The 285,916-nt window shown below is 47.0% G+C and overlaps 6 protein-coding genes and 3 long non-coding RNA genes across 16 annotated transcripts in view; 4 read left to right on the forward strand and 5 right to left on the reverse strand.

The window, feature by feature from the left end:
- Positions 1 to 912: 912 nt before the first annotated feature.
- LOC141371376 (uncharacterized) lies at positions 913 to 11,003 on the reverse strand. The gene is made up of 3 exons (XR_012376312.1): positions 6,014 to 11,003; positions 5,612 to 5,756; positions 913 to 3,836 (listed from the first exon to the last, which is right to left on the reverse strand). It is a non-coding gene; the product is annotated as an uncharacterized lncRNA (long non-coding RNA).
- Positions 11,004 to 11,164: 161 nt separating this feature from the next.
- Positions 11,165 to 36,725, forward strand: TECPR1 (tectonin beta-propeller repeat containing 1). Of its 4 annotated transcripts, none has more exons than XM_025863616.2 (25): positions 11,165 to 11,241; positions 14,618 to 14,864; positions 15,294 to 15,476; positions 15,767 to 15,889; positions 16,782 to 16,907; positions 18,959 to 19,133; positions 19,239 to 19,339; positions 21,114 to 21,215; positions 22,522 to 22,667; positions 24,941 to 25,452; positions 25,587 to 25,732; positions 26,557 to 26,712; positions 27,229 to 27,378; positions 27,495 to 27,652; positions 28,227 to 28,354; positions 29,377 to 29,479; positions 30,605 to 30,701; positions 30,770 to 30,849; positions 31,894 to 31,950; positions 32,444 to 32,624; positions 32,897 to 33,032; positions 33,887 to 33,979; positions 34,590 to 34,696; positions 34,855 to 34,974; positions 35,147 to 36,725. In XM_025863616.2, exons 2-25 carry the CDS (start codon positions 14,640 to 14,642, stop codon positions 35,306 to 35,308), a joined length of 3,567 nt encoding a protein of 1,188 aa, XP_025719401.2. In that variant the 5' UTR covers positions 11,165 to 11,241; positions 14,618 to 14,639; the 3' UTR covers positions 35,309 to 36,725. The 4 variants fall into 4 exon arrangements, with proteins under 4 accessions (XP_025719401.2, XP_025719400.2, XP_073742473.1 ...); XM_025863615.2 differs by having other exon boundaries at positions 11,173 to 11,291; XM_073886372.1 differs by having other exon boundaries at positions 11,173 to 11,291; positions 24,971 to 25,452.
- Positions 36,726 to 37,518: 793 nt separating this feature from the next.
- BHLHA15 (basic helix-loop-helix family member a15) lies at positions 37,519 to 40,428 on the reverse strand. The gene is made up of 2 exons (XM_025863618.2): positions 40,349 to 40,428; positions 37,519 to 39,667 (listed from the first exon to the last, which is right to left on the reverse strand). The coding sequence occupies exon 2, from the start codon at positions 39,612 to 39,614 to the stop codon at positions 39,066 to 39,068; it is 549 nt and encodes a 182-aa protein (XP_025719403.1). The 5' UTR covers positions 39,615 to 39,667; positions 40,349 to 40,428; the 3' UTR covers positions 37,519 to 39,065.
- A 1,272-nt stretch (positions 40,429 to 41,700) lies between these two features.
- On the reverse strand, positions 41,701 to 131,538 carry LMTK2 (lemur tyrosine kinase 2). 2 transcript variants are annotated; one of them, XM_025863589.2, is made up of 14 exons: positions 131,199 to 131,538; positions 109,432 to 109,553; positions 105,825 to 105,969; positions 90,626 to 90,699; positions 86,120 to 86,238; positions 85,853 to 85,940; positions 73,113 to 73,246; positions 61,975 to 62,059; positions 60,416 to 60,537; positions 55,689 to 55,838; positions 51,275 to 54,257; positions 46,909 to 47,041; positions 46,406 to 46,648; positions 41,701 to 45,459 (listed from the first exon to the last, which is right to left on the reverse strand). In XM_025863589.2, exons 1-14 carry the CDS (start codon positions 131,278 to 131,280, stop codon positions 45,431 to 45,433), a joined length of 4,509 nt encoding a protein of 1,502 aa, XP_025719374.2. In that variant the 5' UTR covers positions 131,281 to 131,538; the 3' UTR covers positions 41,701 to 45,430. The 2 variants fall into 2 exon arrangements, with proteins under 2 accessions (XP_025719374.2, XP_025719373.2); XM_025863588.2 differs by having other exon boundaries at positions 131,193 to 131,537.
- A 33,132-nt stretch (positions 131,539 to 164,670) lies between these two features.
- Positions 164,671 to 166,745, forward strand: LOC141371373 (uncharacterized). The gene is made up of 3 exons (XR_012376286.1): positions 164,671 to 164,796; positions 165,384 to 165,501; positions 165,728 to 166,745. It is a non-coding gene; the product is annotated as an uncharacterized lncRNA (long non-coding RNA).
- A 60,023-nt stretch (positions 166,746 to 226,768) lies between these two features.
- On the forward strand, positions 226,769 to 230,235 carry OCM2 (oncomodulin 2). The gene is made up of 4 exons (XM_025863835.2): positions 226,769 to 226,829; positions 227,808 to 227,940; positions 228,617 to 228,726; positions 230,130 to 230,235. The coding sequence occupies exons 1-4, from the start codon at positions 226,769 to 226,771 to the stop codon at positions 230,153 to 230,155; spliced, it is 330 nt and encodes a 109-aa protein (XP_025719620.1). The 3' UTR covers positions 230,156 to 230,235.
- A 2,484-nt stretch (positions 230,236 to 232,719) lies between these two features.
- On the reverse strand, positions 232,720 to 238,696 carry LOC141371392 (uncharacterized). Its single transcript, XR_012376329.1, has 3 exons — positions 237,936 to 238,696; positions 237,331 to 237,574; positions 232,720 to 233,852 (listed from the first exon to the last, which is right to left on the reverse strand). It is a non-coding gene; the product is annotated as an uncharacterized lncRNA (long non-coding RNA).
- A 111-nt stretch (positions 238,697 to 238,807) lies between these two features.
- Positions 238,808 to 268,947, forward strand: CCZ1 (CCZ1 homolog, vacuolar protein trafficking and biogenesis associated). Its single transcript, XM_025863667.2, has 15 exons — positions 238,808 to 239,017; positions 239,968 to 240,065; positions 240,165 to 240,258; positions 240,541 to 240,618; positions 240,979 to 241,026; positions 241,955 to 242,038; positions 243,140 to 243,315; positions 251,156 to 251,237; positions 253,038 to 253,099; positions 253,394 to 253,505; positions 259,521 to 259,554; positions 260,198 to 260,315; positions 266,948 to 267,106; positions 267,378 to 267,505; positions 268,599 to 268,947. Exons 1-15 carry the CDS (start codon positions 238,904 to 238,906, stop codon positions 268,652 to 268,654), a joined length of 1,443 nt encoding a protein of 480 aa, XP_025719452.1. The 5' UTR covers positions 238,808 to 238,903; the 3' UTR covers positions 268,655 to 268,947.
- Positions 268,948 to 270,731: 1,784 nt separating this feature from the next.
- Positions 270,732 to 285,916, reverse strand: part of RSPH10B (radial spoke head 10 homolog B) — a 52,393-nt gene continuing 37,208 nt past the window's right edge. For all 4 annotated transcript variants that reach the window (XM_073886365.1, XM_073886366.1, XM_025863677.2 and 1 more), the window contains 3 exons: positions 285,281 to 285,374; positions 271,880 to 272,078; positions 270,732 to 271,030 (listed from right to left, as the gene is read on the reverse strand). In XM_073886365.1, coding sequence (XP_073742466.1) covers positions 270,856 to 271,030; positions 271,880 to 272,078; positions 285,281 to 285,374 — 468 coding nt within the window. In that variant the 3' untranslated portion in view covers positions 270,732 to 270,855. The remainder of the gene's footprint in view (positions 271,031 to 271,879; positions 272,079 to 285,280; positions 285,375 to 285,916) is intronic.

The following is a 285,916-nucleotide window of genomic DNA, read 5'->3' on the forward strand; positions in this document are numbered from 1 at the left end:
CCTAAAATGATGCATTTTTTCTTGAAGATTTTAAGTAATCTCTACACCCAGTGTGGGGCTCAAACTTATAACCCTGAGATCTAGAGTCACATGCTCGGGGTGCCTGGGTGGCACAGTTGGTTAAGCATCTGACTCTTGATTTCAGCTCAGGTCACGATCTCAGGGTTGTGGGATCAAGCCCCGCATCGGGCTCTGTGCTCAGTGGAGAGTCTGCTTGGGATTCTCTCCCTCTCCCTCTGCCACTTCCCACCCACGACGTCCCTACCCTCCTACTTGTCTCCCACCCTGCACGCACACGCACTTTCTCTCTAAAAGAGTTGAATGCTCTACCGATTAAGCCAGCCACGCACCCCTAAAATGATGCATTTGTTAAAGTCTTGCTGGGTGGTATTCTAGTCCTGTCATTACAAAACAGTGACTTCATCTGTTAGCATTATTAAAAACTTATGTTTGGGGGCACCTGGGTGGCTCAGTTGTTAAGCGTCTGCCTTCGGCTCAGGTCATGATCCCAGGGTCCTGGGACTGGGCCCGGCATTGGGCTCCCTGCTTGGCGGGAAGCCTGCTTCTCCCTCTCCCACGCCCCCTGCTGGTGTTCCCTCTCTTGCTGTGTCTGTCAAATAAATAAAATCTTTAAAAAAAAAAATTATGTTTGCCTTATTAGCAGTGGTTTTGTTCAAGTTCTTTTTTAAGATTTATTTTTTATTTTTTTTAATTTTTTTTAAAGATTTTATTTATTTATTTGAGAGAGAGAATGGTAGAGAGAGAGCATGAGAGGGAAGAGGGTCAGAGGGAGAAGCAGACTCCCCGCTGAGCAGGAAGCCCGATGTGGGACTCGATCCCGGGACTCCAGGATCATGACCTGAGCCGAAGGCAGTCGCTTAACCAACTGAGCCACCCAGGCGCCCCCTTTTTTAAGATTTTATTTATTTGAGAGAGTGAGTGAGAGCGAGAGAGCACAAGCAGGGGGAGGGGCAGCAGGGAGCCCGCTGCAGGGCTTGATCCCAGCACCCTGGGATCATGACCTGAGCTGAAGGCAGACGCTTAACTGACTGAGCCACTCAGGTGCCCTGCCTTGTTAGCACTGTATTAAAATTAGCAAGGCCTCTAAAAATTTTATCACCCAGAAATGAAGGATTGAATCTTCATGGTGATGTCTTCTCTTGAGGACACTTGGGTGATGTACTGCCTACCTGGGAACATGCTGTGAAGCCTGCTCATTACCTGGCTTCTGTGTGTGAGCACTGGGGCAGGCACTTGCCTGTTCTCATGAATAATCACCAGCACTGACTGCTCCTGCTTCTTCTGGGGCCACTGGCTTTGTTCCTCGGTCCCACGCATTTAGCTGTTTCTACTTACACTGATAGAAACGAGTACAAAGCATTGCTTTATCATCAGGGGGAAATCAACACACACACACACACACACACACACACACATACACACAAATCTGTATGTGTATATTTGTATGTTAGAAATCTACTGTATTCATTTTCTACACTACACATATTTAGCAGCTTAAAACAATGCACATTTCTTATCTCACAGTGTCTGTTGGTCAGGAGTCTGGGCACGGCCTCGCTGGGTCTTCTGCTCAGGGTCTTACAAGCCTGCAACCAACGTGTCGCCAGGCTGTGTCCCCACCTGAAGTGTGAGTGGGGAAGAATTCATTGCTGGGCTCATTTGACTGTTGGCTGGAAACATTTCCTTGCAGCTGACGACAGAGGGCCCCAGCTTCTGACTGGCTGTTGGCCGCCCTCAGATCCTAAAGGCTGCCTGAGGTCCCCTGCCATGTGGCCCTCCCCAGAGGCCGTTCACAACATGGCTGTTCACTTCTGCAAGGCCAGCAGGAGCGAGTGTCTAGCCTCAGAAAAGCCCAAGTCCCTCTTAAAAGGGCTCTTATCTAATTAAGCTGAGCTCACCTAGGATCATCTCCCTTCTAATTATCTCAAAATCTACTGATTTGGGACCTTAATTACATCTGCCAAATCCCTGCATCTCTGCAGTATTCTACTAGCTAGAGGAAAGTCACAGGCCAGCCCACATCAAAGGAGGGGACGACAGAGGGGGCAGAGATCATGGGGGGCCACTCTGGGGTCTGTGTCCATACCTACTTAGTGAAAGCAGTGGACATTAAACAATCTCTTACCTTTTGCACTTACGACTGCGCTTGGGCACACTTAGTAACGCATCCCTTGGGCTTCATTATGAATGCATGGCTCGGCCCTAACCCCATCGGCCCTCTCCCTCCAGGCTCTCTGAGCTCACTGTTACTCAGTCTCATGTCTCCCGGACTCCAGCCACCCTGCCTCCCTGCCGGTCCTGGGCTGTTGCACTTGACATTCCCGCTGTGCGCGCCACTCATGTTCTCACTCCTTTATTCAGGCCCCTGGTAATGGTAAACCATTACCTATAAACTGTTTCTCAATTTCATTACCTTTGGAGCAGGAGACATATTGGCCGCCTATAGAGGCCTCTCCATATCTAAATCAAATACATTCTCTCTCCCATTTCTCCAAATCACTTCTACTACCTGCCCCCACCTCCAACCCCTCTCCAGCATTTCCTGAGTACTTACAATGCCTAAAGAACTCTACCCAGCAGGGTAGTAGCTTGTCAAACAACCCCGAAGTTGACGTTCCTAAAAGCTTCCTTTAATTGATGATCTTCACCATTTAGGGATAAAGAGTGATAATAACTGCAAAATATAAATTGGGAAAAGATCATAGAGCACTTCACCCTTAAAACATATACCTGGAACTACAAAGGGAGACTAGAAAGAGGAATTCAGGAATTCTATAAGAAGACCTTACGTTAAAGGCAGCATAACATACAGCTGATTTTTTTTACATTAATTAATTAATTGATTTTAGAGACAGCATGAGCAGGGGGAGAAGCAGAGGGAGAGGTCCAAGCAGACTCTGTGCTGAGTGCAGAGCCCGATGTGGGGCTCGAGCCCACGTTCCCAAGATCATGATGCGAGTGGAAACCAAGAGCCAGACGCTCAAACAGCTGAACCACGAAGGTGCCCCCAGCTGAGGTTTTGAGATTAGACTACAAGCTCTCTAGAGCAGGAGCCTGGAGTATTTCTCTTTGTACCTGCACCCACTCCTTGGCCTGCTGTTGACTGGCTTAAAAATAACTCAAAGAGCTGCTGTTGGAACTGATTCTTGTGTGGGTGACCTCAGCAGGTTCCCATCTGCAGCCCCCCATTGGGATCTGACCCCACTGACTACTCGAGGGGGTGAGGATACCAACATTGGTGACTGGGGTTTGCCACCCATCTCACCCCCAGGTCCAAAGAAACACAGAAGGGACAGTGGAAATGCGTGTTGTCCTGGGCACCGGTCCCGGCCCTGTCACTACCTGCCTCTAAAGGGAAAATGAAAATGGCCATTTCTGACCATTCACTGCGTGAACTACCTTCTGTTGCCCAGAAGATCTGGGAAATCTTGGTAGGGACCCTAAAAGGTGAGATCCTTGCTCTCCCTCAAACCCCAAGTCCCTAAGACATAGGCAGAAGAGTTGATGTTGGCCAAATGGACACTTGAGCCTGGGACTTTGGGTCTGCAGTGAGTGACAGGGAGAATGGACAGACTGGAATGTGTGCCACCTGTGGCGGGTCCAGAACGGAGTGGAGGCCGTGGCACCGGGGCAACACCCAACAGCATCAAGGCCCGCACCCTGGTCAGGCTGTTGCTGTGGCAGGAAAGGCACGGTGATGGTGGCTCTCGGGGGCCCTCGTTCCTGTTTGTTTGCTGAACCTGGTTTTCCAAGCTGCCGTCGATGCTGTCAGTTACACATTTCCCATTGCCATGGATTCCCTTCCACCTTTCGGTCTGCAACCCAAGAAATTTGAAAATCAGCTGTGTGGACATCAGCAAATGACTTTTCCTTTGTGCTCTGTCAGATAGGGCTGGTACCAGCTACTGGGACTGTCCCAACGCAGACTGCGCTCTTCTTTCCCCTGGGAAGCTCCCAGAAAAGATGTGGCTGACTTGGGCTCAACTTTTTGAGAATAAAAATGAAATGGATGTCAATTTGTACTATTTACTAACTTGGTTTTATGTACACATTTCAAATCAGACATACACGTACGAATATTCTGAAAATGTTCTTCACTTACTTTTCTGGAAATGCCTCAAACGTCTTTTCATGTCACTATCACCATGGTGTCACCATCATGCCCGCGTGCTCTCCGTGCCCTCAAACAGATTTCTAGGGCACGTCATCTTGTCTTTTTTTCTGGATTATTTGAGCTACAACATTTTTAAAAATCCTGTGTGACGCCGTCACTGCTAAGTTATCTCATTCAGGTAAAACTAGGACCGTTGCTTTAACCCTATGTCCTTTGGGGGTAAAAAACATTTTATTTTATTTTATTTTATTTATTTTAAATGCTCAGGGTTTTCTGGATTGTTTTTAGGTTTTTTTTTTAATTTACTTGAGAGAGAGAGAGAGAGAGAGAGAGAGAACACGAGTAGGGGAGAGGGGTAAAGGGAGAGGGAGAAGCAGATGCCCTGCTGAGCAGGGAGCCTGACGCAGGGCTCCATCCCAGGATCCCGGGACCACAACCCAAGCTGAAGGCAGATGCTTAACCGAATGAGCCATGTAGGCACCCCCAAAATAAACCTTTTTAAATTATAAAATATAATAGAGAAGACTGTCTGAGACAAAACTGTTGTGAATTATCATAAAGCAAAACTCATGTAACCACTGCCCAGGTGAAGAACTAAAACACTGGCAACAATCCCAAAGCCTCAGTATGTCCCTTTAGTGCTCCGAAGGCATCCACATCCTGGTTTTTATGGTAATGTTTACGGTAACCGTTTACTTATTTTTATATTTTTACTATAAACACACATCCTCAAATAGTATAATTAAATTCTTGCCTATTTTTGAACTTTACATACAAAAGGGATCATATGTACTCCTTTAGGCTAGCTTTTTTTAGTCACCATACATTCTACGTTCACGTACGTTGTTGCACCTAGTTGTACTTCATTTTTGGTTACCAAGAATACTCGCTATATGACTCCATCACACTTACTCATCCATTCCACTGCTGAGGGACACTTTGAGCCAAAAGAAACAATGTTGCTGAGAACGTTCTCACATGTGCTCCTGGTGTGTGTATTAGCAAAGGCACTGTTGACCACAGGGCAGGCCTATCTTCAGCTTCACTAGATAATGTCAGACTGACTTCCCCAGTGATAGCACCAACTTGTACTTCCACTTGGCCTATGTGGTAGGCAACTCCTTGTGGGTTTAATTTGTATTCCCCTGATTACTGCTAAGGTTGGGCACTTTCTCATGTTTATTAGCCATTTGTATTTCCTCTTTCTTCTTACGTGCCCGTTCAGGTCCTTCACCTTTCTCACAATTTAAATGTTTGTCTTTTTCTAACTGTTTGGCGCTTCTTTCTATGTTCTGGATCCTAGCCCTTTGTTGGTTATGCGTATTGCAAATTTCTTCTGCTTTGTGGTTTGCCTTTTTACCCTTTTAATGGTGTCTTGATAAAGAGAAGCTTTTGATTTTAAAGTAGTTGAATGTATCCATCTCTTCCGTTATAGCTGGTGCTTTCTACATCTTTTTTATAGAAATCATTCCTTACCTCAAAATCTTTAAGATATTTTTATATGGGGGCACTGGGGGGCTCAGTCGGTTAAGTGTCTGACTTTTGATCTTGGCCCAGGTCTTCATCTCATGGTCGTGGGTTCGAGCCCCGTGTTGGGCTCCATGCTGGGTGTGGAGCCTACCTTAAAAAAAAAAATTTTTTTTTCTTATATTATCTTCCAGAAGTTTTGTTTTTCACATTTAAATCTATAATTAGAGTAGCCATATATCTAGGTTTTACCACCTGTCCTGGCATCTTTTCTAGTTAGCATCCCCTTTCACTCCTAAAAGCGTCTGAAAATTTCTTTAAGCTTTTCTCCTTGGAACAAGTTAGCAGCAGTGAATTCTAATTCTAGCCATGATAGATTACTGGTTCTTGGACAGGTACAGAGAAGCATACCAGAATGCCTCAGAAGAGCCAGCTTGGGTCTGTGGTTGGTGGCACCCATCCTTGATGCACTGCCTTCCTGGGAGAGCTGTGGTAAGCCCAGGAGAGCTGAGGCCAGGAACTTCTTTATCAGCCACCACCCAGGGCAGACCCTACCTGTGGCAACCGTCAGCGGAGCTCCATTTCTGTGCTGGAAAGAGAGCTGACGGGGTTTGAGACAGGAAACCTCACTCCAGAGTAGGTTAATAATAAACTTCATTTGTGTAAATGATTGTAAAACGCAATGAAAGACAGTTTAGGTACAAGTGGCTTGTTTGACAAATTATATTTCTGGAATCAAATATATAGTATATTTCTTTTACATACAAGTATAACACAGATTACGGTTTGGTTTTGCACATTCTGTGTGAGTCTACTGCCATTAGAAGTTCCTGGGAAGCCTGGCTGGCTCCGTCAGTGCAGCGGGTGGATCTTGATCTTGGGGTTGTGAGTTCAAGCCCCACACTGGGTGTAGAGTTACTTAAAAATTAAAATCTTTAAAAAAAAAAAAATTCTTCCAACTACTATCAACCAGTAGCAGTCATGGGGTCTAGTGCAGAGTGATAGGTACAAGAAGTACAAAGTAAGTTCTTCATGAGAAGCTTCTGGCCCACGAGATAAACAGACCTGTATACCTACTAGTACATAAATACTAAGGACTTTAAGGTATGAGTGCAAGCTTCATGTTGCTTCCTGGAGTAGAATTTATGTTAAGTAAATTAACCTGGGTTTTCTTTGTCTACTCCTGACCCTTGTACTTCACCACTGACCTTATCAGTTTATCCTCCTCAACCTCGAATTAACCACCTTTATACAATCAAGTATACCCCTACAGGTTATAGTCTTTCCTGGCTTCTAATAGAGTTCTCTCTCCCCCACTGGACCTTTTCAGCTCTAGGGGAAAAGGTCTTTTGGCTGATTTGAATCCCCACCCGCACTAGCAGTAATCTAACATCGTAAGCACTCCAAAGGTGGCTGTTGAATGAATGCTAGACTTGGCTGTGTGTGCGTGAGTTTGTATAACCAGGCGGAGATCAGACCACTGGGACAGTGACTAACACTGGCTTCCAGGTTTAGTTCATTGTTTGTTTAAGTTTTAGATTATAGGTGTTGTCGGTTTCCTCTTAGAAACAGAAACATCACCTCTTCACTTTATAAGGCACGGTTGCCTTTGCGAATCAGGACATGCACATACATGAACTTTCAGTTGTCCTTTTTAACAGATGGTTTCTGCAAGTTTTCCTCTGCCAGAGATGGGGGGAACACCACATTTTTAACTGCTTCATCTAGCACCTACATAACTCTGAACAGTGTGGGTTATCAGGAGCAGGGCACTACTGGCTGAGTAGTGAGAAGGGCTAACTGAAGTCCAGGAGCAAGGCTGTCCAGGGTCCTACCTTACCAGGTTCACGGCCAGACATCTGACTCATCAGCTTTACAAAGGGTGGAATGACTGTAAACAGAATTAAAGTGAAAGTACCATGAACCACTCGTGATTAAGAGCTTAACTCCTAGCAAATGAGTTTCCATAGAGAAAGGAAAAATCGAACAGTTGTTAGCAAAAAGACAGGCCATCAGAAAGATCTTAGGAACAACCTTACCACCTCTATTTAACGCATGTGGAGCCTACTGGAAGCCATGTTAAGAAAGGGCCAAGGTGCGGGGCGCCTGGGTGGCTCAGTTGTTAAGCATCTGCCTTCGGCTCAGGTCATGATCCCAGGGTCCTGGGATCGAGCGCCGCGTCAAGCCCCGCATCGGGCTCCCCGCTCCACAGGAAGCCCGCTTCTCCCTCTCCCACTCCCCCTGCTTGTGTTCCCTCTCTTGCTGTGTCTCTCTCTGTCAAATAAATTAAATCTTTAAAAAAAAAAAAAAAAAGAAAGGGCCAAGGTGGCCATGTTCGTTGTTGGTGGAGGTGGGGGATGAAATGGACAGAGGAGCGATGTGTGTGGGCCAGTTCTGCTCATCTCTGCCCTTTTTGCTCAGGCTCTTCCAACATTTTTCAGTGCAAGACTTACCCATTATCTGGGGACCTGGGGGAGGGATATTAATTCCTTTAATAAAAAGCGAATACCTATTACGTGTTAGGCAATTACTAAGCCCTGGAAATTCCAATACGAATAAGAAAGTCACTCCCTTGGGGTACCTGGGTGGCTCAGTCGGTTAAGCAGTTGTCTGCCTTCAGCTCAAGTCATGAGCCTGGGGTCCTGAAACTGAGCCCCGCATCAGGCTCCCTGCTCGGCAGGGAGTCTGCTTCTCCCTCTGCCCCTCTCCCCCGGCTTATGCTCTTTCTCTTTCTTTCAAATAAACACATAAAATCTTAAAAAAAAAAATCATGAAGTCACTCCCTCAAACATATTGCGATGTGGTCAGGGATACAGACAGAAAAACAATTATAAGACAGATGTGGGGGGCTAGAATCAAGCACATACAAAATACGAAGGCAAAATAACCCACGTCTGCTTTTCTTTGGGTTTAGTAAGAGCTGACCTTTGATCTGAGACTTAAGGCTGAATGAGAATGGACAGTGGAAGGAGGGTGGGTATGGCATGTGGGACAGTGGGGGCTGTGTAGAAGTTTAGAAGTCTGATGGGGCCAGGAGCACGGCAGCAAGTTCTGCCAAGGCTGGAGCTTAAAGGTTCACAGAAGCCGCCACAGAACTGAGGCTACAGTGGAAGGGAGAAATGGTGGGGAAGAGCCAGCCATTTGGAAAGCCCGAGCTCTCTCCTGTGACTGACGGGCAAGTGTTGGGGGAAATCCAGACCGCCCAGCCTGTCATTTATCCAGCCATCCCTCCCTGACCCAAATATGAGAGACGGCTACAGTAATGTCCATCAACCTGAAAGCAGCCCTCCATCAATCATCTGGAATGCTGCTGAACCCAGTGCTGCCTCTGAAACTCTAAGACTTAATGCAAATGACCAAGTGCCTTGAACCCAAATATGCAGAGACTATAATAACAATACTAGTAATATGTGAGTGCTCGTAAGCACTTTACGTACACCTTCTCACTTCGTCCTCCCTCCAACCCAAAGACGCAAGTGGTGTTATTCCTATTTTACAGACGAGGACACAGGCTCAGAGGTGTAGTGACTCGTCTAGTAAGTGACGGAGCTGGGATATGAACCTACTGCGTCTGGCCCAGGAGAGACGTGGCAAGGAGGACAGACGAGAAACAAGAAACGAAGGTTACAACAGAAGTGCAGATACGGGAATGAGGACTATCAGCTGTGGTGAGGGCAAAAAAATGCAGGCCTCCCGGCAACTGAAGAGAGTCAGCTCTGCAAAGGCTGAAAGGACTGGGGGTGGAGGGGGGGGTGGTGCCACGGGGAGGACTGTGGGTCCCCAGAAGTTCCACTGTGTCAGACTCTGAGTTCCGGGAAGCTGGTATTGAATTCTGTCACAGCGCAGGAGCTCTGCCAAGGACCATGGAGCGCTCCTAACTCAATGCTTCTTTTAACGTGGAAACTGGGGCCAGAGAGGAGAAATGGCTACAGACGGTCACCGACAGAACAGGGAACGGGTTCTGTTCTCCTCCCATCTCTAGACTACTGCTTCTGCTGTCCGACAGCCACTCGTCCTCCTGCTAATAGTACCCCGGTCTCACTGAGCCCTCCCAGCATGGGTCTTAGTCCCCTGGGGCTGCTGTAACAAAAATACCAGAGTGGGGGGCTGAAACCACAAACACCGATCCCTCAAAGTTCTGGAAGCTGGAAGTGCAAGGTCCAGGTGCCAGCAGGTCTGGTGTCTGGTGACAGCCTCCTTCCTGGCTGGTAGACAGCCACCTGTCACTGTATCCTCACAAGGGGAGGGGGTGTGGGCTCTTGTGTGTCTCTTCTCAATCAGGGCATCACCTTCTTCGGAGGGCTCCACCCCCATGACCCAGTGACCACCACCCCGCCTCCCCAAGGCCCCATCACCAAATACCATCCAACTGAGGATGAAGGTTTCAATGTACGAATTTTAGGGGGACACAAACACACAGCGCCTGATAACCCACACCTCCAGACTGCGCCAGTCCGCAAAAGCCACACTGATGGTTACATACAAGACCACAAAACCAGCCAGCATGAATCAGAGGCTTTTCTGCCTCTCGTCCCAGTGGAGTTGGCCCGTGCGGGGCTTCCGCGGCCACCGCACGGTGGGGGAAAAAGCTGGTCTGCATCCTCGGAAAGGGGCGAGGGCGAGAACCCGAGCGGGAGGAAGGGGAACCAGGTCCAAGCCACAGTGCTGCAGCCTCTACGTCGGGCTGTGGCTGGCGTGCCAGCAGTCACGGCTCCTGCTTTGGTTCTCATCTCCGCCCCAACTGCGGGGGTTGCTCCCGGGCTGCCCCCGAGGAGATGGAAAGAGGGGCGGGCGCATCACTTCCATCCCGGCCGGCAGACGGCACAGCACTCGCTTCTGAGCTAGTACTAGGTACTAGGCTGGCCCACCTCCCGTCAGGGTTTCTGTCACTGGCAACACCGGAGTCTGAACACAACAGCGGCCTGTTGCCGCCACCACGCCACGCTGTCCTCACAGCATCACAAGTCTGGAGGAATTCTCCGGAGGAGGTTAAAGCTCTGGGTTTGTGTGCACAACGCCACCACCTCGACACCTGCCTCCACCTGCGCCCGCCGGCTCTCCTCCTCCCACCTCCGGTCGCCACGGGGCCGCCCCCCCCCCACCCCCGCCTCGGGCCCTCCCGGCCGCCCCCTCCTCGCCTTCCGTCCAGAGAACACAAGGCTGGCGGGCAGGTGCTGGGAGGCGGCGGGCGGGTCCTGAAGAAACGACGGGCTGGGGCCCGAGGTACGACGGGTCGGTCCTGAAGGGACGACGGGCCGGGTTCTGGGGGGCGGCAGGGGGCCTCGGGGGGGTGGTGGTGGTGGTGGCGGGGGAAGGTTCTGGGGGCGTCGGTGGTCTGCAGGCCCGCCTGGCTCCCGGGAGCGCGCGAAAGCCTCGCCGCACCAGCCGGCCGCAGCACCTACTCCACCCCGACCCCGGAAGTGGGTGGGCGCGCGACCCCCCGGCGGGCCCGCGATGCGGTGCGCCGCAGCCAATCGCGCGCGCCCGGCCTTGCGTCACGGCGAGGCCGGCCAATGGGCGCGGGCCTGACGGCCGCTTCCTGCCCGCCCGCTAGCCCCGGCAGCTGGGGCAGGGCCGACCCGCTAGCCCGGCCGCCGACGAGCGATCGCCGCGACCCCGCCCGCCGGGCGCCCGCCCAGGTGAGTGCGGCGGCGGCGGCGGCGGCGGCGGCACCGCCCGGCCTCTCCGGGTAGGTTGGGGCGGCGGAGGCCTGGGGATCCTCCTCTCCCCGCGGCTGCTTTGGGTGGGAGAGGCTGTGCTCGTGCGCTCTCCTGCACACCGTGCGGGGCGCCGTCGCCATCCCCCAGAACGCCCGGTGACGCCCCCGCTCCTGCCTTTGCGCTGGAGTGACTTGGGGAGCGGGTGGCTGGAGCCTGCGGATTTAGAGGATCGAGCTGCGAGGAGCGCGTTTGTCCCTCCCCGAGGCAGCGGTAGGAGCAAATCTGCGTGTCGTGGGATTAGCGCGGGCAGATGGTGAGGGCCGGGCGCTCCGACTACGCCCCTGGTGGCCGGGCAGGGGGCCCACCTGTCGCCCAAGTGCACGGAACCGGAATGAAAGCAGGCTGGCCCGGCCGCGATGATGCGGGGTGGGATGGGGTGGAGTTCATCCCCAGATTGCCGGCTCAGGGCATCTCCTGCCCAGTGCGGCCAGCCGACCCTGCCTCAGGAAGGACCCAACTACCGGGCATGTCCTGCCATTTTCTCCCGCGTCTTTGCACCGTGATGTCGCTTTCCAGCAGCCCCCGCAAGTGGCAGGCAGTAAGCGCCCGTCAGAAGGCAGGGCTCTGTGTTTGCTTAAGGGGTGGGAGTGACAGGGTGTAAGAGAAAAACCCAACAGGAAACCTTTCTGGAAGGAGCCCTAAGGCAGACGCAGGGAAACAGATGCTTCGGGAGCTCCCTTGGCCCCCTTGTGTCCCTCCCTCTCCCATACCCCGGCCCTGCTTTCCCCACCCTCACCTTCCCTGGAGGACCTTTTGGTCTCCGAAGGGACCTATTAGTAAACCTGCGCAGTAAGGCAGTTGGCTCAGAGGATGGTGAGCAGGTGACCTCCTAGTGGATTGACCGAAGGTCCAGCTGGAATTCATTGTACAAAAGTTCTTGGTGAACCCCCAAGGTTGCTTTCTTGGAAAGCATTCTCTCTGGCCCTACAAAACACAGAAATCCCAGGATCCCAGAATCATGGGACTTAATGCCCAATCCTCCCTTTCCAGAGTCTTCTGACCCAGTGACCCAGTGTCCCTGGACTGGTTACCTGGTCACCTCGGAGCCAGGAAGTGGTATATAGGGAGCTGGGGTGGCATCCTGGCAGGAGCAGAAAGGGGGTGAGGCTGGCCAAGGGTGTTCACCCCTATCCTCTTTAGCCAGGAAGCGATGGTGCCTGTGTGTCCACTCTGAAGGGAGTCTGCAAACATAAACCTGCCTCCTCTCCTTTCTCTGCAGTAGGGTCTTTTGTTAGCTGCCCAGAAGGTTCAGTTTATGTCTATATGGAAATTAGTGCTTAGTCATTTCTCTGAAGGGAAGTGTATCGAGTAAGCGAAAGTCACTACTCATTGAGCTCAACCTAGAGATGGCCTGACTTCACTGGTTTCTTCTGCGGTGAACTGTGACCTGAGAGATGGATTTATATTCACATGACATCACAGGAGCCAGCATTCCCTTTACCCCCAGAATTCTTACTTTCCCCCCCAACAGTTTATGATGAGGATATTCAACCACATGGCCAAGTGTTTAAAGAATTATACAGTAAACGCCCTTATGCCCCCCCTACCTGAATTCGGCTGTTGATCTTTTACTGTACTTGTTTTATCCCATACCTATCCACCTATCATGACCTTACCTTAAACCTTAAGTCATGGATGATATTTGGCTTCCCTGGAGCAGTATTTCCATCTTAGCTCAGGGAGTTGGCCGTGCCATGGATGGAGGTGGTGATGATTATCCCTAAACTTTGGGTGAGCACCCACTATGTGCAGGGTACTGTTAGGTACCCTGGAAATGAAGAGGCTGAAGACTCAGGCTGAGGAGGAAGGGATTTGATTTTTTTCTGTTTTCTAAGAGATAGGACATCAGCGGTAGTGTGTAAAAGCAGGTGCCAAGTAATAAAACGGCACCAGTAACGCTCACGGAGTTCTTGCTGCGTACCGGGCACTATCGCAGGTTCCGTACCTATATTATCTCACTTCATTCCTACAACGACTTCGTAAGGAGGTCGGTATTGCCTTCCGCCTTTAACAAATTAAGAAATCGAGGCATAGAGAGGCTAGTCGGCTCCAGGTGGTGCCAGAAAGGGATGGAGCCCGGACCCAGATTCCAGCAGTTCACAGTGTAGATGCCAGAGGGGGAGAGTGGACCCCCAGGCTTGGCCAGGTAGGAGCAAACAGGTGTCTTGGGGTTACCAGAGCTCTTCCATCTGGATGCAGATACCGGTTTTCAAGTGGCTCCAGAAGGCTGGTGTTGTGACTTCCCGTGTGTTTGACCGGGATGACGTACCAGGGCAGAGAGGTCACGGTTCTGGGGTGTCTCCCAACGTGTGGCTCCTATTGCTTCCCTTCTTCCTCATCCCTTGGTTACTTCCTCCCCCGCCTGCTCTCTTCTTGGTGTTTGTAAGACACGCTTTGTTCCAGAAAAGCCTATGTGCCTGTAGCAGATGCTCCTGGTCTCAGCCACTTTGCATCTGTCACGCTGTCCCAAGCACCCACAGCCTGGCCCAGCAGCCTCGAGGCACCCGGCCTGCCCCTGCCGGTCTCCCCAGGAGCTCTTCCCTCCTTCCTGGCCCTGGGGCAGCGTCAGGCAGAACTTCTCACTGCCCCCCACCCCCAGGCCGCTGCCATCCAGCTTTTCTGTTTGGCTGCTGAGGTTCTGACCTGTGGCCCTGCCTTGGTAGGAGGCTTGACCCTACCAGAAGCCAGGCTCCAGGAATCAGGCCCCAGGGAGCACCAGCACAGTCGGCCCTGGAGGTGTGGGCGTGGCCAGTGATAGAACTTACCAGTCGCTCCCCCCCTTCCCTAGGGCAGAAAGGAAGAAGACAGGAAAAGGAGCAGGAGTGGAGGATGGCGGATGGGGAAGGGCTGAGGCGGGGAGGGTGGTGGTCACCCACAGGGGGTCGAAGACGGGACCCTCACATCCCCGCCATGCAGCTGCAGGGCTCTCGCAGGACCGGGCTGGGGTGCCAGACCCGTGGGAACGCTTTCACCAAACCCGTATAGGATCGTCAGCCGTGAGACCAGCATAAATGAGGGGACCTGCCCACCGTGGGGCAGAGGCCTCCTGGGCAGGCAGCGATGGGCATAGGATCGAACTAAATCCGCGACTTTGCCTTTGTTCTTTTGACAAGAAAGATAGGGAGGAAATGTGACCAAATAACGCACGACATGCTATAGATTTGAGGAGGTAAATGCAATTTTTTTAAATAATGCCCACCGTTAGAGGGAAGGCAAGAACAAGGAAGGAAAGCGTGCCCTAGGCTCCGGACGCCGGGAGCTGGCGGCGGACACTGACCCGGCCTCCCGCTTCCAGCTCTCCCCGGGCTGCCGCGGCCATGCCCAACTCGGTGCTGTGGGCCGTGGATCTCTTTGGGAAGGTGTACACGCTGTCCACGGCGGGCCAGTACTGGGAGCTCTGCAGGGACAGCCCGCTGGAGTTCAAGCGCGTCAGCGCCACCACGCAGTGCTGCTGGGGCATCGCCTGCGACAACCAGGTCTACGTGTTCGTGTGCGCCAGCGACGTTCCTATCCGCCGCCGGGAGGAGGCCTATGAGAACCAGGTGGGCTCACGCGTGTTTGGGTGGCTGCCTTGGGTCGGTTTTCTGGGAAGGAAATCGCCCCGCCCCAGACGTTCGTGTCCTTCATTCTGCTTCAGGTCTCGGTTCTATAGCGTTCGGGGGCTTTGGGGCCGGAGCGCCTGTCGTGTCTTTATAAAGGCAGGCTGGCCAGGTCCGCACAAGGGTGGGCTCCAGGTGGTCTCCAGGAGCCCAGGAGCTGGACCTGACCTCTCCTGCCTGCCGCTCGGGGCCACGCTCAAGTGCTGGCTCTTGGTGACGAGCCGTGGGGAGGCCCTGATCCCTGAGCTCCGGGCAGACCGTCTGCCCGCTCTCCATCCTGGAGATCAGCAGGAAGGCCCCCTAGGGGCGGGGTCCCACTCAGCCCCGGCCCGGCTGCAGGCCTCAGGCCTGTCTCTGCTTCCCGGCCCTCAGCGCTGGAACCCCGTGGGTGGCTTCTGTGAGAAGTTCCTGCCCAGTGACCGCTGGCAGTGGAGTGACGTGAGTGGGCTCCAGCACCGGCCGCTGGACGGGGTGGCCCTGCCCTCGCGGCACTGGGAGTGGGAGTCGGACTGGTACGTGGATGAGAACTTTGGAGGGGAGCCCACCGAGAAAGGGGTAGGTGAATTCGGTTCCCGCTGGGGCTCCCCTGTGGGGAAGGAGTGCTTGGGGCTGGACCCATACCCCCCCACCCCACCCCCACCCCCCGCCCCGTGCCGTCCCCAGCACCCCAGCTGGCGCCCTGCATGCTCCAGCTTGCTGCTCGGGAGAGGTGGCTGTTGGCGCTTTGGGCCATACCACTGTCTCCCTCCCTCTCTTCCACCCTGCTCCCCACCTGCACCGGCTCTGTCCTTCCCCGGGAGCCTTACAGAGCGCCCCCCCGCCCCCCCCCCCGCGTGGTCTTTCAGGGGTGGACATACGCCATCGACTTCCCCGCTACGTACACGAGAGACAAGAAGTGGAATTCTTGTGTGCGGCGGCGGAGGTGGATCCGGTATAGGAGATACAAGTCCCGGGACACCTGGGCCAAGGTCTACGCCCGAGTGGGGCCCGGGGGTGGGGCAGCGCCCCGACAGCCATACCGCTGTCGGGAGGGTCGCATGGGACCCTGTCCCAAGAACACCGTGGTACTGTGTGTTCCTTCATTTGAGAGCTCGCCATACAGGAAGCCAGACTAGACCGTGGCCCAGGACAGCACAGAACATGACCTGACTGGCCTCCAGGTGGTTCGGTCCCGGCCTGAGGCTCAGTCTGTATACCTCTTCCTCCCCCCAGCTCCCACAGGAGCCACTCTGACCCTCGTATTGTTCCCGTGACCCCCAGAAACTTTCCAGCTTAGGTATCGGAGGCCTGGACTAGGGTCCTGTGTGGCCTTGCATAAGAGGAGGGCCTTGGACCCTCACCAGACCCCTCTGGAGGTCCACGAGGTGGGGCCGCTAGCCCAGCCTGCCAGCCCCTGGCCCTGCGAGCAGCCCAGAGAGCAGGGTACCCCCCATGACCAGCATCATGGAGGGCTTACACCACAGGACCGGGTTCTGTGATCGGCCCCCTTCTCGAAGGGTGAGGGGACAGAGTCACAGCGGTTGGGCCACCACAAGGCACAGACCTGAGACCCTGCTTGTACGTCTGTCTTCCAGGCTGGAGTAGCAGTGGCCCCTCGGGGATAGCGGCCCAGGCCTGGTGCCCGATAGAGGGAGAACAGGGCAGAAGGGACCCAGGGCTAGGAGCTCTCTGTCCCAATGCTGCCTTCTCCATGTCAGGCAGTTGTGGGGCGAGCTGGAGAATGGAAGGCAGTGTGCTGGGAGGTGGGAGGGAGCGTTGGAGGGGTACGCCGCCCGGGTGTCCAGCGGGAGGGGAACAGTGCCATCTACCTGGCCAGGTGCCCACAGGTACTGACCACTTCTGCCACACACCTTGTTTCAGATCCCTTCGAAGGAGGACCCCAAGCAACTGCCCGACCCCTTCAATGACCTCTCTGTGGGGGGGTGGGAAATCACAGACGAGCCCGTGGGCCGCCTGTCCGTGTGGGCTGTGTCTCTGCAGGGAAAGGTAAGGCCTGTGTCGCCCTGTGCCTAGGATGGGAGGTGGCTGAGGGAGGCTGGCCACAGCAGGAGCGGGGCGGGAGAGACTGGCCTTCAGGTGTCCTCCCAGGGGTGGAAGAGGGGTGAGGGGGCTGCCCTCCTCACCTCCTGTCCTCACAGCGGGGACTACCCTGAGCAGGCAAGGCGGCGTGTTGCTGGGGTCCCCACAGGAGCCCCTCCTGTGAATCCTGCTGTGCTGTGCTCCTGCTCCTCCCAGAAGCCTCTTGACATCCCACCTCATGCCTGGCCCTGGCCTGTCCCTTCTCTGAGCTCCCAGAGCATTGATCAGTGCCCACCCTGAGCTCAGATGCCATCAATAGTGTCTCCTCAGACTGATTCTGAGCTCCCTGCCGGTTCCCTTCTGGTGGCTCCCACACAGCAGTCTCCAGTAGGATTGTGGGTGGGATTGCGGACTTCGGGGGAGGGAGTCACATATGGATCGGTGAATGGACAGGTGGACAGATGGGTGGGTGTTGGATGAGTAAGTGGGTTGGTGGGCGGGTGGATGGCTGGGTGTGTGGGCAGGCGGTTGGACGATGGGTAGCTGGGGAGGCCAGTGGGTGGGTGGGCGGGTGGATGGCTGGGTGTGTGTGTAGGTGGATGGATATTTAGAGAGGAGAGGAGATTCTTCTCTCAGGGAGTTTACGAACTAAGGAGTAAAGCCAGCCCCTGATGGCAGGAGCAACATAGGTGGTCCTGCCTGCAGGTGACTGAACACTTCAGCTGTGGTTTTAGAGCAGACTTCATCTATCCAGTACTCTTTATCACAAATTCACCCAAATTCTCTGGCTGGCTTCAGCATAGACACAGTAGGTTTTGATCAGGCTTACCTCTGGGTCCTGTTTGGCCTGGGTTTAGGTCAGCCATAGTTGTGGGTTTTCTCTGAGCCGTGCTGAAGGATGGTGGGGAGCTCACCTGGGACGGAGCCCCCGTTGAGGGGCCATGACCACCTGGATGCGGAGAGGGGAGAACAGGGGCAGGAGAGCAGTGTGCAGTCACTGCGTGCCGGCCCTGAGCTGGTGCCTCCCTGCACCGCTCCTGGGGGCCATGAAAGGTACGATAGGACCCTGGGCTCCAGGAGGAGCTAGAGAAGAGACAGAGGGGTCCCCAGACCACCAGAGGGAGGCTGCCCAGGTGTGGTTCTGCAGTGTGAGCTGTGAGGGTGAGGCAAAGGGTTGGGAAGCCGTGGTCCCCAGTGTGAAGACAGGCTGGGGGGTGGTCCCCAGGCTTCCTGCACCTTGCAGCAAGATGTAGCCCTCTGCAGAGGACGCGAGCCAGTTTGGACAACATGATCAGGTGGCTCAGTCTTAAATATTTTATTATGTTCATCGCTTTCAGGTTAAGGGGGAAAAGAAGTGGACATTTTAAACATTTGTATGAAAGGGATTTGGGGGTTTTCCCATTTAACCAAGGACCTCACTTTCCCTAGAGACGGTGTACTGAGAGTACATGGCCACTAGGGGGCACGGGACACCAGGCTGGGGCCAGAGGTCTAACCAGGGCCCTAGGTGAAGGGGGAAGGGGTTTTCTTTCTTTTTTTTCCTTTTTTTTTTTTAAGATTTTATTTATTTATTTGACAGAGAGAGACACACAGCGAGAGAGGGAACACAAGCAGGGGGAGTGGAGAGGGAGAAGCAGTCTTCCCGCGGAGCAGGGAGCCCAATGTGGGGCTTGATCCCAGAACCCCGGGATCATGCCCTGAGCCGAAGGCAGACACTCAACGACTGAGCCACCCAGGCGCCCATGGGGAAGGGGTTCTTGCAAGCAGATGATCCAAAGGGGTTTGTCTCCCAGGATGACTGAAATCCAGGATTACGTTTTTCAGCGGGGGTGGGGGGCATCTAATCTGGCATGAGGATCCAGATGGCAGTGGGGGCAGGGAGAGCAAGTCTGGACAGTCAGGGCTCCCTGGCCCCAGAGACTCTACACCTGGCTCAGGTGTACACTCAGGCATATAGCCAGCCGTGGAGCCCTGGCCGGACCCTGTCTGACCCTGCCGTGGGTGTCTTCGCCTCGCAGGTGTGGTACAGAGAGGACGTCAGCCACCCCAACCCCGAAGGCTCATCGTGGTCCCTCGTGGACACCCCAGGGGAGGCAGTGCAGATCAGCTGTGGGCCCCACGACCTCCTGTGGGTCACGCTCTGGGAGGGGCAGGCCTTGGTCCGGGAAGGAATCAACAGGAACAGTCCCAAAGGTGGGCAGCCCTACGCCCCATACAGGGAGAGGCCGGGGACGCCCAGCTTCTCCCCAGTGCTCTCGCTGATGGGGGCCGCCTGCTCTTTCTTCTGGGGCCGGGTAGGAAGTTCCTGGTCCCTAGTGGAGCCTCCCGCCTCTGAAAACGGGATCGTGCATGTCTCCGTGGGAGTTGGCGTGGTCTGGGCCATCACCAAGGACCGGAAAGTAAGATGGCGTCACTGGGGGCTGGGGCCAAGGGCTTTGTTTAATTCCTTTTTTTCCTTCGTTTCTTTTTCCTGAAAGGAATCACTGGCCCATAGGGAACTCAGGCCTCGGTGTTGAGGGCTGTGTGGTTTTTTTGTTCTTGCAAGTGTGGTCTCAACCCCTTAGAGCAGATCCAGCCAAGCACCGTGCACTTTCTGGGGTTGAAGGCCTTGATGATCTCCACAATATGCCCACACCCCCGTACCAAGGTGCAGAACAACTCAGTAGGCCATGACATTTCAAATAGTCAGATGCCAATTTTCTGAAACCCTCCACTAACTGAATATGCCCCTTTGCTCTCAGTGCTTGTCATATTTACATTAACAGAGAAAGTCCAATAAAATAAGCAGATTTCAGGTTGCTTCCATTGTCTAACCCCACCTCATGGGCATCCCATAGCATCCCAGGGGATGGATCCCCCACACATCTGAGTCTGTGTCCATGCAGAAGGTCCCTGAGCCCAAAGCTTCCATCGCCTGAAGCATCCACCTCCCACGACCCCTGAGCCCCTCTCAGAACACAATGCATCCAATGAGCAGAACCCTGTATTTATATGAGACATTTGCTCAGTCTTCAGACAGATGTTTGTGCAAACTTTCTTTGGGTCAAGGAGACATTTTAGGCAGTCTAGAAATTGTTTAAAAAAAAGGGGTTTGAGGGTTTCTCATTTAACCGGCCACCTCCCCGCATCCTGCCTCAGGAACTGTGGTTAAACACGTGAGTGCTAATAATGCGTGATCCTCTTGGTGGGTCTCAGAACTGCTGGGGTCTTGCTCACGTGGCCATCCAGAGTGAGGAAGGAGAGTCGCGGGGAGCACGGCCGGGGTGGGAGGGGTCAGCCACGGGGCCACATGTGGGCTTGAGGGAAATTTGGTTGGATCATGTGTATTTTTATAAGTTAACCTGAAAAAAAATCAGGTTTTTTCTTTTATCTCTCTCTCTCTTTTTTTTTTTTTTTTTTTTTTTAGTAATCTCTACATTCAACATGGGGCTCAAACTCATGACCCCAAGATCAAGAGTCGCATGCTCTTCCAACTAAGCCCAGGCAGGTGCCCCGAGAAAAGTTAGGCTTAAAGAGACTATTTCATGAAGCAGTAAGAATAGATTCAGAATATGTTATGTATCTCATGATAGGTTTAGAAAAAAAATGGCTTTTCTAAATAACATCAATAAGGCCGTTATCTTACATAGAAGCAAGCTTGATTGGACAAAATGACATTTTCCAGGTGTCAGGCTAAGATGGGGACTGCACAGAGGTCCATGGGGGTGAGATGTCGCTCGCCAAGCTCACACAGGTCAGTGTCTGCTTTCGAGATGCAGACATTGCCCAGGAGAAGGCCCACCTCCTGGCTCTGTGCGCAGTGAGATAGCTGCTGCTCCTGCCTGGTGCCAAGAGGTGCTGAACTGGTAGAACATTCTAGAAAGATTCATGCAGCCTTGTCTCCTGGAGGGGCAGTGCTCTCTGCCCGAGACGAGACAAGAATCCACCAGGATAGGTATGGCTGAGGGCAGGTTGACCATCAACTGTGTGGGACAGTGCCAAGCCCAGAGGGAGATGCGGCAGGGGTGTGGGGAAGAGGGACCTGGATCACGTCTCCTTTCTCAGTGATGTGCTGTGCTCATCTGTGGCATGAACCAAAGGACCAAATATTCATTTGTTCTTCCAGAGCCTTTGAAAACCATCTTCTGTTTCAGTGACCCTCCAAGGGGGCCTGTCGATTTCTGACTTTCCCAGGTGTGGTTCCGAAGAGGCGTCAACTCGCACAATCCCTGTGGCACCAGCTGGATTGAGATGGTCGGAGATATGATGATGGTGAACGTGGGGCTGAACGACCAGGTGTGCACGGGACTCTGAGCCGTGGATCCCGACCTCCGGGGTCAGCGGCTCATCCACAGCCGAGGTCTCAGAGTGGGGGCTCCTGCTGCTTCCATGATGCCATCCCGGGGGCCGTGGGGGGGAAGGTGCCCAGCTGCTCCTCAGGCTCCCGGCCTGCAAGGGCACCCAGGGCGCTGGCTCCGCCTGGGTCCCACAGCCCCTGCTCGTCCCAGGCCCCTTCCCTCAGGATGCTCAGTGCGGTGGTGGTGAGCACGGACCAGGGGCGCGTGCCCCGGAGACCCGAAGGGTTTTGTTGAGAATGATTTGGGCAAAATCACTCGGTAAGTGAAGAATGAAACTGATCTTCCCAGCTTTATAGACACAGCATCTCTTGAACGTCATAGTTTGTACAGCGTGGCAGCCTCGTAGATAATGAGGTTTGGCTGCTTTGAAGACTGACTGTGGGAGGGTGACTCCTTTCGCAGCGCGCTGGCCTAGAAGCTCTTCTCAGGGGCGCGGGCCTTCTCTGTGCGCCCATGCCATCCTTCCACGCACCCTGGTCAGCAGGGTACACAATAGTCAGGGGCATGACAGGCGCTGGCTGGTGCACACGGGGACCAAGGACGGAGGCCAGCCTGCCATGGCCAAGTGATGGAGACACCGCAGCCCTCCCAGCAAGGCCACCGGGGACCACCCTGGGCAGGCTGCGGCCCTTTAGGCACCCCCATAAGCCAGGGCCCAAAATGGGCTGCTCCCTGGGCCTGTCAGCTGCTCGGCACACCTTCCTTCCTCAGCACCCAAAGGCAGAGGGGAGGATGCCTGCCCAGCCACCAGATCAAGGAAGCTATCTCGCATCTTTAAAAAGACCCAGCCAATTCTCTGGGTTCACTTGGGGAGCAGCTTTCTTCCCACCAGAGGCTACATGGAAGATGGGGATGTGGGTGGACTCTGTGTCCCAGTGCAGTGCCCAACGGCACCACCACTTCCTCTGGGCTTTGTCAGCCCAAAGCCCAGGGTCTGCCTGAGGTCAGGGAGCCAGGACAGGGTCCCCACTTCTCCTGAACTAGGTGCTATGCCCTCCCCCGGTCCTCTCTGGCCTCTGTTCCCTGCATCTGACTTTTGCACCCACGTCCCCCCACCATCAACCCTCCCAGCCATAACACTCGTGTGTGCGCACAACCCCCACTGCACATATGTGGGGGGACTCCTGCCTGCATTTGTAGACATGTCCTCTAGCCTTGGGGTGCTCACCCCCATACCCCTAAAGGGAAGGGATCCTTCCGGTCTGTGCTGGCCTCCCACCCAGCCATGCCTCTCTCCGTGCCAGGTTTGGGGCATTGGCTGTGAGGACCGGGCTGTGTACTTCCGCCAGGGTGTCACCCAGAGCGAGCTCAGTGGGAAAACATGGAAGGCGATCGTTGCCAGCCGAGAGAGTGACCGATCGCACTCTGGTAGCTCATCAAGTCTCCTCAGGTGATCCCAGGGGCAACAGGGCACTGAGGACTCGGGTCGGGAAGGGTTGTCGGTGGCCTCGGTGGGCAGTGTCTGGGGGAGGCTGCAGCTGGGCCTTGTCTGAGGCAGGGAAAAACCAGGTTCGGCCTGCAAGAGCCAGGGCCTGTGAGGTCTCTCCCTTCCTGTGCCTGGTGCCAGGGCTCGGCCCGAGGGTGGCCCATGGGGGCAGGCTGGCGGCAGGGTGGGAGGTGGCAGGTGGGTGAGGTTGGAATGTCCGTCCATGTTGGAGCTGGGGGTCCATCCCAGCCCCTGAACAGGGCTGGCCCACTGGTTCTGAAGTCTCAAGGTCTGGGAGAGAAAAGGCTTCTCTGTGGGGTGGCTGCTAAGGCCCCTCTGTCAAAGGAAAGCAGAGAAGAAGACAGAGGGTCTCTCTAGTCTAGAACGGGGGCCTCAAACTTGGCCGTGCACCAGAAACGCCCAGAGGGCTTGTCCCCGCACAGACGTCCAGGCCCCGGCCTCAGAGCTTCTGTTTCCATAGAATTTTGCATTCGGTAGATTTTGCGTTATTTGCATGGTCCCAGGTGTGCCTGCTGCTAACAGCTCTGAGGACCACGCCTTGAGAGTCATGGGTGTAGAGAGTGTGGATGAGTCCCGGCTGTGCCCATTGGCGGCCACTGCAGGCAGGGGACTGAGGGTCTCAGCCGGCGGGGGGCGCGGGGAGGAGGGGGAGGGTATCACCTCAGCTCTGTACCGCGAATGCCCACGGTGCTTACCTGCCCAGTCCTGTGGCACAGGGGCCCTTGGGACAGCGCTCCACAGCAGCAGGGGCCCTCGCCAGACCCTGGTCCATATCCCTTTGCCTCCGCAAACATGGCGGTCTTCACTCTGCTGCACCGGACGCCCAGAGGCCCAGGAGGTTGGCCCGGCTGGACTTTCCTCATTTACCTGAGGGTTGAGGCTCTCAGCTGGTAGTACTCAAATATTGGAATCAGCTGAGAAGCTTCCAAAACTGCTGATGCCAAACCTTAATCTTGGCAATGGCTTCTTAAATAGGACATCAGGAGCACCGGAAATGAAAGGAAAAATAGAGACAGTTTGATCAAAATTAAAAACTTTTGTGCATCAAAGGACGCCATCAGGAAAAGGAAAAGACAATCCACAGAATGGGAGGAAATATTGGCGAATCACATGTTTGACAAGGGTCCAGTATCTAGAATACATAAAGAGCTCTTACGACTAACAACAAGACAACTCAGTTTAAAAAGGGCAAAGGACTGGAATAGACGTTTCTCCCAAGTAGATGCGCAAATGGCCGACAAACAAATGGAAAGACGCTCGGTGTCATTAGTCATGAGGGAAATACAAACCAAAACCACAAACGAGATACCACTTCACACCCACTGGGAGAACTGAAGTCAGAAAGAAAGGCGATACCAAGTGTTGACAAGATGGGGAGAGATTGGGACCCCTGTGCAGTGCTGCTGGGAAGGCAAACAGGGTGGCCGCTGTGGGAAACTGTCTTGGAGTTGCTCAAGAAGTTAAAGATAGAGCGACCCCGTCGCTCTCGCACCCAGCACTCGCACCCCTAGATCTACACCCAAAAGAACGGAAAACAGATGTCGAAACAAAAATTCGTATGTGAATGTTTATAGAAGCGTTATTCACCGTAGCCAAAAGGTAACATACAACTCAGGTGTCCATCCGCAGATGAATAAATGAAACGTGGAGTATCCATACAGCAGAATATTCTTCAGCAACAAAAGGAAGTACTGAGTCACGCTACAACGCGGGTGAACCTTGACCTCATCATACGAAGCGAGAGAAGCCAGTCACAAGACTGAATGTCACGCGATGCCGTTTATATGCCACGTCCAGAAGAGGCAAATCCATAGGGATAGAAAGCCGATTAGTGGAGGCCGGGGGGTGGGGAAGTGGAGGTGGGTATGGAGAGTGGCTCCTTAATGAGGTCAGGGTTTCCGCGTGGGGGTGACGACAAAGTTCTGGAACGAGGTAGTGGTGGTCGTTGCACAACCTCGTGGGTGTATTTAAATGCCACATCATTTGAGATGGTAAATATTCTATCATATGTATTTTGCCACAACATGAAAATAATAATACCACCAGATTTCCACCCCCAGATAAGTGATAATGATCAGCCTGGGGTGAGACTGGGCTGTCCAGCTCCCCGGGAGGTAGCTATCCGTGTGTGTGTGACACGGCGTGGCTGTGGCTTGTCCGGGGTCACAACGGACGAGCCAGGCCTGCCCACAGCAGCACGTGTCCTTCTCTTGAAGGGGTCACGGGTCTGCCCCTCTTGTCCCCAGTGCTGGCTGCTTCTTTGGCGACGAGGTAAGGGGCAGTGGTGAGTCCTGTGCACCGAGCGACACGGACGCCTCTTTGGAAGCCGACAGACCGGGGCCTGACCAGCCTGTCCCTGCAGAGTCTGTGGACGGTCCCAGGAACCCCAGGGACAGCTTGGCCTCAGGCACCGGCAGGACCCCAGAGCTTGCCGTGGAGGTTGCTGGCCCGGCCACGCAGACTCCTGGGCCCGAGCCTCGCCCTGGCGCGGCCTCCACCCCGGCCGAACTGCCCTGGACCAATATTGACCTGAAGGAGCCCAAGAGAGCACCCAGCCACTCAGCTGTTAGCTTTCCAGAGACCACCGGCCTCTCCTCGCTGGGGCTCCTCCCACTGGGCTTGGAGGAACCCTATGGGGCCGATGACCACCCGCTGTGGGCCTGGGTGTCAGGAGGAGGCTGTGCCGTCGAGGCTCACGCTGTCCTCAAGTGGTTCACCGTCCAGTCGGGTAAGCGCAGGTGTCCGAGGGCCCGGCACCCCAGAGGGTGCTCCTTGCGGGGGGTAGCAGAGGAAAGAGCCCTGGCCTGCTGCCCAGCTGTGGGCGGGCTGGGCGCCTGGCCCTGAGGCTCCACTGGCCTGCAGGCCTGTCCCCCCCGGTGCAGACGCTCTCCTTGTCCATCATGCCGGCGCAGACTGCTGCCTGGCGGAAGCAGATCTTCCAGCAGCTCACAGAAAGGACCAAGCGGGAGCTGGAGCACTTCCGGCACTACGAGCAGGCCGTGGAGCAGGTGGGCAGTTCCCGGAGGCACCATCCTTCAGCTGGCACGCACTGAGCGCCCACGGTATACTGTCCCGAAGGGGAGGTGGAGGAGACCGACAGGCATCCATTCCTCTGTCCGCCCAGCTCAGAGGTGAAGGCGTCCCTTCCAGGCCCCATAGATTCAGGGATAAAGACGGGAGTCCAGTCCCGGACTCATCCATCCAGAAGAACTCAGGCCCCATTGTGCTCTAGGCACAGCCTCGGCCCTGGGGACCCAGATACCAGCCTCAATGGGAGGCGTGGACAAGGGAGGGCTGTCGTCCCCTTCTCCCCCCCGGAAGGAACCCCAAGAGCCAAGGGGGTGTGGCGTTTGAGACGAGTGAGGACGGGGTTGAGGGCTGGCCTGGAGCCCCTCAGGCAGAGCCCAGGCCCTGGAGGCCCGCAGTCAGGGTGGGAGGCCGAAGTTACGCCAAGCACATGGCTCCCTAGGCCTCGGCTGCTGGTCTGGGAGCATCTCGTCGGGGGCTACGCGTCGGGCCTCCAGACACAGGCAGACCAGCTGTGGGCCCCAGCTTTGCCACTGGCTCCCTCAGTGACATTGGGTCAGGCACAGAACCTCCTCGAGCCTCAGTTTCCCCATCTCGAGCATGGGGTAAGAGTGCCGACCCCACAGGCTATTTGAGAATTAGGAGGGTGTGCAGAGACAACACTCACTGGGGGTGTATGATAGTGCTACCTTGGTCATTAGGGGGAAGTTAGGGAGCTGGGAGCTGGGTACGCACGGGGCCAGAGTCCGGGGCCCCAGGGGCCTGCCTGTGACTCTGCCCTGTGCCCTTGGGGCCTGTGCCGCAGTCGGTGTGGGTGAAGACAGGGGCCCTGCAGTGGTGGTGTGACTGGAAACCCCACAAGTGGGTGGACGTCCGCGTGGCCCTGGAGCAGTTCACGGGGCTCGACGGGGCTCGGGACAGCATCCTCTTCATCTACTATGTGGTCCACGAGGAGAAGAAGGTGTGTGGGGGGCTCCCGGGGGAGGGGGGCCCCAGGGCCAGGCCTGGGGGACACCGGCCCCCAGGTGCTCAGTCGGGGACCGTGTCTGGTGCTGGGTCAGCGGCCGGCAGGTGCATGGAGTCCCCTGCTGCAGCGTCAGCGAGCCCTCTCCTCACGGAGCCGCTGACAGTCACTGGGGTTTCAGCTCAGGGACTTAAAGCCCCTCCGCCCTCCCAGCGCTGGGGTTCGAACCCAGTCAGTTGGGTTCTCGAGTGCTCTTGTTGACATCAAGAATGTCACGAAGGCACGTGCTCATGAACTAGGCTTCCCTGCTGAGCACGCGTGGCCCCAGAGCCCACCACTCGAACCCACAGGCCCCGGGGACCCCTGGTACTGGCTCTCTGGAACCAGGGCGTCCCAGGCCATCCCTGTACCACCACCACGGCAGGGGCTCCACCCAGAGGCCCGCTCTGCCCCCAGGCCCCCAGGTCCCCCTCTGCCCCGGTGACAGCCCTGCCCTCCGCCCTCCATAAACAGTACGTCCACGTGTTCCTCAACGAGGTGACGGTGTTGGTCCCCGTGCTCAATGAGACCAAGCACTCCTTTGCCCTCTACACGTCCGAGAGGACGCGGCAGAGGTGGCCTGTGCATCTGGCTGCTGCCACCGAGCAGGACATGAATGACTGGGTGAGCGTGCATGACCGATGGGCCGGGCTCCGAGGGCAGTGGTCCTGGGCCTGCCCCCCGGCCTCGGCCTGCCGCCTGCCCCTTCCCAGCGCTGACCGGCCCTTTCCCCACACCAGCTCGCCCTGCTCAACCTGTCCTGCTGTGAGAGCCGGAGGGTCCACGGCCGCCCCTCCCCACAGGCCATCTGGTCCATCACGTGCAAGGGGGACATCTTTGTAAGCGAGCCCAGCCCGGACCTGGAGGCCTCCGAGCACATGCTGCCCTGCGACCAGATGTGAGTCAGCTCTGCCCCGGACTAGCCCAGGGCAGCCAGAGGCGGCGGTTCTAGAAGGAAGGGCCTCGCTGCCCACTGGCCAGCCACAGGAATGGCCAGCTGGTTCCCAGGGCTTGAGTCTTCCTGGGCCTGTTGGAGGACCCCAAGGGGGACCAGAAGCCTGGCAGGGCTCAGGCACATAGGTGCCATTGCGTAGGTGCCGTGTGTTGGGGGGCAAGGTGGGGGTGGCTCTGTAGGTGGCAGGGGATAGAATGAGGATGGCCCTGCCTTCTGCCCCCACATGCCCGGCCCAGACCCCCGGGGGCCATGAGGAACGGGGGCTGCTGGCTCGACCCCTCACCCGCAGACCCTGAGTCTCCTGCACCCATCCTGGGGTCGTGTTAGCTCCGATCACTGCCCGATGGGAAGCCAGGCAGGTGCCACAGTCCTTAATACAGCCCACCAATCTGAGACCGAAGAGGAGTCAAAATTGGATGTTCAAGGGAGGCCAGTGAGCCAAAAGCGCTGCAGGGGTAGAAGACTGGCAAGGTGTGCCGGGGCGCGCATCTCTGTGACCCCTCTCCGCTCGCTCCAGGTTCTGGCGGCAGATGGGAGGCCACCTGCGGGTGGTGGAGGCCAATGGCCGGGGTGTGGTGTGGGGCATCGGCTATGACCACACGGCCTGGGTCTACACCGGCGGCTACGGCGGAGGCTGCTTCCAAGGTGAGAGCGGCCTGGACACGGAGGCTGGCAGGACCAGCTCCCCGAGCCCTGCCCACCGCCTTCCCCGGGCCAGTCCCTCCTCTAATCCCACCTGGCTTCCCTGCCCCACTCCGGAGCCACTGTCCCAGGGTTGACTCTGAGCTGACAGCGGCTGACAGGTGACCGTCACCACAGCCAGCCTCCACAGAGGATGGTCCCGGGGTCAACCCTCCAGGTGTGAGAGCCCAGAGACCAGGCCTGGCCTCCAGTGCGCCTTCCTGGGCACCCGCAGCTGAGCCAGGGGCCTTGCAGGTTCTAGAAAGGCAGCTGCCAGAGCCTCCCACTATGTCCCACCCCTCACTTCACAGATGGTGCCTCAGGGCACATTGGGGTGGCCCCAAGACCTGGGTCTCCTGATTCCCAGGCCTGAATTCTAGCCCTTGAGTAGGTGGGTCATGCCTTAGGGGATGAGACCTTGCCAAACCCCTGTTGACTCCCCAAGTTCTGGGAAGCAAGGTCCTGTGTCTCCTCCTGGGAAATGCAGGCCGAAACAGACTCTGGAGTGGAAAGTTCCAAGCCATAGCCCACATGCCCTACAGTGAGGGACGGCCAATCCTGGAGAACCAGGTGTGGTCCCCTAAGACCATGGGAACTGCACATCTTCCTCATTTGTGAGGCAGGAATTACATTTGTCCCCATTTTACAAATGTGAGGAGATTGGGGCTGGTGGACGTTATGTGAGTGTTAATAAGGATGGAGCTGGTGGCCCCCCCCCCCACCTGCCTGGTGCCTGGTCAGTAGGAAGACGGAGGGAAGAGGGGCAGCCAAGAACAGGGTGTGAGACACAGGAGCTCGAGGTGGCGTGGACAGGAGATGTAATGCGCTGTAGGTCTGCTCATGGAGGAGCAGAATAATCACGCACCGAGAACCCCAAGCCAGGCCCGTGAACCCCTCTCTGCTGGCCCTCCCCGCCTACCCTCTGTAGCCTTCAGGGCTTCGAACGGAAGCCTGAGCCCCCAGCCGGCAGCCTCCTCTCCCCCCAGGCCTGGCCAGCAGCACCAGTAACATCTACACGCAGTCGGACGTGAAGTGCGTCTACATCTACGAGAACCAGCGCTGGAACCCCGTCACGGGCTACTCCAGCAGGTGAGCTGCTCGGGCGCCAGTCAGGGGCCTGCCCGGCCCAGGCCACGGTCTCGACGGGAACACGAAGGTGGTCTGTGATGGCCTCACCGTGGGGTCCCCGAGGGCCATCCGGCTCATCTAAGCTCCGCTCTGTCTCAGACGGGGAGATCGTTCATGACCGTTCAGTGTCGCACCCGCGGCTTGAGGGATTTCCTTGTGTGTAAATATTTGTGGGTTTCTCCGTTCACGCCAGTAAATTAGGGTTTGAGTTTTGCTGAGGCAGTTGAAACACGGTGCCAGAGGATGTCCCAGAGACCTCTGCGTGGCTGTGTGTAGCGTCCCTGCAGAATGCTGACCTGCTTGCGTCCCTGCTTCCTCCTCAGTCCTTCGGAAGAGGGACAGGGCAGCCGCATGCTCTCTGGTCCCCTCAGAGCGTGCACACCGAGGGCCATGGCTCCTGCCACCTGAGCCTCATGGCCACCTGCCCGACACCATCATGTGGGGCCTGTCGCTCTGTGTCTGGGTTGGCTCGGCTCCTGTCACCAAGCACCATGCACTGGGCAATCTTAAACGATGGACGTTCATTCTCTCCCCATCTTGAGGTTGGGGCGTCTAGAACCAAGTTGTGGGCAGGGCCACTTCGCTCTGAGGGCTGTGAGGGACAGTCCGCTCCCAGCCTCTCTCCTGGAGGCCTCAGCTGTCCCTTGGTTTGTGGCAACATCCCTCCCGTCTTCACATCACTTTCCTTATTTGGGAAATTTGAACTCAGCAAGGACACTGTCGTATTGGTTTAGGGCACACCCTAAGGACCCCATTCTGACTTGATCACCTGCAAAGAGCTTCTTTCCAAGTAAGGTCACACGGGTACTGGGGATAAGGCTTCAACATCTTTGCGGGGCATAGCGACCCCGTAAGAGGGGAAGAGGTGGGCTCTCAGCCTCAGGCGGGTGGCCTGGCCGCAGGGGTCACCCGGGCTCCCATGTGACGGCGGTCAGCGGGTTGCTGTCCCCACCCCGGGGCAGTTCTGGTTTTGCCCCTCACCCCTTTGGAGATGCCGGTGTCCCAGGTGCTCATGTCTGTCACCAGCTGGTGCTGGCCCGTCTCTCTTCCAAGTCACCCCACCACCACCCCCGTTGTCCACCGCAGGGGTCTGCCCACCGACCGGTACATGTGGAGTGACGCCTCGGGGCTGCACGAGTGCACCAAGGCCGGCACGAAGCCCCCATCCCTGCAGTGGACCTGGGTGAGCTCCGGGCTGCGGGGCGGGGTCTGGCGCTGGGGCCCGCCCATGCTGATCCGCCTCTCCTCCAGGTTTCTGACTGGTCTGTGGATTTCAGCGTTCCCGGGGGCACGGACCAGGAGGGGTGGCAGTACGCCAGTGACTTCCCTGCGTAAGCATCTCTGCGTGGGGAGGGGCCCTTGCCCCGTGCCAGGCGGCACCCTGGCCCCATGCCCTGCCGTCCCCGGTTGCTCCAGCCCCCGCAGGCCCCGAGGAGCAGACCCCAGTATGGCCACCTCGGCTGCCGGCAGGGTTTGGAGCCAGTCTGAGCTGAGCTCAGGCCCACCCACCTGCCATACCTAGCTCAGCGTCAGGCTCAAGGAGGACTGCCATGGCTCCCTCAGCACCCCGCTGCTGTCCCTGCTGCACTGGGGGAGGGTTCTGGGGGGGGGGGGGCCAGCCAGGGACCTGGTGCCCTGGGCTGCTTGATCAGGGGTGGCTTTGGGGAGCTTCGGGCCAGGGCCTGGGTGATGGGCACGGGTGCTGGAGGGAGGTGTCAGGTGAAGAGGCAGCTTGAACAAAGTGGAGTGAGGCCAGCGCCGTCCTGTGAAGCAAAGGGAAAAGTGGGTAACAGGTCCACAAAGCCGGGAGGCCCTGGTGGCCAGTGGGCACATGGCATTGGTGGGCAGCAGGCCCTTCACGGGGCACAAGTCACATCCATGTGGAAGACAGAGCTGTGGGAGCCCGACCCAGGGCCTCTGAGCAGGCCCTAGGCCGGGGAATGAGGCAGGTGTCTCGGATGGGTGAACCCACAGGCATCCCCTCCAGCCATAGCCAAGCCTCCTGGACTTGACTCTCCCCTTGTCTCTGGGCCTCAGCTCAGCTGTTCCCCGGAAGGGCTCTGATGGGCCTGGTGGCGGGGGAGGGGGGGTGGCTCAGAGCCCCCCTAGCTAGAACCCCTGGTCTGGCAGCCTCCACATCCTGGCCCCCTGGAGACCCTGACCCCAGGGAGACCTGAGCCCCAGAGACGCCGGCCAGGCAAGCCTTGTGCCCTATGACCCCTGCTCCCTGAGGAGCCTACTCTGTGGCTCACACGGAGGCTCTGCCCTTAACAAGTGGAGAAAGAATGTGTGTGTGTGCACGCGCGCGTGCACACAGGGTCCCTTTCCGGAAACTTCCACAAAGTGGTCTTGATTTTGGTTTCTTTCTTTTGCAGCTCATACCATGGGTACAAAACCATGAAGGATTTTGTCAGGAGAAGGTGCTGGGCCAGGTAAAGATGGGAGTGACATGGTAACTGGGGGCTGTGAGCCTGCCCCTCCCACAGGGCCCTCCTGGGCCAGTCTGCATGGAAGCAAAGCAGAAAGAGAGGTGGGAGGGAAACAGAATCAAAGTAAATGTCAGCCCAGGAAGTGCCCTTGGGCTCCCAACGCTCTCTGGTTTCTGAAGTTTGTTTTCAAGAACAAATAAGAGAAATGTCACTGGCAGGCTCTGCTCTGAGCAGGACAGGCAGGTCTTGATGGGAGGCCTGGCTTGGGGCAGGGCAGGGTGGGGCCGCCGCTCCAGGCCCCTCATTCCTGACCATCAGAAAGGGGTGCCCACTTAGGTGCTGGGGGTGGTCCTGGCCCTCCCCACCAGGCTCGCGGAGGCCGTGTGGGCTGAAGGGTGGCCCACTGCAACCACCTGCAGCCTCCTGCCTACACGTCTAGAGCAGGTGGCCTGCCATAGCATCAGACCCCTGGGTTCTGCTCTCTTGCACTATGCAGAAAATGTAAGCTGGTGACCAGTGGGCCCTGGCTGGAGGTGGCCCCTATCGCCCTTGGGGACGTGTCCATCATCCCAGAGAGCCCAAGTACCGACAGAAGTGGGCACAGCATCGCCCTCTGGGCCGTCAGCGACAAGGGGGACGTGCTGTGCCGCCTGGGTGTGTCAGAGCTCAACCCCGCGGTGAGCACCCTGCCTCCGAAGGGCCACTGGGCCTGCCCACCTGTCAGCCCTTGGGCCCTCCTGGGGTTCTGGCAGATTCTTCCCAAAGGTAAACTCTGGACTGAAGTCCAGCTGGGCTCAGGCCTCCCGGGGCCTGCCCAGGACAGTCCCTGGGGCAGGTGGACACTATAGGTGGCCCGAGGGGGTCACTAGCTCCTGGGACCTTGGGCGGGGGGGAGGGGCAGAGGCTGGACCCTGGCAGCCTCAGTGTCCACCCTGGCTTCCATCCCCAGGGCTCCTCCTGGCTGCACGTGGGCACCGACCAGCCCTTCACTTCCGTCTCCATTGGGGCCTGCCACCAGGTGTGGGCCGTGGCCAGGGACGGCTCTGCCTTCTACCGAGGCTCCGTGTCCCCCGCGCAACCGGCTGGTGAGTGCTACCTCTCGAGGAGGGTCCCCGCCAGTTGTGAGTGGGGACAGGGGGCGGCCGGGGCTGGTCAGAGCGAAGCTGCACGTGCTTCTGCTTCTGGAGGAAGGAAGATGGTTCTCTTCATGTTCAGTTCAGCTGGACAAGCGTGGGGCCAGTGCTGCCTGTGGACCAGGCACGGGGGCCAAGCCAGGACGCCCCAGAGGCCTCGCCCCCTCCTGCTGGGACCTCTGGGACCAAGTGGGGGGCGGTCATCCCGGTGACGGGGCGGTCCCTCGCAGCCGCCCTTCACTAGCCTTGGCCTCCAGCGCAGGGCATCGCTGGTTATGGGCACTTCGCACGTCCTGCCATTTGGGGCGCCCTCCTGGGGTGGCCCTGCATGGCCTCCTGACGGCTCTACAACCCTCTGGGCATGCAGGCCATGCTGGCTTGTTCTTGGCTGGATGGCGGAGGTCCAGACAGACGGGTGGTGGCTTACACGTTGCTGCCCTCCACACGGGGACGGGCCATGTGGCAGTGATGGTGCGTGGTGGCCCCAAGACGGGCTGTCCACCATGTGCCAGGCTGAGCACCTTGGTGTCTCTGTTCCGAGATCGTCCCATTGGACCCCACCGTCTGGAACCCGCCACAGCCTCTGAGGGCCCTGGGCGAGGTGGGGTGTTGGGGGTTTTGCTCTGCTTGGCCCTCAGCTCACACCGGGCCCTGTCACGTGTGTGGCCCGGCTGTCCTGGGGACAGAGGCTGGCCATACCTGCCTCAAGCCTGCGAGCCGCAGGGGAGGCCACGTGGTCCACGAGCACATGGGGTGGCAGGTTTGGGGTCGCCAGGCCGCACCCTGAGTCTGACCTTGTGCCGCAGGCGACTGCTGGTACCACATCCCGTCCCCTCCCAAGCAGAGACTGAAGCAGGTGTCCGTGGGGCAGACGTCGGTTTACGCCTTGGACGAAAACGGCAAGTTGTCTCTGATCCTCAGTGGTCACCAGGGGAGACTAGAACGTCCCTGAGCACCCTAGTGGGACGAGACCCTCACCAGGCCCGGTCCCTGACACAAGAGCTTTGTAAACCACCATGAGAGGCCGTCAGCCTGAGGTCAGCCTCCAAACCGGTCCCTGTCCCCAGCTGTGCGGGGCGGGGGGCGGCAGCTCTGCCCCCTGGGCAGCCTGGGGCTGGCGGAGGTCACCCGCCTGTGCCGCGCGGGCAGGGCTCTCGCCAGTTCCCTTGTGTGCTTTCCGGCTGTCGTTGCGACGAGCAAGGCCGGGAAAAGGGCAGAGTTGGGACTGGAACCAGGGCTCTGAGTCCAGACCCTGTTCTCTGTATTTGTTTAAAGAATTCCTTGTCCTCCGTTTCTCATGCGTAGAGAGCACGACGGTACCAGCCCAGCCCAGCAGGGCGATTCTGAGGCTCGGGTGGAGTCCGGCGTGGAGAGCGGAGAGCTGGCTCCGGCCCCGGCTTTTCTCTTCCTGGGTCGGCAGGAGCCCCAGCAAGTGTGGGGACAGCCGCCTCTGTCTCCATGGCCAGACCCCGAAGTGGGTCCCAACACTCTGGGCCCTTCTCTCTCCAGGGAACCTGTGGTATCGCCAGGGGGTGACGCCCAGCTACCCGCAGGGCTCCAGCTGGGAGCACGTGTCCAACAACGTGTGCCGAGTGTCCGTGGGGCCCCTGGACCAGGTCTGGGTGCCCGGGGGGCGGGTACGGGGCAGGGGCCGAAAGCGGATGCTTGCTCTGGGGGCTTGGGGTGCTCTAGGTTCCCGCTCTGGTCTCCCCGCTGCCATCCCCACGGTCCTACCGGAGCTGGGGGCTGGGCCCTCACCGGGTCTGTGTTCCAGGTCTGGATTATCGCCAACAAGGTCCCGGGGAGCCACAGCCTGAGCCGGGGAACCGTGTGCCATCGCACCGGCGTGCAGCCCCGACAGCCCAAGGGCCAGGGCTGGGACTACGGCATCGGGGTGAGCAAGGCCTATGTGGGGCGGCTTACCTGGCCCCAGGGCGGCGTGGTCACCATGGGTGGGTGGGAGGCCCTAGACAGCCCCTCGGGGGTCCTTGATCTCCTGCAGTCTGGAAGCATGGTCTCTCCCCTTGACCCTGGCAGCCACGGGTGACGAGGCTCTCTCCTTCCAGGGGGGCTGGGATCACATCACCGTCCGGGCCAATGCCACCAGAGCCCTCAGGAGCAGGTCCCAGGAGACAGCCACTGGGTGGAGTGGGGAGCCGGGCCTCCCCAGCACGCCCTCGAGGGCGGCCGGAGCCCCGCACGAGGCCCGCGGCCCCGTCTGCTGCTGAGGCCACCTCCCCCCCTCACCTGAAGCAGGTTTCATGCAGGTGTGAAGGATCAAGGTTGATACGTCTGAGCCATTCTTAAATGTGGATCCTGGAGGGAACCTGGCCTCAGGTCACGGCCACTTGAGAGGCACTGGCTGAACCAGCCCAGAAATGTGAAGCTTTGTGGATGCTCTCACACGTGTCCCTGTCTGCAAGGAGGGCCACGGAGCGGGCTGGGGGCCCCTTCACCCCAGCCTTTCCCACCTGTCCCTCCCCACTCTGCCTCCCTCCCTTCCAGAACGGGAACCTGGAGCCGTCCAGGAATGCTACCCCAGGGAAGCCAATTCCACAAAACCCCCAGTGTCCCCAAACAGATGGGGTACGCCGTCCTTCTGCCCCCCCCCCCAAAGAAAATGGCTGTGGGGCTCAGGGCCACTTTGCGCTGTTCTGGGATGCTTTCTCAGAGCCAGACGCGAGAATACGATTTAATTTCAGAAGTTAAGCGAGAGTTGGCAGCTTGGAAGGAAAGGCTGGGGAGGGGTGTCTTTCTCCTGGGTGGGCACAAGCCCCCGGCAGGGCTGGGAGAAGTTGTCTGCCTGCAGAACTTGCTGGCATTCACCCCAGCCAGCCTCCCCTACCCCGCCCCGCCCCCCTGTCTGATCAGGCGGTAGGGGCCGTGGGGACCTGGGGTGTGCCGGCCGCAGCCCCAAGCCCTACACGCCAGGGCAGGAGCCCTCTCTCCAGGCCGGTAGGAAGGCACCTCCCATCCTGCAGCTTCTCTGCCTTTTTTTTTTTTTTTTTTTTTTAAGATTTTACTTTTAAGTACCTCTACGTCCATCATGGGGCTCAAACCCACAACCCTGAGATCAAGAGTCGCAGGCTGTACCAACTGAGCCAGCCAGGCGCCCCTTCTCTGCTGCTGCTTAAGTGATTACGGCCCCCTTTGGTGAAGCCTCAAATGTGCTTCCTGCAAACAGACACTTTGCCTGGAGGGTGTGGGAGCCCAAGGTGGCCTCGCTCATTTGGGGACAAAACGAACGGACTCCAGCCTTCCCTGGAATTCCCATCAGGAAGGGTCAGGGTGGGGCTTGTCCGCAGAGGGTGACTCAAAGGAGGTCTCCTCCGACGCCCCCTCCTGCGGGGCACTGGAGGGGGCTGAGGGTCTCTACGTTTGCCGGGAATTGTGGAGGTGCGGCCCGGAGGTGCGAGTGTGGGCTGGAGACACTGTCGTGGGTGTTCACACCTGTCAGGTTGTCTCCAGATGGGCACTGCGGGTTTCTTCTACAGCAGTGACCTGCCATTCCGCGGTGACTTGCTGTCCGTGGCTGGGCCACTGTGTCCTCGCTGCTGAGCGCCCACCGTCTTCCAGCTCAGCACCACTGAACCATCTCGATTCCTTGGATGCTTTAGTCAATAAAAACTCACGCCGGAGTGCAAAGGACGTGCCAGTTTTTTTATTGCTACCTTGTGATGAAAACGCACAGTTCCCCATGAGTGTCCAGCCCGGGGCCACAGTAGCAGTCGTGGTAGAATCTTTTAATTTTGTTTTATGACACAGCATTGGTTTCATTAGTACTCTGAAGGGACCATTAGGAGAAATCAAAGCAGATTTGGGTCACTTAAGAAACATTTTTACCACAATTACAGCAGGGGCACTGGCCATTCAGTTCCGGGTAGGTTTTCCCACACAGAGAAGTCGCAGTTCTGGTTTCTCGGCTCCAGTCCGCGGGGATCTCAGCCGCCAGAGCTCATGCAGCAGGTCTGGTCGGCAGGTCGGTGTGAGGCCCAGGGCTAGGGGGTCGCTGGCTTTGGGCGCCCTTGCAGGGCAGGAGGGCCCAAGACAAAGGCCGAGGGAGCAGACCCAGCAGCAGGCCTCACTGGCCCGTCACCAGACCTTTCCCCTCCCCTGCCCCCCATATTTAACACCCCAGAGCTCGACTGGGACCTTTAAGGGTCTTTTGTGATGAGGCCACAGGGGAAGAAGGACCAGACATCTGGGCCCAGGTCACCCTCTGGGAAGCAGAGTGGATGCAGGTGCCAGTTTGGGACAGAAGGAGCTCTGAAAGCTGTCATCCGCAAGGTGGTGACCCACAGACCCTCACACCACCCCTGGTCATCGGGCACGGTCTCCCGGACAGAGCCTCTGCTGGGCGCCCCCCCCACTCCCAGTGCCCTCAGCTCAGTCTGTCGGTTCCTTCAGCCAGTTCGGGGGTGCACTGAGCTCTGCAGGGCACCCACGGGGAGCATGGGCCCCATCAGTCCCGAGCTCCCAGCGGCCCCCGACCCCGGCTCCCATGGGCAGGATGTCCTGACCACGGACTTTCCCGAGTGGCCGCCTCCGAGGGGCAGGCCAGGAGCACCTGGGTCCCCACCTGACCATGCTGAAGGATGGCTGCGGCCAGACCAGGCCTCCCAGGGCCACCCTCCAGAGGGCCTGGCATGGGGCCCGCGGAGGGTCCAGCCAGTGCCTGACCTGGAAAGTGAGGACCGACGCGGCTAATGGCTGTTCGGCTCTCTGCCGTCCTTGATGCTGACGCCAAGCCTGGCAGTGGATTAAGCGGCTGGGGCTGGGACCACCGGGGTTGGGAGGGCGGGAGGCGGCCCTCCGCTGGGGCAGCCCTGCTCCCGCGCTGCTCGGGCTCCCACCCAGGAGGGGCTTGGCCCCCCGGCGCCTCGGGGACAGCTCTGGCCTCAGATGCCAGGCCACCCCTACCCTCACCACGGCCCCTGTCACTGGGGTTCCTGCCTGAGGCACAGGGATGAGGGAGGAGAGGTGCCAGGGGGCGTTGAGAGCGAAGTCGCCAAGCCTGTCGCCACAGAAGGAAGCTTGGCCCGAGGCAGCCAGGGGACCTGGCGAACTGCCCGGGCCTGCCCTGAAGGAGCAGCACCAGGTGGGGGAGGGCAGCTCCTGCCATCCCAGGCTCCTTCCCACGGAGGAGCCCTGCCGGGCCCCCGGCTCCAAGCAGGGCCCAAGAACACCCGGAAGGTCTGTCAGACCGTCCTCTGCCACTGACATGACCCCGGCAGTGACCAGTATGATGGGTGGGACGCAGAGGGAGGCAGCGACTCCCAGCCTCCCTCCCGGACCTGTCTCCGGCCCCGCAGCGCCAGGCCGCGCTCCCCTCCACAGTCAGGAGCCCCCACCCAGGCGGAGGTAGGAAAAGGTCCGAGCCGCTCTTCCCGCCAAGGTCTCTTTAGAATTAATTTGAGGTAATCGGATTAGTATTTCTAGGGGTTTGGGGGTTTCTATCTGACACATGCTGAATTACACGCATCAATCATGTCTGCTTAGCCACACTCCGTGGCCGTGGGCTCTGCTCGCTCTGTGCCTCAGTTTACCCCGAACGAGGAGGCTACACCGCAGGCTGGAGGAGGACCCTTCCGGGGCCTGGGCCTCCGCAGTTACTGGGGGAGACTTACCCAGGCTGACCTTTTCCTGGAATCTCGCCTTGCCTCAGGAGGGAGTTGGGAGTGAAGAGAATTTAGTTACAAAGGCCTGTCCAGTGGGGCCCTAGTCCATTAAAAAGCAGGTCCTGGGACCTCTGTGGAGCTTTGGGCCTCACGTGGCCCAGAGCCATGGCCTGGACCAGGCCACTCACTGGTCTTGGCCCCTAGAGGCCAGGACGTGCTCCGCAGAGGGCAGCTGAGCGTTCAGGGAAAACGGAGCCGCCGCCGGGGCCCACGTCCACGCGGGGTGTCACCACCAAGCTGGGGCTCTCGGCGCGGAGGCAGCAGGACCGGGAGGAGCGGGCCCGGCCGCCGGCCCCCAGGCCAGGCGCTAGGAGCCCTCTCGGAAGCTGTGGATCTGCGTGGAGTACCTCTGCAGGTGGCCCTCGGGCTGGGGCTCGGTGGCCCCCAGCGCGCCCCCGGCCACCTGCTGCTGCTGGTAGTGCTGGTAGAGCTTGGGGCCCGGCCCGTCCAGGCCTGGCAGGCGACCGCTGGACATAGTCAGGATGGTGGAGGTCAGCGACTTGATGTAGTTCTTGGCCAGCGTGAGCGTCTCGATCTTGGAGAGCTTCTTGTCAGCCCGCACGTGCGGGATGACCTCCCGCAGCGCCTGGAACGCGTTGTTCAGCTTGTGCATGCGCTGCCGCTCCCGCTCATTGCTCTCCAGCCGCCGCTGGACGCTGCTCTCCCGCCGGCCGCCGGGCCCCGAGGGCCCCGGCCGCCGGCGCCCGCCCTCCGCCCGCGCCGCCCTGCTCCGCAGGCCCTTGGCCAGCTCCAGCCCCGAGCCCTGCTGGGGCCTGTCCGGGGTCCGTTCCCCTGCGGTGGCCTCCGTGTCCTGCAGGGGCAGCCGGCGCCTGGGGGGCCGGTTCTTGGTCTTCATGGCTCCAGGCTAGTTGTCTCCGCGGGGGGTGGCTCTCAGGGAGGCCCTCGGAACTGAAATCCAGAACACAGGCCACCCTGTGGTCACACGGCAGGCTGGTGGATGCTTAGGACCCCCCGTGGACACTCAGGGCAGCTGTGCCCGGCAGCCCCCTCACTGCCCAGTGGCAGCTGACCACTTGGTGCACAGTGACCCCAGGCCCTTTCCCCCTCACACACGGAAGCCCTGAGCCGAACCCCCACCCCATTCCCGTTTGACCTCAAGGTGATCCCCTCCGACTTTTCTCTGGTGCCCCCTCTCAACTGGACATGGGCTGATCCGGGGACCTTTCCCTGGCCCCCCGCTCCTCCCTGCCCCCTGAGCCTCGGTGGCCTTCAACACTTTTCTCAGACCACCCAGGGACGTGGCGGGACGCTAGCTCAGCGCAGGGTCTGCCTGAGGTTGCCGTGCCTCCCATCTGCCCGGATGGACAGGCGCCCGCTCCAGCCACCTCCCGGACCCGCGGCCCGCTGGATGTCACACATGCAGGGAAGACACTGGGGCCAGAACCGCTGCGGACATGGGGCAGCTGTCCGCGGTCAGAGGTCGACAGTGGCCCGCGCCTGCCACAGCCCCCAGTCCCACCACGTGGGCGGCGCCCCCCCACGTTTCCGCCCCCTCACCCCGACCCCACCAGGACCCGCCGCTCGCTCCTCTCCCCTCGGCCCCACCGGGACCCCCCCACCACCACTTACCTGGAGATCCGCAGCTGCACGCGCCGGGGCTGCCCACGGGGGACAAGGACACGTCGCTTTAGCCGCCCCGGGCGGGGCCGCGGCCGCATGTAAATGAGCCCGCGGGGCGGGGCCGGGGCGGGGCCGGTGTGCGCGTGTCCCTGCCCGGCGGCGGGGGGCGGGGGCGCACCTGCGGGCAGGGAGGCGGGGCGGGGCCCCCCCCCCCCCCGCCCCCCCCCCCCACCCCGACTCCCGGCGGCCGGAGCCTGCCCGCCGCGCGGAGCCCGGATCTGGAACCCATTCGGCGGAGTGGGAGACTGAGGCGTCAGCGAGCCCGCGGGCGCGGAGGGAAGCCCTGGGACCGCGCCTGGCCGCCGCACCTGGCCTTGAGGTGAAGGGTCGGAACGCGAGCCGAAGCCCGAAGAAGAGTTGGCGGAAAAGCCATTTTGCAGTAACACTAGTTATTCAAAGGGGCAGCAGCCCCCGGGGGCTTCGCGAGGTCCCCCACCCCCCAGCACTCCGCCCGGCGCAGGTCCAGGGGCGAGTGGGCGGAGCCCTGCCCCGCCGCTGCGTGCGGGTCACGGGGACCTACGTGGTCCGAGGTCTCCCGAGGTCTCCAGCGGGGCGAGAGGTGCTCAGCTTGGGCTCAAACCCGGCTTCCATCCACCTGCTTTGCTTAATCGCCGGCCTGCCTGCCTCCGTTTCCTTACCCTTCACAGCAGCCTGAAAAGGTGTTAAAAGCAGCCTCCGGCTTAGGGGTTCTTCCAGGCTGATGGGGCGCACCTGCAGTGCCGTGAGGTCCCGCGTGGGCCTGGCCTCCCGCGCCTTGTGACCAGCAGGATCAGGGTCAGCGCTGATCTCGCACTTCTCCGAGGGCCTCACAGGGGTGCTCCTAGTCTCCATCTAGCCCCTGAGGGTCTCGGGGGAGTTGGTGGGACCGAAGTCGGGGCCAGTCCTGCTTGGTAGGAGGCTGTTACTGCGCTCCTGGCGGCTGGGACAGGGGAGCGAGGGCCACTGAGGGAGGCTTGGTGCTGAGCGGATTAGCCTCTTGGCGTATAGCTCAGTAGAGGCTGTATCTCAGGAATTAAAATGCTTCCGAAACTCATCAATAAAGGCTTCCGATTACAGATACACTTTGAGGCAGCACAAGCATGACATTTGCAAGTTCAGTTTTTCAGTGATTATACAGACTTTCGTGTTCTCAGGAGCATGGGGGATGTAGGTCATGGAAAAGGGCACGCTTTCTCTAGACTGGGGCAGTGAGTGACCCAGGGCCACTGGCTGCTAGTGCCCACTGCAGGGCATTGCCAGGTCACCAGCCCTGGGCCTCGCATAGCAGGGGGAAAAAACAGGAAAGAAACGCAGCAACAGAGTTTATAAATATATAACTATATTTATTTTGAATATTAAATAGTTTTTAAATTACAAGCAATTTATTGAATCACACTATGCATCAATATACAGTAAAAATCTTACAATTTAAAAATGTACACAATTTAAACTGAAAGTTCATTAGCTGTGATATTGCCGTGAACCTCTCACAACTGTGTTAAAGCACAACAGGGAAGCTGCGTGGGTGTGACTGCCCCCATGGGTCCTCACTTGCAGACCAGATTCAACAGTGGATGCACACACCGGCCCATTGGTAAGGTCTGCCTGCGCTTGTGTGAGCCTGAACAACCTAGTTCAAGCCCTTTGGGTAACAGGTTGTTGGTAGTTCAGTACTGTCTACGCATCTTTCAGAATTTACCTGTGTACTAAAGAGGAGTTTGTTAATAGCCAAAACTGGAGCCAGCCCCGCTACTATCAGGAATATTGTTTATGGGATTGAAATCTGAAGTAATTGAGTTACCCATTCTTATTTTAAGGCTACTTCTCGTAAGGCTATTATTCTGAAGCCCCTATCACCGAAGCCCAACATTCGGAGCCTAACACTGGGCTCACTTCCCGAACTGTCAGATGGTGGGCTGAGTAGGGTAAAACCAGGCGCTGCCTCCCTCACGCCCCGGGCCCCCAGGACAGACATGCAGTAAGTCGCTAACCCTACAAGTACCCTATGGAAAATATGAATACGAGGGAGTGGTTCCGAAAGGCGTTTTACGGCAGCAAAACATACAAAGACTTTTCTAAGATAAAACCCATTTCTATAGAAACAATCACCTGTACATTTAAAAATAGAACGAATGCTCTGTTTTCAATTCAGCTTCACAGAGCTTCTTCACCCTTAAGATGAATGGCTTCTTACCCAGACGCACAGTCCAAGTTCCAGAAGGATTTGGGGAGCACTTTTTTATTTTTTTACATTTCTTTTTCTGACTTATGGACAGGATCGTTTGATAACACAAATTAACATCTAGCTAGGAAGGAAATGAAGGTTCTTTTTATTATAGGATTTAAAATACGTAAACTCCACCAGAGTAGCACAAATTAAAACCTGATAGATTCCAAAGAAGGCCAGGAAAATACCACTGTGAACCAGGTATTATTAACCTCACCCATATTATCTGGAGAATTCCACTGATTTATTTCATTGCATAACTTATTAGAACAAGTTCGGTCTGAAAACCCACTATTGGTAACCAACGTAGTTAAAAAAAAAAAAAAAAAACACCAAAAAACAAAAAGAAAACCTGACTTGAACAACAAAGCACATGCTGACACTTCAAAGATGGGCCAAAAATTCTAATCTACATAATTGGTTTCCCGTGTATTGCTTGAGATTTCAAAAGAACATGTTGACTCACATGTTTATTATAAATATAAAATCTTCCCCACCATGCAACACCACAGTAAGATTTACTACTCCAACCCACCCCCCCAACTCAATGTATAAAATGCTTTCTTTTGGCAATTAATCATGACAGCAAGATAGACCTAAAATAAATTAAAATGGGAATTAGGTTGTTAAAATCTCCTTAATCATAGTGAAAAAGGTACAGCCCCCACATATCAATAAATTTATCCCGGGCTGATTATACAAGAAGACTATATATTCTATGGATCTGCTTGACTTTAGTCATTAAATCTGAACTCGTTATAGTTTGAAAAAACTTGTATTAATTATCACCTCTCATATATCTCTCAACAAAGACTGATAGTTAGATGTAAAAATTCAGGAAACTCAGGAAGTCCTCATAGCAAGAAATTCAGAGTTATGACAGTTTTGGCAAAATCACCTTCTAATGCCCTATTAACTTTTCCTTGTTCAGCTCCCTGCTCACACCAAGTGGAGAGTAAAGGGGGCTCTTTCTCCATTCTGAGTTCTTGCTCGGGAAAGTTATTGCTAGTATAAAACGTTAGTGGAGCGAACTAGAATTGATAATAAAGGTCATAATTTACTTTGTAAACTCTAGCCAGTATACACAACTGCATCTTGCGCTAGGACCAGGGTTGCTGGGATTTCTATCACGCAGCCCCAGTGGACCTGTGTTACGCTGGAGTCGGGGAAGCAAATCAGCACCGGAAAACATTTGGGGTGAAGGGCCAGGGTGGTGACCACAGACCCGACACCCGACCCCGGTATACACGGCTTCACAGCGGACATGCCAAGCCTCCTTCAACACATGCTGCTCTAGTCCCTGGAAACTTCCTGATGTCAAAGCAGAACTCACAGAGTGCAGAATGAGGTCAGCTTTTTATCATGAACACCCAATTCCTGGCAACATTAGGAGGTGGCGCTGGACACACTCGGTCCTTTTCAAGGCAAGGGGAAAACGTGGTGCTTAATGCAGAAGGGAAGGGTCAGTGCAGATGAGTCCCAGGGCCGCATCCGGGTGGGAGGTCCCAACCAGGAGGACATGCTGGCTGCGCAGGCTCGCCATGGTCTCTCGTCCCTGCTCCCAGCTGCGGGATGTAGTGTATCTCCTCGGTTACAGAGCCCGGCCGCCGCTGGCCGTGACACGGGGTGGTTCTTCCAGGAAAACTCCAGGAAAAACTCTGGACGTTATTTGAAAGCTCAACACCCAGTATGTACAAACAGAATGAACTCAGACTGTCCTCAGCAACCAGAGCCCTGCGCGGGCAGCTTCCTCCTTAAGAGTTTGGCAGCGGCTGAAGGAAGGAGCTACAGGGACACCGAAGCCCCAGCAGCCTGTGCTTCCAAACACTAAGCAGAGGAGCCGGCGTGAGGGGAGGTGGTTCAGGGGCCACAGCAGAGCACGGCTCCCAGGGAGAGGGGCAGGACAGACACCTGGACGTTCTGACCCGAAGCGGACTTCTGGGGTGAACCACCTGTCAAGTTTAACCGAAGGGTCTAAAAAAATGGGGGAGTGGGGTGAGAGAATCACACAGAGGGGCTGCAAGACCCTTCAGCTCCTCAGAGAAGCGTCACTTGCTACAAGGAACCTGCGTTATAGAAAGAGACAAACGTATGTTTCATTCGGTCAACAGAACAAAGCAGTCTTTTTGGACTCATCAAAAGTATTTCCTATAAGAACAAAAAACACTAACATTAGGAATCATGTATCATTTACGAAAAAGTACCATATGTACAATTCCAACAATTCTAGACAGCAGAACACTCAAAAATTTAAACTTTACAAGTACCATGCAGAGCAAACAAACTATAAAACAGAGAAAGAAATCAAACTAGTGGATAGCACCAGCTTGACCTGCCTTATTTTCCTTGAATAATTTACGATTCTGTACAATATCAGGTACTCCTAGAACATTTATCCACAGTGCAATTACAGAAAGCAATTAGTGATTTCTTTAAAAATAATAAATATGGCTCACTGGTGCCCATTCCCATCGTGCTCCCCTGGGCCCTCACGCACAGAAGGGATGCACAGGTGTGGAGGCGGAGAACACCCCGCATGGAAAACAACCCCAAGCCTACAGTTCCCCACACACCAGAGCAGGGTCGACGCTCCCCAAGGATGACCAGGGCGCGAGCACCTCCGGCGGGTGAGAGCGGCCCAGGGCCTCCCCCGCCGGGCTGCCCGCCGTGGGCACGGAGCCAGCGCAGCTCCGTCCCGGCCGCCTGAGTCTCTCTCCTGGGCCGGGCCCGCTGCAGCCGACGTGGAGGGATGTCACCGCTGGGCTCGGTGCAGGAATGCCGCCCTGGGGGAGCAGCCCGGGACCCGGGAGCACATCTGTGTCCACCTAATCCTTTTCTCCGTCTTCACTGCTTCCTATTTCAGGGAGAACAAGCAAAGCCGGGTTTGTGAAGTGATCGGCACAGATAAAAATAGTGTGGACAGCATGTGACCTGCGCTACGGAAAGAGGAACTGAAGCTGGGAGTGGGGCTGCCCGCCACCTGCTCGAGCCATGGAGCTTCCTGTCACAGCGGCACCTGCCAGACTCCGGCGCACTCTCGCGCACACATCTGCTCAGCTCGCACGCTACTCAGTGTCCGTGCTCAGGGCCCAGGAGAAAGTCAGCCCTGATCTCTGACAGATCCCTAGGTAATGGGCATTATCTAATCGGCACAATTAAACAGAGCACGAGCACAAATGAAAGCTCTTTATGTTTCAGAGTTAGTATCTGAACTGCAACCTTCAAATCAAAATATGTACCTATTAGCATTTATCTTCCAATCGGGTTATGGGGAAAAAAGGATCCATATGTTCAGATAATACCACTTCAAATGCGCCCTGCCCGTGACTTCCCACCCAGGCCTCTGCTATCACACAAGACCAAGACTTAATGGCAAAATCAATATTCCCTGGGAAGAGCCAGAGCCCATTTGGGCTCCATCCCAAAATCTCGGGCCAAGTGTTTTTGAGAACGGCTTCTCTCTGGGGGAAAGAAGCAGAAAGGGGCGGGGGGGTGGAGGGGGTTGTGGCAAAAAGGGAGAAAGGAGAAAAGAAGGTGGCAGACGCACTGGAGCCAGGCCGCCACCGGGCTGCCTCGCCCAACAGGGGCTGCAAGGGGGCAGCTCGAGTAGCACTCGGTGTGTGGAGTGACAGAGGCCTACACGTGGGGGACTTGGCTCCGAGAGCGTGCGCTCAGGACTGTGAGGGCCTCATAAAAGATTTTCTTACAATCGATGCTGCAAACACTAGGAAGGCACCAAATTAATAAGCACACAAGTCCAGCAGGGATGGTCTCCCAGGCTGGCCCCCACCTCCTCTCACCTCCTTGTTCGATGTCCGAGTCAGTAAGGTGTGTGAGAGAAAAGCTGGCGATGTTGGCAGGAGAGATGGAGAATCTGGAATACGGCGGTGTGTGAGGCCAGCTCGGTTCCGCACTCCGGGGCGGCGGAGGTGGCGAGAAGTACTTGGACGTCTGAAGAGAAGGCTTAGAACTAAGAAGGTTACTTGTTGTCTTCGACATAAAAGGATCGGGGGAGAAGTCGTCATCCCATTCAAAGCCTCCACCTAAAAAGAAAAAATAAAAACAGTTCTCCTTTTACAACAGAACAGAGAATCGCGGGGGGGGGGGGGGGGGGGGGAGGCAAACAGGTGGGCCCTGCAGATCAACCAGAACCAACTCGGGCCTGACAGATGGCAGAGCTGCTCCCGGGTGTCTTAAGAGTGTCATTTAAAACAATCTGTGATGTTATCCTCCAAAAAGTTCACCTTATTCACAAAGCACTATTTTTTAGTTTCTTTTTAAACCCATCAGTGAAGTGAGGTACCTTCTTCATCAGTTGAGCTTTCCGAATTTATGCACCTGCTCAGGTAGGGAGAGCCTGAAGAAGGTGCCGGGCTGTTCAACTCAGGGCCACGTGCATCTCCTCCACAGTGCCCCAGCTCTTTGGTTGGGGTCTCCTGAAAAGCCAAAGAGAAATTCCCATCAGCGAAGGCCTGCTCTCCAGAGCGCCCCACCCCCTCCCCCGCTCCAGCGTACACGTGGCGGGCCAGCACTGTGTCTGACCGGGAGGGTGGGCTCCGGGCTTGGGGAAGCTGCAATAGGAACACACAGCCCCGTCTCTCCCACCGAAGCAGTTCTGACGCCGCACAGAATGCATGCAGCAGCTGCCGGAGACCTCCGAAAGGTAAACATAGCAGGCCGGTTGGGAAAGAACGCCAGAACTCAAAGTACACCAACGAGCCGTGCATCTGCTGTCCTCCCGCTGCCCCTGCCTCAACGGCTCCGGGCCTGGACCCAGCACAGCTCGAGATCCAAAGTGGCCACGGGGGTGGACAGAGAGAGCTCCGGAAGCCCTTTGGTTCTGGTTCTGAAGCAGGCAGGAGGTCTTCTGACCCTCGGAGGCTGGGTGGGGGGATTCTACATTTTCCCCCTCCATTCTCTTGCTCCCTAGCCCCGAGCAATCCTGGGGTGACAGGCACCTATATCCTGAGGGAGGTGACCTCCCTCTCCGCCTGGAGGAAATGCCACCCCAGAGAGTGAGAAGCCCAATGCTTGTCTTCCTCTGTCGAGCGGCATGAAGTGAGCAACACAGGGTGCTAACGAAAGCCCCAGCTCTTGGGGGGGGGGGGGGGCAAGACAACCGGAAGTACCAGAGACAGCATGGAGAGGGAGAAGCTCAGGAAAGCGCCCCCATCAAGTTTATGAGCTCCCGCCTTACCTCCGAGCTGCGCGTGCTGGAGCTGACTCTCAAAAGCACACCAAAGCTCTAAGAACTGAACTGCAGGGCGGACCATGGCCAAGATCCATCCTGGCCAGTGGGGGGCACATGCAGAGGGCAGATTCAAATGGTACAGCAAAAGCTTTGAAAGGGGAACCCCAATCCACAGAAGGACGGTTAGAACTTGTGACCTGAATCCCAATGGGTCAATGCCTGCTAGAACAAAAATGTCAGCAGTCTCCTTAGAATCTAAACAAGACACAGAGTCACGTAACACACTAAGGATACAATCTAAAATCAGTCCGGATACAAAGAATCAGGAAACTCTCAATGCACAGGGAAGAAGACAATCTACAGATACCATGCCAAGGTGACACAGATGCTGAGATTCTCTGAAAGGCTATCATGAAAACGTTCCTACAAGCAAGAGCAAACGTTCTTGAAATGAACGTAAATAGACAAAAGTTTCGGCAAAAGAACAGATAAAAATAATAATAAAATGCCAATTTCAAAATAGAAAAACACAGCAGCTGAAACCTAAAAACCCCGTGGATGGACTTAGTATCAGAATGGAGATGACCAAGAGTGAGTGAGTTTGAAGGAGATCAACAGAAATGACCCAATCTGAACAACAATGAAAACTGAAGAAAGAGCCAATGGGCCACACACCATAGTCTGACACTGGCATGTCAGCCGGAGGGGACCTGGAGCGTGATGAAAGAAAGCATTCAGGCAAATAATGGCTGAAAGGTTCTTGAATTTGGTGAAAGACATAAGACTACAGATTCAAGATGCTCAGCAAATTTGAAACGGTAAATTCAAAGAAATCCATGCCAATAATCAAACTGCTAAGAAGAAAAAGAAATTTTGCAAAGAAAGAAATCCTGGGGCGCCTGGGTGGCTCAGTTGGTTAAGCGACTGCCTTCGGCTCAGGTCATGATCCTGGAGTCCTGGGATCGGGTCCCGCATCGGGCTCCCTGCTCGGCAGGGAGTCTGCTTCTCCCTCTGACCCTCTCCCCTCTCATGCTGTCTCTCTATCTCATTCTCTCTCTCAAATAAATAAAATCTTTAAAAAAAAAAAAAAAAAAAAAAAAGAAAGAAATCCTGGCAGCAATCAGACATAATACTGAGAGAACGGTCAACTCAGAATTCTATATTCAGAGAAAATATCCTTAAGGAATGAGGGAAACGAAGATTATCTGTCAGTAGGTTTGATTTAAAAAAAAAAAAAAAAAGGAAAAAAAGGCCAAACAAACTTCTTCAAACAGAAGGGAAAGAATCCTAGAACATCAAAAATGTAAAGAGAGAAATGGTAGGGACTGTCTTGGTATACAGAACCCGATTAGTCTCCCCTTGAGTTTTTCTTTTCTTTTCTTATGTTATGTTAATCACCATACATTACATCATTAGTTTTTGATCCCCTTGAGCTTCTTAAAACATGTTTGATCGCTGGGAGTAAAATGCGGAGCACTGTCTGATGGGGCTTCAGTGTCCGTGCCTGGAATATACCAGACAACGGTAATAAAGTTTCTGCATTCCACATGAAATGGTAAAGTGCTGACTCTAAATAGATTGTAAAGAGTCAAGTACGTGTATTGTAATCCCCAAAACCACTACAGAAAAACTATACTGAGAGAAGATACACAGCAAAAAATGCGATAGATAAATTCAAAGGTAATACTAAAAAATGCTTAAATTACCACAAAGACGACAGGAAGGAAGGAGGAAGCAAGAACCAGAGGAGCAAACAGAAACAGTGAATAAAATAGTACACCAAAATGCAAACAAGACCAATTTTATTAAATGTAAGTGGCCTAAAACCATCAATTAAAAGAGAATTTTTCAGAATAAAGAAACTCTTTGCTATTCACAAGAAACTAATGTCAACCATAATGGTACGGTAACACTGAAAGTACAAGGACGAAGAAAGACACATCATGCAAATACCAATCAAGAGAAAACCACGAGTGGCTACATGAGTATCCGACAAAGTAATACAGAAGGACGTTATATAACAATAAAACAGGTCAGTTCGACCTTTTCAAGATCTAGTGATCTTAAATGTCCATGCAGCTAACAACAGAGCCACAAAACAGAAGCAGCACAAATGAACGGAAATGAAGAGAGAGTCAAATCCACAATCGCAGCTGGAGACTTCAAAACCCCTCCCTCCTCCCCCGCCCTCTCTCTCTTCCCCCCTCCCCCCACCACAGATGGACTCCTGGCACACAGGAAAATCAGCAGCAGTGTAGAAGAACTGAACACTATCAACCATCTAGACCTGACAGGCTCTTTCTTTCTTTTTAAAGATTTTTCAAAATTTACTTAAATGGGGGGGGCAGGGGGAAGAGAGTGCACACACACGTGCATGAGCAGGGGGAGGGGCAGAGGGAGAAGCAGGCTCCCCGTGGAGCTCCATCCTGGGACCCTGGGATCATGACCTGAGCCGAAGGCAGATGCTTAACCGACTGAGCCACCCAGGCGCCCCTAGGCACATTCTTTCAAGTACACACGGAACATTCACCAAGACAGACCACGGCCAGGCTCTAAAACAAACCTCTGTAAGTTCAGAGGAACTGAAACAATACCAAACCTGCTCTCTGACCTTAACGGAATTAGCCTAGAAATCAATTAACAGGGGTGCCTGGGTGGCTCAGTCGTTAAGCGTCTGCCTTCGGCTCAGGTCATGATCCCAGGGTCCTGGGATCGAGCCCCCGCATCGGGCTTCCTGCTCTGTGGGAAGCCTGCTTCTCCCTTTCCCACTCCCCCTGCTTGTGTCCCTGCTCTAAAAAAGAAATCAATTAACAGATGCAAGAAAATCTTCAGCCCTTCATTTGTAGAGAGGCTGAAGTCTGAGCTCACAGAGCAGTGCTCAGCAGGCACAGGAGGGCGGGAGGGTCTCAGACTCCACCGCTGCCTGGTCCCAATCCGCAGGGACCACCTGTGGCCGGCACCTCTGGGGCTACCTGTGAACCATGGACTGTTCCAGCCTGCACCTGCGTGCTGGCTATTGCTGCCAACTGCTGATTATGGAAATTTGGTCTGTAAAGAGTAGCTGATTTCAGTAGGACTCTGTCAGCAAATCCAGAAGGGGCATCCAGGTCTCCTTCCCTTCATTTAATAGTTCCCTGTTGAAACTACATTTCTGCATATTCTTGAAACTGTAACCAACCCAAATTCCTATTTATTTGAGAGAGAGCGAGAGAGAGCATGCACACACACGAGCAGAGAGGAGAGGGAGAAGCAGGTTCCCTGTGCGCAGGGAGCTCAATGTGGGGCTTGATCTCGGGACCCTGAGATCACAACCTGAGCCAAAGGCAGACGCTTAACCCAGGCCCCCCAAATTCCTATTTTTGAGGAATCATAAAACAGATTGGCAGCCTCAAAACAGCAATCAGGAAAACAAAGCACACTCGATTTCCTAACACACCTTGGAATTCTCTAATATGACAGTTTGGAGGTTAACAGGTACCTGGTCAAACAGATAGACTGTGACATCGTCAAAAAATGTCACTGCCTTCTTTTCTTTTTTCCAGTCATCGGGGAGCTGATCAATGGCAACGGCGGCTGAGGGTTTCAACAGGCTCCGTAAGTGCTTTCCATCCTCGTTACTGAGGATCACAGGCACGGGATGCTCGGTCTCATCCTCCGACTCAGAGCTGAGGCTGTGCAGGTTGAACGCCCGCAGGTCCTCGTCGGAGTCGTCACTGTTTTCGTCTTCCTCGTCTGCCTCAATGCCGTCCTCAGAGAGGTCAAGCATGCCCGACACACCAAGTTTCCCCAGGTATTTCCCTTCGATATCTGGCTCTTTCAACTTGTGGCCCTCGGCGTGGCCGCACAGGGTCTTCTCCACCGTCAGGTCTGACGCGCTGCTGGAACAGAGGGTGGCATTTGCAAAGGCGAGGAGCTCGTTGGTGTTGGTGCCAGTGGAGGCGAGCGTGCAGGGGCGCTCCTCTTGTGCCTCAAAGTCATCACAGCTGCTTAGCTCGGAATTCAACAAACTCAAGGGACTGCCAGCCTCGTCTTGAGGAGGAGGTGTCTGCTTGGAAACATCAGCTGGTGCCGGTTCCAACGTTTCTCTCAACTCCAGGTGACTGGAATCTTGCGACACAGGTAGACAACTTTGGTCTGGCTGGCCATGTTTGGTTTCCCGGCAACCGTCCCTGGTGCCAGGACTTTGCTCTGGAATGACTGGCTCCGGCAGGGGCTGATCCGTTACCAATTCCAAGGCTGAAGCTGAGGGTCCTGGGACCCCCTCGGACTTCTTATCCGGCTCAGAGTCATTATCTGAGAAGTAAGCAGAGTCTCGGTATGAGCTCTGAGGGCCAGGTGCAAATGTCTGCGAGGTCACTTCTGTACCTCTGTGGCCATCGGCTGCGTCTGAGATGACAATGACCGGGTTGGGAGGCAAACTGCTATGACCGCTGTCACCTGCTGTGGACGTCTCTGCGGCTGCGGCGCCGTCAGAAGCAGGGTGCAGAGTCCATTCAGGGGACTCCAAGTTTTCAGTCTCGTAGCCACTGTCTGCAGGCTTATCAGGGTGCAGGAGTTTCTGAGGCGTGTGAGAGCCTAACGAACCCAATAAAACTTCATGGACATCCACTGAATCCAGAGAGTCTGGGGTCTCCACAGACTGTTCTGAAGTCGGAATGGGTGTTGACAAGCTGTCTTCTAAAAGGCTGTCTTGACTGGTTGAGTCCGAGGAGAGGACGGACACCAAGCCCCCCTCTTTTGTAGCATCTTTACAATGCAGCTGACTCAAAGTCTCCACAGCTTCCACGTTTTTCTCCAGCAGACTATTGCTGTGATGGTCTTCTGAAAGGGGCTGGTTTTGTAAGTTCTGTCTCAATTCTGGAAGATTATTTCCTATACTCACCTTATTGGCAAAAAGGTCATCAACAAGAACCGAGTCACTTTTGGTCAGTCTCAAGGTCTCTGGACTTTGGTGGGTCAAGTCATGGGACCTGTCGCCAATGCTGTGTGCTTTGGCATCAGTTGAGGGGATTACAACTGTGACGGCCACAGAGTCTGGACTGATTTCTTGGCAGAGACAGTCTTCATGGACACTGACATCTGAACATGTGGGTTCTCCCTGCTTCAGGAACGTATCTGGAGGTACATGATGAGGTGTTCTTTCTGTTTCGAGAGAGGTAGGAGGTACCTGCACTTCCGGGGAAGACTGTGATGAGGTATTCAAAGTGTTGTCCTTGAACACGACACCTGTGTCTTTACCTTTTGCGCTTACGTTTTCCTGCAACAAAGAAAAGCCTGGTTTATTTTCAGCAAAGTTAACCTCAGGATCTAAAGAATTTCTACGTGGAGTTTCTAACATTGTTTCAGTGAAACCAGCGTTTTTAAGTTCTGTTTGAAGATCATTTACATGTTCTTTGCTAGACAATGAGTCTTTTAGTAAGTTTTTCTCTTGAAGAAATAAAAAGTTTTCTGACAATTCTTGAACAGTCAGTGGATCAAAATTATCCTGGTGCAAAAGGTTTTCTGATAAGCAAAGAGGCTCACAGTCAAAAAGCTTACGGGGCTTTTCTTTCTCAAAGTGGCATGTTGTTACGGACTCTCTGGAGGCATCCAGACTTGAACTTAAAGTGGTCGGCTTCAAGTCCGTTTGAACTCCGTTTAGTTCCATTAAGTCAAATATTTTTTGGTGACCGGGCAGACCATCTGATTTGTCCAGATCATTAAATATACTGTTGAAGGGGCTCTCAGGGCCCCTGGGAACATGGACGTCCTCGGGGATGCTGGAATCTTTGGGGTCTGTACTGCTTTGGAAGAAATCCTCATCTGTACTGGACTCCTCAAATTCAAGATTCTTGAGTGTCAGAAACTGGGACGTCTCATCACTTATCTTCTCTGGGTTATCCATCTCGGTTGTGAGCAGTGCGGGCGGGTAATCGAGCTCCAAGTTGCTACCGCTTTTTTCTTCCAACTGGATGTAATAGTCGCTTCCAACAGAAAGGTTGTGGGCATCAAAAACAGGAACCACTCCAGGGGCCCCACGGGGGACATCCTGGCCACTGTCGTCTTGTTTCCCTGGCCCGGGATCTGAAAGTGAACTCTCAAAAACTTCAACTGGAAAAAAGATGCTTGTGTAGGACAAGGCTTCGTCTGGGGCGCCCCGACTGTGCTCATCAAAGTGGTCATGCTTAGCCGCCTCCCAGACATACTCAAAGCTCAGGCCCTGGCTGGTCTCAGTCACGGTGAGGACCTCCTCCATCTCGCGACCAAGCCGATCCCTGGCAAAATGGTCGAGAATTGGGAAGGCAGCATTACTTGAAGTGTCTCTGCTATTTGTATTTGGTTTAAGAGCATTCCACTGTTGTTCAAAGTCAACTTCTGAGTCCCTTTGGCTTTGCATCCGCAGGTAGGTGAGCAATCTATGCACATCCTCGGCTGCTGGTCTCTTGTCTGGTGACAGCCAGCAAAATTGCAAAACTTCATACCTGAATGACAATTGAGAGGTAATTAATAGATTGGTGGTAAATTGCTTTATTCATTTTTTTTAAAGATTTTTCATTTATTTATTTGACAGAGAGAGTGACAGAGTAGCAGAGGGAGAGAGAGAAGCAGACTCCCAACTGAGCAAGGAGCCTGATGTGGGGCTCAAACCCAGGACCCCGGGATCATGACCCGAGCCGAAGGCAGACACTCAACGACTGAGCCACCCAGGCGCCCCAATGGTAAACTGCTTTAAAATAAGAAAGGACTTCACAAGGACTCCTAAGCCAACCCAACACCTCAAAAGTTTCTATGCTATGATCACTGCTGACCACATGAAGCAGCTCAGTTCATGGTGAAAGAGGAAATAAAGAAATATAAAAATATAAAATCCTAGTTTTTTGTGTTCCCAGGACACTTCACGGTATTGGTGTCTGTCATTTGTTTTTCTAGTGTGTATCCAGTGACTTAGCCCCAGAATTTAGAAAGAGTTTCAACATCATCTCCTCTTTAAAACATTATCACAGGTATCCTGTGTAGTAAAGACTGCACTTGTCTTGCATTTTTAGATTTACTCACTTTATTTTGCAAGAATTCTCAGAGACAAATTCTGTTGTAACTAATATCTAACTATTCCCCCCAATAAAAAGTAACACTACGATCTTATGTAGCACATGGTTTCCTTAGATCAGAAACGTAGCGGAAAGTGGAGGGAAACAGTAGAAAATGAAATCCAAAGAAGGCAGCAACCAGGAGCTGGGTCTTCCAAGGGTTGACTGAATACAGCCATCATCTTAAGCTGGTGCCAAGAGCAGAAGGAAAGACAAAGATGACTTCAAATTATTAAATGTATAGAGTCCAGATCCAGTTATTCTGAGTGAAACGGTTCCCGCAGCGTGGGGAGCTGAGCGATGCCTAAGTACAGGGGCTCACCTTGCTTCAGAGGCAGTGTGCGCTGGGCACATAGTGGTGTAGACAGAGGCTTAGAAAGAGGTAAACCTTATCCTAATTGGCACTGGAGTAAGAACTGGTCCAAAGACTCATATGAAGTAAATCTGTTTTGCAAATGTCAACATACATTATGCAAATTAGCTCCCACTGCCTATTTAAATATTATCGTTTCTATGCTCTTTTCGCACATATTAGGTATCACTTACAAAAATAGCCTCATTTTAAAACAATTCCACAACAGGAAACTCCCTTAATATTGACTTTTCTAAATTAGTTCAGACTTCACATTTTTTCTTATTGCATGTAATTCATAAACCCCTACTTGTTCTACACACTTAAAAAAAAACATTAAATTTTAAAAATAGATCGAAAATCAGTTGTGAATAATACAGTTTGCTTTTCATAACATTTATTGTTTAAAAAGAGGGAATATACAACTAACACCCAAAGAAAGAGACAACAAAACGCAAAATGGAGTTACCCACCATCTATCAGAATAAGGCTGCTCCAGCTGAGGCTTAGGGAGCTTTGTGTCTCTCTCTCGAATCACCTGATTGAGAACATCTAAGTTGGAAAGGCTGGAATAAGGCTGAGCAGCATTATCAAAAAGCTCCCAAAGTGTCACACCCAGGGACCTGTGGAAAAAAGAAAACAGTTATTTCCTCTTCCCTTTACAGATGTCAAATTTTTCAGCACCAATATCTTCATTTGTACACTCATTAGTGACTTTACGAACAAGGTGTGTACTGAAAAGGTTATTAAAGATAACTCTTCAAAGACTTTTAAAAAGAGGCATTTTCGATAAGATGAGGACAAGTATGCCTCCTCATATTTACATATTTACCACAGAATACTCTAGAAGTTTTGGCCAATGCAAAAAAAAAAAAAAATCAAACAGATAACAGGCACAATTACAGAGAGCAGCTAATGTGACTGTCAACTTTAAAATTCAAGAAATTATTTGAAAGATCGTGGGGCGCCTGGGTGGCTCAGTCGTCAGGCGTCTGCCTTTGGCTCAGGTCATGATCCCAGGGTCCTGGGATCAAGCCCCACATCGGGCTCCCTGCTCCGCAGGAAGCCTGCTTCTCCCTCTCCCACTCCCCCTGCTTGTGTTCCCTCTCTCGCTGTGTCTCTCTCTGTCAAATAAATAAATAAAATCTTTAAAAAAGAAAAAAAGAACATTAGAATTATTTCAGAGTTTAGCAAAATGGTGAGATACAAGATAAAATCCTGAGGTGGACAAAAAAAAAAAAAAATCCCATTCACAATAGCAGTAAACACCAGAAAATATATCAGAGAAACCTTTATATAAACAAATAATTTCTTCTTTGGTGGATCCACACATTTCCTTAACAGTGTGGGTTTGGTTGCTATTAGGAAGGGACTTCTTGCCATCATTCTTCCACCTGTTTGTGTGTCTGCCACCTGCCCGAGCCTCTCGATGCCTCCAGGTTCTCGGCTGTTACCACAGGCAGGAGGGACTGCCCCTTCTTGGTACCCATCCCGTTCTCTCACGCCAAGTGCTCTGTCGCCATGGAAACGGCCTCTGCAGCTCAGATGTACACTTAACTCTCCATCTCCTTTGTGCAGTCTCTGGGTTTCTATCCCAGCACGAGCCTTTGGTCGTGTGGCAGCATCTCCTATCACTGCAATGGCCCCTAAATCCGGCTGACCACCTGTGTCATCTAGAATAGAGAGGTATTTAGGACCCACCCCCAAAAACTCTCAGTTGGTAGATGCAGGTATGGCCTAGGAAACTGTAGTTAAAAAGTTCACTAGTGATTCTGACATCCAGCCAGGTTTGGGTATTGATGGTTTACGTGACTTGGATCAATACCTCCAGAATGCTTGTTTGAATAATAAACTGCACTGAATGAGTAAGTCTATTATTTGACACTGTACAGTACAATCTAACTTATGAGTTAATTTCTCTATGCTAACTTCACAAGTCAGTGAAAAAAATCAGCATATTCAGTATCTAAGTTGAGAAATCACTTCTATCAGAGAAAATAAATGGACCCAAATTTCACAACTCAATTCACGAAATAAAACATTTCTTCTCCCTGGCACAGACTTGCCAGAGGCAGAGGGTCGTTCTGGATACAAAAAAGTTTAAGACACTATTGATGACATTAGGGAGTTTATAATCTAACTGAGGAAAATAAGAAATTCACATGAAACACTAAAGACCAAAGAGATAGTATATAATTAATGGCAAAATGAGTGTTACCGCCACCATGCTTGGTGTGATCTTGGGCATATAACTACCTGTGTCAATTTCTCCAAATCCCTGATTTAACTCACTTTCCCTCCCCCATTCCCAAATCAAAGCCCTCTCCAGCCCCCAGCCCACCCTGTTCTTCAGAGGACACGAAGCATGGGCTTTCTCAACTCCCCACTCCACCAATCCTAGTATCTCTATGCATCCCCTACTCATCTCCTCAGGCCACAGAGAAAGATGAGACACGTCTCCTCCTCCAGGTCTGTCCCTCCCCCAGAGCTCTCTGCTCTACCCCGTGCGGCGCCCTCCAGGGTAACCACCACCAATCACTCGCTGATCCCTAGCTCTTCCATTCTTCACTTTGTACTGGCTCTTACGTCCTTCAGTACCACTGGCCTCTCCCCTCCGGGGAAAAAAGAGCGTCCTGTAGTTCTTACCCTCTTTTCCACTAAGCTCTCTAAGAGAGGCCCCTGTTGATCCCCCCGGTACAGGGCAGCGTGGGCCCTGCCTTGGGCCGCAGTTGGCACTACTGTTGGCCCTACCGCCAGAGACTTCTCAAAGCGTTAGCAACAAGGGTGGGCTGTCTCTGGGAACACAGGCTAAGTTTTCAGGTCCAACACCCTGCTAGGAACAGTAAAAATATGGATGAAGCACACAGAGCATCTTTTTAAAGGTATCAAAGATGGGCTAAGGGAATTGCCAGGAAAAACTCTAGAACTTGAAGAACTAAGGAGAATACTAAAACCACCTTTGAGCTGGTGCCTTTGCTGAAGCACAGAACTCAGGCTTTTGTGGTCTTGGTTTACAAGGCAATGCGGGTGGTGGTAAATAGGCCAAAGCCCTGGGCCTGCCGAAGCTAAGGGGAATCACAGAGACACCTCCTCACAGTGAGATTAAACCTGCCCCCTGCCTCCCTCCAGGAGCCTGAAAGGCAAGCTGACTCAGCACTAAGGTGCTGTTAGTGTATGTGTGTACAAGTGTGTGAGTGTGTGTGTGTGTGCGCATGTGTGTGTAAGGGGGGGCGTGTGGTCCCTAACAAGCTGTAACCACAGAGCTGATCCTTGATTGGATTTGCAGCCCAAATTCACAACACCTGAGTGTTCAAAAAAAAACCTTCATCTGAATATGTGAAGCTCTCATACATGGCAGGACCCCGTGGTATCCAACACAAGCAAGTAAGTGTGGATCCTCTCTGGAGGAATACTCCCCAATTCTAGGTTTCCAAGATCCTCACCCCAAGGAAACAAGGCACCATCAGGAACCAGCAAGATCAAATCCACTAAGACTTCCGCTACCAGAAACATCTGATGCAGATCATAATCCAACTGTTTTAAAAACACTGGGACATGTTTTTAAAAACCAAATAGATTTCCTAAAACTGAAAAGTCAATAGCTGAACTACACAAAACTTAATAGAGAGATTTAACAGAAGAACAGACACAGCTGAAGAGAGAATTTTTAAAAAGAGAAAGAATTAGTGGCTGGAACACAGGTCTCAAAATTATCTAGACCGTGGCCCAGAGTCAAAGAGATAGGATATATAAAGGAGAGATGAAGAGACAGAAGGCAGAGCAGGAAGGCATGACACACATCTAAACAGACTTCCCGAAAGAGAGAAATGGAGCAGAGGCAGTATTTGAAGGGTAGGCCTGAGAACACCACCAACCTATAGATCTGAAAAGCCAAATAAATCCCAAGCAGAAAAACATAAGAAATCCACACCCATACACATCATAGTGAAACTACAAAAAAACCCACAAAAAACAAAGAGAAGAATTTAAAAGCAGCCAGAGAGAAAAGGTCACATTACCTTCAAAGAGCTTAGGTAGACTTACGGCTGACTTCTCAATAGCAACAATGGAAGCCAGAAGACAGTAGAACGATCTCTTCAATATGCTGAGAGAAAGTAACTGTCACCAAGTAAAAATATATTTCAAAAATGAGGACAAAATAAAGGTATGTTCAGACCTACAAAAAACTGAGAGTCTGTTACCAGCAGGCCCTCACTATAGGAAATTCTGAAGGACATACTTCAGACAAAGGGAGAATGATCCCAGATGGAATTTCTGAGATTAAAAAAAAAAAAAAAAGAAAGAAAGAAAGAAAAAAGAAAAAAAAAGAATGAGGAGCAAAGTGATTTAATTACGTGGATAAACCTAAACAAAAAAGCTTAAAAAAACCAGTAATAACGTCTTGTGAGGATAAAAGAAAAAAAATACCCAATAAGATATAATTGTGTGTGTGCATGCATGCATCCACGCGTGCGTGTGTGCGCACACAGGTGCGTGTGTGTCCATGCATGTGTGTGGTGTATAGTTAAACCAAATTAAAGTATGTTAAAGGTCCTTGTATTGTTCCGAGAGAGGCTCAAAATATGAGCCAATATTAGACTAAAATAAGTGGAATATACATGTTATAACTTCTAGGGTAACCTTTAATAAAAGTATAGGACTAGCATAGATAGCTCTCAAACTAACGGGAAAAAGCAGTTAAAAAAATCAATCCAAAAGAAGGCAAGAAGAGAAAAAGAAAATAGAAAAAGCAGAATAGCACAAAAAATATATATATAAATTAAGACAGCTGTAACAGAAACTGTTAGTCAAAGACATAAACACATTTTTTTCAACTTTCATTAAACTGATCTCCTATAAATCACAGTATTACATATTGGTCCAAACGTCTTTCTGTTTTTTCATTCACTTTAATAAATATTTAAAATGTCTATTATACTGCAGGTCTTACAGGAGGCAAGAAAATAGACCAGTTTCCTGCTTTTGTGGACCTTATTACTGTTGAATGGGTAAGAGAAAAGTTAATTATATCATCACAATTGTGATAATTGCTATGATGTAAAAGAATTGTCTTTACCTCACCATCAGGCACACCTGTGTTCCTAAATCTTATTCAGTTATTTTTCTTTAAGTACTCAAAGGGAAAAAAGTTAGGACTTTGCTACACAAAAGTCTAACAGAATGGTAAATCAATACCTACCAGATATTACTATACTTCGTTTGATCTGCAGTTAGTAGTCTGTCTTGAAAGCTGGTTACTAATTCTGGAGCAGTCCATCGCAGAGGGAAAATTTTTTTATCATCTGTTTCAATATAATCCTCCTGTTGTGTTAGAAATCATACAGAATTTTATTTTTAAAAATATTTTATTTATTTATTTGACAGAGAGAGAGAGCACAAGCAGAGGAAGTGGCAGGCAGAGGGAGAAGCAGGCTTCCCGCCAAGCAGGGAGCCCGATGTGGGGCTCGATCCCAGGACCCTGGGATCATGACCCGAGCTGAAGGCAGCCGCTTAACTGGCTGAGCCACCCAGGCGCCCCAAGCATACAGAATTTTAAATTCTATTAGCTTTTCAGTGAACTCAATGATTTAACACCAGGTCATTCTCAGAAAACACATGCTGAACCCAAAAGACGTATCAGAAAAAGAAGTGGGCATGAAGACAGATTTTCTGGGCAGAAGGTGGGTGAGGTTTTCTCTGAAGCCTTTTGGGCTTCGTGAGCTGCTCTCCGAGCCATGAACGCTTGCTCAGTCAGCCTTCCTGGAAAAGGAAGGTACTCCACATCTGATGTACAGAACAGACCCTGAGCAAAACATCTTTTAAAATATGCTGGGCCTTACGCCCCGAGTAGGGCAGCAGTGCCTAAGATTAGGGACTGGGTTCTAAGTCCATGCTCAACCATTTACAGCTCGCTACCAGACTCTGGGAAAGCAACAAATATGCTAAGCCTTTTTCTTTATCTGTAAAATGAAGATGATACAATACCCACCTCCCTTTATGGTGAGGATTAAAATAGGTAACTGCCGGCAACGACTTCATGGTGCCTGGTACACAGCAAGGGCTCAAGACGCTAGAGCGACTATGTAGACAAATAACCAACTTATATTTGCGTAATATATTTTAGTTACAAAGTACTATGAAAACATGACCCCTGTGGTCCTCACGAGAACCCCGGAAGACAGAACAGGTATGATCCTCGTGCCGCTCTGGAGATGGTGTGGAGCCAGGAAAGACAGTCACGTTCTATGCCCCATACCATGCTACCTCATTCAGCTGGGCTACAAAAGAACACATGAAAACCTCACCTACTTCTTAGTTTGTTTGGGGATATATTTATGGCAGAATTTAAAAAATCTAAATTGCAAGCTTCCTTTAGAGCCAGAGTTTTACTGGGGACATGTTGATATGACATGTATTTGATTATACAGGTGGTAATGATTATTGCCCATGTGTCCATACTAAAATGTGTTATGCACCACCAACCTATATTAATTACACTGTGTAAAAATCTTATTTTTAAACAAAGCCTTTGGAAAGCCGTCCCAAAACCTCAGCACAGAGCCACTGATGTAGACAAACCACACGTCAGAAGCCAAGACTGCTGTTAGGATGACTAGAACAAACCATTCTCCAAAAGGGCAACGTAACCAAGACTCTTAACCCCCTCTTCCAAAACCAGGGTGGCATTTTGTGATACGGCCACCTCATGGCTATGAAATTGAGTCAACTTCAGGAGAGAACCTTTAAACCTTGGCTTACCTTGTACCTGCTGAATCCTATTCCATAATCTCCGACTTTCACATTCAGGTCCGAGGTAAGAAAACAGTTCCGCAAGGCTAAGTCACTAAAAGCAGAAAGAGTGAAGTGAACACGAGGACAAGGAGAACCCAAGCAGGGCACTGTCGCTCCCAACTGCCGTGCACAAGGCCTTCTCTATGAAGCAGAGTGGTGTGCGGAGCTCCCTGCTCAGTAATGTTTTAAAATTCTTCTTTCGGGGCGCCTGGGTGGCTCAGTCGTTAGGCGTCTGCCTTCAGCTCGGGTCATGATCCCGGGGCCCTGGGATCGTGTTCGGCATCAGGCTCGCCAGTCTGCTTCTCCCTCCGACCCTCCTCCCTCTCATGCTCTCCCTATCATATCCTCTGTCTCGATTTATTAAGATTTTATTTATTTGTTTGAGAGAGAGAGAGAGATAGCAAGGGAAAGCACAGGTGGGGAGGAGAGGGAGAAGCAGGCTTCCCGCTGAGCAGGGAGCCTGACGCAAGACTGGCTCCCAGGGCCCTGAGATCGTGACCTGAGCCGAAGGCAGACGCTTAACCGACTGAGCCACCCAGGTGCCCCTAAAATTATTTTTTAACGGAAAAAGTATTATATATCATATTCGTCATTACTAAAATCCATGGAGATGATCAAATTTTTTCTTACAAGTAGTAACTGCTAAAGCGGGGAACCTGGATGGCTCAGTTGGTTAAACGTCTGACTTGTGATTTCAGCTCATGGGTTGTGAGATTGGGCCCAGCATGGGGCTCCATGCTCAGCAGGGAGTCTGCTTGAGATTCTCTCCCTCTGCCCCTCCCCCATGCTCACGCATACTCTCAAATAAATAAATCTTTAAAAAAAACAAGTAACTGCTAAGGTTAAATTCCGACCATATCTGTACCTTCTGCTGCATCAATAGCAGATTTATGTCTCATTTCCTGGTGTTTTGAGAGTGATCAAGAGGGGCGGCTGGCTGGCTTAGTCGGTTAAGCGTCTGCCTTCAGCTCAGGTCATCATCTCGGGGTCCTGGGATCGAGCCCCGAATCAGGCTCCCTGCTCAGTGGGGAGCCTGCTTTTCCCTCTCCCTCCGCCCCCTGCCCTGCTTGTGCTCTGTCTCTTATTCAGTTTCAAATAAATAAAATCTTTAAAAAAAAAGGATGACCAGGAATTTTAAAATACTATGAGCCAAAGTGTCTGAATAATTTTTTACAGTAACTTGTATTACTTGAGTAATAGTCTAGTGGTTGTCTATTTATTATAAGTAAAGATGAATAAAATTACAATTTCAAGCACCCCAAACTAATCTACATTAAAAATATTAATTTTTAAATATATTATAAGGAGGCCACTTCCAGTTACTTCGCTTTCTTGCAAACCCCACCTCTCCACAGGAAGGTAAAGAGCACATTTTCAGGACTTACTGAAAACAAATTACATAGGTTATTTAAAAACAGGTTAATTCTCAAAAACACGTATGTTGAAAAGTAAAATCTACTTTTTCTGAAAGAGCCTTCCATATAGACAACAGAGTAAACACTTTGGATTTCGGTATAAGCCCCCCTTTTATCTTTCAATCTTTTTATCTGTTTGATCATCCACTGGCATAGGAATTAAGAGAGTCCACTAAATTAAAGTAGAAAAGCACAGCTCATTTATAGTTTCAAATCATGAAGTTATCAAAAACTTTCTGTAGTCCAAAACTCAAAATGTTTGTCTTGATATGATTTTAGAAGACAAAAGCTTAAACTAATGATTAAATTCTTAATTTTCAAAGATTTTAATTTCTGAAGTTTACATGCCTGAACCAGGACCATGCTGATGACGGCAGCAGCTATGGCTGATGTAACTCAGTGACAGCCCGCCTGATACATAAGGACCAGGTACGTAAGGACAGCCCGCCTGGTATACAAGGATCCAATCATATGTTAATGGCTAAGATTTATAAAGCACTTACTCTACACTGGGCATTTCTCTAAGCTCTATACACACGTATTAACTCATTTCATCTTCACCAAGGAACCTTGGAAGTGGATAATCTTATCCTCCTCATTTACAGATGAGGAAACAGGCAGAGAATCAAAGTAACTTTTTTGCCAGGGCTGCAAAGCCAACAAGACGCCGTCCCCCCCCCCCCCCCGCAGTAACCATCAGCAACAATGCACCAGCAACTGGAGCGTTGTCCTGGACGTATGGCTGGTCCCCGACGAACACGTGCTGATCTAGACAGCCAGCTGGTTCTATTCAATCGTCTCCACACTCTGTTTACTAGCGGTAATTTTCACGGGGCTCCCCTCAGAAGCCTTCAAGCCTGTGGTGTCTGGGAGCAAGAGAGAAACTTCCAATCTTAAGAAGAAAATTGGTCTCTCCTTTTTGGAATGAAGGGAGGCAGGAGGGAGGCAGAAGCAATACACCCTTCGAGGGCAGAGAAACGGAAATGCTTTCCAGCAGGCGACACTATCCACTGGACCGACAGCTACAACAGGACAGTGCCGCGGGTTCTGCCAACAGAGGCTCTGTCACTGAGCACCACTGATGGGCATTTCCAGAGTCTCTAGAAACAGATCCTTCTTAACCTTCCCCACATCTCTCTCCTAAGAGCAGAATTAAAAGCTGGGTGCGCCAGCATTCCAACAGGGCCCTGTGTGTGTCTCCTGCAGGCGGGCAGCGGCCTTGGCACTTGGCGCCTTCCCCGCGGGCCATCTGAGCAACCAAGCCCTAGGCAACACCTGGGCTGCCCTGCCCCCTCCGTCCTCTCCTGTCTCCTTCCACATGTACAGTGCAGGTCTTTAGACACATCAAATGTATAGGTTACGGAAAAGATGAAAAGTCACCTAAGCAAAAGGCCGTTGGCTTTCATTGTAAGAGGCACCCTAAAACTCTAACACAATCCAAATGATGCTCTCAGGGGAAGGAGGAATGCTTCTCCTCACCTGAAATCTGAAGCAATGAGGACCCAAACCAGGGCGGGACTGGAGGAGCTTCTTCTAAACCTGCCCCCTACCTCCACCCCACGCATGCAAGCACCACACACAGCACTGGGGCGGAGCGGGGGGGGGGGAGGCGGCGCAACAAGGGCAATGTGGGGACTCGTCCTGGCTCCCCTGCTTAGGAGCCGTGTGACTTGGGGCAAGTCATTTAACATATCTGAGCCTCAGTTTACTCACAAACGGGTGCGCTGTAAGAAGCTAACTCACAAGGTTCTATAAGGATAAAGCAATATATGAAATGTTCTCAGAATGTTAAAGTGCTATCTACTTCTAAGATAATGAGGTAATTCGATTCCAAATTGGTAAAAGCAAATATTCTCTGAAGCCCAACACACAAAGCTAAAGAAGAGAAAAACACAAAGGTGTAACTTAACAACACAGGCAATTCTTGACGTCAATGGCTGCTTTTGGTCAGGAAACACAAACATACCCAGTATATTTTTCCTTCAAGTTGAAAAACAGGTCTGGTGGTGAGGCTGCCAAACGATCCAGCTCTGACGGCCTCTGGCTCCGTCCCCTGGCCGGCAGCAAGGCTGTCCATCGCCCCGCTGTCAGTGATGGCCTCGGCCGTGTGAGCGGGGCATACAGACGCGGGGCATGAGGATCCACAGACCGAGAGCTCCCCATCCTGACCCACGAGGAAGCATCACTACTTGTTCTCAGCTCGGCCAGAGCTGGCGTTGACCTGGCCCCAGAAGGACTGCTCGACTGGAAACAGCTTAGGGAGGCTGCAGCCATTTTCAAAATCACTCACACCTCTCTTCGCCTCACTTTTGCTTTCGCAAGCAAGCTTAATTCCTCATAAACAGAGGCACCACGTGGGAAGCAAAATAGCTGAAACTTACTGCTCAGTATTCTTCTAGGGCGTGGCATACATGATCTCAAGTCCTGTTGACAACAGCACTTCAGGATAAAGATTATCCCCATTTCATAGAAGAAAAAGGTTCAGAAGGATTAAGTAATGTGGCTTATCTTGGTACAGTTAACGAGAGGTGAATTAACAACTTGAACCCCTAATTCGTGCTTTGCTCACCAGACCGCTCTGCCCTTGGCGGTCATGAAAGTTTAAAAAAAAAAAATCACTCAAGAGTTTTGAAGAAAGTGCTACTTAGCACTTGAAGATGGGACGCAGCTCAAAGCCGTACAAGCTCAAGATGAAAGCCAGAGGACTCTGATAACGGCACAAAGGACGCAGTTTTAACTGCTTTTGCCTCGACTTATTCGGTCGGTCCTTGCTAGCTGAACGAGATTACATTTCCTGAGTGCCTCCTGCATGTCAGGCACCTGCTAGGCTCCAGGTCTATAGAGGACACTTGTGCTGTGAAATTCTGGGCGGACGCCAAAGAGAAGGAAGGTCTGTGGCTGGAATGTGGCCCACCACTGCTGGCCTGGGTTTTGAGAAATGGGGACAAAGCCTTCAGTTCTGTTTTCTCCAGGGCTGGGCCAGAGCTGACACTGAGCTGGACAGTCAGGCTTCTATGGGTCTCAACCTCTGGTTATGGCTTACCTCCTCCCTGTACACGATTACAAGACTGGACGAAACACGTAAGGATGGCAGAAACAGAGGCTGCCAAACGGGATGAACTATACGGCAGGGCAGAAGGAGAGGAGGGAGTAAGCTCAGAGAGCGAGCAAGCATCCCAGAAATCTGCATACAGGTCCCTCTGAGTCTTGTCTGAGGCCAACTCCTGAGCTGCATACGTGTGTGCTCTGGAAGATGATGAGGCTGACAGGACACTCACAGAGCTGGGAAGACTGGTCAGAGTGGAGAGACTTCCCTCAACAGCCTGGTGATACCCCTCAAGGTCCTTAAGAAGAAGGTTACTCTGACATAAGGCAAGGGATCCCCTAGGCCTGTCCCAAAGGCGTCTACACCAGGATGGAACTGAGCTGCCAATTAACTGCACGCTCTTCAGAGTAGTAGTTCTTACACTGGGCGTGTACTGGAATCACTTGGGAGGCAAGTGAAACGCAGCAGGCCTGCAGTGGGGCCGGTGGTACCCCTCAAACAACCCCCAGAATCCAAGCCCGGCCTAGAAGGCTACACTGGATCAGGGCTAGCACTATGCCATGGATCCCAGAACATTAATTTTCCCATAAGACCTAGGGTCATCTAGAAAACTGGAACATTTAGTACTTTACTTAGCCCTGATGATTTTAAGTTGAGGGCGAGGGTCCCGAGGCAAAGCGGCCCTCCACCGGAAGACCCCCGCCCTTCATTCCCCCCCCCCCCCCCCCCCCCCCCCCCCCCCCGCTTCATACACATGCTCAGCCTGCAGCAGAGTTCCTTCCCCGAGGGCACGGCACAGCCAGCCCAAGCTTCCAGCTCTGTCCTCTCTACTAGTCCAGCCATGCGCACGCACAGGCTTTTTGCATTAACTGGGTTACAGGAATACTAGGCTTCAGGGCGCCTGGGTGGCTCAGTTGGTTAAGCGACTGCCTTTGGCTCAGGTCATGATCCTGGAGTCCCGGGATCGAGTCCCACGTCAGGCTCCCTGCTCAGCAGGGAGTCTGCTTCTCTCTCTGACCTTCTTCCCTCTTGTGCTCTCTCTCATTCCCTCTCTCAAATAAATAAAATCTTTAAAAAAAAAAAAAGCAATACTAAGCTTCTAAGACTTCCTCAAGAGCTGCCGTTCTTTTTTTTTTAATGAAAAAAATGTTTTGTTTTGTTTTTTTAAACTTTCTTCCTCCCCCAGCTCCACCCATTCCAGGTAACATGTATTAACAAACTGGTAGGTATGATCTTTCTGTATTTTTCCACAGGCAGAGTGTACACACAAGAAAACAGAGATAAGGGGAGTAAGGGGCATTTGCTTTATGCGACATTATGCCTACCTCTCCACATCTTTATTTCTCACCCAACAACATCACAACGTGGAAATCCCTCCAGGTCAACTAGTCCAGCAGCCCTCCATCTTTCCCTACGATAGCTGCGTGGTATTCCACAGTGTGGATGGCCTGAGACTGGTTCTCATTCCCGCCCATGAACGTCTACTTTGTCATGTTTATTTTTTTCGCCGTCGCCTCAAATGCTGCTATGACAGATCATTCCACTCCATGTCCTTAAGTTCCGGTGCCTCTCTGTCCTATGGAAGTGAGTCTAGCAATGGGAATGTGTTATTTTTTAATTATACAGTTATTGCCCTAATAGCTCTTCAAAAACTGGTAATGATTTATAAGCGATTTAGGACAGAAACTTCCCCACATCCCTACTAGCAATAGATGCAGCAGTTCCTTCAGCTCTAAGGTTCCATGCCTTTAACCTGCACGTCCCTAACTTCTGAAGGGGATCACCTTCCCATCTGTCTCTGCCCGTCTGTCTAGGGGCTCATCGTCCTCTCGCCGATCCACCAGCATCTGTTTGGTGTCGTGAGCGGTCGCCCTTCGGCGGCTCCTTGTGTTGGCAGCTACACCTTCCCAAGTCTGTTGTCCACTGACTTTGTTGTGGTGTCTGCTGCCATGCAAAACATTTAATTTTTATAGAGCAGTCAACCTTCCATGTAATAGCCACCCATTATTTTACAACTCCTGGGTTTCCCACATCAGGAAAGGAGGGCCTTTCTGGTTAGGAGGCCTCGCTCATCACTGGGAAACACATACCGTCTTCCAGAATTTTGCCAATATCACATTTATTTCTTATACCTTGATTTTCACATACAGGACGGTGCAGAGGTCCAATAATTTCCCAGATGGGTAATTAACTGTGCCCACATTTAACAGGGAAGCCATCTCTTCCCCACTGACAGGAGTTCCACTTTTGCCATACGTTCACTTGCTCTATGCACTGTCTACTCTCCACGAATCTGTTTCTCCATCAAAACCATACTGATCTCTATCCCAGGAGTCGGCTGTGAGTTCTGATACCTCGTAAAGCAAGCCTCCCTTTCTGCCCCAACAATTCACTTCTTTTTCATACTCTGCTGGCTCTTCTAGACACTTATTTTTCTATGTGAAGCTAAACATAATTTTTACCCCTTCCCCCTCACAAATCCTGTGAGGATTCTTACTGGAATTGTTTAAAGTTTATGTATTAATTTTGAGTTAATATGAGCGCCTGGGTGGCCCAGCCAGTTAAGCATCTGCCTTCAGCTCGGGTCATGGTCCCAGGGTCCTGGGATCGAGCCCTGCATCGGGCTCCCTGCTCAGTGGGGAGTCTGCTTCTCTCCCTCTGCCCCTCCCCCAGTTGTGAACTCTCTCTCGTTCACTCTCTCTCTCAAATAAATCTTAAAAAAAATAATTTTGAGACAACTGACATTTCTGTATTGTCTTCCCACCATAAAATGGGACACATCTTTCCATTTGTTCACATGTTTTATGTCCTTTGGTAAGACTGCACAGCTTCCTTCACACAGTCCTGTGTCTTTCTCACATTATTTATTCCCAAGTAATTTATAATAAATCATAATAGAAAATTTTTGTGGCACTGGTGAAAACGGAATGAGGGTTTTTTTTGCCCTCATTTCCAGGGAAACTGTAGTACAGCTATAAGCAAGCTACAATAAATTCTCTAATTTAGTTTTGTTTTTTAAAGAAACTAGTACCTTGCTTTTTCTCAACATACAGTATCGTGTCACCAGTTAAAAAGGGTGACCAGTGATTGTTTAGGGTAGCTTGCTGGCTAAGAGTGTGGGCCCTGGAGACCACAGCTCTGGTTTTGAATCCCAGCTCTGCTCTATGACCAGGATCTTCCAAGTGAAGAACGCGAGACTAGAGCAGGTGAGGCCCCACGTCTGGGACCCTCACTCTTTCATTCCGCATACACGGGTCAAATGCCTGCAGACTTTCAGCTCAAGCCAGACTCTGAAGCCTGTGTATGGAAAATCCTTGGATTTTCCTCATGAGAGCAAGATGATGGTACAGTGTCTTCTTTTCATTTAACACCACTATGTGCCACATGCTACCCGTGGCTTTGACATAAACTGATCAGTCAGGGAGAACTCCCCTGAACTGGGGAGATGGGGTGCTGCCCAATTCATGAATCATTTAATAAAGCCAATTAGATCTTCAAAAATAAAATAATCAAAAGAATTAAAGCAATCATATTTATTGCCATATAAAATTTTTTTCCTTGAAGATGAATCTTTAAAATAGAAAACATTAGGACTTTAAAAGATATAATCTGAAGATTTTACATGCACACAAATTAATGAAATCCCCTAATAATGCACCAGCAGAAAGAAACACGCTAGAGGTGCAGCACAACAAGCCTATTAGTAACCAGACTTCCTCATCTCTACCACTGTGGACACAACACACAGCACAGATTAAGAAAAAATCATGTAAAATGGCACCTAACCCTAGTGTTTATGTATCATGCTCCTGCAACACTGGATAGCCACACTCTCAGAGCTGGAGAATCTCAGGGTTTCTCAGGAGAAAGTTACCTTAACTTTAAAACCAGGAAAATCCTAAAAAGGCTCTCTCGTGAACAGTGGTCACCCGGGTACTCTTCAAGGCCATGGCCACACAGGTCTTCAGCTACCTGAGCCACCATGAGGCCCACGCTGCCCACTGGAACCTCTGTGCACTTAGCTCATCGCAGTGACCTGTGGTATCTCACTGGAGCCGCTAAGGAAGGCTGACAGGGGAAGGACAGGAAGTCCCAGGCTCTCAGCCAGAAAGGCAGAATGGTGTGGAACGTAGCATACTGGCAGCTTCTGCTGTTTACACAGCCTTCACGGATGTCACATGTAAACTTCAGGGATGCAGGCTACCTAAGACCCAGGCATATGTCTCCTCTTAAACAATAAACAAAAATAAAATTTAATTGGGGGTGCTTTACGAGATCAGTTTCCAAAATAGCAAACAGCTTTTAGTTGGACGTGTGAGCTATTCTATTTTCAACCAACACAGAAAGCCCGACTTTGAGTCAGCCAGTAAATATTCTGAATTCCGATTTAAAAAATATGCTATATTGCTACCATTAAAAAACAAAAAAAAAAACAAAACTTAAAGCACAAATTTTGCCCCAAGTGGGAATTTTACATAAAATATAGCTACTTAAAGGGCACCTGGGTGGCTCAGTCATTAAGCATCTGCCTTCTGCTCAGGTTATGGTCCCAGGGTCCTGGGATCGAGCCCCACATCGGGCTCCTTCCTCAGCAGGGAGCCTGCTTCTCCCTCTCCCACTCCCCCTGCTTGTGTTCCCTCTCTCGCTGTCTCTCCCCCTCTGTCAAATAAATAAATAAAATCTTTAAAATATATATATATATATATATATATCGCTACTTGAGAGAGAGAGAGAGGGATGCCTGGGTGACTCAGTCGGTTAAGAGTCTGCCTTCAGCTCAGGTCATGATCCCGGGGTCCTGGGATCAAGTCCCGCACTGGGCTCCCTGCTCCATGGGGAGGCTGCTTCTCTCTCTCCTTCTGCTCCTCCCCCTCTTGTGCTCTCTCTCTCTCTGACAAATAAATAAAAGAGACAGCGGGAGGGAGGGAGGGGGACAGATGCCAACAGTTTAAAAAATATTCTTTACCTTGAGTTTTTGTACCTGGATAACATCCAAACCACGTGATTTACTTTATCATCTTCATTTGTTTTAAAGCTCACACAATTCTAAATTAAGTAGAACTTTAACCTATAGAAACTCAGAGGAAAAGAACATTTACTCTGATGTCTTTGCCAATTTTTAAAATACAGTAGCAGGAACATACCTGAGCTTTAAATGCAATTTCTATCTGCCTCTGAGGCCTTCACACTGTTGAGTCTGACATGACACTCTCTCTAAATGCCCCAGCCTCCAAGATCTAAAACCTCCTAAACCACCTTTTAGAGAATAATCTGCTGTGTCTTACAAAAAAGTAACAATACAAATATGCTGGGTATTAACCTATTAGAAGAGACTAAAAAATGAAATCCAAGATTTCTCTATTATAAAGCAAATAGATATTTACATTTTGAAGTTTCTTGTAAGGGATTCTGCCTCGTGCTTGAAGAAACCCATAATCTTTGGGGTATTTCATAAAGCCCTTTATGAGAATGACTTGCTCACTATGCATGTCAAATAAGATATAGATGTATGGGAAAAATGTTAATAATCTTCCTTCTTTCCTACCCTGAAACAATGTTGAGAATTTGATAGGGTACTTTTCCACGTCTGTTCTCACATACACGCGTGTACGCGCGCGTGCACATGCACACACACACACAGGTGCACGTGCACACGCCCTCACACCTCTACAAATACAAGCAGGTGTTTTCTTATTTAAAAAAAAAATGGAGTCACACTATAAATATACTCCTGTGCGACCTACCTTTTAAAAAACAGAATACTAAAAAAAAAAAAAAAATTAATAGCCCTTAAAGTCAACACACAGGTGCTCCTTTCCAGCTCTTCGGATCGTTAAGAGTTAAATTATTTAATTAAAGTCAAGTAAAGAGAAGCTGGTTTCCCTGGAGACCTGAGAAATAATTTCAAACATATTTTAAACATAAATCAAAGCTCAGAAGGCTGGAGGAGAGTAAGCAGAAACCTCCTTTTGGGTTCAAAGAACCATTACCTCAGACAGGACTCCAAGTCCTTTGTTGTTTTAATGACGAAATTACATCAATGGTCTGAGGAGCAAAATACAATGTGCTCGAAGAGCTGCGGCTATTCAAACGGGACCAGAAAGGTTTCTGCACAAATGTGTTACACTGACCGCCCTGCTGCCCACACACAACCCCTGACCACCTGCAACAGGCCCCAGGGGAGGGCGGGGCAGGGGAAGCCGGCCTCTCGGAGCCACCGCAGGCGGGAAGCGGGCACCGCTGCTCAGCCCTCCATGGAAATATGCCGCCAGCCTCTAAGAGCCTCTCTTCCTCACCCAGGAACCTCGCAGTTAGAACCACAGCCTGAAGCTGTCACGAATGGGACGCACAGAGAGATGTCAGCAGGGAGACTGGCACCATCTGCTCTCAGCGTTGAGCCAATTTTTCACGTTCTCTGAAATTCTGGAGATGGCTTCTAGACCTCAGGCCATATGAAGACATTCTGTTCCCTGGTATCGGTTTAACTGCAGCCCAACTCCACCCTCATCCCGACCGTGGGACGTACAGGACAGCTTCAACTTCTACGCCCTCTGAAGTCCTCTGCAGAACCTCGACACCAACGGCGCCGCCGCCTTCTCGGGCGCAGCCTGGGCGGGGAGCGCGGCGCGGCCGGACGGACCCACCTGTGCAGGAAGTGCAGCTTGTGCATGGCAGCCAGGCCCGCTGCAATCTCGCAGGCCATCCGCTGCAGCAGCATGGTCTGCGAGTCCCCCCTCATGTGCTCTTGCTCGTTGCGCAGGTAAGCTTTTAGGTCACCCTGCAAAAAGGAGTTCACGTCAGCTCCCAAAGGGGACGAGGTGAAGACACTGGCAACCCAACAGTCGCCTTAGCTAATGTTAACTATCAAGGTTGTTTATTAGAAATCACTTAGATCTGACCTTGATAAAGAATCTAATTCGAACAAGTTCCAACTTACAAAGAGTAATTCCACCCAAAAACTTTAAAGTACAGAAAACACTATTATCTTTTAGGATCATTCTAACTGTTAATATTAGTTTACCTTTAAACAAACTAAATATTAGTTTATATGAACACATGTAAAACAAACAGTAAAAATAAGATAATTTTTCAATGATGCACAATATAAACTAAGTACAGAGGTATAGAAGTTTCCCGGTAACTGACATGATATGGTGCCGTGTGCACTGCCTTTAAGGATTCTAGGAGACACACGGTCAGAGAACATTACATCACGAAGGCTACCACCAAAGCACCTGTGAGCAACAGAGAGGGAGAGAACCAAAGAAAACTGGGTGGAAGAGGCGGGGAAAAAGCACGCTGAATGCTGGCCAAGTCTCTGCCAGCCGCCCTAGGGCCCTGTGCTGCCCAGCCACTCTGAAGAACATTCCAGCCCTCCAGAAAAACTCATAAAGTTACGAAGCCTGATCAAAGGAGGGCAGCGTGGACAGGAAAATGAACAAATCCACACCTGGACACCCGAAACGCAAATGCTGAAACACAGAGCCCTGCAGGCACTTCTGGTGGACTTCCCTGTGCTCCCCCTACTTTCTGCCGGGGCTTTAATTCAGGACCTTATGTTTTGGGGGAATATACGTTTAAGGAAATAAAATCTTCCACATTGTTCTTATCACATGAGTAAATATTTATTGATCTGACTCAATTCCAAACTAAAGCTTTATATAAACGGTTAATCCAATTTAGAAAGCCAATAGCTTTCAATGTGCGTTATACCTGAGTCAAGGAAAGACTCCAACAAAGGAAGAGAATGCATTTCTTACCACTGTTAGGAAAGACAACCAATTTATCAAAATTCTTCCCAGAGTAAAAACCTTAAAGCACAAATATTGTGTTACAAACATCTGCTTACTTTCAATGCTAAGCACATTACAATGTAAATTCTAGGTCCACTCCAGGAATCTTTCATTCCCAGTTTCAAGGACTTGTATATGAATGATAATGTTGAGATTCATAATCACTGCCACTGGAACTTCTGAGCAGGGTGCTAAGCTCTGTGCTAGGAGCTTCTACACTCGTTGCCTCAAATAATTTTTGCAACCTGAAACACTTCCTGGATGTAGAAATGAGGCCCAGGGAAGAGGTGAAGAACCGTGCACAAGGCCACAACCAATAAACAGTGGGGCTGCACTCCTACTTCTCAGTTTTACCAACCTGTCAAGAAGATCCTACTTAGGGAGGCAGATCGAATCAATTTATTTTATAAGAATGAATGTAAAATAACTTAATGTCAACCCCATGGATTTGTCAAGATTCTCCCAAACATAACAGAACTTTGGCAGGACAGGGGGGTTACGGTGGGGGTTTTGTGCCCTCAGGACCCATGTCTCCGACCTCTTATTTCCTCCCAGACACGATGCTGGAATTGCAAGCTGCTCCAGAGAAGAAACAGACCCTTTCTTGCCTTTTAAAAACACATGCCCCTCCCTGCTCCGCAGGAAGCCTGCTTCTCCCTCTCCCACTCCCCCTGCTTGTGTTCCTTCTCTCGCTGTGTCTCTCTCTCTGTGTCAAATAAATAAAATCTTAAAAACAACAACAAAAAACAATACATGCCCCTTCCCGCCCCTGCCCCGCCCTCCCCCAGGCTAGCCTCTACCCAGCGGTGGGAGTGGTGGGAATAAAGATGATTCTCACAATAATTACATTAACCTAGACAAACACCAGCAAAAAGCTCCAGGCCTACAGGCTAATGGGATTTTCAAAAGGTAGCCCATGCGGAAACTAAATATGAAAATAAATAGTTTAAGTTTATTTACATTACCAATGAAATGGCAACTTAAAGCCATTTGTCTAACCCCTCTCCTGCAATATCCATCTAAGGAAAAAATTACGTTCACACAAAAGCAGCATTATGCTGCGCTGTATCTGGCCAATTCGCAAAACAAACAAGCTGCTGGCAAACACTGAACACTTCATAAGTGACTTTGGCCATGAAGGCAGAACGGCAGAGTGGGTGTAGTTATTTTTCAAGGTCATCTAAAGCACAGTTTACGCTTGGACAATGTGGGGGTTAGGGGCACCGACCCCTGAGCAGCCGAAAATCGACATGTAACTTTAGACTCTCCAAAAACGTAACAACTAACAGTCTGTTGGTGCCCAGAAGCCTTACTGAGTAACATAAAGAGTCACTTAACACATATTTTGTATGTTACATATATTATATACTATATTCTTAAAATAAGGTAAGACAGAAAAAAGAAAATGTTAAAAAAAAAATCATAAGGAAGAGAAAATACACTTACAGCACTACCCTGCACTTATTGGAAAAAAAACAGCGTCTAGGTGGACCTGCGCAGTTCAAACCCATGTTGTTCAAGGGGCAACTGTATACTCATTACCACTCACTATGTTAAGAGGTCTTGTCTCCACAATAATTCACTTTCCAAATTTCACCAGAAGGTAAAATATAACAAGCAGAAGGGGATTTTGCTTAAGAATGTTCATGCTAATGTTTCTAGCTTGGCAAAACTAAAAGGCTCTCCCCAGCCCCCATGACGGAGACAGAGTTAGCAGCACAACCCAGGCAAACACACCTCTAACCTGGGTGAGGAGCTAACATCAATGAATGAGGAGGAGCCTGATCACTGTTTCTCCTGGACAGGACTTAACAGTTTGTGCAGGACCCAGGGTTAGTTCTATGTTCTAGAAAGATCCTCAGAGCTCTCCTGGTACCATTGTTAAATCTTTTTTAAGGTTTTATTTATTTGAGTAAGGGAACGAGTGGGAGGGGCAGAAGGAGATGGAGAGAGAGAGAGAGAGAGAGAGAGAGAATCTCAAGTGGACTCCACACTGAGCGCAGAGCCTGACGGGCTCGATCTCACGACCCTGAGATCATGACCTGAACTGAAATCAAGAGTCCGACGCTTAACCAGCTGAGCCACCCAGGTGCCACTGGTACCACCGTTAAAAGAAAAAAAAATCAGCATATAAGCTTTAATTACAGTAAAAAATGTTTATATTAAATAAATACTAAAAATTGATTCATTCTATCCAAAACAGACAAAACTGTATTGAGATATCTGGTTTATGTTTCAGTGGTACTTAATGAGTAGACAGGGATTACTACTTTGGTCCCTTATTTAAAGAAAAAAATCATGAAGAACAGCAATGTATTCTGAATTAAAATATACTTTCCTTTATCCAAGTCTTAAAAATTTCTCAGATCCCCAAAACCTCCCAAAAAGACTCTAAAAGAAACATGTATGACGCTAGATGGCAGCAAAGCGCTGCACCAAGAACTCTGAGGGAGGAGGGACTGGGAATGGCCTCCTGCACTGAGTCACCCAAAGACCTTCAGAGGGACCCCACACGTGTCCTCTTGACTTCCAATCCAAACCACCACAAGGGTTCTAGCCAGCTTTCTGCAGGGCGCTGAGAACAATGAATTAATTTCATCATTATGTAAAAACTCAACCAGAGTTCAATAACTGGAAAATTACAGTCATTTATAGGTTTAATAGGATGACTTGGGGGGGGGGATTTATGATTTGTAAACAAAAATCTGAACAAAAGGATGCAAGGCAGGCATAAACAGCCACATACTCAGCCCCCGCCGATGAACGAAAATGTCCACATCAAGCTGAATGCCCTGAGCACCTGTCTGGTCACCCCCGCCCACCCCGGGCCTCTTCCTCAGCACGCAAGCCCCCACCTGCCAATGTCCACACCCTGACACACCATCTTCTGCTGTTATGGATTATTCACCCCTGTGCCCAAACAGCCCCCAGGTCAGTCCAACCAAGAACCAAACAAGCCTCCCTCTGCCTCCACATGTCTCTTGCACTCGCATCCCACTCCCCTCTTCCCTCCACAGATGAACTCTGTTCTGGCTGACTTATGCCCCACTCTCTCAAGACCACCCCCCCCCAAGCCCCCATGCTCGGCTGCAGCTGCCCCCACGGCGCCCTCCCACCACGTCTCACCAGCACAGCCAAGGTGGAGCCCTGCCTTCTCTCTCCACCTGTCTCCTGGTCTCCTCCTATTTTCACTAGCAGGCTTTCCCAGCCCTGGGCTGATCTTCCTCCTCACTGATCTGTAGGTGCCGGCACAGCCCAGGACTCCATCCTGGTCCTCGTCACTGCAGACACTCATTTCCTACCCACCCTATGGCTTTAAAAATCATTTCTAATACATTTTTCAGGCTCAAAGCCCCCGTCCCCCGAGCCCCAGACTCATCCTCCCAACCGCTGACTTGATGCCCTCTCCTGGACGCCCTAAGGCGCACCTCAAATCTAATAGGCCTGATACGTAACTTGGACAACCTGCTCCATCTCAGGAAATGGCATCACCGTTTTCCCAGTAGATCAGATCAAAACTGAAGACCTCATTCTTAGGTTTGCTGTCCTAGACTCCCACATCCAACCCCTCACCAAGTCCTGGATCTATTTTCACTGAGAGCCAGGGCCTCAGGGCCCAGGGCCAGAGGCAGACATGAGAAGAGGGAAGCCACCAGCAGGGCCCAGGGATCCCCTGTCCACCCAGGCGCCCACGCTCTCACTGTCAAGCCTGATCGTGGTGCGTCGTCCTGCGGCACTAGCGTCCCCTCTACCAGCCCTGGGTTAGGGACACTGTCCACATGCACCTCTGTTCCCCTGTAACTCCATGTCCTCTCTTCTACAGGAGCTCTATGGAGGCAGGGACACGTCATTCATCTTTGTATGCCCAGCACCTAGAAGGTTCCCTGGTGCATGAGCTTACATAATGAATATATTTATAAATAAGACATACCCATTAACTAGGCATCTTCTGCACAAAAGGACAATTCTAAAACAGGCTCCTCACTGGTGGAAAAAATATATACAAGCATTAAACCACCTGGTATAAAAACACACAGAATAAAATTAAGCCAACAGTTAAAATCCCCACTTTGCCATTGGTAATTATGTGACCTCAGGCAAGTCGATTAACCAGATAAATAAAGAACAGAAAGCATGGTGCTGAAGCCAGACAGACCTGGGTTCAACTCTTCAATGAACACCTTCATCTCTCTCAGCCTGTTTTCCAATCTGTAAAATGAAACTACTGCCACCCATGTCACAGGGCTCTCAGGACCCACGAAGGGAGTAAAGGACAGCCGCAGGCCTAGCACAGACAAGCTAGAGCCTTCCCGTCCTTAGGCCTCTTGGTGGGCAGCAGCCAAGGTTCCTTTGGCTCTAAGAGCCCATGATTCCAAGTGTTACCAACTCTTGATGGTAACTTGGAACTCTTGAGAGACGGAACAAAGCAAACCCCACAGAGGAATATGCTGCACACTGAGAATCCCAAATGGACTGCTTTCCCCTTCTCATGTGGCCACTGCCAATTCCTCTCAGAAACTCACTCCCTGCCCTATCAGCTGACTCTCATAAAGGAAATGTGGACCTGACATCAAGAACACTCCCTTGCAAAGAAAATGCCATTCGGATGCTCCCCATTGCTTTGGGGTCAGGTGACAGAGTCAAAGAAACTGATGACTCTTCAGAAAGATTAAGACGGAACAACGTGGCTGTCACCTCAGCCTGCGGTCTGGGTTCCAGAGCGGTCTGTCTCTGCTTTTCACCCTTCCAACTGATCTTTCCCAGCAGATGCCAACCTGCTTCTCCAGCCCCCACACCCCTGCGGGGCACTGCGGGCTTCTCCACCCAGCTCAGGCCATTCAGGCTATTAACACAGGTCTAGCCAACCACTCCTGCACACTCCGAGCAAACACCTTCTCCAAAGCAAAGGCTTCTCCAATGATCCTCTTTAGAACTGCGATTTTTTTTTTTTTTTTAAATAACCTCTAAGCTCAATGTGGGGCTTGAACTCGTGACCCTGAGATCAGGAATCACATGCTCTACAGACTGAGCCACCAGGTGTCCAGAACTGCTTATACTTCTATACACATTATTCAAACCTTTAATCATTGTGATCAATTAATATAACTAACTAAAAATGAATAAAAATAACTACCATGTCCTAAGCACTTAGTATGTGCTCCAAAATTTACATTTATCATCTTATTAATGGTCAGGGTCATCTACCTGGTAGGTGGTATTATCCCCATTTGACAGACGTCTAATCTGAGGCTTAAAGAGTTCAGGTAACTTTCCAAAGCGATACATAAGTGGCAGAACGAGCATCCAAAGGCAGGCCAGCCTGGCTCTAGAGGCAGGGAATGTGGGATCCGGGTGCCTTGCCTGTGTTCCTGAGGGCACCACGCAGAAGCAGGATGACTCACCCCTGCGCTCCCCGGGGCGCTGTGCACAGCCCTTTGTACTTCACAGGTGCCTGGCACACTTTCATTGAATGAGCGATCCTTACCCCCAAAACGATCTCCTTGCCTGGATATTCATGTGAGAGCACTGTGGACATCCCACGGCAACAAGTTATAGACAACACCCTGCAGCCATCTCTCCTTCCACGAACGCTGTGCCGTCGGCATTATAAACTGCTGGCTGCCGTCCAGCTACCGAACTCACTCAGAAGAGTTTTTATTTTCTTTCATAAAAATTCCAAGATAAAGTGCTTTTCAACAACACACTGGTAATTCCATCTCGCAAGAATTACTTAAGTGCAAAAATATTCTCTCCTTTCTATTTAAAAGATGTTATCGCTGAGTATGATCACTGCCCCAATGACGACTGAAAAGGCCAATGTTCATTCAATAGCTCTTGACCTACTAAGAACATGTGAAGATAGTGGTTCCTTTCACTGTGGCTGCAGCTGCTTATTACCGAGCCTGAGCTATTACCCTCAGTCCCCTGGATCCTTGCCAGCCGGCTGTTTTGCCTTGGATGACGCCCCTCTGCTCCGGATGGCCTATTTCTGGGAGGGCTGTGGAGCGTCCAGGCTGGGAGCAGGGCTCAGTGTTGAAGCGAGGCTTTGGTGTGTCGGGGGGGACATCCCTGCAGGTGGGAGCCCTCTCTGGCTCACTGGGATGACGCTACCTGACATTTCCTGCCATGTAGCCACTACACATACTGAGCCTGGACAACTGGACTTTATAGAGTTGGTGACCCTGACGAGGCCGCAGCGCTTGCTGCTGCTGAGCCTGCTCCCTCCGAAGCTTCCTAGGGCCCAAAAGTGATGAGCACAGAACGGTCCAACGGCACAAACGTGAGCCCTTGCTGCTGGGCAAGGTGGAGAGTTCCCTGGGTCAACAGCCTCTTCTTGGATGGGAGACTGGGCACTCCAAGCACTGACTGCCAGATTTCCCCAAGGGCACAGGGGCATCCTGCTAGTACAGGTAACACCTGGGACAGCACCTTAACTGACAGTAGGTAATCATTGACTTGTGTGTGTTTGGTAAACATAACATTACCATCTTAGCCATTTGTAAGTGTCCAGTTCAGGGACATTGTGCAGCCATCCCCACTATCTGTCCCCAGAACTCTCTTCATCTTCCCAAAAGGAGACTCTGTCCCCATTACATACTCAACTCCCCATCCCTCCCTACCCAGTCCCTGGCACTCACAATCCCACTCTCTGTCTCTGTGAGTCTACTTTAGATTCCTCATATAGGTGGAATCATGCAGTATTTGTCTTTTTGTGGTTTGGCTTATCTCACTGAGCATAATGCCCTCAAAGTTAATCCATGTTGAAGCAGGTGCCAGAATGTCCTTCCTGTTCAAGACTCAGTAATACTCCATTGTATGGATAGACTCTATTTTATTTATTTATTCATCCACTGATGGGACACTTGATTGCTTCTACCTCTAGGCTATTGTGAATTATGCTGCTATGAACACGGGTGTGTACATATCTCTTTTGAAGTGCTTTCAGTGATTTTGGATAATATGTACTTAGAAGTGAAATCGCTGGGTCAGATGGTAATTTTAATTTTTTGAGAAACAATTATTGTTTTTAAAGTTTTACTGTTGGGGTGCCTGGGTGGCTCAGTCGTTAAGCGTCTGCCTTCGGCTCAGGTCATGATCCCAGGGTCCTGGGATCGAGCCCCGCATCGGGCTTCCTGCTCAGCGGGAAGCCTGCTTCTCCCTCTCCCACTCCCCCTGCTTGTGTTCCCTCTCTCGCTGTGTCTCTCTCTGTCAAATAAATAAAATCTTAAAAAAAAGGGGGGGGCGCCTAGGTGGCTCAGTTGATTAAGCGACTGCCTTCGGCTCAGGTCATGATCCTGGAGTCCCGGGATCGAGTCCCACATCAGGCTCCCTGCTCAACAGGGAGTCTGCTTCTCCCTCTGACCCTCTTCCCTCTCGTGCTCTCTCTATCTCATTCTCTTTCTCAAATAAATAAATAAAATCTTTAAAAAAAAATAAAGTTTTACTGTTGATCAATGTACCACTGGGCAGTGCACTTAAATTACAAATAGCTACTAACTCTGCACTGCTAATGAAAGCTGCTAGTGGGGGTGAAGGCTCTTTTCACACGTCTAGCCTTCAGGAGTGGACACTCCCCATTATGACTTAGGAGGTTCACATAAAATATGTTTCAAGAAGTCGTAACTGTTCATTCTGGGGAGCTGTATGCATAATCTTCACCCCAAAATACGAAAGCCAGTACAACTTTATCAAGTTAATATTCTCTGAATACTCAGTCTAAGTACTTGGAGAATATGCATTTAAATGTGCGATCTAAAAGTACTGGGGAAAAATTTTTATGAAAAGAATGTTAACAGGGGTGCCTGGGTGGCTCAGCTGGCAAAGTGTCTAGCCTTCAGCTCAGGGAATGATCTCAGGGTTCTGGGATCGAGGCCCGCGTCAGGCTCCCTGCTCAGTGGGGAGTCTGCTTGTCCCTCTCCCTCTGCTCCTCCCCCCCTGCTCTCTCTCTCTCAAATAAATAAAATCTTTAAAAAAATGTTAACAAAAAGTATGTAATTATATTTATATAAAAACAATGTATAGTGACAAAGATAAAAAGAATACTCAGGAATCATTAATTATGGGTTATTTGTGAAAATTGTAAAGGCATTGTTTGTGTATTTTGTAATGTTTTAGAGTTTCTTCAAAAAGTAGGTTAAACTCCTATTCCCAAAAAGAACAGGTAACTTTGTGAAAAAATAAAATAGCACTAAAACTAACCCATCACCTGAACCATTCAGAAGAAAACATCAAGCTGAGCATCCAGAGGCCTTTCCCATTCCAGGAACAACAACAACGTCTAATAAAACTTCCAGGAACGGACATGGAAGGTGAAGAATAGGAAATACCAGTATGTATGAGACAGTTTAATAAACTACCTTGATTAACCCAGAAATGTGATATTTCAAGTAGATACGCTTCCTGCCACATTTCTGTTGTGTTCACTCATGAAGACTGTGGTGACTCTTATTTATAAAAAATATCAAGAGCTTAAGGACCCAGAGAAGCCACCATAAAGTGTCTCAGAAAACGAGAACTCTGACAGCAGACTTGTCTCATCACAAAAAGATGCATCTTTACGTTTTTTTCTCAAGTGCTGGCAGCATAGGAATCTCCCACCATACTGGTCACCCCGAGGCCATTAAAATAAGCAGTTTTCATATTGTAATAACCGAGGATCATAAATATTATGTAACTGACAATACTGAGATAATCCCAAACAAAATATACATGCAATAAAATGATCAGAAACATCACTGAGAATTCCTTCCTCTTAGTTCTCACGCCTCCATTCAATAATTTATCAGGCTAAATAACAATTATCACATGTCTGCTCCGTCTACAGAGGAGCTCTAGAGGACAACGACCTCCCTTTCTCTCTGTTTCCACGGAGTGCAGCCTGCTGTCTTTCCACAGCAGCTGCTCAACAAGTAAGCACACTCGATGATGGGAAAAAATGTGGGGATGGCCAGGAAAAGTAGGTTTAATTCCAGTTTTCCTTACATTGAGACAGAGCTCTCTGAGGTCCCAGCTTCCTTGGAGGAGGGTTAAAATATTAATTTCAGACTTAGTCAAATTACATATGCATGTTATAACTTCCAGTGTAGTCACACAAAAAACTAAGAACAGTATCAAAAATCCAAACTAGTAGGGGCGCCTGGGTGGTTCAGTAGGTTAAACGTCTGCCTTTGGTTCAGGTCATGATCTCAGGGGCCTCGGATCGAGCCCCACATCAGGCTCCCTGCTCAGCGGGGAGCCTGCTTCTCCCTCTCCTACTCCCCCTGCTTGTGCTCTCTCTTCCTCTCTCTCTCTTGCACTCTCTTTCTCAAATAAATAAAATCATTAAAAAAAATCAAGAATCCGAAAGAAGGCTAGCAAAAAAGCAAAACAGGTAGGTAGGAAAAATAATACAGAATAGGTACATAAAATTCCAAGTATCTCATAGATATAATATACATAAATGGAGTACATGTTTCATGTTAAGTGATCAAGACTGACAAATAAAATATTCACAGGTGATATAAACCAGAGAAAAGGACTGAGAGAGATAACCAGGCAAATTCTAACCAAAAGAAAGCTGGAATAACTATATTAATATCAGTAAAAACAGACTTAATCCTTGTAACGCTTAAAAAGAGTCCCTTCGTAATTACGAGAGCTTAAAATTACAAGATGTTATATATCAATTCTAAAAGTGTATCCCTGACTCAACACTCAAAGGAAATACAACTAGAATTATAAGGAAAATCCATAATCAGAACAGATTATAATATGCCTCTCAAAAATGGACAGAAAACAGACTGACTCCTCCCTCCTCCATCAATGCCCTCCCAAATCAGAAGGATAGAGGAGATTTGAACAACCTCATAAATTTGACCCAAAAGGAGCCATACAGGTACACTTGTATAGAATACCAGAATATATATCCCCCACCCCCCACAGCACCTACAGATATTAAAATATACATTGATCCTAGGGTGAAGATGAATCTAGCCTGGGAGAGAGCTGCAGCTGCCCCAGAGCTAATGCATAAAATGAGTGAGAATCACTTTGCTCTTATCAGTCACTGAGATTTGGGGGTTACTCTGATAATCCAATGAAAGCTAATACAGCAAGGTTATTAATTTTTCTTTGGAATTAACTACCTCTGCCAATGAGCGTAATATTCAAATCACATTTAGGAATTAAAACAAAAATCCACAATGGTTACTGCTCTCTTTCCATTTTACCAGCTGAAAATATTGTCTGAACTAACTGGGGATTTATCCTGATGTGCTCCCACTTTTCTGTGTATAGTCTTAAGGTTTTAATATTCTGAAAACTGAGACAATGCAAGGAAATTAAAACCTAGCTTTTAAAAACAAATGACTGGGGTGGGGGAATGGGTTAGCCTGGTGATGGGTATTAAAGAGGGCACGTACTGAATGGGGCACTGGGTATAATACACAAACAATGAATCATGGAACACTACATCAAAAACTAACAATGTAATGTATGGTGATTAACATAACATAATAAAATAAAAATAAAAACAGATGATTACAGGAAATTTACACATAAACGTTATTATTATTCATAAAAGCTGTACAAAAAGTTTTTCCAATTATAAATCTCAGTAAGTTAATACTATCATGCTAAGAATTTAGGCTATTAATTGTAGGTTAAAAAAAATCATCTCATTATTTAAAAATATAAATGGCACATACATTCCTTATTTTAAAAAACTGATAGGTTGGGGAGCCTGGGTGGCTCAGTCAGTTAAGCATCTGCCTTTGGCTCAGGTCATGATCTTGGGGTCCTAGGACTGAGCCCCAAGTTGGGGGCTCTCTGTGCAGCGGGGAGGCCGCTTCTCCCTCTCCCTCCGCCCTATCCCCAACCCCAGCTCTGCTTCCTTGCTCACTCTCGTACTCTCTCTCAAATAAATAAATAAAATCTTTTTTTTAAACAATTTTATTTATTTATTTATTAAGATTTTATTTATTTGTGAGAGAGAGAACGAGAGACAGAGAGCATGAGAGGGAGGAGGGTCAGAGGGAGAAGCAGACTCCCTGCTCAGCAGGGAGCCTGATGTGGGACTCGATCCCGGGACTCCAGGATCATGACCTGAGCCAAAGGCAGTCGCTTAACCCACTGAGCCACCCAGGCGCCCAATAAATAAAATCTTTTAAAAAAATAAAAAATAAAATAAAAACCTGACAGGTCATGGGTACTCTTATAATATCACCTCAATGGGGAAAAGTGTTTCGAACTGCCTAGCTGAAGTCAAGACCTCAAGCTCAGGAAGGGCGATCCTAAATCCACACTCTGGCTCTGCCATATACTTGATAAACAACATTTTCTTCATCTCCGTGAACCTCACTTTAATCATATATATATATAATGTGTGGACAAATATGATTAAATGTAATGCATGCAAACAGAGATGGAATATAAAACAACACTTAAGTGTTGGTTAATAGCATTTTCAAAGGTAATGACTTAGTACGTCATAAAGTTTTTAAAATTGGGGGACAGAAGTGAAAGTAGTCCCTCATCCAGCATTTCTATGTGTCAAAAACACTTGGATGTAACCTTTCTAAATGCTTGACCTTGAATTTCCACTAAAAACTTACCAAGTCACAGAACTCAAACACCAGAAGATAGGGAATTGCTTCTACACATTGTCCAACACACTGAAGAATATTTGGATGCTGAAGAATACTAAAAAATAAAAGTCATAGTGTTGTTCATCAAGGTGCATGCTAGTAGAACTGTTCAAACAGTAAATCAAATTTTAACACTCATGATTGAAATACGATAAATAGCAAAGCCATTTTAAACACCTGATCTTCATTAGACTACAGGCTATGTTTACAGAACACATATTAAGGTTTACTTACTAGTAAGGTTCTCCATTTTTCAAAAAAGTATCTTGTTCCTTTGGGCTTGCACTTGCTTTTAATTCCTTCACTATTACTCTTGCTACGCTAGTGCCCGTGTAAATCTCTCCAAGGAGGACCTAAAACCAAAGAACAGTTTTTTACTTCACTTCCAACAAAATGGTGAAGAAGTATGTCTCACTATCAGGAAGCGGAGTATGGGAAAATAAATTAAGCAACAATCAGGTCTTCTACTATGAAAACACCACCTCAGAAAAAGCTTGAAAAATGAAACCATTTTCCTTCAGTATTAAACTGTTCGTTGGATACTGAAGCTTTCATATATGTATCTGTATTTTTTTTTATTTATTATAAAATTGTACCATACTTTCCCGGATATTACCAGTGACATCACAGAAGAGTAATTTACAAGTTCAGTTCAAACATAACTCAAATGTTTCTCAAAACACTTCAACTGGGTTTTGTTATTTTGTCTCCTTCACATATGAGAAAGTAAACTGACACCCAGGCAATAGGCAATGCGCAAATATACTATCATTGCATCATAACTTTAAAAATGTAAGGCATTCCAATTATTCCAGACCTTTATCTTGTACTAAAACTTCAGTCAAAACACAAGGAAAAAATATGCCACTGAAATGAACAGAATACAAAATGAATGAAAATAATGGGGCGCCTGGATGGCTCAGTTAGTTGGGCAACTGACTCTTGATTTCGGCCCAGGTCACGACCTCAGAGTGGTGGGGTCCAGCCCTGCATAGGGCTCTGCACTCAGCACAGAGTCTGCTTGGGATTCCCTCCCTCTCCCTCTGCCCCTCCCCCGGCTCGTGCTCTCTCGCTCTCTCTCTCTCTCTCGAATAGATGAATCTTTTAAAAAAATGAATGAAAATAAGAGCACACTACAAGTGAAACACCAAATATAAATACTGGACAATACGAAGGCATTCCAAAACATGAAAATAATGAAGTAAAATTTTTTATTTAAATCAAGAATGATCTAAACTAAAAGCCCTTCTTTTTAAAATAGTTTTTTATTTTATTTAATTTTTACTTATTTATTTATTTTAGATTTTATTTATTTGACAGAGCGAGACACAGTGAGAGAGGGAACACAAGCAGGGGCAGTGGGAGAGGGAGAAGCAGGCTTCCTGTGGAGCAGGGAGCCCGATGCGGGGCTCGATCCCAGGACCCTGGGTCATGACCTGAGCCGAAGGCAGATGCTTAACGACTGAGCCACCCAGGCGCCCCTAAAATAGTTTTTAATATTTTTATCAAGTAGATTAATTTAATGCCCTGGAAATAGAGAGTAAGACCTTGAACAGAATATAATGTGTTTATTAAGAACATAAAGGCCGAACAATAAACAGAACAAGGAATTCTGATAATTAACCAAGTCATATACTCTGGTTTCAAATAACCAGCCTGGATATCTATCATAAGCCTAACACTCATAAAATAGCAATTCCAAAAAAGGTTAGAATAATCTCGCTGTCTCTCTCTCTCTCTGCCATCATTCTTGATCTTCAATGTCTGCAAGGATAATTCATCATTCAACACCCTGACCTCTCAGGTTTTTACCTCACTTCCAATAATCTTTTCTCTGCCCCCATCTTGGCAAAATCTCCTGTGGGTCCAGACCTAGTTAATAACTGGATTATGTCCCACACTCCAAATTCTGATTTCTCCTTTCTCCTCTGTCCTTTAATTTCCAGCTCACTCACTTAAACAGTCTAATCCGTCCAATTTGCCCTCCAGATCCATTCATGGCACCACCATTCCACCATCCCGCCCCTACTGCAAGGCCCCTCTCCCCTCCCTGGAAGCTAAGACCCCGTCATCCTGTGCTGTCACCACCCCTTACCCCTCTCACAGAGCCCTGTGGGCTTAGCCAAACCCCAGCACTGCTTCAATTCAATTACCTGCCTATGGTAACACCAAAAGTCGACAAAACACACAACCACGATGACTGGTCTCATTTCAAATTTGAAGGTCCTCAGCATTCCCATCCTTCCACTGCGTTTCCTAGCTGACAGGGTTCCCAGAGGACTCTCTCACACCTTCTTCTCCTAGTCAAACTCCCAATGCATCTTTTAACTCCTCCCTTTCAACTGGCCTCCTATTCACTGAATAAAATAACCAGAAGTGAACTTCCTCATTTTAACACCAAATCCACCTTCACCTGTATCCACACACTGTTTTTATTCCCTTTTCAAGAGAACTCCTATGGTAAGCCCCCTTTCCTCTCTCCTTTATGATCAGTTTCTCCACTCTAATATAAAAGAGGCTAAAATAGCTGCACATCCTATCAAAAGCAACGCAACGCAAAGCAAAGCAAAGCAAAACAAAACAAAACCACCTTCCCCTGGCCTTCGGATGGTCCCCAACAGCTCATCCTCCACTTCTCTGCTCCCTTCACAGTAAGACTCCTCAACAGGGTTGTCTAAATGTGCTGTCTCCACTTTCTCCCTGTGCCCACTGCATGGGAGTACTTGACCCCTCTACAACCTTTTTTTTTTTTTAAAGATTTTATTTATTTATTTGACAGAGAGAGAGACATAACGAGAGAGGGAACACAAGCAGGGGGAGTGGGAGAGGGAGAAGCAGGCTTCCTGCCGAGCAGGGAGCCCGATGTGGGGCTCGATCCCAGGACCCTGGGATCATGACCTGAGCCGAAGGCAGATGCTTAACCAATTGAGCCACCCAGGCGCCCCCCCCCACAACCTCTTATGACAATCCCATGGCCCCCACACGCTGGGCCCTACCTCTCCCATCCTCATCTTAGTTTGCCAGCAGCATTTACTACTATTCATCTTCTTGGCACTCCTTCTTTACTGACTCTCAGAACACCCCACTCTTCTGCACCCCTTCCTACTCACTGGCTGATCACCTCAGCTTCTGTCACTGACCTGCACTGACCTCTCCTCCCCTTCTTGACGTTCACAATCTTGGTGATTCCATCTAGGCTCATACCTCTGAATACCAGCTACAGACAGAGCTCTCCCAAATGTGTATCTTTGGCCTGGAACCTCTCCCTTGAGCTCTAGATATATATTTCCAACTGCCTACTCGGTATCTCCATCTGGATGCCTAAGAGCCATCCCATCTAACCTAACCAGAAGCAAACTCCTGACTTCCTCCTCCATGCCTGCTTCTCCTTAATCTTTCCCATTTCACTTGCCAGCAGTTCTATTCTTCCCACCAATCAGGCCTTAAGCAGCCATCCTTGACGCCCCCCCTCCTCCAGACTCCATTTCTGATCGATCCCCAGTCCCGCATGCTCTTATTTGAAAATGCACGTTGGCTCACACTTCTCACCGCTCCATGCTATCATCCAGGTCCAAGCCCGCCTGCATCTCTCCCAGTGTGACTACAGCAGCCTTCTGACCAATTTTCCCGCTTTCCGCTTGGTATTCCACAACGTAACTGCCCAAGTGATCCTGTTACCAGTAAGCCAGATTACAGCACTCCTCTCTCAGATGCTGGAGTCCTTTCCCAGCTCACTCTGAGTAAAAGTCTCTAAATGCATATACTCTATCTCATATCACCTGGCTCCCCCACACCTCTCTAAGCCCGTCTCCCACTCCTGATTGTTTGCTGTCTGATCACCTGCCACCACACCCCGCCAACACCCCGCCACGGCTAGAGGTTTCAGCTTTGTCAGGGCAAGGGTTCTCTTTTGTTTGTTGCCACATTCCTAAAACCCCACACAGGCCGGGGCTTCACCTACCTTCCTCCACACTGGACCCTCAGCACCAAAACCAATGCATGATACACAACAGGTTTTGCTAAACGGCTTAGAAGATGTGGTCACTACTAAGGGTTGGCTGACGTCGAAGACTGAGCTCTGACCCACAACTCTGAACGGAAAGACAAGATGCGTAAGACAGCTCATCACTGAGCAAGTACCTCTTCTTGCCTTGACCACCCTGCTTACAATGCAGTCGCCACTCAGGAAACTTTTACAGAGAACAACTGCTAGTTACACCATGGAAATGGCTATGATAATAAGATTATTCCTTCTGAATACCCCTTGGTAAAAAGATCAACAAACCACTGTTTCTATTTGCCTCTTGACAGGCTATGAGAAATAAGAGAACAGTTCTTTGCCATGGTTTCCATAATAGTAATACTACGTATCTACGGTTCTAAAGTGGTTTAAGTATTGTAATGAAGAAGAGGGGAGAAAGGGAGAAGAATTAAAAAACAATTTACCTTGAGGAGGATAAAAAGTTTCTAAAATTCCAGTCTCTCTTCCCTTCTTACTGTTCTATGCCAACAATTAGAAAAGTATCTGATATATAAATAAAAGAACTTCTTAGAAAAATGCATACACCTAGAAACACTGAAGCTCACTATCCTATGTGATTTCAGGGTGTAAAGAGTAGACTCAACTGGTACCATAGCAACTAAAGAGAATGTGGAATGTCCTACAACTCTTAATTAGCTTTAAATTCTAAACATTATAACTAAGAGGGGAAAAAAAAGTAGATGTGAACGACATTTTACCTTTCCAAACCAGCCATTTCCAATTTCCTGGATGTAGTTTAGACTGTGGCGGGCAACTTGAGACTTCAAACCTTCTGTAGGAAAAAGAACATAAAAAATAAATATGGGTACTTAAGTGAAATAAAATAAATATTAAATATATAATCTAAAGAATAAACTCAAACATAAATTTAAAGCTTGTGCTAATAAAGGCAGAAATCAATTCATATATATACACCATCATTTTCAAACTCATGGTTTGAAAAATGGTTTCAAGTTTTATTTATTTTTTAAAGATTTTATTTATTTATTTGACAGAGAGAGAGACACAGTGAGAGAGGGAACACAAGCAGGGGGAGTGGGAGAGGGAGAAGCAGACTTCCCGCCGAGCAGGGAGCCTGATGCGGGGCTCGATCCCAGGACCCTGGGATCATGACCTGAGCCGAAGGCAGACGCTTAACGACTGAGCCACCCAGGCGCCCCTGGTTTCAAGTTTTAAAGCTGACCAATATTTTTTTGAATGGGTTTCCTACCTGATTCTTTAATACTTTGCACCGTGTTTTCTCATCTAAACCCTCTCCTATAACCACTAATCACCATTTCAATGGCTTTTACTTAGTCCTTAGTTTCATGCAGGTGCAGGTGAAAAGCTTGTCAAAATCTGTTGGTGTCAAATCTTATCAGAACTCTGGAAGACAAAGATTTCCAGCAACCAAATCAAACCAGGAGAAAGGCCACTGAAACAGGGTAGAATTTCTTTGTGTCTTTGAATTTATCATAGCCCCACCCCCCCAACCTCCCGTGCAGCAGCGATCTTCATGATGACACATGTTCCGTTGTGGGTCCCAGTTCCAGACAGAGCACAGTAGACCTTATTATTCCCAAAGAACTGTGTTTCCTTTTACTGGAAGTTTCCCTGAGGGACCGCCACAAGTGGCTTCCCTTGGTTTCACCAAACTCAGAACTCTATCAGGACAGAGTGTTCCTCAAGAACAGTGAAAGCCAAATGAATGAGACACTTCCACTGGGGCAAAATATAACAGTAGAGGCAAAGAGGAGACATGCTGAAAGCTTTAGCGGAAAAGCAGGGGAGTGAGATTTGGGAGGTGAACAGGGGCTCTGAAAAGCTATTGCAATATATGGAGGAACCTTGAGAGCCACCTGCATGCTCAGAGAAGGACATGCACTCACAGAAGACTTGAGAAGAACATAACTTTCACACCTCTAGCTAGGCTTCATGCCCAGCACAAGCAGGAGGTGAGGACTAAGGCAGAGCTGTAAGTAGCCTGGGTGAAGAGCATCCCAACACAGAGCTAATATGCAAAGACCCACAGAATACTTTTATTTTGTTTTTGTTTTCTTCCTTCTTCTAAGTACATATTATTCAAAATGTCCAATTTTCAACAAAAAAGTACAAAACATGCAAAGAAACAAGAAAGCATGGTCCACTCATAGGTACAAAGAAAATGTAAAACAAAGTGTCCCTGAGAAAACACAGTGGCTTTACCAGACAAGACTTGAAATCAACTGTCTTAAACACGCTCAAAGAGCAAAAGGAAATCATGGACAAAGAACTGAAGGACACCAGGAGAATGCTGTCCTGATAAGTGGAGAAGATCAATAAAGAGATTCAAATTAGTAAAAGGAGCCAAATGCCAATTTGGAGCCAAAAAGTACAATAACTGAAACAAAAAAATTTACTAGAGGGTTTCAACCAAAGATGGGAGCAGACAGAAGCAGCCGTGACCTTGAAGAGAGTTCAAATACAATTATCCAAGCTGAGCAGAAGAAAAAAGAATGAAAAAAAAATATCAATGGGCAAAGGCTCCAAAGGGACTTGTGGGACACCACCAAAGGGACCAACATACGCATGAGAGCCCCAGAAAAAGAGGGGGAAAGAGGGCAGAAAGAATATTTGAAGATATAATGGTAAAAAATGTCCCAACTTGGAAAAAGGTATGAATCTACACATGCAAGAAGTTCAACAAATTCCAAGTAAGATAAACTCAAACACATCATAATCAGACTGTCAAAAACCAAAGATGGAGAATCTTGAAAGCACCAAAAGGGAGCCACTCCTACATATAAGGGATCTTTGATAAGATTAACAACTGATTTCTCACCAGAAACCATGGAGGCCAAAAGGCAGTGGGATGGCACAAGTGACATGCTGAAAGAAATGACCCGTCAATCAAGAATTCTATACCCGACAAAAACCGTCTTCCAAAAAATGAAGGAGAAGGTAAGACATCTCTAGATAAACACAGGTTTAGGGAGATTACTGCCACTATACCTGCCCTACAATAACTGTTAAAGGGAGTCCTTCAGGTTAAAGTAAAAGGACACTAAACAGTAACTGGAAGCCATATGAACAAATAAAGATCACTTGTAAAACTACATAGGTAATTATAAAAGCCAGCATCATTGTACTTTTGGTGTGTAGCTCCTCTTTTAATTTACTACACGATTGAAAAGATAAACACATGAAAAATTATAAATCTATGTTAATGGAAACACAAGATCTGAAGATGTAATTTGTGATGACATAAAAGGACTCGACTGAATTGCCGACTATTTATATGGTACTGAAGCTAAAAATTGGTATCAACTGAAACACAATTGTTATAAATTGAAGATAATTATGATCCCCAAGAAAATATCTAAAAAATATAAACAAAAGGAAATCAAAATGGCACACACACAAATCTTAATGGCCTATTTTGCAGAAATGGAAAAACTGATCCTAAAATTCATATGGGGGGGCCACCTGGGTGGCTCAGTCAGTTGGGCGTCGGTCTTTGGCTCAGGTCATGGTCCTGGGGTCCTGGGATTAAGCCCCACCCTGCGGGATCCCTGCTCAGTGGGAAGTCTACTTCTCCCTCTCCGTTGCTTGTTGCTCTCCTGCTTATGCTCTCTCTCGCTCTAATAGATAAAATCTTAAAAATAAATAAATAAATAAAATAAAAAATCATATAGAATTTCAAGGGACTCTGAATAGCCAAAACATTCTTTAAAACAAAGTTGGAAGATTCATAAACTTCTCAATTCCAAAACTCACTACAAAGCTATACTAGTCAAAACACTGTGATACTGGCAATAAGGCTAGATATAGATCAGTGGGATTGAGAGTCCCAAAATAAACACAAACAAATATGGTCAACTGATTTTCAACAAGGTGCCAAGACAATTCAATGGGGGAAGAACAGTCTCTTCACAAATTGTTGCTGGGGCAACTAGCTATCCACCTGTAAAACAATGAACCTGGAACCTTACTTCACACCATATACAAATACTAATGGGTCAAAGACCCAAATTTCAAAACTAAAACTATAAAAATCATAGAAGACAACATTGGTGCAAATCTTCATGACCTTGAGTTTGACAAAAGTTTCTTAAGTATGACACTAAAAGCACAAGCAACAAAAGAAAAAAATAAACTGGACATCATCAAAATTTAAAACTTTTGTGTATCAAAGGACACTACCAAAAGAGTGAAAAGACAAACTACAGAATAGGAGAAAAACTTGCAAATCACATCATTATTGTGAAACTATTAAATAATTAAGCCAATGTTGTACTGGAACAAGGAATTGACAAATTACTGAAATAGAATAGAAGGCCTACAACAGACACAACACAAATGGTGTTTTTTGTTTTTTTACTTGAGAGAGAGGGTCAGAGTGAGAAGCAGACTCCCCGCTGAGCAGGGAGCCCAACGTGGGGCTCAATCCTGGGACTCCGGGATCATGACCTGAGCCAAAGGCAGACGTTTAACTGACTGAGCCACCCAGGTGCCCCTACATATGGAACTAAAAAGCGAGAGGAATAGAAGGACCAATCAGTGAAGAAAGCTGAGAAAAACACAGTAATCTACCAAAAAGATTCATGGATTCTTTAACACCATACTCAAAAATTAACTCAGGTTTGGGCAGAGCAAGATGGTGTTGGAGTAGGAGACCTGGATTTTGTCTGGTCTCAGGAATTCAGCCGGATAGGGATTAAACCATTCTGAACACCTACGAACTCAACAGGAGATCCAAGAAAAGAATAGCAACAACTCTCTGAACAGAAAAGCGACCACTTACGGGAAGGTAGGACGTGTGAAGTGAATCTGAGGCGATATTCGAGAGATTAGACGGCGGGGGAGGGGGCCTCGTCGGCCACTTCTGGCAAGTGATAGAGCCGCGGAGCACAAAATCGGAACATTTAGAAGTTGGCTCCAGTGAGGGATGTCGCTGCAGTGGCTAAGCGGGGGTGGAACTCTCGCGGGACAGTGTGGTCTCAGGACCCTCGGGGTCACAGAAAGACCGGGGGTGCCTGAGTGCAGCAGAGCCCCTGAGTATCAGAGTGGGGAAGCCGGCTGCAGAGACGGAGCCGAGGCATGGGCTCTCACCTCGGGGTTGCCATAAACTGTGACTGGAGACACAGTCGGGGCCACTGCTCCTCCAGCAGGGACCCAACAAGCGGCAGATCCGGGGAGACTCCCCTTCCTCCCCCGAGAGGAGCGGCGCGGCAGCGCACCGCAGGGATCTGCTGGGTTTGGAGACTCCACACCGAGTCGGGTGCCACAGACAGAAACGCTCGGTCACAGGCCGCGTGAACATGGAGTGCGGCCGGAGACCGGGGAGAAGGGAGTGATTCACTGCTTTTCTCTGGGGGCGCACTGAGGAGTGGGGTCCCGAGTTCTTGGCTCCTCCGGGGCAGAGACTGGGAGGCCGCCATTTTCACTCTCATCCTCCAAAGCTGTACCAAAAGCTTGCAGGCAACAAAAGCTCCTGAGAGCAAACCCAAGCAGGTTACTTAGCCCTGACCGGCAAGGGCAGGGCAATTCCGCCTCCGGCAAAGACATTTGGGAACCACGGCAACAGGCCCCTCCAGAAGATCAGCAAGAACAGCCAGACAAGACCAAGTTTACTGATCGATGAGAAAGGGAGAACTCCAGCGCTAGGGGAATGCTGCACATAGAATTCATGGCTTTTTTACCACGATTCTTTAGTCTTTCAAAGTTAATTTTTTTAACTTTTTTTTGAATTTTTCTTTTTCCCTTTTTCAACCAACATCTTACCAATCCCTTTTTTAAAAAAAAAATTTTATTTTTCATTTTTAGAAGCATAGTCTAGCCCTTCATAGTATTTACCCTTATTTTTGGCATATATATATAAGTTGTTCTCTCTCTAAAATTTTGAGATACAGTTTCTTCTAAACAGATCAAAATATACCCTAAATCTCTAGCGTATGGCTTTGTTCCAGTCTCCTGCCTGATCACATTCTCTCCCCCTTTTTAAATCCTCTTTCTTTTTTCAAACTTATCAATTCCTCTTATAAATTTTTTTATAATTTTCATCTTTACAGTCATATTCCCCCTTCATCGTATCAACCCTTATTTTGTACATATATAAGTCTTTCTTCCTTCAAAATTTTGGGAGGCGCTTTCTTCTAACAGACCAAAATACACCCAAAATCTAGTCTGTGGCACTGATCTATGTACCCGCCTGATCATATTTGATCATATTCTGTTCTTTTTTTGTTTTGTTCTGCTTTTCTTTCTTTTTATCTTTTTCTTTTTCTTTTTTTTCTCTTTTTTATTTCTTTCCCTTTCTTTCCCCCTGGTTTCAGGTCTTTTCTGATTTGTTTAGAGTATATTTTCTGGGGACATTGTTACCCTGTTAGCATCTTGTTCTCTCATTCATCTATTCTCCTCTGGACAAAATGACAAGACGGAAAAAATCACCTCAACAAAAAGAACAAGAGGTAGTACCGTCTGCCAGAGACCTACTCAATACGGACATTAGTACGAGTCGGACCTAGGGTTCAGAATCATGATTTTAAAGATAATAGCTGGCCTTGAAAAAAGCATGGAAGTTATTAGAGAAACCCTTTCTGGAGAAATAAAAGAACTAAAATCCAAGTCAAAATCAAAAAGGCTATTAATGTGGTGCAATCAAAAATGGGGGCACTAACTGCTAGGATAAATGAGGCAGAAGAGAGAATCAGCGATATAGAAGACCAAATGATGGAAAATAAAGAAGCTGAGAAAAAAGAGAGATAAACAACTACTGGATCACAAGGGCAGAATTTGAGAGAGAAGCGATACCATAAGATGAAACAACATTAGAATAATTGGGATCCCAGAAGAAGAAGAAAGAGAGAGAGGGGCAGAAGGTATATTGGAGCAAATTATAATAGAGAACTTCCCTAATGTGGGGAAGGAAACGGGCATCAAAATCCAGGAGGCACAGAGAACCCCTGTGAAAATCAATAAAAATAGGTCAACACCCCGACATCTAATAGTAAAACTTAAGAGTCTCAGAGACAAAGAGAAAATCCTGAAAGCAGCTCGGGGGAAGAGATATGTAACCTATAATGGTAGAAACATTAGACTGGCAACAGACCTATCCACAGAGACCTAGCAGGCCAGAAAGGACTGCCATGATATATTCAGAGCACTAAACGAGAAAAATATGCAGCCAAGAATACTATATCCAGCTAGGTTATCATTGAAAATAGAAGGAGAGATAAAAAGCTTCCAGGACAAATAAAAACTAAAGGAATTTGCAAACACGAAAACAGCCCTACAAGAAATACTGAAAGGGGTCCTCTAAGCAAAGAGAGAGCCTAAAAGCAGCATAGACCAGAAAGGAACACAGACAATATACAGTCACAGTCACCTTACAGGCAATACAATGGCACTAAATTCATACCTTTCAATAGTTACCCTGAATGTAAATGGGCTAAATGCCCCAAAAGACACAGGCTATCAGACTGGATTAAAAACCAAGACCCATCCATATGCTGTCTGCAAGAGACTCATTTTAGACCCAAAGACACTCCCAGATTGAAAGTGAGGGGGCAGAAAACCATTTACCATGCTAATGGACACCAAAAGAAAGCTGGGGTGGCAATCCTTATATCAGACAAATTAGATTTTAAACCAAAGACTGTAATAGATGAAGAAGAACACTATATCCTACTTAAAGGGTCTATCCAACAAGAAGATCTAACAATTGTAAATATCTATGCCCCAACATGGAAGCAGCCAATTATATACGGCAATTAATAACAAAAGCAAAGAAACACATTGACAACAATACAACAGTAGTGGGGGACTTTAACACCCCCCTGACTGAAATGGACAGATCATCTAAACAAAAGATCAACAAGGAAATAAAGACTTTAAATGACACAATGGACCAAATGGACTTCACAGACATATTCAGAACATTCCAACCCAAAGCAACGGAATACACGTTCTTCTCTAGTGCCCATGGAACATTCTCAAGAACAGATCACATCCTAGGTCACAAATCAGGTCTCAACGGGTACCAAAAGATTGAGATCATTCCCTGCATATTTTCAGACCACAATGCTTTGAAACTAGAACTCAATCACAAGAGGAAAGTCAGAAAGAACTCAAATACATGGAGGCTAAAGAGCATCCTACTAAAGAATGAATGGGTCAACCAGGAAATTAAAGAAGAATTAAAAAAAATTCATGGAAACCAATGAAAGTAAAAACACAACTGTTCAAATCTTTGGGATGCAGCAAAGGCAGTCCTAAGAGGAAAGTATATAGCAATACAAGCCTTTCTCAAGAAACAAGAAAGGTCTCAAATACACAACCTAACCCTACACCTAAAGGAGCTAGAGAAAGAACAGCAAATAAAGCCTAAACCCAGCAGGAGAAGAGAAATAATAAAGATCAGACCAGAAATCAATGAAATAGAAACCAAAAGAACAGTAGAACAGATCAACAAAACTAGGAGCTGGTTCTTTGAAAGAATTAACAAGATTGATAAACCCCTGGCCAGACTTATCAAAAAGAAAAGAGAAATGACCCAAATCAACAAAATCTTAAATGAAAGAGGAGAGATCACAACCAACACCAAAGAAATACAAACAATTATAAGAACATATTATGAGCAACTATATGCGAGCAAATTAGATAACCTGGAAGAAATGGATGCATTATCCTAGAGATGTATCAACTACCAAAACTTAACCAGGAAAAAATAGAAAACCTGAACAGACCTATAACCACTAAGGAAATTGAAGCAGTCATCAAAAATCTCCCAACAGGGCGCCTGGGTGGCTCAGTCAGTTAAGTGATTGCCTTCGGCTCAGGTCATGATCCTGGAGTCCCAGGATCGAGTCTCACATCGGGCTCCCTGCTCGGCAGGGAGTCTGCTTCTCCCTCTGACCCTCTTCCCTCTCGTGCTCTCTATCTCTCAAATAAATAAATAAAATCTTAAAAAAAAAAAAAAATCTCCCAACAAACAAAAGCCCAGGGCCAGATGGCTTCCCAAGGGAATTCTACCAAACATTTAAAGAAGAATTAATACCTATTCTCCTGAAACTGTTCCAAAAAATAGAAATGGAAGGAAAACTTCCAAACTCGTTTTATGAGGCCACCACTACCTTGATCCCCAAACCAGACAAAGACCCCATCAGAAAGGAGAATTACAGACCAATATCCTTGATGAACATGGATGGAAAAATTCTCACCAACATACTAGCCAATAGGATCCAACAGTACATTAAAAGGCTTATTCACCACGACCAAGTGGGATTTATCCCTGGGCTGCAAGGCTGGTTCAACATCCGCAAATCAACCAACGTGATACAATACATTAACAAAAGAAAGAACAAGAATCATATGATCCTCTCAACAGATGCAGAAAAAGCATTTGACAAAGTACAGCATCCTTTCTTGATCAAAACTCTTCAGAGCATAGGGATAGAGGTTACACAGCTCAGTATCATAAAAGCCATCTATGAAAAACCTACAGCGAATATCATTCTCAATGGGGAAAAACTGAGAGCTTTCCCCCTAAGGTCAGGAACGCGGCAGGGATGTCCACTCTCACCACTGCTATTCAACATAGTATTAGAAGTCCTAGCCACAGCAATCAGACAACAAAAAGGAATGAAAGGCATCCAAATCGGCAAAGAAGTCAAACTCTCACTCTTTGCAGATGATATGATACTTTATGTGGAAAACCCAAAAAGACTCCACCCCAAAACTGCTAGAACTCATACAGGAATTCAGTAAAGTGGCAGGATATAAAATCAATGCACAGAAATCAGTGGCATTCCTATACACCAACAACAAGATAGAAGGAAGAGAAATTAAGGAGTCGATCCCATTTACAACTGCACCCAAAACCATAGGATACCTAGAAATAAATCTAACCAAAGAGGCAAAGAATCTGTACGCAGAAAACTATAAAATACTCATGAAAGAAATTGAGGAAGACACAAAGAAATGGAAAAATGTTCCATGCTCATGGACTGAAAGAACAAATATTGTGAAGATGTCAATGCTACCTAGAGCAATCTACACATTCAATGCAATCCCCATCAAAATACCGTCAACTTTTTTCAAAGAAATGGAACAAATTTTCCTAAAATTTGTATGGAACCAGAAAAGACCCCAAATAGCCAGAGGAATGTTGAAAAAGAAAAGCAAAGCTGGTGGCATCACAATTCCGGACTTCCAGCTCTATTACAAAGCTGTCATCATCAAGACAGTATGGTACTGGCACAAAAACAGACACATTGATCAATGGAACAGAATCGAGAGCCCAGAAATGGACCCTCAACTCTGTAGTCAACTAATCTTTGACAAAGCAGGAAAGAATGTCCAATGGAAAAAAGACAGTCTCTTCAACAAATGGTGTTGGGAAAATTGGACAGCCACCTGCAGAAGAATGAAACTGGACCATTTCCTTACACCACACACAAAAATAGACTCCAAATGGTTGAAAGACCTAAACGTGAGACAGGAGTCCATCCAAATCCTAAAGGAGAACACAGGCAGCAACCTCTTCGACCTCAGCCGCAGCAACTTCTTCCTAGAAACATCACCAAAGGCAAGGGAAGCCAGGGCAAAAATGAACTATTGGGATTTCATCAAGATAAAAAGCTTTTGCACAGCGAAAGAAACAGTCCACAAAACCAAAAGACAACCAACAGAATGGGAGAAGGATGTGCAAATGACATATCAGATAAAGGGCTAGTATCCAAAATCTATAAAGAACTTATCAAACTCAACACCCAAAGAACAAATAATCCAATCAAGAAATGGGCAGAAGACATGAACAGACATTTTTCCAAAGAAGACATCCAAATGGCCAAAAGACACATGAAAAAGTGCTCCACATCGCTCGGCATCAGGGAAATCCAAATCAAAACCTCAATGAGATACCACCTCACACCAGTCAGAATGGCTAAAATTAACAAGTCAGGAAATGACAGATGTTGGCAGGGATGCGGAGAAAGGGGAACCCTCCTACTCTGTTGGTGGGAATGCAAGCTGGTGCAGCCACTCTGGAAAACAGTATGGAGTTTCCTCAAACGGTTGAAAATAGAGCTACCATACGATCCAGCAATTGCACTACTGGGTATTTACCACAAAGATACAAATGTAGGGATCCGAAGGGATACGTGCATCCCGATGTTTATAGCAGCACTGTCCGTAACAGCCAAACTATGGAAAGAGCCAAGATGTCCATCGACAGATGAATGGATAAAGAAGATGTGGTATATATATACGATGGAATATTATGCAGCCATCAAAAGGAATGAGATCTTGCCATTTGCAACGACGTGGATAGAACTGGAGGGTGTTATGCTGAGTGAACTAAGTCAATCAGAGAAAGACATGTATCATATGACCTCACTGATATGAGGAATTCTTAATCTCAGGAAACAAACTGAGGGTTGCTGGAGTGGGGGTGGGGTGGGAGGGATGGGGTGGCTGGGTGATAGACATCGGGGAGGGTATGTGCTATGGTGAGCGCTGTGAATTGTGCATGACTGTTGAATCACAGATCTGTACCTCTGAAACAAATAATGCAATATATGTTAAGAAAAAAAAAAAAGATAGCAGGAGGGGAAGAATGAAAGGGGGGAAATTGGAGGGGGAGACGAACCATGAGAGACGATGGACTCTAAAAAACAAACTGAGGGTTCTAGAGGGGAGGGGGGGTGGGGGGATGGGCTAGCCTGGTGATGGGTATTAAAGAGGGCACGTTCTGCGTGGAGCACTGGGTGTTATGCACAAAAAACGAATCATGGAACACTACATCAAAAACTAATGATGTGATACATGGTGATTAACATAACAAAAAATTTTTAAAAAATTTAACTCAGGATGGGTTATGGATTTAAATTAATTTAAATGTTAAAGTAAAACCTTAAAAGAGTGTAGGAAGAAAAAGTAGTTAAGCATCATTTTGACCACAGAATAGGAAAGTATTTAAGACATAAAAGGCTCTAACTCTTTAAAAAAAAAAAAAAAGCTCTAACTCTTAAAAAAAATAATAATTTTAAAAATTAAAAAAAAAAAAGGGACACCTGGGTGGCTCAGATGGTTAAGCGTCTGCCTTCGGTTCAGGTCATGATCTCAGTGTCCCGGGATCGAGACCCGGAGAGCCTGCTTCTCCCTCTCCCTCTGTCTGCCACTCCTCCTGCTTGTACACTCTCTCTTCTGACAAATAAATAAATAAAATCTTTAAAAAAATTAAAAATTTAAAAAAATTATAAAAATTACAAAAAAGAGATATTACATTTCTAGCTTAAGGGGCTGTTAAATTTGGCTATATTAAAATCAGGAAACATCAAAAAATTCTTTTTTCGTGTATATTTGACTAATTTTTTTTTAGTGTACATTTTGATTTCTTCATTTTCTGTTTCCATATTTACTAGTTATGTTCTTAGTGGTTACCATGGAGATTACAGTTATCACCCTAAATTTATAATAATCTAATTTGAACTGATACCAACTTAGCTTCAATAGTAATAACATATACCATTTGACACACAAATAGAAGGAACATAAATTAACACAACTCCTTGTGGAGGGTAAGCTGGCAATATCCCCCAAAATTATGTACTCTTTGACTGCTTCTGAAAATTTATTCTACAAATATAGCAGCCCAACATCAATGTGCAAACCAACATATGTACAAGCTTTATTTTTAATAGCATAAGATTAGAAATAAGAGCATAAGATTAGAAACAACCCAAATATCCATCAATAGGTTAAATAAATTGTGCTAAGTCCATACAATTTAAATAGAAACTGTAAGCAGGAATAAACAAGCTCTCTTTATGCATACGGAAAGATCTCTAAGGTACATCTGTAAGTGAAAAAAGCAAGATGCGGAATAATGTATTTACCATGCCCCTATGAGTAAAAAAAGTGTGTTTTGGTAATGGCGGGGGGGGGGGGGAGGGGGGGCGTGGGGGGGGGCACATAAATGCGAATATTTACATCAATAAAGTCCAGAAAGATGTATAAGAAACCAAGAAGAGTAGTTACGGACAGACAGACAGTGGGGGTAGGAGCTGAGGTCAGATTCAAAGATTAGAGGCTTTTCACTCTATATACCTTTGTATGTTTTGGTTTTTCAACTGTATGACTATATTATCTATTCGTAAAATAAAATACATTTTAAAAAGGAAAAAACATGTAGAGTTTCTTCTAGATTTGCTCTTGAATATATGGTATACTTTTCTCACTTAACATATCACAAATACCTTTCCTCCTTTCACAGGACTACATAATACTCCATTGTATGGACTTACCATATTTTAACAAGTTACATACTGACAGACATTTAATCTGATGCTGCAATAAATTCCTTTGTAGATATTTATTTGCATACTGATCTAAATAAACTACTGAGTGTGGAACTGCAGGATCAAGGGTAAATACATCTTACATTTGGATACATAACTGTCAGACTACCCTCAGGGAAGAATGTCTCTATCAATTTACAGTCCCGCTAGCAGGGAGTATCCAAGGGCCTGTTTCCCACACACACTCCTCAACCCATCACCACCTAGCATCCTTTCTTCTCATCTTTGTTTAGCTGTTATCATCTTATGTTTGTATTTTTTTTTAAGATTTTATTTATTTATTTGACAGAGAGAGACACAGCGAGAGAGGGAACACAAGCAGGGGGAGTGGGAGAGGGAGAAGCAGGCTTCCCGCGGAGCAGGGAGCCCGAGGTGGGGCTCGATCCCAGGACCAAGATCATGACCTGAGCCAAAGGCAGACGCTTAACAACTGAGCTACCCCTGTATTTCTTTAATTAATAGCGGAATTCCTATTTTTTATTGGCCATTTGAATTTCTTTTCATGAATTTCTCCTTTCACATCCTTGACTTATTCTTTCCTATTGAAGTGTTCTTCTTCTTATACATTTGTTTGTAACCTTAGTATATATTAATATATAACAGGGTTGGTTTTTTTTTTTCTTAGACATTCTTTGTAGTTTACAAATATTTTTGCTACTTGGTCAAATTTGTTTATGGTGTCTTTTTCCATAAAGAATATTTAATTTTTTGAAACCTATTTGCCAATATTTTCCTTTATGTTTCTGCATTTGGTGTCAAGCTTGGAAAGCCCTCTTCCATCCCAAGATCATAAAAATATTCTGTGACTATTCTATGCAGAGAAATTGGAAAGAATTTCTTCCTATTAAGAAGGAATTTAGAGAAGAGGGCTCGAGAAACACAGAAAGGTGTATGAATGTAATGAGGATGGCTGTCCAGGTCACTACCATTTGGCTGTGCCCATGACTGTGCCCTGGTCCATCCCCACTATGTCTTGGACAGAAGTCATCAGGCTCTTCTCTGTCGTGGCTTCCTGCCCACAGGGAGGGGTCAACACTGTCAGACTCGGGGGAAGCCAACCAGAATGGCTCGCCAAGGGTTTTCTTTCTGGTCTGAGGAAAGAGAAGCTCCTTTCCTCTGGTAGTAAAGCTACAAGGATCTGAACCTGGCGTTGGCAGCAGCTACGCTCCAAGCTGAGGAAAGAAGCTGGCGTGCGGGATTTCAGCCAACACGCAAAGAAGAGAGAAACAAGGAGTGAACGAAAAGCACGATGGTGTCCAAGTTCCCAGCTCCAGTTGCCTCTAAGGTCCTCCTAACCCCTACTCTTCCCATTGCCTGGTTCCAGCGTCAAAAAAAGTCCCCCTTCTGTACATGCTGATCTGAGTTAGGATTCTATTACTTGAAATGAATTCATGAGTGTTAAGACTCCAAAATGGTAAAAGCCCTAGAAAGTCTCTCAGGGCCTCCCTTAAGAATAAAGGAAAGTCTATGATCAAGAAAGCAAAGAGAAGGGACGCCTGGGTGGCTCAGTAGGTTAAGCAGCTGCCTTCGGCTTGGGTCATGATCCCGGGATCTTCGGATCAAGTCCCGCATCGGGCTCCTTGCTCAGCGGGGAGCCTGCTTCTCCCTCTGCCTCCCTCTCTCCCTGCTTGTGCTGTCTCTGTTTCTCTCTGAGAAATAAATAAATAAAATCTTGAAAAATAAAAAGAAAGGAAGAAAGAAAGCGAAGAGAAGAGAAAATATTTCTGTTTAGAGAGAAGTATACCTAGGTTACTTAAGTGATCCCAAGGGAGGGTATATTAGATTCCCATTAAATTTCACTATTTTGGTTGAAGGAAAGGTATTGTTATTTACTAAAATTACAGGTAAATACTACATGTTAGTATTTTAATGCTGCAAAACCTACACATATTAAATATACCTAACTGTACAGATATTTTATAGGAAATATACCAGCTGTGTCACATTTTATCTTCCGTCTTCTTTCGGGCATGCATGCCTACAGCAGTGCAATCAGCTGCTGGGTTTATGCTGCCCTGAACCTACACTGCTGTGTGCGGAACCACGAGAAGGAGGGACGGCACGCAGACAGCACAGCCTTCTCTTGGTAGGCTCAGCAATCCCGGACTCTCCAACTGCCAGTCATATTCTATTTTATAACAATAAATCGATCAACATCTAATCAAACCTCTATCTCAGCATGAAAGTCAATCCAACTAACATATCCAAATAAACAGCCCTCCCCAAACACAGGACAGCCCAGGGAAAGACAGCAGCGTCCTACTCAGCAAGACAAGCAGTGAGTGTCGAGGACTACCCAAGCAAAGGCCAAGAGCTCTGTGTGAGAGTTCCACTTCAGTGAACAGAGGAGACCAGTTTAATCTGATACCAGACTCAGGGTCCAAAAGCAAAGGACTCAGCTTTTGCGGGCATGTACTGGACGAGACTACAATTCAGCTTCCACAGGGAGCAGGAAGAAGAGAAATAAGCAAGCAGACAAGACAGGTAATCCAAGCATTTTATGATTAGCATCAAGGTTCCCACTCTCACCCCTGAGAAATGATTCACAAAAACATGACGCTGGGAGGTAAGGCCTTACCTACAGAAGGCTGGAGCTGGGATGGAGCTGGTAGTGAGATATTTGGTACTGAAAGTGTGAAAACTTCTGCCGGGGACTGAACAGAGGGGGTATCTTCTGCTGGTGGTGTGAAATCTATCTCATCGTCAAAATTATCTTCAAATTCCTAAAATAAAAGAGGAGCAATGTTATATCGGATATAAACCAGTCTGAGAGCAAATATTAAAAACATATGCTAACATCTGAGACATGAGCATTTACTCACTCATCTGAAACACACGGCCTTAAAGTTTTCCCCCAATTTGTACCTACTTAAGCAAAAAGCATATATAATTGTGTTCTCTAATGCCAAACAGCAGAATCATTAAGCTTTAAAATAAATTATACATACTTTATGCAACTTTTTTTTTCAACTGATGGCTTGAAGTTAAATGCAAAATTTTCTAAAATGACCATGGAACTTCACATGGAAATACGCTTCCAGGTTGGAAATTTTAAGTTACTGGAGCTTCAGCTATTCTTTTTTTCTTTACTATTCAATCTCACAAATCTCTCTGCATATTGAATCCAAACAGATCCATTTTATTTTAAAACCATATACCCATTTCTAATTGAAATAGGATTTCAATCAAGATAAGGACAGTTAAAAAACTGGGAAAAGAAGGAAGTCCTGTTTCTCTGGGAAGAGTAACAATGGAAAAATTACTGAACTGGGTAGAAAAATCATCGGTGTCTAAATGAAGGTCAGTCTAAAGCTGTGTAGTATGTATGTACTGTTTTGTTTTGTTTTTTTAAAGATTTTATCCATTTATTTGCCAGAGAGAGAGAGAGAGAGCGAGAGACTGTGAAAGCACAAGCAGGGGGAGCAGCAGAGGGAGAAGCAAACCTCCTGCCGAGCAAGGAGCCCAATGTGGGACTCGATCCCAGGACCCCGGGATCATGACCTGAGCCGAAGGCAGACGCCTAACCGACTGAGCCACCCAGGTGCCCCACACATAAGTACTGCTAACACACAAAGAACGTCTGGTTTTCTGAAGATGGCGACTTTAGAACTGAGGCTGTGCCCGTAAAGCTGCGGGAGTCTTTTCAGTGACTCTGCAGCAGAAAGCTAGCCCGACTCCTGCTGTCATCATTCCAGTGAGCTGTGTCTTCCTTGGTGTCCATGTTAATTTAACATTCATACAGACGATGATCAAGGTCATTCATTCGCTCAGATAACTAATGAGTATTACCCACCAGGCACCGTAACAGAAACTGAGAATAGATCAGTGAACAAGACTGTTTTCCATTCCTCTACAGAATACCCTTCTTTTAATTTTCCTTTTCTACCTCATCCCCTGGCTGCACCCCATAACCCCTATGAGAGAAAAACCAGAAGTTGTAAGGGTAGATTTCTCTGAGATAATATGTAAGTTCTCACATGCATGTGGGAGAACATTACCCTCATATGTCACCTATGTTGTCAAACGCATTAGGACATTTATTGCTATTTGTAACAGGGGAGGGGGTAGGACAAACAAGGTACCATAACTTCAATCCATGAAGCACCTCTGAATGGAAGAGCTTTACTCAATTCCCCTTTGGACATTCGTAAAGCTACTCTCATTAAAAAAGACTTGGGGTGTCTGGGTGGCACAGTCGGTTAAGCATCCGACTCTTGGTTTCAGCTCAGGTCTGATCTTGGGGTTATGAGATCAAGCCCTGTGTTGGGCTACATGCCGAGCATGGAGTTTGCTTGGGTTTCTCTCTCTCTCTCTTCCTTTGCCCCTCCCACCCGCTCTCTCACTCCATCTCCCTCTCTCTCTAAAATAAATAAATCTTAAAAAAAAAAAAAAGACTTTATCCATCACTTCTACCTTAAAAACAATGCCACTCAAAACTCTGGCAGCAGCATGATATACCATTAGGCAGCCAATGACTCTATAAAGATTCAGAGGAGTAAAACAGCAAAATAATAAACTTGGAGCTAGAGAGAAGACTGGGTCACTTTTCTAGTTATGCCAGGGGCTGCCCAGATACACTCTGGCAAGTTGCTTCCTCTGCCCGGCAGCAGCTTCCTGGTCTGTAACACGACTTCCAAGGGACAGAGTCTCTAACACCACACAGTTCTAAATCTAAAGGAATGGACACTCGCCTTCAGTCATGGTTTACACAGCTGGAGAGGATCCTCTATGCAGTGTGGTCCCAGGGCCACCTGTACCAGAACCACCTTGGTAAGCTCGACAGAAACACTGAGTCTCAGAATCTACATCACAACAAACTCCCTGGGTCAATACTGAGACCCAGTTGGGTCAGAACAATCTAAGGCAAGAATGCAGTATCACGACACATGAGAGCCTGGATTTCAGTTTCAGCACTGATCACTTTATCTTTGTCCTCAAAAGACAACGTGTCTGTACACAGTCCCTCAGCAAGACTGAGGGTCAAGGGACAGAGATACTGTGCCTCCATGCAGTCACAGAAGTGTCTGTAGTGATTCTAGGGCCTGGGGCCTGAAGTTGTGAATAAAATCCTACAGTTGTTTGAAGTAGAATCTTCTAAGGAATATGGCCTGTGCTAGTAAGTCTTTTCCTCCAGCCTCCCTCTGCTCTCATCTTTCCATCAAGCCAAAAGGACAATACATCTCCTTATCTCTCGGAGCTGCTGTCAGATTCAAGGTAAAGAAAACACAGAAACAGGTGTGAGGTCTACCAAGAAGGTTCATGTGTCCAGTAAAAAGAGGGTTGTAGCTAGAAGACAGTTTTTTACCCCAATTTGAACCAGTGGCCCTCAGGGCCCCCAGGACAGCCCCCAGGACAACGGGCAGGGCTGGACATTAAGGATCATTTTATCTGCATACATTCCTTCTTTTTCAAGTATTCCTCTTTAACAAGTATTGGCTGAGCTCTAGTGCACACCAGCAGGCATGTGGTAAGTTCTAGAGCAGGATATCCCACTTGGTTTCCAGCAGATTCCACCCATCTGCAGCTAAAACAGCCCCTCTACAGTACTCCCCGCCAGCCCCGACCCCCACCAGACTTTACAAGTGGTACCATTCTTTCTCCCCATCAGAGAACTCAAGGGTTCAGGTAAAATGAAAGATGTTCTTTCCCATACACAAAACACACTGGGGGATCCCTTGGTCTTGATAATCTTAACAACCACAATGCACCAGGATATAAAAGTTGAAGGGAAAAAAAGAAAAAAAATCAGCCTGCTCTTCCTTACAGGCCTTAGAGCAAGTGAATTCAATCACGCTTTATTCCTCATTTAGCGAAAATTATAACAGGCAAGTGGTTATTGTGAACAATGCTCTACAGCCAGGTCAGCAAACTACAGCTGGTGGGCCAAATCCAAATCACCTGTTTTTGTAAATAAAGTTTTACTGGCACACAGCCACAACCATGTGGTTTCATGTCTCATGCCCATGTTGAGGCATCGCTACAACGGCAGATCAAAGCCGCGTGGCCATGACAGAGACCATCCAGCCCCCAGGATCGCCCATTCACAATGGCAGAATATATTTACTATCTGGCCCTTACAGAAAAATGCTGCCCACCCCTGCTCCCAAGTGACTGTGATACGCAGCCCATCTACTGATAAATGTATCAGAGGATGATTTCTAAGTGTTCCCACCATCTGTGCTCACCTTGAAGTCTATTTCCGGGTCCTTACAGCAGGATACACAGTTTGCAATTAACACTATTAATACCAGTAAACTGCACACAGACAGGATCACAAAAGATGAGACTTCTGCAGCAGGTGCCTCCCCTGGAAAGAGAAAGAACTATTAACATATAAAGAATATTAACAACACAGACATTCCAAAATCAACTTTAACACGCAAATCAAATCAATAGATTCCCCACCCAAAAATTAAGAAAATAATGCCTAGACGCTCAAGAGAAAGTAGATGACCAATCCAGGATAAGAAGTCAGGGTTTTAAAAAAAAAAAACTTTGAACACGGAAACAATCTTCAATTTACAGAGGTGCTGCAGGGACACCCTGAGCACCCCCATACACCCTTCACCAGGCTTCCAAATCTTATGTCCCCACAGCTAAGTGATCAAAACTAAGACCACAAAACGGCAGTACGACACGACAAACTGAACTTGCAACTTGACTCAGGTTTCCCCCAGTCTTCCCACATCCCTTTTCTTTTCCGGGATCCAACCCAGGCTACCAGTGCCGAACTTACTCCTCTCATCCCTCTGACTCCTCCAGGCCCTGACCTTCCTCAGTCTCCCCTCGAGTGTTGTCACTTGGACACTTTTGAAGAGTGCTGGTCAGCATTTTGTGGAATGTTCCTCAGTTTGGGTTGCCTGATGTTTTCTGCCGGATGACTGGACTGAGGCTACGGATGGGTACAAAGAATCTAGAATACCAGAGCCAACTACTCTTCTCGTCACATCACGTCAGGAGACACAACTTACTCCCGGGGACGTGAACCCCCACCTCTTGGCCCAGGTGTCACCACTGGGAAGTTACCACTTTTCCCCTTCATGTATTCCTTAAAAGTGGGTGACAAAGTCCAGGCACGCTGGCTGTGTGCCAGTAAAATGTTTATTTACAAAAACAGGTGGTTTGGATTTGGCCCACCAGCTGTAGTTTGCTGACCTGGCTGTAGAGCATTGTTCACAATAACCAACTTGCCTGTTTTAATTTTCGCTGAGGAATAAAGCGTGATTGAATTCACTTGATTTAAGCTGCACTCCTTGGAAGAATACTATAGAATTTGTAGACATATGTTAAAACTGCCACAGTAATTCATATTTGGGAGACACTCTGGGGCTGTGCAAATACCCTGTGTCTGCCTAAAGTTTGACACACTTATTTTCACATTTGTCTCCTCGCTTTACCTGCAGTAATTGCCACTATGACGTTCTAATGGTGATCTTCTATTCCCTCATTCCTTCTACACTTATTACCTGGAATTCTTCCATAAGGAAGATTTGTCCCTTCTCCCTCAATTATTTATCTGGTCATTTATTTAGTTATGGACTCACAGACATTTTATATTTTTTGGGTTATAATCCATTATTAAAATTATTTTGTAGCTCAAATTGTTCCAGCTTTGGCCGCTGGCAGCTCTTTCAAGTTGACTACTGGGTCTTTTGGACATACCCCACCTTTCCCTTTCTCCAACACTGTCTCATTTTCTGGCACTACCAGAAGCTCCAGGCTTTTCTTCTATCTTCCCCACTCCAGCTTTTAGAACCAGCCACCTCCTCAAGGAGCCTCAGTCATAATAAGCAGCCTTCTACACCTATGTTTCGAATAGGAGTGAGGAGACTCTAGCTAGAATGATTTTCACATTTTTAAAGGGGTGTTTTTCAAAACAAAACAAAATGCAACTTTACTTTCAGCAAAGAGTTATTTGGAAAACATCTTTTTCAACTAGGGCTATTCTGAAGCTTTTCTTCGTTAGGGTGAATTGTTCTGTCTCACCTAGTGGTGTCTAAGAAATAAACTACCCCCACCCTGCCTGCTTTTTTGAGATGTAATTGACATATACTTGTAAGCTCAACGTTCCAGTGCACCAAGGGGAAGCATGGAGACAAGTTAAAGAACGATGTCACCATTTTCCTGAAGTGAAACTACACTACCCGAAGAAAGTAAGAACTAACCCAAACTCCTATGTGAGCAAAACACATTCGGTTTGGTCTTGTTTAAGATTTATTTATTTTTTGAGAGACAGAAAAAGAATCTCAAGCAGACTCCAACTGAGCATGGAGCCCGATACAGGGGTCGATCTCACGACCCTGAGATCAAAACCTGAGCTGAAACCAAGAGTCCAATGCTCAACCAACTGTGCCAGGCAGGTGCCCTGCAAATGCGTTCTTGAATAAGAAATGACCTTAGTGAAGAGCAGAGAAGTCTAAAATCAACAGCAAACAGGACTAAATTCCTTTCCAATAACAAGAGGTCGCTCTGGGAAAGGACAATGCTGAAACCCGTGCTGCTACAAGTGGGGCTCAGGCTGGCTGAAGCCTTGCTCAAGTCTGCACTTAAAAAAATGAGAGTTAACCAAGGGTTGTTAAGAAATCTGCAAGTTTCAGGGGCGCCTGGGTGGCTCAGTCAGTTAAGAGTCTCTTGATTTCAGCTCAGGTCATGATCTCAGGGTCGTGAGATAGAGCCCTGCATTGGGCTCCAAACTCAGCGGGGAGTCCGCTAGAGATTTTTTTCTTTCCCTCTCCCTTCGCACCTCCCTCCACTCGCACATACTCTCTCTCTCTACAATAAATAAAATCTTAAAAAAAAAAAATTTCAAGTTCTAAACCAATAAAATCTAAAACAGAGGAAAATCCATACATTGAACAAAGAAAATAACTTGGTGATTCCTCTCAAAGTCAGCTGTACCTGAGAGCAAGGACTCCCCAAGCAGACACCCGTGTGCACATGGAAAGCCAAGTGCGGAGCAGAGAGCCACTGAGAGCCACCTCTCTGTGAACAGAGGCACTTCTCTTTCTCCTGGCAGCTACCTGTTCTCTCATCCTGCAGGGCCTCTGCTTCCCACTGGTATTTATTCTGACAACTTTGTTTCCCTGCCTTGACTCATATAATAATGATTAAATAGGACTCCTGAGGCTTAGGTAGCAAAGCACTTTTCATATACACTATATTTTATTGATTTTTAAGATGCAGTTTTGTCCAACATCACTTTAACATTCCTAAAAGTCAGGGGCATCTTATGCTCCAAAGAAAGCTGTTTACTCTGGCAGCATTTCTTCTTTCTTAATGGCACAAAAATAAGGGTGTGTCATAATCAATCTTATTTGAGATCCGACAAATACAGTATTACTCCATTCGACGGTCACAACACCTCCGAGAGAATCTGACCAGGTCCACATCACAGACGAGGACAATGATAAGCCCAAACACACAGAGTGGGGAAGTGGCAGGGCCAGACTCTGGATTCAGGGTGCTGAGAATAAATCCCCCTCACTTCCCTTGATACCACATGGTTTTGCCTCAAGGAGGTTAACTTTTAATTCTTAAAAACAGCCTAACCTAAGTCCTTTGAACCAAAGTCCACTGTTGTTAATTAAAAGTTCATACTTTTGGGGCTCTCCTCCAAACTCCACAAAGTGTTAAATTACCTTTTCCTCTCTTTTCACCCATAATTTTTTATCATCATATACTATCTATTTATTGTAAAATGTGATGAGCACTGCCTGAAGGCCAGCTCAATTACCTGGTTCATAAAACTGTCTTCTGTGAGTCATTAGGTAGGCAGGGAAAGTCAGACTTGTGTTAAAAAATAACTATTTATGAGGCGTTCTGCCCTACCTTGATAACATACTTATTTCTGTTAAGACACCAAGGGGCACCTGCTCTCCCATACTCAAGATTTCTTTTGTGTAGGTGAGGTCTACCAATCCTCCGTGCCCCCCAGTGCCACTGAAAGGCCTCTACAAATTACCACCTAAGAAGAAATTCACCAGGTAGGTTCAAGAGGAAATTTTTACAGCTGTACCACTTTTAAAGAGTATTTTATTTACTGTATTTTTCTTTTGATCAGTCCAAAGCACTGTGCTTTAAAAAATTCAGCATACCAATGAAGGAAAAACTTCCATAAAATGAAGACTCAAACCCACCTACGAATAAGCTGGAAGGTGAGATGGGTTTGTACAAACCACAGAGAGGAAGCAAATTCCAGATGTGAGGAATGACAACTAAAATCCCCACGCCCCAGCAGTTCAAACTACAAACTACAAACCCCTGGAAGGTTCCTGATTACAACAGTTAGGAAACTATGACGAAAGGCAGCTTTCCTTCAACATTCTCAGCCTACAGCATTCAGAAATGCATAAAGTGAACCAATCACCCACTAAAGAAAAGCATCAATGACCACAGGAGTGTCTCCACTCTCCTAGGCAGCTTTAAGGATTACAAACCGAGAACAAGGGTAATTAGAGGTTTGGAGTAGTTAGTATGCTTCCCCAAGACACTGATTAAAAAATACTTGGCATCTCTAAAGCCCATTCTGTAAGTTTTCATTTTACAGTTTTCAAACCATTTTACTAGACATCTAGCACTTGATTTAATAAGCAGAAAACTTGAGAAACCCTAAGAGGCGGGTACATATTATCTGTTTTATAGACGGGTAATTTACAGAACACAATTTCACGGCAATGACTCAGAGTAAGTCAGGAGTACTACCTGATTATTTTATAAATCCATGCCTAGAACCTCTATCAGAACTCAAATACCTATGTAATTAACTAAAGAGTTACTTGTGAATCCATTTTTGGATTAAATAAAATTTTCTTAAGGTCCACAGATAAAAACAAGTGATGGTATGTGCAAGCCCATTAGGGACTGAAAATGCTGATATTCTAATTTTGTTATTCCTTCCTCAGTCACTAGCTGATACACTTTTATAGAGAAATTTCCTCATACTTACCGTTTGGTTATCTAGTGGTAAATTTCAAACCCTCTAATCCCCCGATTTGTTCCTTTGGCCACCACTCCCCATCCTGAAGCTATTTAGGGGCCACTAAGAGTCACTTCATTAGCATAAATTCAAGTGTGGTTGAAAGGGCCTTGTTTTTAATAACAAGAGATGCTATCACCTCATCACTTGGGAAATTCCAAGGGTTTTAAGAGTTCTGTGCCGGGAAAGGGGACAAAGACCAAATATATATTTCCTATTATATCACAGATATGCATATACCTTGGAACAGGGATCAGGAGACTCTATGACCTGCCTACTGTTGGTTTGGGTATGGCCTACAACCTAAGAATGGTGTTTACATTTTTAAACAGTTTAAAAAAAACAAAAACAGGAGAATATTTCCTGAATGTGACATTTATATCAAGTTAATAATGCAAAAAGAGACAACCAGACATTATGTGCCTCCCGAAAGAAAAACACCACCACCTACTAAACAGTAGCCTGAAAGCAAACAACAATAACAAAATACCAAGCCTGTATCTGACAAACCCTCTAGATCTAAATGCCAATTCATAGGAAATAAAGAGAATTGTGGAACATATCAAATACCACCACAAGAATGTGATCAGCAATGCAGAGGCTACGAGGAACACTAAGGAGAAAGACCTGCATTATGAGAGATGGAGAAGAGACTGAAAGAGATTTGAAAAGACATACTGACCAACTGCAATGTATGGGTATCATCTGAATCATAATGCAAACTCAAAATGATGACATCTGAGACAACTAGAGATCTGAACACTGCTAATTGACCATATTAAGGAAGTATGACTCATTGCTCCTAGGAGTGCTAATAACGTGATTATGTTTTTAAAAAGTAGTTCTTACCTTTTTACAGATAGTGACCTATTTAAAAATGTCTGGAATTTGCTTCAAACAAACAGTATGGAGGCAGTGAAAGTGATGGGGGTAGCCTGAAAAAGGAAGGCCACGAGCTCACAAAAGCTGAGTGAAAGCCACAGGGGAGGCCAGAATAGCCATGTCTGTCTGGTCTTGCACAAATTTGTATGTTTGAAGTTTTCCCTTCTGAGAGCTGTGTGGAAGGATGCCCTCGGGGCCTTTCTCCCGCCTTCTGGGAGAGGCCCATCCTCTCCCTGCAGCCCCTCTCCTGGTCTTCCCTCTGGATCTGTCTCCACATCCAAATTTCCCGTTTTTATAAAGATACAGTCATGTTGAATTAGGGCCTAAAGACCTAATTTTAACTTGATTACCTTGGTAAAGACCCCATCTCCAAATAGGGTCACACTCTGAGGTCACAGGGGTTAGGAATTCAACATATGAATTTGGGGGAGCAGGGATACAGTCCAAACCATCTCTATGATATATGTTTAAAAGAAAACAAGAAAAAACAAAAACAAACAGATCAGAATAGTACGTACACAATGCTACCCCCCGGCCAACAGCGGCCACCAACAGGGAGGGAAACCAGGTGGCTGGGGGACGAGGAGGGGCCGTTATATCCTTGTATAGTTCTTGCATTGTGTCCTGGGGCTTCCCACCGTCTTTAGCCTTATGCCCACACTCCATAATAAGCCCCAGCGCCCATCGTCGTCAGCTCCCGTTTGCCCTCCGCCCCAGGCTCTCTCATCACTCCTGCCTCTACTGCACCTAGTTTCATCTACCATGAACTACTCTCAGTCCTTCCAGGCAGGTCCTCTGCCCCTTCAGAGTCTGCAAGTTTACTTCCCCTACCAGGAACCTCCCCCACTGACACAACCCCTCTACTAATTCATCCTCACCACTCAGATCTCAACTTGGAAAGCGTCCCCGAGGTTCCACAGGTTAGAGTCCCTGCCTCTGGAGCCCCCATGCACCTGTATTGCCCACCCAAGGGTTTATCACACTGTGTATTCTACGAGCCCAAATGTCCTCCCCACAAGACTGCAAGCTAGATGAGGTCAGTGACCAGGTCTGTATACTCCAGCAATGACTCCAGGCCCCAGGACAGAGCCTGGCATTCAGTCAGAAGGGGGGAGGGGATGGAGTCAGAGAGACAGCAACTAAGGGGCTTGAGAAGGGAGGGAAGATAAGCAAGAGAGAGAGAGAGAGAGAGAAATCCATTAATCATCTACTGGTTACCAGAAGAAACTTACGTTTCCAGGGTCAAAAAAGATGATAAAAGTAGCATTCCTTCAATGATTTTATGCTCTTATTTGGCAAAGATTTTCCTCCCATTACTAATCACACCGCAAAAGACACTGTATTGGGGTGGTTCTGACCCTTCCCACTATTAATAGTTTACCATTTATTCCCTAGGTCACAGAGAACTTCCACATTCTTTATTTACCCATTTTGCAATTCATGTTTAGTAGCATAACTATTCAGTTGTTTTCTTCCAAAGTAGATTTCCCCCAACTTATGTTCTCCTGTGATAACGAGTAGTTTATTCACACCTGTGTTCTCCACACAGCTGCATTTCACTGGAAGCTGTCAGAGCAGGTTCGCTCTGCCTGCAAGGGAGGAATGCAAAGGTGCCCTCTCCTCTGCAAGAGCCCACGGGAGGGGTTGGACTGAGGGGAAAGCCCAGTGCATGAGGGGGCTCCACTGGGACACTGGTAAGAGGAGGAAAAAAAAAAAAGGAATCTTAACAGATGCCTTCTAAGATGTGACTTTGAATTTGCTTTAGTCTGAACACTGTGTACGCATCTGCTCAGGCCACCCTAACCGTTCCCACACACCGGTGCTTAAACAACAGAAATCCAATGTCTCACAGTTCTGGAGGCTGGATATCCAACATCAAGGTGTGGCAGGGTTGGTCCCTTTTGAGGCCTTTCTCCTTGGCTTGCAGAGGACAGCTGTGTTCTCACTGTGTCTTCCCGTGGTCTTTCTGCACATCCCTGATATCTCTTTGTATGTTCAAATTTCCTCTTCTCATAAGGACGCCAGTCATACTGGATTGGCAACTAAGGACCTAATGGCCTCGTTTTAACATAGTCACTTCTTTAAAGACCTCATCTCCAAATACCATCACCTTCTGAGGGACTGGGGGGGGGCGGTTGGAGAGGGACTCAGATAGGTCCATAACGCTGCACATTCAATAATTCAGGGACACTGCCCCCCCCCCCCCGCCTCGGTAGGGGATCCATCTTGGGCAGCACCCAGGACAAGTATATGCTGCCCTCCTCTCTGGCTTCCCAGGATGCAGAAGGTTGGGAATGGAAAGGACCAGTAAGGCAAGTGTCAGAGGCGGATGTCACCCTCCCATGTTCTCTCTTCTCTGCCCTCTGGCCTCTGGCAATTCACATGAGAGATTTATGTGTCTACTTAATAATTAAAACCGGTGGCCACTGGGCTGATTAGACAAAGGGAACTTAGTACAACTCAGGGAAGCTAGGGACCAGAGATCTTCCAAACTGGTCCTGACATAAAGTCCGATTCTAAATACCAAGTTTTGGCTTTTTTTTTCTCTTTTTTTCTGTAAGGGTGGGAGGACTAATAATTGGACATTTTCCAATTATTAAAAAAAAAAATTGGACATTTTCCAATATCCTGACAAGTAGCTTCACATCCTGGAGACCTAGTAAGATGAATCACCATCATACTACTTGGGGAAAAAAATTTAGACAATTACTACAGATCATGCATTTCTACTTAAGACCTCGAAATTACAAATCCATCTATCATAAAGCTTTCCTGTACACAGAATCTTAAGTCACTAAATGTTTTCCTTCCCTCTTAGTGTAACAATACATCTATTTATAATAACATTAAATAATCTAGAACGTTCCTAATGTATTCTAATATTAGAAAGAGAAAATGAAGCATAGCACTAAATATGCCCAACCACAAGAACAATAAATAGTGCATTGATGATCTAGTTGATGAATCAGAGATTCCACAAAGATCCCTAAGCCAGAATATCAACAGCCTAGAAAAACAAACCACATTGTGTGCTAATCAGACAGTGTTCTTTTTGCTCAAAAATGACTTTCAAGGTCAGCCAACCCAACTGTTCTCTCATACTTGCGGAAAGGTTATATAATTTGAGTGCTGACTGAATACCTGTGAATGAGATCATATATAAAGCTACTGCTTCTCTCAGCCTATTCCATCGAACTGTTATTGAAGGTTCACTTCACTCCAATTTAAAAAACACCGACTAGGATGGAGACTACCACAGAGGAGTTCATCTAACATGGTAACAGTTCAACCAAAGGAATGTCAGGCTTACAGGACTTCAGTGACACGACTCTGCCCCTACCCTGGGGAAAACCATGACACGGATAATATTTTACAAGCCAGAATCTTAATTAAGTTGATGGCATAGTTAGGTTGTGGAGTCATCGAGAGTGCTCAGATGTCTGTCACAGCTCTGAATCAGGACCTTCCTGCAGTCCAGGAAGCCAGCTCAGGAAGAGGCAGCATCTGGTCCCAGTTTCCCAGGGCTTCTTCCCCTATAACTGATCACTTCAGTGTCCCGCTAATATCTAAGGGAAAGGACATTCTGTCTTTCCATATGACTTCCTGTTGAAATGTGGAGAAGTGTACAGACAGATCAATGGCAGTACTGGATTCACAACACTTAGCCAATACAATTTCTGCACAATAGGACCCAAAGGATGGGAGAAATGACCTAAATGTGTGCTCCTTACTTCCCAGGTAGGGCAGACCTTAAGTACCCTAGAAAAACATGTCTACCTTTTCCTTAAATTTTCCTACAAGACCTTGATATAGAATCTATGGTCTCAGAAACTCTCTAGCTTCCTAAGGTCTAATTTAAATTCTTGCTAATATAATTGTAATGTATTCTTAGGCAATGTGTCTTTGAAAGTTCTCTCTTCAGACAGGAAGCAGATTGTGATGGATGCAACCGACTGGCCACTGGAATGGCTGGGACTTAGGGATGGGTACAGAGAATTCATTATACTCCTCTGCCTACTTTTGTGTATGTTCAAAATTCCCCATAATAAAGTTTTATTTTTTAAGTACTATCTTTGTAACAAAGCCAGAAATTGCTTATGACACTGACCTTGACAAGGTTCTGTAGTACATGCAGGCAAGATTACCGAGGGTTTCCTATCTGATAATGCTTCACTGATATGTCTTTGTATTAAATTTAAAAAATAAACCCAATGACAACTTAACCCAATATAACCAGGTGCCTCCAGACACTCACGTGTCCGGCCTAAGATAAAAGATCAATAGATAAAAGAGCTATGGGGGTGGGGTGTCTCCTAGCCACACAGCTGCCCCATCACCCTACTGTGAAGTCCACCAGTCAGCAAGTCCCACCCAACACATCCTTCATTCAGCAAATGTTTACTAAACATCTTCTATAGGACAGGCATTGCTATAGGTTCTGGGAATCTAGAAGACCCCACACTCACAGCTTACATTCTTGTGCAGGGAGACAGACAATAAGCAGGTAAATACATATACAGCATCTCAGACGGTGATAAGCAACGTGGAAAAATTAAGCAACGGATTGGGGAGATTCATTATTTTATATAAAGCGACTGGGGAACACATTTCTGATATTACAATTAACCCAAGAAATGATAGTGATTTGGCCCCAGGTAGTTACATAATTCATGTTGGTACTTAAATTGTGCTTACTACGTGTCCAATCCCACAACAATCCAAACTCACCCAATCCCACAACAAGCCTTTGCAGTAGGTACTATTATTAGCCTCGTTTTAAAATGAAGAAACTGAGCAACGCAGAGGTGAAGGTGCTTCTCCAAGGTCACAGCACCTATGTGACACTGTTACACCAATAAAGTTATCCAAAACCAAAGCTCTGTAGAAAATTATGTATGTTAAGTTGTTCTATTATGTATTATGTGTTTACCGAGAAGGGGTCCAGGAGAAAACGCAGATGACAAAGAAGGATGCCCCTGATGACTAACCCCCAGAAGGAAACCAGGGCTGGAAAAGGATGGGATTTAGGGCATAAATCAAGAAGGTAGTCTTAAGGAGCCGAGAAAAAGAAGAGAAAAATGACATTTGTCTATGACTCCACATATGTTTCTCAATACCTATCTGTGAATCTTAAAAAGTATACACAAAATATCTGCTCAATGAGCATTATTCTTGGGATCCACAGCACTCCAGCAGATTCTAAAAAGGACCCATTCCTCCACAAAAGCATATAAATCGATGGTGTTTGAAGTATTTTTCATGTTTACAAGTTTATGATTACATTTTCTAAAGGTCAGAATTATTTTTATCACCTTTAATTAAACAGTGCAACTTCATTTCATAGGTGGAGACTAAAACTAATTTTTTTAAAGATTTTATTTATTTGAGAGAGAGTGCGAGCGGGCACAAGCAGGGGAGGGGCAGGGGGAGAGGGAGAGGCAGACTCCCTGCTGAGCACGGAGCCCAATGCAAAGCGCAAGCCCAGGAGCCCAGGATCATGACCTGAGCCAAAGGCAGATGCTTAACCCAGTGAGCCACCCAGGCTCCCCTAAAGCGTTATTCTTACAAATTTTTTTAAAAAATTTTAAAAAGCCCATGAATGTGGGTTTTGGGCCTCTTTCCAGAAGTCTGCACTTTAGCTTCCTAATTTTCAATAAACAATTATCTTTAGTACTTCAAGAATCAATTATATGACAACTACATTTAAATTTCATCTTGGGGGTTCCTGGCTGGCTCAGTCAGCTGAGCGACCGACTCTTGATTTCCCAACTCTTGATTTCGGCTGAGGTCATGATCTCAGGGGCGTGGGATCAAGCCCCACATCGGGCTCCTGCTCAGTGTAGAGTCTACTTGAGATTCTCTCTCCTTCCTCTGCCCCTCCCACTTGTGCTTTCTCTCTCTCTCTCAAATAAATTTAAAAGAAAGCAAGAAAGGAAGAAAGAAAGAAAGAAAAGAAAGAGAGATAGATCCAGAGGAGAAATGACTGCAATTAGTCTGTGCATGTGTACATTACACAAATGAAAGCGTTCTGAGGGTACTAAGCTGTGCACTTGGTGAACAGGGGGCTCTGGCTGTTAAGGGCCCTCCTTCTGGATCAGGTCTGCCACTGACTAGCAAAATGGGTTCAAACTCACTACTGAACTTCTTTGGGCCTTAGTGGCCTCACCTCTCGGCTGGCAAGTCAGCTTTAAAATTCTCTATACAAGGATTTATAATTCCACAATTTTATGAGTCTACCAAGTACCTGTATGGTTAATACCAGAAATCAGATCTTTTATTAAAGTTTTCTTTTTCTTAAAGAAAATGAAGTCAAACCACAGATTTCTGGAGTGCACCCGGGCACCAGGCCTCTGGTGGAGCATTCCCAGGGGACTATTTTGGTTAAGTTTGTTATTTTTCTGTGCCTCACTAGCAATCAGTGTCCTGGTGTTGCCTTTTAATAATAGTCTGAAGTGAGAGTCAAGTGGGGCTCTGCGCTGTGACTGGCAGGCTGGATCCTTGGAAAGTAACCGTTGTTGCTGACACAGAGAACCATCCTACACAGGCACACTGCCAGGTGGAACCAGGAAGAGGGATTTTTTTTTCCTTGTGAAAGGAGCACAAGCTGAATTTATCAGGGGTTTGGGGAAGAAACTGCAATGTAAAAATACTTTCAACTTAAATTCAGTGGCTCATCTGAAAGGCAACCAATAGACCACAAGGCTCTGGTTTTGCAATAAAAAAGCTGAAACTACAAAATTTCACAATTACTAACTCGTTAAAGTAGCTACTGTAAATGTGCAAAATGACTGCACACTCATCCTCCTCGACCTTCTAAGTCCAAGACACCTTAGGGATTTACTTCCTATAATTAAAGGTTGCAATGTCATCATGTCAAACTCAAGTCTCCTGGGCAGTAGAGCAAACAAGGCAAAAAGACATTCTCAGGATGACCTTTGAACACAGGCCTCAAGGAGCAAAAAAATCATAAGCTTTTAAAAAATTAAGTAACAGTGTTTTCATTTTGGATAAAAGCAACTTCCCCCTCAAAAATCACTATCATAGATGCTTGTAACTCAATTTTTTTTCTCCCACCCAAGGCATACAGATGTTGCCAAAAACAACAGTCCTGAAATATCTGTACTAGTATGTGAGCCCAGGATGTTCTTAATCAAACCGGACTGATTATACAATCATTACAATGTAGCAGTTTCAAAGATTAAATGGTGTACTTTCTTTAGCTCATCATAAGACTATTTTGTACATACCAAATACATCCACAGCAAATATACAAAAATTATCAACTGGCTAAAAAAAAAAAAGTACTCGTTGAAAAATATGAAATAGGGGCACCTGGGTGGCTCAGTCAGTTAAGCGTCTGCCTTCAGCTCAGATCATGATCCCTGAGTCCCGGGATCGAGCCCCGTGTCGGGCTCCCTGCTCAGTGGGGAACCTGCTTCGCCCTCTCCCTCTGCTAGTGCTCTCTTTCAAATAAATAAATAAAATCTTAAAAAAAAAAAAAAAAGATATGAAATAGGCTACAAATCCCAGGCTATGCTAAAATAAACTAGCTTAGAAAAATAACCTTTCTGAAAGCAAGACATTGATGACATGATATTATCCTGGAAAGAAACAACCCTGAAAGTTACTGAACAGGTCACGAATCCAGGGTTCTCACGAGAGTGCACACATCTCACCTGGGGAATCAGGAATGTCCCTGAGTTACGCCTGCTCTAGCTTCATTTCCTGGCTGAGCTGAGCTCCAGCAGGCAAAACCCTGGTCAGTCCAGGGCTGGCACGTTTAACCACGAGGCTCTCAGCACACAACTCTGGTATCTGACTGTCAGGCTACCAGCTCGCAGTTTTTACCAGTTATTTATACAGGATATTCATAAAACATAAAGAGGTCATTATTTATACCGACTTCCAGAGAAGGGGTGAAACTAAAAAAAAAGGAGGGGCATTTAGAGCTATAACTGTTCTGCCCTGCAGTGTTTTAATTCCTTTGTGGTTATCGCATACCTACTTTTCACAGGAAGATTCCTCAGATCGATAGCCACATACCGTGGTCAGGAGCAGAAGTTTCTCCAGAACTCAAGTGTTGACATTAATTTTTAAAATTTAAATTGTTCTTCCTTCCTTGAGTCTCACTAGTTACCCAAGTCAATGGATTTCCACCAAGTAACTGATTTTATCTTATCTCTAGTACAAGATAAAATATTTATGTTGTGAGGGCAGAGAAATCACCAAAAAAGTTATTATAAATGCAGATTTCCAGACCAGCCTCCAGAATTCTGATTCCGTTAGTCTGTTTGTGGTCCAAAAATCTGCATTTCTACAAATACCTCAGTGACCTTCATGCAAGTCCTGCTTTATAAAAATATCTTCACTTTTTCCTGAAACATTTTCAGTTCATCAGGTACTATGGCATTTACATCAAAGCAAGGGGGTGGTCAAGCTAGTAGGAAGCATAGAGGTGAACAAGATTCACCACAAATAAAAACTGCTGATGCTGCGTGATGGGTACACGAAGATCCACTATATAATTTACTCCACCTTTGAATATGTTTGAAATTATCCAGAACAAAAAGTGAAAAGAAATGAAAAGCTCTGTAAACAGATCAAGTCTACAGCTCCTTCTGAACTTTTACCAATTAAAAAATCACCAATTAAAAGGAGTTACTTACAATCCTTTTCAACAATTGCCAAAGCTGACCACCCCCAAAATAATTCTAATTAAATTCTTAAGCCTAAAAGGTTTCCCTCATATTCTCAGAGATTAGACTGCCTTTTGGGACAGTAAATCACATCTATCTTTCAAATATCTTATTGCTCTAAAAATAAAAATAACATCCCACCAATATCATTATGTCACAAACATGGGATGTAGAGTGCTTATGGTAAAGCTCATAGTTGGTTAACAGATGGTTAAGGGACAGGGAGAAAATATGGGCAGGGCCCTTCCAAGTCATTTGTGCCTAAGAGACCCTTCACCTTTCCAAAATCTCTTTCTCTCTTCTTCCCAACACGTAGGATTAGCTATAGGAAGGAGAAGATCAAAACCCCATTATACATGCCCCAGTAGCAGCAAGCAAATCCAGGACCCAAATCTTGGTTTCTAATATCATTCTCCAAAAAAAGGAACCAGCCTGAAGAAATGGCTAATTCTAGGGCTGGACAGGGAAATATACAAGATGAGCCTACAGCTTCTTCAGTGTCAGAAAGTAAAGTGCTAATAAAAAGGTGGGGATGGCGGTACCAGAGCCAACTGAAGGAGCTCCCAATGGCCAAAGCTGGCACAATTTGAGCAACAAAATAAATAACCTGGTATTGGATTATAACCCCAAATGTAAAATCAATATCCATGTGTCCACTCTGATATAAATAACTGAGTAAGAAAATTAATGGGAAAGAAGAGTTAAATCTCCCATACCAAAGAATTCCAGATAATGTATATAGGTACTTGCCCAGGAGGTGGAGCGTAACTCACCACCCCTTAAATGTGGGCTGTACATGTACCATGGAGAAGGGAAGGAAAAGAAACTTTGCAGTGGAGAAAGCTGACAAACAGGTCATCACAGTCAGGTGATCACATGACCAGAAATGTTGAAAGCATGTACTCTTGACACGATGTGATTAGAATGGCACTTAATCTCTGTGGTCTTCCTCCCAAAAACATATGACCCCAGCCTAATCAATGAGAAAAACTCCTCAAGAACTGTCAAGATCATCAAAAAAGAGGAACACGGCAAAGGAGCCTAAGGAGACATGACACCTAAATGTAATGTGGTATCCTGGAACAGAAAAAGGACACTAGGGAAACACTAAATAAATATGAATGAAGTATGGACTTCAGTTAATAATCACGTATTCATATTAGCTCCTCCCCACACAGATATAAGCTGTTAAGAAGGAAAACTGGGTAAAGGATACACAGGAACTCTTTGTACTGTCTTTGCAACTTTTCTGTAAATCTAAAATTGTTCCAAAAGACAAGGTTTATTATTAAAAATAAGACAACTATAAATGGCCTCATTCCAGGCGGTGGGCTGTGGATGGATGAAAAGCAAAGTCGGCAGGAGAATGAGAGGCTGTGAGCTTACATCCTCTCCTTTTAGCTCACGCACTCTCTGGAGTACTGGTCTGTGCACTTCGGTCTCCGGCACCATCCCCACCCACAAACTTTGCCCGAGCATCCGTACCCAGTGAGATACCATGCAAACCAGAAATACGGAGGATATAGGACACAGTCCTTGCAGTCGGGGTGAAGAGACAAGTCTTAAAGAAATGAGTGGTATTTGCTAAATGCAAATGGTAGACTGGTACAGACAATCCAAACCTTTCTGATCAGAGCCCATCAGTAAATTTTCTTTACATTCCTTTCATTTCGTGCACGCTGATTTACAAAGCATAAAAAATGTGTTAGTGTACCAACATATTCTGTACCTTAAAAAGTCACGTAAGTCAAAATTTTTACTGAGGCTCCAATGTTTTCATCCCGCACCCCACGGAACATCTTGTTCCACAAGTGAACACCCTAGTAGGAGTTCACTGGGGAAGGGAGCCTCTAGGATCTGGGTAAGAAGAAAGGTCTTGGTAGGGAGACTGGGGCAGCAAAGAGGTGAAAAGAAAAGACCAGAGAGAGAAAGACGACAGCACAGAGGTGATGGGAGAAGCCAGACAACAGAGAGAATATATGGAGAGCTGGGAATAATTTACAAATGAGAAGCACGTGAACTTCGCTCTTAAAGTGCCACGAAAGGTGGAGAGTGGAGGCAGGGACCACAGATGCCCTACAGCAGAAATCTGGTTGCACTGACCTTTCCTGACCAAGGCTTCCCAAAGTGGGGTCTGACGTTGGAGGCCAGGGACTACTCTAGCCCCACATGGTCTCAGTGCACCTATCTGACTGGATGGTAATTTAGGGCTTTTAAACAAACACGTATTATATGGTAAAATGCAAAACCTGCCAAACTGTCAAAAATAAAAGGTGTGCCACCACTATCCCCCCAAGCCCCAGGAGGGCGGAAGAGTAAAGAGTCACTCTTTTGTCGTGGGGGGGGGGCGGGGAAGAGTGGCTGAGCACTGGCTTAGACCAAGATGGGCCAGGGAGAAGGAGAGGTACTCCCCATGTTGTGGTTTGGGGCACCTGAGGCATCTGGCATCAACAATTCTCATTTTTCCCATTTGAACCACAATAAAGGTCAAATTAAATTTGGAATCTCTGCATTGTGCTAACCTTTGGGGAAAAAAAAACTTTTTTTAAACACTGAGGTTATTTTTCTGATATGCCTATTCTTTGTGGCAAAGAACTGTAATGCCAAGGCACAGCGCCAAATTAGTCACTTGCTAACAATTTAAAAATACTTCACTCTAATATTTTGCTCCGATGCACTGATTTTACCATATTTCCTCAGTTTTCTCTTACAGTGTCTTCATATGAAGGTTTACAGAAAAGTTGAGAATAGAAACTAAAAACGACCCTAGATAGGAGTGTGTTTTAAACCAGGATCATTTGTACAACTTCTCCTCTTTCTAATATTCCTTTCCTCATGCTTAAGTAAAAAATAAACCTCTTAAGGGGCGCCTGGTTGGCTTAGACGGGGGAGCTTGTGGCTCTTGATCTTGGTGTTGTGGGTTTAAGCCCCACGCTGAGTGTGGAGATTACTTAAATAAACTTAAAAAAATAATAAGATAAATAAACATTTTAAGAAAAGGCACAGCTAAAAGACTACAAAAATACATGATTTTAAAAGAGAGGGAGGAAGCAACTCAGTCACATTCATCTCTCCAAATGACACTTTCTAAGGGCCCAGCTTAGCGGGCTGTTTTCAGGGATGCTTTATGCTGTTTGGATCAGCTAAACCTGCATTGCTTGTGGTTCCTTTATGTACATTAAAACCAGAAACTGTTCACATGCAAGAGCTTTAATAATCTTGACATTTAAAAACAGGTTTATTACATAAAAGTGGACTAATCCAGATCATCCTAAAAATTTCTAGCACAATTCCCCAACATTATGAATTTCAAGAAATAACAATACCAGCCTATGTATTATCCTTAAATAAGCCAGATTTCTCTGTGAAGGATCTCTTCTTCACCCATCATACAAGTTATTTTAAGTAACAAAGGTTTTTAAATCCGGTAAACTCTAGACATGCCATGATAAGCAGCTACCACTTTGAGCTCCTTCTCTGAACCATACCACTTACCATTAGTCGATTACATGGTAACCCACCAATTTTACAAGGAAATCTGAAGCAATTAAGAAGCCTAACGTAGCAGACATGGCACACCACCATGATATAACCTCCTACAACCCTCAGGGTAAATATCATCATCCTTTTTCTGAGTTGAGTTCTGAGAAGCTTGGAGAGGTCAAGTAACTGGCCCAAGGTCTCAACACTGTTGAAGTGGCAAGGGAAGGTCTCCCACCCAGACTGACTCCAAAGCCCACGCTCTGTCCATTCGCAACACCCGCTCCTCCTGTGACCGGTTCACGACTTTCACTCTTAACGGGACTCAAAGGCTGGCTTCTTTTGATATGTCCACCTACAAGGACTTTTTTGAAAACTCATTTGTTGCAGAACCCTGGCCACCCCATAGACTACATTTCATTTACGTTACAAAGTCTTTTTTGTGACATGTTACAGCTGCTACCTAAGTGACATAGCAGGCCCAAGGACTCCCTAAATTTCAAGAGAATTGCATGAACAGTCAGCACATTGATATCAGCAAAACTGTAGGGATTTGATAACTTCAATGCTGATCAACTACAAAACTGTTGGACAGACTTCCTATTACTGTGCAAATGAGCATATTTAGTTAACCAAAAAACACCACCAGCTGAGAGCAACTACATTCCCAACCGAAATCAAATCTCAAGCCCTACAGCCATAAATCCTGAAATAATCTGCATGGAAAGCCTGATGAAAATCATTTTTATTTCTCAGAAGCTATTGAAATAAACACAAAAATTCACACTTTTAGAAAGCACTTCCTTTACTGCAGAATCTTTTTCGAGATCCAAGACTGTTTGTTTAATCTAAAACGAGAGCCCCGGTTTCACAAGCTGCTGTTTAATAAGTAGCCGAGTCCCACCGGCTTCACAGACTTCCGTGAGCTCCTTTATCTGGAACTGCTAAAAGCTTCCTCTGTACTCGGTGACCTAATATGCCACAAAACAATAGAAGTGGGTTTCCTTGTCTAACCACTATCCTAATATTAATAACATACTGTGGACTTAGAGGAATGCCTTCACAAATACAAACAGAAGATCTTTCTTTATGATGTGGATCGCAAGAATCTTACGAAAGGTGCATAAATGTTTTCTAAGAGAAGAATGATCTGATAACTATGACCAGGAGAAAATAATTTCTCAACTGTAGCCGTAGTTCAGTAATTTCACTATGTGTGAAAACAGTGGATTTTTTCCCTTTATGGAAGCTTCCTAGTGAGGACCAACGAGATCTCCATCTGTGTAACAAGGGCCCTTGCAGAAATAGACATTCTCAGGAAGAGGCCCCCAAAGAGGGCGAAAGCAACTCCCAGAGCAATAGAGAGGCCCAAAATAAAGTTCAAGCAAGAAATGCCTTCCTTGTACACCTGAAACAAATGTAACACTGTATGTTACCCAACTGGAATTAAAATAAAAACTTAAAAAAAAAAAAAAAAAAGAAATGCCTTCTTGCCGATGGGCAAAGGCAATTCACATATTTACAAAGCTTAATTTTGAATGAATGGGTAAATACCCTTTTCAACTTCCAAACCTAGAAATGAATTTTGGCTGAATTTTAGTTAACTGACTCATTTCTTTCTCCATGCAAATTCAAGCGTTTTTTTCCAACCTATTTTTGATAACCCATGCTTTCTTTAAGGCACTATTAACCAGTTCGAAATTTACGTAGAAAGAATTAATGCCAAGGAGACAAAAGAAACTATGCGATGGATCTATCCTTAATATGAAAATGGCCAGTCCCCCAGATAATCAAAGGCTTGAGAGTTACTATGTTTTCAACATTTAACTGCTCTTTTATCTAGCATATATGTTCAAGAGAGGTTCCTCTTTCTTAACCAGTGAGATCACTTCCCAGGATTAGCTCAAAGGTTTCTTTATTCTTCTTGGCCTAATACATCTTCATCAAGAATCCATCTCCGTTACCAGAATTAACAATCTCTTTTGGATGGAAATATAAACCCCCAAATCTATGTGTGATTATGCATCTTTTCCACAGAATTTAACCTTAGATACCTGTCATTCATATGCTATATGTCTAATTATATACCTTCTGAGCAACAGAACATGAAGGAAAAAATCTGCAAAAGCTGCTATAAATCAGCAAATATTTCTTTATGCTCTATGTCAGAATTTGGTATTTCTATTTATGGATTAATTTTCCTGATTGTTTTGTTTTCCAATGCTCCCAAAAAACCTCAGATTTTATAATTCACACCTCCATAAAACAGTGGAAGAATGGAATAAAAATCATGTTAAGAGGTTTATAGGCAGACACATTTCCATGGGTTCTCACACAGAACCTGTTTTTCAAAAAATATAAAAATTTAAGTGCAAAGTCATCCGGAAACTTCTTGAATCCCTCACTAAATACTCTTTGTCCACTATCCTACTCTAGTGCTAATTTTGAATTTCACCATCAGTTTCTTTCAATATTAACATCAACATCTTTCCATACAGTCTTTTATAACTTCCCAGGTACTTTCTGTTACTCTTATCTGGGGAGCATATACTTCTAATAACATTCATTTTTCTTATCTATCAGATCAGAAAACAGAAATCACCTAACAAATATTTGATCTAAGGCAGTGGCAAAAATTCAGCCATACATTACATGGTACAACGGTAACAGTTAATACTCAAAGGGCACTCAATGACATAACCTGGTGTAGCACTGGAAACAATTATACATAACTTTCATTGTAGTTGTATACATAACTTTCATTTACTGGGGAAGGTAACTTCCACATTGTGTACTCAGTGAACATCATTTAAAAATAACTCTTAACCTCAGGAGTACGCCTAAACACTTACAAGGCTTTAAGTGGGGAAGTGGAAAAATGACACAACTAGGGGAATCCAAGACCTGGGTATTTGATGTAGCTCCGCCTACAATTTAGCTGTGTCACCTTGGGTAGGTCATTTGACCCCCAGGGCCTCAGTATCTTCAACTGCAAAATAAAGATACCAGACTCAATTTTCTTTGAGGTCTCTTCCAATACTAAAATTTCACGAATCTAGGAAATTTCAGTCTCTCCTTATTAAGGATAAGCACTAGATCTTAACCCAGATTTCTTTTTCCTTTAAAAAAAAAAGAAAATAACCCAAGTTGGGATGCTTTCCTGGGGTAAAGTTTTATCTGGGAGAATAAACCACAACTGAAAACGATGTCTAGAATATGGGGAGAAAAAGAGAAAATCACACCCTGACGTAGCTAAAATAGAAACTTCAATCACCCTTGGACCATTCTGTCAATAGTTATTCAAAGGCTGCTACTCTAATCACCGGCTTCCTAAAATAGAAATATTTACAGAGTTGTTTCCTTCTCATCCCCAGAGATTCAATCCGAATAAAAAGCACAGAGTCCAAAATCAATTTACAACTTCAGAACAAGTTGCAGGGAGCGAAGGAAACTCGCAACACATCTCACCAAGTCATTTGCATTTAAGTAGGATTAGGGCTAAGAAACGGTTCTTATTATAAGATGTGAGAAACGCACAGAAGGCAGGTGACATCTGAAAGGGAAGCAGAACTGCCAGAAAGGGATGTAGGCTGAGGACCTTCGGGCAACAGGTTCAGAGCTGATACCGCAGCCTACCCCGGGAGGGATTGTCAATCCCTGCCACCCCGCTCGCCGCCCTCCCCGGGCCCAACCGCATCGCCTCGCCCCCGCTTCGGCCCTGGAGAGGCTGCCCGCTCCCCCACCCCACGCCCCTGCGGCAGAAACCTCCCTAATCGCTCGCTTCCCCGGGCCTCCCTCCCCGGCAGGCCCTCCGATTCCTCGGCGCCGACGCCGGACCGGGCCCGCAGCCTCCTCCCCGGCCACCCCCGTCGCAGTGGCCCCGCAGCTCCGTCCCCGCAGCTCGCCCGCTCACCTGCACCTGTTTGCGGAAGTGGCGCGGCCCCCGCACTGCCGGCGGCCAGGAGCAACAGCAGCAGCAGCAACGCCGGCGGCCCCGGCATCTCGCCTACGGCGCGGCCCCGGGACCGGCTCTCGGGTCGCCTTCCGTCGGTCCGTCAGTCAGTCGGTCCTGCCTGCCTCAGCGGCACCCGCGCCGGCTGCTCCTGAGCACACGTCGCTTCGGCCAAACCGTAGCCTGGCTCCTGGTCCGCACCCGCCGCCCGGGCCACAGAAACACCATCCTTCCCGCCCGCCCGCCCGTGCTGCCGCCGCCGCCCCCTCTCAAAAGCAGCAACGGCAGCAGCCCTGCGGAGCCACGGGCCAGAGCAGCCGCGCTCCCGCCGCCATGATGGGCTGCGTCATGTGACGTAGGGCGGGGGCGGGACGCCGTGACGAACAGCCCAGCCAGCCAATCGTCAGTTCCACACCGGCTGGAGCGGCCCCGCCCACCATCCTGAAAGAGGGAGGTTGGCGGCCGGTGCGCCCCCTGCAGACGGAGGAGTGCGTGGGCAGCGGGTAATGCCGACAATTATTTTAATTTTTAAAATACAGGGAAGTATAAAGGAGACAATAAAAAGCATTCAGAATCCATATGAATTTTTTTCAATATTTTAAAAGGAGCAAAAGTAGGCCTGTTTTGTCTTCTGCCTTTTTTACTTGTCATAGCCGTTTTAGGCCCTTCTCCTTAGGTTGACCTACACATCCTATCTGCCATCAAGGATACTTGGGCTTCCACTTCAGTTCAACAAGAATAGAATGGCTCTCCCCTCACACCCACTGACTCAGCTCCTGAGCTCAAGATGTACCCTTTGCCAAGAGTGCCCTTCCTGTCCTCTCGGCCACCTGGCACACTCTCTTTTCGCTGTCAAGAGTCACCTGAAGGATGACGTCATCTAAGAAGGCCCCGCCCAGCCCCCAGAGAAATGACTGGCATCTCCTAGTGCCTCGCCCTGTCCCCAGACTGCTATCCCAGCTGCCGTACATTGTTTCTGTGACTGTAAGCTCCCTGAGGACAGGAACTGTGCCCACATCAGTGGGAGCCCCCCAGGGGCTGGCTCCGAGGAGTTATTTCCTGAAGGAATAGTGCCCGGTTCTGGTGCTGGGCACGCCCAGCTGCCAACCTCTCCCCAGCAAGAGACAAAGTCCAGCCAACAGGTGAGGAGAGACCATAGTCCTGCAGAAAATGTAGAGAAAGCTGAGGGATATGGAGTCAGTTTAGTGCTAGATGAGCATGCATCTCTAGGGGTCTGGCATCCAGCAGATACTGTAAATGTTTGCAAGGCTGAGCTGGGTGCATACATGAGAGTTCTGTCAGTGGTATACTGGAACCAGCTGGTATCAGCTCATGAGAGCCAATTGTTAAATCTCCAGGAATTTTGCATGCCACTTGTTAGATACAGTCATTGTTAAAGAGAAAGCACCTTCCAGGCAGAAGCAACGAAATAGTTAGAGGCCTGGAGGTTGGGGAAATGCTGGGCTTTTCTGGAGAATGTACTTGTACCAGTTTGTGCATGAGAGGAACTGATTTGAATCTTATCAGATGGAGCTCTATAAACTGCAGGCAGGGGAGCCCAGTTCTCCAAACTCCTCAAATGTCCATCCTAAATGTCAGCTCTCTGCAGTGCTAAACCAGCACTGGACACACAGACAACGCCCCAGGGAATATTTGTTGAATGATTAAGGCAAGCCAATAAACACCTAAGTAAACAAATAGCTGGAATGTGAAATAATGTGTTAAAGCGTCCTTGCCTGCCTGCTGATCTCTGTTTGGGAAAGGGGAGGTAGGCAAAGGTCTGGAAAAGAGATGCAATCACCCTGTTGTGCTTCTACTTCTAGGAGGAAGCTCTGGACTTGAAGCCAGGGAATGCTCATGCTGGGTGTTGGGAGGAGTCACGGTGCTTATTTGCAGCAACGCTAGCCCAAGCAAGGCCCTGCCTCATAATCTTTGTGCTTGTTAATTATAATTAAAGTGCACCCCAACAGCATCATGTCCCAAAGCAGGTTTCATTATCACTTGAGCAAAGCCCAAATTAAACTTTTTTCACTTCACAGAGCAGGAGTTAAGGTACACATTCCTCAGAGGGCGTCTAATGGAAACATTTACCCTACCATCCACCTCACCACTCGAAACTTTGCCAGTGCTTCTCTCGAAGATTTCCAGTTAGAGAACGTATAAAACAATTGAAAACCTGTTTGCTTTGTTTAGTTTCACCTAGGAATCAGAAAATAGCCTTTGGCACAATTTGGGGTTAGATCCCTAAACTGAGAAGCAGTATCTTGCAGTGTGTTCCTATAGCTGTTCTCACCTGTGCTCAGCCTTTTCCAGTTTTCTTCCCTGCCAGGCCATCACTTGGACAACCCTACTGGCGTTCTTGTCCTGCCAGCAAGTTCGCACTGAGGGCTAGATGCTGAGGGATATGGAGTCAGTTTAGTACTAGATGAGCATGCATCTCTGGGGGTCTGGCATCCAGCAGATACTGTAAATGTTTGCAGGGCTGAGCTGGGTGCATACATGAGAGTTCTGTCAGTGGTGTACTGGAACCAGCTGGTATCAGCTCATGAGAGCCAATTGTTATCTCCAGGAATTTTGCATGCCACTTGTTAGATACAGTCATTGTTAAAAATGAAATTATATACACTTACAATTAAATAAATTATATTAAAAACAAAGACAATAGGGCACCTGGGTGCCTCAGTCATTTAAGTGGTGGACTCTTGATTTCAGCTCAGGTCATGATCTTAGGGTCCTGGGATTGAGCCCCAAGTCAGGCTCCATGCTCAGCAGGGAGTCTGCTTGAGGATTCTGTCTCCTCCCTCTACCCCTCACCCTCTCTAAAATAAATAAATCTTTTTAAAAAACAAAGCAAAACAACAACAACAACAAAACAAAGGTAAAAAGGACAAGCACTTCCAAAATGAAAAGCAATGAGAACACTGGCAAAAATTGTCAAAATCAACTTCTTCAAAACTAGAAATTAGCCAAAGGTTTGCAACAACACAAGGAGGATTTATTAAAGAAAAATGGCTGAATGTCAGTAAAAACTTTGAGTTTTGTGGCATTTTCGCTTGCTGTATTCCCATTCTTCTCCCGCCACCTCCATGGTAGCCTTAAAAAAACAATAACCTCAAAACCACAGTAACTGTGAAACTGAGCAGCCTAACAGCTGCAGAAAAGAACATGTTTGAAGCTCCCCCAAAAGCTGCATCCCCAGAGAACTGACAGTGTTTGACCCATCAGGCAGCCCCCAAGAAAGGCACCATTCTCAGGACTTGTCTTTATTTGATATGACTCAGAACTTCCTTAGTGCAAACAGCTCTTTCCCCAGTTTGTTGAAAATAATCAGCGGTAATTGTTTAACATTGCAGCTTCCTGAGCCAGTGATACCTGTTGGCTGGTCAAAAACTTAAAAGAAAAAATTAGGGGGATGCTTGGGTGGCTCAGTCAGTTAAGCGTCTGCCTTTGGCTTAGGTCATGATCCTGGGGTCCTGGGATTGAGTCCGGCATCGGGCTCCTTGCTCAGCGGGGAGCCTGCTTCTCCCTCTGCCTGCTGCTCCCCCAGCTATTGCTCAGTCTCTCTTTCTGACAAATAAATAAAAGAAAATCTTTAAAAAAAAGAAAAGAAAAAGAAAAAATTAGGGAATGAAGTATCAATGGGGGCTTTGAGAAGCTCCAACATATCCCTGGAAATCTAGAAAGCTATGTGCATATGCAAGGCTGTGTACATGCCCAGGAAAGACATGAGAAGGCCTAAATCATCCACCCATGGCTGATCTTGAGGCTCTGTGCAAGCAAGATGTGAAGGCTAGGGCAAAATTTTAAGCTGCAGAGCATTGAAGGCATGCCTAACACACATACAGAGACCCTTAGCAAAATTGAGGAGATATAGTGATCCAAGGCATTTAAGAAAACCTTCGTACAATCATTAACTAAACATTAAGCTAGCTAAACAGAGACATCAGTGGCCACACATAATAAAAAATATAGACTTTGCAGAATGAGTCCAGGAAAGTCACTAAACAAAGAATTGGTGACAGCGCAGTTGTTGCAACAACAACAAATAGCAACCACAAAACCAACTCTGGGGAAGGGAGATACTAGGGAAACCTGGTTTCCAGAGTTGCCATATTATGTGATTTTAAATGTCCAGTTAAAAAAAAAATTGCAAGACACAAAAACGGGAAATTATGCACCATACACAGGATAAAAGAGCAGTGAGGAAAAACTTTCCATGAGGAAGCTGAGAGGGTGGACTTAATGGAGAAAACTTTTAAATAAATAAAAAACCTATTAAAATTCACTGAAAAATAAACAAATCAGCTATTACAAATATATTCAAGGAACTAAAGGAAACCATGTCTAAATAATTAAAGGTTGCGGTGCCTGGGTGGCTCAGTCGTTAAGCGTCTGCCTTTGGCTCAGGTCATGATCCCAGGGTCCTGGGATCGAGCCCCGCATCGGGCTCCTTGCTCCGCGGGAAGCTTGCTTCTCCCTCTCCCACTCCCCTTGCTTGTGTTCCCTCTCTCACTGTGTCTCTCTCTGTCAAAAAATAAATAAAATCTTTAAAAATAAATTAAATAAATAATTAAAGGTTGATTGAAAGACATTAAAGAAGACCTGACTAAATGGAAGACATCCCATGTTCATGGATCAGAAGATTTAATATTATTAAGAAGGCAATACTCCCCAATTGATCTACAGATTCAATGCAATCCCCATCAAATGCCAACTGGCTTCTTTGCAGAAACTGAGAAGCTGATCCTAATACTCATATTGAAATTCGAGGGACCCAGAATAGTTAAAACAGTCTTGAAAAAAAGAATAAAGTTGGAGGACTCACCCTTCCTGACTACAAAGCTAGAGTAATCAAAATAATGTGATATTGGCATAAGAATAGACATACAGAACAAATAATATAACTGAGAGTATATAAATAAACCTAAATATTTATTGTCAATTGATATTCAAGAAGGGTGCCAACACAATTCATTCATTTCTCAACAAATGGTGCTGAAGCAGTACATATGAAAAGCATGAAAACAAACCCCTTCCTCATGCTATATACAAAAATTAACTCAAAATGGATCAAAGACCTACATATAAGAACTAAAACCATAAAACTCTCAGAAGAAACCATAGATGTAAATCTTCATGTTCTTGGCAATGGTTTCGTAGCCATGAATACCCACTAGCACAAGTAACAACAACAACAAAATGACAAATTGGGCTTCATCAAAATTAAAAACTTTTGTGCTTCAAGGAACACCATCAAGAAAGTGAAAAGATAATATATATTAATAATATAAATTGTTCCCAAGATGTACAATAAAGAAACGAAAAGATGCTCAAAATCATTTGGCATCAGGGAAATGCAAATGAACACCACTTCACACACTAGGTGTCTCTAATCAGAAAGACATATAATCATAGGTGTTGGTGAGAATGTACAGAAATTAGAAACCCCTACATTTCTGATGGGACTATAAAATGGTGGAGCCACTTTGGAAAATAGTCTGACAGTTTCTCAAAATGTTAAACGTAGAGTTATCATATGATCCAATAGTTATGCTCCTAGATACAGATCTAAAATAATTGAGGACATATGTTTACAAAAACCTTGCTCATCAATGTTCACAGCAGCACTATTCACAATAGCCAAGAAGTGGAAACAACCCTAATGCCCATCAGCTCATGAATGGACCAACAGAATATGGTATGTCCTTGTAATGGAATATTATTCAGCAATAAAGGACAAAAGTACTGGGGCACCTGGGTGGCTCAGTCAGTTAAGCATCCAACTCTTGATCTCAGCTGAGGTCTTGATCTCAGGGTCGTGAGTTCAAGCCCCATATTGGCCTCCATGCTGGGTGGGGAGCCTACTTTAAAAAAGTAGATAAATAAAGGAGGGAATTACCGATATGGCTACAACATGGATGAACTTTGAAAACATAATGCTAAGTGAAAGAAGCCAGTCATAAAAGGTCATATATTATATAACTCCATTCTTATGAACTATCCAGAATAAGCAGGTTCACAGGGACAGAAAGTAGGTTAGTGATTGCCTAGGGCCAAGGCGTGGTGGTGACCGCTATTAATTCTCATCATTTTACTACATTTTACTGTTATTTATGCTTTGAGCTTATTTACATATATCATAGTTGTGTAGTGAAAATACTTTATGGTAATATACTACTGCACACCTCTTCCCAACTCCAACTTCAGGGATATCACGTCTGTAGCTTGAAATAAGCCATGGGGTAAGCATTTACACCATGAAAACTGGCAAATGATACTAATTAGGGCTGTTTCCCTCCTGGAGAGCCACTTGTTACACACACTAGTGGTCTTGCCATTGGGTACCCTCTATAGGGTCTTTACCATTGCCCCTCGTTGGCTTGAATCCCTCTTGTGATTGCATTACTTTAATCCAGCCTTAGGCAAATAAGGAGACCATGCAGATTGTGGGTTGGGCTCTCCCTAGCTCTCTGCCCATCAACAAAGGCCACGTACCTCATCTCTGACTGTCCTTGGGAATGCCTTTGTGTGAAGTCCTCACCTTTCATTGCCTTCTAGATCCTCTGTCCAAAGCTGTCTGACTCAAGGACCGCTCACCAGCTATGTTTGCCTTTCAGAGCCCTGAGCCACCTCGCATTTTAGGGAGGTGCGCCCAATATTGTAAAAATCAATCAATCAACCAGTCAATATAAGAAATGCTGAGGGAGGGGCGCCTGGGTGGCTCAGTCGGTTGAGCATCTGCTTTCGGCTCAGGTCATGATCCCTGCATCAGGCTCCCTGCTCAGTGGGAAGCCTGCTTCTCCCTCTCCCACTCCCCCTGCTTGTGTTCCCTCTCTCTCTCTCTCTCTCTGTAAAATAAATAAATAAAATCTTTAAAAAAAAAAAAAAGAAATGCTGAGGGAATGCTCAAATATATGCTAAAGTTTACGTCTAACAAATTAACCCTTCTAATATACATAATGCGTAATGTAATATGACAATGCTATCTGCAAGAAAATTACGAGATTTATAAAAAGTACACAATAGACGGTGAGCTTCAGGAATGGGATACCACTTTAAAATCATATTATGAACATTTTTGCCAAGCTCATCAGTGTATATGCCTTTATTTGGAGGTGAGTTTTATTTAACAACGAGTTACAAATCACTTTTTATGTGTCAGGCACTGCTCTAAGCACTTTGTAAGTAATAAGGCTTTAAACTTTACCAAATTTTAGAATATTTTCAGCATCCCTCAAAGAAACTCTGTACCCATTAGCAGTCATTCCCCATCTTTCGCCTCCTCCAGCCCCTGGCAACCACTAATCTCCTTTTTGTCTCTGTGGATTTACCTAATCTGGACAGTTCCTTTTTTTAAATTTAATTTAATTTAATTTTATTTTATTTTATTTTTCTTTTTTTTTTTTATTTTTTTTTATTTGTGGGGGGGAGCAGAGGGAGAGAGAATCCCAAGCGGACTCCACTCTAAGTGTGGAGCCCGACATGGGGCTTAATATCATGACCCTGAGATCATGACCTGAGCTGAAATCCAGAGTCAGACACTTCACAGACTGAGCCACTCAGGCGCCCCTGGACATTTCCTTTAAACAGAATCATACAATCTGTGGCTTTCTGTGACTGTAGTAAATTATTATTCCCATTTTACAGATGAGGAACCTGAAAAACGAGAGAAGTCAAGTACTTTGGCCAAGGTCATGTGGCAGAGGCAGGATCCTAACCCAGGCAGCCTGGCTCCAGAGTCCTAACTAAGCCTCAAAATCAAAACCAAATAATGTCAAGAGCCTACATTGGAGGCCTTTTCGGAATACCAGGTGTGGGCCAAGTTGCCCAGGTGTGCCTCCCGGGTGAGAGACCCCGGTGGGGAAAGAAATGGGGGTGGGGAAAGAGTTGGGGGTGCAGTTGCTTAAAAAAAAAAATCTGTCCAATGAGAAAGACAGCATCTCCTCCTGGGATGAGCATTTGCATTTTTCTCTCTTTAGCATGCCCAGCAGCTGAATCCCTTCTTCCCATGTTGAGGAATAAGAAAGTGCCATGATATGAATCTTGGTGGGAGGAAGGTCACCTCCCACTATGAAGACCAGGGGCCAGACATGGCCTCTGGGTCCCCAGCAGCCACAGCCTGAGCGTCCTTCCGGGTCCTTGCTGGTGCTGGCAGCTTCCAGGCCGGGCCTGGTGACCTCCCACTGCACGGCCCCCTTGGTGGCTGCCTATGTCCCGAGTCCAAGTCCGGAGCCCAGACCCAGCGCCTCTGTAACTGGTCACTGCTCTGCAGTCACTTCCTGGTCCCGTGCAGGCTCTAGGAGAATCAGAAGGTCCTTGCAACCAACTCTCAGCTACTTCAAAGCTTCTGCAAAGACCCTTGGCCTCTCCTTCTTATGGATGCAGCTGGTGCCTTGGAAGCTGCCCCTAAACCAGGCCCTCAGGTGTTCATGGAGCATCACCTGTGTGTCAGTCACTGTGCTGGGCACTGGAGATGCCATGACGGACGAGACAAATGCTGGCCTTCCGCCTTGGCACCTGCGCTTTGCTGGGGACGGAAATCACACAGCTGATCACACAAGTCATGGGCAGTGCAGTGTGGGGCCAGGGAGAGGTAGTGAAGCGTAGGTACGCAAGGTGGCCTGATCCAATCCTGGGAATCAAGGAAGGCTTCTCTGAGGAGGTGATACTTGAGTGGCGATCCCAAGCATGAGCAGAAGGTAGTTTATTAGGGGAGGAGGCAGATAGAGCTCCAGATGGAGGAAGGAGCGTGGGTTTTAATGTTTTATCTCCCGTGCGTCAGAGGGGAGACTCACTGGTAGAAGGGCAGGTAAGTTTTGAGGAGGAAAGGGAAGAGTCCAGTGTGGCCCCCAGGGATTGTGGGACTGCCTTAGGAAAAGGGCGGGGTCAGGCTGGAATGCCCCTTCCCAACATCTCTGCTTGTTGGCTCCCAAATATCCTCAGAGGGGCCTCCCTGGCCACCCAGCCCTGTCACTGTCTGATCCCCAACTCAAAGTCATTACTCCTCAGAGCACTGTTCACCCTCTCTTTCACGCGTATATGCTCATCGGTATATCACCTGTCACCCCCCCCCATCAGGTTAGAAGTCCCCGGAGGGGAACCCTGGCTGTTGAGTTCCCTGCTGTGTCCGCACTGCTAGAAGACCTGGTACTGGTGGGATCTCCATCAGCCACTGAGTGGCTGTGGGGTCGTGCGTGGCATGCCGGGACCCAAGCACGTCCGCGATGCCCTCTCTCAGTCTGCAGGGCAAGCCAGCCAGAGGCAGGGCCCCGGTGGCCACATCCGCTCCTGCTGGCAGCTTTTGCAGGGAAATCTGGCACAGGCTCGCTTTCTTCCCCTCCCCCAGCCAGACACAGAGTTTGCGGTGGACTCCCTCCGTCTCTCCCACATCCGCTCTACCCCCATCTCACCACCACTGCCCAGCTGGGTCCCCAGGCTACTCTCGGGAGCTGTAATATGTGGCTTCTCCAGCTGCCCTTGGGGTCACTGCCAGTCTCCCCCCACTCCCCCTACCACCCTCCACCTTGTCCAGTGCCATCTTCCTAGACAAAGGTCTAAGGGTCACTCTTCTCCTTAAAGGTACCCAGTGGGGCCCTTGTCCACCAAGCCTCCCACCGGCCTGGGCCGGGAGCCATCCCTCAGCCTCCCTCCTCACACCAAACCTCTCACCTTGGAACCTTTACATCTGTTCCCTTTATCCAGAAGGCCCTTCCTTCCTGCTGCCTGATGCAACCTCCTCCATCCATTCCCAAGCCCCCTCTCCTGAGTCTTCCCCAGCCCTCTCCTCTCGCCTCCCAGAGCCCCCGGCTGTGGCAGGGCACCTTGTCCTGTGTCATAATGGTTGGTGTGTGTGCACCCCGAGCTTCTCTGGGGCGGGCCACATGTTCTGGCCACATCTGCTCCTCGCTGATAATTCCTCAATGATTTTGACAAATATAAGAGGTGACTGTGATGTGTTGGGTCATGTTCCAAGCACAGGAAAAACAAGAAAATGAGGTCCATACTCTTGGGGAGGTGATGTTCTCAGACAAGGAGAGCCAAAACTGCTTTGGGAAGCCCTGCCTGGCTCAGTTTCCCTGTCAGTCACGGGACCCTTGCCCCAAGCCTATAAAATGGTGGCTGACGTAACGGGTAGCTTCCTGCGTCAGCTCCTGCCAGGCCAGCTGGGGCAGGTCGGGCAGCAGGTGTCTGGCGGCCAGCCCGGGCACTGGGGAGTTTCAGGAGGGTAGAGCTCCCACGTGGGTCCGGAGTGGCTGGGCAGGCCAGGCAGAGGCCTGTTGGCCTGCCTGGACCAGTCAGCCTGTGCAACACCATCCTCTGGCCCTTCCTTGGCCCTGGGCCACAAAGAAGATTCAGGAAGCAGGGCCTGGGAACTCTGAGGCAGAGGGAACCCTAGGGGAGGCTTCTCCTGCAATGTCACCCTATCCCATCTGAGGTGCCCAGAGTGTGTCCAGAAGGAAGAATTTTCCTTTTCTTTTCTGTCTGCCCCTCAAATGCCAGGGAAATAAACGCTGAATGGGATCCCCCCCCCCCGCCCCGCAAAGACAACACATAAGGAACTGAGTCCTCTAGAACCCAGCTGCCCAGAACCTTGGGTCAAAGCCACCCAGATAATAAACCATAGGCCACTGTGTGTGGTTGGTGCCTGATTCTTCCCGTGGCTCCTTTTCAGGCTCAGGGCCCAGCAGGAAGCTGGACTCACAAGCAGCACCCCCTCACCCTCCACCGCAGTTGCTGGGGCCCCAAGTCAGGGAGGCCCAGGTGACTTCCTGCCCCTCCCTTGGCCCCACCTGTTTGTGCTTGAAGCCGTTCAGGGTGGTTCTGCCACCTGCCAACAAGCTCAACCAGAATGTGTGGTTCCTTCTCTAAAGCTCAATGGATTTATTATTTAATAGCAGAGGGAGGTGTGGCTATTTTTTTAATTGCAGAGTTTTATTAGAAATAGGCCTTTTCACTGTTCCTGGCATACCCGGTTGCAACCGTGACCCACAGCTCTTTTAGGATGACACACGTGTCATTTTCAGGGACAAGCCACACATAATTCCAGACTCCGTGCAGGATGCTCAGACATGTGTTGCGTCCCGAGGGACAGTGTGTTTTCTCATTATTCCCCAGAATAACCTCTGGGGTTGGAGCTGTGCCCATTTCCTAGATGTGGGAATTGGGGGCATCTTTGTTCTCCCCGAGGATGGTAAGGTGTGGGACGATATTTGAGCAGCAACAGCATGAAAGGACTCATAGGGAGGCTGACTTGTCACCATGGATTTCACCTGGAGCCATGGCCATAGTCTCCTTCCTCATGCCTGTTTCCTATTGGAGAAGACTGGCCCTGTCCCACCTGCTCACCTCTCTGCATGAAGGGCCTGCTGCCTGAGAACAGGCACGGCTCAACCCAGCTCAGGTGGGGTAGTGGAGATCCCAGGGAAGGGTGGGGCAGAGTGGGCCTAGGCGGCAGGTCTGTGCTAGGTCTTGAGCAGACAAAAAAACCTCAACCAGCTCTTCAGCTGGAGAATGGGGATTTTCCGGCCCCTGGGAGGTATCAGGCACAGGTGTGCGGTTCATCTCTGGGCATTCCTAAGAACAGACTCGGTCCTCCTCTATTTGTGGTGTGTTTACCGGGGTCTTGCTTGACCACACCCCAGATCCCTTTGAGGACAACCACCTGTGACTTTCTTCTTATTGAGATGGCTAAGGAATATAAACCACGGAAGCTAATGATTCTTACGGGGAACACCCATTGCAAACTTCTTTATACTTCAAAAAAGCATTTCCAGGAAAAGATACGGGGCCTCATGAGCCATTTAAACGGAGGCTAGGTGGGAGAGCTGGTGGTGAGTGGCAGCTATCTGCAGAGAGTCGTGGCTGGCAAAAGAGGTCTGGCCAGGGATCCAGGGTCCAGCGGGGCTGGCTGCTGGGTGGCCAGAAGAGCCTGATGGCCCTGCACAGGCCTGGAGCACAGAAACTCCAACAGAGAGGCCTGAATAGTGGGAGATTATACTGCAGCAAGGCTGGATGAGAAAGGGAAGCTCAAGGGAGAGAGAATCAGCCTGAAGACAGAGGCCAAAAGGCCTTAAAAGGCAGGAAAGGGGATGATGCAAATGTGACCAGACCTGGGAGTGACCACGTTAACAAGGGAAAAATGCCATGTTGCCATGTTACGTAAAAAGAGACAGCATGGGGCGCCTGGGTGGCTCAGTTGGTTAAGCCACTGCCTTCGGCTCAGGTCATGATCCTGGAGTCCCGGGATCGAGTCCCACATCGGGCTCCCTGCTCGGCAGGGAGTCTGCTTCTCCTTCTGACCCTCTTCCCTCTCGTGCTATCTCTCATTCTCTCTCTCAAATAAATAAAATCTTTAAAAAAAAAAAAAAGAGACAGCATGATCTCATATTCGTATGCATATTCAAATTGGTATTCATACATATTCATAAGGACTAGAAGGAAATCACCAAAACATTAGGATACTAACGTGGTTATCTCTGAATGGTAGGACTATGGATGTTTCTTCTCTTCTTTCTCTTTCTTTCTTCCTTTTTTTTCTTTTTTGTATTTTCTCACTTTTCTATAATGAGCCTGAATTATTTTATAGGGAAAAGGGAGATTTTTTTTCTTTGTGTGTTTATTTTTGTTTTTAAGCTGGTGGATTTTGCGGACAACGGAGAGCAATGTCACGTCAAGGACAGAGACTGTGTCACCAGCGTAGCACCCATATTGTCGCCACAATTAGAGCATCACGAAGAATTTTTTTAATATGCTTTACATCGCGGAAAATATTCCAGATGGCACTAAAATGATAATATCCATTTCTAAACATTTATATTCACCGTGCTAGGGCGCCGCTGCTCCTGGCCGAGCCAGTCCGTGTTTTATTTTACACCTTGGGCTCTGGTTGCTTGATTATGCACTGTTATCCCCACCAATTCTGAATTTGCTGCCTGCTGGGAGGTGTTAAAAAAAGCCCTTTTTTAGAGAGATAATTGAATCGGCTGAAGGAAGTTGAGTGTTTTATTTTTGGTGGGGACGGTTGGCTATGTTCCATGTATTTCTTTAAATTTTACTTGAAAGATTGTTGCTGTTTGGGGATGGTGGATGGCTTTTCGATGTGCTCTTCTGCATTGTTTCTGAGCAAGGTATAGATGCATGGAGATGGTATGTGATTTGTCATGTCTTTATTCAAATCTGACTGTGTCTGTGCTCAGAAAGGAGTTGGAGCCCGTAGCTGGCTTGTTTGAGGACAAGACATCCTATTCAATTTTGGAATATCTAAGTGGAGTCTGCATCTTTCCACAAGTCAGGGGGTCCAGGTCTCCAGGCCATCAGCGTGTGCCAGCTCCTTTATATAAGAATGGGGAAGGGCTGGCTGGCTGGCTGGTTGTTTTCTCTGTATTGATTACAATTATCAATGAACCGAGTGAACTGATGGGATGTTTGGACCATAGGTAACTTGGCTTTAGTCCCGCTAATCAGACCCAGCCAAGAGAATCTTTGAAGACCCTGAGCTCTGAGCAAGCAGACATTTTCAAATGATTATTATGGTAAAATATACATAACATAAAAATGTGCCACTTTAACCATTTTTATGTGTACAGCCCAGTGGCGTTAAATACATCCACATTGCTGTGTAACCATCACCACCATCCATCTCCAGAAACTTTTCACCTTCCCAAACTGAAATGCTGTATCCCCATTAAAGACTAACTCCTCATCTCCCCTCCCCCAGCCCTTGACAACCACAATTTTACTTTCTGTCTGAATTGGACTACTCTAGGTACCTCACACGAGTGGCATCATATAATAGTTGTCCTTTCGTGAATGGCTTCTTTCATCTAGCATAATGTGTCCGAGTTTCCTTCCTTTTTAAGGCTGAATAATATTCCATGGTATGGATAGACCATATCTTGTTTAACCATTCATTTGTTGATGGACACTTGGATGCTTGGTTTCCACCCTCCGGCTATTGTGAATAATGCTGCTAGGAACCTGGGTGTGCAGATATATGCTCATGTCCCTGCTTTCAATTCTTGTGGGTATAGATCCAGAAGTGGAATTGCTAAGCAAGCACACATTTTAATAGAAACAGAAATGAGGCCAATTGGAAAAGTCCTCTGGCTCCTGATGCTTGGTGTTAGCAACACCGGCCTCCTGTAGGGACCTCAGGAAGTTTAGAAAATGCAGCAGCACCAAACCTGAGAATACAGGTTTGAGCTGGAAGGGTCTTGAGAAGCATGGAGCCCGAAGCTCTCTGTCTGTGGGTAAAGAATCTGCATTAAGTCCAAATCTTGCAGAGACACAATTCCTCTGTCCTGATCATGAAGCTTGGGCCCTTGTCCTGTTGGGGGATAAAGAAAAAGGAAACCACAGCTCCGGGGTAGGAGTTGCAGGGGGAATTTTCTGCTGGGTCAGGAACTACTTGCTCCTCATGACAAGCTCACTATGTGTGCATATGCTTCTCCTCAGGACAGGCAGGGGATTTCAAGAGGCAACATCCAGACTCATTACACCCACAGTGACAGGCAATATAAAGCATGAAAAGGTGCTGTTGGAGATAAGCCATTGTCCATTAGAGATTTTCTTCACACGGACAGACACCGGAGGCTCTGTTCATTAAACAACTGCAACAGCTGTGGGAGATGCTGCAGATGGTTTTAGTGGCCATTAATCATTCTTTCTAGATGCCCAGCATGGCTATGCGAGGCTGATGATCATTTTCCCAGCCTCCTTTGAAGCTGGGGCCCTGCCACGTGACCATATTCCACCAACCAGATGCTCAGATGCACGGGTGTCTAGCCAGAGGCTAGAAACAAGAGTGAATACCAGGCATATCCACTTTGAAGAAGAGTGGCCAAATGTAATGCCTAGACAGAGAGAATCAAAAGGGTTGCCCTTTGTTCCTAGCAGTGGTATCTCCATTAAACCTGTCTTGTAGTGTGCTTGGGGCTTGTCCCTGACTGTGTAGACTCCAACCCAGGTTCTTCAGCTTTCCTGGAGACCCTGAGTTGCCCACTATCCTTTAATGCGTCCCTTTTGTGCTCAAGCCAATTAGAGTTGTTTCTGTGGGTACGACTAAGAACCCAGACTGATTTACCAGATTACTGGTTACCAGTGAGAATTAGGTTCAGCTGTGAATATTGGTGATCGTCTCCTCCCCCAACCTCCAAATAAGAGAGCCTTAAATAAGTCAAAAGTTTATTCCTTTCTCATTTAAAAGTCTAAGTAAGCAGTCCTGGCAGCACAAAGACTTCAGGGTCCTGGCTCCGACTAGCTTCCCACTCAGCCATCCCGAGGGTGTGGCCCCATCCTCAGAGTCCAAGATGACAGCTGGAACTCCAGCCACCACATTCGTGCTCCAGATTGCAAAATGGAAGAAAGGACGGCGAAGAAGGGGCAAAGACTTTATAACAGCTATCTTTTAAGGAAAGTTCCTGGAATCTTAGAACTCATTTGCCCTTATGGAACTCTACAGTGATGATGCTTGCACAACTTTGTGAATTATATTGAAACTCACTGAAGTTCCCTTTAAAAGGGTGAGTTTTGTGATATGTGAATTATACCTCAGTTAAGAAAAAAAACTCATCGGTCAGAACTTAGACAAATTGCCCTACCTAGCTGCAAGGGAGGCTGGGAAATGTAGCCTTTTCTCTAGCTGGCTGTGTGGTCAGCTAAGAATTGGAGCTTTCATTTACTGTGGGAGCCAGTCCCCACTGTACTGAGAGAATACAGAAGAGGGTACTCAGACACTTAGTAGGTTTAGATCTTATCCTTCAACACTCCATGCTACCCAGGGTCCTGGAATTGGTTGGTGTCTTTGTTTTCATAAAGGGACATCTCCTGGCTTCTTATGACCAAGGTCCAGTTAACTAAGAGTGGGGATTTTTAGCATCCAGAGCCCTGGCTGGAGACTACAGCCCCAGATGGCCTCAAAAGTCAAGGAGAAGATGTGTTACCGATAGAAGACTTGCAGGACCTGTTCATTTCCAGAGGGCACTCTTGGGATTTAGGCATCAGAAGTCAGTGTTATCCCCAGACCAGAAGCATCAGCATTACCTGGGAATGTGTTAGATATGTACATTTTCAGGTCCCAAAGGCCTCAAGCTCCTGAAACAGAAACTGGGGGGTGGAGCCAGCTATCTGTGTCTAAAGCAGCCTTCCGGGGCATCGGACGCTGAAGTTTGAGAACCACCACTCCAAAGTGCACATACTGGGAGACACAGTAGCTCAGCCTCTCACAGAGATGTCTTCACTGTGTTGCATTTTGTTCACTAGTGTAATCCCCACCACCCAGAACAGTACTGAGCACATAGTAGGAGTTCAATAATTATTTGCGGGATGAATGAATGAGATGTGCCTGGCTCTCACGAAGGAAACAATTCATTGAAACTCATTGCACGTTTGCCTCTGCTGTGGGGTCACTGTTTGCCACTCCTCAGTTCTTATCCCCTATAATGCACTCTGCACGAGACATATATTTTCAAACTTAGGGCAAAAAGAGTTTGCTTCCCATGAGAAATGGATATTGTTTCAGTCGGGGTCCCATCAGGATCCAGATGGCACACTCAAAATAGGATCATTTTAGGAGGGTTTATTTACAACGGAGCTATTTACAAAGGTGTGGATAACAGTAGCCAAGTTGTTATCGGCCCTGGCAGGAAGGAGTGGGGAAGGAGGGGTTACCAGAACCCAGGAGAGGAGAGAGAGGTACAGAAGGATGACCTTCAGTTGAGGGAACAGCCGCCCAAGGCAACTTGACCTCGAAGGGAGAAGGCACTGGGGCGTGGCGGGGGAGATAAATAACCCAACCTCACTCCCCTCTCTTTCTCTTATCTCATGCCAGAGCTTTGCATGGGTTAAACCCAGCAAGAAACTAAAGGGCACAGGAACCTATTAGTATATTCTGTACAGCTCTTCTTGGGACCGAGGATGGTGTGGTGAAGGGTTGAGAGTGGATCTGAAGTGGCGAAGGAGAGATGTCTGCCATAGTCGTGTTTCTTTCCCTGACAATAAAAAGGACACAACTGATCTTATCGCCCTTTTCACTTTGCCTGCCAGGAAGCTCTGAAGCAAATAGGAAGCTAGAGTAACTCATGTCTTTGACATGCCTTTTGACTTCTTTTGCCCCTGGTTGTCACTCCTTTTTTATTTTATTGGCCCTGGCTCTGTCTTCCTACCTAAGTTGTGATTACTTTATTGAATATTTTCCTTTTGTAAGCCATCTCAACCCTTATGGCAAGAACCCTGGCATGTGGACAATTTTTTAAAATTAAAACTTTTAAAATAAAATTTATCAAATGGCTGCTCTGTGCCAGGCACTGTAATAGGTGCTCCAGGATATAGAAAACTAGATGAGAGGCAGCCTTCTGTCCTTAAGGAACCCCAGTGTACATAGCGAGGGCAAATTTCACAGGTGTGAAGACTCAAAAATGAGGGAGAATAGTGTTGAAACCATATGGAGGGAGGTGCACTTGCTATAATCTCTCTGAAGGTGGGTGAGATCTCGTGTCTCTTTTGTCTGCTAAAAGGTGAGCACTGGGCTTAGGGCTCTGCTTATGTGATCAAGTCCAGCTCACTCTCAAAGCATCCAGGAGGATGATAGGAAAACCCAGAGGGCACCATGCACTCAGCACCAGGCTCCGTGGGAAGGTTTGCAGCCCACTCCCTTCCTCCTCATGCCTCATTCCTGGTGATGATATCAATAAAGAGGAACCACTGAGGTCCCTGACACCCAACTCCTCCTCAGCTACATCCTGGCCTCATGGCTGGTCAATGGAACTTCCTGAGATGATGGAAATATTCTATATCCTTGCAATCCAATATGGTAGCCACTGGTCACATGTTGGGCATTGGAAATGTAGCTGATGGACTGAGGAACCGATTTTTTTACAATTGTGGTAAAATACACATAACATAAAACTTGTCCTTGTTTAAAAAGATTTTATTTATTTATTTGAGAGAGAGAGAGAGAGAGAGGGCAAGGTGGGGGGAGGGGCAGAGGGAGAGGGAGAGAATCTGAGTATGGAGCTCGACTTGGGGCTCAATCTCACGACTATGAGATCGTGACCTGAGCTGAAATCAAGAGTCAGGCGCTTAACCAACTGAGCCACCCAGATGCCCCTAAAAGTTGCCATTTTAATCCTTTTGAATTGTATGGTTCAGTACGGTAAGTATATTCACATTGGTGTGTAACCACCACCACGATCCACCTCCAGACCCTTTTCATCTTACCAAAGTGCAACTCTGTACCCATTAAATACTAACTCCCTATTCCCCTTCCCACATTGCCCACAACCACCGTTCTATTCTCCATTTCTACAAATTTGACGACAATTGTGTCATATAGGTGGAATCATACAGTATTTGTCCTTTTGTGGTTGCCTTACTTCACTCAGCACGGTGTCTGCCGGGTTCATCCATGTTGGAGCAGGTGCCAGAATCTCCTTCCTCTTTAAGCCTGAGTAATATTCCATTGTATAGATAGACCACGTTTTGCTTATCCATTCATCATTCAGTGGACACCTGGAGAAAAGGGGACCCCTGTGCTCTTCTGTTGGGATGTAAATTGGTACAGCCGCTGTGGAAAACAATATGGAGGCTCCTTGGAAAATAAAAAATAGAATGACCATATGACCCAGCAATTCTGCTTCTGGATATTTATCCAAAGGAAGTGAAATCACTATTTGGAAAAGATTATGTGGGCAGAGTAAAGAGCTGGGAGGAAGAGCACTGTGGTCCCTCAGCTGGGATGCGACGGACCGAGGTGGTGAGGGTAGACATGAGGAGAAAGGAGAGGATTTGAGAAAGACAGCCCCGCCCCCAGGTACAACCCACAGAACATGGTTGGAATGGGATGGAAGGTGGCAAAAGGGAGACACACAGGGTGGACCCTGAATTTCTGGCTTGTGCAGCTGCATAGACGCTTTCGCCATGGCCCATCCCCTGGTCTACACGTATTAACTCATTTAATCCACCACATCAACCCAGCAAGATAGGTACTATTCCTACCCTGATTTTTCAGATCAGGAAACGGAGGCATGGAGAAATTAAGCCACTTGCCCTAGGTCACACACCAAGCAAGGGGTTGGGATGCACATTCCAGCAGACGGGTTCCACAGCCTTTAAGTTAACCTGCTACGCCACACCGATTGCGGTAAAAATCCGGCTAAGAAAAAGAAAGAAAAAAATCTGTACCTACTAACGACAACGGTATACAAACCTAAGGCCCCAAGAAAGATGGAAAGGTCATTCAAAGAGATTGTGGGGTTTAATGTTATGTACAGTTTGTCCCCCTGGAATTCACCTGAGTTTGTAGTTTTTTGGTGAAAAGAATAGGTCTGGGATCATAAAGCATCTGAGGCAGGCGATATTCAGAGGTTTTATGTCCCACATGGAGAGAGTTCGCTGTGGTGTCTGCAGGATCCCCCTTTATTGCTTCAAGATTGGCTGCCCCTTGGGGCTTCTGATTCTCCACCAGAGCTGCACGGAGGGAGGGAGCAAAGACCCTGATCAGGGACATCTAAAGAGACGACTTTTCCCTCAAATGGCTCGCACATTCCCGGTCTCGGTCCTGTTATTCCATCACCCAGGCTGTGACAGCAGGCCCTCGGCTGGGTTCAACAGACACAGTCCCCTCCGCACCCCCAGTGGCTGGATTCAGTGCTCACGGTACATGGCCAGCAAAGGTTGATTGACTGATTGAATGAACAAATGAATTAATGAGTAAGAGAGAGAAGAAAACAGGTGTTAGAAATACAGTACAATTCAGGCTAGATAGGAGGTACCAAGCCAGCCTTGGGGGGGGGGGGGTCAGGCGAAGACGATGAGTTTGATTCTGGGCTGTGTCCTAAGGACAGAGGGGGGTGCTCGAGGGCACGTGTTGGTACCCAGAGAGGGTGGGCAGGGACCAGAGAGGAGAGCAGGGGCCGGGGCATGACGTTAGGGAAAGCCAAGTCCAGGCTTTGGACTCTGGCCAGTCACTGTTAAGGACGCCTGAAGAGTTTTTTTAACTGAATTTTTTGCTGGGGACATTTCACTTTTTTTTTTTTTTTTGGTCAGAGAGAGAGAGAGCACAAGCAGGGGATGCAGCAGGCAGAGGGAGAAGCAGGTTTCCTGCTGAACAGGGAGCCCGATGCGGGGCTCGATCCCAGGACCCTGGGATCATGACCTGAGCCGAAGGCAGACATTCAACGACTGAGCCACCCAGGTGCCCCTTATTTTATTTTTTCAAGTAGGCTCCATGCCCAACGTGACCCTAAGACCGAGAGTTGCGCACTCTACTGACCGAGCCAGCCAGGTGCCCCAGCACCAAAGGTTTTGAGCAGAGAAATAACATGGTCAGACTGACATCTCATGAAGATGGCAGGAGGGTGGGTGAGCAGAGGAAGGGAAACCAGCTAGGAGGCTGCTGGAGACCAGGGGGAGCTGCAGTGGCCTAGACTTGGCTGAGCAGCAGAGCGTGTGGAAAGGTGCATGTATGAGAGACGTTTGGGGTACAGTTCTCCGTGATGGGGAAACTAAGAAGCAGAAGGGTTGGCATGAAAAGGAAGACGTGGAGCTCGGGACCATCTGACCTTCCAGGCCTTTCTAGAACACCATGGCACGTGTGCCGGCCCCTTCCCGCCTCCTTACCCCTGTTCACACGGGTTCTTCTGCTTACAAATGCTCCCCTGTTCCCCTTCTCAGCCTGATGCAATCCCGCTCATCTCTCCTGGTCCAGAGTGTACTTGTGATCAAAACTCTTGCATGGTGCATCAACCATGTCTTTTATTTTCTGTGTTCTGACCCTTTCATATCTGGGGCCTTGCTGACCCTGGAGGGACTGCCGGTCCCAGCGCTAGCTAATCCCTAGACGTAATACACCCCTCACCTCTGAGCACACCTTTTGAATGCTAACCAACCACTCCAGAGCCCATATGCCAACCTCCTCCTCTATGGGACTCTCACACTCTGGGCCACCATCCCTGTGCCCTAATTCCCCAGGGCCACGGTGCCAACTAGGGACAGCCTGTATGCCCCAGAGCCCACTGGAATTATTCAAACTAGCCAGTCTTAAACCTGTGTAGCCTGCTTACCCTGCTTTCCCTGCCTTGTCCATTCCTTCCCACAAAAACCACAATAAAGGGTGTCTGGGTGGCTCCGTCATTAAGCGTCTGCCTTCGGCTCAGGTCACGATCCCAGGGTCCTGGGATCAAGCCCCACGTCGGACTCCCTGCTCAGCAAGGAGCCTGCTTCTCCCTCTCCCTCTGCTGCTCCCCCTGCTTGTGCTCTCTCTCTCTCTCTCTCAAATAAATAAATAAAATTAAAACACACACACACACAATAAAGGCTCTTTCCCATGTCTCCCCCTTGCTCTCTCTGCCTCCTGACCGGCCCCAGTGCTTCCTCGTGTGGCCCTGTGTGGCGCGCATGTAGGTAACACACTATTTTTACCATGACAATCCTCTCCTGATCTGCTGGCCTTACTACATAGACCTCATATTTTCTATTCGTATTTAAAACACACAGTTTTGAGGCACGTGAATGGCTCACAGGTTTTAAGAAAATTCTTTGGCCGGCCTGCAGAGCCCTCCCCTTGGGTGCATGGTTTTCTACCTCAAAGTTTCAGTGAAGACATCATTATGCATCTATCGTGCAAGAAATGCTGGTTATTAAAACCTGGGTTTGGGAGAATTGCAACTGCCCCAAAATTCGTTCAGTGCAGACCCAGCTCTGCCCCCTCCGGCTTTGTGACAATTGGTTCTGTCCCTTGACTTCTGAGACCCTCAGCTTCCTCATCTGTGAACTGGGACCTAGATTTTCGGATTATCGGAAGGACTAAATGCAATAATGTTTGAACCGTGGCTGCAATAGCTGGGTGCTCGTGAAATGGTGAGAACCACAATTGCCGGAATTCTGAGTGCCTGTGTTTCAACACGCAGACATCCAGAACCTCAGATACGACTACGGAGCCCCAGACAGGTGACACACGCGGAGGCGGTGGCTTCCCTCCAAAGAGGAACCGGCAGGGCCGTGGGCTTGAGTCCCCCGGGGGCTGGCCACTCAGCCCTGCCTTTTGGTGTGAACACGGCAATTACTGATGTGATTGCACTAGCATTTTCCCCTAATTACAGCAAAAATGAACTTCCACCCCTTGGAAACAAGACCCACAATTAACCGGGGAGGGGTGCCAACAGCCAGTCCAGCACTGGCCGTTCTGTAAGAACAGTTGGACCTGGAGACCAGATCCCCCTTACCCCTCAATTTCTTAATGAACCGTTAGCCACTCTTCCCTGGGATGGTACCCCTAATCAAGAGGCCCAGGAAGTCCCTGATGGCCTGGCTTGAGGAAGGATGGTAAGAGGACCATAAATGTGGCCCCCGCCAGTCAGTCCCTTAGATGTTCTGGGGGATTCACTTTGGGCTTTTCGGACCGGCCTTCCCTTGCCCCTTCTTGGCTGGCCTGAAAGGCGGTAGTGAGCTCAGAGCCTCCAACCAGAACTCTTGGCTAACTAGTCTGTGCTAGTAAAGTCCTGACATGACCCAAAGAGGGGTCTGGCCTTTGCCTTCCGCTCCTGGGAGGTTATCTCTAAGCCTTGGAATGTCCTCCTGTCTGATAAGAGTGTCTGTTTCCCTGGGGGCTTTGGGTCCTGCCAGACAGCTAACAACGTGATTTATGGTGGAGGCTTGAGGCCACGCAGCACCTGTTTGACCTCTGGTGGGGCTGTGGCAACTGAGGTCAGCCCTACGGGGAGAACCACATCTATGTGATGGAGCCCCAGTAAAAACTCTGAACACCAAGACTTGGGGGGCTTCCCCGGTTGGTGATACACCACTCGCGATGTCACAGGTCATAGCTGGGAGATATTAGCACCTCCTGCGCATCCCCTGGTGGGGGCCAGCAGAAGGCTCTGCCCGTGGAACCTTCCTGAGCTCTGCCTTCTGAAGCTCTTCCCTTGCAATCTGTGTCCTTCGCTGTAATCAAATAAAATACAAAATAATAAAATAAAATTGGAATAATCGTGAGTACAGTGGCTCCCCGTGAATCTGTGAGTCCTGGCAAATTACCAAACCTGAGGGTGGTCTTGGGGACCCCCAGACGTTGCATCCTGCCTTCCCAGTGACTGTCCTTTCCAAAGGGAGGCCAGGCCAGTGAGGGGTTGGGTGAGGCTCTTGCCTGTGATCAATGACCCGAGGAAGAGACCAGGCCCATGGGGGGAGCACCCCTGTCCCCAGCCAGTGGGGGCCTGTCCAAGGATGGCTGGGGTGCAGTGCCTTCTTTTATTGAGGATCTGAAACAAACACTGCCCAGGTGGGACAGGTACTCCTCAACATCCTTCCCCACCCTCCTCCTCCCCTGGGGAGGCGAACCCAACCCCAGCCACAAGTCCGTGGCTGGTTCCTGGTTGGTGTCAGCCAGTTATACTAATTCTAGCCCCTCAATCTTTGCATGGCTCACGAGTGACCGTGTGGTATAATCCTGTTCAGTGAGGTGTCTCACTCCTAAGGGACACTTAGAAGAGAACACAGACTACCCTGGAAGTTACGTGTCTGGATGTGTACATACGTGTAAATACCATCGGCCATCTTGAAACCACTCAGGGAGGCTTCCTGAGGCCCCCGGAGACCCAGCCAACCCACCCATCCTTCCAGATGCCTTGTTATGTGAGAGAACAAATGTCCTTATGGTTCAGCCCAACTTGGGTTCAGGTTTTCGTTTTCTTCCAGTGGAAATCATCCTGCTATGCCAGGTACCAAGGCCTCTGGGGACCAGCCTGTGAAGTGGACATCATTATCCCTCCTTTGTCGTGGGGGAGGCTGAGGCGAGTTGTTTCAGTCAAGATAAAAGTGATACAAAACACCCTTGGGTCAGCTCTGTGGGACCGCGTGAAGACCACGCAAGTGACAATAGAGGATCTTCAGTCACTGCTCACCATCGCAAGGGAATGAGCTACCATCACTGGTGTTTGGCGGAGACTGGTTGACTAGAAGTGGGCATCCTGTGGGATTCGTTAGGGGAGCACATCTGGCTTCTCTGGTTGGTCCTGAGCTGGAAAGGGGAAATAGGGAAGCTGGTAGTTATGGATCAAGTCCTAATGCTGCAGGGGGTGGGTGTGGGTCAGAGTTCTATTTTACTGTATGATCTGGACATTGTTGGTCTATAGTTATATTCAGGGGTGATTCATACCTGCTTCAGTATTGGTTTGATTTGAGGGCTTAGCATTTCTTTCTATCTCTTCTCTCTCCCTTGTGGAGTGTAGGCTCCCGTTGATATACATGAAGGCAACCAACAAGCACCAGGGCTGTGGGCTTCCTCCCCATGTCCAGCGACGGGCTGGGTTGGCTGCTTCTGGGAGTCTTTTTCCCAGAAGCCCCCACCCAGTGGGCCGGGCAGGGGGAGCAGAACTCCACAAGTACAGGTAATAAGGAGGTGCATTTTCTGTAGAGGATTTAAAGATAGTAAACTCAGCCCGACATCTGCATGCTTTTTATTATCATTCAGGGTCAGTAATTCTAAACACCAATGATAAAATACTCTCCTCTGGAGGGGGAAAAAACGTACCGTGGTTTTTAAGTTTTATACCATAGTTGCAATTAGTGTTGGCTTTTAATCATATACATGCAAATTCAAATGCACACATTTTTATTTCTCAAACTTTAATAGGCATTGCATTCAACGCGGCAGTTTAATTCAGAGAGTTCCCAGTTAGGCATCCGGGTCCCGTCATGCAAGGACCCACCTCGTTAATGGCTCCGTGTTGTTGGAACTGACTTCGGGCGCGGTTTACTGCACGCTCCCAAGACTGTAAAGACGAGATCTGAACTTGAGTTTCTTGGGTTCCGTCCTTTCCTATGACCCCTCGGGGAGGTTTCACCTGGGTTTAAGATTTAAAACAGTGGAAGGGGCGCCTGAGTGGCTCAGTGGGTTAAGCGACTGCCTTCGGCTCAGGTCATGATCCTGGAGTCCTGGGATCGAGTCCCACATCGGGCTCCCTGCTCGGCAGAGAGTCGGCTTCTCCCTCTGACCCTCTTCCCTCTCGTGCTCTCTATCTCTCATTCTCTCTCTCAAATAAATAAATAAAATCTTAAAAAAAAAAGGTTTAAAAAAAGGATTTAAAACAGTGGAAGGAAGCACAAGCCGCAAGGTGTGATGGTTTGATTAAGTATAACTTTTATTTTCCATGGGCAATAGTCTACTGAATTTAAGTAATATCTTTTTAAAAATAAAGACGTAGTGTTCTTTCCTAAAGTTTTCACTGTTTTAAAACTGAAGAGCAAATCTAGGCAATAATCACTTTTGCAGGTACTCCTGAACACAATTGGGTCTGACAGACAAGTGTTAAAAAATGATCGAATCTGGGTCATATATGTGGGGCCCACGGCGCCCCTCGAAGCAATGGCCAGAGGCTGGGATTACTCTTTCCTAGCTCTTAGTTTTCATGTGAGCCAGCAAGAGGCAGAGGAGGAAGGAACATCCCTCAAAACACACGGGCCTACTGGTACAACCCAGGGGCTGGGGGAGGGGAGCAGGGAGGGACTGCTTAATGGGTATGGGGTCTTCTTTGGGATAATGGAAACGTTTTGAAAGTAGACAGAAGTGGTCATAGCAGGACACTGTGAATGTACTAAAGGCCAGTGAATTGTCCACAGTGACATGATTGATTTCTCACAAACACGGCCATCCCAGGGTACCGTGGGGAACAAGGCCCTCCTCCAGCCCCTGTTCACTCCCTTCTCCAGCCCTATCGTGACTCCCACATCTTCACCCCCAGGCCTGCCTGCGTGGCCCCCACCCACTGCAAGCCCTAATTACCACCCTGAGAGGGTGGGAACTAGACTTCCTGTTGGTGGAAACCTCCTGAGGCCCCACTCCCAGGGTGTGGGGGGAGGGGCACGCCAAGAACACCTGGGCCTATGGGTCCCGCAACGCCCAATACCCCGCAATAGGATGGGGGGACCCAAGCGCTTGGTTATGTTTCTGCAGAGAACAAAAGTGCTCCATTGACTGAAACCTGAAAAACAAGCCCAACCCTGTGCTGATGAGGCCCCCCCTCAGAGGAAAGCCAGGGACATTCTCCTATTTTGCCCTTGGCCCAGAGATAAAGGCTGCTAATCTCTGTTCTTGGAGGAAAATGTTCACGTGTGAGAGCTTTAGGAGGAAGGCAGGAGCCAGAGACTAAATGGTGCTTTCTCAGAAACTTCTGAGCCCAGGAGAATCCCAGCAGGATGGAGGAGTGGAGGAGAACCCCCAACCAGCGCCAGACATCCGAAAGGGGAGAAGGGTGGCCACAGCGCTGGGGAAGGCTAGATGCTGGCCCTGTCTGGCCTGACTCCTTCCTGCAGTGGGGAGATGTTGGGGGACCAGCCCTGGGACCTATATGCCAAACATGGGCACAGCGGGTCAGAGTGTGGGGATGCCTGCTGTGTGAGCCACCCGGCCCATCCCCAAAACTCCATCTCCTTGGAGCCTCCGTGGTCCAGGCCCCACCAGTCCTTGCCTGGAGATGGCCACAGCCCACTCTGCCTCCTCCTTGCTGGCTGTGGTGAGCTCCGCGGTGTCCCCCAAAATTCACATCCACCCAGAACCTCAGACTCTGACCTTATTTGGAAATAGGGTCTTTGCAAACGTCATTTAGTTAAGCATCTCATGCTGAAATCATCCGGGATTGAGGGCAGGACTTAAATCCAACGACAGATGACCTTATAGGAAGAGGAGAGAAGGGATGCCTGGGTGGCTCCGTCGGTTAAGCGTCTGTCTTCGGCTCAGGTCAGATCCCAGGGGTCCTGGGATCGAGTCCCGCATTGGACTCCCTGATCAGTGGGGAGTCTGCTTCTCCCTCTCACCCCCCTCAAATAAATACATAAAAATCTTTAAAATAAAATAAAAAAGAGACACAGGGCAGAGGCCACAGGAAGACAAAGGCAGACAATGGAAAGCTGAGGGACGCCTGGGTCCACCAGAAGCTAGAAGGTACAGGGAAGGGTCTTCCCCTAGAACCTTCACAGGGGACACCGCCCTGCCAATTTTGGACTTCTGGCCCCCAGAATAAGGGAATAGATTCCTGCTGTTTCAAGACACCAAGTTCATAGTTTGTTACAGCAGCCGCAGGAAACGGCACATTCGTCACCCCATCCTGATCTGTGCCCCCACTGCCTACCCCAGCAGCTGGAGGGAAGTTTCAGGTCACATGGAGTTCCTCCCTCCTTCCCCCAGTGTCAGGCTCCCAGTGGTCCGGCCCCTACCTACCTCCCCACCCTCCTCCCTCCCTGGACTCCACCCATGAACCGTCACATCCTTGAAAACTTTCATTTCTGGAAACTTCTGTGCCCAGGAAACCTGCCTGAGCCTGTTCCCACCTCAGCACCTTCATGTGCATCATTCCCTCTCCCTGAAACGCCCTTCTTCTGGATCAGTGGCTCTCCACGGGGTGACTCTGCCTCCCAGGGGACTCTTGGGGGCGTCTAGAGACGTTTTTGGTTTTCACAGCTTGCAGGGGGTTGGTGCATTAGGAGATGCTACCGGCATCTAGCGAGTAGAGGTCAAGGAGGCTGCTCATCACTGCCTCCCCCCCACCGCCCCGCACGAGGCAGCCCCCTACAGCAAAGAATTATCCCGCCCCAAATGCCCACAGTGCCGAGATGGAGAAACCCAGCTCTAGATCTTTCCATAACCCAACCCTTCTTGTCTTTCAGGCTTCCGCTCAAATGCCACTTCCTCAAAGAGACTGTCCCCATCATCCTTGGTAAAGGGGGACGTCCCATCACGCCCCCTTCTCACTTCACACGGTTTCACCTTCTTCACGGCCCACTGTCCTCACCATCTTGCTTGTTACTGTTTGCGGATTGTCTGCCTCCTCCCACCAGGATATCCCGGCGGATTTTGACAGCCACCACAGATGGAAATTTTTACTGACTAGCCACCTCCCCACATCTTCTCACCCCTCAATCCCCAGGGTGTTGTTCATGGAAGGTTTGTTCTTTTCCATTTAGCCAACGGATAGTTTTTCCCCTCTCCTGGGTCTCTGTGTGGAGGTGAGCGCTGCCGGCCTGGGCCTGTCTGAACAATTCATCGCTCCACGCAGTTTGGCACTTTCTAGTCTTGCCAAGGCTGTGAGGGTGGCTGTGGAGTCTGGCAGCCTCGCCTGCCGTGGAACGGGCTATTCTCCCTGAACGGACCTCACTGACGGGGTGTCTCCTCCTGGTCCAGACACGTAGCCCTCGACCCAGGAGATGCAGAGGCCGAGGTCCCAGCACAGACCTTCACCTCTGCTTGTTTCAGAAGAACAGAAAGGGAGCTGCCGTGGGCTGAACGGTGTCCTCCCCCCGCCCCGCAAATTCATGTGGGGGAATCCCAAAACCTACTACCTCAGAATGAGACTGGGGAGATAGGGTCTTTACAGAGGTGATTAAGTTAAAGAGGGTCGTATGTTTGGGTCCCAATCCATATGATTCATGCCCTTATAAGAAGAGGGGATGAGAGGGGCACCTGGGTGGCTCAGTCGGTTAAGCGTCTGCCTTCGGCTCAGGTCATGATCCCAGGGTCCTGGGATCGAGCCCCACATCGGGCTCCCTGCTCAACAGGGAGCCTGCTTCTCCCTCTGCCTGCTCCCCCTGCTTATGCTCTCTCTTTCTCTCTCAAGTAAATAAATAAAATCTTAAAAAAAAAAGACGAAGAAGAAGAAGAGGGGATGAGACATGCACAGAGAGAGGCCCACGTGAGGACATAGGAAGAAAATAGCGTCTACAAGTCGAGGACAGGGGCCTAGAAGGACCCAAAGCTGCTGACACCTTGATCTCTGACTTCTAACCCCCTGAAATATGAGAAAACTCCTTTCTGTGGTGGTTGTGGCAGCCTGAGGAACCCAGGCTCCATCCCGTCACCACTCCTGCCTTCCTAGGCGGGTGGCCTCACTTTCCAAAGCTTCTTTCCTCATCAGTAAAATGCAGGTAAGTCTGCACATGTGTTGCCGAACTGACATGAGGAGTAGATGAGACAGAGCCAACGTTTCTCAAGCACTAAATATGTGCCTAATGTTTGCTCGTGATTTATTGTGCCTTTATTGTGTTTAATCCCTCACACATCTCTCTGAAGTCGTTCTGTCATACCCATGTTATGGTTTAGGAAACGGAGCCCCAGTGAGATCAAGTAACTTGCCACAGACCACACTGCTGGAAAGTATAGTGGTACGATTTGAACCCACGTTTGCCTGCCTCCAGCACCCAGGGACTTGACCATAATGGATATGACGTGTCTGGTAACAAGGGTGTCCAGTGAGTGTGAGTTCAATAGGCTGAGCTTTGTCACGTCTCTGATAGCGGTTGTAACTTTAAGCACTGTTGAAGAATCGAAGATCACATCTGTAGCTTAGAGCATTCAGTGCAAGTCTATAAACATTTTCTGAGCACCTACTGGGCTCTGAGCAGTATTTTAGGTGCTGTGGGCAGAGGCTCTGCCCTGAAAACTTACCATTAAAAAAAAAAAAAGATTTTATTTCTTTTAAGAAAGAGAGAAAGCAAGCAGGGGGAGGGGTAGAAGGAGAGGGAAAGAGAATCCCAAGCTGACTACACTGAGCGTGGAGCCCAACGTGGGGCTTGATCTCACAACCCTGAGATCATGACCTGAACCAAAATCAAGAGTCAGACGCTTAACCAGCTGAGTCACCCAGGCGCCCCTGAAAGCTTATCATTTATTTCTGAAAAGGTACATATTTTTTCCCCAGAGTTTCCTGCAAGGTAGGAGAGCATGTGTGTATTAGTTAGCTATTGCGGCGTTAACAAAATTACCTCAAAACTTAGATTTGGGGTTGATTTCTGTGGCTCAGGAATTTCAAGAGGGAAAAGTAGGGATGGCTTGTCTTTGTTTTTTGGATTTTCTTTTCTTTAATATTTTTTTTATTGTGGTAAAATACACATAAAGTAATGTTTATCATTTTCACCATTTTAAGTATACTGTTCAGTGGCATCGAACACCTTCACAACAATGTGCGGCCATCACTGCTCTCCAGTTCCGGAAATTTTTCACCATCCCAAACAGAAACTTTGTACCCATAAACAGTAATTTCCTGTCCTCCCCTTACCTCATTATCTTATCTTTGCTTCTTAACGTCTGAGTCCTCAGCTAGAATTCTGGAAGGCTGAGGGCTGAGGCTGCAATTACGTCATTCACTCACATGTGGTGCAGTTGATAGTGGCTGGAGCACCTGAAATCTTAGCTAGAACATCTTCATAGGGCCTGGGCTTTCTCAGAAGATGGTGGCTGGATTCCTGCCCATTGACTGGGACAGCTAGAAGGTCCAGATTCATGGGAGAGCACACAGACGCCACTTCTCAGGGGGAGGCAAGTCAGTCAACTTCTTTCACAAGAGTACGTAGGATGGATAAATACATTGGTGAGGCCCTCTTTGGAAAACACAATCTGCCGTGCATGAAGAGGCTAATACAGAAGTGCTGAGAGATTTCCAAGTATGGATATGACCACGGAGGGAAGTGGCTGAGCACACGGGAGGTGAGTTTTGGGCTTGACAGTAACATAGGATTGTTCATGGTGGGGAAGAGATAGCAAAGACACAGTCAACACGGGCTCGAGAGGAGCTGGAGGCTTGGCTCCTCCTGCCTGAAACCGCTGGCTTGTGCTGAATGCTTGAGCTTCCCTGGGACTCAACAAAAGGATGCCCGTGGCCAATAGCCACCCTTGCAGCTAGGAGCCAGAGCAAAGAGCCCACCAGAGAGCCAGGACGGAGATGAGTTTGGAATCTAATAAAGGGAGTCCAACGAGTCAGCGAGGAGAGACTGGATGCCCTGATCGACAGTGCCGGGGCAGTTGGTGAGGTTATTGTGAATGAGAACAAAATGAGACTTCTTAGCTCTCACTTTATGGTATCAAAATACATTCTGGATGGATTAAAGAATTGAATTAAAAATCGGGGGCCATAAAGGAACTAAACACACTTAGGAAAATGTTTATTTCATCCTGGGAGAGGGGAAGGCCTTCCTGAAGAGACGAGCAAATGCATCATCCATGGAGGAAGCAACTAATAAGGAATCTTCTGTGTGGCATTGTTTATAAAAGGAAAAAAATCAGGAACTCCTTGAATCCAAAGGTGGAGAATTGGTTAAATAAGTTATTGGACACGTTTGTATGTTGAAACATCATGTGATCGTTAAGGATCCTATTCTTAGATAATACTTGAGGTTACACACACACACACAATGAGAGAATAGAAAATACATATTGGTCTCTGCCCCCGATTACTGGCACAGAGCTTCTAATTTCCTGAGAACACTGAAAGCATCTCTGGTCCATTATTTGTCTTTGACCACGTCCCTGACACAGGGCTCCTAAACCTCTTGTAAATTTCTATTTTTTTACTTTTAGATTTTATTATTTATTTATTTGAGATAGACAGCAAGAGAGCACAAGCAGGCAAAGGGGCTGAGTGAGAGGTAGAGCAGGCTTCCCGCTGAGCAGGGAGCCCGACGCCGGGCTTGATCCCAGAATGCCCGGATCCTGACCTGAGCTGAAGGCAGACACTTAACTAAATGAGCCACCCAGGCGCCCCCCTTGTAAATTTCTAAGTGATAAGAGCACGGGAGCATTTTTTGCCCTAATAAGGTGACCCTGGGTGGGGTCCTGGATGGGGGCTGGTCACCAGAAAAAACCAAGCCATTATTAGAAGCTTGGAATTTTCAGCGACCCCCCCCCCACCTCTCCAGAGAGAGAGGAGCAGGAAATGGAGTTAATAATTGATCATGCCTGGGGCACCTGGGTGGTGCAGTCAGTTGAGCATCCTACTCTCGATTTTGGCTCAGGTCATGAGATGGGTGGGGGTTGTGAGACTGAGCCCCACATGGGGCTCTGCCTCAGCACAGAGTCTGCTGCTTGAGATTCCCTCTCCCTCTCCTTCTGCCCCTCCCCCCGCTCTCTCTCTCTTTCTCTAAAATAAATAAATCTTTAAAAAAAATAATTGATCATGCCTGCATAAGGAAACCTCCATAAAAACCCCAATAGTATGGGCTTCGGGAACTTCCAGGCCCCTGGGAGGGTGACACACCCCAACTCCACGGGGACAGAAGCTTCCAGATCTTGCCTTTAATAATATAATAATACCCATATCCTTTAATAAACTGGTAAACATAAGTAAGTGTTTCCCTGAACTCTGTGCAAATTCATCAAACCCAAGGAGGGGGTCGTTGGAACCTCCAGTCAGTAGCCAGCTGGTCAGAAACACAAGGGACAGACAATCTGGACTTGAGACCAGCATCTGAAGTGGGGAAAGAGGGTGTCCTGTGGCTTTAACTTAAGGTTTGGGCCCTTAACCTTGGGGGATCTAACACCATCTCCAGGTAGGTGGTGCCAAGATTGAGTTAAATTGGAGGACACCCAGCTGGTGTCACAGAGAGTTGCTCGGTGTGGTGACCAGAATCATCGGCAGTGAGGTGTTTTCTGTGGGCAGTAAAGGAGACTCACAGGTGAAAGACATAGTAGAGAAGACATAGTAGAGAAGAATGGGTTTTTCCCCCACGTAGAAAGGAAAAAAACTAAGGTTTTCCTTTGCGTAAGGAAAATGTGTATGCTGTGTTTAAGTGAGCAAAGTGGGTTGCAGAATATTGTAATTACACCATGCTTATGCTCTGCTGTAATTTTAGCTACGGCTGAGGTTCTATTGCTATGCATTCAGCACTGTGCTAGATGTTGTATCTGTAGGATATCATTGAAGATTTCCCAATGACTCTATGAAGTACAGTTAACATATTCCCATTTTACAGGTCAGAAGACTGAGACAGAGAGGAGTCCATTCATTTGAGGCGACAGGTAAGCCGAGGAGCTGGGCTTGTAACCCGGGTCTGCCTGTCCTGGCGGAAAATCACTCTGAGCCTGGGAATTTCCAATTTTGTAAGAAACCAACCCCTCAAAAATGAATGGAGCAGAGGGATACTAGAAGGATAAAGCCCAAATGTTAGTTCTGGTTCTGTGTGGGTGGTGAGATGATTTTCCAGGCTTCCTACAAATTCATGTTACTTTTAGAGTAAAGCAAATTGAAAAAAAAAAAAGTATAGAAAAGAATGGATGTATGTGATCTAGAAGTCCACACTGGCATGTTTTAGGGGTCTTTAAGTAATTTGCAACCGCGAGCTCTGGGGGTCCCCATGAAGACACATACCTGTAAATGCTGGGCCCCCAAGACACCCTCCCAAACACTTGGTGGTCAATGGCTGCAGCCGAACTTTATTGAAAGACGTTTCTGAAATGAATTAACACTGCCCTAAGGGCAGCTACAAGGGACCCAGTGCAACAGGACAACGCTGGTCTTTATTTTTCAAGAGCCCCCCTCAAGGCGGCCCCTCTGACTCACACCTGGAGACCCCTCGCGGAGCGCGCCACCAGAAAGACCACCAGGTGTCGCCCGGGAGCCCGGCTTGGCAGCTGGTCCCACGAGCGTTGACCCTGGTTGCCATGGATACAGCTGGGCAGCGGCGGAGCCAAACCGGATCTGCGAAGGAGGTGGCGGGTCTCACCTCTCTGCCACCCACCAGTTTTCATTCCCCACCCCATCGCCCCCAATCCTGTCACCCCACCTCACCCCAGGCCTCAGCTTAAAAGGTGAGTCTGAGGAGGAGGGAAAAAAAGGGAAACTTTTCAACATTGCTTTTTTTTTTTTTTTAAGTTTTATTTTTTTTTTTCAGAGGTGCGGGGGGGGGGGGGGGGCAGAGGGAGAGAGAGAGAATCTCAAGCAGACACCCCACTGAGCTCGGAGCCTGTCCCGGGGCTCAATCCCATGACCCTGAGATCATGACCTGAGCTGAAACCAAGAGTGGGACGCCTAACTGCACCACACAGGCGACCCCTTTTTCCAATTTTTTAAAAAAATTAGGGAATGGGGGCGCCTGGGTGGCTCAGTCGTTAAGCGTCTGCCTTCAGCTCAGGTCATGGTCCCAGGGTCCTGGGATCGAGCCCCGCATCGGACTCCCTGCTCGGCAGGAAACCTGCTTCTCCCTCTGCCTCTGCCGCTCCCACTGCTTGTGCTCTCCCTCTCTTTCTGCCAAATAAATAAATAAAATCTTTAAAAAAAAATAAAAAATTATGGAATGGCTCAAACTTACAGAAAACTGTAGGGAGTAAAATAAACACCCGTGCACCGCCCCCCCAGAATTAATATGTGTTAACATTGTTGCTTTGCATGTTTCCAGTTCTTATTTTAAGAGATCCCTTTTGCATCCCTCCTGGATCTTATTCTCTGGATGCAGCCCTTATCCTGAAGTTGGCCTGTGTCCTCCCTGTCCATGCTTTCATACTTCCGCTGCCTTGGTAAGGAGATGTGAACAATAAAGAATATTGTTTTTTGTGTTTTCAAATGTACATTTTCACCCTGCAGAGTTTTTAAATTGCTTTTTTAACCCAACAAGTTGTTGAGATTTGTTCTTGATAAATGTTCATTTTAACTGCCTTAAATAAGTCCTTTATCTTAATATTCCATTTTGGTTTTTAAAAAGTATGGTCATTTATACTGTTTCTAATTTTTTTGCTATTACAGACAATGCTGCAATGAACATCTTTGCACCTTGTTCCTGCCTCCCCCCCCCCCCTGCAACAGGCTCTCTCTGGAATATGTCTAGAAACACAAATTCTGGGGTGTGAGGTGTGAGCATCGTCCAGACCCCGGGGATTGCCAGTTGCTCTGGGAGTGAATGAAGCAATTTCTACACTCCCCCCCCCAGCAGGGAGTGAGTCCCTGTTTCCCCACATCTTCACCAGTACTTAGTGATGTCACCCTTTCAATTTTTCAGGATGATGTCTTCTTGTCTCCTCCTCTGGGTGGTGAGAGGTGATTCATTGCTCATGGTGGCTGATCTTTGAACTGAATCCCCAGTGGACATTTTTAAATATTTTGCAGTTTCTCCTTTCGCACAGACCAGCACAGATAGGCTCTTGACCTGGGTGCCATCGGTTTTCTGTAAGTGTTCATAGTGCCATCAGAAGAAATGCCCTTGACCAGCTTCCTTGTTGCCTCCCTCCCAACACACTCTCCTTCCTCGATGCATTCGCAAGCTGCCCATTCTAAGAAGAATCAACAGAGCAGGGTTGGCTTCATGGGTGAGTGACTGTTGAGGAATGTCATCATCGAGAAAACATGACCTCTGATTGACCCATGAGCTGGCCGGACCGGGGTACTCGGAGGAGGCTCCTCATCCCTCCCCCACCCTTGGAATGTGGGTTCCGCTTGCCTTTCCTTTTCCCAGAGGCTGCTCCGAGGTCATAGTCTTGAGAGAGTGATGTGCATTGAGAACACCTACATGGTATATGTGACTGAAACAGTTAAGGCCTCTTTATAAACTTCTAGGATTTGGCAGGTGGTGCGAGGATCCGTTTTGTCTTGCTGCTGCCCAGGAAAACCTCGTATATAAGTTCCCTTTGCTTATTAAAACTGTTACCCACCCGCCTGGAGTAGGCTGCCTCTTTCTTCAGGTTCCCCCTCTGAGTACAGGGGCTGATTTCAGATTATATACCGGGGAAGCTCCCAGGAGGGGTACAAACCAACCATGACCTGCGCAGTGGGCAGGGCCCCATGCTCAGAGGAGTCCCCTGTTTGGTTGAATGCTCAGCGCTCACCAGTTCAAAACTCTTAATAATTTTCTCTTTGAAGTCGTGTGTGTTGGGTGAGGTTTCATGGGGCAACGGAACACGCCTGCGAACAAAAGAGATACCTGAAATAAATATGTCTGTGGTAGTTTGCCACCAGTTTGCTGAAGAACATTCCTGATGCTCTGATGGACCCATGGCGTGTGGCAGTTCAGTGAGTTTCAAAGCTAGGATCAGATAAGCATGTTATAGCTGATGCTTGATAGATAGGGATGCTGATAGCCCAGAGAGACCACGCTTTCCATTCTGACCAGAACTTGCTTCAAATGCAGAAAGCAAGGCAAAGGTGGTTTAAGAACCATCAACATCCAAGGGACCCTGTCCCGTCTTTCTTACTGTGTGACCTCCCTGTGTTAGCCACACACCTATCTTGAAAATGATGGCATGGAAGGAGAGGGAAAGATCAGGCCATCCATAGTCCTTTTCGTTTCAATTCTTCTTTACTCATCAGTGAGTTGAAGGTAGATTTTTTAAAAAAGATTTATTTACTTGAGAGAGAAAGCATGAGCAGCAGGGGCAGAAAGAGAGAGAATCCCAGCCTCTGTGCTCAGCCCCTGGCACTCACCATCCTACTTTCTCTCTCTATGGATCTGATGGGTTGTTGTTTGATGGGGACAGAGTTTCAGTTTGGGAAGATGAAAAAGTTCTGTTGGATGGACGGTGGTGATGGTTGCCTAACAATGTGAACGTACTTAATGCGCTGACTTGTACTCTTAATAAATGGCTACAATGGAAAATTTCATGTTAGGTATATTTTACCATAATAAAACCCACCACTGTCTCTCTCTCTCTCTCTCTCTCTCTCTCTCTCTCTCTCACACACACACACACACACACACACACACGCCACTTGTGTTGAAATTAGGTGGGACACATATCACGCTGAAGGAAGCACAGGTCCAGATGTCAGCCATGAGTTTCGGGGGACATGGGAGCGCTTGGACGAGATGCTGCAAGGCGCCCAGCCTGCTCACGTGCAGAGCATTGCAGGAGCCACGAGGCCCCCTTCCCGACAGCCCTTCAGGGCACCCCATCTCTCTCCTTGGGAGGCTCTGAACTCATTCCCTCTATCAAATCAATTGCACCACCACCAACAAAGGACAAAACAAAGGAAAACCATCCCCGCCAACTTCTGCTCTTTTCTATGATCCGTCCAGTTCTGTTCACTTGCAGGCACATTTTTACCCAGTTCCAGGCGGCACAGATAAAGCTTTGGATTCTGCTTGTTTGACTTTAAATGTTGTGGGCATTTTTTTATATATTGCTGCAGTCCTCGTGGTGGTTATTTTTAAGAGATGCGTAACATCCCATCTGGTAGATGTACCATAATTTATTTTGCCATTCTCCTCCTTTTGGACGTGTGGCCTGTTTTCAGTCATCCACAACTTTAAAGAGTGGCCTGGCCAGCTTAGCACTTTAATGCATCAAAATTTTAAGTCTCAAACCAACAGGGGAGGGTGCACCCTGGCCACGTCCCAGAGGGTCTCCGAGAGCCCCATGAGATAGAGCAGGAGCTCAAATTGCTACAGTTGGGAAAGGACAGGAACCAATAGTGGGGCCCCAAAGGCAGGCCGAACAGAGCAGACACAGGTGTCTATGTGGGCCACCAAACTTTTGCAAGGAGAAGTTCAAGTTCAGGGTACCTTTAAGCTAACTTCAAGTTCACTGATTTGCCAGAATGACTCAGAGAACTCAGCAAAGCCATTACACTCATGATTATGGTTTATTACAGCAAAAGGATACATATCAAGGTCAGCCAAGGGCAGAGGCTCCTGGGGCAGAGTCCAAGAGAATTCCACACGAGGAGCTGCAGTTGTCCCCTCCCAGTGGAGTCAAGGACGGTGCTAACACCTCCTAGCAATGACAGGTGATAACATACAGGGAAGCCCCTCCAAGCCTTGGGATCCAGAGGCTTTATGGGGGCTCCATCACATAGACATGGTGGACTCCCCATGTGGCTGACCTTTAGTCTCCAGCCTCTCCGGAGGTTGAACTGACATCGTGTGGTCAAGCCTAAATCACATCGTTACACTGGAACCAGGTCCTCTCATGCTCTGTTGTGGGACCGTAAGCGATTATAACCTAGGCAGTGTAATGCACTCATGCTTTCTCGGTGGAAATAAACTGGAACAGTCTTTGGAAGACTATTAGTATCCACCCAAAATGTAAATGGGCATACTCTTTGAACCAGTAATTCCACTTTTAGCTAAAGAGATCACCAGACAAGTGTGCCAAGCTGTATGAGTTGTATGTTGGAGTTTTATTTTTTTTTAAGATTTTATTTATTTATTTGACAGAAAGAGATACAGCGAGAGAGGGAACACAAGCAGGGGGAGTGGGAAAGGGAGAAGCAGACTACCCGTGGAAGCAGGGAGCCCGATGCGGGGCTCGATCCCAGGACCCTGGGATCATGACCTGAGCTGAAGGCAGATGCTTAACGACTGAGCCACCCAGGTGCGCCTGGAGTTTTATTTTTATAAAACTTGAGCTATTGGAACAACAGGTAGGTTCATTAATAGGGGATAAATTAGAACAATTATTGGCTGGGATTGCCCTGAATCGATAGATCCAGCAAATGGCTTTAAACCATGATCAACCTCACTCAGAAAGAGAAACACAGCTTAAACTAGAAGGACATGGTATTTTCCACCTCTCAGACTGGCAAAGATAGAAGGTGGCACATTATTGCTTAGGGTGTTAGGGAAAGTCTACATGGTTGGTGGTGATGCAGGGTGGCCAGGTCTGAGGACCCAGAGGGGGGTCCCGCGGTACCAGCCAAGTGCACAGGAGAGAAACCAAAACATGAGCTGAGAGGAAGTGAGAGTAGAGTTTATTGAAGATGTAGAGAGAGCACAGGGAGACCTGGAAAGGAAAGGAGAGAGTCTCATCTTTGCTTGGGGTTGGGGGTTTTATCGAGGACTGTCTTCCCAGGCATCCAGGAACTGGTCAAAACAAAGATGAGTATTTAGGTGTCCTCTATAAGTCACTTATGCCCTGGAGATAGGGGTCTTTATGAATCAGTGGTCTTGGAAAACTTACATGAGGACCTTGCCCAGTCACTCCTTAGATGTTATCTGTTGTGCTGGGAGACTCCAAAGAAATTAACTCCCTGACCTTCACAAGGAGGACATACATGATCTGTTCATGTGTAGGTGCAGGTCCTAGCAAGAATAGAAGCAGGAAAAGGAGCAAAACAGGCAGTCCTTCATGGGGTCCCTTCAGTTTCTCTATCTCACTGGGATGCTCAACCAAAGGATGGTTGATGCCCTCTTTGGAGGGCCATCTGGCAATATCTATCAGGCCCAAACATGCACCTGCCCCTTGAGGCATCAGTTCCATTTGTGAGAATTTGTCCCATAGGCATATTCTACCATGTACTCGAGACCTAAATACAAGAGTATTCATCGCAACATTGTTAATAGTAGTAAAAGCTGGTTAAAGACATTATGTAGCACCCATAAACTGGAATACTTGGCAGCTCTTCATTGTCACAACAAATACTACTTAAGCACCTACCATGACCAGGTGTTATTTTAGGGGCTGAGAGCTAAAACAAAGTCCCTCCTCTCTCAGTGTTAAGCTCCCAGTTGGAGGAGACAGAGGATTTAAAAAAAATTGTAATATTCAGATGGTGAAATGTGCGAAGAAGAAAATGAAGCAAGATAAGGAAGAGAAAGTGATGGGGTTGTGTATCTGCTATTTTATTGGTTAAGGAAGGTGTCTCAAATGGCATTTGGGGAGAGAGCTGAAGGAAGCAGGAGTGGACAGTGCAGACACTTGAGGAAAAAAGCTCCATGTAGGGGTTATAGCATGTGCAAAGGCCCTGAGGTGGAGGTGTCCTTGGTACACTGGAGGAATGGCTAAGTGGCCCAAGTGATTTGAGGGATGAGGGGAGAAAGTCAGACGGGCATTGGGGCCAGCAGATCGGCAAGGGCCTGGTCAGGTTAGGATGTCACCCCAAGAGGGCATTGATCCCAGGTAAGGTAATCCATTTATTTAAAAAACAGCTTTATTGAGATACAATTCATGTACCATACAATTCACTTATTTAAAGTATACAATTCAGGGCGCCTGGGTGGCTCAGTCGTTAGGCGTCTGCCTTCAGCTCGGGTGATGATCCCAGGGTCCCGGGATCGAGCCCCGCGTCAGGCTCCCTGCTCCGCGGGAAGCCTGCTTCTCCCTCTCCCACTCCCCCTGCTTGTTTCCCTCTCTCGCTGTGTCTCTCTCTGTCAAATAAATAAAATCTTTAAAAAAAAAATACCCGGCTCATTGGGGAGCATGCTTCTCCCTCTGACCCTCTCCCCTCTCATGCTGTTTCTCACTCTCTCTCTCTCAAATAAATAAATAAATCTTTAATAAATAAATAAATAAATAAAGTATACAATTCAAAGAGTGTTGGTATGCTATTAATTTGGTGCATTATTAATTTTTTAAACATGTGGTAAAAAAGATACACCGTAAAATTTGCCACTTTAGTCATCTTTATGTGTACAATTCAGTGACATTCATCACGTTCCAGGTATTATACAACTATCACCACTCTCCATTCCCAAAACTTTTTCATCACGCTAAACAGAAGCTCTGTACCCATTAAGCGACAAGTCCCCTATTCCTGTGTCCATCCCAGCCCCTGGTAACCTCTATTCTACTTCTGTCTGCAAATTCATCTATTCTCGCTATTCCGCAGAAGTGGAATCGTAATGCTATTTGTCCTTTAGTGTCTGCCTTCTCTCACTCGACATAATGTTTTCAAGGCTCTCCCACAGTGTAGCGTGAATCAGAACTTTATTCCAAGACTTCCATTTTTAAAAGGACATCTGGCTGCCATGTGAGCTGCCGTGTGACAGAGCTTGGGGGGACAGAGGCAGGGAAGGGGTTGAACACCCAGGACCGGTGAGGAAGTGACTGCTGTCATCCAGGAGGGAGGGGACAGAGACCGCTGCCCAGAGGGTGCAGGGATAGAGGGGGTGTGAGAAGTGGCAGGTGCAGCCTGGATTTTAAAGGTGGAGCCTACGCCTGGCTGGCTCAGTTAGTAGAGCGTGCTTCTCTTGGTCTCAGGGTGCTGAGTTCAAGCCCCACCTTGGGCATGGAGCCTACTTTTTTTTTTTTTTTTTTAAGAGGGAAAGGGCTGGGGGAGGGGCAGGGAAGCAGAATCCCAAGCAGGCTCCACACCCAGCATGGAGCCCAACCTGGGGCTTTATCTCCCCACCCTGAGATCAAGACCTGAGCTGAGATCAAGAGTCGGACACTTAAGTCACTGAGCCATGGAGGCTCCCCCGTGGAGCCTACTTTAAAAAAAAAGGAAAAACTTTTTAAAAATTTTTATTGTTATGTTAATCACCATACATCACATCATTAGTTTTTGATGTAATGTTCCATGATTCATTGTTTGTGCATAACACCCAGTGCTCCACGCAGAACGTGCCCTCTTTAATACCCATCACCAGGCTAACCCATCCCCCCACCCCCCTCCCCTCTAGAACCCTCAGTTTGTTTTTCAGAGTCCATCGTCTCTCATGGTTCGTCTCCCCCTCCAATTTACCCCCCTTCATTCTTCCCCCCTGCTATCTTCTTCTTTTTTTTTTCTTAACATATATTGCATTATTTGTTTCAGAGGTACAGGTCTGTGATTCAACAGTCTTGCACAATTCACAGCGCTCACCATAGCACATACCCTCCCCGATGTCTATCACCCAGCCACCCCATCCCTCCCACCCCCCACCACGCCAGCAACCCTCAGTTTGTTTCCTGAGATTAAGAATTCCTTATATCAGTGAGGTCATATGATACATGTCTTTCTCTGATTGACTTATTTCACTCAGCATAACACCCTCCAGTTCCATCCACGTCGTTGCAAATGGCAAGATCTCACTCCTTTTGATGGCTGCATAATATTCCATCGTGTATATATACCACATCTTCTTTATCCATTCATCTGTCGATGGACATCTTGGCTCTTTCCACAGTTTGGCTATGGTGGACATTGCTGCTATAAACATTGGGGTGCACGTACCCCTTCAGATCCCTACATTTGTATCTTTGGGGTAAATACCCAGTAGTGCAATTGCTGGATCGTAGGGTAGCTCTATTTTCAACTGTTTGAGGAACCTCCATACTGTTGTCCAGAGGGGTTGCACCAGCTTGCATTCCCACCAACAGGGTAGGAGGGTTCTCAAAAAAAGGAAAAGTTTGCCTTGATGGTGGAACCAGCAGGATGAGCGGGTCATTAGATGTGGGCTGAGACAGAAGGGGCAGAGATGAAGAAGCCTCAGTCACCTTATACGGTGGGGACTGGAAGTGCTGACTCTGGAGCCGAACGGGCTGGGTTCAAATCCAGCTCTGTCGGTCACGGGCTGTGTGTCCATAGGCCAGTTCCTCCACTTCTTCGTGCCTCATTAACCTCATCTGAGAAACTTAGATAACATCAGTTCCTACTTCATGAGGCTGAAGGATTCAATGAGCTAACATTTTTAAATTTGAAATTTCATTAATCTTTTATTGAGATATAATTGACATATAATGAGTGAACATCTTAAAAACATGTAGACTAGCATTTGGGTCATACAAAACACTGTGTACATACTTGTGAAGTAAAAATAGATTAGAAAATAAATCCTTGTCGAAGGTGGCTTGGCACTGTGATCAGCAGAGGCTGATCAGTCCTCAGCATCGAGAGAGTGTCTTGGGAATGCCTGGAAAAAGTCAGGGGGGCTCTGGGTGGAGTGAAAGTGTGGGACCTTTCAGCCAGGTGAGCCAGCTCAGAGTCCATCAGAAACAGTCAAAAGTATGGAGAAGTGGTAAGCAGGACCTTGTTAGCCACATACTGAACCCCTGGCTTCTGGGCTAGAACCCCTGCTAAAGCAGGAACAGACAAAGTGAGGACAAATATAATGCACTGCTTTCTACAGTGCAGGGCATGTGAACAGCACCCCAGACAAAGGTTAACTTCTTCCAAGTGAGCCCAGGAGAATGTCAACAGGGAGATGCTCGTAGCTTCCTGGCTCTCAACCTTTAACCCCTGGGAGAAAGTGGACCACGGGAGGGTTGCAATTAAGAGCGATGTGGCAGATGGAGATAAGCTTGCAGGACATTCATTAGGGGTGTCCTCGGGGCCATCACCAGAGAAGGATGGGCTGGAAAGGAGGCAGGGTTGGACTGTAGGGGAAACTGAGCAACACTGCTGGCCGTGGGGACAATGAGCCCTTCGCTCTTGGAGGAGGTTTGGAGGGCCCATCACAGTGGTCACCATGCGTGGCAATGAGGCAGGTCCTCGGGAGTGTGGGTCATGTGAGTAATCATCCTGGGACAACGTGTGATCAGGCAGACTCGCTTCCTCCTGCCATCTTCCCTTCCTTGGCAGTGCAACTGGGAGATCTGGGGTCTGGGGCCGAAGATGGACTCAGAGAACTGGGAGTGAAGAGCCTCCAGCCTTGCTCTTCCTTGGACCCAGGCAAGGGATCCTTTGTACATGGCCCAGACACTCTCATGCCCACTTTCTCTCTCTCTCTGTTCCTCCAGTGCCCCAAAACCAGACCCATTCAGAGAGCGGTGTGGCTCAGGAGCCAGCAGCCATACTCTTCAGTGGCCAGGTAGCCTTGGGCAAAGCACCTGCTTTTGCCTTTGGCTTGCTCAGTTTCTGCAGCATCCAATATGGATAAATGTTCCTGTTTCAGCAGCTCACTATCGCTAGAGCCCAGTGCCCAGCATGAAGGAGGTCCTCATTCCTTGAGAGTGTTACTGTCACCATTGTGCCCAGGGGCACATCCCGGATCTGTGGGGTTGATGACAATGGTGTGGTCGTAGGACAGCTTGGCATTACTCCAAGAGATGGGTTTGACCCAATGGGGAATTTCATAAGGGAAATAGATGCTTCTTATGGGGTTGTGGGTTGAACTATATTCCCCCCAAAAATATGCTAATGTCCTCACCCCATACCTGTTCATGTGACCTTATTTGGAAGTAGGGTCTTTGCAGCTGTAATTAAGATGAAAGTTAAGGTGAGGTCGTATTGGAGCAGGGTGGGCCCTAATCCAATGCTGGTACCCTTCGAAGAGAAGGGAAAACAGAGACACACACGGGAGAGTTGGTCCTGGGAAGACAGAGGCAAAGCCTGGATTGAGGCAGCCACAAGCAAAGTAACACCGAGAATTGCCAGCAATCACCAGAAGTTAAGAGGGATTCTTCCCTAGAGACTTCAGAGGAAGCAACGCCCTGCCAGCACTCGGGTATCAGACTTCCAGCCTCCAGCATCACGACAGAAAGAATGTCTGTTTGTAAGTCATCCAGTTTGTGGTAATTTGTTATGGCAGCCCGAGAAAGCGAATGGCCCGTCCAACCAGTAGCACCCTTCCCAAGACGGTGGTGGGCAGGGCTCAACGTATTCGCCAGGCACACTGAGAAGGGAACAGTGTCCCCAGGGGGGACGGTGCTCTTTGGGGGCCAGTGTCTGTAGGAGTCTGGATTGCTACAGTCCAGTGTTGTCTCTCCAAGACTTGAAATGTCATCCCCAAATGCCAGGCTGACCTCACTCCTTCATTGGCATCTCTTCCTGTCTGCCTAAACAAGATCCCTGTCCATCTAATAATGGATGCGGGGCGCCTGGGTGGCTCAGTCGGTTGGGCGTCTGACTCTTGGTTTTGGCTCAGGTCATGATCTCAGGGTTGGGAGACTGAGCCCCGTGTCAGGCTCCACACTCAGTTCAGAGTCTGCTGGAGATTCCTTCTCTCCCTCTCCACCCCCCCCACTCACTCGTGTACTCTCTTTCTCTCTAAAATAGATAAAAGACAACGGCTGAGACTGGGAACACAATCACAGAAACAACCTTCAACATAGGCTCCAATCTAAGTGATTCCATCACAAAATATAAAATCAGAAAGTGCCCTGAAGAAGGAAATGGTTTCAATATTACTTAAACTGTTCCAGAGCATTAAGAAGGACAATTTGCCAAATTCTTTGTTATAATGACAGACCAGCCCTAAAATCTAATGAACATAGCTCCCCAAATAGAAGTCCACAGAACAAACTCACTTTTGAATATCAAGGCAAACTTTAAAAATAGACTTTTAAGAACTTAGCACTCCACTCAAGAGCTGCATCCCCACAACGCAAGGCTGGTTCAATGTCTGGAAAACCATCAAGCATCCTTTTGAAAGATCAAAATGAGAATCTGTATACTCATCTGAATAAATGGTTAATTGGTTAGGTTTTTGGAAAGAAAACAAAATTAGATTCCTACTTTACTCCTTACAATACGAAATTCAGGTTAGGGGCGCCTGGGTGGCTCAGTTGGTTGAATGTCTGACTCTTGATTTTGGCTCAGGTCATGATCTCAGGGTCGTGAGATGGAGCCCCACCGTGGGTGCCACACTTGAAATTCTCTCCCTCTATCCCTGCTCTGCCCCTTCCCTCACCCCCCACCCCCATTTGCATTCACGCTCTTTTTCTCAAAAAAAAAAAAAAAAGAGAGAGAGAGAGAATGTCTTAAAAAATAAAAAAAAAATACAAATTAGGTACCTTTTATCTATAGGAGGCACAATTTTTTGAGGTTGGGAAGAGACTCAAAGCTGATGGCGTGGGCGAGGAGTGGCTCAGGGGCTTCAGAATCCAGCCATCGAGCTTTCTGCTCCTCTTCCTGCCTCTCCATCGGCAATGTCAGGATCACGTACAAGGACGTATCTAACTGTCTGTCCATTCACCTGTCCATCTAGGTGCACACCAGACACTGGGACACAGCTTCTTGCTCAGGCTCCACTGCTCTCTCAAACTCTTTGTGCCATGAACTATCTGGCCGCTGGGATCTTCATGAAGTTTCTGGTCTTGTGGTGGAGACAGATGTTGATCACATAATCCCATAAATGCATGGAAAACTGTGAGAAAAATGCCATACAGTGGGGCAGAGGTGACCTAGTCCTGGCATCAGGGTAGGTTTCCCTGAGAGAGTCAGTGTTGTGTTGAAGTCTGTCGGAGGGGAATTAACCAAGCATTTGTGTATACAATGCGTATACGTGTGTGCACATCTCTCTGTGTATTTGCACACGTACTTGTGTGTGTCTGTGAGGAGGGTTTCGGGAGAGAGGTCAGCCTGTGTCAAGGTCCTGCAGCAGCGAGTTTTCTGATGGAGATGAAAAGTCAAAGTGGGTGAAATGAAGAGAGCAATGGGGCATGGAGTGTGGTGGGATCCAGGCTGAAGGGTTAGACCGGGTGGGATTAGGCAGGGCTTAACGGGCCATGTTTGCGAGCTTGGTGATGGTGGAGGATGGGGGTGGAGCAAGAGGTGGAGGTGTCGGGAGTGGGGAAGGCCAGAGGAGAGATGGTGCTCGGCAGTGGTGATGGAGAGGAGGAATAGAAACTCACCAAGACCTGGGAAGGACTGACTACGGGGTGCTAGGGACAGAGAGGTGTCAGCGATGACACTTGGTGACACGCTGGAGGGTGGCTCCATTCACTCAGGAAGGGAAAGGACTGGAATCAGACCCAGTTTGGGGGGGAGTACAAACTCAAAAGGACAACTTGACAGTTCAATGTGCAATTCCACCAAGACATCCAATGTCAGCCATGCAGCGAACAGCCAGCTCTGAGAAGGAAGACCCTTAGCCTGAGACTCATCAGCCCCTAGGAGCCCAGTCCACCCTCACTATTCATGATCCCCTACTTGTGAACTTGCCCGCTTGCTACATTTGATTTGTCACCCCCAAATCAATACTCACAGCATCTTGCAGTCATTCGCAGATGTTCCAAGAGCAGTGAAAAATTTAAGCCTCCTGACGTCCGCCTTCCCACGGCAGCGGGACGTGATGGCGCTCTGCCTTTTTGCTTCAGCTGACACTGTAAACCAGATCCCTTTCGAGGTCTGGGTAGTGCCGAAGTTTTTGTATTTCTGTGCTTTTTTGTTGGCGACCTAGGCTGGTTAAAACGGCCCCAAGTACAGTGCCAAAGTATCCCTAAGTGCAAGAAGTCCGTGATGTACATTACGGAGAAAACACATGCGTTAGGTAAGCTTCATTCAGGCATGAACTACAGTGCTGTCCATCATGAATTCACTGTTAGTGAACCAAGAGCATATATTAAATATGGCATCTTTAAACAGAAACACACATAAAATGCGGTTACATATGGATCGGTTGATGGAAATGTGATCGGAGGCTGGAGGGAACCCAACCCCATATTTTCCCTGGGAGCAATGGTTCGGTATTTGCTTGTTCAGTGCTTGCAGCCACTTTGGGGAACATAATGACCACAAATACTGGGGACTGGTTGTAACGGATGTCATGGGTGGGACCAGAATATCAAAGAAGACAGCGCTCCGCCTGGTGCAGGAGGAGAGCCTGCGAAGGAGATGCGGATGGCAGCTTTAATGAGGCAGGGAGCCACTTCACCAGCTGAGCAGAAAGAACCTTCCGGCATCTCTCTGGCTAGGAGGACAGCTGAGAAAGGATTGAGATGCCCCTGGCTCTAGGTTGTCATCTGTGACCTCAGTGGGGTTGGGGACAGAAAGAGGGTCTCCTAAGAGAACGGGAGATGGGAGGGAGTTAAGTTTAGATACATCTTTGGGGGAGTTTGACTGCAAAAGGAAGGGAGAAAGCTGGCGTTAGCTAGAAGGGGTGAGGGGCCCTGGGAGGGCTTCGGGTGTTTTGTTTCGTCGGAGAGGATCTCATGGACAGGGAGAGATGGTGGTGTCGGAGGAGGGGAGGGGTCCAAGTCTTGGGTGGGGAGCAGGTGCAGACAGCAGAGCAGATAAAGGGGAGGGTGATGCCAGCGAGGGCAGTCTGCGGGTTTGGAAGAGGGGCTTTGGGAGTGTCTGGCTGAAGGTTCTAAGGACCTTTGTGAAGTGGGAGGTGAAGCCACTGGCTGAGTGGGAGGGGACAGGAATCAGAGGTTGGAGGAGAGAAGGCAGAGTTTTAAATAGTTGTTGCAGAGTGTGGGGGGAGTGACGAGACTTCAGGGTTGCCCCAAAGTGTGGAGAGCCCTTGAGGATGGCCGTGGTGGATGACTCTCCAGCTCCCCCCACCCTGCCCCCCTCCCCAGCCGCGCAGGGCCTGACCCAGGAGAGAGCACACTGTCTTTGCTCCTGAAAGCCCTACTCCCACCCCACCCCCATCCCCAAATCAGCCGGCCACTTACCAGCATCACTAAGTGGTACTGATTTAGCAGAGAGGGCACGTGTACTGAAATCCCAATTTAAAGAGATGCCAGTCTACAAACGACCAAAATCTCAGCCCTGGGAAACAGAAAGCAACTGTGGGATGTGTTTTCAAGGTCCAGGGCTACTGGCAAGTGGCTTTGAAAGGAACTTCGCGGTCAGTTCTTTCTCCTTCGGAAGGATGGCCGGGAAGTTGGCTTTGGTCCCACGGTGCAGGTGGAAGGGAACCAGGGCGCTCTGGTCTCTGCTGTGGGCTCCATCTGTGCTTGAGAGCAGCTCTCCCCACGTGGCTGGCTCTGCTCCTGAGAATGAGCCAGGGGATGAAGCATCTCTGATGTGGAGCCCACAGGAGCCCCACATATATGAAGCCAACAGACGAAAAAAGGCAGTTCAAAATAGATTCTGTCTATGGCGGAAAATGATTAAATGCCAGAATGGAAAAGATTGGCCAAAATGAGCCATTTTCAAGGCTCCCCCTCCCCGCCCCCCCCCCCAGAGAGAATATGCATGTAGAGAACCGTGAGCCCAGAATCGAGAGCCAGCAGAAGAGGATCAACAGGCCTTTTCTGGAGCTTTCTCTGCCTTGGTTGGGGTGATATTGGGGGTTCTGAACGTCTGTCCTGGGTTGGTCTTTAGTGCGAAGCCCATCTCCCAGGCCTCTGTGCCTGAGCACAGTCCAAGAGCCATGGCCCTAGGAACAGACTGCCTTTTTCTAACAGGCTCTACCCCAGAACAGTGATGAACTGGGAAATTTCAGGATTGCCGTGGGCCACGGGGTGGGGTGCAGGCGAGCTGCCACCTAGTGGGGAAGCTTGTGTACGCACCGGCCCCTTCCGTGGAGGCCACCGACTCTGTCTCCCAGGATGGACAGAAGGCAGACCCATGGGAATCACTCAGAAGGAAGACTTTCCTAGGAGAACACAGTGACATGCATCTCAGAACGTCCCGAAGCACCCTAGGGGGAAAACTGTGGTGGTTTCCAAGAAAGTGGCTTTTTAAAAATTAAGGCAACGAAGGGAAAAATAGATAAATTGGACCACCTCAAAATTTAAAACTTTTGTGCACCATACAGTGAAAAAGCAACCCATGAAACGGAGGGAAATATTTGCAAATCATATGTCTGATAAGGGGTTAATATCCCAGAATATGTAAGGAACTACCATGATTCAATAACAATAAGGACCAAACGCCAAATGATCTGATTTTAAAAAGGACAAAGGACTTGAACAGAGGCTTCTCCAAAGAAGACATATAGGATGGCTCAGTCAGTTAAGCATTTACCTTTGGTTCAGGTCGCGGTCCCAGGGTCCTGCTCAGCAGGGAGTCTGCTTCTCCCTCTCCCTCTCCCTCTGCCCCTCCCCCCTGCTTGTGCTCTCTCCTCTCAAATAAATAAAATGTTTTTTAAAAAATAAAAATGCTCAAAACGGTAAATTTTATGGTTTGTGTATTTTAATGCAATTTAAAAATAAGAAAAAACTTAGATAAAAAAAAAGCCAAAAAGCTATCAACCTAAAAAAAAAAAATGAAGTACAAGATTCCCTTCATTAATTTGGAGGAAATCTCCCAAGGCAAAAGTCAGTGAGTAGCTTTAGGGACAGACATGGGGGGGGTGGTATCTCCAAGTGCTCAGGAGACAGGAACCCGTTTACTGATAAGAAAGGAACAAATCAGGGAATCCCATTCCCTTTTCCTGCGACAAACATCTGAGTCGACAGTGTTCCTGTTCGTTTGCCCTAAAACAGAACACGAGCTGCATGGTGCAGGAGTAATATCTTTCCCAGACGCCGGCCAGGTGGGCCTTGTCCCTGGCTCTGTCTGCACACAGCAGGGACAGGTTAGCACATTTCAGTGACTCCCCACTCCCTTCTGCCACTGGCTTGTCAGCTTGGCTCGCCCCACGTCCTAGGCCACAGCCCACCACTTGTCTTTGCCCTTGGCTCTGGGCTCGAGAAGTTTACACTTTCTGCTTAAATCGTAGGAAATTCGATCTGGCCGAGCACCTCCCCCAGACTGAGCCATTTATCTTGTTTTGTTTGCAAATATCATATGCATTTTTTTTTCTCAAGATAAAAATAGCAAGAGGTGCTTATTCGGAGGGTCCATCTGATGCTGGCCCCATTTGGACGCCAGGCCTGGGGTCTGTACTGTGGGGGCTCAGCTTAGCGTGCATACATGGGGGAAACCCCACAGGAGGCAGCACCCCACTTCCCGGACACCCCTGGGCCCCCAGCCAGGAGTAGCCAGGAGCACCTCCGGGGGGCCCTTTCCTGGGAAGCTCACAGGACTCTTTCAGACCAGACCCTGGGGATGAGCAGATAGGAAGGGGCACCTGTAGATGCCGTACGCACAGGTGCAACTGCTTCTCTCCACTCCTTAGCACCACGTGCCCACCAGGCACTCAAGGAATCCACCTTGAAAGATCACTAAGCTCCCAGATCTGTCTTTAGGACCAGCAAGCTTGTTCTTGTGACGGCGTGGCTGGTGGTGAAGAGCCAGATTCCGGAGTCTGTGACTGAGTTTAACTACTGGCCCTGTGACCTTGTGTCCTTGTCTGTAAGATGGGGGACAGTGATGGAATGTTCCTTCCTGGGGTCTGTTGTGATGTTTCCGTGGTTTAATTTACATACCAAGCACTTAAAAGGCTGCCTGGCGCAGGGTCATTTCTATAGGATGTGATTATGGTTACATCCTAATAAATGAAGACGGACTTCCCAGCCTGCTACTCCCTCTCCCACTCCCCCTGCTTGTGTTCCCTCTCTCACTGTGTCTCTCTCTGTCAAATGAATAAATAAAATCTTCAAAAAAAAAAAAAAAGACGGACTTCCCCCGAAAAGGAAACCAACACGTGAGATAATTTCAAGGACATAATGTCTATGAAGAAAAGCAAACAGAGAAGGAAGACCTTAATTTGAGAACACAATAACATGCAGATCAGGATGTTTCCAAACGCTGCAGGAGAAAAACCATGGTGATTTCCATTTGAGGGGCTTTTTAAAAATTAAAATTTGATTATCCAAGTAATACATAGAATAGGTTCCCCCATCTAAAAATTGGAAATATCGCACATAAGGCTTACCTGGAGCAGTTCCAGAGAGGGGGTGGGACACACGCAAGACCCCCCACCTTTCATCCCAGGCACCTATTTTGAATCTGTTCCTGCCTACAACATTCTGCCTCCCTGGGAAAGGTGTTAGTTCACGGTAGAAGAGAAAGCTTGTCCAGGCCAAACACAAAGGGATTTGTAAGGTCTCTGACCTCTTATTTAGATGGGTTCTTTTGAGTTCCTCCAAAAGACCACATTGAGACCTTCTCCCTGGGGGACCCCTGCCATTCCCAGACAGAACCATCTTGCCAGCATAACTATTTCTGGCTTCCTTTGGAAAGAGTCATAATGACAAGGCAAAAAGGCTTTTCCTTACCATCCTCCATGACTGCAAGCCTAACACCTACTTCCAAAGCATTAGCTCAGAGTGGTGGCGGCAAGGTCCAGGGATCCACTTTCCTTGATTAAACAGAGAACACATTTGCCAACCAGAAGTTATGGATTCCAGACTTGGGGTTGGGCTGGAGTCAGAGTCTGTGGGGCCCCCAGTGCAAGCCAGCCTCTGGGATGGTGACCAAGAGGGCATTTCCTGTCCCCAGACCATGTGTGTGGATGGGCCAGCACAAAGAGAGACCCAGAACAAGGGACCCCCCTTCCCCCTCCTTCCTGTGCCCATTTCTGAGGACACGTTCCTCATCACCAGACCCCAAACTCTTAGGCTTGGCTTTGGTTTCAAGTGTTAGCAGAGGGAGAGTGGCCACTTCAGGACAGAGCCTCACTCTTGCGTGTTACTTCTTAGGGCAGCCGTGGCCCTGACAGATACTATCTCCCCAAAGAACATCGAGGCTGTTCCATCTAGCTGCAGAGGGGACAGATTCTGCTCTCTTCCCCAAATGGGAAGAGTCCTCGGGTGTCGGAGCAGATCACTCAGTCCGCTCCTCTTGCTTTCACATGAGGAAATTGAGGCTCAGAGGGGGATGGGTTTATCCAGGGCCATTGCCAGGCTTCCAGAATCCCAACTCCTCCTCCCGGCATGGATACCATGGCTCTTCCTGTACCATCTGGGATGTAAGAGAGAGAAACCTCAGGAAACCGCACAGGGTCATGGTTAAGGGCACAGGCCCTGGGCTCAGACTGCCCAGGCTCAGCTTCTCCTGGGCTACTTACCAACTTCGGGACACCAAACCATCATTTAATTCCCATGTAATAGCCATTTAGTTTAAGGGAGTTCATTTATAAAATGAAGATAGAAATAGAAGCTGTTTCATACAATAGATACCCAGTAGCTGACATGTGGTCAGGCACTCAATAAATTCTAGATATTATTGTTATTAATTTTGACATCTTTTGTTGAGAACTCTTGGTGAATTAGAGAAAGTTTATAATCAGGGGAAGGAAATGAGGGCATTGCTTTGCTATCTGTGGCCAGGTCTGTACATCAGAAGTATTGCTTTGGGTTGCCACTAACATCCAATCATGCCTAGAGATTGTATATAAATTTAAAAAGTCTAGGGGGCCTAGGTGTCTCAGTCAGTTAAGCATCTGACTCTTGATTTTGGCTCAGGTCATGATCTCAGGGTCTTGAGATCAAGCCCCTCTTTGGGCTCTGTGCTGAACGTGGAGCCTGCTTAAGAATCTCTTTCTCCCTCTCCCTCAGCCCCTCCCCCTCACTCTCTCTCAAAAAATGTAAATTTAGAAAGTCTATTTGTAATAACCGCTTCTAGCCATAGATACTTTGAATCCTCTAGAAGAGGCTATTTGATTTCCTTAAATAAAATATGCCAAATATATCCCATAAAAGCCCCAAATCCTGGGGCACCTGGCTGGCTCAGTCAGTAGCACCTGTGTCTCTTGATCCCAAGTTCATGAGTTTGAGCCCCACATGTGGTATAGAGTTTACTTAAAATAAAAAATAATTAAAAAAAAACCCCTCAAATCCCTTCACACCCACTAGGATGGCTATAACTTAAAAAAGATAACAGGTGTTGGCAAGGATATGGACATAGGACCGCCCCCCCCCATGCACTTCTTGGGGGAACATAAAATGGTGCAGCCACTGTGGAAAACAGTATGGCGGTGCCTCAGAAAGTTAAACATAGAATTGCCATATGACCCAGCAACTCCACTTCTAGGTATATGACCAAAAGAACTGAGAACAGGTCCTCAAACACTTGTACACAAATGCTCAGAGCAGAATTGTTCACAAGAACTCAAAGGTAGAAACAACTCAAATGCCCACTATTGAACAAATGAATTCACAAAATGCGGCATACACATACCGTGGAATATCATGCAGCCATGGTAAGGAGTGATGTACAGATACATGTTACAATGGATGAACCTTGACAATATGCTTGGTGAAATAAGCCAGACACAAAAGGACAAATATTGTATAATCCAATTTGCATAAAATATTTGTAGTAGGGAAATCCATAGAGAGAGAAAGCAGGTTGGTGGTTGACAGAAGAGAGAGGAAGGGGTTATGGGTAGCAATGGCTTACCGGGGTTTCCTTGCAGGGTGATGAATACGTTTTGGAGCTAGACAGAGGTGGTGGTTGTACAATACTGTGAATGTGCTTGATGTCACAGAATTGTTCACCTTAAAATGGTTCATGTTAGGGGCACTTGGCTGGCTCAGTCAGTCAAGTGTCCAACTCTTGGTTTTGGCTTAGGTCATAGTCTCATGGTCGTGAGATCGAGCCCCAAGTCGGGCTCCACACTCAGCGCAGAGTCCAGTTGAGATTCTTTCTCTCTCCCTCTCCTTCTCCCTCTACTCCTACCCCCTGTTCTAGCTCTCTCTCTAAAATAAATAAATAAACAAGATCTATAAATAAATTAATTAATTAAATGTTTCACGTTATGTTAAGTAAATTTCAGCTCCATGAACGCATACACGTGTGCACACACCCCCATAACCTTGCCATAAGGCACTTTCATGGAGATGGCAAATCAGGGCCCTAATCACCGATTTAGGCTGGACCACACAGCAAGTTAAAAACAAAAGAAAAAGTGACCTTTAAGGGTCTCTGTGGCCCCCAGAATGTGGCAGCTTCAACCACAAAGACTTCTCCTCCTGGGTGGGGTTATCCAGAAAGAACCCCGGTGGTGCCAGGAAAGCCTAGACCAGGACAGGCGTGGCTTCGCTGAAGAGGAGCTTAGGTAAGAATTCTCCAGTATGCTAGTTGGGGGCGGGGAGCCGTGAAAGGATGAACCCAGAGTTAAAGGTCCCTGGAGCTGTAGCTCCTGCAGAGATTGAGGACAGCTCCCCGGGTCAGGTGACCTGTATTTCCAAGCCCCCCTCAGCACCTCTGGGCCTCCCTCCTGGCCCCCAAACCGTGCCATGTTCTTCTTTTTTTTTCTTTTTTTAAAGATTTTATTTATGTATTTGAGACAGAATGAGAGAGAGAGAGAGAGCACATGAGAGGGGGGAGGGTCAGAGGGAGAAGCAGACTCCCCGCTGAGCAGGGAGCCCGATGCGGGACTTGATCCGGGGACTCCAGGATCATGACCTGAGCCGAAGGCAGCTGCTCAACCAACTGAGCCACCCAGGCGCCCCCGTGCCATGTTCTTATGGGCTGTTCCTGCAGAACTTTTTCCATTCTTCCTGGGGCCTGACCCACAAGGAGACAAAGAGCTTCCTTGAGGTTGATCAGATGGATACAGCAGTGTGGGAGTGGGCAGCAAGTGGGCCGTGACTCCCTCCTCCCGGAGCCCATGTACCCATCCGCACCTGCCCTCGGGTGCTTCAAACACCCACCTGCCCTGCCTACCCAGGCCCCCCTCCTGGCTCCCCACAGTGGCAGGCAACGGTCCCTGCCAAACCCAGCCCCTCCTTTATTATTATTATTTATCCTTATAGAAGCCTCAGTCTGATTTATTTAAAGATCTTTAATTTCTGGGGCGCCTGAGTGGCTCAGTCAGTTAAGCGTCTGCCTTCAGCTCAGGTCATGATCCCAGGGTCCTGGGATCGAGTCCCATGTCGGGCTCCTTGTTAGGCAGGGAGCCTGCTTCTCCTTCTGCTCCTCCCCCTGCTCATGCTTTCTCTCTCTCTCTCAGATAAATAAAATCTTAAAAAAAAAAAAAAGATCTTTAATTTCTCCAGAACTAAGTCTGCCTAAGCAGGGCTGTGATTCTCAGCCAGAGGCAATGGTGGCCCCGTTTGTACTTGTCACAATTAGGGGGAGACAGTGCTATGGGCATCTAGCGGGCAGGGGCCAGGTACCCTATTAGACATCCTACAATAGCTCCCCGCAATAAAGAATGATCCTGCCCCAGACGTCAGTGGTGCTGAGGCGCAGAGCCCTGTACCGGGCTGGTGACCCGTGTGCGTCAGGAGAGAAGATCCAGGTCCAGGGTTCTCCAACCCTGACTGACCTTCAAACCATTTTGAAGGGAGAGTCTTGGCTGGGACCCCTTGAGAATATACTCACAGAGTCTGAAGTCTCCACAGATCTCTGTTGGAGAAGCAATGACTTGACAACCTACACTCTCATTCGACGAAAATCTATCCATTGCAAAGTATTGTTAGAATCAAGGCTGGATGTTGAAACTGCTAAAATAACTGTTTAAAAGACCGGAAAGGGGCCCCAGGGAAGTTTCTGGGGTGATGGAAGTGTTCTATAGCTCAGTCTGGGTAGTATATGCATGAAAAAAAATATTCCTCAGGATTTATGCATCTCAACTAAAAACCAACAGCTGAGGAAATTATAGTAGCAGAATGGGATGTGAACTGAATAAGTTTTCCCAAGTAAAAACTGTGGAGAATTCTTGGGATCTCCAGGACACTCTGAGATTCCAAGGATTTCCACTGTTTGGAAAAAGTGGCCATGGGCTCCATGCCCCGCTACTCCCCCAGCCCTCCAGGACTTGATGTGTTCATCTGTAGATGGGGTGAGTGGTCCCTACTTGCTGAATCGCTGTGAGGACCGAATTGTGATGCGGATGTGGGAGGCAGTAGATCGCCGTTTAGGGGAGGAACAGGGACGGGGATCCGGCTGCCAGGGTTGATCCCAGCTCCGTGGCCGGGGCCCACGACTCTCTGAGCTTTGCTTTCCGTCCAGGTGGAATAGTCAGCACTATCCCCTGCCTTGGGGGATGAATAATTTGACAATCAACCTAATCAATTAACAACCTCAAGTGGCCGTCTTGAGCCACCGTCCTCGGGCATCCACATGCCCCGGAGGGACCTGCATCTACCCTTCCTGTCAGCGGCTTCTACCTTCCGTGTGGAGCCCAGAGGCAGAGGCAACAGTCTGGACTGACAAGCAGAGACAGACAGAGAGAACGTGAATCAGACGAGCGCAGGGACGTACTACCAGGGTGACGCTCTAGATGCAGAAGTGTGGAGATGTAGCAACACATCACGAACGCAGGAGCCATCGAAGAACCAGGTATGGAACTTGACGTCTGAAACCCTGGGTTCCCATCCCCCTTCTGCCTTTTTCAACCGTGATAACTCCACACAGGCCATTCCGTGTCTCTGAGCCGGACTCGATGTACCTGTCTGCAAAATGGGCGGCACGGTAGCACCTCTCTCGAAAGGTGGCCTTGAGCAGTCCACCTTGCAGCCTACATCCCATTTTTATTGGAAAGATTTTGTGTGCAGCTCGGGATGAGATACAGAGCTGTGAGCCCAGGAGTCTGAAAGATGAAGCTGGGCAGGCTCTTCTCCCTCCAGCAACCCAAACATCCATTTCTCACCCCAGACTGGAGCTAGCCAAGCACCTGCGCAGAGACATGATTGTATCCTGGCTGGGAGGAACAGTAACATTTTCCTAGTCCATGGCCCCAGAACCCAGAGATTATTATACTGATGTTTCTGCAGGTACTTTGTTTCTCTCTCTCTCTCTCTCTCTAGAGCTTGAACACTGTGTCCTCATGCGATAGAGTTTGGGGGTTTGGGCACAGGGGGAGAAATGAGATGTTGAGAGGGTAGGCGTCGCACACGGGCTCCTCTACACCCCCACTCCCCGCCCGCCCTTTGTGCCCTGGAGGCTGGCAAATATGCTTCTCTTTATGGGACTTTCGGAGACAGACTTCCCGGGGGACAACGCGCTCGAGGGGCAATGCTATGCCTGTAATCCAGGTGCCCAGATAGGACGTCAGATTATGTAAAACGTCAGCTTATGTAAAACAGATTATAAAACCCACCCCCCCTCTGCCCCCTGCCCCCTGTGCCCCCACCAGAGCTCGGGCTATAGCGGGGCACGCAGCGCCGCAGTCCCTCTGGAGGTGGCTCAGGGCCCAAAGACAAACAGCCCGGATCTCAGTCCCATCTACAGGGCGTCACTCACAAGGGAGCGCCTCCTAAACTGCACCCCATCTTTACCATTCTGAGCTGCATGATTTTGACACCAGGCAAAGACCCTCTGGCTGCCCGCGCCTTTGTCTGGCAATCCCCCAGAAGCGCTCGGCTTAGAAGAGGGTCTTATAGGAGGCAGGAAAGTGCCACAGGCGTAGGGAGGGTCTTACAGGAGGCAGGAAAGTGCCACAGGCGTAGGGAGCCAGCAGCTGCGGCTGGGGGTCCCCAACGGAGCGAGGCCACAGAAGCCCGGTGGTTGCTGCTTTCTCCTGGGCGCATTAGTCACCAGATCTACCCCCGGGTCTTGCCTGGCTTCCCGGTAATGACCTCCTCCCACAGGTATTTTTAATGGACCACTGCTTCTCTCCCTAGAACTCTAACCGCTGCTAACGGCTTGGCGGGCTTCCGACACAAGCACGACCTCAACATCGGCCCTGCACCCCTCACGCTTCTGGGCACAGCTGGCCACTCCTTGCTGTCACTACTGTGCATCAGTCAAAAGTCTGGATGCTGTTGGCTGCCCCGTCGGGGACGGATGCCCAGTGGGCATTTGCAGTGATGCGGCCGCGGGTCCCCACGGGGACAGAGCTAGGGTGAGCGTGGCAAGTCACAAAGTGGCATCTCAGCTAGGAGGTGAACAAAGAAAGCAAAAAGCAGCCTACAAGTGCATGTCTTTTTTTTTTTTTTCTGCGATGATGCTCATGGCTGCCCGGCTTCTGGTGACTGGGTGTTTTTGTCCGTGGGATCCAGTGGGGGTATTAATCTGCCCGGATTGCAACACCAGGACAAGAAGGCGGCGGAAAGCATTGGGCAACGGCCAGAAAAGGGGAGATGCCAGAAAGGGGAATTTCACTACACAATGAGATAGTTAAAAAGCGAAGTTACCCTGGATGAACCTTGAAAACATTATGCTGAGTGAAATAAGCCGGACACAGGGCGCCTGGGTGGCTCAGTTGGTTGGGCGACTGCCTTCGGCTCAGGTCATGATCCTGGAGTCCCGGGATCGAGTCCCGCATCGGGCTCCCTGCTCAGCAGGGAGTCTGCTTCTCCCTCTGACCCAACCCCCTCTCATGCTCTCTCTCTCACTCTCTCTCTCAAATAAATAAATAAAATCTTAAAAAAAAAAAAAAAAGAAAGAAAGAAAGAAAAGAAATAAGCCGGACACAGAAAGTGCAAATCCCGCGTGATCCTACTTATATGAGGAGCCTGGAGCGGTCCCGTCCGCAGAGACAAAGTAGAAAAGACGTTCCCAGGGCCTGCGATGAGAAAGTCCTGGAGATGGATGGTGGGGAGTGTGACTGTCCTTCTGGGAATGCCACAGAACTGCATGCTTAACACTGGTTAAAACGGGAAACTTTGGGGCACCTGGGTGGCTCAGTCATTGAGCGTCTGCCTTCGGCTCGGGTCATGATCCCGGGGTCCTGGGATCGAGCCCCGCGTCGGGCTCCTTGCTCGGCGGGAAGCCTGCTTCTCCCTCTCCCACTCCCCCTGCTTGTGTTCCCTCTCTCGCTGTGTCTCTCTCTGTCAAATAAATAAATAAAATCTTTTTCAAAAAAATAAAATTAAAAAAATTTTTAAAAATGGGAAATTTTATGGTTTGCTTTTTAAGATTTTATTTATCTGTTGGAGAGAGCGAGAGAGAGTGAGAGAAAGCATGAGAGCAGGGGGAGTGGGAGCGGGAGAAGCAGGCGCCCCGCTGACCAGGGAGCCCGACGCGGGGCTCGATCCCAGGACCCCGGGACCATGACCTGAGCCGAAGGCAGACGCTTAACGACTGAGCCACCCAGGCGCCCCAGAAATCCTGAGTTTTAGGTGAAGTCAGGTGGGAGTGATTTCAAAAGGTTTAGAAAATGCTTTGTAATCTAATACTGTGCAGGCCATTAAATAAAACCCATTTGCCAGTTAAAAAAAAAATGTCCACTGAGGCTGGACCCATGGATATGAGCTTGAACTAAAGTTATGAAGTTATGAATTCACTTTCACTTCTGACGGTATTTTGTCTACTCTGTTCGAACATAGAACTAAGCTGTCCGTTGTCACGGCTGCTCCTGCAGCATGTATGGGGAGGAACAGTGCTCTTTGCCCATGTTTCGGGGTCTCCCCTGCTGTTGCTCTGTCCCGGTGGGACGTGTCTGTCCGTACGTGCAGGTGTGAGGGTGATTGGGACCCACGTAGACCTGGCTCAGCCTGAGCTCCCCGGCCCATCCCCAGCACACTATGCTCCGCCCTTTGCCCCTCCACTGAAAGCAGGAACTCATGCCTGTGTGGAGACATGCAGGAATAAAGAGGGTTTCCTGCCCACATGGTGGTCAGCCACCTGGGCTCCTAAACAGCGTCATTCAGCTCCTGGTCCTGTCTCCTCCCTCTGTCCATGCCCACAACCAGCTCTTCCCTGCAAGCCCATTTTCTGTTTCTTTGACTCACATTCTCTCCTCCCTCCTGACTCCTTAGCTCCCCTGCACAGAACTCCTTCATTCTCCTTAGGCTTTACCCCAAATCAAATGGCTTCATGCATCTCAGGTCTTGCAAACCGAGGCTGGGAAATAGGAGTGTGCCCAGTTTTTCCTGCAGAAGCATCAGACATACGACAGCTAGCTCACCCACAGAAGAGGAAAGACTTTAAGCTCGAAACCAACAGAATCAGCTATGATGGAAAATAGCAGTTGGTAAGGAAACGCTAGGGAAAAAAAAAATTTTTTTAAGATTTTTATTTGTTTGTCAGAGAGAGAGAGAGGAAGAGAGAGAGGGAACACAAGCAGGGGGAGTGGCAGGCAGAGGGAGAAGCAGGCTCCCTGCTGAGGAGGGATCCCGATGAGGGGCTCGATCCCCGGACCCTGGGATCATCACCTGAGTCGAAGGCAGACGCTAAACTGACTGAGTCACCCAGGCGCCCCTGGGACAAAACTCTTAAATTTAAAAAATATACATATTTTTTGGTCTGTGAACATGTGTATACAGAAAAACACAGAAAAGGAATACAAACATTTTTAGTGGGTTTTCTTTGTTGTTGTTAGTGTTGTTTGCAATGAGAAGTTTCTTTTTTTTTTTAAGATTTTATTTATTTGACAGAGACACAGCGGGAGAGGGAACACAAGCAGCGGGAGCGGGAGAGGGAGAAGCAGGCTTCCCGCCGAGCAGGGAGCCCGATGCGGGGCTCGATCCCGGGACCCTGGGATCATGACCTGAGCCGAAGGCAGACGCTTAACGACTGAGCCACCCAGGCACCCCTGTTTCTTATCTTTTTGATGATAGCCATCCTTACAGGTGTGAGGAGACATCTCATTGTGTTTTGATTTGCGTTTCTGGTGATGAGCGATGTTGAGCCTCTTTTTCTGTACCTGTTGGCCATCTGGATGTCTTCTTTGGAAAAATGTCTATTCAGATCCTCTGCCCAATTTAATTGTTTTATTTTATTTTATTTTACTGTTGAGTTGCATGAGTTCTTTATATGTTTTGGATATTAACCCCCTGTCAGATATATGATTTGCAAATATATTCTCCCATTCCATAGGTTGCCATTTCATTTTTTTGATGGTTTCCTTTGCCGTACAGAAGCTTTTTCGTTTGACGTAGTTCCACTTGTTTATTTGTGCTTTTGTTGCCTTCGCTTTTGGTGTCAAATCCAAAAAATCATTGCCACGACTGATGTCCAAGAGCTCACCACCTATGTTTTGTTCTAGGGGTATTATCATTTCAGGTGTTTACGTTCAAGTCTTTAATCATTCTGAGTTGATTTTTGTGTGTGGTATAAGATAGCGGTCCAGTTTTGTTCTTTTGCATGTGGCTGTTCAGTTTTCCCAATACCATTTATTGAAGAGACTGTCCTTTCCCCACTTTAGCTATTTGGGGTCTTTTGCGAGTCCATGCAAATTTTAGGATTGTTTGTTCTATTTCTGTAAAGAAAACACCATTGGAATTTTGATAGGGATTGCACGGAATCTGTAGATTGCTTTGGGTAGTGTGGATATTTTAAAGATTTCATTTATTTATTCGTTTACTTATTTATTTGAGAGAGAGAGAGAAAGCGAGCAGGGGGAGGAGCAGAAGGGAAGGGAGAGGGAGGGGGAAAGAATCCCAGACACACTCCATGCTGAGCATGGAGCCCATCGTGGGGCTTGATCTCACAGCCCTGAGATCATGATCTGAGTGGAAACCAAGAGTCAGAGGCTTAACTGACTGAGCCACCGAGGCACCGAGGGTAGTGTGGATATTTTAACAATATAAATTCTTCCACTCCATGAGCATCTTTCCATTCATTTGTGTCTTCTTTAAATTTCTTTCATCAATGTCTTGTAGTTTTCATTATACAGGTCTTTCATCTCTTTGGTCGAACTGATTTCTAGGTGTTTTATTCTTTTTGATGCAATTGCATATAGTGGTTTTATCTAGTCAGAAGAATTATGATAATTATTTTTCTTTTTGTTTTCCCTATAATTCCCCCCACCATGCACCTACATTTCCTCAGTAACCAGAAAAAAGATATTTTTTAAAGGAAAGGAAAAGAAAGGAACGACTGAACCCATGTAGGCATGCACAGAGACACCTTCGTTTGCACACCCAAACCAGGGCCATGGGGAAACGGGGAGAGCTGAGGATGAAGAGTCCCAAGCAATATTTCCCCAAACACAAAGACTTGCGACCACTTTGAGAGCTAGTGCTTTAACTTCCGGCAAGTTATTTAATCCCTCGGAGACTTGGTTTCTTTATCTGTAAAATGGGTGAATAATACCCGTACTTATAAGCCTGCAGTGAGGATCTGAAGCTGTGATGTCCAAGGTGAAAGCCACTAGCCCCATGTGGCTGTTTAAAGGTAAAGGTGTTAAAATTAAACTCAGTCCTTCAGTTGCACTGGGCACATTTCAAGAGCTCGATAGCCACGTGTGGCTAGTGGCAAGAGCAGATACAGGACATGTCCATCGTGGCGGAGGTTCTATTGGACGTGCCGGCCTGAGCCATGTACAGCGCCCAGCCCATGGTCAGGACCCAAGAAGGCCAGCTGTGATTATGCCTATGATTCTTTGTGAACTCTCACAGCGAGGCCCACTGCAGCGGGGAGGGAAATGAGAAGAGAGCCTCTTGCTGAGAACTTAGAAAAAAGAAGAGGAGAAACAAGGTTGGAGCTTTTGCTGGTGAGGACAAAGATCACTACTTCAGCTCCCCTTCGGAACTGACGCCGCTCAGATCCCTGCCTCGCATCAGCAAAAAGAGACCTCAGGGACAAACTGCGAGCTTCTCCCTTCCCCGGACCCACAGGCCCCTTGCCACAAGGAGGCGGCGTGGGCAAGACTCTGTGGTTAGCTTCACCTCACTGGAGTGGCGAGGCGAACAGCTTTCTCCCAATTGGATATCAAATTTCTGAATCATGGAGAATGTTCCTGTGATGAACCTCAGCTGTTTCAAGCAATTGTGTGTGTGTGGGGGGGGTCAGGTCTTTGGGGAGCTATTGAAAGAGAGAGAGGGAGAGAGAGAGAACCAGAATTATTTTGCCCTTGGCTGCATCATCTTTGCTAAAATTTCACTTTGTCACATTCCGTAAAAGTTAAGCCCGGGCCAGGGGGTGTGGAATAGCTGCATTCAGCATCCCGCCCTTTAACATTTCCCAAATTAGGGAAATGGGTCACCTCCTGTGGCGCTTGATCCAGCTGCCTGTTTTGGGGTCAGACACAAAAACAAACCGGGCCCTCCACAAGAAGTCTCGTCCCCTGGATGCACGTGGCGGGGGGAGCAGAGCTTCTGGCTTCTCCTGGCATATAGATATCAGCCCGCCGTGTGAAATTTCATTTCAGCACCTTAAGAGGCGCTCTGCCAAGCACATCTATTTTGATCCCACAGCCGTGATCACACTCACTGAGTGAGTGTGAAGAGCTGAGCATCAGGACTTTCCAACTGAACCCACAGGGCCACTCTTTCCTCCCAGCCCTAGCCTCTGGCTCCCATGGTTGGGGCTGCAAGGACAAGCCCTCCTTCCCTCCATTCAGAAGGACCATTCGCGCTATCCATGGGCGTCATGGGGTGGACCTTTCTCGGGATGGTCGGGCCACTCCTGTGTAATCAGCAGTTGATGTTTCCTGGGGGTTTTGGGGGTGCCTTCCTTGTGCGCACCCAGAAATGCCGTCCTCATGACAGAGAGGGGACTATGATGCTTCTTGTTTGTAAGAGCCTGCTGCAGATGCTCTGATTGGGTTATCAAGTGTCTCTCTCGGAAGAAGGAAGGGAAGCTGGACAGCTCAGGGGAACAGGGCTTCTCGAATCTCTAGGTCCCTGGTTTGGCTTGGGTCCTGGAGAAGACAGCCAAAGGGCACCCCCTTCCACCTCCCTGTAGGAAAAGCCAGGAGTCCCGGTTCCTCCCTGACCAGTGAGCACCAAACAACCCCTGGACAGCTTAAAACCCAGGTCATCCCCCTGGTCAATGTCATGTGGCGTTGACCATCATGGGATTCACTGACCACTGTCTCCAACAGGACTCCATCAGAGGCTGCAAAATGGCTCCCACAGAGGCCAAGACCAGCCTGCAGAGTGTTTTTACTGGCCCACACCGAGTTTGAAAAAAATTATAACTAACTGCCAATATTGGGAATTTGGGAGATTCCATGTAGAAAAAAAAAATGATGGGCGGCCAAGAGACCCTGGGCTGACCTCCAGGAGCGGTTGGCTGCCCTCCTACGGTGAGCCACGGTGCCCACTGGCCTCTCACCCAGGCCACCTCTGCTCAGGCCCCATGAACCCTTCAATGCACCACACCTGCTCAGAAACTGCAATTATTCCAGAAGGTTGCTCTGACCAGGGAGGACTCCTCGGGACCCCAGGCCCGAAACTCACTTCAGCTGTCCCAAATGTTTATTATGATGTCCTCACCTGACCCTCCTAAAGCGGGACATGGTAATTACCTGCAGCCGGAGATCTTTTGGGCCTGATAAATATGCCCACGTGATGGCCTGAAATGTATGCAGAAGGGAGCGTCCCCCTGGGGGGGGGGTCGGGGTGGTGGGCACAGGTGATCTGGCCTGGATAACTGGGAACTTCCTGTTCTGTGTTAGGAAAACACAAAGTTAACTGTAGAGTAGAGAGGACTGGGTGAAGGGAGCGAGCTGGAAGGCGGTGTGGCCCAGCCACGGAACCGGCACCGCGGACAGTGGCGACCCCTGGTGGACGTGCCGAGGAGTGCGCCCCCTTTGTCTGAATTTTACCAACAACGTGATTGACGGCTGGGTAGGCAGAAGGCTCCAGTCAGTACACAAAATTTGTGATTTTTACTCTTACGACTATTGTTATCCGTTTTCAGAGTTGAGGAAATCCTTGTCCGGAGAAGTAATTTTTTTTTTTTTTAAGTAGGCTGCATGCCCAACGTGGGGCTTGAACGGAGCTGCAAGTAAGAGTCGGATGCTTCACCAACTGAGCCACCCAGGCGCCCCTAAAGTAACTTCTTATCACATCCCAGCCCTCGGCCAGGATTAGAGCTGAGACAGCCTGGCCCCCCGCACACCATGGACCCGCCTCAAAAACAAAAGGACGCCTAGCCGCTCCACCTCTGGGGAGACACCCAAAAGAATGAAAATCAAAACTCGAGGCACCTGGGTGGCTCAGTCCTTAAGCGTCTGCCTTCGGCTCAGGTCATGATCCCAAGGGTCCTGGGATCGAGCCCCGCATCGGGCTCCCTGCTCGGCGGGGAGCCCGCTTCTCCCTCTCCCACTCCCCCTGCTTGTGTTCCCTCTCTCGCTGTGTCTCTCTGTCAAATAAATAAAATCTTAAAAAAAAAAAAAAGAAAATCAAAACTCAAACAGTTATTTGTACACCTGTGTTTATAGAGCATTATTCACAGGAGCCAAAAGGTGGAAGCAACCCCAAGTGTCCATCAATGGATGAACTGATAAACAAAATGTGGTCCATGCATACAGCCTTAAAAAGGAAGGAATTCTGACACCTGCCACAACGTGGATGAACCTTGAGGACATGATGCTGAATGAAATAACCCAGTTACAAAAAGGAAATTCTGTATGATTGCCCTTATATGAGGTCCCCAGAGCTATTAAACTCGTAGAGACCGAGAGTAGACGGTGGTTGCAGGGCTGGGGGAGGGGAAAGCGGGTGAGTGTTTAACAGGGACACAGTCTCAGTGTGGGAGGCTGAAAATGTTCTGGAGGAAGGATGGCAGGGACAGCTGCACAACAGTGTGAAGGTGCTTAATGCCCCCGAAGTGTTTGCTTAAAAATGGTGAAGATGCTCAGTTTCACATTATGTATATTGGCCACAATTTCTAAAAACATAAAAACATTAGGGTCACCTCTCTGCTGAACCTCTGTCCCTGCCCTGGCCCCGCAGGGGAGGAAGGTGGTTCTCTCCGAGCCCGCCCGAGGCCGCCCTCCCTGTACCTACTTATCTCTCTGAAACCCCCATGCTGATCCCCCCGTGCCTCAGCCTCACCTCCTCGGTCAGTGGGCACACGCTGACCAGGACTTGGACCGTGTCACGCTCCCTCTCTTGGCTCTGGCCCCGGGACCTTCTGGGTCACCCCCCCTCCCTCTTCCCTGAGTGACTGGCTTTTTGGCCAAAATTGCTTGTTTTCTCTCTCATTTTACTGAGCAAGTATCAGATGCCCAGCCTCTCTTCTCTCTCTCCTCTCAACCACCCTTGCCCCACGACACAGATAGAGGGAAAGACTTCTGCTGCTGGGCCTTGTGTTAAAAATGCAGGTTTTATCATCAGTCAGGTGTGGTGAGGCCAGCAGATCGGGAGATGACTGCCATTGAAAAGATAGTTCGGGGGCGCCTGGCTGGCGCAGTTTGTTGAGCGTCTGCCTTTGGCTCACTCAGGTCATGATCCCAGGGTCCGGGGATCAAGCCCCGTGTCGGGCTCTGGGCTCAGCCAGGAGCGGTCTTCTCCCTCTCTTCCCTCCCCCTGCTTGTGCTCTCTCTCTCTCTCAAATAAGTAAAATCTTAAAAAAAAAAAAAATGCATCAGGAAAAAAATAAAATAAAAACATAATTAATAGAGGCTCAAGTCAAAGTTCACACTCTAGGCAAGCCTGGGTGGCTGCCGGCGTCAGGCACCCCTTTCTCCAGAGCAGAGACCCTACTCTCCTGTCATTCCAGGCTCAGGCGTAAGGAAGCTCAGGCTTGGGAGCCTCCTCCCTGGCTTGCTGGTCAGCCCGTGGCCAGAGTCACAGCAATGAAACAACTTCTCCATATTTACCACCTTCCCTTCATCCCCCTCTCCCGAGAGCCGTGGGGCCCTTCCAGCCCCGAGAGGACTCAGTGTGGACCTGGGGGGCGAGGTCTCCTCTGAGCACGGAGCGCATGACTGAAGGGTTCTCCAGGGCAGCAGGGCAGCAGGCCTGGTCCCAGATGCATTCACGACTGAAGAGAGGAGACTCTCCACAGCTTCTCCAATATCCAACCACCGACCTGATCGCTTGATCCAAGAATTCCCTGCAAAGTCTATAAAAATACCTCCTCGGTCTTGCCTGCTTCGATGACAGTCTTTCGTATTTTTGCCTTCACGTGCTTCTTCTCCACCTGATTTGCAAAAACACTGGCACCTTCTAACACGTCCGACAGCCAAAGCTCCCTTCACCCAGACAAAACTTTTCCCGTGAGAATTGCGCACGCCCCCACGCCAGCCGACTGAGAACCGCATGCAAAGGGCAGCTACGCTGACTTCAGAAAATAATGACGATTTATTGAAACACCAATTTCTGTCTTGTTCCTGCTGCTGGAGCCAAAAGAGTGAGCCGGGTCCCGTTCCTTTCCATCCCTCACACCTGCCTGGAGGCAGGCAGCCTCCGGGGGTTCTGAGCCCCCTTGTCCCCAGAGGGTAAAGGTAAGTATGCTAGGGTCAGAAGGCTGCAGATCAAGCTCCGAGTCTATCATGTACTAACTTCAAGTCAGCCCCTCTGGCCTCAGTTTCCCCATCTGCAATGGCGTAACGGTGTTAATGATGGTGATTCTCTCTCCCTCTCCCTTTGCCTCTCCCCCTTGGCTCTCTCTCTCTAAAATAAATAAATAAATCTTACCAAAAAAAAAAGAAAAAAAAGACAACAGGACAAAGGTAGAGACTATGAAGGGATATCGAGTGAAAAGCCCCAGCAGATGGGACCACGCCGACTCCTCTCTCTGTTCTGTTGACACTCCCCCTACTCTTTGCTGATGCTTGAAAGGCTTGAGTTTGGGCCACACTGAAGACACACTGTTTTGACTCCATTCCTGGTTCTACTACTTCCTGCTAAGTCACCTGCCTTGGTTTCCTCACTTGAAAAACAGGGACAAAGCCAGCACCAGCTTTGACGGAGGGTTACGGACGTTCATGCAGGTAAAGTGCTCAGAACGGTGCCGGTCAGTGTAAGAAGCGGCCGATTAAAGTTAGCTGTTGTTACTGTAGTTTGAGATACTGACGGCTACTCTGGGCCCTAGTGTGATCATCTGTAAAATGGGAATATTCAGTGGCCTGGCAAGGGACAGAGAGTCGGTCTGGGGTCTTAGCGCTGCCGGATTTGCTGAACAGCTGACTTATTTATGGCTCAACTGTGTTCAGCGGTGGATTCCCAATGTCTTGTAGCCTACAGCAAGATCACGTGAATTGGAAGTGAATAGGAAAACAGAAAACAAAGGCATAATATGGACCCAAGTATGAGGATAAAAGAAAACGGGTTGTAATGTCATCTCTATCCCCCCAGAGTTCAGCTCCAGGTAGAATTTCCCACAGATGTACTCACTCCGCTATTCATTCGGCATCACCGCGCTCCGCGTATGAACAAGACTGCAGCAAACCTCTCCTTTGAATAACGCGTCTGTCTTTTCGAGTGGGTGCTACAAGGAAGACGTTCTCCAATTTCCGGTTTTCCAGCCATGGCCTTGTCACCGTTCCTGGTATTGAAGAGTCACCCGTGTTCTAAGAAAATCAGCTCTTTCATGGAGAACCAACCGATTGTGGGAGGCTTTCCGCAAGTCGCCCCACCGCTCTGGACCTCTGCCGAGAGCAGGACTCTGCACGCTCTCTCCGGGGGACCTTTCCAGCCCCTGCTGTGCTGAGCAGATTAACCATTGGTCACAGCTTTTTGGCTGCTCTGCTCGAGACAGAGTGGCCGTTACTGCCCACCTAAGGGGCAAAAGAGAGGGTGGGGGAAAATATTCTCTCGGTTGAAGTTACGGTGGTCAGAATACTACTACTTAATCAAAGGGGAACACAGTGGCCCTTGGGCAGCAATGTCGACCCTCACCCCTATGGAAAGAACATCTTATTGTTCTCTTTTATTTTTTTAAAGATTGTTTATTTATTTGAGAGAGAGAGAGAGAGAGTGAGAGCATGAGCAAGGGGAGGGACTCGATCCCAGGACCCCGAGATCTTGACCCGAGCCGAAGGCAGACACTCGACCACTCAACCGACTGAGCCACCCAGTCTCCCCCTTATTGTACTAACTCTTAAAGGCTCTTCCCCAGTTGTCTTTCAATGACCCACAGCAGGTACATCCCGTTCCTTGCTCATCACGTCTCCCCTGGAATGCCTTCACTTCCTCCCTGAGGCTACTCGAGAGGCAGTGTAGTGATGAAAGGCTCAGCAAACTCGGGGTGCACCACTTACTCGCATATGGCCCAAGGCAGGGTACCGGACCATGTGCCTGGCCTCTGTGTCCTGATCTGTAAAATGGGATGGTACTAATTAACAGCACTGTCCTCCGAGGGTTGTCGTAAACACTGATGATTTCCTACACACAAGTGGTTTCTGAGCAGTCCCTGTCACGGGATGTACTCACTCGCTGGGCTGCGTAACAAAATACCTAATCCCCACCCCCACCCCCCCACCCCCGCCCCCAGTGGCTGAAACAACAGAAAAGTATTGTCTCACAGTTCTGGAAGCCGGGAACCCTAGATCAAGGTGGGGCAGGGTGTGTTCTTTCTGAAGTTGAGGGAGAATCTGCTCCAGGCTTCCCCCCCTCCCCACCCTTGGCTTCTAGGGTTTGCCAGCGATCATTGGCTTGTAGATGCATCACCCCCACCCCGATCTCTGCCTTCCTCTGCACGTGGCCTCCTCCCTGTGGTGTGTGTGTGTCTAAACTTCCCCTTTCTAGAAGGACACTGGTCATATTGGGTTAGGGCCCACCCTGACGACCTTCTTTTAACTCGATGACCTCTGCAAAGGTCTATTTCCAAATAAGGTCATATTCTAAGGTACTGAGGGTTAAGACTTCAACGTACTTTTTTTTTTTTTTTTGAGGAAGAACGTAATTCAACCCACACCATGTGGTAGGAATTACATATTCACTAGGATGAGGGAGAGGATAAATACAAATAAATAACGCAGACTATTGATACCTCCCTCTGCCTTTGCCAATGTCATTTGCACCCGTTCACGAGAGCCCGTAAGTTATGTTTTCTTCATAAATGGTTCTATTCCTTCGGGCGCCTGGGTGGCTCAGTCAGTTGGGCATCTGACTCTTGATTTCAGCTCCGTCTGTGATCTCAGGGTCATGAGATCACGCCCCACGTTGGGACTCTGCGCTCAGTGCGGAGTCTGCTTGAGATTCTCTCTCCCCCTCGGCCCCTCTCCCCGCTCGTGAGCTCTGTCTCTTTCTCTCTCTGAATAAATAAAAAATTAAATAAATCTTTTGAAAAGATGGTAAATTTTTAAATGGAAACCCTTACCATTATATTTTAAGCAGCTCGAGGACAGGAACTGCATCTTCTAGTTCTTGGGTTCCCTCCACAGAACTCACACTTAGGACCTTCCAGGAAGAAGTTTCTGAACAGCCTCGGTGCAAACCAAGTCCTTGAGGAACTCTTCATGGTGCCCTCGCTTTTCCAGCCATTTCTGCTCCCGAGCTTCATGGAAGCTTCTTTGGGGTTGGCGTGGGGGGTACTTGTTGAAGCTTCAGTTTCGAGAAACACGTGTTTGTGTACTACTTTCGTGGTGGTTAATTGCCACCACCCACCTTCAGGAGATTATTAGTATTTAAAACCAGATGTAGCATTTTATAAATCTTTTACGATTCACAGATGGCAGATGCATACACGTGACTGATCACTGTCTGTTCTGAGAATCACGTGAAGTGGGCAGTGCCGCCAAACACGTGCTTCAGAACGATCTTTCTCTCCTCAGATCCGAAGTGACTGGTTTCTGTGCGCACGTGTGCCAAATCTCGGTTGTTCACACTTACGTGTTCTTGTCCTTTTCTGAATGATTCTGAGACATTTGAACATTTGTTCGGTGGATATGACAATGACTAAGGGAAGAAAATACTTGACTCTTCCTGTGGAATTAATTTTTAAAGGGGAGGGGAGAAAATGCAGAATGTTCCTAAAGTCTGGAAATACAGATAATATTTTTTAACAGATTGATGTTCTCGATGACATTATGTAGAGTTGCCCATGTTGTCAGATGTCATGGACAAAAAAAGGCATCGTCTGAAGGAAAGAGTATGTGGTTTGTTTTTTGGTTTTTTTTAAATCGAGTGAATTCTTGGAATCCTACATCTTATCCTTGTGAACTTCTTTTTAGCATGGACTTGGCTCCCAAAACTATGACATTTAGCCCCAGATTGGGGTTTCAGTCCAGCTCTACCCATCAGAAACTGAATGCGGGTGGGAGAAGTAAATAAAAAGTAGAGAACATGGGGTGGCGGGAGAGAGGCTGTTGAGCCAGTGGAACTGTCTAGAAGCTGATCAGCCCCATGTGAAGAGCAAGGCTTTTGCCCCCACAGACTGGCCTAGGCTTGGAGCACCCAGGCCTTTCGGTATGGGCACCCCCGAATCTGTGTCCTTGGGAGAAGCCGGCATGAGTGAGATGGAGAAGAGCAGAACGGATGACCCCCAAATACCCTCTGCAATATTCATAGACAGCAGCAGCCAGGACCAGTCATTGCTTGTGGTTGCCTCAAATTCTGAAATAGCACATGCATCCAGAGTGGCCAGGTGGTCACCAGGCCCCAGCCTAAGGACCCCGCAGTGGTGACAGTGCTCCCAGCCCCACGCCCTGCCAGGACCTTCTACCTTCACCTCTGCCATCCGTACTGCATGGCCCCCAGCACCCATGAAGATAGGGCGCTGGCCCTCAGGACACCAGGAGCTTGGCCCACGACAGAGTCATGGTCCCCAGGGACCACCCTCACTTCTGACACCCATTACAAGTTTGAGAGGCTTCCCCCAAACCCCCTCAGGTTTGGTGTCCCTAGAAGGACTCACAAGACTCACCGAGAGCAAAGGAGGTAGACTAAAGTCCCCCGAGGGAGCCTTCCTTGTCGGAGCTTCCACCGTCCCCTGGAGGCAGGCTCCTTTGAGCCCCCTTGCCACCAGGCCTCAGCCTTGGTCTGTGGGAACTGCAAACTCCCCGCACAATCGATTCTGTCTGCCTCCCGCATGAAGAGACTTGAGCAAACACCAGCCTAATTTCTAACAGCTCAGGGTCACGTCCTTGGGATGCCGGAGCCCCCCTTCAAGTTCCTGCTTGGAAAAGCTCCCAACTGACAAGGGATTTGCTGGGACACACCCTGGACTGACCCACACCTTGCCCCACTGTCATAAAACAGCCCCCACCCACCCTGGTGGTCTTGCACTCCCCAACTCTGCTTGAGGCCTCAAGCGCTCCGTCCTTCCACCACCTCCTCATCCTCCCTCTAAAAGGCCCAGTGGCCTCTGCGCAGATCAGAGCTGCCCTCACTTTATACGGAAGCCCCTCCTGCAATAGCCTGAACATTGTCTGTCTTGCCACCTGTAACAAATGTCCGGCTCTCCTTCTCTCTGGCATAAATAAACATCAGTCACGTGGTTAGACTGTCTGGTGGCCAAAGGCCTGGCAAACAGACACTCCCATCAAGGGGGGCATTCCAGGAGCCTAGAGATCACCCCCTAGGAGCCAAGGACAAAGGCTGGGCGTCTCCCAGGTAGGGTTACCTCTTCACTGCCCCTGAGGGTGGCGCTCGGGGCTCTGGGAGGCCATGGGGAGAGGAGCTTGGGGTAGGTAGGAACCACCAAGGGGGCAGCAGGGAGTGACCAAAGAGGGGCAGTGGCACTCCCAAGTCAGCCAGGAAAGAGGGAAGTCTCCCACTGGGGACCAGGAGGGTCTGGGATACGACAAGTACAACCAGACACCACCGGCTGGGTTGATGTCTGGTGCTGCTGGGGTAAAAACACCTTATTATTATTATTATTATTCTTTTTGTGGTAAGAATGCTTATCGCGAGATCTACGTGACAGTGTGCAACACAATCTTATTAACTTCAGGCCCCGGGTCGTACAGCAGCCTTCTTAGAACTTAGGGAAACATTCCTTTTTAAAAATGTTTTAAAGATTTTATTTATTTATTTGAGAGAGAGAGAGAGAGAGAAGACAGAGAAAGACAGAAAGCTGCAGGGAGGAGCAGAGGGAGAGGGAGAGGGGGAAGCAGACTCCACACTGAGCGCAGAGCCCGATGCGGGGCTCCATCTCATGACCTTCAGATCACGACTTGAGCTGAAATCAAGAGTCAGAGGCTCAACAGACTGAGCCACCCAGGCGCCCCAGGGAAACACTTCTTATGATCCCCTTCAAAGAGGAGAAAACAGGTTTGGAGCGGGTACTTCATCTGCTCATGACAGGAAAGTAAAAGAAAAGAATAAAACTCTGTCCCACAAGCACTGCAATGCAGAGTTACTCCAACTGGATTGGTGTTCTGGATGGATACCCAACTGGAAAGAACAAGTGCTTTCAGAATAGGCCAACTTGAGCTGGGTAGTCCCAAGCCCTGTAACCCTATGTCCTCACTGCTCTGCATCTCTCTGCTCTAATAAAATTTCAACACCCTTAAAAAAGAAAAAAAAGTAAATCAATGGTTACAGAGATACACAGGTAGGTGTGCATGAGGTCGCATGGCGAGTGTTCCTTTGTGTGCTCCTTATGAATATCTTGTGGGGCTCTGAGGGGCAAGATCTTGTCACGACCTCCAACCCCCATAGCTGAGGAAACCCAGGCTCAGAGAGGCAGCGGGGCTCATCCAAGATCACACAGCTTGTCAACAGAGCTGAGCGGGATGGACCCCAGGTCTCCCTGGCGGTGGCCTGGCGCTGCCTGCGTGAAGCAACTGTGCCTGCTCCAAAGTATATCGGAGGATGAGGCTGGAACCACAGACCCCACCTGATGAGTCATCATTCCCGCACAAACACGGGGTTGCTGCGATCACCACGTCTCCCTCTGCATTTGTTGGTTGGCTTTAAGTTGGAAAGAAACTCATTCTCTCTCTCTCTCTCTCTTTTTAAAATATTTTATTTATTTCCTTGAGAGAGAAAGACAGATAGTGACAGAGATAGTGAGAGAGCACAAGCGGGGAGGAGAGAGAGAAGCAGGCTCCCGCTGAGGAGGGAGCCCAATGTGGGGCTCGATCCCAGGACCTCAGGATCATGACCCAAGCCAAAGGCAGACACCTAACTGACTGAGCCATCCAGATGCCCCTTTCTCTCTTTTTCTTAATTAATTTAATTAAGAAATTTATTTAATAAATTAATCTTAATTAATTTATTTTAAGCAATCTCTGTGCCCAACGTTGGGCTCGAACTCACGACCCCGAGATCAAGAGTCACATGCTTTACCTACTGAGCCAGCCAGGCGCTCCAAGAAACTCATTCTCTTCAACAAGAAACATGTCAAACTGCTTTGCCAAAAGAGATTCAGACACTTATATTATTAAATCTCCAAACTGCTTCCCTAGTGATGAGCATGTGATGTCGTGAGAACGTGAGCTCTTAAGGCAGGAACAGTGAGGCCCTCCTCTTGCTGTCTTACTTTCGTTTAGTGTTTACTCTCGCTTATGTGTTTGTTTATTGTCCCTCTTCATGGCAGTGGGGATCTTGTGTCTTGATCAACACTGTATCCTCAGCATCTTGAATAATGGAGCTGTGATAAAGTAATGACATCCCACTCACCAGAACAGATACACAAAGGACCCTTTACGAGACACATGTGCTTAAGCTCCAGCCCGAGGCCCAGCTTTTGAAAAAAATTTGATAAAATTTGACCTCGATTAAACTGGTCCAAATCAGAATGCCTGGGTGGCTCAGTCAGTTAAGCGTCTGTACTCAGCTCAGGTCATGATCCCAGGGTCCTGGGATCGAGTCCTGCTTCGGGCTCCCTGCTCAGCGGGGAGTCTGCTTCTCCCTCTGCCTGCCGTTCCTCCTGCTTGTGCTCTCTCTCTCTCTGACAAATAAGTAAATAAAACCTTTAAAAAAATAAACTGGTCCAAATTCCCGAACATAACCAACTCTTTCCTCATTTGCTCTTCACTTGGACAATATTTGGTTGCTGATAATATTTGTTTTAATAAGGATTTCACTACATCCTTGTTAACAAATGGTTAACATTTGGATATATGGATATATCCTTGGTTTTGTGGACTGAATTTCCTGATTTAAAACACAACTCTCTCCCTTGTTTGACATGGAAACTTCATGTTCATTATTTGCCCTCTGCTGTAGCATATAAGGTTTTCTCTCTGGGACTTGTCTTCCTCTGACTTGTCTTCCTCTGGTGACATCTATAGGCAGCTGCAAAGTGTATGCCTGTTAACAGAGAAGAGGTCTGGAGAACTCAGAGCTCCTCTGGAAATAAATATTCTGGTGCATGGACAACACACACATAATTTTTTTAAGATTTATTTATTCAGGGGAGCCTGGGTGGCTCAGTCAGTTAAGTGTCTGTCTTCAGCTCAGGTCATGATCTCAGGGCCCTGGGATCAGGCCCCGCGTCGGGCTCCTTGCTCAGCAAGAAGCCTGCTTCTCCCTCTCCCACTCCCCCTGCTTGTGTTCCCACTCGTGCTGTGTCTCTCTCTGTCAAATAAATAATTTATTTATTCATTAAAGAGGGAGAGCAGGGGGAGGGGCAGAGGGAGAGAGAGAATCCTTAAACTGACTCCCCACTGAGCAGGGAGCCCGATGAGGGGCTCGATCCCAGGACCCTGAGATCATGACCTGAGCTGAAATCAAGAGTCAGGCACCCAACCGTCTGAGCCACCCAGGCCTCCCTGGCTTGAGAGTCTGGGGAGGCCAAAGGAGCTAGACTTTGCAGGGCAGAAGGTGCTGAGAAAGGCAGCTCTGGAGATTGGCAGGAGCCCTCTGGAGGCTTCCGCACAGGCATATGAGGAAATTACCCAGGGCCAGAGGGACAAAGCATGTGAAATTAGCAGGCAGAAGCCCATAGTTGCCAGGAAGTTTATGTTCCAGTAGAGTAAAAAACATAATACACGGGCATCCAGTCAAGTGCTCAGAAGGGTATTGCCTCAGTGGGGTGGGGGGCAAAATTGGCCCTAAAGATGGCTCCAGTTCCAACTAACACATCTTTATTATTTTTTTAAGATTTATTTATTTATTTGAGAGAGAGAGAGAAAGCACACACAAGTGGGGGAGGGGCAAAAGGAGAGGGAGAGAGAGAATCTGAAGCAGACTCTGCACTAAGCACAGAACCCAACATGGGGCTCGATCTCATGACCCTAAGATCATATCCTGAGCCAAAGCCAAGAGCCGGACACTCAACTGCCTGCACCTACCCAGGTGACCCCCACATAACAAATCTTAAAAGTTAGCCTCAAAATAATCAAACTATTTCCAAGTAACTTAACTAAGTCCCAGAACAAAGCGTGCGCTCTGTGTGTGTGTGTGTGTGTGTGTGTGTGTGTGTGTGTGTGTATGTCTTAATAGAAGATTATCTAGCACCCAACAAGGTAAATTCACAATATCCGGCATCCAATCAAAAATGACCATACATGCATAGAAGCAAGGACTGCATTCCATCATGAGGAGAAAAATCAATCCAGTGAAATGACACAGACAGAATGAAGAGATGAAGACATTAATATAGTTACAACTATATTTGATATGGTCAAAAAGAGAAAAGTATGAGTAGGTTAAGAGGAAGCACAAAAGACCTAAAAAAGACCCAAACAACTTTTAGAGATGGAAAGTACACTGGACTGGATTTTATGTAAAAATGAAATAAAGTGTACTGGGTATAAAAATGACATTAAAAGCATAAAACATCTTTAAAGCCTTCTGGGGCAGATTTGATTTGATATGATTTTTTTAAAGATTTTATTTATTTTTATGAGAGAGAGAGCATGAGCAGGGGAGGGGCAAAGGAAAAGCAGACTCCCCGCTGAACAGGGAGCCTGACACCGGCCTCCCAGTTCAGCGGGGATCGAGACCTGAGCCAAAGGCAGACGCTTAACTGACTGAGCCACCCAGGTACTGGGGCAAATTTTAAATGACCACCAATCCTTTACACCTGCTGCAGAAACAGTGGAGTCAGGATCAGCTCATGATTTGTCCTGGAGGATGCAATGGAAATGACGCTGCATGAGGTCCAAATCCAGGCCTCAAGAGGTCTTACAGTTTCTTTCCCATTTTTTGGCGTCTGGAGACTACCATGCTGCGAAGAATACCAGTTTAGCCTCCGTAAGAGTGAAAGGACATTTTGGGGGGAGAGGCCCCTCCATTCTAGCTGTCTTAGGAGTCCAGGCTGATGCCCCAGACATGAGCGTGTTCAGCTGATGCTTCACGCAGCATTGATGAGCCATCTCAGCTAAGCCTACAGAACTGTTAGCAAATAAAATGATTGGTGTTCGAAGCTACTAAGTTTGGGAGTGGCTTTTAAAATAGCCTTAGCAAACGGATAGAACCTCCCAGCACACTTAGGATAAGGGGCACTTCAGGGCCTGCACACATGTGTTCCTTCTGTGTGGACCACCCACGCCCCCAAAGTCCACCACACCCCAAGACCCTTGCCTGGCTCGTCCCCTACACATTCCTCAGATATCAGGTTACGTGGCACCTCCTCCATGAAACCATTTCTGAACCCCAACTGTTATTGCCACGATACTAACATCTTCTCTACCTTGGGGTCACTTGTCATATTTATTTGTATAGTTCGTGGTTAAACGTCTGTCTCCCCAATCAGCCACATCCCCACTACTGAGAAAGAAGTGTGTTGCGTGTAGTTGGCGCTCAACAGATACTTATGAATGAATGAACGCTAAATATCTTGAAGAAGAGTACAAGTCTTAGGTTATTAGAACATTGGCCATTCATTCTGCTAGTCAAGTGGGATATTTTGATTTTGTCTTCATCTTGGTTTTTACTGCTTTTCTCTTGTGCTAAAATACCCAAAACCTAAAATTTACCTTCATAACCATTTTTAAGTGTACCGTTCACTGGTAATCAATACATTCACACTGCTGTGCAGCTACTACAACAATCCACCCCATTAACTCTTTCGTCTTGTAAGTCTGATGCTCTGTCCCCATTAAACAGTCTGGCAACCATCATTCTATTCCACTTTTGGTCTTTATGGTTTTCGCTCTTCTAAGTACCTCATATAAGTGGAATCACAGTATTTGTCTTTTTGTGACTGACCGATCTCTCTTAGCATGACATCCTCAAACTTTGTCAATGCTGTAGCATATTGCGGGATTTCCTTCCTGTTTAAGGCTGAATAATATTCCATGGTATAAACAGACCACATTTTGCTTATTGCTTCATTGGCTGATAGACACTTGGGTTACTTCTGTGTTTAGCTTTTGTGGATGTGGCATACAAACATCCGCTATGAACATAGGTGTATAAACATCTCTTTGAGACCTTGCTTCGATCTTGGCTTTGGTCTTTCAGGAACTACCGAAACATGAAGTCTGAGAAATGGGAAATTCATAGAGGTTTAATTTTAGTTTGGAAAGTATGACCTGCTTATTCCTAAATTCAATTGAGAAGAGGATCTTATGATGTATTTTTAAACTTTATTTTGTAAATTTCCAAACATACACAGAAGTAGAGAGAATAGGGGCGCCTGGGTGGCTCAGTTGGTTAAGTGTCTAGCCTTCAGCTGAGGTCACGATCTCCGGGTCCTGGGATCGAGCCCCCGCCCCTGCTTGTCCCTCTCCCTTTGTCACTCGGGCCACTTGTGTGTGTGCTCTCTCTTTCCCTCAAATAAATAAAATCTTTAAAAATAAAGAAGTAGAGAGATTAATATAACTGCTGTGCATCCATCAACCACAAATACGTTTCTAGTCATTTTCTATTCTTGCTACCCATCCTCTTTTTTTGCGGGACGATAAAGTAAAATCCAAGACAAAATGTCATTTCACCTGTAAATGCTTCGGTATGTACACAGTGTTCTTTTAATAATTCCCAATATCCTTAGAAGTTCTTGAGTACAAATCAGGAAAGCCCAGTGTTAGAAAATTTTAGCCCTAGAATTTTGCATAAATACATATAATATTCAGGAATAGCCTTTAAATTGCCCTGTAGTTTGGGAATGTTTTAAAATGTTTATCTACAGGGGCGCCTGGGTGGCTCAGTCGTTAAGCGTCTGCCTTCAGCTCAGGTCATGATCCCAGGGTCCTGGGATCGAGCCCCGCATCGGGCTCCCTGCTCGGCGGGAAGCCTGCTTCTCCCTCTCCCACTCCCCCTGCTTGTGTTCCTGCTCTCGCTAACTCTCTCTCTGTCAAATAAATAAATAAAATCTTTTTTAAAAATTAAATAAATAAATAAATAAATAAAATGTTTATCTACATGGAGAGCAAAAAATAACTATACCATTATTAAAAGATCAGCACATCTAGATGTGTGTATTAATATTGTTTTCCAAAAATGAATAACAGAACTAAAGACTTCAGGATTGTCATTACCCACTTATTTGCATTTATAGCTAGACTCGCTTTCTCTAAATGCACAGGGTATGTGTTGCCCAAATGCCAAATTGTTCTCACGGGCTCCCAGGGCACTGCTGAGTATGTTTTGTTTCCTGAATTTAATTTTCCTCTGTTAGCACCACTGTCTTTCATTCGGGGAGAAACTGAATTGTCCGTAAAGTCTCGACTCCCTTAAGAAGCAAAACGGGCAAGAAAATTCACTGTGTCCCGGTTTTCTAGATGCATGCTGCAAGATCACACCTGCGTGCTTAATAATTTAGCCTTTTGGGCAAAAGTTCTCGTTAGAATAGGTCAAAAACATGAATAATTCAGGCGTTTGCCAATCAAACTGCTCAGTTGTGCTGACACTGGCCAAAATACACCTTAAGCACTCACAAAGAGGCTCCAGGTGACCAGATCAGGTGGCTGGGTCACGATGACACCAAATTTGGTTAATGGGAATCCCAGGTCAGATCCAGTTGATATCAAACTACAGACAGAGCCTGTCACATTCTGCAGGTCCTCGAAGTCGGCCGTGTGTCCTGCAAGTGACAATTCCTGTCAGGAAACCATGCTCTACACCTCTCTCCCTCCCTCTCCAACACACACCCAGATCACCCCAACACTCCTCAAACCTCTTCATTCTCCACAGATGGCCTTGCTTCCTCCTTAACTGAGAAAACAGAAACCATCAGAAGAGAGCTTTTTGCCCTCCACCAGACCCCAGCATCTGCAACCCACACACCTGCCTTTGTACCTCACCTGTAAGATGAACTAGCTACATCCTCTCTAAGCCAGTCCCTCCAGGTGCACCTTGGACCCCATGCCCTCTTGCCCACGCAAGGACATCTCTCCACTCCCTGCCCCCTCCCCTCTCCGCCATCACTGATTTTTTCACACAAACATGCTGTCATTGATCCTATCTTTAAAAACCAATTCTCAATATGGATGGCAAATAAGCTGTCCTATTCAGATTGCTGTAACGGAATACCACAGACCGGGGGGCTTAAACAACAGAAACTTATTTCTCATAGTTCTGGAGGCTGGAAGTCCAAGATCAAGGCGCTGGCAGATCCGATGTCTGGTGAGAGCCCTCTTCCTGGGTCACAGCCAGTCCCTTGTCGCTGCGTCCCCACGAGGCGGAAGGGGGTAAGAGAGCTCTCTGGGGTCTCTTTTATAATGGCACTAATCCCGATCATGGGGGTTCCATCCTCATGACCTAAGGAATCACCCCTCAACAGCCCTGCCTCCAAATACCATCACATTTGGGGATTCGGTTTCAACATTTGAATTCGGGAGAAGATACAAACATTCAGTCCACAGCATAAGCACATGAAAAGACGCTTACCATCATTAGTCACTAGGGAAATGCAGATTAAAACTGCAACCAAGATACCACCACACACCAATGAGAATGCCCCAAATTAAGAAGACCGGCCATGCCAAGCAATAGTGAGGGCATGGAGGGACTAAGACTCCCTGCTGAACTCTTCCTCTGAGTGAAGAGGAATGTGTTGCCCAAGCGATAATAGGTTCTCTTGGGCTCTTAGGTTCCTTTTCTATATATTTCCTCCCCTGAATTTAATATTCTTGGAAAACAGGCTGGTGATGGCTATCCTATGACCCAGCTATTCCATTCCAGCCTCCTCCACTGAAGAACCAGGGTTCCCGAAGCACAGCCTGCCTCCCATCCTGTTAAACACCAGCAACAGCCAGAACAAGCACCCCCACCTCCTCAGTATGTTTCCTGACAGTGCTGGGGACCAGCCCCAGGACTCCCACATCTGGGGACTTCTCGTCAAGAAGTCCCTGAGCGTTTTTCACTAAAAACCTGTGCTTGGAGTTTTTGCCATCCGACAACTCTGTGGTTTATTTGATCAGTTTATTGATTTTTGACCAAGAGCAAAATATTATATATATATATTAGGAGAGCCCCAAACTGCTCAGGCATGTATGAAATGTTAGAGGAGAAGAGAAACAAAATGCTTTCGAAGGCTGATTTTTTCATGAACAAGAAATGTGAGCATCTCCGTCTCCACTTACCGCTGGGCTGGAGGTAAGGTTTAATGAAGACTAAGTGAGTTAATTAAGGAGAAATCGCAACCAAACCCAACATAATGAGAGAGGGGCCCGTGTCTCTTGCTCTAGGGCACACGCTCTTCCTTCTGTGACGCAGGTGTTTGGGGGAGCTTCCTTGAATTGGTCAGACATCCCTCCTGAGAATCAGATCCCCAGGAAAACAATCCAATAAGACACACTTGAGGGAGACGGAGTTGTCATCCGGAGGTGCTAAAGACGTCAGAGGTCAGAGGCACGTTCCAATATAGGAGATTGTTCTAAAGCCTCAAGAGCCTCTTTCTGTCCTTTTGTAGACATGGTCTTGAATAGAATGATGATCAGAGGACACGGGAGCCACCCTCACCCTGATTTTTCCAGCTGTCTGACCTTGGGGTGTTCACCTAAGTTCTTAGAACTTCAGCTTACTTGTTTACTTGACAAATTTTTAGGGAGTGCCTATGAGGTGCCTAGCACTAGGAATTAAAGTTATTAGTTAATTGATTGGCAAATTAATTAAATAGCTATCCGTGCAGTGTAGAAATAAGAAATATAACTATAAAATGCATACGTGCATCACAGAGGCCCTAAGGTCTCACCAGGTAGATCTTAGAAAATACATATTGGTCTCTGCCCCCGATTCCAGGGACAGACCTACAACCCTTGTAAAGTCCTAAGTGACAAGAGCCCTAGAAGCATTCTCTGTTCTAATATTTGTCTCAGACCCTGGTTCCTGACACTGAGCTCCTAAATCCCTTGGAATTTCCTGGGTGATAAGAATGTCTTTTGTTCTAACTAAGGTGACTGTGACTGGGCTCCTGGTTGGGGCTTGCTCCGGCAGAAAGACCAAGCCATTGTTAGAAGCTTGGAATTTTCAGCACCCCACCCCCCCCACCCCAATTCTCCGGAGAAGGGAGAGGAGCTGGAAATGGGTTCCTGAGCTATATCCTTTCATAATCAACTGGCGATCTAGGAAGTAAAAAGTTTCTCTGAGTTCTGTGAGCCGCTCTAGCAAATTAGTCAAACCCAAGGAGGGGGTCGTGGGAACCTCTGATTTAAGCCAGTGGGTCAGAAGCACAGGGGACAACTTGTGACTGGCACCGGAAGCGGGGGTGGGGTGGGAGGGTGGGGCAGCCTTGGGGACCGAGCCCTTAACCCATGGGATCTGACGCTACATCCAGGTAGACAGTGTCAACATTGCGTTAAATTACAGGGTGTCCAGCTGGTGCTGCCCAGAATTGTTTGGGGCGGGGAACACCCCCACCGGGATCAGAAGCATTGTGTGTCCTGGTGGGACAGCAAGGGCCACACGGGGGGAACTGAGGTTTGTCCTATATGGTGGGGGCTCCACAGGCGGTACACTGAGCCTGTTGAATCCGAGAGCAGAAGGCGCTGATCGATCAGAAGGCTTCGCCACATCTTCGCGTCAGCCCTGCTCTTCCCAGGGCTGCACAAAGCCCGCCAAGTCACAGTCAGCTAAAGGTTTATGTCCTAACACACTCATATGCATTTGCTATCAACTCCACTGAGTAATTAAAGCAAATTTCTAAGAGGAAGAAAAAGGCACAGATGCTCTAATCTCGCGGATGCCTTTCAGGCATTAGAAGGGAAGGCAGAGAGAAAGAGCTGTGCTTTCTCCAGCAACATTTGCATAAGAAATGGTATGGCTAATGCTTTGCTCTGAGTGCCCGTGGGAAGGCTGGGGTTTGGGGTGGGGGGGTACAGGGTGGGGTGAGGCCTGAAGCCCATTAGGAATCCAGAGATACCCAGAAGGCCAGCTGGGCCATCCCTGGAGCCAGGAGTGACCGATCCAAGTTCCAAACAGTTGGCAGATCTTGGACCGTTAGCATTCAGACTCTCTGGTCCTTAGAGAAAGCTGGAGGAAGAAGAGAGGGGAACTAAAAAACCCAGGGAGCATTAACGTTCCCACAAGTGGGGTGCTGGGCCCTCTCAGATCCTCTCCCGAACCCTCGCTTCCTGCAAGGTCACAGGCAGCTGGGGTCTCCCCAGATCCTTGCAGCTCTGCATCCCACATCCCTCCCGCTGCTCACCACGGTCGCTCCCCACCCACCGCCCCCACCTGCGTTACCCGGAAACACACTTGGCATCCCCAACTGCTAAACCTCACAGACAGCCTCGGGACTCGTCTGCACCCCTCGGAGGCAGTCGACCCCGCCGATCTACCCTTCCTTCTCTAAATACGCTTACCTTTGCCGCTGACGTTTGCTGATCCAGGGTAAGAGCACTCACAACATATATGTAAAGGGCCAGCAAGGCTAAGGAGCTGTGAAAAAGTACTTTGGCGCTACCCTCCCACCTTGACAGATGCGTTCTCATAGACCAAAACCAACCTACAGCTTCTTTGTTTCTTAGTATTTTTGGCAGGCTGATGTTCGCAGAATTCCTTACATACTCTAATGATAGTGTGTCCATTGGCAGAGACCAGGACGGGCTGAGCATGTAAGACTTAACGCTGGTTTGTAAGTGTATAGGCTATTGGGTGGCTTTTTTTTTTCTTTTTAAAGAGAGAGAGATTGAAATTGAGAGAGAGAGAGAGAGAGAGAGAGCGAGCATGTGTGCAGGAAAGGCAGGGGCAGAGGGAGAGGGAGAGGGAGAATCTTAAGCAGACTCCATACCCAGTGCAGAGCCCAAGGTTGGACTCAATCTCAGTGACCTGAGCCCAAATCAAAAGCGGGATGGTTAACCGACTGAACCCCTGAGGCGCCCCAGGATGGCTTTTTTGCATGAGTGAAATAGGCAGAATATCAAAGATGACTAAGTTTTATTTTACATGTCTGGTATTGTGTTGCTGGGTCGGTAACATTTGAATGAGTAATAAAACAGAGACAGATATAATCCATACATTGTTATATGTCATAGCCGTACAATTTTTCTTCCCTTAATGTTAGCAAAACCAAATTATGTCATGTATGTAATTGATACATGTATATGTATATGTAATATGTATGTAATATGTGTAATATGTATAATGTAATGTATATTGTGTATGTATGTAATATGATAATGTAATATGTAATATGTATATGTAATATAATAAAATCATCATGTAATTAATGTTCTACTGTCAAGAATGATCTCAAAGACTAAAAAGGAGAATACGGTTATATTCAAAGTATATGACATTCGAATATATTTTCATCAAAAATGTGTATGAAAGGTAAAAAAATTTAAAAATCAAAATTATCCTTATGCTTTCACAAGATTGTTTTTCTTCCAAAGATTCAAAATTGGCTACCAAAAATAAAAGGTAAAATATGAGTTATACTTAGGGAATGCCAAATGTTTTGACCAAAATTATTTAAATAAAATTAAAATGTTTAATGTTTTAAAATGCCTATGTAATTTTATTAAACTATTTTTCTAAAACTAAGATGATTCATAATCCTAATATTCAATGTTCAACTATCTGCCAATGTAAAAAAATCAATACTGTGCTTCTCCCCCATTATATATATGTACATGCCTACCTGTAAACAAAATTAGAACATGAGTCGTTTGATCTTGCAGATTTTCCTAAGCCACATGTGCAACTGTTGTAAATAAGCTAATTTGTGAATACCTCTGGAACTGCACATTAAAACACCAATAGAAGAGAAAAAACATATTGAGCACGACCGGGAAACAATACTTTGTTATAGGAGAATCTGTCATATTCAATGTGCCTGAGAGAAAGGATTTGATTTGATGACTTAGATTTGATGTCTTCCCCTCCCCCGCCTAAGGTTCCCGTCATTCAAATTTTCTCCTGCTTCCCTGTTTCTGAGGTCAGGAGGGCACAGCCTCCACATCCTCACATACTGTCATCTTTCGTTCAGAGAACATGGAGCAAGAGATGTTAAGAAGCATTTCCCTGGGGCCTGAGCAGTGTCAGCCATGACCACGGATGCTCACTCAGGGGCAGCACGGGTTCTCAAGGGACAGGAGGGCCCCCTTGTCCTTCAGTACGTTTCAGTGGGTGCTTACGATATTGTCGTGCAAGGGGCTCCCTCCCTGCCTACCTTGGAGGGCACGCAGCTCCCTGGGTGTGTCAGCCTGCTCCAGGCCCCATCACAAAACACCCCACGGTGGGCGGTTTGAACAATGGACATTTATTCTCTCATGGTCTGGAGGCTCAAGTTCAAGGTCAAGGTGGCAGCAGGGTTGCTTTCTCCAGAGGCCTCTTCGGTGGCTTGCTATGGCTACCTTCTCCCTGTGTCCTGGTGTGGTCTTCCTTCTGTGCACACCCATTCCTGGTGTCCCTCTGTATGTCCCAACCTCCTTTTTTTTTTTTTTTTTTTAGATTTTATTTATTTATTTGACAGAGAGAGAGAGAGAGAGAGAGAGACAGATCATGAGCTGGGGGAGGGGCAGAGTGAGCGAGGAAGCAGACTCTCCGCTGAGCAGGGAGCCGGACATGGGGCTCGATCCCAGGACCCCGGGATCATGACCTGAGCTGAAGGCAGACGTTTAACCGACTAAGCCACCCCGGCGCCCCCCAGTCTCCTCTTCTTACAAGGACACCAGTCAGATTGGATTGGGGCCCATCCTAACGGCTTCATTTTAACGTAATTACCTCTTTAAAGGCCCCATCTCCAAATACACACTCTGAGATTCTGGGGGTTAGAGTTTCAACATATGAATTGAGGGAGGGGCTTGCTCGGCCCATAATACCTGTTCTGCTTAGTACAGCCCTCTCCCTCCTTCTCTCTCTCTCTCTGGCGGCTCCTCTTTGTCTTTTGTTCAGGTTCACTGTTCTCTTCCAAGATGTCCTCAAGAGGAGCGCCTGGGTGGCTCAGTCGGTTAGGCGTCTGCCTTAGGCTCAGGTCATGATCTCAGGGTCCTGGCGGGAGGCCTGCTTCTCGCTCTCCCACTCCCCCTGCTTGTGTTCCCTCTCTCGCTGTGTCTCTCTCTGTCAAATAAATAAATAAAATCTTAAAAAAAAAAAAAAAAAGATGTCCTCAAGATTCAGGCCTGAGCCATCCAACATCCCCGCTTCCATCCTGGTGGGCGGAGCCATACCCATGGTTTCAATTGCCAGCTATTCAATAATGACTCAAAAATGTGCCTACACCTCTCCTCTGAGTTCCAGATGCACACATCCACGTGGTTGTTTCCCTTCAGCCTGGCCAAACCCTGGGCGCCCCGCCTCTGTGAGGAGCAAGGCCCGTCCTCCCGGACCTGTCCCTGAGCCATGACCAGATTCAATCCACTTACCCTCCTAATGCCTCTCAACTCCACCTACTCCTCTTCAACTAGCTCTCTCTCTATTATAAATAAATATTTAAAAAAAAGGAAATACAAATCTAATTCAGTCCCTCCCTCCTCAGAATCTTTTTTTTTTAATTTTTTTTATTGTTTTGTTAATCACCATATATTACATCATTAGTTTTTGGTGCAGTGTTCCATGATTCATTGTTTGTTCATAACACCCAGTGCTCCATGCAGAACGTGCCCTCCTCAATACCCATCACCAGGATAACCCATCCCCCTCCCCCCTCCCCTCTAGAACCCTCAGTTTGTTTTTCAGAGTCCATCATCTCTCATGGTTCGTCTCCCCCTCTGACATACTCCCCTTTTCTTCCTCTCCTGTTATCTTCTTCTTTTTCTTTTTTCTTAAAATATGCTGCGTTATTTGTTTCAGAAGTACAGATCTGTGATTCAACAGTCTTGCACAATTCACAGCGCTCACCGTAGCACATACCCTCCGCAATGTCTATCACCCAGCCACCCCATCCCTCCCACCCGCAACCACTCCAGTAACACTCAGTTCGTTTCCCCTCCTCAGAATCTTTAATGGATCCCTTTTGCTCGGAATGTCAAGCCCTTAAGGAGGCCAACAAAGTCTTGCGAATAATTCCTCATTTTGTAAGTATACATTCATTAGTGATCAGTGTGATTATGTTTTTCCACTTTTTTTTTTTTTTAACAGTCCCATGTCTGGGCATTAGGGTATATGGGCTCTTGAGGGCCATCCCTAGAAATTCTGCCAACCACACCAACCCTTGATCGTGATGTTAGATGAAACTAACCGGGCAATCGCTCAATCGCTCATTGTTTAAAACCCAACATCTAGCACAAAGCTTGGCCTGTAGAAGGCACTTAACAAATATTGGCTGAATAAATGAGTATCATAAGACATCTCTGGGAATGTAAAAGAAAAAATAACTAAGGATGGACTCACAGATTTTGCTACGGGGATGTTCATCCCTGCACTTCTTGTAATAGTAAAGATATGAAGAAACCTAGAGGCCTAGTAATTGGGGGTTGATGACATTAGAGCCATCCCACCCCTGTACAGGAGAATTATACATAACTGCTAAAAATCATGGTATATAGATTTATATTTACAGATGGGGAAAATGTTCACAATATATTAAGTGAAAAAGCAGGTTACTGAGGTCATGGCTCCATTTCAATGTTTAAAATATTTTTCAAAATCAATATATCTTAAAGGATCACAGAAATATTAGCATTGTTGTTTCTAGTAGTGAGTTACATCTATTTCTCTTTACTCTTTTTCCTTCTTTCTTTTTTTTTTGCTTCTCTGTATTTTCTACAAAAAGCAGGTATTATATTTTTAATAATACTTTAAAACTTACTTAACCTTCACACACACACACACACGGAGAAAGAGAGAGAGAGAAATACTGCATATAAACCAGGCTAGAGGCTTGTTCACTCATTTGCTGAATGTGTCCCAGCCTCGCCACGTCCTGTGTTAACACTTGCAATCACAACTGTACATGGTAGTCTAGATACACGTTATGCTTAAGTCAAAATACCCTACTGTTAAAGTACGGTACCCTATCTTGCCCTTACACATTCTCTGAGGAAACAGGTCCAGCACATGCACGACCCTGGATCTGAAGTGAGTCATCAAGGGGAACAGGTGGGTTTATGCCCAACTTTCCAAACAACCACCAGCTCCCTAGCTGGAAACGATGCTTCAGGACCACCCTCCCCCAGGGCAGCAGGAGTTAAGGGGGTGGATCGAGGTGATGATTCACCCATGCCAGAGAGCCCATTGTGCTTTGTCTAGTGGCTTGAAAGCAAACTCGAGCCTCTTTTTTTTTTTCCTAAGGGGAAGAAGGGCTTGTGGAAATCCAGAAGCCTGGGTGTCTTGGGAATTTTTCAGCTGACACCAGGGAAAATCCTGAGGATGAGTTCAGGCCCTGCCACTTAAGCAGCTAATGGGCCTGGAGTATCTCTTAACCTCCCTTTTCCTCATAGGGATAATAATATTTCACAGATTGTTGCAATGACTAATGGCACAACGTCATGTTGGTAAACCAGGCAGTGTTGAACAAACATAAGTTATGAGCCAGGCCGGCTTTGTGGGTATGACCTGTACTTGGAAGGGCCCCCTGCTTGATTTAAAGCTCTGCTGCCACCATACTGAAATTCTTAATTTGTGAACAAGGGAACTTGCGTTTTAACTTTCCACTGGGTCCCACAGATTATGTAGCTGGTGTTGGTTATGAACCGTATTTCATGGCCACACCCATAGGAGGTCACAAGGGATGGATCCTGTCCAAGGTTTTGTAAAAACTCTAAATCCAGTGGAGGTCAATCCTTGTAGACACAGACTGTGTCCTGCCATACCTTTGTTACTCATGTTGTTGTAAAACCTGCAAGCTGTCCTTTTTGTTCAGCCCTAAGACGCTGTATAGATTTTAGTTAGCAAACGGCACTCTCTTCTCACTAAGGAGCTTGTTCTAAGCTCCCATGTGAAACCTTATTTGACAAATTTTTGCCAAGTCTCTTTGAGTGGGAAAGGAAATCCTTCACTAGAGAAACATCTCATTTATAAGTAAACATACTCCAGTAACTCTAGGTGTCTCCCCATATCAACGTACAGATGCATCAGCTAGATGTTAAAATTCAGATTTTGGGGGGTTTTCTACCTTGTCAGTCAGGAGTTGCTTTCCCATGCTCCTTGTTTTTCCATCACTGACATTTAAGAATCTCTGCTCCTAATGTTCTCAAATAATTTGCTATAGTCCTGTAAGACATTTGAGAATCTTTTGCAATTTAAAAAAAATTTTTAAGATTTTATTTTTAAGCAATCTCTCTTCCCAACGTGGGGCTTGAACTCACAACCCTAAGATCAAGAGTCACACACTCTTCCAACTGAGCCAACCAGGTGCCCCTGAGACTCTTTTTGAATAGGTGGGGAACAACAAAGCATGGGGAATGGTTTTAATTGTACTAGTCATTGTTTCAGTAAGATTTCAGACTCCCACCAGGTCCAACTTATGACTAGTCATTGCCTCTCAGGTGAGGCCAGGCCCTCTCATCTCCACTGCTGGAGCCTCTGGTGCTAGTAAATGACAAGCCTTGGGGACTGAGGGTGAACATGACACACACAGTCCTTACTTTCCAGGAGCTTCCATCTGGGGGGAAGGAGACAGAAAATAAGCAAGCAAGCAAACAAACAAACAAAAAACACACACACAAAAAAAAACAAACAAAAAACCCAGATCATTTCACATCATGGTAAGTGCTCTGGAGAAAAAAATACAGAGGGATGAGATTGATAGAGCAGACAGGGAGGTCTCTCTGTGCTGGAGCTGTAGGGGAGGAAGAAACTTTTCCTTTAATCTCTTGGGTTCTGTTACTGGGACCTGCTAATTAAACCAACAAAAAAGATAGAGTAACAGGAGAAAAGGTACAATTTTATTTTTTTTGCCTAGAGTTCACAGGAAAGAAGTGAAACTCAAAAGAGCAACTAGACTTAGGGGTTAATGTACCATTTTAACAAGGAGCAGTAAATTGTGGAGAAGTGGCTAGACCAAGGAAAGGGGATTTGGGCTCTTGGGGGGGGGTAAGCCATGGGGAAGTGACTAGGAAATATATGGGGGACTAATGGAAGATAAGGGGTATTTTAGAAAGGTCTGATTATGGAGACTCCTCCTGGCATCAACTCTCCATCCCCAGAGATGGGTTGGTCTCCCTTCCTGGTACAGGGAGGGCACTTTCCTCTTGGGAAATTTATGCCCTACTTCTAGGAAGATAAGAGAGCAGAGAACTCTTCTCACATTTTTTTGTTTCTCAATTTGGCTCAAAATAGTCCAAGTGGCAAATTTTGGAGTGGCAGAGTGTTATCCCCTTCAGGGCCAGAGTGGCTTCTCTCTCTCTTTTTTTTTTTTTTCCCCAACAGAACTAAACAAACAGCTTTATTCGTCTCTCAGGGACTGTCAGCCGGAGTGGCTTCTCTTTCTGAGCTGTGAGGTCATTTCCCCCAGTCACAGGGCACAGCCACCTAATGGCTCCTGTGACGCATCTCTTTCTCAGCCCTGCTGTGAATGCAGGGGGCACCAAAGCTACGTGTCTGGGTCTCACCTGCTGAAAGTCTTGAGAGCCTTGTGATAATTCGGCCCAGAGGACAGAGAAAGAGGTGCAGCCGGCCAATGCCTGGTCCCATGGCCTCCACTCCCCCACACCACACAGTGGGGCCCTCCATCTTTCTGTGCTCAACCATTTTTTTAAAGTCAACTTTCTATAGAAGTAAAACACCCATCCAGAAAAGCACCCACTAAAGCTTCATAAAAAATGTAAGCAGCACCCGGATCAAGAAATAAAACATTACCCGGCGCCTGGGTGGCTCAGTCGTTAGGCGTCTGCCTTCGGCTCAGGTCATGATCCCGGGGTCCTGGGATCGAGTCCCGCATCGGGCTCCCTGCTCAGGGGGAGGCTTGCTTCTCCGTCTCCCACTCCCCCTGCTTGTGTTCCCTCTCTCGCTGTCAATCTCTCTGTTAAAAAATAAATTAAAAAAATCTTAAAAAAAAAAAGAGAGAAATAAAACATTACCAATACAGCAGGACCTCCTCACCCCCAGTCGCCGCCCTCCCGTCAAGGGTAACCACTATGCCCTTCGATCACTTTAGATGAGCTTTACCTGGAATATCTTTGTTTTTAAAAGGCTGTGAGGCCTTTTAAATGACCACCATTTATTGCCTGCGCACTGCGTGCTTGGCTCAATGCCAGGTGCTTGCCCGGGATTAGCCATCAACAGTCCTACGGAACAGTTTGTAGTATTATCTCCAGTCTGAAAGGGGAAAGCTGGGGCTCAGGAGAAGAGACCTGTTCAAGTTCACCTGTTCCACAAATGCGGCTACTGAATTTACAATGTAACAAGGAAAGTGGTAGTGAGAGGCTGAATATAAAAATGACAATGAGGGGGGCGCCTGAATGGCACAGTCGGTTAAGCATCTGACTCTTAGTTTCAGCTCAGGTCGTGATCTCAGGGTCCTGAGATTGAGCCCCAAGTCAGGGTCCATGCTCAGCGCAGAGTCTGCTGGAGATTCTCTCTCCCTCTGCCCCGCCCACCCATGCTCGCTTGCTCTCTCTAAAATAAATAAGTAAATCTTAGAACAAACCAAAAAATGGGTAAAGGTCAGACAGAGCTCTGACCTGCTCTCTGCGCAACCAGCCCCAGAAGCCAGCCTGCTGTACATGAGTCAGGCTTCTGGGAGTCGGACCACTGTCCCTAGCAAGCCATCCAAGAAGCCAAACACCAACCTCTGCAATGACTGGCCCAAAACAGCAGGGACTTAAATCGTAACTGACAGCTCCCTTCATTTTTATTCCTGCTTTCAACGCAGGACCAAACAGAGGAAGACGAATATGCTCCCTTGCTCAATCACAGGGCATGTTCAGCTTCTATTAGCCTGCCTCCAGCTTTCCCAGGTGGACACTCCCCTATCAGGGCATATGTGAACCCTCTCTTCTTTCTACTATAATAAAGCTTTCCCACTCCTCTGCCTGCCTTTGAGTCTCTGCCAAACACAGGTGATGGTGGCTCACTCCCTTGTCTGAGTTAATAGCCTTTGCCTGTTCTCATTTGGTTGGTCTTCATTCATGTCCACACTGTGGGTACAGAGTTGTGAAAACACAGACCTCCACCTGCCTTCATGGGTCTCACGGTCCAGTGAGCAGAGAGACACACTATTCAAGCAATCACAGCAAGTGGGCCCGTGCAGCTGTGATTTTGCTGTAAGGGAGAAGCATAGGGTTCAAACGTCATTGTTCATCCAGTGAAGTGGGGGTCTGGCTAGTCTGGGAGTCAGGGAAGTCTTCCTGGAAAAAGTGACCCCTGAGCAGAGATGCAAAGCCTATGTATGAGACACCGAAGTCAGGAGGAAGGAGAATATTCCAGGCAAAGGAAACAGTACAAGGAGACATGGCTGGAGAAAGGGTGGGTAAGTCAAGGGGCTGAGGGACTTTCCGGCTGGAAGGATGGTGTGAGATGAGGCTGGAGGAGTCCCAAGGGGACAGATCACACAGGGCCTTTAAGACCATGGGAAGGACTTTTGTCTTTACTGTAAGAACAAGTGGAAGCCAGTGACGGACTTGTAGGATGGCAGTGGGAGAAGACTGGAGCCATAGGCTTGCCGTTATGGGTTGATGACGACCAGGGCAGGCCAGTGGGTGAGGAGAGGGGTCAGGCCCTCATAGCTGGAGAGACGTCACAGGGCTACGCAGCAAGGGACCAGCGTGGGCGCTCAGGATAGAGGAAGTCTGCGGGATTAAGGGGCACACTGGGGATGTGGATTGAAACAGGTGATTGACTGGGGACCGCATCAGATATCTGAAACAGAAGTGTCATCTGAGCATCCAGGGCCACTCACTGGCAGTAGCAAAATCCAAATACACAGCCCGGCCAGGTTCGCCAAGTTCTTGGCTTCACCCTGCCAGTCTTCCTCCCTGCAGACATGGCTAGCTGATCCCAGAGTCCACTCCTTCCTCTCCTGGAAATCCCGACCAATCGAGTGGGCTGGATACACAAGATGAAATCCTCTTGCAATCCCAGGACAGGGGTGGGATTCAGTGGGGGACTCCAAGACTCCTCCAGAGGTCTGCAGATCTGCACTTGGTCCCCTGATCCCCAAAAGAAGCCCGGGAAGCTGACAGAACCACTGCCTGCATTATTCCTATTTGCTACAAGGGGAAACTGAGGCCCGGAGTCTTGAGGCTGATGAAGGACCAAACGGGTTCCACTTAAGGTCTTCTACTTTGAAATCTTCTTTCTACTCTTTCCTGGGAGCAGTTGTGAATTGGTGGCCAAAATAATGTAGACCACTGAATCAACATCTTGTGAGTGTGTGTGTGTGTGTGTGTGGTAAATACACATAACATAAAACTTAACATTTTAACCATCTTGAAGAGTACAGCTCTGTGGCTTTAAGTGCATTCACACTGTTGTGCAACCATCACCATCATCCAGAACACTTCTCACCTTCTCAAACCAAAACTCTGCCCCTGTTGAACACTAACGGAAAGAAAAGACTCAACAGGGTTTCTATGACAACTTGATGTCAGCAACCTACATTCTTGCACCTGGCTTTCAGAAACTGCTTTTTAAGGGCTGGGCAAGATGGTGAGGGTTGGTAACCCTGTTTTCAAGCTCTTGTTGCTGTTTTTATTTATCCATCCATCAAATAATTACTGAGCACCTAACTAGGTTGGGGGCTATGCCAGGCATTGGGGCATATCCTGTGGGCAAGACAGGAATGGTGCCAGTCTGACGTTTGGTAACCAAGCAATGCTGTAGGTGTTCCTGAGAGAAACTTCTCATTGAAGACACCAGCAAAAGTACACCACTGGGGTGGGGTGGAGGGAGGTAGGGGAATATATTTGGGGACAAACTAAAGATGACCATCCCAATGATATTACCCAAGGAAGAGTCTAAAGCTCCTGAATTGTCTACTTCGAAGCCACAGACTATTTCTGATTGCAACATGGGATTGGTTTTTGACTTTTAAAAAGAACTTGAATGCAGCCTTGAAACATAAGGAAATCCTGTCACACACCACCACATGGATGATCCTTGAGGATATTATGCTAAGTGAAATAAGTCAGTCACAAAAAGACAAATACTGCAAGATTCCACTTATAAGAGGTGTCTAAAGTTGTCTAACCACCAGAGACAGAAAGGAGAATAGTGGCTGCCAGGGGGGTGGGGGGGGGGGTGGGGGGTTCTTGTTCAATGGGCATAGAGTTCAGTTTTGCAAGATGAAAAAGTTCTGGAGATTTCTTGCACAACCATGTGCATATAGCTAACACTATGTATACTTTAAAATGGTTAAAATGGTAAATTTTGTTACATGGTTTTGTTTGTTTTTTGTTTTTTCTTAAGATTTTATTTATTTATTTGACGGAGACACAACGAGAGAGGGAACACAAGCAGGGGGAGTGGGAGAGGGAGAAGCAGGCTCCCCGCCGAGCAGGGAGCCCGATGCGGGGCTCGATCCCAGGACCCTGGGACCATGACCCGAGCCGAAGGCAGACGCTTAATGACTGAGCCACCCAGGCGCCCCTATGTTACTTGGTTTTTTAACCACAATTAAAAAAAAAAAAAAGTCTAGCACAGCGCTGGCTACATAAGGACTCAACAAATATTTGCTGAAAGCCAAAAACAGACAAAAAGGAAAAAAACCTTGAGGTCTCAAATCCTGGCCTCACGTTTTTCCTGCACATTTTAGATATGGGCTTTGGGAATGGTTGATTGCTTGCCTCCGTTTTGCCTTTTTAGTACGTGCGATTTAAGATATCACCGGGAAAATCCAAGTCAAGACTTTTTTGGAAAGTCGTCCAACCAGCACCACCCCTTTGATGGACGAGTCTATGTGTCCATCTGACACTGATTTTGAGTCTGTCAACTCTGGACCAAGGTCGGCCTCGCACTCCCACAGCTTCAGGGGGTAACAGCAAGCCTGCTTCAAACAGCCACTAACACCTGGGGGGCCCTTTTCAGTTTACAGAATGCCCCCATTTGTGTCCACCCCATTTTGGCCACCGTCTCCTCTTAACCAGCTTTCTGGTCTTCTCCACACCACTTGTGGGCTTCGTTCACAGAGCAGAACCCTTAGTTTAGGTTTGTTGAGGTTTGTTTTAAAAAACTGGCTGTTCCCACCCACATTCCCTTGTGATATAAATAGAAAAAAAAAGAGGTTTAATTAGAAGGCAAGACATTCGAGCTATGTCTACTTGATCCTTGAAAAGGAAATCTAAGAGGTTCTTACTATCACTTTTTCAATCCTATATAAGGTAAGTCAGTAAGGTAGCAAAAGCACATCTGTTTTGTGCTCCTTCAACTCTTTTTCCTGATTCTTCCTGGGGGAAAACCTAAAACGGTAAGTAGCTGGTGGACCTACAAGACCCCAGACTCTTCTTTCCTACATGCATTCATGTTAGGTGGTGCATGCTGTGTTCAGATTTCTTTTTCCCCATGGACTTGACACCTGAAACGAGTCTGTTTGATATCTGGTAGAGGGCCTTTCCATGTCTCTGATCCCCATCCTTCAGGATAGGGAGCATCTTTTCCATAGAAGGTGTCCAAGTAGCCCAAGCTGTATCCTTTCCCACGTGGAACTGACAACACTGCATTTCCAGTGTATGAAAATACCATTGCGTTTGTAACATGGTTTACTTCTGGATGTCTTGTAGAGGCCTATGTAAGTGATCGATTGTGCAAATACCATTTTTATAAGAAAATGGAATCAAGTCATTCTTTAGGCTGTAGTTTTAAATTTTGTCTTTGAAGAATATTCAGGAGAAGGCACTGAGACAAAGGGGGCTGGAATCTTTTCAATTTATGGTTTTTATGTGGCTCTTCTGTCCCATCACTTAATATCATGCTTATCACATTTAAAAATTCCCCACAAATACAGTTTCAGCGGGCCTAGGAGGGCACGGTGCCCCTAGATGTGCATCTTCCTGCTTGCCATTGACCACATCTCGTTTATCGTGTGACTAGGTGGAAAATGAGCATCACAGATGTCCTTAGCGCCGATGACATTGCAGCAGCCCTGCAGGAGTGCCAAGGTAAAGGGCAGTGGGGCAGGGGTGGGTATTTCCCAGCTATTCACGCCGCCAGCAAAGCCGCAAAGATTAAAATGTGAACTTTGCTGAAAATTCGTGGGATCGGAGAGTAAAACCGTTATCAGCGAAAGAACTACAATTGTAGAGCATAGGATTCCATTGCTGTAAGGGGAAAGAAACTTACTAAACATGAAAAAAGAAATGTGTGGATACCATGTAGCCTGTTTGAATGCAATGAGTGCATTTCCCCAGCTAGACCAGCACTACTGGAGTCTCGGACACACAGCCTGTAAACACAGTAGGGGGAGGCATAGAGGAGAAAGAGGGGAATAGACAAAAGCCGACAGGAAAGGTGGGGAGGGAGACAAGAGAGGCTATCACAAGCCACCCAGTCTTGGCTGCGGTGACAGCTTGCACTAGTCTAGTCACAGCCCTCTTTTTCTTTTCTTTTTAAGAGAGAGAGAGAGAGAGAGAAAGGGAAGGAGGGACAGGGAGAGAGAGAATCTTAAGCAGGTTCCACGCCCAGCACAGAGACCAGTGCAGGAATCAATCTCATGACCCCTGAGATCACGACCTGAGCTGAAATCAAGGGTCAGATGCTTAACCGACTGAGTCACCCAGGTGCCCCATCTTTTTTAAAAACTGAGAACAGAGCATCCCTGTAGCTCGATATCATGAGGGGTTTTGTTTTGTTTTTTTAATATTTTATTTATTTATTTGAGAGAGAGAGAATGAGAGACAGAGAGCACGAGAGGGAAGAGGGTCAGAGGGAGAAGCAGACTCCCTGCTGAGCAGGGAGCCCGATGCGGGACTCGATCCTGGGACTCCAGGATCATGACCTGAGCCGAAGGCAGTCGCTTAACCAACTGAGCCACCCAGGCGCCCCATGAGGGGTTTTGATAACCTATGCTTACAGCACCTTGGCCCAAATACAGAATGTGACCCAATGAGCCTCAGAATAATCCTCTCTCTGTCCTTCAGACCCAGATACTTTCGAACCCCAAAAATTCTTCCAGACGTCAGGCCTCTCCAAGATGTCGGCCAGCCAGGTGAAGGATGTTTTTCGGTTCATAGACAATGACCAGAGTGGATATCTGGATGAAGAAGAGCTTAAGTGAGTTTTGTCCTGAGCTTGTGTGGCACCCTTGACATTGCTAGGTGGGTTGGAAGCAGCGGAAGCCAGTTTGGTCAGTATTTCTTCAGTGGCCAGGATTGACACTGGTTGTTCTGCAGAGCCTCATGAAAGGGAAGACCATGAATCAGCGGGCCACGCATCTATCCTTGTGAAGCTCTAGACACAGGCACTGAAGACTGTAGGTGCAAAACTGCATTCATTGTAGGTTTTTTTCTTTGGCAAATGGACTTAACAAAATCTGAAAAAAAAAATTTTTTTAAATGTATTTATTTTATTCATTTGAGAGAGAGAGAGAGCACGAGCAGGGGGAGGCTCAGAGGAAGAGGGAGGAGCAGACTCCCCACTGAGCCAGGAGCCCCACACGGGACTTGATCCCAGGACTCCAGGATCATGACCTGAGCTGAAAGCAGACGCTTAACCAACTGAGCCACCCAGGCAGCTCCCTGAAAAAAACAAACAAACAAACAAAAAAACAACCTTTAAAAACAAAATGCCCACCCGTAGTTGCTACAAGGAAGGCAAGTTTGGCTTGTGAAGACCTTTGACAGAATATCGCAATGGCGGGGGACAGGTGGTTTGCTTCGAGAGAAAAAGGGTAAGCACAGAGACACGGGGGTCTTTCAGAAAATTCCCATCAATCTTGATTGTCCTGCAGGTTTTTCCTCCAGAAGTTCGAGAGCAGTGCTAGAGAGCTGACAGAGTCAGAAACCAAGTCCTTGATGGCGGCTGCAGACAATGATGGTGATGGGAAAATTGGAGCTGATGGTATGTTCACACCTGTACCCAGCACAAAAGAATTTAGCTCTGGAAGCAAGCCGGGGGACTTGGGCCATGAGAGCAGGCAGACGTGGTTAGTGAAAATCCCCCTTTCTTAACTTTGCTGAGCTTCAGCCTTCTCATCTGTAAAATGGACCCACTGTGAGGATATCAATGATATACCCTAGAAGCTGGTCCTGTGAGTCACTGTCTATGACCCAGAAAATACCCTTCACCTGACCAGGGGACTGGCTATGGCCTGGCTAATGATTTGCAAGACACCCTAATGCATCATGGCAATAATGTAAGGAATTTCTACCACTGGGATTTATAGGCCTTCTGAATAAGGGAAGGATTGACATTGTCAAGTTGTGTCTCCTATCAAAATGTCTACTGACTTGAGGAGGAAAGCCTCTTAGCTTTCAAGGGTTCAAACAAACACGTTTTATTGGACATTAGCCCACCGAGTGGACAATATTAGAGTAGATCAAACACCCCGTATGGAGTCTTTTGGGTGCAGAGCCCAAATTCAAGTTTAATATAGCTGCATAGCTGTAGGATGATTTTCATCCCATTCAGTTATGCGGCTTACATGCTTTTTAGCTACCCTGTGCATGCCAACTCAGAAGAATTTATGCATGATCTTTATGGTGGTACTAACGAAATTTGGAACGCCTGTTTAGATTCTCCTTTTAAAAACCTACCCAGAATCATACCACTATAACTTGCTACACAGGAGTTAATGTAGCTTCTGTAGATAGCTCAGAAAAATAGTTGAGGTAAGAGAAGGCTGATTTATTTAAATCTAACCACAAAAAAAAAATTCCAGATAGGCAAAGTGTACCAATAAATATAAAGCAAAACCCCAGTTTTCCATTTCAATCAGTCACATCCACTCATTTTTATCATTACCGTTACCACCATCGTCTTTTAGTAATACAAACTCTTGGGGGTAAGGTTAGAGTTCATCAGAGAAAAGTGAGTTCCGAGGCCCACCCTATGAATTATTTCCTACATCTGCACAATGTAGCTTCCGAAAAGAGGAAGAAAACCCCCCATCTCTGTCTTAAAGTAGCCAGACAGAGAGCTGAGCAATCCCAGATTGCAATAGGCTGTTATACCAAATCCATGCACTGTCAGAGACAAATTGCTGGGCTCACAAGTTCTAATACAAGGAGCTCTATTGCAAAGCGGAAGATGTCTGTTAGATTATGCAGGAAGATGGGACACTATAGACCATCTCCATCTGCGGTCAGTAACACTTTTTTTTGTCTCCTTTTGTGTCCTTAGAGGGGCCAAGCCCATCATCTGACAATCTGCTTCCTTTCCTCTTCAGAACCCCCCTGGCCACCACACGTCTGTAAAAATACCCAGCCATCCCCACTGATGCTTTCTCGCCTCTTCTGTTCTAGAATTCCAGGAAATGGTGCATTCTTAAAAGCCCCAGGCTGTGGAGATAGAGACAATCAGCCGGAAGGCCTCCAAAGCCCAGGGAATGGGAAACCCCCTTTCTCCCCCTAATTTATTCATTCCCACACACACACCCCCGCCCCGAAGTGCTTCTGCAATTTGCTCCCTGTTTTTGCGAGGTAATAAGACAGTCATTCATGAATTTTCAGCGGTCAGTATGCCCTGATGACTCCTGTAAGGCCCTCGGCAGACAACGCCTTTAAAATTCATCCAATAAAGATACATTTCTCATCATCTGCTGATGTGTGGGTGTGGTGTTGTTGTTTTTCTCAGCAAGGTACAGGGATGAAAGCAATTTGGGGGCTGAAGGCTTTTAGAAAGACTTCTGGTCCTATTAAGCACTAGGCCAGCCACAGTGGGGTGTGCCAGCAAACAGAGAAAACAGGTTGGGAAAGAAAAAAAAAAAGTCACAAACAAATGGCACCGTCAGACTAGGTGCATCTGTGAATCGCACAAAATAAAGACAGCAAGAGCGCCTTTCTGACCAATACTGGCAAGCTTGGAGCCTTGATTCTTCAGACAATCCACGTGTTGCCGTCACCTCCATGCCACACACGGATACTCTGATCCTTCTGTTATTTCACATCTCCCCATTAGCTTTACCCAGCCAATGGTTCTTTATCCCTGCTACAGCTCTACATACCTCAAAGCGAGCCTGCCCCACTCTTTCCGGGGGGATCTGGCCACCATGCACCTCGGAGAAGCCAGGTGAATGATGATATTTTAAAATAAGGGTCATGAGCTTTTAATTGACTAAGCAATCATCCATCATCCATTGGAGCTGCAGAGGCAACATCGTCCTAATCTAGGTGAAGATCATCAGTTTCTCTTATTTCTTTTCTGTCACTTAGGGCATCTGTCTAGGGATAATGACTGGAGGGGTTATATGGAGCACCCAGGGGACACTGTGTCATCGGGTCATACTGATGTCCTGTCTTGGGGAAGATGCTTGGAAGAAGATGGATGTCTACAAAAGGATAGATTGCCACAAATTTTCCACAGATAGGATTATGGTCAGTTATTCATGAATTTTATTCATTCTACGGTTTCAAAATGACAAGTCCAATCATATTTGCCCATGTCAGGTACATTGCTTTTATATTGTTCCAACCCAGTTTTAGGAATTTAATTTCAATTGAGTCGCTCTCAAAAGACAAGTAGCAATCAAAAGGAGCCATCTCTCTGTATTTACCACCCAAGAATTGTCAGGTGGTATGCTTACATGAAACAACCTTGTCTTTACTCATAGTAGATTTAAATTATGTTGTTTGGATGTTTGAGTGTGCTGGTGAGGGGGTGGGCAACACATAACTCCACCCCTAAATGCAGTAACAACAACTCTGGGCATTTGAATATAGTAGTTATTTTTCTGGTTATTTTTCTAAGTTTACGTTTTGCAGAGACATTAGCATTTCCAAATGTTTGGTAAGTATAATTTGAAAACAAAAAAAAATGTTTTCAAAAATTACCCGAGTTTAGTCATTATACAGACTTGGTACAAAGTAATTCATTTTTAAGTGCGTCTTATTCAGTATGTACCTAACCAAAGAGAGAAAGGGTTCATAACAAAACGTTAAACACCGGTTATCTCCAGCTGGAAGGATTACAGAACAGTACGGTAAGACGGAGGCCTTTGAAGAAACGGAGCATAGTAACTAGGGAAATGAAAAACAGATGTAGAATTTACCCAGTTTTTGTCACTAAGCCAAAGTAACAATTTTGATTTAAAAAAAACTTTCATGCCAAAGATGTATCCCACACTCAAATGAATGAAAGCCCTGCATACTATTCTGTTCCTGAAATTTCTACTCATTTCGTTGGACTCATTTATATTTTTACATACTGAGGAAAAAGAAATTTTTTTTAAAGATTTTACTTATTTATTTGAGAGAGAGAGAGAGAATGAGAGAGAGCACAAGAGAGAAGAGGGTCCGAGGGAGAAGCAGACCACCCCGCAGAGCAGGGAGCCCGATGCGGGACTCGATCCCGGGACTCCAGGACCATGACCTGAGCCGAAGGCAGTCGCTTAACCAACGGAGCCACCCAGGCGCCCCTGAGGAAAAATTTTAAATATAACATAGCCAGAGTCAAAACTGGAAACAAAATCCTGAAATTGTAACAATCTGGAAAAGGGATTGACAAGCATGCAAACAACTTTACTTTTGTGCTTGCTTTCTCGATTTTTAGCTAATTTGCCAATGACCACCATCCTACCTCAAGAAGGGGATGTTCTCAGCAGTGGAATGATGTATTTCGGCTTTGACAAGAGGGCCTAGAGTGCATGATAGGTTACAGAAGTCTGTTTTTCCTACTTGCTTATAAAATAGGGCTGCGACAGTGGTTTTAATTTGAACTCTTTTTACTTAATTGTAATTTTGACTTACAGTTCGGTAGTTTATAATTTAATGGAATGTGATTTGAAAGCCAGTTTCCTGAATGCGCTTCATAGCTGAAGCTAATAATAAGAATTATTAAAATACTTCAAACATTATTGGGTATTTTTTAAAAAGATTTTATTTATTTATTTGACAGAGAGAGAGAACACAAGCAGGGGGAGCACAAGCAGCGGGAGAAGCAAGCTCCCCGCTGAGCAGGGAGCCCGATGCGGGGCTCGATCCCCAGACCCTGGGATCATGACCTGAGCCGAAGGCAGACGCTTAACCGACTGAACCACCCAGGCGCCCCTAATTATTGGGTATTTTGCCTCAGCATTCGCACATTACCAAATATTGACATTAATTTTTAAATACATGGTTTTCACCTGTTATTCCCAGCTCAGAAACAAAGCATAGGAAAAACAACAAAGATGGGAAGTTCTGTTCACGTTGACAAACTGCATAGTTAATTCTGTGGGACGATGCAGTTTAATTTTGTGTAATGAGTACTCAGGAATCCAATTTCCAGCAAAAACCTATCTTATATCGCTCCTGCTAACGTGAAGGTATGGTATCACTTTGCAAACACCTAAGACGACAGATGAAATTGGAATCACGAGGCTCGTTTCCACCTGGCCTGTTAACTTATTCACTGGGAAGACTACTAGTTTACATGAGGTTCTAACTGGTTTCAAAACATCAGCGCTTTCGGGTAAGGAGTAGATTTTTGACGTTGTTTTCCCAGGAGTTCTACAAGGAAGGGAAACGGATTCACATCCTTGAATTATTTTTAAGTGATGAAATATATTTCAACAACATAAAACACCTGCGTCCCTACCCCCTCACTTTATCAACTCTTGACACCGCTGGTGTGGTGGCTTTGTAATAGGTCAGCTTGCTTGGGCTGTAGGTCCCCAGTCTTAGGTGGGCCTGAGATTTGCGGGTGGGGAGGTGGGAGTGAAGCAATAGGCATTCTATGTATGCTCCAGAACTCAGCATGGGGCGGTCACCTATCTGCTGGGTCCCCTCCTTGGTGTGGGGTCCTCCTTTAGCCCCCAGCTCCAGGTGTGTCTCTCCTGCTCTGACAAAGTACACCGGCTTTTCCTGGAGGAGCCCCCCCTCATCATCAGGGCTGGAGGCAGGGAGAGACTCAGGTATGTTCCAGTCTGTCCTCACTCACGCCCGTTCTTCCTTTCCCGCTTCCCTTCCTGACAGCAGACCTAAACTTCAGCAGAGATGAAGGCTGTAGCCTTGCAGAGACTGTTCAGGTCTCTCACTAGCACCTAATACCTGCAGAAGAGACAGACACATCCAGGTATCTCCTGCTTTTCAAAAGTTCAAGTTACGTCACTTCACTTTTACACAAAACCTACATTAGTGCCTGTTCACTAAATGAAAGGAATCAAAGTCGATTTCACTTTTACGGAAAAGGGGGGGAAACAGAAAAGAGCATTCAGCGTTGGTTTTGCGGCCCGAGCGGTAACAGTAAGAAGCAGGACAGACCTTATTTATCTTATAGCTGAAAGCTTATATCCTTTTACCAGCCTCTCTCTGTTTCCCCCACTCCCTAACCCCTGGCAACCACCATTCTACTCTGTTTCTATAAGGTTTGGTTTTGTTTTCTAAGATTCCATCTATAAGTGCTACCACACAGTATTAGTCTGGCTTATTTCACTTAGCATAATGCCCGGCAGGTTCATCCAGTGTTGTCTTGAATGGCAGGATTTCCTTTTTTCTCACCGTTGAATAATATTCTATCCTGCACATATAAGCCACATTTTGTTTATTCATTCCTCCATCGACAGACACCCAGGTTGTTTCCATACCTTGGCTATTGAGAATAACGCTACAGTGAAGATGGAGGGCAGAAATCTCTTCTAGATAATGCTTTCGTTTCCCTTGGATACATTGCCAGAAGTGGGATTGCTGGATCATACGGTAGTTCTATTTTTAATTTTTCTGAGTACCCTCCATACTATTTTCCATAGTGGCTGCTCCAATTTACATTCCCATCAGTGCACAATGGTTCCCTCTTCACATTCTGGCCAGTACTTTTCTTTCATCCTTTCCTAAAACAGACCTAACAGGTGTAAGGTGATACCTCATTGTGGTTTTGATTTGCATTTCCCTGATGATTGATGTCGAGTGTCTTTTCATGTACCCATTGACCTTTTTCTTCAGACTAAATGTCTATTAGGGTCCTTTGTCCATTTTTAAATTGGGTTAGTTGGGTGTTGTTTTTTTTTCCTATTGAGTTGTATGAGTTCCTTGATATTTTTTATATTAACCCTTATCAGATGTGTGTTTTGCAAATATTTTCTCACATTCCAGAGGTGGACTTTCCATTTCATTGATGGTTTCCTTTGCTGTGCAGAAGCTTTTTATTTATTTTTTTAAAGATTTTATTTATTTGAGATAGAGCAAGAGTGACAGAGAGAGCACAAGCAAGGGGAGTACAGGCAGAGGGAGAAGCAGGCTCCCACGGGGCTCAACCCCAGGACTCTGGGATCACGACCTGAGCCGAAGGCAGACGCTTAACCGACTGAGCCACTCAGGCGACCCTGTGCAGAAGCTTTTTAGTTTGATTTACTTTCAATTGCTTATTTTTGCTTTTGTTGCCTTTGCTTTTTGGTATCATATCTAAAAAATCATTGCGGAGACCAATGTCAGGGAGCTTACCCAGGTTTTCTTCTAGGAGTTTTACTTTTCAGTAAACTTCAGTAAAGACTTTTCAGTCTTTACATTCAAGTAAAGTTTTAATTTTGCATTCAAGTCTTTAATCCATATTGAGTTGATTTTTGCGTATGGTATAAAATGGAGATCTAGTTTAATTCTTTTGCATGGGGCTATTCTGCTTCCCCAATACCTCTTGCTGAACACAGAGCCCAACATGAAGATTGATCTCACGACCCTGAGATCGTGACCTGAGCAGAAATCAAGAGTCACTCAACCAACTGAGCCACCCAGGCACCCCTCATTTCCATTTTTATTTCTCCTTTGACCCATAGGTTCCTCAGGAGAATGTTGTTTAATCTCCACATATTTGTGAACTTCCCAGTTTTCTTCTGGTCGCTGATATGTAGTTTCATGTCATTTGTGGTCAGAAAAGATGCTTGATGGGATTTCAATCTTATTAAATTTTGTTAAGACTAGTTTCGTGTTCTAACATGATCTGTCATGGAAAATGTTTTGTGTGTGCTTGAGAAGAATGGGAATTCTGCTGTTACTGGATGGCATGTTCTGCAAATGTTTGTTGGGGCCATTTGGTCTAACTTGTGGTTTAAGTCAGATATTTCCTTCTTGATATTCTGGTAGGAGGAGAGCTCTCTCTGCGCTGAGCCCAGGTGAATGGCCACTGGAGGGCGCTCCTATCCTATTTAAAACCTGCTTTTTGCTGCAGCGCTGTAGGGCTCACAGGTGCCTGCTGACTATCAGAGCCAGGTAATTCTGGGGTCCATCCCTTGGTTGGTGACTGAAATGTTGGCACACTACATGTGTGGACAAGCTTCTTCCAGGGAGATACTGGGGACTTGGTTTTATTCAAGTGAACCAGAGGGGAAAATCAGGTATAGTGCCAACCAGCTATTTTGGGCTCCTGGAAGGACTACAGCCAGCCCCTAAATGTGTGCTAGATTAGAAGCCAGACCCTCAGGCAGCAGCTTGTAAAGTATACAGTCAAATTCTTTCCAGGGAAAGATTGGCATTTTGCCTGTTCCCTTGGTACTGAGCTTTGAGGGGATCGCCATGGTGAGTGCTCACGTGCCCGTTAAAGAACTACTTCTTTGCTGGGGGGCGCCTGGGTGGCTCAGATGGTTGAGCATCTGCCTTCGGCTCAGGTCATGATCTCCAGGTCCTGGGATTGAGCCCCATGTCGGGCTCCCAACTCAGCTGGGAGTCTGCCTCTCCCTCTCCCTCTGCCTCTCCCCCTGCTTGTGCTCTCTCTGTCTCTCTCTGAAATGAATAAATAAAATCTTTAAAAAAAAAAAAAACTACTTCTTTGCTATAGTCTTGTGGGTCTAATAAATGCAAGTCCCATTGACATTCAATGTTAGGTGTTTTGGAGATAGGGCTGTGGGTTGGAGTCTTAAAAGTCTTAAAAGATGTGTAATCCAAACCCAGAGAGAGGCTAGGAGTTGAGGGTTCCCTCATTGTATGATGCTGTGCTCAGGTGGGGGTTGTGGTGAGGCGGTGTCTCCGCCCTTCCTATCCATTTCCATTAGGGTATTTCCTCACTTGACTGATGTGTAGGAGTCACTCAGCTTGCTTCTGGATTTCTCTCCGAAGGAACAGTGCTGTGCGTAGCTATATATTCAGTGTAATTTGTGTGAGGAGGGAAGTTCAGGAGGCTCCTCTATTACCATCCCCAGCTTCACAGGGAAGCAACTACACATCCTCTCTACTCTGAAGTCTCCAAAAACATCTAAGTGTCTATCATCATCACTCCTCCCACACTGCATCCATGCACACCCTCACACTATGAGAGAGGGAGATGCATCAACATCTAAGCTTTCTTGCTTCCTTGGCTTTTGAAACTTAAAAAGCACTTGGATTTCTGGGTTTTTGTTTCATTTTGGTTTTGTATCATCTCTCTCCTGGGTGCAGAGGAGGCAAAGTATACAGGGAGGTAGAAGTGTGCCGGGGAGAAAGCTTGACTAATACTATAAGGTGCTCTTGCACCACCTTTGTATAGTACTTTGTACTTTACAAAGTGATTTCATTTAGATCATCTAGTGTAATTCTGCAGTAACGCTGTGAGGCAGGTACTAACCTTATTTTGCCAAGGAGGAAACAGATTAAAGAAGTGATCAAAGGTCATTCAAATGATAAATGGCAAAAGCAGAACTAAAAATTCAGGTGTTCCAACTTCAGCCCTGGGCTCTTCTACTTTTCCGAGAAGTATTTACTCAGAGACAAAGGAGAGACTTCTTTAACCTGGAGTTTTCAAACGATGTCCCAAGGTCCTGGGCAGGTGCTTTAGGGTCCCCAAGGGAGATGGGAATGGTGGGTAGCACCTGGGAAAAGCCAGACGAAGATACTCTTAGACCTTAGTTGATCATAGATGGTAGCTCTGCATCTATTTTATGTATTACAACCCCACAGACCTTTGGGGGATAAAGAACAAGAGAGGAGAGGGGATTCTGCTATCTCAAAATATTTTTAAATTATTGCTTTAATACCAAAACACTATCTAGTGGAGAATTTCATGCACCAGAGCAAGTTAGTTGGGAAAGTCAAGAGCAAGTAATGATAACCATTTGTTGAATAATGATGAAGTGCCGGACACTATATGTACAATTCATAGTCTCATTTAATTCTTGAAGCACAATTCCTACTAGGTAAGCATTTACTCTTAGTCATTTTACAAATACGAACCAGCGGCGGGAGAAAGGCTAGGTAATGGGTCCAAGGTTTGACACCTTGTGAGTGATAGGGCTAGGATCCGTCTCACGTCCAACTTCCAATGCATCTCCTCCCTAAACATGAAGGTCTATTCTGCCAGTTTAAATAAGAGGTCCTGTTCCTAAACTTCGTCTGTGACAAATGAGTCAACCTAAGCCAAGGTCGTCTTGAGTTTGGCCAAGCGGGCGGCTGCAAGGGTTTGAACTCCCAATAAGGGAAGCCAGAAGTAACGAGCTGTTCCAGCCATGTCACAATCCACAGAGCTCAAAAGCCAAGTGACTCCCCAAAACTAAGAAAGGGCGATGCCCTGCTCGCCAAGGTCCGGGATTGGGCACTCCGCGGGGAATGCCACACTCTGGTCGGGTTTTGACCACACACGCCTCGCCGAGCCCAGCGCCTTCGCATCTGCGCGCAATCTTCCTCCCCGGAGCCACTGGGATAGGGGTAAGGCACAAACCCCATCGGTTTGGTTTGATCCAGCGGTCACCTGAGGTCTCTCGAACAGGGATCAAGAAAACCCATACACGCCAGGAGGGACCCTGTAGATGATGGAAGGGGGGCAAATCGCCCAGCTGAACGCTCATCACGCAGAGCCTTCCTTTGCGCCTCCACTCTCCCTTCCAAAAAGAAAAAGAAACTATGCCCGTTCTATTTTTCTTTAAATACGCAGCCCTCGCTTCAGCCAGGACAGATATCTGGGAGCAACCAAAAAGTTCCACTTTCACCTACACTCTCAAATAAGCAGCACCTGCCAGAGAAACAAACGGGAAGGAACCCTCACCGGGCGCTCGCCAGAAGGGGACGCTGGGCTGCGGGTTCTTTTTCCGGGCCGGCGGCGACCACTTCCGGGGCGACCGCGAGCGAGGCGGAAGTGCGGTCTCCTCAGGGCAGCTGTCCCTGGGCCGGCAGAGGGTGGCTCCCGAGGCGGGGGCCGGGCCGGGATGGCGGCAGCGGCGGCCGGGGCTGGGGCCGGGACGGCCCAGGAGAAGCAGTTCCCGCCGGCGCTGCTGAGCTTCTTCATCTACAACCCGCGCTTCGGGCCGCGCGAGGGCGAGGTACGCGGAGCGGGGCCGCGCGCGGTGTCAGCCGGCGGTCGGAGGAGGGCCCGAGGGCGGGGGGCGGCCGCGCCGGCCGGCTACCGGCCTGGGGAGCCGTGGGGGGCGCGCCCGGGAGGGGACACCGCGCAGCACCTGTCACTCCCCTCTTCGGGCGGCATCGACCGAGGCTTTGTGCCAGGTGTGCTTCCGGGCCAGGGAATAAGTGGGGGCCAGACAACGCCGGCAGGGTCTCTCTCGGGTCCTGGATCAAAGCCTGGGTATTGAATGAAGGCTCAGCAGGCTCATTATCACTCCGCACGGGTTGAGTCTTTTTGCGCCAATCCCGGGTGACTAAGGTTGACCTTATGTTTTTGTTCCTGGAAGTCCCCGACTAGAGGCGTGGATCGAGAGTGGTGGGCTGTAACCCTAAAATAACGCAGGGTTGGAGGACCCTAGGAAAGTTTTTTTCCGAGCTGATAGATAAATTCCAGGGATGGGTTTTTGTTCCATAGGTGAGGACGGTGATTTCCTAAAAGGATGTCCGGTTCTGTTGGCAGCAGATCACGGTCCTTTTAAAAGCTGTCAGTCCAAATGCGCGTGAACCTGCTGAGTTTTACTCGCGGGGAGACGTACGTGTCCGCACGTGCGCACACGCTGATTTCTTACAAATGTTGGTCTTTTGCAAATTAGCATGAGGGAAGAAACCCTAAGATCGAGCTTTCAGAATAATTGTCTAGTGAGCCTCCAGATGACGTGTGACTTAGGGAATATCACAATTGCCTTCCAGGCTGGTGAGCGTTGTTTACAGACTGAGGGGAAGCTAATTCTTGATTTTCTGAAAAGGGGTTTTGTTTTGTTTTGTTTTGTCGCTAGCATGGGTGACGTGGGAGGTTGATGTTAACATTTTCAACAGCCGAGATGAAAAAAAAATGCTTATATTAATGTGATTCTGTTTCTTCATACTTTAGGAGGAAAATAAAATTTTGTTTTACCATCCAAATGAAGTAGAAAAGAATGAGAAAATTAGAAATGTTGGATTATGTGAAGCTATTGTACAGTTTACAAGGTAACGCCTTTAAATGCGCTTTTGCAGAGCTCAGTGAATTCTTACAACTCGTACAACTTGGAGAACCGTCCCCAACATATCCTTTTTTAACCTTTTTAGGACCTTTAGTCCATCAAAACCTGCAAAGTCTTTACATACACAGAAGAACAGACAGTTCTTCAATGAACCAGAAGAGAATTTCTGGATGGTCATGGTATTTACATACACAGTACATCTTTTTGAATTTGTGTAGTGAAGTTATGGGTGATCTTTACTGCTAGGACTTTAGGAAAGTCCTCTAGCTTTTGCAAAGTAAAATCACAATAAAGTTGGTTGCAATTTTAAAATTGAACTCCTATTCAGTGTATTTGTTCTTGGGGCTGTTTCAAGAAGTGTTTTTGGTGTTGTGACATGTTCATATTTTTTCATTTAAGGGAAAATTAAAAACTTATATAATTGGGTCATTGTGTAATTTCACTCTATCAAAATTGTGTAGGTTGTTCGGAATCCTATAATTGAAAAGCAAAGTAAAGATGGAAAACCAATTGTTGAATACCAAGAGGAGGAGTTGTTGGTAATGTGTCATTTTTCATTTCATATTTCTAGAAAATGTTGAGTGACTTGGTTAAATTTAAGCTATGTCGCTTTTGCAGAAGATTCTCAGGATATGCGTAGTGAAATTTTATGTCTGTTAGCACAATTGTATAAAAATGCATATCTTGTCTCCGTAATGGCTTCTAATCATCTGTTAAAAGTCCTCATGAAATTGGGCTTACTGGTTCATAACTGAATTTAAATACATCTGATTGTCAGCCCACAAAAGTTGCGGGTCCAAGCTTACAAGCGTTATATTGTGTTGCCAACAGTATCGTATATTTGCTATGCCATGGACTTTTCCCCCCTTGAATTGAAATCTGTGTTTTTGTGTTTGCAGGACAAGGTTTATAGTTCAGTGCTACAACAGTGCTACAGCATGTACAAGGTAAGCATGACTTTCTTTCTGAATTTAGTCTAACCAGTTACCCCTGTTTACAGGAATTGTTTAAAAATCTTAATTCTTTCGATGACTGCATGGTGAGTACGTATCTGTTTTAGGGGAAAAATAATGGAGCCTTTGAAACAGCACTGAGGTTTATGTATACACTTATTCACTGAGTACTGAGTTTTTCTCTATTCCCAGCCTTGTACTAGGAACGTATCCCTGTTGGTAAAAAAGAGAGTCCATGTGCTTGAGGAAAGAAAAGGCATACTGCAGATATTTGTATGATTTAAGGAGTCTGGCGATATTACTTATGTGAAGTGAAACTTAGGTATGAGTTGAGATTTAAAAAAAAAAAAATGCAGGGCACCTGAGTAGCTCCGTCGGTTAAGCGTCCGACTCTTGATCTCAGCTCAGGTCTTGATCTCAGGGTCATGAGTTCAAGCCCAGTGTTGGTGTCTATGCTGAGCGAGAAGCCTACTTAAAAACATATGCCCCGGGGAGCCTGGGTGGCTCAGTTGTTAAGTGTCTGCCTTTGGCTCAGGTCATGGTCCCAGGGTCCTGGGCTCGAGCCCCGCATCAGGCTGCCTGCTCCCCGGGAAGCCTGCTTCTCCCTCTCCCACTCCCCCTGCTTGTGTTCCCTCTCTCGCTGTGTCTTTCTCTGTCAAATAAATAAATAAAATCTTAAAAAAAAAAAAAATGCCCCAAGGGATTAGGTGGTTACGTAGAAATCTCAATTAACAAAGTGTTGAATTTTTGTGATTTATTTTATAATTCAGGCTTTCTCATGTAAATATTTTGTATATTTAAAAATAAGAGGGAATTAAATAAGGTGAATTAGTTAATCTAAAAGGAAAAGAAGAGTCTGTTATACTGGCAAATTGAAGGGTGTAAGAAATTGACTTTTTAAAAAAATCTTTTACATTATTAGCTTTTTAATGGGACATTTCTGAGAGCCATGGAAGATGGAGGTGTCAAGCTCCTAAAAGAAAGATTAGAGAAATTCTTCCATCGGGTAAGTATTTTGAATTTTATTTATAATTTTAGTAGTCTTCAAAGAGACTTTTAGAAATACACATACAAGTTTGTTTCTTATTTACAAAAAGCTTAGGATTTGAAAGTGACAAAGAAACTAAGATACATTGTGACAAAACCGGAACAGGGAGAAAACTTCCTTCCCTTCTGAATCTTTTTGTAACCTTTTGTGCAGGATCAGAGCATCCTGCCATTTGTGTGCACCCCCTACGTGGTTTTGGAGACACCTTTTGGCTTCATTCTCATGCTACCTGTGTCTGTGTGGGCTTATTCAAAAACGAACTTACTGCATGGTGATTGGTTAATTAGCCGAATTTAAACTCTTTCCCTGAGTCCTACATTTTTATGGATTGATTATTGTTCACTAAACAGAGTATTGTTTAATCTGTATTGACGCAAGGTAAAATTTTTTGCCATGATAGACTTTATTACTTCATGATTTTTTCCCAAATGATAAATGAATGTGCTAATATAGTTGTCACTCTGTTATACTGTAAGTTAAATTTTATATAGCTTACCTCTGGTAGAATTCAGGTTAGCTTTTGGAGAAATAACTCTCTATTTTTTTCCCAAAACTACCTTTGATCTGTTTTTGATTTATTTCATTTTTATGAATTACTTTTGTTTCCTATTTGTTCCTGCACTTTAATGACCGTAATTATTTACTCTCGTGGTGTCTCCTAATTCCTGTTCTTCTTGCCTTCATTACTCTCCTGTCTATCAGCAACTGACTGCCTGTCCTTTCAGTGTTATTTTAGTAGAAGATGGTACTGTCTGTCCATGATATCATCACTGTATAGATCCCTAATGAGATTAATATAATTTGAGGAGCACTCATATAAGGAATTAAATAACTCAAAGAGATAAGACAATCTTGAATAATGATTAATGACTTATGTTTAAACTTTATATTTTGAAATTGGAACCAATTTCACATCCAGTTAGATGTGGCTCATCTGCTTACTAGTCCTATCAGTATGCTAGTATGTAATCGTGCCATAAATTGACTAATTATTCTCAGCTGTCAGTGTCATAATTCGGTGTGCTCACAGTAAGTTTAATGCCTTGTTTTTTCCCACAGTACTTGCAAACGTTGCATTTGCAATCGTGTGATCTCCTTGACATTTTTGGTGGAATCAGCTTCTTCCCATTGGATAAAATGACTTATTTGAAAATCCAGTCCTTTATTAATAGAATGGAGGAAAGCCTGAGTATAGTCAAATACACTGCCTTTCTCTATAACGATCAACTAATCTGGTATGTACACCTTAAGGCTTGTCATATAAAAGAAGAAAATCTTTTAGGATAATAAAAACAGCAACGACTGGATTGAGAGCAGGTTATCAAACTGGAATGAAGAGCAAGGGGGCAAGGTAGGAAGCATCTTTATAGATAAGTAACTGTCAAAATAAAGCAGTGATTATTTAAACTAAAAGTAGGGTAATTTGGGTTAAAACGATCAAGCAGGGGTGTTTAAAACTGGATCCATGAAAGGTGGAGAAAATGTTCTTGTCGAGTTAAGTTTAGGAATCCTATTTTTATTTTGGTGTTCTTCCAAAAACCTCTTTAAAGAAACAGTATAGTATGTGGACAGCATACTTTTCATACTTTGTTTTAAAGCTAGGTTTTTAAAAATAACCGAGAAGTTACACGTACTATAAAACCAGGAACTTACCCACTGGCAACCAAAGGTGCATCCTGTAGTAAAAACAAAAACATAATTTCTTTGAAAGTGTTGATACTCAAGAAGAAAAGATAAACTGTAGCTAAATGCTTTCAGCTACCTAAGAGAGCTCCAGAAAAGGAAAAGCCTTATGGATAGGCAGGTGACCGTGACCGTATAGAGGCTGTGGCTCTCAGAGAGACCTGGAGCCAGCTGATGATCTGTCTGAGATGGGCCACTGGGGTTCAGGAGCTGTTCCGGGGGCTTACCGTGTTCAGTTTTCATGTTTACATGGACTGTATCCCACTTTCTGCAGTTAAGGATGTGGCCGTATTTGAGCCTGAAAACTTGAGTACAGCTAACAGAAAGGGCAGTCATGGTTTCTGGAAATCCACCCTCTCCCTGCTGAGATCTTGTAGCATCATTTTAGGAAGAGAAAGAGGCTAATCCAAAGAAATTTGAATCTGTTGTGGAACACATTGATGAGTTTTCATGTAGAATTCATTTTCTCTTGTGAAAACATGAAGTCCAGATGAAAAGGCGTCTCCTTTTTTGTTTAACAAATTGTTTAGCAGGACACTTAATGCTCTGTTAGCTGGCCCTGTTCTAGTTGCTTTTTATGGTAGTCATGCTGTGGTAGTAAAATGAAATTCTTAGCGCTGCAGTGAGAGGTTGAAGGGGAGTTACCCAGGGTCGGAGGGTGTCTGACGAGGTCTGACGAGGAAGTGGCCCTCCAGGGGCCGAAATTCCAGGGAGGTGCTGGAAAGGCTGCACCCAGCAAGGAGGTGGAGGGATGGAGTAGAATCCCATAGCAGTCCATGGTCTCAGGTGCCCCTGTCAGAGGAAGGTGGCTCAGTTTCCGATTGTCTGACACAGCATAACCCCTGACATAGGCGTGAACTCTGGGGGTGAGAAAGGGTACAGGCCTAGAGCAAGAGGGTCCCCCTCAAAGTCAGCAGCTCCTGCTGAGAGGCCGTGGAGCCAGCATGACCGGTGGCCTTGGGGTCTGGAAGCAGAGCTCCCAGGGCTGCTTGTTGCCCAACTCCTGGGGATCCTCTTGGCATCTTTGTCTCTGTGAAGGACATCCCCTGGAGTTAAGCAGTGTCCAGCTCTGGTGGCTTCATAGGACTGCTCTGGGGTCCCACCCCAATACGCCGATGGGGCAAGGGTGGCCCCAGGCAGTCATCGTAAGAAGGAGCTTCAAGAAAAACAACACGTTGTGGGAGGCAACTGTTAGTTACAAAGCTGGTGTGTTTAAATCCCAGTGAAGTATTTTATAGTTCATGAACAGAATATATATATTTGTTCTTATTGCTTACTGTTGTATTTGTGTGTGTGTGTGTGTGCATGCGTGTATTTAGTTTTGAATGTTTTGTCAAGTGGAGCCCAATTTTTTTTTTAATCATTCTTATTTTTTTCATCTTGATAAGTGTACTCTTTAATCCTATCTCCTCTTCCCCCACCTTCCCACCCTGCTCCCCGCTGGTAACTATCTGTTTGTTCTCTGTCGTTGAGAGTCTGTTTCTTGGTTTGTCTCTCTTTTTTTTTTCCTTTGCTCATTTGTTGCTTAAATTCCACATATGAGTGAAGTCATATGGTATTTGTCTTTCTCTGACTTATTTCACTTAGCATTATAGTCTCTAGCTCTATCCGTATTGTTGCAAATGATAAGATTTCATTCTTTTTTATGGCTAATATTCCATTGTGTTTAATGTGCCACATCTTCTTTATCCATTTACCGATTTATGGACACTTGGGCTGCTTCCATAATTTGACTATTGTAAATAATGCTGCTATAAACATGGGGAAGGGTGCATGTATCCCTTTGAATTAGTGTTTTTGTATATTTTAGGTAAATACCCAAGAGTGCAGTTGCTGGCTCGTAGGGTAGTTCTATACTCAGTTTTTTGAGGAAGCGCCATACTGTTTTCCACAGTGGCTGCATCACCACCAGCTTGCATTCCCACCAACAGTGCAAGAGGGTTCCCCTTTCTCCACATCCTTACCAACACCTGTTGTTTCTTGTGTTGTTGATTTTAGCCATTCTGAGAGGTGCCTCACTGTAATTTTGATTTGTATTTCCCTGATGGGTGATGTTGAGCATCTTTTCATGTGTCTGTTGGCCATCTGGATGTCTTCCTTGGAGAAATGTCTGTTCGTGTTTTCTGCCCATTTTTTAATGGGATTATTTGGTTTTTGGGTATTGAGTTGTATCAGTTCTTTGTATATTTTAGATATTAATCCTTTATCGGATTTGTGAATATCTTCTCCCATTCCATGGGTTGCCTGTCAGTTGTGTTGACTATTTCGTTCACTCTGCAGAAGCTTATTTTGATGTAGTCCCAGTAGTTATTTTTTATTTTATTTCCCTTGCCTCGGGAGACATACCTTGAAAAATGTTGCTACAGCTGATGTCAGAGACACTACTGCCTGTGCTCTCTTCAGGGATTTTTTGTGGTTTCAGGTTTCACATTTAGGTCTTTAATCCATTTGGAGTTTTTTTTTTTTGTACAGTGTAAGAAAGTGGTCCAGTTGCATTCTTTTGCATGCTGCCATCCAGTTTTCCCAACACCATTAGTTGAAGAGATTGTCTTTTCCGTGTTCGATACTCATTTCTCCTTTGTTGAAGGTTAATTGACCATATAATTGTAGGTTTATTTCTGGGTTTTCTGTTCTGTTCCACTCCTCTATGTATCTATTTTATGCCAGTACCATATTGTTTTAATCATTACTGCATTATAATATAACTTGAAATCTGGAGTTGTGATGCCTCCGGTTTTGTGTTTTCAAGACTGCTTTGGCTATTTGAGGTCTTCTGTGGTTCCATACAGATTCTGGGATTGTTTGTTCAAGTTCTGTGAAAAATACTGTTGGTGTATTAATAAGGGATTTTGTTAAATGTGTAGATTTTTTTGGGTCGTATAGACATTTTAACAATATTTGTTCTTCCAGTCCATGAGCATGGAATGTCTATTTGTGTTGTCTTGAATTTCTTTCATCAGTGGTTTATAGTTTTCAGAGTACAGGTGTTTCACCTCCTTGGTTACGTTTATTCCAAGATATTTTATTGTTTTCAGTGCAGTTGTAAATAAGATTCTTTTCTTAATTTCACTTTCTGCTGCTTCATTATTAGTGTATGGGAATGGAACAGATTCCTGTACATTGATTTTTGTGAATTTACTGAATTCCTTTATCAGTTCTAATAGTTTTTTGGTGGCCTTTAGGGTTTTCCATATATACAGTGTCATGTCATCTGGAAATCATGAGAGTTTTACTTGTTCCTTACCAGTGTGGATGCTTTTTTCTTTCTTTTTTGTCTGACTGCTCTCGCTAGGACTTCCAGTACTATGTTGAATAACAGTGGTGAGAGTGGACATGCTTTGTCTTGTTCCTGACTGCAGGGAAAAGCTCTCAGTTTTTCCCCATTGGGTATGATGTTGGCTGTGGGTTTTTCATATATGACCTTTATTATGTCGAGATATGTTCCCTCTAGGCCTACTTTGCAGAGGGTTTTTATCATGACGGATGTTGTACTTGTTGAATGCTTTTTCTGCACCTATTGAAATGATCATATGGTTTTTATCCTTTCTTATTGTTCTGATGTATCACATTGATTTGCAAATATTTTGCATTTCAAGAATAAATCCCACTTGATCACGGTGAATGATTTTTTTAATGTATTGTTGGATTGGTTTGCTACTTATTATATTGTTTTGAAATTATCTGATTGAAGGTAGAGACATCTGTCTGTCCCAGGACATGGCCAGAACCTGGTACAATTGTAGATGCTTGGTAAATGGTTGTGAGCTCAAAGCAAATGGTTAGTAGAAATATCTTCTAGTTCTGTTTGGACTTTGTTGCATTTAATGGATGGATTTGGTATTGCAGTGGCCATGATAGGATTAGACATTACTGCTGTTTGGTAGGAGGATGTCAGTCAACTTTCTTGTCCAGAGTTCTTGCCCTTTTTTTTGAGAGAATTTTCTTTTTAGTGAATTGATTGTCTTTCCAGAGGTTAATGCTTTTATGAATAAATGGTTTAGCTATTTCGAAGTTAATCAAAGTTGACCATACCCTTGGATCTTGACTAGATTATTTTATACTTAATACATGACAATAACATCTGTATTGTAGACACAAATGAACCTGATATGAAGGTTTCTACATTGCATTCAAATGGATCAGTTGAGATTTAAGCTGAAGAAAAGTTTTTGGGGTTTTTGTTTTTGTTTTTTTTTTTTAAGAAAACACTTTAGGGGCACTGATTGGTTAAGCATCTGCCTTTGGCTCAGGTCATGATCCTGGCGTGCTGGGATCGAGCCCCACATTGGGCTCCCTGCTCCATAGGGAGCCTGCTTCTCCCTCTCCCTCTAGCCTGCTACTCCTTCTGCTTGTGCTCTCTCTGTCAAAAAATAAAAATTAAAAAAATTAAAAACTTTATAAGTATAAAGAAGAAAATTCATATTAAACCATATTTGAGAGACTTTGAGAGAACACCTACACTTCTGAGCATGAGTAGGCTGTCGCCTGTTTGATGTGAACCACTGATGCAGTCCTGAATCATTTGGACCTGTTAGTGCAGGAATTTTTTGCTCTGTGTATTTATTTATTTGTTTATTTGCACTAAGGAAGGAACTTTTTATTTTTTTAACTTTTTTTTAATAAGAACTTCCCCCCAATAGTAACATCTTCCATAATTATAATGCATTATTGCCTCGTTTATTTTTTTGTAGGGGAGCAGAAGTAGGGATGGGGGTGGCAGACACTGGAGAGAGGGCTGCTGTGGTCTAAGGCCTCGCTGAAGGCCAAGTGGGAATTGCCTACTTGGGGTTTTGTGCTCTGGACACCTGGCTGCAACTTAGTATTTTTCTTTTTAAGTTTTCTATCCAGAGGACCAATGCCAAGGTATTTAATGCCTAGCATTAAATCTGAAGCGAAATAATAAAACAAAGCCCTAGTCACAGTACACATGGTGAGCAGTTAAGTAGTGTTGTCTGCCGTCTCCTCTTCCAGGGTTTTTTCAACTTTGTGTCTTATGGTCTAGAATAGCGGCGTTCAATAAGAAAATAGTGCAGGGGCGCCTGGGTGGCACAGTCAGTTAAGCATCTGACTCTTGATTTCGGTCCAGGTCATGAACTCAGGGTTGTGGGATCAAGCCCCACACTGGGCTCCACACACTAGGGGGAGTCTGCTTGGGATTCTCTCTCTCCCTCTGTCCATCTTCCTGTCTGCTGGCTTGCTTTCTCTCAAGTCTTTTTTTTTTTTTTTTAATATTTTATTTATTTCCCTGAGAAAGAGAGTGCGCTTGAGAGAGCACAAGCAGAGGGAGAGGAAAAAGCAGACTCCCTGCTGAGCAGGGAGCCCTATGCAGGGGCTCAATCCCAGGACCCTGAGATCATGAGCCAAAGGCAGATGCTTAACCAACTGAGTCACCCAGGTACCCCTACATAAAATCTAAAAAAAAAAGGGGGGGGCGCCTGGGTGGCTCAGTCATTAAGCGTCTGCTTTCGGCTCAGGTCATGATCCCAGGCTCCTGGGATCGAGCCCCCCATCGGGCTCCCTGCTCAGCGGGAAGCCAGCTCCTCCCTCTACTACTTCCCCCTGCTGTGTTCCCTCTCTCGCTGTGTCTCTCTCTCTGTCAAATAAATAAATAAAATCGTTAAAAAATTTTTAAAAAATTAAAAAAATATATAGTGCAAGCCACATACATAATTTTAAGATTCCTAGTAGCTACGTTCAAATGAAAAGAAACTGGTAAGATTAACATTTTAGCCCCATATATCTAAAATTATTTATTTCAACCTGTAAAAGCTTAAATTATTAATGAGCTATTATAAATTTATTTCAACACGTAAACAACGTAAATTATTAATGACCTATTCTTTTTGTGCTAAATCTTAGCAATCCAGTGTGTGTTTTACACTCATTGCAACAAACCACATCTCAAGTGTTCAGTAGCCATATGTGCCCAGTAGCTGCTCTTTTTTTTTTTTTTTTAAAATTTTGTTTATTTTTTTGAGAGAGGAAAAGCGAGCAAGTGAGCAAGAGAGAGAGAGAGCGCCAGCGGAGGGAGAGGGAGAAGCGGGCTCCCCGCTGAGCAGGGAGCCTGACGCAGGGCTTGATCCCAGGACCCCAGGATCATGACCTGAGCCAAAGGCAGATGCTTAACGGACTGAGCCCCCCAGGCGCCCCCCACTAGCTGCTCTTATTGGGAAGTGCAGCTGCAGAAGAAATTGCCCAGCCCGTAGTCATTTATGTAGTGTCTTCTACCTGTCATCGACAACCCCTCCCTACTGGTACTTCTTTCTTATGTCTTAAAAGGAAAATAACATCCAGAACCTGTTTTGTTTTCCTCCTTCTGTCTTACCTCAGTTATTTCTGTAAAAGAAGAAAAACGGGTGACTTTTCATGTGTTTGATTTGGAGATTCCATCTGCCCAGTTGGCTGCATAATACTTTGAGAGTTAGAGTTGGCATAGGACAAACAAAACAAACCTGCTTAAGGGGCTAGGGCTCCCTCCCTGATAGTTTTAGTTGTGGACAAGACCTTATGAAGATGGCCCTGGAAAGGAGAGAGGCGGCAGAGGAAGAGGAAGAGATGAGACAGCTTTGAAAGAGTCTCAGGAAGGGAGCAGCATGTATTTGCCAAGGAAAGCCAAATTTCTCTAACAGATGGTTTCACTGGGAAAAGAGAGCCTCTGGAATACGGTATAGAGGCTTGATTTATAATAAAGTTGGATTTCATCACAGGATTTTTTTTTTTTCCGCTTGTCTTGAATAGAAAAAAATCAGACACAGACTCATGGTCTGTTTATATCCCTACCTAGAAAACTGATCTCAAATCGGGTCTGCTGCCTGCCAGTGTCTCAGCACTGTTTCTACATGCTACTTACTCTTGCCTCATTTCAGATTAGACTTGCCTGAAGGTTTGTTGCTTTCTCTTCCTTCTCTCTGCCTCCACTGAAGTCCTAGAATTAAGATCCACATACGTTTCTGAGACTGAGTAGGAGCAAGTTCCCCATCAACAGCAGGCCAGTGGTTCCCGGGAGGCTGGGTGCAAGCAGGTGGCATTTCTCTACAGCCAGGAAAGCGAAGAGAAGTCTGCTACCTGAAGTGGAGTGCTGTGGTTGTCAGTGCTCCCTGAAGCAGTGGAATTCAAGCAGGGAATCAAGTCACATCAAATCAGACCAGTGACTTCTTGTTTAAAATGGCATGTAGAATGCAAGATGACACAGTAGTCGCCTTTGCCAGCTCAGGATAAAGTGCTAGTGGCAGACTAGTTTAATTCCTTCCCTTCTGGAACTTCCCAGTCAAGGAAAGGGTTTCTGGGTATAATGTAAACAAGAAAAAAAGAGGAGCTTTATTATGATCAGAGCCCCAGGAAGACAGAAGACCAATTCCAGGCTTTTAACACCATGCTTTTCTGATATTTCAGGAGTGGGTTAGAACAAGATGACATGAGAATTTTATACAAATACCTCACCACGTCTCTGTTTCCAAGGCATATCGAACCTGAGGTACGGCCGGGCACTGGTCTTCCTTCCTCCCACCCCCGTCTCTGTCTCTCTCTCTGCACATGTCTGTTGTATGTATACATACACACACACCCCACCCCGGCCTGGGGGGCTGGGGGGGTAGGGGGGACAGGGGAGGAGAATGGAGTAATGCGGTGGTCGGTGGGGCACCTCTGATCTATACATTACATTGCTAGTGTGATATCCCTTAGCACAGAAAATCATGTGTGTCAGCTCTTTGTTATGTCCAAGTACAGTAGCAAAGGTCTGTTTTTAAGAGGAGCAACTCATTGAGTAGCGGTGAAACAGGTTTTAGGTAGGGTTCTGGGAACTTGAAAACACCTGGGATCTTTGACAGAAGAAAGGTGGATTCCGGGGTCTTGTCACCTACAAGCATGAGGTGTCATTCTGTAGATATTCTATTGCCTGCCTGGGTTTTCCACTGTGATACTTACTTTCCCAGTTTTCTGCAGCGATCTGTAAGTAATACTACAGCCTTCTCCCCAAAGTGTCCTTTTGCAGCTCTCATTAGGTTGAGGATGAAAAATATTCATAGCCCACGAATCATTTTGGCTGAGATGCGTACACACGCTCGCTCGCTCCCTCCCCATTTAAGGCTATAACTTGAAACAACAGGAAAAAAAACCTTTTTGATAAGAAATTGAAAGGCCGGTTTTGAGAAGGACCTGGTCCTGCACGTAGTTCCTTTCTAGGCAGTTTGAGTGCAGTGGCTCATGTTTCTTAGGTACGTACCATGTCCCAGACACTGTCTGAGTGCCCAGCAAACATGCAGTATCTCTTGGCATCCTGACAACCATCCTGAGTAGGATACCTTATCCCCACCTTACAGATAGGATACTCAGGCTAGGGGGCTTCAATGACATACCCGGGATCACCTAGCCAGGAAGTGGCAGGGCCATGACTTGATCTCAGGATCTGCCTGATGCTAAAGCACCTGTTTACGTACACACCCTCAGGAGGCTTTTCCATGTGTGACAGTGCAGCTGCCCCAGCAGAAAACCCTGCTACTTTATTACCTGCCCAAAGACCGGGGCTTACAAAATAGGAAACCACAGTATTCAACACGGCAATGTGAGTGTGGACGCCTGAGGCCTTTTTTTCTCAGTACAGGCTGCCTACCTGAGAGTCAGATACCCATTTTTACTATTGGATTTAGAATGTTTTCCAACCTTTTTTGTGTGTGTGTGACTATATGCTAAAATTTAACGTAGACTAAAAGAATGTCAGTTTTTTAGAAGAATGAGAAGTTTCAGCTAACATGACTATTGGATTTGTTTTTGTTTTTCCTTTTCCTGTGCGTATTGAAATAGTACATCTTCGGCACAGAGTCTCAGTGTGCTACAAATATAAATCATGAGGAGGCATGATGTCCTGGTGGAAGGCTTTGATGTCAGACGGGCATGGGGTTAACGCCTGGCCCTGCCGTATAGGAGCCATGTGTGCTGGGGAACTTACACTAACTGGAGTTTCCACAACGAGAAAATAGGAAGGGAGTGCTGCTGCTAGGGTCCTACGAGGTGCTCGTTGCCTAGCTTACATTAACCACGTGGGAAATCTCGGTTACTGCTGTAAAAGGAACTAAATCAGTCTGTGGAGTATAGGGTATCAATGCATCCTTTATGTAGCTCTTGTAATCCCCCCCCCTTTTATTAGTGGGGAGGAATACGAGTGAATGATACAAAAAAATGGCATGGAGCCAACTAGTAGGTATGAATGCGGTTTTCAAAGCTTCAAAAGGAGAAAATCTAATAAGTCATTTCTCAATGTTGAATTTGTTTACAGTTGGCGGGAAGGGATTCTCCAGTAAGGGCGGAGATGCCAGGAAATCTTCAGCATTACGGAAGGTAGAACTTCTGTTCTTCGATATATAGTATTGGATTTTATTATTATTTTTTTTGGTAAAGGTAAAATCATCAACCCTGAATTACTTTTGTGCTGTTTATTGGCAGTCATCAGCAAAGGAAATGCTGTTGTTTCCAGTGAATTAAAACTTTATCATACTCTGAAATTTGGTGTTTTCCAAGTAATGTCTAGCTTCCAAAAAAGTATATATATTAAGTAGTAATATATTCTGTCTTATATATTCCTGTTTATCATTTACCTAATTGAATTGAGTCATTTCTGTGCTTACTTTTCAGATTTCTTACTGGACCCTTGAACCTTAATGATCCAGAAGCAAAATGCAGATTCCCCAAAATTTTTGTAAATACAGATGACACTTACGAAGCACTGCATTTAATTGTTTATAAGGTAACAGCTGCTTTTCCCTCCAGCAGTACAGGTTAATGTGAAAGTAAATCTCCCTTGCAGTACACTTGTACACGAGTGAGTGTGCCTACACACCTCTTAAATATTTCTCAGAACAGATGTTGAAAGTTCTACTTGTTGCAAAACTCAAAATGGCCTCTCCTCTGAAACAGTGGGTTTATTTTCAGCTCCTTTTCAGTGCTTTTCTTATTAGAAAAGTGTAAGTAAGGTTAGTGTAAGAATCACTGTCTGACACTGAGGCTGTGACTCAGAAGCTTTTGAAGCCCCATGTGCTCACACATCAGAGGCAGAGATGGTGGTGCCTCATCGTTAGATGCCTTCCGGTGCGGGGCTGGCCACACTTCAGTGAAGTCTGCTTTCTCAGATTGGAAAGCACGGGCTTGCTGATTCTATAATGGTAGTCCAGTCATAGCTCAGATATGTTAGGTTGGGTTTTCTACAGGTGGTTTTGGGTTCAAGAAAGAAGGCTAATAAGCATGTGTGTTTATCTTCTTCCCCACCTGAGAATATAATTATGTTTTAATTTGTAAAGGCCTAGAAATGGTGGTGTGAGAGCATAGGGTGGAGGTGAACATCAGAATGGGAGGGATCCTTCTCTCCCTGGAAGGCAGGAAGGGGGTGTAAGTGGGTGCTGATGAAGTCCGGCCAAGGATGTGAGTAGAGGAGGTGCACTAAGGCAAGAACCCGCGTGCCCCCACAGAAACCCAGGGAAGCTCCTGGTTTGGAGACAACACCTAAGGAGTCAGGAGTGGGAAGTGAGCTTGGAGGGGAGTAAGTGAAGTGTTGTATATAAACTAGCCAGCCAGCCCTTTGCCCATCCTTAAACACACACGGGCAACCAAGCACGTATCCCTGGGTGAAAGTCAAAGGTCCTTTTTTTTTCCCCCTGGGATCATGACCTGAGCCAAAGGCAGACAGTTCCAGGCACCCCTCAAGGGTCCTTTTAAAGAAAAACAGTCTGGGGGACGCCTGGGTGGCTCATTCGTTAAGCGTCTGCCTTCAGCTCGGGTCGTGATCCCAGAGTCCTGGCATCGAGCCCCACATCGGGCTCCCTACTCAGCGGGAAGCCTGCTTCTCCCTCTCCCACTCCCCCTGCTTGTGTTCCCTCTCTCGCTGTGTCTCTCTCTGTCAAATAAATAAACCTTAAAAAAAGAAAATCTGGGGAGCCCTATGTGGCTAGTGTGGATGTGAACACCTGAGAACAAGCGGTGATTTGGGTGCCTGTGTAACTGCTGCCCTCGTCCTGCCCCAGAGCAGAGCCTCCCTCCCTGGTCAGCCGCACACTCCCTCATCCTTTAGCGTGCTTGGAAAAACAAAGCTGTAGATCTTGAAAGAAACAAAAATGACTTTGGAAACAGAACGTGTAAAAATTAACATCTGCAGAGATTAGAGAAGTGTATCTATAAAACTGAAACAGGACCTGAAAGAGTCAGGGCTAGAGTAAACTTAGGTTATTTGAAAACATAATTCTTAAAATTATTTATTGGGGCAAGATACACATAGCATAAAATTTGCCATTTTAACCCATTTTTAAGTACATTCACAGTATTGGACAGACGTCACCACTGTCTGTTTCCAGAACTTGTCTTCACCCCAAATTCTGTACCCATTAAACAATAACCCTTCAGCCCCTGTCCCCTGAAAATATAATTTTTGACAGGAGAACTTCATTAGAAGCGTTAAAGATAAGTTGCCCTGCCTCAAATATAAGATAAAATGATCAGAGATGAAAATATGGAGAAAATCATTGAACACTACATCAAAAACTAGATGTACTATATGTTGGCTAATTGAATTTAAATTAAAATAATTTTTTAAAAAAGGAAAAAAATTTTAAAAATAAAATAGGGAGAGAAGATGGGAGAGAGGGATTTCCACATCTGATTCATAAAAAGTTGAAGAAGAAATTAGTCAAGTGTATCATGAGGATATGTCTAGCTGAAGAAGAACACATTTCCCAGATTGGAAAGGCCCACTGAATATCCCACACAGTGAATCAAAAAGACCCACTCCAATGCACACACAGTGGGCAGTTTCAGAAATATAAAGAGAAGATCCCAGAAGCTTCCAGAAGGAAAATCAAGTCACCCATAAATAAAACTGGCATTAGCAGCCGTTTCCTTACCGGCAACAGATGTCAGGTAACAAGGGAAGGAAGACTTTCAAAGTTCCGAGAGAGAGAGTTTTTTAGTGTAGAATTCTTTGCCGAGCTAAATGATCTCCTCACAGGTGAGATCAAAGAAGGGTGTATTAATAGTGAAAGGTCTCAGAAAGGTTACCCCATGCAGCCATTCTTCGGGTTTGCATGGCGTTGTATATCAGAATCAGTGAAGAAACCAAGAATGAGAATACCTCCGAACCCACAACAGTGGCCGTGCCGCAGCAGGACAGTAAGGAGGCGGCTTGAGGTGATAGAGCTCTGAGTCTGTGACGAAGGTAGCACCTCTCAGGGACTTCTGCGGTGGAACAGAGGAAGGGGGGCTCTGTTCTGGGCGCAGGGGCTCCAGAACAAAAGATGTCGCCTTCATAAAATAGTATGGCTGCGAGATTTGATTGAATGTTGGGGGTGCCGAGGAATGGCACAGGAGGAGAGATTTCCAGGGAAGGTGTACAGACAGACATGTCTGAAAATGAACCGTAACTGGGGTAGGGCAAAGCCCACTTTTCTAGCAAGTTAAAATCATTCTCGTCTGAATGACAGGGGGTAATGACTTTGAACCCTAGTGGAAGAAATATCCTGGTACCCTCTATTGTTTATTGAATTTCCTTTTTTGAGTCAATCAATAGGTAGAATTTTTTTGTTTTTAAGATTTATTTGAGAGAGCGAGAATGAGAGAGAGAGTACACGAGAGGGGGGAGGGTCAGAGGGAGAAGCAGGCTCCCCGCTGAGCAGGGAGCCCGATGCGGGACTCGATCCCGGGACTCCAGGATCATGACCCGAGCCGAAGGCAGTCGCTTAACCAATTGAGCCACCCAGGTGCCCCAATAGGTAGAATTTTGAATGGGATGATGGTATCACAGTTACTTTAAAATGTTCTTTTCAAAACCACTTTATTGAGATATAATTCACATACGGTATAATTAGCCCATTTAATGTATTCAGTGGTTTCTCGCTGCAAAGTGCAGGAGTCCCCAAGATCACCCTCACTCCTAACAGTGCTAGCTTAGGGGCCCCCAAGACCACCATCAGGCCCGGAATTCACTAGAGGTGCTCACAGGACTCAGAGAAGCCAGCACGCTCCCAGTTACAGTTTATTACAGCAAAGGGGTGCAGACGGAAGAGGTGCACGGGGCAGGATCCAGGAGTCACCAGGCCCAAGCTTCCAGGTGTCCCCTCCCAGTGGAGCTGCACAGACAGCACGGGGCCTGTCTTCTAGCGGGGATGTGTGACGTGTGTGGAGACTTGTCATCCAGGGAAGCTCTCTCAAGCCTTGATTTCCGGAGTTTTTACTGGGTGTTGGCCGCGCTCAGCTGACCGCCGGCATCCCTGGCCTTAGGCCCCAGCTCTCCAGAGCTCTGCTGACGCCCCGTGGGCTCGGGGTGGAGGGGGTGTTGACCTGTGGTTTTTCTCTCCTCCTGAAGTCGTGGTCTGGTTTTGGTATCGGGCTTCTACCGCCCGCAGGCTAAGTTGGGAAGTGTTTCCTCATCTCCTGTTTTTTGGAAGAGTTTATGAAGGATTGCTGTTAATTCTTTGAATAATTGGTCACAGTGAAGCCATCTACACCTGGGCTTTTCTTTGTTGGAAACCTTCCCATTATGAAAGAGTCTCCGTCCTTGGTCTAGGTCTTACTGTCTATTTCTTCTCTAGTCGGTTTCAGTTGTTTGCATCTTACTGGGAATTTGTTCTGCTTGTTATTCAGTATGTTCGTACGTAATTTTTCATAGTATTATAGCCTTAAAATCTTTTTTCCCCCATAAATCAGTAATGGTGTCTCCTCTTTAATCCCTCATTTTAGTGGTTTGTGTCTCCTCTCTTTTTGACTTGGTCTAGGCAGTCTAGCTAAAGGTTTTTCAAGTTTGCTCATCTTTTCAGAGAACGAGCTTCTGGTATTATTTTTTTCGTATTGATGTCCTGTTCTCTATTTCATTTATTTCTGCTCTGATCTTCATTATATTCTTCCTTCTCTTGCTTTAGGTTTAGTTTACTCTTTATTCCAAGGTCTGAGGATGGAAATTTAAGTTCTTGATTTGAGATTTTCCTTGTTCTTAATACTGTATGTGTTGATGGCTCTGAAGTTATAAAGACTGATGTTGTTAATACTCAGATGTAGTGGGTGTTCTTTAACATTCTCCATTTGCTGTCTGCCCTTCGGCCAGTTTCCCTCTGGAAATTTAAAGTATTGTTTTTTATAATTTTCTTCAATTATGGTGTTTGAGGAGAATCTGTGGAGCTCCTCATGCTGCCATTTTGAACGGGCTCCCAAGTCCTGGTCCTCCGTGGATACCTAACATCTGTGTCTGGAGTAACTAACGTGGCATCTGAGATGAGCATGTAGGTAGGGGAGGGGCATAGGGTAGGACTGTGTGTCAGCTGACAGTCACTGGGGAAGTGATGGCCTGCAGGGTTCATCATGCCATTCTGTGTGCTTTTCTGTGTATTGGAAATTCTTCAGGTTTTTAAACAGGGACTTGAAAGGCACATTTAAAAAATATCAACCTGTAAGGAGTCACGCCTGCAGATGCCTGCAGGAACCCCGCAGATGGTAGACATAAGCGCATGGGGCTTCAGTATGGAGTCGTGCTGTGAAACACGGCGTCGCACGAGTTGGAAGGAGGCCAGGGGCCACTCACCTCCACGATGTAGCACCTCGGAAAGCAGAGCTGGTGGTCTCAGCTGTGCTGGTATCTCAGGAGAGGCCGGAAGTTGGAATGTTCGTAGGAAACTAGCTGACATCTAAGTCAAAATTACACAGAAAGAAACACATACTGGATGGAACGCGCCTGTGAGCCACCAGTGTTTTAACCTGTTTATAAGCACGTGATAATTACGATTCACTTACAAAATAGTGCAGGTGTCCTTAAGTATGACTGTGTGAAAAGAGAGTTACAGCTGCTAGGGGTTGAGAGGAGGATGTGGGGAGAGGTGCAGAGACGGCGGGCGGGGGTAGGTGTGCTCGTGTGAAAAGCAGCAATCCAGGAGCTGGTGCCTGAGACTGCGGCGGGAGAACTGGGCCTTCTGGGGTGGTGAGGTGACCCGTGGGGAAGCTGGAGCGGCCCTAAACAACGGGGAGCAAGGGGAAAGCTGATGAGGGGTCATTCCTGTCGTGACGTGAGTAGGGATTCCGTGTGACATCTGAAGGCCACAGCGCTAGAGCCGTGGTATCTACGCCGTTAAAAGTGGCTGCCTGCAGGAACGGGCCTCAGGAGGAGCTCTGTGGCTTTCTCTCCTAAGGCCTTATGTTCTGCGTGACTGTTTCACCACTGTGCAGTGTATACCGTATACAGCGATACATTTAAACGTGTCTGGTTATTTGATTTATGGTCTTGGTTGCTGTAGCCAGTGTCCCAACTGCAACATTCACTATCATGAAAGGGGAGACAAGGGGACATTAATCTGCTGGGGGCTTTTTAACTGCGTTCATGGAAATTTTCAAACATACACAAAAATAAAGACTAGAATGAATCCAGGCGCCCATCCCACAGCTTAATTTAATTAAGATTAAATAAATAAAAATTCAAGTCAATCATCTGTTTTCCCTGCACTTTTTTTTTGCTAGCACATGTTAGATCATGTCATTTCACTCATAAATGCTCCAATTTGCATCTCTAATAAGGGCATCTGTTTCCACCTAACCACCATGTTATTAGCACACCTGGCAAAATAAACGCTTTCCTTAATGTTCTCTGCTCTCCAATCCATATCCAGATTTCTCCAGTTGACTAAAAAATATCTTGACCAAGTGATTCAAGTCAAGATTCAAACAAGGCCACTGCATTGGGTCATCGAATTTCTTTTTTGTGCCGTTTTGTAATCTTTGGTTTGTTTTCTCTTCCCAGGCCATGAGTGCAGCTGTGTGCTTTATGATTGATGGTAGGTACACACCTGTATCTGACTTCAGCCCGAGTAGATAAGCCTTTTCGCTTTACGCTTTGCTGTGTTCTATCCCTAAAGAGTAAACATGTTGTCATAGAGGCTCTGTGAAGCACGGCTCCCCTCTGTGATCCCTGCCAGGGAACTAGCTCTTTCTTGTATTTTTAACGTCCTGGCCTACCTGCTTCCTAGCGGTGGGCCCTGGGCACCTTTCTGTGCCTCCCTGCCTGTTAAGTGATAATAAGAGTACCTTTATCAAAGGGGGTTTAGGGGGTTAAAAGGGGTCGTGTTTGTAAAAGACCAAAGAGCAGCTGGGCCCTGAGTGCTGTGTGCTGTACGTTAAATATTTGACCTTCTTCGGTCTACTGGGGGTAGCCAGCCAATTTACCAGCCCACGGGGTGTGCTTTAATTGATATTTACAATAAGATAGGTCTTCGACTCTTTTACACCTTAAATATAACTTTGACTCTTCTGTTTCTCTTCTCTTTGGGAGGGGAGGGAGAGCCAGTCATGTAACTGTCTTATTTTCCCGATCAGTAAAGTTTTCATTGGAATACTGTAATTAAGATCGTTAGATGAATATTGACCTTTTTGACACAAAGAATTCTAGAACTTACTGGTATTTTTTAAATTACTCGTTAGCCTCTGTACAGCCCACGTTGGATTTTTGCCGAAGACTGGACAGCGTTGTTGGGCCCCAGCTCACAGTGCTGGCATCTGACATTTGTGAGCAGTTTAACATCAACAAAAGAATGTCTGGGTTTGTACTTTGCTTCGTGTTTACCTTCTGGTATTTAACTGGTTTGGGAAGAAGAAAGGTAGTTTTTACTTAAGAATATGGATGGTAATATCATTTGTGTTTTTTCTGAATCCAGAGAACAAACGTGCAGTTCAGGCCTGTCTGAAAAGCTCCCTGGGGAACTGTTCCCTGAGCTTTGCTGCTCCATGATGATGGTGGAGGCTGGGTCTTCTGTGAATACCTTCCCTCAGCTCTCCCCTGACTGTGGCGTAAACGAACGGGGTGGGGTGTGCTAGCTGTGCCTGTGGGCTGGACCTCGTGAGCACCACCTCACATTCCACTTCACCAGCCCAGACTGTAAAATTCACACTGGCAGTGGTAATCAGCAGGGCTTGGGCCTCGTATAGACAGAAATTACTTTGCCTTTTGTGCATACGTATATGGGGGAAAGTTAGCTATGATGTTGGCCTTTAGGGCCTTGGGCTAGAATCTGGTGCCTTGAAGGACTCTAGCTCGAGTAGTGTATCAGGAGACTCAGGTTAAAGTCATTTTGGTTCTAAGAACACTGGGAAGTCATTGAACCTCTTTCTACTCTCTTCTCAATGTAAAGTCATGTGTTACAAAGATTAAGCGAGCACGTGGGAAGTACTTTGAGAAACAAAAGCCCTCTTTATATGGACTTCCTGTATGTTTGAGAAGTTCCCAACGTGTATGAATTTATGTATAACCTGTGGTCGTAGTGAGCCTGTGCTGTGCCTTTGTGGTCTTCCGGAAGCACCAGCCTGTAGAGAGGTCACACACAGGGTCCAGGTGATAGTACGTGTAGGTTTTGTATCTGCGTGTGGATTGTTACTGTCAACAGCTTACTTCGCATTAGAAAAGATAAGGCCAAGAAATGAAGGCGCCTGACCACTTTCCCTCTTGAGGTTTAATTTTTTCCAATTCGATTTAATTAACATACAGTGTATTATTAGTTTCAGAGGTAGAATTTAGTGATTCCTCAGTTGCATGTAACACCCAGTGCTCATTCCATCAAGTGCCCATCTCCCAGCCACCCCATCCCCCCACCCACCTCCCCTCCAGCAACCCTCAGTTTGTTTCCTAGAGTTCAGCATCCCGTATGGTTTATCTCTTGAGGTTTAATTTTTTCACCATGAAACTGTCAGATTTTCTTTTCTGAAGGAGACATAAGTGAGTCCGATCTGTTGGGTATCATGCAAGTTATAAACTGCTGAGTGGAGAGAGAGAAAGCCTAGTTCCCCTCCTTTCCCAAACCCCCCCCTCCTCTCCCGGGAGATTGCTGGACATGTCAAGTGTTCTGCCTGTGCTTTCCGTAGATGTGACGGATTTTAATGAACTCACCAGTGAATATCTGGTGAAGTCTTGCTTGTCAGGGACCTTCTAGTCTGCAAAGGTCAACTTTCCTTGGGATTGTATGGAGGTCATGTCACCTATTTTTCATTTTTAACTTTGGTTTTATCGGTTTTTATAACATACAAGTTTGGGATTTATATAGTCCATTTTATTAGTCACTTCCTTTATATTTCTACCTTCGGTGTCATACTTGCAGCTTTCTACCCCCATATCATAAAAATGCGTTATTTTTATCTCTGGTACTTTTATGGTTTTATCTTCCCGTGTTTCAATCTTTAATTCACCTGGAATTTTCAAGGGCTAGAGGAAGGGCTCTGGGATTTTTTTCCCCAAATCAATAGTTTGAAGGAGGAGAGGGCCATGGACATTAACAGTCTAATTTCATTAGAAAGCAGTTTTCTCTCCGATATTTTATTATGGAAATTTCCAAACACAGGAAGGTGGAAAAAATGACGCTATGAACACACACACAGCCCCCCCTTAGATTCTACAGTTAACCCTTTGCTGTATACAGTCTAGCACGGCTCCGTCTATCTCAGGGGACAGTTTTTGTTAACAGAACTGCTGTGTAGTATCAGTGGCCCCTGAGAGACGCGCACCTGGAAAACTCAGTGGTAGAACACACAATTTAGGGCGATGCCCAAGAACAGAGACTCTAGAGGCGTAGTTGTTTTTGTCTTTGAAAGTTGACCTTAGGGGGCGCCTGGGTGGCTCAGTCGTTAAGAGTCTGCTTCTCCCTCTGCCCCTCCCCCTGCTTGTGTTCCCTCTCTCGCTGTCTCTGTCAAATATATAAATAAAATCTTAAAAAAAAAAGAAAAAAAGAAAGCTGACCTTAGGGTTGCTCTCAACGCATCTGAGATTTTATATGTTGTAAGGGGCTCTCGCTTGCCAGGCTGTTAAGTATCAGCTGACTAGAGGAAAATGCTCTGAATTCAGTACAAAAGATAATGTGCTTTTCTTCTGGAAATCCTGACCCAGATCAAACCATTTTACACGCTAGTCCTAGGACCTCCAAGACTCATCCCAGCTCCTCCCGGCATTGCTGAAGGGTGAGGGGTGCTGACGAGGCAGCCAGCTGTCCCCGTCCTGACCCCAGAGGTCAGCACCAGGTGCCCTGCTGTTCTGTCAGCCTCAGTCCTCGGGGGAGAGCAGCCATAGCACTGGCTCAGGGCGTGAGGTTTCGTGTTGAATCCATACTCTTAAGCTGCAGTTCTTTTAATGTTCCTTAGAAAATTGAGGTCACCCCTTTAAAGAATGGCATGAAGTAGGTTTGTTTTGTATTTGGTTTCTATTACTTGTGTGACACCTTGATTTTTTTCTACTCAAGGACTTAGTTTAAGTATTTAAAAAAATTTTTTTTGAGAGAGTAATTTATGTCCTTAATTTTAATTTTTGTTTTTTTAAAACATTTTTTTTTTTTTTGAGAGAGAGAGAGCAGGAGCAGGGGGGAGAGGGAGAAGCAGACTTTCCGTGGATCAGGGAGCCCAACACGGGGCTCAATCCCAGGACCCTGAGATCATGACCTGAGCCGAAGGCAGACGCTTAACCGACTGAGCCAGCCAGGCATTCCCTATGTCCTTAATTTTTAAATTCAGAAATACAAATATTGGAAATCTTCTCTCATTTAGCTTGTATGTTTTTAGACTCGTACACATAGGAAAACAGTGATATATACACAGTGTTCTTTACAGATGGGCTTTTTAAACCATGTCATGTTGTAAATCTGTAGCTTTTAAAAAATGTATGGCATGAACATCATTTTAAACCAAAAATATGGATCTGCCTCTTCTCTTTCAGGGTTTCATGGTACTTAATTGGCTAGATGAGCTCTGTTGAATCCTTGTTGCACTTGATGGGTGGTCTGGTTCTGGCTGCTAGCATTAAAACAGCTCTGTATTAAACCATCTGGTGCGTACGTGTACTCACCCTGTTCGGAGATATCCCCGGCATGGAGTTCTGGGGCAGAGGGAATGCCCAGTGACAGTGGGTCACCTCCCACAGGGGCCACCAGCACTCATGCACTGTGCTGTGTCAGACGCCCCCTAGGTGACACGGAGGTTGGCATTTCTGTCTCCCACAAACCGCCTGTCCGTGTCCGTTGGCTCTTCCCACTCCAGTGCTTTATATCTTTGCTTTTATGTTTGTGCTTTTCAGTCATATCACGTATTTTTTTGAGTTTGGTTTTACTGTTTTTGATAACATGTCTGGGATTTATATGTAGTCCATTTCATTGGGCATTTCCTTTAGATTTCTCTCGTCACTGGCCTACTTGCAGCCTTCTATCCCAATATCATTTTTAAAATGCCATTATCGTCTGTGGTACTTGTATGGTTTTATCTTCTGTGTCTCAGTCTAATTCACCTGGAATTTTTAAGGGCTAGAGGAAGGGCCCTAATTTAAGACTTTTTCCCCCAAATCGATCGTTTTCTGAATTCGAGACATTTGTTTCCGTTTCTTTCACATATTCCTACTCACTAGCCACTTTGAGTGCTAAAATTTGGAAAGTTGAGAGGAGGAGAAGGCGGTACAAAGTTACTGGAAGGAAAAGGAGACTCTTTCCTGTGAGCAATTCTTATAATCCTTTTTTATCAGTCATTTTGAATACATTTGTAAACCAGCCCAGTTGCTTGGAAGGTTGACGGCGCTAGGATTCCTAGTGAGGAGCGCACCCATTGACGGCAGGTTGCTGACAGTGAGACTCAGGACGGGGTGCCAGGCAGGAGGGAAGCGAGAAGGGATGGGTTGGCCCGGCTGGTGTCCGGAGGAGGTGCAGGGGGAGCAGGAGTGGGGAAGCCTTCCTTCCAGGGCAGAGTTCACGTGCATATTCTAAGGGCTCAGCTGTGCCCCACGTCCTGATTACCCTAGACATGCAAAGGAACAGAGCTGTACTGTGTAACTCCTAAATTAAGACCAGTTTTCCTTTTTTACAATCTACACATTGGTCAATTCAGAATCTTTTTAGTTCAGTTTGTTAAGTGAGGAATAGCCATCCTCACCTAGAAACCACGTGTCTGGCAACCTGAGCCGTCTGGAACGAGGCCCAGAACAAGGAAAACCTCCAGATGGTCTCGGTGCTCCCAGCCAGCCATTGACGTCCACAGGGAAACTCCGCAAACAGTCAAGCACCTGCTGAACATCTGCTGATTTCCTCCACCGGTTCAGAGCCTCTCCTGGCGTGCTCTTGACGTTTGGGTGGGTTTTCACATACCTGGTCCTTAAACACTGAAGTCTCTGGCAGCTCAGTAAAACTGAAGCTGTTTACTCATGGGAGACCTCCCTGTGACTCTGCCAATCACAAATCCTTGGGTTTTCAGCCGATTGTAGGAGAGGCAAAGGGATGTGAAGAAAGGGTTGACAGAGAACAGAAACTTCTCTCTAAAAACAACCACTTAAACGACAGGCCCCACCTTTCCATGTTCTTTGAGGATATTGTTACTGTGCTGTGGTATTTTTAAACCAAACTTTGCAACAGATAGTCAAGAGGAATTCTGCACTTCCCTGTGTTTAGTGTATCTTCTGTTGACGTAGGTAACTGTATTTAGCATGTTCTTTTTTTGAGAAGGCAAGAAATTTGCATTTCTGTGTTTAGGGGAAAAAAACGCTTTGGTGTTTAAAAGGAGTCTGTTTTCACTCTTTGGAAAAGATACCAGGTGAATATGGCGGCTACTCCTTCGAAACTAGCACAGCGTTTGTTAGATGTTACTTTCAATAGAACTAATAAGCCTGTAGGATGAATGTTATCCTTGCTGTTTTTATTGGGAGCTGGTCTCTCGCTTTTCTTTTATTAAGAGGACAAGTTAATAGTGAAAGAGCAAGTAGCAGTTTTTCTATTCCTGTTTTTATGTTATCCTTGTGGCAGGTGGAGTAGAAAGAGGCCACATTGGTCCCTGTTGTAACTGCTGCATAGCATTTGCTCATGTAAATTTCCTTCGTGGGTACAAAAGAAATAATTTAGATCTTCTTAGAAGAGTATTTTACATATTCTAAGTGAGGGAAAGAGGGAGGCCACAGAGAATGTTTTGGGGTGAAACGGCACGGCCAGGACTGGAAGCCTGATTGCAGCTGGGTAGAAGTTTGCCTGGACAGCAAAATTCCCAACTGTTTCCAAACGTCTTTGAAATATTCCATCTTCCCAGTGTTTCTTGAAGTTATACTTGCTTTTCTTAGTTTTAGGGGCCTACTTAAAAACGTATTCTGGTTTTGTTACGAATTCTCTTCTCATTTTCCTGGACACTAAGCCATCCACATTCTTTCTTTGCCTAGATGTAAAGTATTACAGTAGTAACCCACTTTTCTGGAGGTCGGATTTCCGGCACGCTCAGCCCACCAGAACATGGCTGCTAACCCAGAAGTAAGCAGAGAAGGCTTCTGAGTCCCCCACAGCCCAGAGTGTACCCGAAGTAAGGGTGCAGTGAGCAGGGAGGGCGGGAGGCCCCGGGAGCTGTGTCCTCGCTGTCGGAGCTGTTGCCTCAGGAGCCCAGACTCGGACCTGGGAGGCAGTGTGGTAGCCTTGGCCAGTCTTTTCAAATAGTAAAAGATGTATTCCAATTAAAATATTCCTTATGCTTCAGCAGAAAAGCCTAAGACACCTTAGAACAGTCTCCCTCTAGGGTGGTGAAAGCTCTGTTACAGGAGTGAGCTTCAGTTCTGTGGTGGATTACATACAGGGAGCGCATTCATTCCCCAGCACCGTGGGATAAAGGAACCGTTACTCTCCTAAAACGGGTCAGCAGACAGCTTCTGCAAAGGGCCACATCATACGCATTTCGGATTTTGTGGGCTGTATAGGTTGCAAATACTCAACGGTCCTTGAAGCGTGAAAGTGGCCACAGACGGTACATGAACGTATGGGTGTGGCTGTGTACCGCTAAAGCGTTATTTAGGAAAAAGGCCACATTTGGCCCCAGGGCCTCTAATTGTTTGCTGACCCCTCTGCTAGAAGACAGGTGGCCTGTGTGTAGTTTGCATTTGTTTTTAAAAATTCAAAACGCGGAGAATATGGAGAAAATCATCACAAAAATGGTTATAATACTGGTTTTTCAAAAAAAGATAAACTTCACCTTTCTGGAAAATTCCATCATATTGATTACTTTACGGTTATCAAAGAAGTTACTAGTGAACAAAGAGCCTATTACATCTTAACTGAGATTCTTGATTTGAAGGCCCAGCCATCGAAAATACAAGGCCTTAGCCACATGGATTTAAGGTTTTAACAATGTGCTATTGTTTGGCTAATTATTCTTTGAGAATGTTACCATTTTAATGACATGTTTTCACAGGTCTGAAAAAGAACCCCAGTTTAAGTTTATCTACTTCAACCATATGAATTTAGCCGAGAAAAGTACAATTCACATGAGGAAAACACCTAGTGTGTCGCTTACATCCGTGCATCCGGATTTAATGAAGATTCTGGGTGACATCAACAGTGATTTTACTAGGTAATTCTAACAACTTCTCAACTTAGGTGCCCCCTTTCTGAGGAGAGAAGAGCTATTGAAGGAATCCTCTTCAAAGGAGTGGCCCTGAGCCGCCTCAGAGGGCCACCCTTCCGAGGAGATCAGGGGCCCCGAAGTCACTGGTCACTTGCACGTGACTCCCCACACTTTTCAAGTGACTGGTTTCCAGTTTCTGGTCTTAGAGTGTGTGTGTCTTTTACGCTGTAGCTAACCCTGTAACAAACTGCTGCGTTCTGGAACTCGTGTCTTGCAGAGTGGATGAAGATGAAGAAGTCATTGTGAAGGCAATGAGCGATTACTGGGTTGTCGGGAAGAAGTCTGACCAGCGGGAGCTGTATGTTATTCTGAATCAAAAAAACGCAAACCTGATTGAAGTCAATGGTAAATAGGCTTTGGTACTTGAGCAGAACTTGAGTGCTGTCCGTTCAGTGTGCCGGGAAACCTGCTAGGGAGTGAGTCACGACTGTGGGGATGTTGAGCAGATGCCTGTTGCTTAAAGGAAACCATGGTCTGATCCATTCTGTGTTCTTCTGTAGCACAGTTCCTTGAAAAAGTACATGAAAAACTTCCCTGTGTTACAGGAGACTTGGCAGTGGCTGAAGGAAAATTTTCTATAATGCTAAAAGGAAAAAAAAATTCCCAAGGCTTTATTCACCGTGTATAAAAATGTCCACTTTTATTCCCGGTGATAAAGAGACATCCCGAGGCAGAGCTGTCAGGTTCCCTGCACAAGTTACAGCCCCCTGTCTGTGGCTGAGCAGACCAGGGGCACGGGACCTCCCTCCCGCCTTCCCGTTGGTCTGGTCCCGAGTGCACTGTGGTTCCAACGATTGCCTCGGCTGATCCTGACAGCTGCTTGTGCTGGAGGAGGGGGTGGTGTCCCCTTCACCGCATCGGGCTCTCTTGCTGCTCTGCTTGAGCGGGACGGTTGGGGCAGTGCTCTACATAGGATAAAAGTCAGGTGTGTGGTTTTGTTTTCTGCACAAATCTGCTAGGACACAGTACATTTTTCTCTTACTAGTACTTGTAGCAAGAGGTGTGTGCATTAGAAACAGCAGCGAATGCACCCGGCGCAGGGGGAATGGAGTCATGATGGTGCCACCCCTGCGGAGCACTTGAACCACAGCCCAGGTGGCAGCTAGTGTTGTACCCGTTTGCTCAGCGTTTTAGAAGTTGTACTCCAGTCCCCCAGCCCGTGGGTGTGTCCGGTGCTTGCGCCTCCCCAGGCCCAGAGGAGTGCTGTGTGGCACAGCACTGAGGTCTCGGGGCACTCAAAGCTTTTGTTGTCCTTTGTCTTAATGAACATTTCTGACCTAGGCCTCGGAGCTTAAAGGTCAGTAAATGCAGACATTTATTCCCAACTGTATTCCAGAAGAGTTTGAAGTACTAACATATATCCGATAACCTTTTAAGTGAAAACCTCAGTTTCTCACCCCCATTTTCTGCTTCTTTTTTTTTTTTTTTTTTGTTGCAGAAGAGGTAAAGAAACTTTGTGCAACGCAGTTCAATAACATATTCTTCTTGGATTGACCCATAATGGCTCGCCGAAACATCTTTTAAAAAACAACTCAGCAGGCATTTTGTTTACCACTGCAGGTTCTCGGTCATATTATTGACTGAATTAATGACAATAGTAAAGCAATACTTGCTTTGAAGAATCAAATTTCTACTCAGTCTGATGATCCGCTGGGGTTTTTAGATTTTAAATATTTATGTGGAAATAATTAAAGGTAGTCGGCTACATCTCTTTCATTCCATTCTTTTGACATTATGTGAATATTTTATTGGAAAATAAGACAAATAAATTGTTAAGGTTTTTAAAATTCTGGTTTGGCTTTGAGTCTCTCACCTGTTGCTTGTGGACCGCTCTGCTCAGAGGGCCCCTGGCTCGTCCTTGGGGATGTTCTAGCAGCTAGAGCTTCTCGGAGTTCGGGTCCCTTCCCCGGTCACTAGATCTGTGGTAGCGAACCCAGAGCATTTGGCCAAAGTAATTGCTGGACTTGGTTTTTCTCTTGAGTATGAATGTGATTTTTAGACCACGTATAATACAGAGGACTGAATGGAAGTGCCCCAGTGTGGTCTAAACGGCAAGCATTCTTCATTTGTCATGCAGAACCCCGAGTGGCCACAGCCGCTTGCGTCCTCACAGCTGAGATGTAGCCTGGCTGGAATTTTTGTTGCCGTTCTCACGTCTTACGTAATTTACTCTTTCCATTATGAAATCATGAATCATTCTTCACCCACGAGTTACCTGAGATTGTGTCTCTTTCTGGCAATAGAAGGCATTCTGTATCATGTATTCATTGCTGACTTACTAATTACAGCACAATTAGATCATGGCCTCGGATGTATCCTTTGAAGTTGTACTTTTCAACCTCAAATGCAGTCAGTGTTTATTCTCTGCTGCAGTCCTGTTTCTGTGTGTTCAGACTTCTCAGTTTCCTTGCTTGTCGTTTCTAAATGTTTGTCTTTTTGATCTGTTTCCTCCCTATAATTCTGCCAGCTTTTGCAAGGCCAAGATTTAAGATGTTTATGAATAATGCATCTTTTGGGGGGTTGGTCCTTTTATCATTATTTCTGGGTTTACCCCTGTTCAGTTTTTTGCTTTATATTTATTTTTTTTTAGAGAATGAACAGGCAAGGGGGTGGAGGGGCAGAGGGAGAGAGAGAATCCTAAGCAGGCTCCACACTCAGCACAGATTCTGACACTGGGCTTGATCTCACGACCCTGAGATCATGACCTGAGTCACCCTGGAGCCTCTAAATTCCGTTCTTTATAATATTGCTTACGAGTCTAGTTATCTCGATTAGATTTTCCTGGTGCATCTTTTTTCATATTTTACTTTCATCCTTTGTCTGGTTTTAAGAGGTGTCCCTTGTAAAGAGTCACAGTGAAGTGAATTTCGATTTTGAACTCAGTCTAATTATTTGGGGGCTTGGGTGGAGGAAGAGGGGAGTTGAACCTCACAATGGGGAGGTGTATTGGCACTTTCCCCACCATCTTTGGTGATTTCGGTTTCCAGCCTTTTTCTTTGTTGTTTTCCCTTTCCCCAGCTTCATGTCGGATGATCGTTTCCTTCCTTCCACTAGTTTGGAAGCTGTAGATTATATTTTCATGCTTTTGGTGGTCACCCTTAAATTTAACACAAATTAGCGTGACATTTTCTAACACAGACTTGAAGTTGCCCTTACTGCTGGCTGCACACCTATTCCTCAGCCTTTCCGTCTTGGCCTTTTGCCCCTGCAGTTTTCGCGGTGCTGGGGAACTGGTTGGAGCAGGGAGGCGTGGATACAAGGCGGCGCGTGAGGACAGGTACGATCTGAACACAGGCTGGTGACGGGCATAGGAGGCGGTCCGGGCTCTGCCAGGGAGCCCCGAAGAAATGTTTAAGTGAATCTGTCCACCACCAACGGTCTTCTGATTTTATCAGATTCTAAATTTCATCTCCAATACTGTACTTTGAAAATAGCACACATGGGTATTAAATGCATGTGCCTTCAATATATTTCTTAAAAAAAATTATTCAGCTCCGTTTTTAAAATGCAGACATTTCTGTGATTCAGCCACGTAAGAAACATGAAATGCAGTGGCCCAGGCAGTGGTATTTCAAAGACACTATGACAAGAAGAAAGACACAATTTTATTGGTCAGGAAATGTGTTACCATGCTTCCATTGTAAGCTCCTTTTACATCTGATTGTTCTTGGGGCTCATTTCCAAACCTGTAACCTCTACTTTTTCTTTTTCTTACTTGTGACGGGCTTGCTGGATTGGGACACTGCCGTGTCCTCTTTAGGGGGGCTCGGTGTGAAACTTGAGGATGGGGCATCCGCCGGTTCCTTGAGCACAGTGATGTCGACATCATAGTCTGGTCTTCTGGCCGCTTCCTCTCTCAAGGTGTTCAGCCTAACACAAGAAGCAAACACAGGAAGGTACCTTTGATTTTTCTTTGCAATTTCAAAACCAGTTTTATGCTGTACTATGTTTATGCCCAGTAGGCCATACCTAGATTTCAATAGTTTTTGTAAGCAGAACTGTAAATTGTCCTCACTTTGCCTGAAATACAAAGTGATGCCATGTCTAGACAGTCCAGAAGAAAATTTTCATGTATCTAAAGTGATTTTTGAACCATTTTCCTCTGTAGCAACTTAGCAGCTAGTAAGTGGCCTTTTAAAGTATTCTTGTGGTCTTTGCCCGTAAGTATAGTTTAATGCTTTCTTCAACAGACCAACAGGCTTGACGTGTGCTTTGCAAAGAGCAGGCTTTAGCACTCTGGCCAGATGTGACTGCACAGTTCTCGACCATGGTTTTAGGCGAGCGGCAGGTAGTGGGTGCTCACCATGTGCCAGGCACTGTTCCAGACACTTTACAGCATCAGCTCACTAAATCCTCACAACAGCCTGATGGGGGATTATCTGCACTTAAAGATGGAGACACCAAGGCACAGTGAGTGGACCTTGCCTAGGACCACCCACCTGCCAAGGGGCGGGGTTGGGATCTGAACCCTGTCACCTAGCACTGGGGCCGCTCAGCTGCTGCGGGGCCTCGCCTCTCTATGTGCGCCTTGGGGCCCAGATGTTCTCACCACCTGAGAGAACCGGTGGTCACAGGCAGGATCCTTCTGGCAATTCCAGGTTCTCGGAGGAGCTGCCTCCCTTAGGAAGTTGCACACTTTGAATGAGAGCATTTGGTCCCCAGCCCCAGAGATGGGAAGGAAAGGTGGAGGAGAGGAGCTGAGAGGTTCTGTAAGGTTACCTTGCTTCCAGCTCATCGTTCTCGAGCTTCCTCTGGTGGGCCGTGGCCACGTGATGCAGCCTGTCCTCCCTTATTTTCTCCTTGAGGATTTCTTCACGTTTATGTGCAGGGAACAGTATATTCATGAAAAAGATATACATACTCATGATCCACACAGCAAGTTTCTCCTTTTGTTCATCCTTGGATTTTTCTTTTCTCTCTGGAAGACAGTTTAAAATGAGCATGAATACAATTCCAGTTCTGCCACTTCCCACGATGCCTGAGCATCCTCATCCCCTGTGCGGGGGCGGGGGGGATGCTGTTCTTCCCCCCAGGCTTGGGAAGGGTAAGGTAACCACAAAGTGCTTCACTGACTACCTGGAACAAGGCAAGTGTCAGTAGACCAGAGCTACGATTGTCAACACGATGAGTCTCCTGGTATTTTTTTCTAAATGGATAGTATTTTGGTTTTCTAAAATTAAAACTATGGAAAATTTGCATCTTCCATGTTTCACAGGAGAAAAAAAAAACAAACCTTGGTTTTTGCATGCATTGTCTTTAAAGGCAGTTTTCATTAAGAAAACAATGTAAGAAGATTTTTTAAAAAGTTGTAGAGAGTGCAAGTGGGGGGAAGGGGAGAGGGAGAGAATCTCAAGCCGACTCTGCACTGAGCACAGAGCTCCACGTGGGACTCGATCTCCCGACCCTGAGATCATGACCTGAGCCGAAACCAGGAGTCAGACATTTAACCGTCTGAGCCACCCAGGCGCCCCATGAAAGAGGATTTTTAACTCTTAATTGAGTAAGAAGGTAGGTAAAACTACTGACTTGGTGAGAGTTGTTTCACATCTACTAGGGCAAACAGCCACTTTGGAATATGTTTAAATAGCTGATTCTGGGAAGATATGCTTTGGACTGTTGTGTAATATCAATAAGCTCTGGGATCTCTCAAGACAACAAGTGTTTTTAGACTGTGTCTCTCGCGTGGGCTGCTCTGCTGTGTGAGGGCAGGGATGCGTGAGGAGTGTGTGGGGGGGGAGAATGGAAAGGTGCTGTGAACAGTCCACCTTCCCAGCCCACGAGCCACTGTGGTGAGCACAGAGTGGAACACTAATAGTTAGAACCTTGATGCCAATGCCCGATTTTACAAAGACTGAGGGAAACCTTCATCGGCACTTCCCATATGAGTTCCTAGGTTCTAGAACATCCATATAACCCGTGGCGGGCCTAGGCTTGGGAGTTACATGTTGTGCATGGAGGTAACTGATGAACAACTCACCAGGATTGTTGACCCTCTTCCAGGCTCTGGGCACCATGTCACCGGGCAGGCCCAGCCTCTGCTTCAGAAGTAGCAGAGTGCAGTAGTTAAAGAGCACAGACATGAGCCAAACAAGTTAGAGTCAAGGCTCAGCTCTGCCACTTACTAGGCTCTGCGACCTACAAGGGAATATCTGTGGCTTGGTTTCCTCTTCTGCAAAAAGGGAACCATGGAGGGCCCACCTCACAGAGGTGGTATGAAGGCTAGATGATTTAATAGTGGTTTTCCCACAAGCCATGTCTGCCAAAGCAAATTATTCTAAAAGATGATGCACCGGGGAAAAAATATCTGCCAATGACTTGTATCCAGGTTACATAAATAACTCAATGAGACAACCCAATAAAAAAAAAAATTTAAACACACCACTAAGTGTTGGAGAGGACATGGAAAGACCAGATCTCATACATTACTGATGGCAGATAGAATGGAATGGCCAATTAGGGAAACAGCCTGGCTATTTATATTACACAATTCCACTGCTAGATACCTATCCAAGAAAAGTGAAAATATGTCCACCATGCCTTGATGCCAGTTTTCACTATTCGTGATAGCCCAAATTGGAAACAGCCTGGCTGTCCATCCCAACCGATGAAGAGAGAAAATGTGGTTTATTTATACAATGGAACACTACTCAGCTATGCAAAGGAACAAAATACTAAGACCTGTTTTAGCATGAATGAATCCCAAAGTAATTACAAGTGAAAGACAGATAAAATGGACATGATTCCACTTATATGAAATGTCCAAGAAGAGCAAATGCACAAGCAGAAAGTAGGTCACTGGTACCAGCCGCCCCACAACACCTGACGCCCTTCACCCACGTAACAGTAGTGGGAGTGAGCCCTCACAGCATGTGGGCCAGGGAGAGACCACAAACTTGAGTTTTAGTACCCACCTTGGGAAAGCAAAAGGGAGGCTGCCAGCACTCAGCCTGGTATATCACAGGATCGAGAGAAGGCACACGGGCTTAAGAATTCTGCCACAAAAGGGACCAAGAAATGTTAGACAGGTGTATCTTCAGGTGGTCTGAGAAAGCTTCAGAATCCCTAGCAACGCCTAAGTAAGGTTTTGTTAGTAGAGACTTCAGGGGCAAAGATAGCAACACAAGACTTCAAGGAACACAAACCATCTAAGAAATGTGACACCACTGTAAGAGCACAATAATCTTCCAGTAACCAGCCCCAAAGGTATGGAGGTCTGCGACTGACCTGACAGAGCATTCAAAATAGCCATTTGAAGGACACTCAGGGAGCTACAAGCACACACACAAGACAATTCCGTGAAATCAGGAAAACAACCTATGAATGAAAGTTTATAACGAGATGGAAATCAAAAAATCAAATTGTGGAGCCGAGGAATATAGTGCATGAGATGAAAATGCAGTAGAGCATCAGCCACAGAATGTATCAAGCAGAAGAAAGTCTGTGGACTAAAAGGAACTTTTGAATTAGTATTGTTTAGATTTCATTAACTTAGCATGGTTTAGGGTCTGGGAATTCAGCAGTGATCTCCCTGCTCAGGTGGTTTTTAGGCACCCCCCCCCACCCCTTTCCCAGAGGAGAAACAGGGTTTTATTTTGTTTTAATCTTTGTCACGTTTTCAGGTCTTGGTTATACTGATTTTGTTAAATGAATTGAGCGGTTTTTTTTATGCTTGGAGTTTTAAAAATAAGCATGTAAGAACAATTCTTATTGGTACTGCTTCAAGTTTTTTGCTCATAAATTTAGGAGAAAAAAAAAGAGTAACTTTTTGATGGTTTTTCCCCCATGATTATTCAGGTTTTCTGTATTTTTCTGAGTCTATTTTTGTTATCTTCCTAGAAAATAATTTCAAATTTTTCATATGTATTAGCTTAGAGATGTACATAGCATCCTTTCACTACACTTAAAAAAAAAAATCTTGTCTGTGGGGATTTTTTCCTTCCACGTGAGATGGTATGTGTTCTATAACTCTCATCCTGACTACACTAGGTCGGGGGTGTCTATCTTCTCCAGCTTTCAGAATGATCAATTTTAGTAACTTTAGTATTTTTGTTTTATGTATAATTTATGAGTTCATATTTTTGTCAATGCCTTCCTCCTGCTCTCCTTCTATTTCATTACTCCTCCCTTCTACCCTTTTGGGCCAAATGTTGAAGTTACCATGTTTTCTTGTTTAATAGTGAAAACATTTAACACTATACATTTTCTCAGGCTATAGTTTTGACCATGTCTCATAGGGAATGTTTCTATTATTTCACTTTTCTAAGTATTCTCAGAAATGTAATTTTATTTTTCTCTAAGGATTATTTAGAAGAGAGGAACTCCTATTTGGTGGGGCTTCTGTTGTATTGGTTTTGCTTTTAATGTCCAAGTGGTTGTGTGATATTTTACTTTTTAACTCAACACACCTGGCCCTTTTTTAGTAGGAAGAGCCCAGTGGCATTGGACGACCCCAGCCAAAGGAGAGGGATGAAGCTGGAAGCCAGTGTGGATGGGGCTGAGTAATGACCTGGGAGTTGGGGAAGTGGAGGCAGCAGATAGAATTTTAGCAGGAAAAGGGATCATATTAGAAGGAATATGAGGCACCAAATAAGGGTTTTGTTTTTAACTGGAGCATCTTTAAAGACCATCTTACCTCATACACAAAAATAAAATGGATTGAAGACCTAACCACAAAACTCCTAGAACATAGGCTGTAGTTTCTGACATTGGTCCTAGTGGCATTTTTCTAGATGTGTCTCCTGAGGCAAACAAAAGCAAAATTAAGCTATTGGGAATACATCAAAATAAAAAGCCCTTGCACAGTGAAGGAAACCATCAACAAGACAAAAATACAACCTACAGAATGGGAAAAGATGTTTGGATATGATATATCTGATAGGGATTAATATCCAAAATATATAAAAAACCTATCACCAAACCCAAATAATCCTATTAATAAATGGGCAGAGGACCTGAATACACATTTGTCCAAAGAAGACATACAGATGGCCAACAGACACATAAAAAGATGAACATCACTTATGAGAAATGCAAATAAAAACCACAATGAGGTATCACATCTGTCAGAATGGCTCAAGTCAAAAACGCAAGAAATAAGTGTTGGCGAGGACGTGGAGGAAAAAGAACCCGTGTGTACTGTTGCTGCACTGAATGCAAATTGGTACAGTCACCGTGGAAAATGGTATGGAGGCTCCTCAAAAAGTTAAAATTACCGTATGATCCATTAGTTCCACTACTGGGTATTTATCCAAAGAAAATGAAAACACTAATTTGGAAAGATATATGCACCCCTATGTTTATTGCAGCATTATTTACAATAGCCAAACATGGAGGCAACCCAAGTGTCTATCCATAGATGAAGGTCTGTGTGTTTATGTATATATATGTATGTACGTATTTATACACATGTATGCATACAGTGGAATATTACTCGGCCATAAAAAAGAATGAGATCTTGCCATTTGCAACAACATGGATGGGCCTAAAGTGTATAATGTTAAATGAAGTCTGTCAGAGACAAATACCGTATGATTTCACTCATACGTGGAATTTAAGAAACAAATGAATAAGAAAAAAAGACAAACTTTTAAATACAGTGAACTGGCGATTGCCAGAGAGGTGAATGGGGGGGTGAAATTAAAAACGGGGTTCAAGAGTACATTTATCTTGGGGCACCTGGGTGGCTCAGCCAGTTAAGCATCTGCCTTCAGCTCAGGTCATGGTCCCAGAGTCCTGGGACCGAGGCCCACGACAGGCTCCCTGTTCAGCAGGGAGTCTGCTTCTACCGCTGCCCCTCACCCCACTTGTGCTCTGTCTCTCTCAAATAAATAAAATCTTTAAAAAAAGCATACACTTATCTTGATGAACAGAGCAATGTGTAAGATTGTTAAATTATATTGTACATCTGAAACTAACACTGTATGTTAATTATACTTCAATTTTTAAAAAAGTGAATGAGAATCCTGAGAGACAAATCAACTGTATGAGGGTATAGTCACCAGTATCAGGCTTGAGAGATGGACATGCAGGGCCCACACTGGAGGAACAGCTGTCCTAACAGACTGTGACAACTTGGTAAGATCATGCTCTTGAGAGTCAAGTCCAGAAGTGACATCACCACGATGGGGACATAGGCCATTGCCTGACTTCACTCCTCCTCCAAAAAAAGAACCAACAACTATTCATGGACAAGACATCACTGAGAGAATCCTAGAATACAGGGGTGAAGCTGAAGCACCCCCTTCACCACAGAGAACAAAACAGCACTGGAAGGGTAAGAGGAATGGCTACATGCTGACCACATTCCCCTCTCCACTCCCAGGCTGGCACAGCACCAAACTGAGGCTTCCCCTGAGCCTGTGGTTCCTCCAGTGGGAAAGGAGAGTCCAGGGTAGACATCCAGCTCCCCAGCATTGTGGGTCACTTCTTGGGGGCCCCCACTCCAGTCTTACCGCATGGGAATTGCTAGGGAATGTGGGGGCTCAACCACTGGGAATTTGTGACAGAAGGGGGAAGGGCTCGCAACAGCACTGAGATCTTGGCAGACTGAGTTCCTACCTGCAGCACCCAAGTGGCATCCCCCAAACAGCATCTTTGCTCACTTATAGAACCAAGTTGGTGGTGAAATCTGACCAGGAAACTCCACAGGGTACAGGTCAGCCTGATTAATGGCTTCAAATGAAGAGCTGTGCCAGCCCTGGAGCCTGGTCGGTGCCCACTGCCCAGACAGGAGAGCTGAGTCATAGCCTGGCTTACGGCATCTAAGCAGAAAAGCAAGAACACCTGCAAGCTGCATAATCCATCAACACTAAAGCAGAAAGTATGGCAGCCAGTTCCACAGATGGAGGGTTCCACTGCTCAACCAGAAAGCCTGGCCAGAACATCTGCAAAGCTGTATAGCCCCGCGACATTTCAGCAGAGTCTGGTAGGCAGAGCTGATAGCCTACAGAGCAAAGCCAGCGGCCCTGTTTAGCCAGGGACTGTGGGAGCATCGGTTGGCTTGAGTCAAGACCCCAAACAAAGAGCATTATCAGCCTTGGAGCAGTTTTCCCTCTCCACTCAGCCAAGGAAACTAATTCATAACACTACTTCCCCCCACCACCTCCACCCCACCTCATTGCTGAATACAGTCTTTAGCCCACCCAACAGCCCTGCACTTGAACAGGGAGCACAGCTTAGGGCTTTCCCTGTCTGCAGAGCAAAACCAGTAACCTGTCTGTGGCCAGGGAGTTCATTACACACACTTGCCTGATTCAGGTACCCAAACAACAAGCCATGCCAGCCATGGGCCCTGCCCTGCTGCCCTGCCAGAGTAGGGAAGCTAATTCATAGCCTCATCTACAGCTGAGTATACTACTCAACCTGACAAGAATACCCAGGCAACCATGAAACCTATCCTGTAGCCACACACGGGCAGGGAACCAAGCCATCAATCCTACCTAAAACTGTTCTCAGCCAGCAGCACCCTTCCCCCTCCAACCTCAGAGCTCAGGCAGTAGCCTTCCCACAAAATAGATCTAATAACAAGCCCTACCTGCCCAAGAAAGTACCACCAGACACATCCAGAAATCCAAACTGAGCTGATGAGTGAGCAACTGTCTCTGCTAATGCAAACCTGTAAAATCTGAAAGAGGATACCACTTGCTCAAATGCATAGATACCAAAGCAAGGAATCAAGGATCATAAAAACCAAGTAAACATGACACCACCAAAGGAAACTAATAAAGCTGTAATAGGTGACTCTAAAGAAATGGAGATCTATGAAATGTTGAATTCAGAACAATCCTCTTGAAGAACTTTAGTGAACTACAAGAATACACAACTACACAAAATTAGGAAAACCATGCAAGAACAAAACAAGAAGTTCAACAAAGAAGCCATCAAAAAACCCAAAAACAGAAATCCTAGAGCTGAAAAATACAGTGAACAAACTGAAGAATTCAAGAGTAAGCTTTAAAAGCAGACTGGATTATGCAGAAGAAAGAATCAGAGACCCAGAAGACGGGGCATTTGACATTACCCAGTCAGAGGAGCAAAAATCAAAAAAAGGTGAGGAAAGCCTACGGGACTTATGGAACACAATCAAAAGAAATGATATTCCCATTATAGAAATTCCAGAAGGAGGAGAAAAAGAGATAGAAAGTATATTTAAAGCAATAAGTAATGGCTGAAAACGTCCCAAACCTAAGGAGAGAAAAGGACATCCAGATCCATGAAGCCATAAAGACCCCAGATAAAGAACCCAAAGGGGGCTACACTGAAGCACATTATAATCCTCAAAAGTCACAGAATTTTGAAAGTAAGGGAGAAGAGAGAAGTTACATATAAGGGAACCCCCCATATGACTACTGACTGGTTTTTCAACAGAAACTTTTTAGGCCAAGAGGGAATGAAATGAACTATTCAAATATTGAAAGAAAAAACTGTCAACCAAGAATTCTACCCAGCAAAGTTGTCCTTCAGAAACCAAGGAGAAGAGGTACTTTTCTGAACAAACAAAAGAAGGAGTTCATCACCACTAAACGTTGGCCTTACAGGAAATACTTGAGTGCTTTAAGTAGAAGTTAAAGGATACTAATTAACATCATAAAAACATAAGAAGGTAGTATAAAACTCACTGGTAATAGTAAATACATAAATTCTGTAATATAATGGTGGTGCATAATTCACTTATAACTCTCGTTCAAAAGTTTAAAAACATAAAAACTAATTATAATAATCTGTTATTAGTTACAGAATATAAAAGTGTAAATGGTAACATCAGGAACCTAAAACTTGAGGGGGAGAAGTGTAAAATTTAAGAATTCTAATGAACTTATCAGCTTAAAATAGGGCGTAACAATTCTAAGACATTCTATATAAGCCTTATGGTAACCACAAGGGGAAAAAATCTATAGTAATAATACGAAAGAATATGATTTTTAAAAGTCAGAGCATACTGATACCAAAGGCATCAAAACAAAAAACACAGCAGGATAAAAAACAAGGAAAAGTAGCTCTACAAAACAATCAGAAAACGATTAAAAAAAGAGCAGTGGTTAAGTCCTTACCTATCAATAATTTAAGTGTAAATTAAGATTGAATTCTCCAATCAAAGGCATAAAATAGCTGAATGGATAAAAAGACAAGATCCAACAATAAGCTGCCTATGAGAACTCAACTTATCCTTAAAGACACAGACTGAGAGTGAATGGGTGGAAAAGATATTTCAAGCAAATGGTAATTTTAAAAAAGGCAGGGGTAACTATACTTATATCAGACAACACATACTTTATTTTTTTTTTTTAAGATTTTATTTGAGAGAGTGAGTGAGTGGGCGGGGGAAGGGCAGAGTGAGAGGGAGAAGCTGACTCCCCACTGAGCAAGGAGCCTGATCTGGGACTCGATCCCAGGACCCTGAGATCATGACCTGAGCCGAAGGCAGACGCTTAACTGAGCCACCCAGGCATCCCCAGACAGCACAGACTTTAAACTAAAAATGGTAAAAAGAGACAAGATCATTATATACTGATAAAGAAGTCAGTCCATCAAGAAGATACATTTATATTTATGCAGCCAACTTCAGGGTACCTAAATAAATGAAGCAAAAACAGAGCAAAAAGAAATAAGCAATATAATAATAGTTGGAGACTTTAATACCCCACTCTCAACAACGGATAGGTCATCCAGACAGATAAAAATTAAGGAAACAGCAGATTTGATCAATGCTATAGAACAAATGGACGTAACAGACATATACAGTACATTCTGAAAACAGAATACACATTCTTCTCAAGCACACATGGAACATTTTCTAGCATAGACCATATGTTAGACTACAAAGCAAGTCTTAGCAAATTCAAGATTGAAATCCTATCAAGTATCTTCTCTGACCACAATGGTATAAAACTAGAAATCAGTAACAGGAGGAAAACTGGAAAATTCACAAACACGTGGAAATTAACACTCTCCTGAACAACCAATGGATCAAAGATTAAAGGGGGAAGTTTAAAAGTATCAAGAAACAAACTGAGGGTTACAGAAGGGGGTGGTGAGGGGACAGGGTAACTGGGTGATGGGCATTAAGGAGGGCACGTGTTGTGATGAGCACTGGCTGTTATATGCAACTAATGAATTGAACAGTACATCAAAAACTAATGACGTACTATATGTTGGCTAACTGAACATAATAAAAAAATGAAAGTATCTTGATACAAATGAAAATAGAAACACAATATACCAAAGCTTACAGGATGCAGCAAAAGTGGTTCTAAGAAGTTCATAGCAATAAAACATCTACATTAAGAAACAAGAAAGAATTCAAATAAACTAACTTAACTCTGCCTTAGGGAACTAGAAAAAGAAACTAGATCCAAAGTTGCAGAAGGATGGAAATAAAGATTAGAGCAGAAATACACAAAATAGAGAACAGGAAAATAGAAAATATTAACAAAACTAAGATTCTTTGAAAAAAATATTGATACCTTTAGCTAGACTAATCAAGGAAAAAACCCAAATCAGCAACCTTATAAACAAAAACAAACATTATGGTTAATACCACAGAAATATAAAGGTAATAAGAGGCTACTAGGAACAATAAAACACCAATAAACTGGATAACCTAGAAAAAATGGAGAAATTCTTAGGAACGTACAACCTACCAAGACTGAATCAAGAAGAAACAGAAAATCTGAACAGACCAATTGCTAGTAAGGTTGAATTAGTAACCAAAAATCTCCCAGCAGAGAAAAGCCCAAGACCAGATAGTTTCACTGTTGAACTTTATCAAATATTTGAAAAATTAATGCAAATCCTTCTCTAACTCTTCCCAAAACTGAAGAGGAGGGAAACTCCCAAATTCATTTCACGAGGTCAGCATTACGCTGATGCCAAAGCCAGAAAAGGACACTATCAGAAAAGAAAACTACAGGCCAGTATCCCTTTTGAATATAGGAGCAAAAATATTCAATAAAGTACTAATACACCAAAATCAACATTAAAGGGATCATTCACCAAGTTCAACTGGGATTTATCCTGGGATACGAGGACGGTTCAGCATATGCAAATCAATCAATGTAATACATCACAATAGAATGAAAGAAAAAACTATATGATCATCTCTGTAAACACAGAAAAAGCCTTTGACAAAATTCAATATCCATTCGTGATTAAAAAAAAAAAAACCTGAAAAAATTAGGTACAGAAGGAATGTACCTCCACATAATAAAGCCTATATGGGGCGCCCGGGTTGCTCAGTTGGTTGGTGTCTGACTTTAGCTCAGGTCATGATCTCAGGGTCCTGGGATCGAGCCCCAGATCAGGCTCCCCACTTGGCAGGGAGTCTGCTTGTCCCTCTCACGCTCACTCTGCCCCTCCCCCTGCTTGTGCTCTGTCTCTCAAATAAATAAAAAAATAAAATAAAAGCTATATATTACAAGCCCTCAGCTAACATCACACTCAATAGTGAAAGACTGAAAAATCTTCCTCTCAGATTAGGAACAAGAGAAGGATCCACTCTCACCACTTTTATTCAATATAGTATTGGAAGGTCCCAGCCAGAGCAATTAGGCAAGAAAAAGAAATTTAAAATATAATTGGAAAGGAAGAGGTAAAAATTGTCTCTATTTGCAGATGACATGATTTTATATGTAGGAATTCCTCAATACTCCACCAAAAAACTGATAGGTCTAAGCAACGAATCCAGGAAAGTTGCAAGATATAAAATTAGCATACAAAAATCAATAGGGTTGCTATACACTAACAGTGAATTATCAGGAAAAGAATTAAAGAAAACGATCCCATTTACAATACCATCAAAACAATAAAATGCTTAGGAATAAATTTAGCCAAGAAGTAAAAGATCTCCACTCACAGTACTTCAAGACATGATGGAAAGAAATTGAAGAAGACAAATATAAATGGAAAGGTAACCTACATTCATGGATTGGAAAATTTAATATTGTTGTCAATACTACCAAGAGCCATTTATAGATTTGATGCAATCCCTATAAGATTCCAATGGCATTTTTAACAGGTAGAAAAAACAGCTCTAAAATTTATATGGAACACACACACATAGACCCACATTTTCACAATAAAATTCTCCGGGCCAAAAAAAAAAAAAAAATTATATGGAACTACAAAAGACCCCAAATAGCCAAAGCAATCCTGAGAAAGAACTAAGCAGGAGGCATTTTACTTTCCTGACTTGAATCTGGGCTACACAGTATAAAAAGTGTTGACAGTATGGTACTGGCATAAAAACAGACACAAAGATGAATGGAACAGAATCGAGAGCCCAGAAATAAACCCATGTGTATAGTCAGTACTTGACAAGGAAGCCAGGAATGTTCAATGGAGAGAAGACAGTCCCCTCAATAAGTGGTGTTGGGAGAATTGGAATTCACACATAAAACGATGAAACTAAGCCCCTATCTAACACCATTCGCATTATCTCGAAATTGTTTAAAAATTTATTTATTTATTTTTTTTTTTTTTTAAGATTTTATTTATTTATTTGACACAGAGAGAGAGAGCACAAGTAGGCAGAACAGCAGGGAGAGGGAGAGGAAGAAGCATGCTCTCCGCTGAGCAGGGAGCCTGACGTGGGGCTCGATCCCAGGACCCTGGGATCATGACCTGAGCCGAAGGCAGGCGCTTAACCGCCTGAGCCACCCAGGCGCCCGAAATTGTTTAAAAATTTAAATGTAAGATGAGAAACCATAAAACTGCTAGAAGAAAACAGGAGAAAAAGCTCCTTGACATGGGTCTTGCCAAGGATTTTTTGGCTAAAACACAGCAACATAATCAAAAATAGACTAGCAGGATGACATCAAACTAAGCAAAAGAAATGAACAAAATGAAAAGACAACCTGTAGAATAGGAAAAAGTATTTGCAAACCATATATCTGATAAAGGCTTTAAATCCAAAATGTATAAAGCACTACAACTCAATAGAAAAAAATTAAAATAGGCAAAGCATCTGAATAGACATTTTTTCAAAGAAGATATACAAGTGGCCAATGGGTCTATGAAAAAGAAATGCTCAGCATCACTCATCATCAGGGAAATGCAAATCAAACTGCAATGAGAGATCACCTCACACCTGTCAGAATGGTGAGCATCGAAAAGACAAGGATAATGAATGCAGGCGAGGATGTGGAGAAAGGGGGCCCTCGTACACTGTTGGAGGGAAGGTAAACTGGTGCACCCACTCTTGAAAACAGTATGGAGGTCCCTCAGAAAATTCAAAATAGAAGAGTCATATAACCCAGCAATTCTACACCTGGGGACATATCCAAAGGAAACAAAAACACTGTGGAAGAGAGATCTGCACCCCCGTGTTCACCGCAGCATCATCCACAACAAGAAAGACACAGAACAACCTAAGTGTCCAATGGATAGATGGATCAAGAAGTTGTGGAATATATACAATGGAACCCTATCTGTTAAAAAGGAGGAAACCCTGCCATTTCTGACAACATGTTTGGGCCTTGAGGGCATTACACTAAGTGAAATAAGCCAGCCGGAGAAAGACAAACACCGTATGATCTTACTTATATGTAGAATTTTAAAAATTCACCAAAGAACTCGTAGAAAAAGAGACCAGATTTGTGGCTACTGGAGGCTGGGGTTGGGGTAGGGGGGTTTGGATGAAGGTGGTCAAAAAGTATGAATTTCCAGTTGTAAGATAAATAAGTAGTAGGGATGTAATCTACACCGTGACAAATAGAGATGATGCTGTATGATATAGACAAAAATTGTTAAGAGTAGATCCTAAGAGTTCTCTCATCACAAGGAAAAAAATTTTTTTTGGTTATCTATATGAGATGATGGATGTTAGCAAAACATACTGCAGTGATCATTTCACAATATATGCATGTCAAATCATTATGCTGTATACCTGAGACTCGGGCTGTAAGTCACTTACAGCTCAAAAAAACTGGGGAAAAAATACAAAGACAAAAAAACCTCAGCAGGATCAAGCCTTGACAGTGAACTCCATCAAGCGGGTGGCAGGATTGGAAATAGCACTACCAGCCTAATTACATTTTTAAAAGACAGTTGTACATTTTTATAAACCTTCTATCATTTATAAGCAACAGTGTACAAACATTAGAGTTCAGTCATTAAACTACTCACCATTTTGGGATAAAAAAAAGGTTAGCCCTTTTCCTGGAGATTTAAAGTTCATTTTGGAAATTCTTTCATCACTTAGAGACTTCTTGATCTTGGGCTTTTACATAAAAGAAAATCATAAAGCAAAATATGACTTCTGCATCATTGTGGACTAAAACCAATCTGCTACATTATAAATAATTAGAAAATTATTAATGAGGCCATTCTCTTTAAGCAAAAGAGACTACCTTTGACTATTTTAATCTGCATAAAATATTGCTATTTGTACAATTAAGGAAATGAATAACAGTTATTATATCCACTAAAACACTCCTCCCAAGAAACTAAAGATTTGAAAGTCTTCCCTGGGTCTGTGGGGAAAGTGTTTAACTACATAGAGTTAACTGTACCTACGTTCTGATATTAACGGCATTTTTAACTGGACATATGCTGTTCACACCCACATTTCTGCCTCCAACTAGATCTTGCCCTTGAACCCCAGGCTTGTGTCTTCATCTATACCACCTGGATGTCTGATCAGGCACCTTAAGCCTAATGTGTCCAAAAGCAGCTCCCCAATTTTGCCCCCAAACTCCCGTCCCCCACCCCAGCCTTCCCTTCAGAGTAAATGACAACCATATCTCCCATTCAGGCCAAAAG

The sequence above is a fragment of the Callorhinus ursinus genome, unplaced genomic scaffold (genome assembly GCF_003265705.2).
Source record: "Callorhinus ursinus isolate GAN/ISIS: 27379988/994484 unplaced genomic scaffold, GSC_fseal_2.0 scaffold70, whole genome shotgun sequence".
Classification (NCBI taxonomy): domain Eukaryota; kingdom Metazoa; phylum Chordata; class Mammalia; order Carnivora; family Otariidae; genus Callorhinus; species Callorhinus ursinus.

Bases quoted from the DNA above. Each gene is read 5' to 3' on its own strand.
- TECPR1 (XM_025863616.2), top strand. From the start codon at position 14,640: ATGCCCAACTCGGTGCTGTGGGCCGTGGATCTCTTTGGGAAGGTGTAC. The intron at 19,340-21,113 runs GTAAGATGGCGT...TGACTTTCCCAG, and splicing joins CCATCACCAAGGACCGGAAA to GTGTGGTTCCGAAGAGGCGT. The intron at 34,975-35,146 runs GTGAGCAAGGCC...CTCTCCTTCCAG, and splicing joins GCTGGGACTACGGCATCGGG to GGGGGCTGGGATCACATCAC.
- BHLHA15 (XM_025863618.2), bottom strand. From the start codon at position 39,614: ATGAAGACCAAGAACCGGCCCCCCAGGCGCCGGCTGCCCCTGCAGGAC.
- LMTK2 (XM_025863588.2), bottom strand. From the start codon at position 131,280: ATGCCGGGGCCGCCGGCGTTGCTGCTGCTGCTGTTGCTCCTGGCCGCC. The intron at 86,239-90,625 runs GTAAAATGTCGT...CTTTGGTTTTAG, and splicing joins GAAATGGCTGGTTTGGAAAG to GTCCTCCTTGGAGAGATTTA. The intron at 45,460-46,405 runs GTGAGAGGAGGT...TCCCTGAAATAG, and splicing joins CTCGGACATCGAACAAGGAG to GAAGCAGTGAAGACGGAGAA.
- OCM2 (XM_025863835.2), top strand. From the start codon at position 226,769: ATGAGCATCACAGATGTCCTTAGCGCCGATGACATTGCAGCAGCCCTG. The intron at 227,941-228,616 runs GTGAGTTTTGTC...ATTGTCCTGCAG, and splicing joins CTGGATGAAGAAGAGCTTAA to GTTTTTCCTCCAGAAGTTCG. The intron at 228,727-230,129 runs GTATGTTCACAC...CTTCTGTTCTAG, and splicing joins TGGGAAAATTGGAGCTGATG to AATTCCAGGAAATGGTGCAT.
- CCZ1 (XM_025863667.2), top strand. From the start codon at position 238,904: ATGGCGGCAGCGGCGGCCGGGGCTGGGGCCGGGACGGCCCAGGAGAAG. The intron at 241,027-241,954 runs GTAAGCATGACT...TTACATTATTAG, and splicing joins AGTGCTACAGCATGTACAAG to CTTTTTAATGGGACATTTCT. The intron at 251,238-253,037 runs GTACGGCCGGGC...ATTTGTTTACAG, and splicing joins CAAGGCATATCGAACCTGAG to TTGGCGGGAAGGGATTCTCC.